The sequence below is a fragment of the Salminus brasiliensis genome, chromosome 2, assembly GCF_030463535.1.
Source record: "Salminus brasiliensis chromosome 2, fSalBra1.hap2, whole genome shotgun sequence".
NCBI lineage: Eukaryota > Metazoa > Chordata > Actinopteri > Characiformes > Bryconidae > Salminus > Salminus brasiliensis.
The window spans coordinates 19,589,394-19,877,751 of record NC_132879.1 but is presented as its reverse complement, the minus strand read 5'-3'; the positions used below and the strand labels follow the sequence as shown (position 1 = coordinate 19,877,751).

At 41.4% G+C, this 288,358-nt stretch overlaps 7 protein-coding genes across 18 annotated transcripts; 2 read left to right on the top strand and 5 right to left on the bottom strand.

The window, feature by feature from the left end:
* Nucleotides 1–37,811: 37,811 nt before the first annotated feature.
* Nucleotides 37,812–63,716, bottom strand: iftap (intraflagellar transport associated protein). 8 transcript variants are annotated; one of them, XM_072669849.1, is made up of 9 exons: nt 61,439–63,671; nt 60,733–61,030; nt 60,513–60,612; nt 59,415–59,557; nt 57,485–57,660; nt 51,791–51,865; nt 51,018–51,075; nt 45,212–45,354; nt 37,812–39,065 (listed from the first exon to the last, which is right to left on the bottom strand). In XM_072669849.1, the coding sequence occupies exons 4-9, from the start codon at nt 59,545–59,547 to the stop codon at nt 38,970–38,972; spliced, it is 681 nt and encodes a 226-aa protein (XP_072525950.1). In that variant the 5' UTR covers nt 59,548–59,557; nt 60,513–60,612; nt 60,733–61,030; nt 61,439–63,671; the 3' UTR covers nt 37,812–38,969. The 8 variants fall into 8 exon arrangements, 7 of the variants coding, with proteins under 7 accessions (XP_072525950.1, XP_072525942.1, XP_072525906.1 ...); XR_011978353.1 differs by lacking the exons at nt 37,812–39,065; nt 60,513–60,612 and adding exons at nt 44,213–44,579; nt 44,695–44,898 and having other exon boundaries at nt 60,674–61,030; XM_072669841.1 differs by lacking the exons at nt 60,513–60,612; nt 61,439–63,671 and adding an exon at nt 63,684–63,716 and having other exon boundaries at nt 60,674–61,030.
* Nucleotides 62,792–66,157, top strand: rag2 (recombination activating gene 2). 2 transcript variants are annotated; one of them, XM_072669778.1, is made up of 2 exons: nt 62,792–62,959; nt 64,345–66,157. In XM_072669778.1, the coding sequence occupies exon 2, from the start codon at nt 64,359–64,361 to the stop codon at nt 65,952–65,954; it is 1,596 nt and encodes a 531-aa protein (XP_072525879.1). In that variant the 5' UTR covers nt 62,792–62,959; nt 64,345–64,358; the 3' UTR covers nt 65,955–66,157. The 2 variants fall into 2 exon arrangements, with proteins under 2 accessions (XP_072525879.1, XP_072525889.1); XM_072669788.1 differs by lacking the exon at nt 62,792–62,959 and adding an exon at nt 63,618–63,823.
* A 1,939-nt stretch (nt 66,158–68,096) lies between these two features.
* rag1 (recombination activating 1) lies at nt 68,097–72,767 on the bottom strand. The gene is made up of 3 exons (XM_072673652.1): nt 72,442–72,767; nt 70,773–71,908; nt 68,097–69,841 (listed from the first exon to the last, which is right to left on the bottom strand). Exons 1-3 carry the CDS (start codon nt 72,765–72,767, stop codon nt 68,097–68,099), a joined length of 3,207 nt encoding a protein of 1,068 aa, XP_072529753.1.
* Nucleotides 72,768–104,933: 32,166 nt separating this feature from the next.
* On the bottom strand, nt 104,934–109,355 carry LOC140549889 (uncharacterized). Its single transcript, XM_072673651.1, has 4 exons — nt 109,137–109,355; nt 108,558–108,771; nt 107,307–107,498; nt 104,934–105,879 (listed from the first exon to the last, which is right to left on the bottom strand). The coding sequence occupies exons 2-4, from the start codon at nt 108,745–108,747 to the stop codon at nt 105,566–105,568; spliced, it is 696 nt and encodes a 231-aa protein (XP_072529752.1). The 5' UTR covers nt 108,748–108,771; nt 109,137–109,355; the 3' UTR covers nt 104,934–105,565.
* Nucleotides 109,356–111,115: 1,760 nt separating this feature from the next.
* On the bottom strand, nt 111,116–131,133 carry accs (1-aminocyclopropane-1-carboxylate synthase homolog (Arabidopsis)(non-functional)). Of its 2 annotated transcripts, XM_072669732.1 has the most exons (15): nt 130,137–131,133; nt 125,376–126,040; nt 124,147–124,206; nt 123,830–123,900; nt 123,617–123,686; nt 123,353–123,419; nt 122,320–122,417; nt 122,143–122,220; nt 121,950–122,050; nt 121,524–121,613; nt 120,864–120,909; nt 120,619–120,760; nt 119,801–119,943; nt 113,472–113,625; nt 111,116–113,343 (listed from the first exon to the last, which is right to left on the bottom strand). In XM_072669732.1, the coding sequence occupies exons 1-15, from the start codon at nt 130,834–130,836 to the stop codon at nt 112,928–112,930; spliced, it is 2,901 nt and encodes a 966-aa protein (XP_072525833.1). In that variant the 5' UTR covers nt 130,837–131,133; the 3' UTR covers nt 111,116–112,927. The 2 variants fall into 2 exon arrangements, with proteins under 2 accessions (XP_072525833.1, XP_072525840.1); XM_072669739.1 differs by lacking the exons at nt 111,116–113,343; nt 113,472–113,625 and adding an exon at nt 117,657–119,020.
* A 3,601-nt stretch (nt 131,134–134,734) lies between these two features.
* On the top strand, nt 134,735–257,612 carry furinb (furin (paired basic amino acid cleaving enzyme) b). The gene is made up of 16 exons (XM_072669752.1): nt 134,735–135,302; nt 148,833–149,098; nt 200,715–200,813; nt 208,262–208,357; nt 214,644–214,772; nt 218,813–218,889; nt 232,605–232,693; nt 233,767–233,939; nt 236,347–236,559; nt 242,938–243,038; nt 248,451–248,554; nt 248,661–248,778; nt 250,622–250,801; nt 252,187–252,311; nt 252,528–252,656; nt 255,133–257,612. The coding sequence occupies exons 2-16, from the start codon at nt 148,922–148,924 to the stop codon at nt 255,831–255,833; spliced, it is 2,511 nt and encodes an 836-aa protein (XP_072525853.1). The 5' UTR covers nt 134,735–135,302; nt 148,833–148,921; the 3' UTR covers nt 255,834–257,612.
* A 3,503-nt stretch (nt 257,613–261,115) lies between these two features.
* On the bottom strand, nt 261,116–284,630 carry man2a2 (mannosidase, alpha, class 2A, member 2). Of its 3 annotated transcripts, XM_072669719.1 has the most exons (24): nt 284,532–284,630; nt 282,242–283,633; nt 281,400–281,657; nt 279,844–279,988; nt 278,418–278,589; nt 278,051–278,178; nt 276,606–276,779; nt 275,826–276,012; nt 275,490–275,667; nt 273,258–273,460; nt 272,350–272,532; nt 271,664–271,778; nt 270,460–270,527; nt 270,096–270,261; nt 269,333–269,569; nt 267,786–267,908; nt 267,558–267,672; nt 267,340–267,473; nt 266,787–266,928; nt 266,517–266,650; nt 266,004–266,081; nt 265,369–265,563; nt 264,396–264,506; nt 261,116–264,054 (listed from the first exon to the last, which is right to left on the bottom strand). In XM_072669719.1, exons 2-24 carry the CDS (start codon nt 282,371–282,373, stop codon nt 263,902–263,904), a joined length of 3,531 nt encoding a protein of 1,176 aa, XP_072525820.1. In that variant the 5' UTR covers nt 282,374–283,633; nt 284,532–284,630; the 3' UTR covers nt 261,116–263,901. The 3 variants fall into 3 exon arrangements, with proteins under 3 accessions (XP_072525820.1, XP_072525801.1, XP_072525811.1); XM_072669700.1 differs by lacking the exon at nt 266,004–266,081; XM_072669710.1 differs by lacking the exons at nt 266,004–266,081; nt 284,532–284,630 and adding an exon at nt 283,954–284,512.
* Between the last annotated feature and the right edge of the window lie 3,728 nt (nt 284,631–288,358).

The window sequence follows — 288,358 nt, the reverse complement described above, 5'->3', positions numbered from 1 at the left end:
AGCACACTCAATAGCTGGCAGCCGCAGCCTTTCATTGATTATCAGCTCTCTGAAAAGCAGGGAGAGACATTGTCCAGACAGAGCTTTTGTTTCAGACGTTTGAAACAGCACTGCTGGCTGAAGCTCCTTTCTGCAATTAAAGTCTCAATACATCAGCTTCTGGTCAAATCCAGCATAAATGGAGAAGATTCGAGCATCTGTCCAAATAGCAAAGGTTTGAGCTGACTGTTAAATGTCAGTAATGGGTGTCTCTCTCTCACCCTCAATTTAAAGAGGTGATGCAAACTCGCAGCCACTGGGTGCCGACACTGGATGTCATCACTCCTTTGTCATGTGTCCTCCTACTTTTATATAGTCGAGATATGACCAAGAAAGGGTAGAGCTTCGGTTTTAGAAGATAGGCACCTCCATTGATAAAAGAAAACAAGCTCCATTCGTGGCTTCATATTTATTTGGGAGCATGGGCTAAATAGGCTTAGGTGTCTGAGTTCAAACAGCCCGTTCAGCCAGTTCAGTCAGTCAGTCACTCAGCTCTAGCACTATGACTTATGGTCCGTCACCTTTGATTAAGTTCCCCTACCAATAACAGTGAGCTGGCTCAGGAAGGGCAGGGCTCCAGGGAGTTTAATCCCCCTTGCAGAGTCCATCTTCACCATGAAAATGAAAAAGCATGCTGGACATTGATTGAAAATGGAAACAGGCAGTAAACGGTGTATGTAAACTCCAGAGGAATGAGTGCACACTTGTTCTCTTCCATTGGGCTTTTATTTGATTTACAGTTTTTCTCTCCCTCGCTTAGATGCATCTCCTCAAACACTAATCTCATTCTCAGCACTCTAAGTGCAATTCTCCAAACAGCACAAGCCTTTCTCACAACACTGTGCCACCTGTGCAGTGGAACTTCACTCAGAACCATAGCTGCTAGGGATGTAAACACAATGCCATTCTGTTATCTATGTAAACATTGACCTAATTTGAAACAGTTCAGTGTCAGAATTTTATGAAGAATGGATCAATAGAAATTCTTTAAATTGACTTGGAATTAAAGCTTTTTTTCTTTTTCTTCTCTAAAGTTGCCCTTTCGGAGATTTCTGTATTTGGATTTGCTAAACCTGAAGCTTGCAAATCTTTAGCAAGTCTATTTAAGTTGCTCCCCATCATGTCTAAATTATTACTCAGTAAGAACAGTGAAGAATGACAAAGACTAAGAAATACTGTAGACCTTCAGAAAAAATGTGGTATGTGATGGCTTTACAGAGTAGAATAGAAATGTTTTGCAGTCAGAGGGGTGCAAGAACGATTCTAAGGACCTGTGACTGACAGGGGCAGAATTGTTATGTGTGAGTTGTGGGGCCCAGTGTAATATCTTTTAATGTGGCCCAAAATCTCTGTTTACAATGCAAATGTCAAACTGTATTTACATTTACAAGTTAATGAAAGCAGATTTATTAAAAACTTGTTTGTGTACTTAGGGCAGTTTGTTGAAATACATAGTTATGTTGCAGTAAAGCAATGTTAAGGTCAGGCTACTGGAGCAAATCACTGACAGTTGGATGCATCTGAATACCATACTGAATAGAGAACTGGACAGAGATGAAATTCTGTCAATTCTGACTATTCCCACATGCTTCAACTGCGCTCCTACCCCATACCCATAGTACCCATCACTGCAATATTAACCCCTTAAACAGCCTGTGGTCTGCCAGCCTGAACGTGTTATTACAAACGTCTATTACCAAAGAAAAGCGCCACCAGAAGCCTACAGAAGTCCCTGTAGTTACTGAATAATACACCTTAGTGTGTAAATAAGCCTTGGAGTGTTAAGGGATTAAAACAAATACTTTACTCTCACTTCACAGCTTATTTAAAATAAACAGCAAATTCATTCACTCACCTTTAAGAACACCTAGGTTTACTCCACCCTTTATTTCACACGACTCTGCCTCCAAACCTGCCATTTTAACTTTTTTTTTTTTTTTTCCTTTTGAAATACTCAGTCTGACAAGAGGTCGAGCATCACCTGTTATCATTTCTGAACAACACCACAGACAACTGGTTGAGCAAAGGTTGTTCCCATTAACCTGCCATCTGACGGCCATGGTTGAGAATGGTGGAGTCTGGAATAGTTGTTTTACACAGTGAAGAAATCTTAGTGTCAATGTAAGTGTGAAAAGCAAACAGTCGACTGACAACATAACACTGTTATGATGAGCATTTTATAATCAAACTGTAACAAACAAAGGGCCTTGGTGTTCAGAAGCTGTGCTAGGTTTGTTCACGCTGGGCTAGGAACGTGCTATACTGTGCGCCCACGCGTTTGAGGGTGAGAGTTATGTAGGAGATGACGAAGCTAAGCACGTACAGTCAACTGTGCATGCACAGACAATGCAGTGCATTTAAGCTCCTGGAAGACATTTGCATGCAGACTCATTTCTGACAGCAGGGTTTGGCTCATACAAACCAAAAGTCTTAAATGAGAAGAAGGTTGTTAGAGATCTTTTTCATTTTCTCGTTTAGAGTGCAAGCTTAAGGAGACCAATACCTGTGCTTATTATGAGCTTTACACTGAAAGGGCGAGTGCATTAACCGAACATGGTGGATAATACGAATGAGACGCTGACGCCTTGGTGGATGCAAAGATTTTCTTCTCGGATTCTTCATTGGGCTTTGAAATGTGTTTGAAAGTGCTGTGCTGCCCCCTAGCAGGTCTGCTGGGTAGTGATGCTAAACTGCTGGAAAGAATAGGGCTGATGCAGTGGACTGCATCGTGCACTACTGTTCATCCTAAATGCATCGAACAAACCACAATCAATTCCTTAGATACCCAGGAAGATACCAAGGCACATCACACCAATTGCAAACCGCTGCTGCAGGGGTGGTAAACATATAGCATTACTTTCAGTGCGCTGGCGAATTGTGTGTTGAATCGGAGCCAGATAAGGCATAAATGTGAATTGATCTGTGCAATCACGCTGATGAACGAGGGACACCAGAGACTCGTTTACAATACCAAGTGTTCCCGCAGTGATACCGGCCCTTTTTAGTGAATCTTTATATGACACAATAAAGAAATCATTCATGTCATGGGAGCTGAGCGAGACAAGGCTTGCTACAATTATCTGGCAATTATCTAGCTGTAACTGTAACTGTAGTGACTTTTAAATATATGTGTTTGAATGGCAGTGAGCCTCTGCAAATTACTGATCATCCGAATACAACTAAAGGTAAAAAGGTAAAGGTGCAAGTATTTGTCACTGTACAGTGTGGACTGTACAGCGAAATGTGTCCTCCGCATTTAACCCATCTGGTAGTGAACACACACTCACACAAAGGTACCGAGAATTGGCCCCTGGTAATCACAAGCTGAGAGTTCAAGAAGGCATAATTTCCCTTGCACTCTATTTGTAGGTTGGAGTTCTCCTTCAAATGTATTCAACTTTCCAATGAAGTTGTTTAGCGGCAGTTCAAAAAGATGTGGCTGGCCAGTTTCATGTGTCTCAATGGAAGCACAAGCTAGCCGTAAAAAACTAGCATCAACTATCAATATACCATTAGCAAATATAGATTATTGTTTAAACTGTTAAAAAAACAAATTCTGCCTAAAATTACTGTATTGTGATTTACAGGAAAAAAATATGTTTACTGTAGAACTCGACCTCACTGAATTTTAAACATGATGCTTTACAGAGCATTCTACAGTAATAATTTGTTGTACAGTAGTAATGCTATGGAAACTACAGACATTTGTTACAGTGTAGTCTTTCTTTAAATACCTGTAGATATATAATTACATTATACACACATGTATTGTCTTACTTTCCAAGTGGTGTTAATACACTTCCTTTTTTCATTATTTCCACTTTGTGTTTTATGTAACAAAAACATAATTCATAATTCATCTTGCATGAGAATTTTCCAGCTTCTCTTTATAGTCTCTATATACCTTGGAATAGGTTGCTTGTGTTGTTTGCCCTTTTACACTGATATGCAAATGAGGTATGTTCAGTTTGAGGTGCCTTGTATTGTGCCTCATTCAAGAGGAAATCCAGGCAGAAACACTCCTTATGACTTAAGTGTGAATGGATGGGCTACGCTATTGTAGACTGACTGCACTGCATTTAAATTGTTGCTTTTTGCAACATCACAAAAACAAATTTCAACCATTGTTTCATAAGATTTCAAACAGGCGAAGAAATTCATAATATACACCTTTAAATGTAAATGATATTTTTTAAAATAAAAAGCAAACCACAAAACTGGCTTCAAAGTCCGTGTAAGATGTTTTCATATTTCTGAGAACCCAACACTCACAAATTTCTGAGTAATAAAACACCACCACTGGGTCGATGGTCACAGAACGCAACAAAAGAGCAAGATGCAAAGTGATCTAACTATGACACCTCATTTTAAAATGGAATACTCTGTTCTTTCCCAAAGCAATGGCTGAATAGTCTATTGATAAGTAATTCCTGCTCTGAGTGAATAAAAGCTATTCAATCTGTCTTTATTCCCCATGAATAGCAGACAAGAACACGCAGTACGATGCTAGTCCTGATTTTCTTGTCTTGAGAGCAAATTGAATCCAAAGGTTGTAAAACATGCTACGCATCACAGAGCCACCTTCATCATTTTTCTAATACTGGAGTGCCGAGGATGAACTTTAAATTCAGCCCATCAACTTCATAGCAAGAGCTGAAAGAATGCCTCTGCATCCCTCTTTGCCGATAAGTGGCTAAATGGGAGCCTTTCATGCTGTTTGTCTCTCCTCTCCCTGGGTGAATGTCACTACGTTAAGACCCTTTAGAGTGGATCAATGGTGCCACATGACATGCATCAAGTGGACAATTTTAGTCCACGGCCTCACATCGAGTTTCCCGAGGAGACTGGACAAAAACAGCAGCAACGGAGATGTGGGCTTGGTGCAGAATGCTCGATGTGAAGCAAAGTGAAGAGTACAAGTTGCCTTATTGGGCTGTTCTTGGACATATTTATAAAAGGTGACAAAAAGGGGTCTTTTGGGTGATGCCACAGAAGAACTATGTTTGGTTCCTCAGAGAAACCTGAAACCTTATTAAAGAACCATTACAGATACTGTTGCAGGGTTAGACAAGGTTAACAGGCAACGTGGAGTTGCTACATGTGTTGTTTTGTCCAGTTTAAAATGCTACTCTGTCGAGCTGGACCATGTTATTTTACCTATTGGAACTGTACAGGTGTACCAATTTGGATGGTCTGGACAGTGCTCAAAGTGGACCGCCCCTATTGGTCTACACGTACATGCATGAGATGGAGGGAGATAAGGAGACTGAAAGAGATAGTGACTGCAGCCTAGGTAAATACACAAATCAGTTATAGAACTAAGCAAACCAAATACTGTAAAATGCCCAAAAGTGTTGAGTTTCAAATCAAAATTCAAATCAGTGTTACACACAGCATTACAGCCTGCCGGAGACAGGAGAACTGAACAATGTCTAACATTGGATATTTTAACATAATAACATCTGGCTTAATTTTATTAATGTATTTTTTATTTTTAAAAAACTGCATTACCCAAAGGCCAAAGTAGCTCTAATTAGTGGTATTGCCTGGCTCCACAAGCATGGGTGCATCACAGTCAGTTATACCAGCTAGTTTTTGAGTATGTGGTAGATAAAGTGGCAAAGTTGAGTATACTCAAAAATCCACGGTGCTTACACTGTGTCTGGAGATATTTTTGGAGAACCATTGCATTAAAAATTAATCTTTTCAACGGAATCAGTAAAGCTGATCTCATATCAACAAAGTAGAGTGAGTTCAACCTAAACCTGAGGAAAAAGGTCATTCCAGTTGGCCTGCTGTTGAATCTGCTGACAGTCGACTGTTTACTGTGAAATGTTTCAGTCCTCTTCCCCCAACAGCCGCTCATGATGGAGTCTCCTTTTCTCAGCACTCTCCACACGCTATTTCTTTGTGAGCTGAGAGAGATGGAAGAAAGGAGTGGAAAAGGAGAGAGTGGAATTGAATGCAGGCCACTCTCCCGCTCCTCCACATCTGTGCCAAGTCAAAAAAAAAAGCAGTTAGGGAGGGAGAGTCATCTTATCTGAGGAAAAGCAGACAGATAAAGAAATAAAATTGAGACATAGCGTGTGTTTGTATTCCAGTCATGGCCAACCATGCCTTGTTAAGAGATCAGCAGAGAGCAAGAAGATGTGGAATAGACAGAACCTCACAAACAAGCAGAGAGGAGAGAAGGAAGATGAGGGGAGAGGAAGGGAAGAAAGGGGCACAGTGAAGGAGAAAGAGAAGAAGAGAGCTAGAGAAAGAGAGAGAGACAGGACCAGAGAGTGAGGATGAGAGAGAGACGGGACAAGAGAGTGAGGATGAGAGAGAGATGGGACCAGAGAGTGAGGATGAGAGAGGATGAGAGGACAAGAGAGAATGAGGGGAGAAGAGAAAAGAGATGGGGTAAGAAAGGAAGGGGGCAAAGAGGGGAAGAGAAAGGAAGCCAACAGGAAAGAGAAACAGACTGAGGCTGGAAAAGTTCAAATATCCCTAAAGCCAAACTGTTTTTGTTTTTTTTTTCAAATAAATGATAACATATCAAGCCGCAAGACACACGATTCTCTTATCAGTTGGCACGGGTGACCAGTGACTGGAGAAACGACTGGCCCTACAGATGGACCAATCATGACACATAGCTTTTCAATGGTTGCCTTCGACATTCTGAAATGCAGAATCCAAAGCTTGTCTGAAAAATGGCTTTGCCCTGCTCTCCCTGAACTGTCTGGGGTGGCGTCGGAGTTGCACAGAGATTTCAGCTACCATTAGGTGGGCCACTGCTCAGCGTCTCTGAACTGCATAAAACACAGCCATAGAAAAAGACTCCAAACAGCTGTAAAGATGATTCTGCTGAACGCAAAGGCAGAGTTATATCTCTATTCTGCTTGTTTTGCCGCTCCAATCAAGGTAGCCTACATCATCTAAAGTTTCTTTGCTTATCTGTAGTGGGTGGAAACATGACTTATATCCATTTGCGAAACCTGAGATAGCAAAGAAAGGGAGATGAAAGTGAGAAAGTAAGAGAGGCCTCGTTACACTGGTTACACCTGGTCACTTCATGTGACTAGTACTTGAACTGTAAGATTTTAGCCACATGCTTTTACACTCAATAGTCAAATGCGTCTCCAGTTCGACTAAAATCCGATTGCTGTGTGGGACGGAATATGCAAATCGGCTTGTTGGGCAGCAATTATTATTGGTGTTGGAGGCACTGCTGTGTTTACACTGCTATAACAAAATAAAGAACACTGTGGCTCAAATGGTTCTCAGACCACCTCCTGAAGGGATCATGGTTTGAGGGATCCGATTTTTATATCTTATAAATGAGTTTTGGGTGAGTTTACACTTGCATTTTTATGTGGTTTGGCCTCATCCAGATTTAATCCTGATACTCAAGACTCATTAAGTGACCAGGAGTAAACTGGGTCAAAGACATATAGAATATAGAAAGAATGGATGAGAGAGAGCGAGATAAAGAAAGTCCGGTAGAGAGAGAGACAGACAGAATCTATCAAAATAAAGAATGAGAGAGAGAGAGAGTCATGTAGAGAGAAAGAGAGAGAGAGAGAGAGAGAGAGAGAATGAGAGAGTGCGTAACTGTTGTCTACTTGCTTAAGGCAGTCTGGAGTTTTACTGGGGTGGCAGCAGCGCTGAAGCAGCTCCTGTTTAAAATGATCTTTATACAGCGGAATTCATCGTCACCACAGCGTCTGGACTACTGCTGTCAGCTCCAGACCAAGGAGCCAGCGTGGCTGAAAAGTGATTGCTTACACACACAGCAAACATTAATCACACACTCTCTCGTCAGTTCCGGTTGGAGGAAACAGGGAGTAAAACAGAAAGAGAGATGGGAATGGAGACGGAGAGAGCTTTCCCACTTTTAAAAGCCTTTTTTTCCGAGCAGCATGCCATTAAAACACGGAAAACTGTGGAGAGAAGGACAACAGATGCATTGCACACACACAAGAGAGAGAGAGAGAGAGAGAGAGAGAGACAGAAGTGTGGGAGTGAAGGAGAGAGGGAGAAAAAGAGAGATTGAGGGAGGGACAGGTTGAGAAAGGTACAGAGGGTGAAAACGAGGGGGTGGGGGAAGAGTTGCTGTAAGCAATGCTAATGTCTAGCCTTTCCACCACAACCAAGCTGAAGCAGTAGGTGAGACTGAGGTGCTGAAAGATGCCTGCAGTAAAGCCAATGCTAGCGAACGTGCTTACTCCAGCCCCTGCCGATGTTTACACGTTATCACAGCGTGTAAAACAGTCTGCCATGACTAATTAGTTTCAATTCATTATCAACCACTCAGTTTCAGATATGCCATCGGGAGATTAGGCGTTGAGTGTGGTGGAGATGGTAGAAAGCAGAGGTATAAATTAGATGCTGCATGTAAGGCCGCATAATTTGTGCTAAGAAACAAATTAATTGCAGTTACCAAAGATTTCCTCAGCTACACTCAAAGCAGATGGAAAAATAGATGTATGAAGGTAGACTTTGGGACACACCATGTGTTGATCTATACATACTTCACCCCTAAAAAACATGCCGTCACATTAAGCTGGTTGGACAAGCTTTACAGAATGCTGCCAAAACAACCCACTTAACCTAATGAGAAAGTGTAGAAATCGTTAGGGTCACTACATAATGTCTTCCTTTTTACATGCTAGGCTACTGAGCTAGGCTATGCCATTGTAGTTAACTAGACCCACAACACAAAGACACACATTCCACTCTTGGCCACAGGTACCATAAGGGTGACTTGGGGGACTGTCTAGTGGCACTAAAAAGATGGCTGGATAAAAGGTAAAGCGGTTTAACCTTTTTGTTTTTGATATAACTTGCTAAAACATGCAGTTTGCTCCAGTATTCACACACCAGAGTAGTCAGTCTCTAACCCAGCCGACTTCAACTGCTAATATTTAATAAATCATTACCAGCCCTTTGGAGGACAGTGGCGTCAAAATGTAAAACAGAGATTTTGGCATCTGGTTTTACATACTTTGTGATCAGGGTTGGGAAGGCTGGGTATCTGTAATCTGTAATGGATTATCTAATGGATTACGGTATTACTGTATTTTATGGGATTACTCATCTTTTTTAGGCATATTATTCAATTAAGATGATGTTAAAAAAGTTCAAAAACACATTTTTAAACAAGACACGGAAGAAGGGAAATTATATTTTATCAACCATGTCAATTATATTTACATATACTGGCTAAAACTATGCACAAAGTAATTGCATTGGATTTCACCATTTTTATTTGTGGTAGAAGGCTAAAGACAAGAAAGGTGAATGGTGTCATTATGCAGACTGCTGTACATTTGGGTGAAAGTATTGTGAATGTAGCATGGACACCATCACCCCTCTTTTTAGAAACTGAAAATTGAGTTTTCACACACAGCTCAGATGTCTGTAACACAGTTTGAGCTTCTTTGAGCTGGAGATGCACTGCAGATGATGTTCTAATTGCAGGGGCCCAACCTTCCTGTCAGCTTGGTTGCTGCTATGTCAGCCACGGAGACGACAGTGATTAGTGGAACAAGTTCATGCGGCCTGTGAAATTTCAGAAGGTAAATTAAAAATAAAATACAGTTACGTGTTTCTGTTAGTACCCAACAGTGATTTTGACATTAACGTTGTAACAAATGAGCTGATTTGAGGCTTATTAAGGCTGTTTTGTAAAAGCCTTAGCTGAAGAGCTAACATTAATTTAGTTCAGATATTTTGAGATGAATGAAGCATAACACTGTTGAAAGGTCTTCGGTTATTATCAGTGCATAAGTGGTATGTGATAATTGGTGGGAGGCTGGGATGTTTGCAGAGGGTACCATAAATCTAATGCCCATTGCCATAAGCTAACATTAGCTTGATTATACAACAACAGAAACACCTGATCTATTCTAACAGTGTGTGATCTTTCACATGCATACCGAACAAAGACCATTTGAACTGAAGTACCCACTCCAAATAAAAGTGTTATCGACAAAAACAGCTGTGGGTTCTCGCAAGGTTGAATAGAATTTTGCCCAATATTCTGTAACCTCGTTGCAATCGCTATGAAAGAGCGCATTTGTGGGCGGAGTATGGATGGGTCAATTGCATGGCCGTGCAGCGCTGAAGCTCCGATAATGTGTTTTCACCCCTGTGTGTAATTGACTTTCACGGCACAAGTGATGCTTAATTAAAGGTGGTTTTGTCCCTTGTCTGTGTGCGAACCCTGACGAAGCTGATCAATACCACAGTGTGTGTGGCTCAGAGTGGCTGGGCAGGTTGCAGTTTCCTCAGTGGCTTCTGTCATTGAGGAGTGCACCATATCCAAAGACAAATACACACACACATGCATGCTCTCACATATTTCAGGAAAAATGTACTCTGAGATTTGCCAGGCCTGAAAGCAATCCTGATGATAGTGTTTGATAACAGTCACTCAATCATCTTCCACCAGATTCTAAACAACAAACCATAGCATAAAAAATATGTCTTTTGACATGGGCTCTGTCCTGTTATATAAGCATGTTATGCGCCTGTCATATCAGCTGGGAGGCGTTGACGATGTGGCCTGTGCAGCGTGCATTATAGTAACACTAATGATACATTACTCCTACGCCTCATGTCAGCTACTGGTGAGGAGGCAGGAGAGGCGCCTTCAATCAAATGCTTCCCCACCACCTCTAGAGCTGCTGGCAGAGCGGCGCAAGAGTATTTCCAGAGCGGCCCTGCCAGACTTCAAATGGTCAGCTGGCTTTAGAGCATCCACGTCCTGCCTGACTGGACTGCTGTGGACTTTTCATTATTACGCAGCTCCTACCGAGGAAGTGACAGTCCCTCAATCATCCCCCTGCAGACTCCACACGGCTGCCCTTTTCCGTTCCTTTTTATTGTGGTGGCTCAATAACATGCCTGCATCTAACTAAGAAAAACCTCAGCTAGCAAAAAGAAAACTGTGACAAAAGCACAGTACATCTGCAAATGAAAGTGCGACTGTGAGAGAGCACATGTTTGCAAGGGAAGAAGGGCACTGCAACAACGAATGTTCAGTAAACCTCCCCCCTGAAATAGGACAGAGCTCAGCCCTCATTAAATAGTCTACCGCTCACTCTGCCCAGGGTCTCTGAACTGTTAGGACTACAGCCATGCAAAGCTCACAGTGAGCTGTGTTAAAGGGGCCCTAGAATAAAGAACTGTGTTTATCTTCTCATAGATGGCGAATAATAAGTTCAGTACATGGAAGTGGCATTCAGTGAACCTCAAACACTCTGTGCTTATTGAAAGGCAAATCTCACATAAGTAGAACAGTAAACGGTAACCTGACTTGGCTCATTTCTTTATGACCTTGAAATTTACAGACACCCAACCCACTAGCAAAAGCCTTTGGAGGCTAAAAGGAGGCTAAAAAGGCTCAAAGCTAAATCTCGCCAGTAAAACAGAGAAGAAGCTAGCCGGGTGCAACCACCAACCAGGAAGGCAGAGTCATGCATCATGCAGAAGCCGATGAAGCTAGCTTCACGCGATGGCGAGACAGGGAAGCCAATAAAGTTCTCCTGGTGCTAGGCTCAAAGCTAACCTTACTACAATCTCTTCAGCTATCCAACTGCACACCATGCAAAAAGTAATAGCTAAATTATCCGGTGAGTCTTTGTTACAGTCTTAAAAGCTATGCTAGGCTAGACTATGTGGCTGTGAGCCCTCACAGTGCCATAAACTAGCCAATAAAAGCAGATATTTTTTCCACAAGTCACCACAAAATGAACATCAGTGTGTTTCATTCTGAGGCACAATAACTGGGTTGTAGATAGGCTTGTAGAACTACAGCTAAACAACCCCCCCAACCAAAGTCACATACTTACTATTTATGCATCAAAGAAAAATGTATATTAGTAATATTCATTTATAAAAAATATATACATTAACTTAAAATAATGCAACGTTTAACGTTTAAACTGCTCTACCAAAGCTAATACTGAATATGGATATATGGATGTATGGGGTTGATGAAAACACAAAAAAAATCACTTTCCTTAGTTGCAAAATGTTTTATTGGACATATTAATAATAAAAATAGCTGCAGGGCATTTTGAATGAAAATAAAATTAAGAGGTTTTCTTATGAGATTGTTGAAGCCCTTCGATCTTCAAATACGGCTCGGCTCGACCAGACATCCCTCAAAACCCACAGAAGACAAGCGTCCAGGCTTTTTTCTGTCCTGGCACCAAAGTGGTGGAACGAGCTTCGCCTGGGTGTCTGAACATAAAAGTCGCTCGCTGTCTTCAAACACAGACTGAAGACCCTCCTCTTCCAAGAATACTGGGGCGAATAGCAGAGTGGTCACCTTACTGACTTGTGTTTAGTAGTGTCCAAACTTAGAGGTATCTTAGAGGAATTATTAGTCTATTCAAACTGGCTGAGTTTTTTTTTTGGGTAAATAGCAAAGCATGTTTGTCGCTCTGGATAAGAGCATCTGCTAAATGCCTTAAATGTAAATGTAAATATGCTAATATCTATCTGTAGCCTATACATTTAAATGTAACACTATTCATGTGTTATAAAGACACATGTGTTTTCCATTAAATAAATAACTGTCATGTTGTGTGTAAGAAGTTTCAGATTTGTCTAAAGTTGCATTAATGTATCGTTACTGCGGGGTAGTCCCTACACGGATGCCTCCGTCGAGGGTGAAGTAATTAGCGTGTCCTGTGTTTGAAAGAGAGGCCAAAGGAGAACAAAATGATTTCTCCAGCCTCTGTAACTGAAGCAGGGTTCAGCTCAGTGGGTCCAGACTACCCACAGTGAGTCTGAGCTCTTTCACTCCTCTACAGACCAAAACTTCCATCCAAGTGGGAAAAATAAACAAAGGAAGCAGTAACAGCACCTCCATTTGAATGAGCCCATAGAGCAGCTGCCTTACACCATTCTAATGATGGTTCTAAAGGGCTATTAAAAATTAAGGAAGTTGTGAAGGTGGACAAGGCTAATTCAGTGTTTGTTAGGCCAGAAAATAAGCTATCAGATTTCTAATGCATCAAGGACGTTCATCAAATGACACTCCACACAAGTAGGCATCCAGCTTTGTGTGCATACTCAACACTCAAACTCCAACATGACAGAATCCTTCTTCAAATTGCCATCACATTTATTGTTATTGTGATATGGAGGCCGTCTGCATGTGCCATTCACCCTCAGGGCCAAGCCTGTAAACCTCACCAGCATGCTCCACCCCCCAATCAATCCCAGACAAGATTGATCCCTCCATTGGTGCCTATTAAAACAATTACTACTAACAGAGCTAATCATTCTGAGTTCTTTACATATACATACAGTTCCACTCAAAAGTTTGGACACATCTGGTTGACTGTGTGCTGATCACCATCTTTAAAACAATTGATCTAAATTCTAGGATGACCATATTTTTTTTCAAAAAGAGGACACTGAAAACAGACAGGTATCCACCGAAGGTAGGATGTCATGGCTGCAGGGCTTTCAAGTAGGCAATGTGTATATGTGAGGGTGGAAATACTTCTCAAACCATGCAACTGCAGTTTGTTAATGTACATCAATATATAAAAAAGTACATAAAAAGATAGCCTTAATATTATTTTTGATCAGACAATCTCCTTTCAGTTCAACCTACAACTTAGGCCTTCTTTTATTCTGAGAAGCTAAGGTGGACACCTTTTCACTCAGACAGACAACAGAATCAGAAAACAGCTCACATTTTAAAACACACATCACAAAAAAATCAAAGACAGAGAGAGAGTCAGACTGAGAGCAGAGTGCAGTGACAGACACTCTGATGGCTTGGCTCATGTCTTACGTGTGGAGATATGTGTCATGTACAGCCTGCACAGAGCACAAGAATTCACAGTAAACTAATCTGAATGGTGGTTGGTGTGGCGCAACAGATAATACCACTACCTGCTAGTGAGCTACCTCACCACGTGGGAGAATGGGGTTCGATTCCCAGTCTGGGTGACTGTGCTGCTGCGCTACACCAATAAGAGTCCTTGGGCAAGACTCCTAACACTACATTGGCCTTCCTTTGTAATACGAGTAACCTTGTAAGTCGCTCTGGATAAGAGCGTCTGCTAAATGCCATAAATGTAAATGTAATGTAATGAATGTCTACATCCCCCAACCCTCCAGCCACAGTCTGAAAACATGACCTTTTAGGCTGTAAAGTCTAATAATAAAGAAAGCATCAAACATATCTGAACATTAAGTATTAATGGTCAGTATTAATGTTAACAGACCCATGTTTAGTCTGTAGTAGATGACATTTCATATATCCCAGCTTTGTAAAGTGAGCAACCTCCAAAATTGTGAAGGAAAGCATTTTGCATGGGTAAATTGTATTATAGATATCTTAAAGTCTATAAATTAATTTATTTATTCATTCATTAATAAAAACCTAGTGTGCACAATCAAATCTGACTCCTGACTCCTAAACAGCTAATGTTGCTAGCCAGTGTTATATGTAAATAGATAAATATTAATCTGCAGCGTAGGTTGTTTGTCATTCCACATTCTTATGTAACCATCATACATGCATAAATAACACCATATTATATTGCTATATGCAATATTAAAAAAAAAAAATACAAACAATAAATAAACTTTCTAATAATTAAAAGAATCCCATCCAGTTAACCTGCAGTTGTCGACAACACAATGTAAACATTGATGATCCTTGATGAAAACTGTATATATGCTGTATATGACAGTGCCTGTGCTTATGTTGGTACAAAGCATATTCATATTCAGTTGTAATACATGATCACCGCTGGTTATGTGAGTTTTACAGTATATTTGCTAATTCAATGCGTGTACTTAGATGGAAGCCTCTACCAGTTCACAAGAGTGTAAATGTGTAGGAGAAGTGCTTCACTGCTTTCTTTATTCTTGACAGAGCTAAATGTGTTTTTCCAGTGGCCTTTACAGACTTTAAACATACACTATATGGACAGAACTATTGGGACACTTACACATTCCACCTACAGGAGCTTTTATGAAATCCCATTCTAAATGAATAGGCATTCATATGGAATAGTTCCTTCCTTTGCAGCTCAAGCAGCAGGTTGAAACTCTGCAGTCATGTGCAGACTCAACACTTGGTGACCTCGCTCTGTAGCTTTACGTGGTCTCACGAGTTGCTGTGGTTCCTAAACGCTCACAGTTGATGGTGGAATATCTAGGAGGGAAGGAATTTCACAAACTTGCAGCATTCTGTAACCGGACCACGCTGGAATTGTGAGTAAGTGAGCTCTTTATAACGACCCATTCTTTCTAATGTTTGTAAAGGCAGACTGCATGGCTAGGTGCTTGATTTAATACACCTTCTGTTCTACAGTGTGTAGGAACTGCACTCTAAAATCCGTTTTTTTTTTTTTCTACATTAATGCTAGGGTTGAGCCTGTTGGGTCATTTTGCTGGGTTATTTTTCTGGGTAGTGTTTGGGTAGCTCAGCTTCTGGGTTAGTGCCTAGCCTGCCAATGGGTCCATTTTCAATAACAGAATGAAGGGAAGCTAATTAGCGTCTTGCATCAGGCAGTGACACGACAATCGTGACTGAGTTAAATTGTTCAGTAAACTTTCTTAAACTATATACATTTTGCTGTTTCCTGTTAAATGAAAACAACAAAAACATGGTTTAGTAAAAGCAATAGTACTGTAAGCCTATTTTTTCTAGTTGTGCTGTGTGATTTACGAACATTGTAGCACATTATAGAATATCCATTGCAAATTTGATTTGAATGTTAGATCACTTTTAAGAAGACATTACTGTTATATGTGTTATAAAGTAATTGTAATTGTCTAACTTTAGCCTTACACAGCTTACATAGCTAGTTAACCTAAAAAACCTACAAAAAAAAACAAAACCTAACACTAGGTGTCCAAATGTTTGGGTACACCCCTTCTAATGAATGCATTCAGCTAATTAAATATTAGCTTTTAAAATATTAATTAGTTTATTTAACCATCCATCCATCTTCATATCCGCATCTTGCTTGTCCAAGTCACAGTAGGTCTGGGGCCTATCATTGGTATAAAGGGGTGGGCTTGGCCAAGTTGAGAATCACACCCTATTCTGTCTCATGAAGGGTATCAGTGTTTCCCATTACAGTGTATTAACTATACACACTGACAAAAAACACAAGGAAAACCCAGAAAGATAAGTTTGTCATATGGGTGGATGCTGTGGATGCTATCAAAACGCCAGTGGATCCTTTCTTAAGAAATCATCAGTCAGGATGACCCTAACATGTCATATTTAAAGAATATGCTACATTTGCATTTAGAGATAACTGTGTATTTTGAATGTGTTTTCTTGTTAGTGATCCTAAGGGGTCTTTATTTTCAGAGATTTGTGTGGAGAAAAACACCATTTATCTTTGTGATCTCTTTGTACTACTCATTTTCATATGTATTAAACCCGGAAGCACGGCTTTAGCTTAATTAGTGTTCTGAGTATTATTATCATTAGCATTATCTGTTCCACTGATGCCATTACATTTTTGCAGCCTCAATGTCTAAATGAAACTTTCCAGGCACTGCTTTAAAAAGACATGAGCAACTGGTGTATTTGGTGAAAGCTTCCTTCAAATTAACAACTCTTAACATGACTAAGTGAAAACATGAAAACTGTGTGTAAAACTCTTTACTTTTAGTGGCTAGTTATTGGCACAATTTGGTCTTAATGTGGTTGTTATTTCCAACTTCAGAAGGGACAAAAGACTGCTGAATGCATTTATCTGTGATTTTCTGAATCTGAATAAAGAATACAGAGCCATACATAAGTGAGACAGCGAGACATAAGGGATAGCAGTATGTGGTTCTCAAAAAGTAGGAAACAGTAAGAATGGTTAATTTTATGCCTGTAAGCTTACTGTACCTGTTTAACTTTAAATGTATGGACTATTTGTAACCTTTATATATAAAGTATTTTATATTTATATTGCATATTAATATTTCTTTAGGACAATCTGTTCTGTAGACCATGCTAATTAGGAAAGTGTAGTGTGAGTTTGAATTTTTAGCTGCCTTGTTAACAAAGTTAGGAGAAAGCCCATACTGTCACAGCGAGAGTGCCTCAGGTTGTCATTATCTCTGGGGCTTAACACTGTTCCAGCTTTACTGATTACTGTTTACCCAAAAAAAAAACACTCTGCAAACAGGAGAAAGAAGATAAGAGAACAGAAGAGAAGAGACGAGATATGATGAAAAGAGACAGGAAGATACATAAAAAGAAGAGAAGACACATAAAGATACATGAAAAGAAGAGAACGGACATGATGAGAAGTGAAGATACGTGAAGAGAAGATACATGTTGAGAATAATGGAGACATGAAGAAAAGAGACAAGAAGAGAAGATATTTGATGAGAACAATAGAGACACAAATAAAGACATGAAAAGTGAAAATACATGTAAAAAAGAGACATGATGAGAATAATGGAGACATAAAGAGAAGATACTTGATGAGAACATAATGAACATGAAGAGAACAGAGAGGATATGAAGAGAAGTTATATGAAGAGAAGATATACGAAGATTAGAGAAGAGAGAGGTGAAAATGATACCTTAAGAGGAGAGACACAAAGAGAACATAAGATACATCAAGAGAAAAGAGGGGATATGAAGAGATGTTACATGACGAGAATCGACAGGAACAGTAGAGAAGAGACGTGGAGAAAATACATGAAGAGAAGAGACAAGAAGTGAAGATACATGACGAGAAGATATATAGGGGGAACAAAAGAGACATCTAGAGAAGTGTAGATACATGAAGAGAGCAGAAGAGTAGAGAAGTGATGTGGAAATGAGACCTGAAGAGAAGAGACAAGAAGAAAAATGAAGATACATTAAGAGAAGACACATGATGAGAACAATGGAGACATGAAGAGAAGACACATAAAGATACATGAAAAGAAGAGAACGGACATGATGAGAAGTGAAGATACGTGAAGAGAAGATACATGTTGAGAATAATGGAGACATGAAGAAAAGAGACAAGAAGAGAAGATACTTGATGAGAACAATAGAGAGACAACGAAAGACATGAAAAGTGAAAATACATGTAAAAAAAGAGACATGATGAGAATAATGGAGACATGAAGAGAAGAGATATGAAGAGAACATAATGGACATTAAGAAAACAGAGGGGATATGAAGAAAGGTTACATGAATAGAGGAAACATGAAGAGAATATATACAAAGATTAGAAAAGAGAGAGGTGAAAATGATACCTTAAGAGGAGAGACAAGAAGAGGACATAAGATACATGAAGAGAATCGACAGGAACAGTAGAGAAGAGACATGGAGAAGATACATGGAGAAAAGAGAGATGAAGAGTAGAGAAGAGACGTGGAGAAGATACATGAAGAGAAGAGACAAGAAGTGAAGATACATGACGAGAAGATACATAAGGGAAACAAAAGAGACATCTAGAGAAGTGTAGATACATGAAGAGAAGAGTAGAGGAGTGATGTGGAAATGAGACCTGAAGAGAAGAGACAAGAAGAGAATACATGAAGAGAATTCTGAGAGACACATAATGAGACACATAATGAGAACAATGGAGACATGAAGAGAAGACACATAATGAGAAAAATAGAGACATGAAGAGAAGACACATAATGAGAACAATGGAGACATGAAGAGAAGACACATAATGAGAACAATGGAGACATGAAGAGAAGACACATGAAAAGAAGAGAAGATAAGAGCAATGAAGAGAAGGTAAGAGAGACATGAATGAGAAGCAACGGGAGACGGGAGACATGGAGAGTAGAGAAAAGACATGAAGAGAAGAGAAGAAGAGACAAAGAAAAGAGAAGACAGATCACAGAGACATACTGAATGACTGAAACAGCCACATTTACAGACAGCAACAGGCATCCAATGAGAGTACGGCACAAATGAGTCCTGTAAAAAAAAAATAATAATAATAATGTTATTTCTTTTCCCCAGAGAGGATATTTAAGTAGCTGGCTGGATTTTGTATTTCTGAACCTTGCATATTGCCCTCTCTCCCTCAGCCACCGGTGGACCTGTCAGTCTGCTCTATTCCTGAAAAACATGACAGGCATCAGACTGAATCAAAACAGCCCTCTGACTGGAGCAGAAAACAGAACTGCAGTTCAGTGTTTATTTTCTGTTCTGTTTTCGTCTGCTGTCTGGAACCCAGGCATAAACGTTCTAAAAAGCAGCAAGGCAAAAATAGGCATGGAATTATGGACAGCATTGTATGTAGTTAGTTACACTTAACAATTCATCTGTTGTCTCATATAAAAAACTGTGTATCTTCTAGCAGACATAAGGCACAAATGGGGAACGAATACAATAGCCTAAGGTATGCAGGAGGCATCTGGGTGAATATGGGAGGAAAACAAGCAGTATGAATCCTTTTACTGCCACCTTGTTCTATTAAATGAGCACTCTTTGGCATCAAAAGCACCTGAAGGCCCGGTATATGCAGTGATAAAGACTGTTCAATCTTCCCTGTTCCTTTCCCCAACTTCAATTCCAAATACTCTTCTGCGTCTAAGCCCGATTTCCGGCTATTTTTTTTTATTTGTTCTGGGAGGGTATCTTCATGCCTGTTTGCAGTGATAAGATTATTTACCCACTGGTTCAGTTATCCATTTGTTTACGATTATTCATACATTATGCAATACTGCTTCACCCACTCCGCTTCCCTCTTTAAAAACACCCACTCTGGCTTTTTCTTTTTAAAAAGTGTAACATGCAGCAAATGGAGGGGAAAAAACACATTAAGTGAATCAGATAAACACCTGCATGGAGTTTGGGTGTGCTGTTTTTTCCCTGGAAATGAAAGCATTGTCCTCAGGGTCTAAAAGTTGTACAGCAATCTGCTTTGTCAAGGCTGTGCTCTTCTCTTTTTGCCCTTTTATACCAAACAAAGAGTGACATAAGACTTGCATTCTTGCACCAAAAATCTACATTCAAACAAAAGGTTTGTTTAAGCTGAGATCTGCAACTTTTACTAGAATTTCAAGCTCCTAATTAATGATTTCTATTCTTAGAACTTTGCCTAAACACATACAGAAAAAGCTTTGTAAATGTCTCTTGACTTGGACGAATGGTTCTAGTATAGTATGGAGGCTTTATGTGATTGTGCATTTCTTTTAACTATTAAAATAAGTTCTTCAGGGAAAGCAAATATTTGCCATGGCATTGCTACATATGTCTATATTATGAACATCTTTAAAAGTGTATCATAATAAAATGATTTCTGTAGGGCAAAAAAGAGACAATTGATTGACTGCATTGATTACCATTAAAATGTGGTTGGATAGTTATACTTGCACTGTTTATTTTTTTTATTTAGCACAGCAAGTAAACGAACATGGTGCAGGCTAGAAAAAGTAAGTGAACCTCTAATGACTTCTCCAAGAGATCATTGGCAAAGGATGTTGCAATTCAGAAGATGAGAGTTTGGTAGTGTGGGTTTCACATGTGCTTTGCCTGCTTTTGCAGCTGGTCTTGCTGTCCCAAGACGACCTGAAAAAAAATTGATGGTCCATCCTAGTCTATACAAACTAGCTAAGGGTATTTTTTTGAGTAAACAGCGAAGCACTTTAGTAAGTCACTCTGGGTAAGAGCATCTGCTAAATGTAAATGTAACCGTAAAGCATGGTGCAGAAAGCATCATCCTTTGGGGCTGTTTTCCTGCCTCAGTGCCTGGATGCCTTGCAATGACTGAGGCAACAATTAATTCAAAGATGTTTCTAAACATTTTACAGGAGAATGTAAAAGTTCAGCAGTCCATGACCTCAAGGTGAAGAGACGTTGAATGATGCAACAACACAATGACCCGAAGCACACAAGTAAATCAACTAAAGAATGTCTGAATAAGAAGAGGTCTTGATCTTAACCCTATCGCGATGCAGTAACGTGAGCAGGAGAAGACTGTGCACACAGAAATACTGATGAGCTGAAACACATTTGAAGAGAGCAATGGTAAGTCCTCCTCAACATTGTGCAAATCTTATTCGCTGCAACAAGGAATGATTGGTGGAGATGATTGCTGATAGAGTGGGATCTACAGGCAATTAAATTCGAGAGTTTTTCCTGCTGAATAGAACAAGTAAGAGTGTATCGTTGCTGTGATTCACAAACCTTTTATCTCCGTAATGGCAATTATAAAAGAAAACACAAAATTCTTCAAACTTTCAATCGAAGTCAGTGTAAAGATTTAATTCCAAGTGGAACTGGAGCATTTCTATTGGTCCATTCATCACAAAATTATAAAAAGGCAAAAATAGACATGCAAGTGAGTTACAATATTTCTGTATCTGTTCTATATCTGATAGTGACAATATCTAAAAGTTGCTTGAGTTATTGGTGCATTTGTGAGGTGGGGGTGTCAGAGGGAGAGTTGGCCTGTAATTACATTTTCTAACATTTGCTGGCCCCTTGGCGCTACCTTACCATCAAGTTAATGTATGTGGCCGCTCCTGTTTGGCTGAAAATGGATTTGCACTGCATTAGTTGATGAGAAGCATAAATTACATTATGTGTCCACAATGTGATCTTAATGTCACTCATCCAGGTAGAGACCACCCTTTAGCCAGGGCACTTCAGTTTCAGCAGTCTGTGTGCATGCGCCGTTCTTGCTAGATATGAATCTTGCCCCTCGGACAAAAACACGCTGCCAGAGATTCGGCTACAAGGCCTTACAGAGAATTGTTCTTAAAGTGAAATTCTCTGTGCGTCTATATGAAAAAGTGCTTTCATCCCACCTTTCACCAACGCATAAGTAACAGCACACTGCTACAGAATTTGCAGCCAATATATTTCGACCAAGTGTTTTACCTTTAAGAGGCATGAAAGGCAATTAGAGTCTGCCAATCAGCATCAAGGCCAGTGAACCCACTCAGAGGAAGTGAGAGAGAAACAGCAGAGAACATTTCAGCCCACACACCTAACACTTCAGGTTCAATTCATGATTCTCAAATACTGCCAAGGTAGAAAGTGAAAAACAAAAAAATACTAATAATAAAGACTAAGGCTGTGAATCAGTCCGTCTTCCGGGCCTAAAAAGTGTGTTTGGATTAAAGAGAATTTTAATATTTAACTTTAAAATGAGTCAGTGCATGTCCACATTCCTGAATACATTAAAAAGCCACCTGGAGCCATGTTTGTTCACTTGATTTATTTATGTATGTATTTTCTGTATGTTTACTGTGCATGTATATTATCTAATCGTTTATTAATGACTGACAATAGTTAACTTAACATTCTGCATGAAAAAAAATGATACTATTTGAATTATTTACCTAGTGACCTCAACAAAACCATTAATTATAATGATCCTAAACACTAATGATAATGATTCTAATCATTAATCATCAATTATAACTAAATAATGATGTAGTAATTAAGCTTTTACTTAGATATATAAAAGACATTTACAATCATTATAAATAATTACTTTAACATACTTGTCTACATTCTCTTTTTAAATGATTGAGTAGTCATTGACTATAGTTCTACTTTTAATGTAAAAATGCTTAATGCTTATGTGCGCAACCCACATACTCATCCCACAAATCCATGTTCCTTACAAACATAGCACCATTTAAAAGAGAATTTAACAGGCTTTCCAACAGTATAACATTTATTGCCAAGAAGCATTGTTCCAACAAAAGAAATAATCTACCAAACACAAATGATCTTACTTTTTGTATGTATGTATATATATATATATATATATATATATATATATATATATATATATAAATAATAGAGAGAGAGAAAGAGAGAAAGATGAATTACTAATAATTGGACAAAAAAGGACACAGACCTTTTACTATTAAGTGAAACTACTCAATATAATTGAGTCTATCAATATAACAAAATAACCAGTACTTTTCTGAGCTGCCGAGGTGTGACCAAGAAGATTAGCCAGTGTTAGCAATGCTATGTTTGTTTCTACTATTTTACTGGAGGCTTACTGGTAGATGTAGTCCACTGCATTATATTTGTCATTTTTAAATAAACACTAATGTTATCTGTGTATTAATGTTAACTAACTTAGCAGTTCTTTAGGAGAAAAATCTATATCGCTAAAATAAAAGAAATGAAAAACAAACAAAAACGGGTTCAACAACCCAGTTCAGGTGTAGAGTAAGGTGATTGTACTTTGCCATTAGTCATTTTACAAGACCATAAAAAAACACCAATGTGGAAGATTTCACTAGGAGGTCAGGCTGGAAGATTTGTGGACACTTCCTTTAATGAATGCATTTAGCTACCTGAAGTTGCACCCATTGCTGACACAGACGTACAAATGCATACAGCTTGTCTAGTCCCTGTGGGGAAGCACTGCCAATAGAATAGGACTCTCTGGAACAGATTAACCTGAACCTATTAGCACCATGCCTAATGCAAGACGTAGGCTACAGAGCTACATTATGAAGGGCACTGTAGTGTAAAAAAGGCCATCTGACATTCAATCCGCAGATCTACTTTAAAGAAGAAATAACTGAATAAATAAACAAATAAGAAGCAAAAAGCTGTTCTCACCCACTGGGAGAACCAAGTTCTGACCGTTGTTACGTACCACATAATTGGCTGACTGGTCTGTGAAAATGAGAAAAAAACATGTTCTGCTTTGGACAATAACATTGCAAATGCTAGACACAGGCATTCACACCCCAGGCACACATATACATCCTGATGACTGCCAAAATGCCGTTGTCTTCCATTAGAGTGTGCATGCTGAACAGTACATTAGAAAACAGCTAGAATGGAAAAAAATGATTCTGCAATGCAATTTAGAAAGTTTTCTTTTTCAGAAAGCAGAGAGAATTTAAACAGTTACCCATTGATTGTGGGGATAATTTGCATCAGAGGCTCATCATGACCTTAAAGAATCACTGAAATAAGCTCAGTAAATAGCATCTCTGTAAATAAGCAGAAGCACTTTTAGAACTTTTAGAGAACACAATCAGATGCATTAGCACGAGATACTGCTAGAAAGAAAGAGGGAGCGAGAGAGACCCATGGAAACTGCAAGAGAGTGAGCAAAAGAGAGAGAAAGAGGGTGGTATTTTAAACATAATCCCTACAGTCTACAAGAGGCATGCCAGTTCTAATAACGCATTCAAACAAGCGCATCCTCCCATGCATGTCTTTAGTCAGATTGTAATATCCGTGATGATTTCACACAGATCAGTACTGTTATCCAGAAGGAAGTGCAATGTAGAAAAAGAGCTGTTCTAGGAACACTTCTGGCTAAATCACATCATATATAATACAGTCATATTCACAAGGACGCGAGAGGGTGAAAAAATCCCAGATCAGTAGGCCAACACCGAGAACGTCTATAAAAAAAACACCCCGTTCTCTGCTGTTGTATCTCCAATAGCCTTTACATTCCAAGAAGTGCCTCCAAGATTAAAGATGGGATTTCAGGCTGAATTAAAAAACAGGCAGAATATTAATTTGCCTATCTCTCTCCACTGAGCCAGGCTATGCGTCAGATAACCTTTCATCATTGCCTTCAATCTGCAGAGGTGGCGAAAGGAGCTGCGGCCCCCAAAATTACAGCTCTTTCTCTCACCGCAATGACATTTGGCTCATCTGTAGTTTATAGGGTGCAAGTGGAGTCAGGGGGATTTAAATTAGAGCAAGAACATGAATACCATTTCATTACTAGCAATAGCCAGAGGCACTGTCCATCGCTGATAAATAAGCAATACAAAATTTTCTCGTGAAATTGGCCTTCGCTCATTTGGATCATCCATGGCTACATGAAAGAGGGAAATATAAGCTTTGAGAACAGGTTCAAATAATAACGTAACCTAAAAAAAATGACTTTCCTGTGTTGCTGAAGAGCTAGTCTAATGTTTAATTGGTTCATTTAGAAGAGGCCTAAGTGCTTAAAAATATATATTCTCCCTGAAGTCTCTGTAGTGGAGTGTCTGTTTGAGAGCCTCAGGAGCAGACTCACAGAGGTTAGTGTTTAGTTCACAGGTCTGCATGGCTGAAGACCTGTGGGGGTAAGAGCACGGTGGAAACTGTAAATTTATAGATGGTACTGGCACTGCCCACTGAGCTGCCTAAACCTTTGTTCCATCATGGCCTCTAATCATTTCCCTCACATTCCTTTTTAATATTTACGTTTATGTCTATATCCAGCATTTGTCTGTATGATATGATTATGTAGTTTTACTCACCAAGGACATGCAAAGCTAATTTTACATCAACGTTTTCCAACCTCCCTTTAGCATGTCATTAACTGTGCCTTATATTGCGCCTTATTTAAAAAGCAAACTCTGGAAATTCTGATTGGGTGGGGCTTTTGTGACATCACTTTTAAAATATTGGTCAAAATCAGCTGTTTTTGCAGTTTAATTTCAACATTATTCATTCAAGATTTTTTTTCTTCAAATAACGCTTATGCTCGAACATGTGCCAACATATCTGATTTAATTAAAGGTGCCATGGAATGCATTTATTAAGTATTTTATTTTTTCTTTGCCAAAACAAATCTCATACAATTGGTACACATGCCACTTAAAGTGAACCCTGAGAAATGTACATTTGCATGAAGATATTTGGCACATATTTGGCTCCCGTCCCATGTGTTGCTAAAATCAGTAAGCAGTGCTAGGATTAGCTTTAACCCTTTTTAGCATCGCTTCCATATTCTCTCAAAGTAGCCGTTGTGTTTAGCAGTTTAGGAATGTAAATAAACTAAGCTAAGACTGTGACAGCTGGTATTTTAGAATTTTGAGGATTGTTGAGGATTTTTGAGGTTCACAGTTTGGCACTTCCATGTACTGAACTCTAATTGCTCAGATATGCCAAGGTAAAGGTAAAGGTTGTCTATTCTAGGGTATATCTTTAAGCAGTCTGCAGGTGATGATGAGGACAACCCTCATCCCCGCTTGACAGCAAATTCCCAGGCTGCTGTTGGTTTCCAGTCCGCTCACAATCTAATATTTAACTAGACTTTTTTTTTTAACAGTTTGATAACCCAGCTTGTAAACTATTGGTTCTCTATGATTCATTTCAACAAGCACTGTCGCATATCTTGATCCCCTGTCATGACCATCAAATGTTTTGATCAGAGCTTAGAAAAGCATAATTTCCGCACTGCGCCTTTCCATGCCTTATTTAAGCTGTACTTAGTGACACAAGAACAACAACAGTGGCCTACTTATTTCATTTTGTATGCAAACGTGTGCGGTTCAAAATACAGTGGCTTCAAACCTCAATGGAGTAACATTTCCATGTTGTCCCAAAATGAAAGAGACACTTGTCAAATGTCTTGAGGAGAGTGCTGACGAGAGTTTGGCAAGGTTCTGCTTTAAACAATGCTGTTTTCAGCTTGACTGTCAAATTGACTGCTAACTTCAAACTCCACAAAAAAACTGGGAAAGATAAATGTTGTATTGTTGAAAAAGCTCCCCCCTCCGCCCTGTCAGCTGTGGAAATAAAATACATTGTTTTGGGGGTTTTGTTGTTTTTTTGTTTTTTTTGGTTTCCTCTCGCATGCTGTGAAGACTTTCACTTCCCATCACAATTAGCAAACCAAGGTTTTTTCACTCTGTCTTGAGGGTGGCCAGAGAGGGCACACTCCAATTTGCTCATTGTCTTAAAAGTATTGGCTGAGTGACAGACTGTGTCCCTGTATGCCAGCCACAGAGGTTTCACATGCAAACAATACAGACAGAACAGCTGCCAAAAGGTTCTCTCAGGAGGCTTCATGGAGTCAACTTTCATGGAGCTGAAAAGAAAGGAGCAAAGTTGCACAAAAAGAGAAAATGAATGCATAAGCTAATGACTTTTCACAGGAGAAGAAGTAATAAAATAAAGGCATTCATGAAGCTCAAAACAATACTGAACATGACACACAAACAACAGACCCACAGCAGGAAGGCCTGAATCTTTTCTGCTCTTGGAAAAACAACAAAAGTAAACCAATGTAACAGGTCTACCTCAGCATACACTCCCGAACTCCCTGTTTTACTCGTATACTTACACACACACAACACATCATTGGTCACCCAGCCTTCATGCACACATTTGCTCAAGTTCATGCACAGATATGTATATTTTGTATTTATTGTGTTTGTACTCACTGTCCTGGCACTAGTATATCTTGTCCTACAAATTCTGCACTGGAGATTTAGCCTAACAGTGTTTGGTTGTACTGTACAGCCCTGTATTAGTATAATTACAATAAAGTTGAACTGAATTTAATTGAATAGAGACTGCAGTGTTATTTAGATTATGTCATCAAATCCAGACTTTTTTGGTCCAGTTAAACTGACAAAAGTAATGCACTGAATTTACTTAATTTAAAAGTGTCTATTATTGCCAAAATGAACAAAACATATAAAGCCACGGTCACACTGGCTCCCAAGCATGTCAATCAGATTGCCACAATAGGCGAATTTCACCCACATGACTTCCAGGCAAATACATTTTGCCTGCAAACTTTCACATCAAGTTGAACTTTGGTGAACTTTGGTGAACTTTGACGTGTGAATCTGCGCCCGTGACCAATAGCCCTGCTTCTGCTCTGGCTGTGTGACCTATGACATGCTCTCTACTGTCTCTGCTCTATCTGAAACAATGTGGAGGAAGCGCTGATTGTTGCAGTTTCAGAAAAAGAGGATATTTTATTATCATTTCACAAATACAACACAAGCGAGAGACGGCATGGTGCACAGTCAGTCAGGGATGGGATTAGATGGTAATTTTAGTCGTTTTTATAGCACGTTATCTGCTTTGTGAAACTGCTGAACCAAAATGGAGGACCGTTTACACCGCTGATTTCCAGCATTTCACAAGGCGAAATGCTAAAACCCAGCGTTACCGCGGCTTTACAGTAATCATTAAGGTTAAGGTCAAAAGCAAATTAGCTGAAAAACTTTTCGTTACACATCAAAAACTAACAGTGACACATAACAAACAGGTTAAGGGGCGTTAAAAAAGAAGGGTTCTCAAAGAAACATGAGTTGAACATGTAGAACTATTCACTTACTCATATAGAAGTGCAGTCCTTCAAAACCAACAGCCATTGCACTGCAATGCAACACAATTCAATCTCTGCATTGAATCCATCTGTGGTAGTGAAAAATACACACTCACACTAGTCCCTAGGGGCAGTGAGCACACACACCCAGAGCAGAGGGCCATCTCAGCACCAGCAGTTGGAGGTTAGGTGACTTGCTCAAGGGCACCACAGCTGTGAATGTTTAGTCTTAGTCTTTTCTACCTGCCTTTATTTATTACAGCTTTGAAAATTAGAAAATAGTAACATAAAATAGCTTTATTTGTTTTTTTTTACTTTGCTAAAATAAACAAATTAATAAATCAATAAATCAATTAAATAAAATAGCCCAAAAAAACAACCACTGGTAGAGCTCCCTCTACCAGTGGTTGGTGTGGCGCAACAGATCACACCACTACCTGTCACTTAGTTACAACACCATGTGGGAGACTAGGGTTCGATTTCCGGTCTGGGTGACTGTGCTGCGCTACACCAATAAGAGTCCTTGGGCCAGACTCCTAACACTACATTGGCCCACCTCTGTGATATGAATAACCTTATATGTCGCTCTGGATAAGAGCGTCTGCTAAATGCCAAAAATGTCCATCAGTCAATCTACCTGTATATAAAAACCAGCAGTTGGAGGTTAGGCGACTTGCTCAAGGGCACCGCAGTTATGAATGTTTTAGCATTTAGCATTAGTTAATGCATTAGTCTTTCTACAAATGTATGTTAGTTTAAGTCACATTTTAGTAATTTAGTTGTGGTTAATTTTAGGCTAGTTTTAGTCATATTGCTATTTGGCTAAATCTGAACTAGTTAAATAGTTAAATATTTATGGTTTACTGTTTTATAGGCCATATTGTTTATTATAGGTCATATTGTTTAAGCTATTGTCCCTAAACAATAGCTTAAACATTATATCACATTTAATGATATGTTAGCATTTGCAATTATAGACAAAATATGGCCCCTATTTGCATTTATTTAACTTTAAACGCTGACAATTTCAATATGATGTTTGTCTAATTAAACAGATACAGTGCAGTGTGTACAATATGGTTTCACTGTGACTGAGGGTGAGAAACTCTGTTCACATGTTGCCTCTTAGTTCAGTTATATTAATAATTCAGCAGTATTTGAAATGCTTTGAAGGAAGGAACTGTTGTCTCCCTGAACAGATACAGCAGGCTTACACTAAGGCCTATCCTTTACACTAAACATGAAATACATCAATCTAAAGTCAAAGTACACATTGTTCACATAAACTGTGTGCACAACCTGCATGAACCTGAAGGCAGCATTAGCTTACCTTTTTGTAAACGTCTTGTTGGCATGTACTCATATGTCTCTTGAGATGACATGAGTTTTTTCCAAGTGATTTTTTATTGCACTTTCTTTAAGCTCTGTAAAGGTAGTTGATATAGGATATTCAGCAGATATTCACATTTTGCCCCCTTTCAAGAATTACAAACAACAAACACCCAAAGCCTCCTTATTTCTGTGAAGGTTTACGTTTTCAAAGACAATCCCCTACCAGCTTCGGTGCCAACTGTCTGCAGCAGAGACACTGACTATTACGATTAAATGTACGCAGCACAATGGAGAGATCTGGATCTCTAACAAAACTTTGTTGCTATCCAATGAAAAACATGTATCTCCAAGACAGTGACAAGAGAAGGCGAAATGTTCTTAACTTTGAATGGAAGCCACTGTAAAATAAGAGCTTATTCCAAGTAATTTTGAGCGATTCTATTGGTCTATTCATCCAGGATTATGTTGACCGTGTACAGAGCAGCTACAGGGTTCAAACACTGGGGAAAACTAAAAACACACAAAGATGGAGATACATGTTTCATTGGACAGCAGTGAGATAATGATTGTGGTTTGTTCTATCTTCCACCATGATTTAGAAAATGTTTTAGAACAAAGTCTTTCACATGATCATTTATGAAGTTAGTTCTTGTCTTTAAAGATTGTCAACAAACATTTTTGTCATCGTTTTGTCAAACAAACAATGGAATGAGGAGAAAGCGTTGATTCTTTACTCCTGCCAGTACTGTCCATCGGTCAATCTACCTGTATAGAAAAAAACAAACAAAAAAATGGTATTGTCTATAACAATCTATGAGTGGTGAGTTTCTGCATTGTAATCCATAGTGTTTCACCAATGAATGTGAACCTCTTTACCTCCACGCTTTAGTATCTGAGAAAGAGAAGAGTAAAGCTTCAGAAAGTATCTTGTTTACTGAGAGTGGCCTAGCAGAAGTAAGTGTCTTTTCCCCTTCCATTTGTGTGAGAGCAGTGTGTAAAGATGGCTGCTGCTCTCTTCTTGAGGAAAATTTCTATAGTCAGGCCACCGCCACAGTACAGTGACATGGTGCCATTTCACCCGCCTCTGTTTCTCCCCACGCCGCGCCAAACACACGTATGCAGTGATGTTAATGAAAACAAATGACTGTAAACAAGTTTCCTCACAGAACAGAAGACAAGGCTGAGCTATTTGTGTGTTGTGTGTGTGGGAAGACAGCACAACCTCGGCTGCAGCTCTTCCTCTGCGCTGAAGGTTATGGAGCAGCAAGATTAAAGTAGTGTCAGTCAGCAGCCTTAAGTGGCTGGCACTGAGAGCAGCCCTACTCCTTCTGCAGAAAACCAGGGAGGAGAGTGCAAGGGAGGGAAACAGAGAACGCAGAGAGAGAGAGGGAGGGAGGGTGCGAGAGAGAGAGAGAGAGCGCGAGGGGGGAGATAGTGTGGTGAGAGGAGTATTGAGGAGAGACCTGAGTGAAATTTGGGAGAGATGGGCTAAATAATGATGGCTGAATAATAGAATGATGGACATGAGGGAGATGGAGAGAGGGTGGGGGAGGAGGGTGGGAGAAACCGCAATTGTGCAGCGTTTGACACCTCCACAGAAAACATCTCGCTGACCTGTCAATCAGGAAGGCTGCGCTGATTGATTTTCTCCTGCTCTCAATAAGGGTCTGGAGTAGCCTCCCACCTCTCTCACCGTGTCTGCCTGCCAGTTTGCCCACTCTCTCTATTCACACACACTCACACACACACACACACACACACACACGTCTGAACCCAAATATCATTGTGTCCTCTGCCACTTATCAATCAATATAATGAATTGCAAAACAGGACAAACCCCACAGCCAAATTAGAATCATACTTGTCTGCATTTTATGAGGGCAATTAAAACAATAGCTGTAAAACAAACTTTTAAAAAATGTACCTACATAATGAAAAATATTAATAATCATGAGAACACATAGATATGCCTTCAGCATTGAGTGTGCTTTTGACTGTGTAAACACAAAACACCAATTAGCCATATATCAGCTCCACTTACCATACAGAAGCACTTTGTAGTTGTGCAATTCCAGACTGTAGCCCATCTGTGTCTCTGCATACTTTGCTAGCCTCCTTTCACCCTGTTCTCCAATGCTCAGGACCCCACAGGACTGACCACCACAGAACAGGTAGTATTTGGATGGTGGGTCATTCTCAGCACTGCAGTGACTCGGACATGGTGGTGGAGGTGTGTTAGTGTGAGGTCGCACTGGTACAAGTGAATCAGACACAGCAGTGCTGCTGGAGTTTTTAAACACCTCAATAGTCCAACAACCAGAAATATCCAGCCAACAGCGGTTAGAGCTCAGGGTTATTGATGGGTGGTGGGTTCAATACCTGGGCAAGCTGCCACTGTTGGGCCCTTGAGCAAGGCCCTTCACCCTCTCTGCTCCCCGGGCGCCGCAGCAATGGCTGTCTGCCGCTCCAGGCAGGTGTGCTCACTGTAATTTATTTATACTGTTAAAAGTAGATCCTTTTAAGACCCTTTTTGAGGTTCTTCAGTTTGAAACTGTGGTGGAATCACTAAACGTGCTTTAAGGAACCTTCAATGAACCTTTTTTCTTTGAAAAACCCTCAACATCAAGTTCCTCAAAGCACCTTAAAAGGTTCCAGCACAGTTTCAAATTGAAGAACCCCTAAAGGTGCCTCAAGGATCTTATATTTTTAACAATGTACATTGATTATTGCAGTTGACTAATGTTACGATCTAGTGACCGACTACGTTGACACAGCGCTGCATGTGCACCCAGTAATGTCTATAACCAGAAAGTCTGTCTAGAAGGAGACAGGTAAGTAAACAGTCCTTTGGACATAAATGCCTTTAGAAACATGGAGTCTTCGGGAGTAATGGCGATGTGTCCGGTCAGCTGATATCATCACATTGCGTGTTGCAATCATGTCAACGTGGACCAGAATGTTCCCAATATTTTGTCGAATCCATGCCACAAAGATCTGAGTCTGTCTGAGAGCAAAGGGAGGCCTTGTCCAGTATAAGTATAGTCTTCGCAAAAAAGCACTAACATACTTTAATGCATGATTACTGTTTATTAACTTATTGCCTTAAATTAAAGAAATATATAACAAATAGATAATAATAAATAAATGGGGGAGGACAATCGCTTTGAGATGTACAGTAAAAAAAAAATGAATGGAGTAAAAGGAGAAGAGCATAGAAAAGTGATGAAGGAGCACAGTAACCTTTTCATTCTCTGCTTAAAGGTTAATAAGCACCATGCAATCTTGAACGCAGCTCTCCCTGGCCTCATTTAGAAAAAGTCAGGAAGTGCTGCAAAGCTACAGCAACATTACTACACATGCTCTCTGCCTCCTGCAAAGTTTCTGCTCCTCACACATATACATACACAGCCCAACTCTCGCCTTCCTTTCTGTCCTAATGCGCTCTCAAACATGGATAAAGGCACACACCCACACGCAATCTGTTGATGGGCCTCATTCATTACATACCGCAAGATATTTTTTTTTACATGATTTGTGTTTGCATTGCCTTGAGCTGAGGAGTAAACACTGCAAAGTTTTCCCCGGCTCCAATTTGCTGGACTGCAGCCAAATCCATTCGATTTCATTTTTGAGGGGGCAAAAATGTCAAATTGTGCTCATCCAACTCTACTATGGAGTTTTATAGCTGTGCAGGAGGCGCTAGACAGCGGGAGCGAACTGGACAGAGCGCTTTAAAAGCAGAGAGGTTTAACAGCAGGCTAATGGAAAATACAGACACTGTCAGCATTATGGGCTGCCTAGAGCTGAGAGCTATAGTTTTCCCTTATTACAACACACACACACACACACAAAACCTCATCTCTATTCACTAGATCAAGTCAGGCTCAAAAATCTAATGTGTTGTTTTGTTTTTAAACCAAATTCCAGCATTCTGAGGGAGCGGTCAACTAAGCAGTCAACTACACCCCATTCACAGCTGAAAGGATGCACTTTGTTTGATGTAGACCAGGCCATTCCTTTAAAGAAGGGCCTCCAAATCTCTGTGTTTTGCGAGTTTTCTGTTTTTTTTTTAACAGACAAAACCATTAGACTCATACCTATACTGGAAGATAAGTGGCCGATAGGAATGCAGAGAGGAAATGGAAACAAGAGATGGTGAAAAAGAGAAAAAGGAAGAGGATGTTGGTACACAAATGGAGGTGTGCGGCAAGGTATCGAAGCGTGCAGTTTGTCATGTATTAGACGTGATTCCCGGTGCACGACGCAATTCCACCGTTTTATCACTCCATCTCCTCCAAATCATTCGTCTCGGGTTCATTTAAAGCCCCCTTCCCCAGCTGTCAATCACGGCCCCCAATCATTCCACTGCCATGGTGACGACGGATATCAATCACGGCCCCGTCCTCACTGCAGGACACTCAATCAACAGGTCTGAGAATGTGGCATTTGCCAAAAGATATAGCCTACATATATAAAATGTATGGGCCAGATTAGAAACGTGATTATGCCTCTGGTCATGTTTAACACAGAGAGTACAGAGGAGACATCTAACAGACGTCTGGTTGGGTAGAAGCTCATATTTGGTTTTTGGGGGGGTTGGGGGGGTAGAAATTACAGAAAGGGAAATGAAAAAGCCGGCTATCTAATTTCCTGCATGGTACAACGAGCAGGTGGCTGTGGGGCTTGGATGCTGGAGATGTTCCACAAACGATGCACATCACTCAGTACACACACACACACACACACACATACACACACACTACACGCTGTCAAGCATGAGTCAAAATTACTCTCTCGCCGTCAAGCATCCCGCGCCAGACGACATGCTGTTCTCTGCTTTTGTTCACAATCAGTACATAAGATCTGTGTGATATTTTCATATATAGTACAAGAGCCTGACTAAAGCTGTCCAATATTCGTCTTACACACAGCCAAACGTCTGAAGGTGACTTAGAATGCATTTATTGAGGTTTTCAGTTGTTATTTAAAGTAAAAATAGTGAGTGTGAGACTTTGACTGGGGTACGAAATGCTGCTAAAATGCTGTTTTAAAAGCCTATTTACAACCCTGTTTTCTTGCCTCAGATTGAAACATGCTGATTTTCCTTTTAAGGTGGGCTTGTGGAAAAAAATCTATAAGCTTCACTTTAATTAGCTGGTTACATCACCGAGATGGCCCACAGTGGCAGCATAGTTTTGCTTAGCTTAGCCTAGCCTAGCACTGTAATAGGAACTAATTACCAATGCCTGTTTTGCTTTGGATTAAGAAAGTGTTTAAGGTTCACGGTATGTCACTTGCATGTACTGAATTATTCAGCTATGTCACGACAAATATCAGAGATCCATTTCAAGAAAACATTTAGATCATTGTTTTAGATTTTACATTTCAGCAAAAAAAATGCTTATACAAGTCTCTAAATCGGGAGATACGGCCTTCTAAAAAAGGGGTCGATTTCACCCCGTGAGATGGCAGTGTTTTTTTTTTTTTTACTCTAAAGCTACATAATATTTACACACTGGGGAACAAATTGTTTGGCTCTAGAGAGCTACGTGAAGGGTAAAGAATGGACTCTGGGGTGGATCATTTCAAATCATTTACTTTTCTCGTTCCTTCAGCAGCAGGGAAAAAACTTGTTCATTACTTAGGCACAGAGTGTGATGCCTCCTGAGGAACAAACGCCGATTACCTCTTAGGGTTGGCCACTCTTAAAGACAACAACATACAAGCATTTGCTTGTAGTCTTTGTTCCCTGTCAGTCCATTATTTCAAGGCCTGCCTGTTTCATAACGATACATCAAAACTAACCTTCACCCTTCTGTTAAAACAGTCAGCAGAAACAGCCACTAAAAATAAAAAGCTGTTAGATCTCAGCTCTACAAACACTTCTAAATTGGATATGTTTATAAAGTTCATGCTAAAAGTGCACTGAAACTCAAAATCGTGATGTCACATACTTAAATACAGCAACTCACAAAAGCAACCCAACTCACAGAAGCTACTTTTATTTGCCACTCATTGGTCTGTTATGTCTGCATGTTGTGATACACATTAGCATAAGGTTAGGAAAGCATCTGTGTGTGATATATTTTTACATGTTAATCAAGAGACTGACAAAAATAAATCAGGTTGAGAAAAACATGTTAAACATTAACAGATGTCTGGAAGTCTGGAACAGAACAGTGCTTAAATGCTGAAAGATTGACAAGTAATAAGAGTACACAACCATATTAGGGGAATGAACAAGTTTAAGATGACTCCAAGTTCCCATTACTGACATTTGTAATGCAAGTGCTGGTGTTGCGTTTGACTGTTGACCCCAAAATGTGTTATCCTTAAAGTGCAAATGATTTTTTATGGGCATATAAATACATTTGCAAGTTTGGTCTTTCTTACAGCTGTCCATCCTTATGTTTCAGAACTTACCCTGTTAGGCCTTAATTGACTCATTAGGACTGGTTAGGCAGGTCAAGAACAGTCATTAAGAAATGTTAGCTGGTGACAAATCCTCAGCAAAATACTTTCTGTGACCCTTCACGCCTTGTGTTAACAATTATGGACAATTATGGAATGATGAACCGATGCTACACAGCAGTGATATGCTGTGGCAAGATGGCAAGGCTATGGCAAGACAATGGCTATGGCAAGACATTGCAGCATTGCAGTTCTCACTGTTATTAACTGCATTTCATTACAACAGACAGCAATTAAGGGGAAATATGGCAGTCAATGTAAGATCTGGAAGACCATGATCGTAAATGACTTGCAGGGTTTAGCCAACACAGACAAATTAAGAAAGGATTCCACAAAATATTTCGTGCAAATTCTGAAGGCAACTTTGATGCAGTCGGTCAGGAAAAAGTAAAGCTGAAACTAAAAGGTTGAATTTTTAATGAACCTGCAGTTCCTTGACATCATGAATACGTGGGTAGATCTTAAACAGGCTGTGCATGCTAGACAGCCTAAGAATATTGCTGAACTAGAAGCTTTCTGCAAGGACAAGTGGGTAAAAATCCCTAAAATAGGTCCCACCCAACACTGACACAGGCATTTAGTTGTGCATGTACAGCTCGTATGATCACCATAGTAAAGCTCTGCCAATATGCAATCAGAGCAGCCATGCATGAGTCTAAAGTCAACATGCCATCTGGTAGATAGAGGGGTATAAAGCTCCACACAGCACTGGGCTGTGGAGCAGTGGAAATGACTCCTCTAGAGTGCAAGAGCTCCAGCCAATACCACTGGGAGAAGATTGAGTGGCATTTTCAATCTATAACTAATCATCCATTATCAGTATCTGACCTCAGTAATGCTCTCCTAACCAAATGCCATCAAACCATAGCAGTGTTCAATAATCTAGTGTAAGGCCTAGATTTGTGAACTCCATATTCCATACTAAACTCCATATTATCACCCTTGATTTCAAAAGCAACTCCAGAGGAGCAGGTGTCTACAGACTTTGGTGTAGTTTGAATGACTGTTATTGGCTTTACAAAGGCAACTGCATGTTAACCTTTACTAATTTTTACTATATTAGTTTGTTGTAGAGTTTACCTCTCTTTACTTCAAAAATCAGTTAAATATACCATTGGACTAGGGGTGCTCAGATGTTTGCATGCAACCTCATATTATTTGGCTTTGGTCAAGTGATGTTTTTCTTGTAGTCAGCATACTGTATGAATTAATTTCTTCATGCAGCATCTCAGCACAGGAGCAACAATGACTAAAGGATAAAGTTCTGTTGTGAACAAAACAGAGATACAAAACTATGAGGCAAAACTTGCTTCATATATAATTCATTTTAGGCACCGATTTACCCTCCTTCACCCTCCTTCACCTTACCTTTTAACACAACTGTACCACACGTGGGAGACAGTAGTTCACTACTACTAGTAAAAGAACTCCAGCTAAACCCCGGACACATCACCTCCCTACCACTGTAAACTTTGTAGAGAAGTTTCAGTAAGACTTAAAAATGTGAGCACAATGTACACAAAGACATATGTATGAAGCGCACCTATAGTCTTGCACTGATTAAAGTCTGAAGGCCCTTAAAAATGGACTGCTGGTATACATAAATGAGACAAAATCATGATGAAAAAGTTTCATGAGTGTGTAAATGGAAGAGAGGGCTATGAATCTATAAATTCCATTAAAATTAGTGGCATTACATTACTTTACATAGTTAACACAAGGTAAATTAGCCAGTAATTTGTGTGTGATTTGCCGTGGGTTCATGCTGGCCAGTTGTGCTGATGAGTGTACTTTCTTTTAACAGCTTTAAATGAACATTATTTGCTAAATAAACTTTTATTTTTCTGTTTTTGTCTGGCTGCTGTTAAGGCATAAACTCATTTATTATGAACATTTCAATGCATCAATAAATTAAACAAGAATTAAAGTTGCCAAAGAATGCATTTATTCAGTATTATAAGTTGTTTTTTGATGTATAAATTGTGCAAATGTGACTGGTTTGGGTGAAAAATGCTCAGATGCTGATTTACAACTCTGTTTTTGTGCCTCAGAATAAAACATGCTGTTTTTCCTTTTATGGTGGGCTCATAAAAAATAACGAGCTATGATTTTACTGGCTGATCTACGACACTCACAGGAGCTGCATAGCATGGCATACCATTTCATAACATAGCATAGCACTTTCACAAGAACACTGTAATTATTTGTGGTTATGATTTGAAAGTTTTACTAGATAGTGCTGCTGTCCTCTCTGTGTATTGGATTGCTAAGGACACTGTAGCCGGACAGCTAGGTTAGCTTTCAGCCTAGCACTTGCTTGGCACTCGCTCCCTTAAATGGCCTTTCCGCTTCCCTGATATTCCTGCGCGGATACCCGCAGCACTGCTTCCTCCACTTGGCCCTACTCTGGTCAGCCTAGCATTAGCTTTAAGCCTTTTTGGTCTCGCCTCCATATTTTCCTGAAGTAGCCATCATGTTTAGCCCCAAAACGCTATTGCTAGTGGGCTGTGTAAAGTACATTTCTGAGGTGTAAACAGTTATATAGGATATTTGAATTGTGGCCATTATTATAGCTTGCTTTGGGTAATGCAAGAGGGACAACAGTATTTGAGGTTCAGCGAATGTCACTGCTATGTACTGAACTCTCATTATTCAACTATACCAAGGTAAATACAGATCTTTAACTGAAACATTTTGGTACAATTTAAAATGATTGCTAAAATTACACTTAATAAACAAGCGACTGAACTACAGTTTCAAGGGCCATATTATATTTGATTCTGACATTCCAAAATCGATGCAGTTGAATCCCCACCTTCAGATCAATGCATTTTTACGCCCCTACATTCTCTGAAATCCCTCACTTTGCAGCCTTGTGATCATTATTTCAATCAGTGGAGGACTTGTTCAAGTGATGAAGCTCTATGCACGGAGCTTTAGAGAGAAAGACAGATTGTCAGCGAGGGCCAAACTGGAGAGGGTTCTGGCAGTTTAGCTATATGCACCATGACTCATTCTCCGACTGAATCCGTCTGATCCAGCACAAAATCCCACCTCATCCAGGACCCAGACCTTGTCTCTCTCTCTCTCTCTGGCAAGGTCCCTCCACCTCTTTCAACCTAGCTTCTACTGTAAGTCCTTCTCTTTCATTCTCTCAGCAACAGCAGCAGTGCCACTGCAGCAGCAGTGTCTCTCAGGGCCCGGGCAAGGTGACGGCAAGCCCTAAGGAGAATAAGACAGAATTTGCATAAACAGTGCTTTAGAGATCAACAGCAGTGTCCCCTCGCTCTCCCTCCACCTCCCTCCTGTGCCTTCTCTGCGGCATGATGCTTTATTATTATACACTTTTATTACAGCATCATTTCATCTTGTTGTAAATCAATGAAACCTTAGCTCCGTCCGCAGGGATCTAAATGTGTGCGGGAGAGGGCGAAATAATCAAATAACACAGAGACACCTCTAACTCCTGTTTTCCACGACTGTAAACGTGCTGAAAGGACGCGGAAGTAAATCTAAACACCACCAGTCCATTAATTCCTACTCCCTCCTGAAATCCATCAAGGGCCGGGGCATCAAGACCCATTACTGGAACAAGGCAATGTAGAGAAGGTTGCACAGAACACATATACACACAAAAAAGGTTAATTCCGACATTGTTCATCTACAGTCCTCGGCAGTGCCGGGTAGGGGAGAATAGTCCTCTACCTTGGATTAAGTGGCGCTTTGTCTTTCGCGTCACTCGTCAGATTATTTATTTATAGCTGTTAAGTGGCAAAAGCATGAAAGTCACAACCGTACACTATCCCTGTGCTGATGCTCACTCTCAAAAGAAGCGCTTCAAAGTGCTTCTCTTCAATATTTGGCTGGAGTGATGCCACGTGTTCGCAACTGCAATAATCGGTCCGTTCTGTAAACTCTACTCCATTTTGTCTATTAGATAAAAAAAAAAATCCTAGATACACAAATTCCATACCCAAGAAGCCTTCAGTCTTCAGTAACGCGGCAGGAGGAGGCACAAAGAAAGAGGATTGGACTAGCTCACTGGTGCTCTACCTCTTTCTGATCAAATTCTCTCTCTGAGCTGGGAGGACTCCTACCAGCCGCAGGATTTTCTGTTTGAATTTCCAGACAAATCAGCTCGATGTGGCGCATTTTCCGAGGCAGATGTGTAATCATGTGAGTTATCTATCTGCGTGTATGTGGTGAGTAATAGCATGAATCATCAAAGGCACAGGATGGCAAGGCCTCACACTGACCTGGTTGTTAACCTTAGGGCAACTTCAAAAGCTAAACATCATCAAGCAAACTTTTATTTTGTCTGTTTACTCACATACTGTGTGTTCAGTGAGTGAATTTAAAAGGTCCACCACTGCAGTGAATAATGACTCATGATGTGTCTGGAATTCTACCAGAAGTACAAACTATAATTACTTTCTTTTAGTAACAAGTCTTAAATACTCTATACAGTACATGCATATCTGTCATCATTTGTAGCGCAAAGAACAGCAGCTTTAAGGAGGTTCTGGAACAAACCTTCATGGCGATCGACCAGCGACGCAACAGTGACCCCCTCAGGAGGGGAAAAAAAACCCCACTCTAATAAGACTAAGCACTGAGCTCCCACAGCTCCATCCCCCAGACCATGCCATGAACGCTCATTAAGCGACAGAACCATGCGGGAGATTCCAAAAGAAGACAACATCTGGAAAGTGAACACAGCTGCAGATGGAGTTTGAAAAATAAATCCCCTATGATCCCACCTTAAGGTTAAAAAAGGAAGAAAAACTCAGCAAGCCAAGATCTAGCTGTAGTACAGCCAGAAAATCAGACGTGTAGAACATCAGAGCCCTCCATGCACAAGGTATAATCTACTCTTCCAGCTAGGGCTCTAAAGTGCATAGGATATTACAAGAACGAATACATTAATTATACTAGGAGAGGGCTTTAAATAGGCCTTGTCAGAAAACCCTTACCATTTTGAGTGGTGCAAAATAAAGAGAGCATCTGGTGCCTCCAGAAAAGGTTCATGCTAGTTGATTTTGATCACATTCTGTCATGTTAGAACCTGGAATTGAAGTGTATATATATATATATATATATGCTCAATAAAAGAAAAACACTAAGTATAGAAAGTTAAAGAGTACAGTAGATTTGCATGTGCATGTGTAAAGTGCATTGTGCAAATACAAAAGTAAACATTATTGGTACAACAGTAGCAGCAATATATATGTAGTGGGCTTATATTAATGGGTGCATGTCAGAGTTCAGCCGAATCAGAGTGGAAGGGGAGAGGAGGTGTTCACAAGCCTAATGGCTTGTGGATAGAAACCATATTAAACAATATATTGGTTATAGTGGCAATATATACAATTTAACTGTTGCAAAATACACAGCAGGTAAGTCAACAAAATAGCAGAAATGTGTTGGTTGTGCAGATATTCACCCCCTCTGCCTGCAATCACATCTGCTGTCTTCTGTTATATGTCTCTATCTAATTTCCAAGTTCTGCCTCAGATTTTCAATTCTCAGATTAAGGCTTGAACCCCTCCAGTAGTTTTTGGAAGCATGCTTGGGGTAATTGCCTTGTCCTACGTTTGGTTCCATCCAGCTTTCCTTCCCTCCTGTTCTGTTTTATTGGCCATGCTGATGATGCTACCCTTACCATGCTTTAATGTGGGCATGTTGTCCTCAGAGTGATGAGCAGTGCCAAACATAATAGTTACACAAAGGCCAGAAAGTTCAGTTTTGTTCAGACCCTTTCACATGTTTGCTGACTTCCCAACATACCATTCAGATCATGAATCTAGATTGGCCAGACTACAGCTGACCTCCCATCTGATTGGTGGTCCTGTCCAGCTCCATCACAGTTAAGTTAGCCTCTCCAAATCCCCTTTTTTGGCCATATTTTAAATACGAATTTAATAGTGTGCCAAGAAGTGACTGGAAGTTTGGGATTTAGTTTTTTAACTGAACCTTGATGGTCCTTATAATGTTCGTTGGAAATGATCTAACAAACTCTGGGTCTTCCAGAAACAGGTGTATTCATTTCATATCATATGACACATATGAGTGGTGGACATAAGTTGTGAACTCAATTTAAGTAGTTGTGTGATTTCTGATGACAGTTGGTTGCACAGGACCTAATTTTGGCATTGTGGGTAAACACATTAACTATTTTGCAATATCTGATAACACTTTAGCTGAAGTGCTTGCTTGTAGATGATTAATAAACAGACTGTATCAATAAGTAATCATTCGTGATCTACAATGGAAAAAGTAGATGTATTGTTGATATGCTACATGAAGTAGACTTTTTTTTCTTATTCATATTCATTCTCATTAACACTAACCCTGATCTATATTATACTCATTACATAATCAGCAACTCCTCACATAATCAAATATATTCCGACACGCCAAATAAAGTGAAAATCAACTGAATTCAGCAGATTATTCATATAATATAGTCTCTTGATGAACTACAGCATGTATTCTGATGCTTCACTACTGCTGCATCATTAATATGTTTTTGATGCACTATATGGAGAAAGGTATTCGGACACCCCTCTTAATTATTAAATCATTCCCATTGCCATAAAATCAAGCAGCTAGGCATGAAGTCCGCCTTTATAAGCAAAAGAATGGGTCATTCTAAAGGGCTCACTGACTTCCAAACCTGCTGTTAGAGCTGCAAATGGGGAGGCAACTCCATATTAATGCCTATGGAGTTAAAATTAGATGGCAAAAAACTGTATAATGTGTAGGTGTCCCAATACTTTTGTTCATGTAGTGAATGTGACAAAGTCTGTTGAGAGTTTGTTTCACCTAGAAAGGATCACTCAACAAAAGTGGTAACCAACATTTGTGTACTATATTTGTGAATAATTTTCTCCCAAATCAGTATGTAATCTTAATGAAGTCTTTTTCAGTTTCAGGTTAGAACACTACAAACTTTGAATAAAAATCAAGAGGGGGTAAATACTTTGTGGAGGCACTTTATGTCTCAGACTTTTTGACTTTATCACCTGGGAAAGACTGTTAGTGCTCCACAGACCAAACACAACCACACAGATACACCTGTTTCTGAACACGGGGGCAGAGGAGGGGTTGCCCCCTTTATCTTCCTCCACTTCTCTCTGGAATTGTTTTGTAATTTGGGTCGAAAAGCATGGGACAAGACCTTTCACAATCAAAAAATGTACATGTTTACATCTAAGCCACAAAAGCAAAGCTGAATCCATTTGGATGCACACGTCGCACTTAGTGTCCTTTTTTTTTATATACATACTTTCTCCCAGCCTTATCGCCAGGGCCAGACTGTTAATGCTCCTCTGTGAAAACCACAAACATAAAGACACACCAGTTGTTAGAACGCAGAGGAAGAAAGGGGTTGCCCTCTTTATCTCGCTCTCTATCGCTCTCTCAGGAGTTGCTCTAACTGAAAGGCCGTGGTTATGACACACATGGGCCAACAGAGCACACTGAGGTTGCCCACCTGGCAAATTGTAACCACCTCCACCTGCTGGGACCCCCTTAATGCACGTTAAAACTGTCAAATGTGAACACAGACACACATGCAGGCAGGCATGTGCATGCACGCACGCACGCGCGCACGCGCACACACACACACACACACACACACACACACACACACACACACACACACACACACACACACACACAGTCTGCTCTCATCACTTAGCAACAAGAAATCAGGCTACAGAAGATGGCCAATTAGCCTACATGAAATAATTCCATATACATTGTGTAACTGTGGAATTAAAACTAAAAGCCAGTGTTGTAGCCTTGCACTACACAGTCAAAACATCGCAAACATTCATGCGTCCATTTACCCCAAATGCGACTAGGCTCGGTGTTGTCTGTTTTTTCACTAACATGTCTGGTTCCCACTTGTGTAACAATGCATCTCCGTACACTGCTGAAAAGGTCTCGTTTCTTTCTGGCTTGTTCCAGCCCTTCCACCCACCAATTAAATATGAGATGACGGGATAGGGCATAAAAAATGCATGGCCGCAGACAGAGCAGGCAGCTGAAATATGCACACAATCTTCTTAATGTTTTAGAGAGGTAAATGAACTGTCGTGCTTCAGCTACCTTACTTGAATGCCCGGCACCCCTTGCGACACTGGGACTCACTTTCTTACAAATTCTGTAAGAAAGAAAAAAAAAAGGTTGAAGGGGAAAAAAAGAAAAGCAGCAAGCTGGCAGCCACATATGTAGCAGTGAGGAAAATTACAGAATGCACAGTGGGAAATAACATACAGTACTCAATAACAGGCACTTTTTGTGTTTTTTTTAAATGTCAGAAAAGGCAAAGTCACAAACAAAAGGGTAGAGCTTGGTCAGAAACTAAAATGCAAGGCTTTTATTCAGGTTTTTTAGATGCTTACAGAGAGGAAACAAAAAAAAGTTTCAAAGCTTTTTTGTTCCAGTGAATAAAGCACAGCGCGATGCAGCTTGTAACGACAAGAACTTAATTGCTCTCCTAAGAGTGTACTCAGTGGGATGCCCAGAAAAGGCAGCACCGCCACAGTTTCTCGCGTGCAGAAAAGTAGTGCTGACTTTGAACCCAAGCTGGCTGCAGCGCTACGGGCCTCTTTATGCACGGATGGGTTTTTGGTGGAAATGCCCTGTGCTAACACGCCGATTAGAGCAGCGCAACATCAAACCACCATTATTGCTGTTTACGGGCTAAACAGTTGCTGGGTATGGTCTCTGGAAAAGAAAAAAAAAAAAACATTTAGGAAAAATACACCACAGTTCAGTGGATGCTCAAAAAAAACACTGTGTGTGCTCTTCTATCACAGATGGTAAATAACAATGTCTCTACCCTTTTTTAATGGTCTTTTTATTTGGCAGATACAGATCTGCTCCCTTTTTCACAAGTCCTTCTATGTTCTGCTCAACTGTGGTCACTTTCAGGTCAAGAGGGTTCACCGGAGCTGTATTAGATGGGATGTTTGTGAGACAGCACTACACTGTCATAATCAAAGGTGTCATCTAGAGTGAAAGGCACAACTTCTTCAGTTGGAGTCTGGGAAGACAGAAACAAGTATACCAGCCATTCGCATTCGAGACACGAAGCACAAGCTTTACTCTAATTTCACTCTGTGTTTACGCAATTAACTAAATTACATTGTTTACACCTAAACCGAGCAGTTTGAATCAATTTAGTCAAATTGCTATTTCACTTCAGCGCTGTTTAGTGTCTGATATAAGTCCATTACTGGAATGAGTTAGGCCCTAGAGTGTGTAATACAGTGAAACACATCCGTGAAGGGACAGGCAGAGTTACAGAGAAACAGTGTTAGGGAGAGGTGCAACTGTGTACGTGTGTGTGTGTGTACCTGGCACTGAGTAGCAATGGTCTGGGGACTGTGTGTCCTGTGGTCCGTGGCAGTGGAGGAGAGTTCCAGCAGCGTGCGGTGACAGAAAGAGGGTGTATAGGCTGGCAAATCCTCCTCGATCTCTCCAGGAAGCACACACACATCTGACAGCCAGAGAACAACATGAATCTACAGCATGTACAGACATCTATAGAGCTTTAGGAAAAGCATAATCTTTCTCTTTACTCGCAGAGAGAAGATACAATTTTACACCAACACAGCAGACTACATTACGCCATTATAAATATACACTCACCAAGCAATTTATTAGGAAGACCTGTACAATTACTTATTCATGAAATCATCTAATCAGATAGAGATGGAAAGGATGATCGGCTATGTATTGGTATCTAATGCTTTTCAGGCCAAATATGCAATTGACTGATAATTTAGCTCACTTAGCAAGGACCCTGTAGTTCCTCATTCAACCACTAGATACAGATCTCATTAATGGCTGCAAACTCACATATTTGTAGGATGTCTAAAATTAATGTGTCAGTTCTGTAAAACTAACAAACAGATATCGGCCGATAGTACTGAAAGACGACTGGCGAAAGGTTTCAGCCCAGTCCTAAACAGTCTAACTCTTTAATTAGCCAATGCATTCAATCATGCAGCTAAAAGCCAGGAGCTCAAAGTCATCTTCGTATTTCAAAAATGTGATCTGCATTTTGAGCTGATTTGAATATTTCTATGAACTGTGGATCTCCTGGAATCGAAAACGCCTTGTTGATCGGAGAAGTCAATGGAGAATGACCAGACTGGTTAAACTGACAGAAAGGTTACAGTAACCCAGAAATTGAAGACCCAAAGCGTTTATACCAAACGATCGCCCTGTGCGCAAAAGCCTAGTGAGTTGCTGAACATGTGCATTTCTTTATGACCACAATTTACACCATGTCAGACCCCCCCACACACACATGTGGCAAGGAATCCAAGCGGTCACTGAATAAGAGCAAAGTCTGCAATTCAGTGTCAACACGTCTCTCTCCCTGCTGAACTGAACACTTTCTGTGCCCGCTTTAAGATCACTGCTCAGGCACAGCTAACCTCCACTGCCCTGCTTTCCCCCACTGATGAGCCACTCATACTGGCTACAGAAGAGGTAAAGTGAAGATTTTATGTGAGTCCCAACCCAGAAAGTGTCTGGCCCAGATGGAATATCAGGTAGAGTCCTAACAGTGTGTGCCAACCAGCTGGCTGCCAACTTTACGGACATCTTTAACATCTCCCTGGTTCCTGCTTTAAAGCCACAACTATTATCCCAGTTCGAAAGAAACCCACTATCTCTTGATGAAGTCTAAATGGCTACTGTCCCATCGCTCTCACACCCATTGTGATGAAGTGTTTTGAGAGGCTCACATTAGGGGTCAGAGTGCTAGAAAGGCAGCTCTTTGTCAGTTTGTCTACTATACAGATCTATGACGTGGACTCACTGGCAATGCACACTGCACTCAACCACCTGGAAGAATGCCGTTTGTTGACTTCAGCTCTGCCTTTCCCACCATCAACCTGTCCAGATTGGTCTCCAAACATAACACTCTTGGAATAAGCCACACACTCTGTAACAAGTCCATGATGACTTCCTCACCAGCAGGCCACAGTCAGTTAGAATGAGCGACCACACCTCCCCCACCCTACACACTCAGCACAGGATGCCCACAAGGCTTCGTTCTCCTAAGTATGCTCTATACCCTGTACATCTATGACTGCAAAGCACAGCTCCAACACCATCATTAAGTTTGCCAACATCACCAACGATGATGAGGGAGCACACAGAGAGGAAGTGAAGCTCCTTGCAGAGAGGTGCGCTTACAATCTCATCTCCCTCAACATCAGCAAAAAACAAGAAGCTTACTGTTGACTTTAGGAGGGGGAGCAGAGTGAACACACCCCAGAGCATAAAGCAGACAGCAAGACAGAAAGATCAAGCAGCTTCAAGTTATTTGGTGTCTACATATCTGAGAATCTCACCTAGACACTCAACTCATCGCACACATGCCCAGTACATCACTGCACTTTCCCACCCACCCAAACAGGACCTCTACAACAGGAGATGTTGGAGGACAGGAATCAGAATCTTCTCTGACCCCACGCCCCCCACTGACTCCCTGTTTTACAAACACACACCAACCTCAACCTGAATACAAACACACACCAACCTCAACCTGAATGCAAACACACACAGCTACGGATTACTCTGATCCTACCAGTTCACTCATCACATCCACATGATCTGCACCTGACTGTATGCACTTTGCACTTTAACTGGAACTCCCTCTGTGTACATGAGCTGTGTACTGTTCTCTCTACATGAACACTAGCTGCACTACTGCACTGTACACATTGTTTACATATGCAATGCTGCTTTAATATCAGACAGGCCCACCTCAGCATACACTTCTGAACTCTCTGCTGAACTCCATCACTCCACATATCACTGCTCTATATATTTATTCCACTTTAGTATTAGTATAGTTACTTAGTTTGAACCATAGTCACCCAGCCTTCATGCACATATTTGCACAAGTACATGCACAGAAATGTATATTTTGTATTGATTGACTTTGTACTTATTGTCTCTGCAACCTGTCTTGTGTTTGGTCTACTGTTCTTGAACTATTGAATAAAGTCTTACCCATTCTGCACTGGACACTTACAAGAATAAGTCTCAGTAACAGTAATAAGTGTTTCAGTATTTAATTAAACAAAAAATGAACTGAATGTCCCAGAATCTCTGAAGAATGTTTCCAACATCCTGTGAAATCCATGCAATAAACTAAGGCTGTTCTAAGAGCAAAAGGAGACCTTACCCAGTAGTAGTATAGTATTCCTAATAAATAATGCGAAGTGACTGTATTTAGGGTATGTATTAAAGTGCTAGCCCCCTCCAAAGATCCTAATAAGACAATAACTGTTAGTTAGTGAATATGATAATACCACAGTGTGTCAGTGTAATCCACAACACGTTGTTCATCACCTTAAAAAAAAAAAAGAAAAAGACATTCACACATGACAAAGAAGAACAGATAATTAAATCTGTCAAAAATCATGTCTCAGTGAGTTTAATGGAAGCTCACAGCCCTGGCCGAAAATAAAAAACCCACTCTCTTACTCTTACACTATAACTCAAGATCCATCTGCTGACAGACATATGAAAGGCTTTATAGTGATGTTTAATCTCTATTAAAGGCACAGCATGGCTATAATCACCTCTCCGTCTGGCTGCTAATTGAGCTGAGGCTGAGACAGAGACAGGTGAATAGCACTAAACACACACACATGCCCTCATACATGTACATGCACTCCATGGCTACATCACCAATAACTGTAATTATACAGGGCTTCTGAGATGCTGACAATGACTGTCAAAACAGCATATGTGACTTGAGTTGTATTTAAAAAATCTATGTACAGGAATCGACTAAGAGATACAGACTTGTGTCATATAACGTCATCACCATCAAATATTTTCTACCCTGTTTTGCGCTCCGTTAGCGTTACTATATGTGAATCCATGTGTGTGTCCATGCTTAGTGGGTGCGTAAGCGATGCTGATCTTAATTAAACAGTTAATTACTCCCACAGTGAAAGTCATGCTTTTAGTTGCCAAGAGAGACCCAAGCATCTTTGAATGTGCATGTCTGAGGGCATGAGTCACAGGGTTCTGGATGTGCATACAATGCGATGTTCAAATGCCTTCTAGAAATCCATATACAGACTCTGAGTAGCCTGCTTTGAGAATGCAGTATCAAAAGCAAGGTCCTCAACAACCACTGCAAAGAAACATAAGGGGAATGTCCAAGCTAATGAATTAATCAGAAGGCTGCCATTAGATTGCTACATTAAAACTCTTCCTGCCAAATGAACAGCTAAACGAATCTCTCCGATGTCAGCTACCTCAAAAACAAACAGGACTTCCTCAGACTAGAGCTAACCACACATTAAAAAGCGTCACACTAGAAAACCAAACCCAGCAAGTAGGTGCTAGGCTAAAAGCTAAGCTAACCTAACCTAACTGGCTATAATTTCTTGAGCTAGTGAACCATGCAGAAAGGATACAGGTACGAATGTTTTGATGAAACAATCAATGAATAATAAGCTTATTGTTCCACAATTATGTTATGAATGTACTCCCATGCTTACTCAGAAAGTAGCATAGTGCATCCAATAATAAAGGTAGCATCTTTACTGACATACTGATAGAAAATAGTCAATATAAAAACAAGCTCCAGTTCCACATGCTACTATATTTTGTTTTTGCCAAATGTAGACATGCATCTTGACTACTCCTGGGGTAGATTTCAGTTATTGTTTTAGTTTAAGGATTTAAGGTTTACAAAGTTTTATTATGTTGGTTTTAGGGTTAACGTTTGAGATGCTATGTAAGTATCAACAGATACTGTGTTGGGACAGTGTGACTTGGGAGAGAAAACTAATGAATTCAATATTACACTGTAACAAATCTAGCTTGAAACGGAACACACCAACACGGTGTGATGTGCTGTTATGAACTACAGTGCATTTCTGTGGGGCTGTAGAGTGTTTAAGTTTAATTAAGTTTAAGCCAGATATCCTCCTTTAAAGCTTTGTGGTTTTTGAAATATCAGTATTTGCAGAAATGTAAAGATATTAGTTAAAAATGTGCTATTATACAATCTCTAGTTAAGAATGCATGATTAGAAGTTTAGGATCTTTGTTCTAGCTAGGCCAGGGAATCAGCAGGGCACCTTTACGGACTGGAGTAGGATTCATCCGCACACTAGCTGTTAGTTTGTCATTGGAATCCCTGCAGTAAATGCAATTAAGCAGTGCTCCATGTCAGGCTGAGCTTTGCACTCTTTAGAACATTCTCTCTCTACCCGTCTATCTTGTTTTACACACCACAGCAGCTACATAATTACTCATGCTAATTAGGGTGAAGTTCAGACTACCTTTCTGTTAGTCAGCACCTCTGACTGGCACCCCAGACGCAGCATCTTGTGATCTGCACAAAGATTGGTGAAGAAAAGAAAAAAGAAAAAAGAAAAAAAAGCCTGCCCTCTTCTTCTCCTCCTTTTTGCTCTCTTCACCTTAGCCTGCACTAGAGAACCTGGCTGGTAACTGAAATGGGCATTATCTGTACTATGAACTTCCTTTCAAATGTACAGTTTCCACTGAGTGTTTCTGTTGTCCAGCCTTTCTTCAATTAGAGGTCATTAGTACTAAAGCGAGGATTGCGGAGATGAATAGGAGGGCTGACGCATGTTCCCTCTCATTATAGGTCTGCTCACTGAGCACATTAAAGCATGTCAGCATAGCAGCTGCCTGCCCCTAAGAACAGGGCAGTTGCTTGCAAATTGCATGCACGGAATATGTGTAATAAATGGTAATATATTTAAATCAGGTGGATGGCGACCCTAATTACAAAACTAGCAGGCACATGATTCTCGCTAAACCATATTAGATGTAAGGTGAACCCATAAGTGCTTTGCATAGGCACAAGAGCAGAATTTCTATGTGATTAGTGTATGTGATTACAGCCACTCTACCGTACAATATTGTAGTGGCCCTTGCAGTAAGGGCATAAATCTGCCCCTACATTACATTTCTTCTGAAAATAAAATATTTTAAAAAGCGCATTTAACATTTCAAATGGAAGCTAATGATAAAAAGTGTGACCAAAATAAACTGCGAAAATATGAAGATAAATGTACCTTGTGTACGTTTCTGTAAACAGAATTTATTACTTTTAATAAGTGAAATGTTGTAGTAGACAACAGTGTACCTTCACTAGCCTGCAAAGATTCCTCTTCTGGATCAAAGTCATCCAAATAGTTAGCAAACTGGGGAGAAAAACAAAAAGAAAAAGAAAAACAAGTCTATTGTTTAGGGGTGTCATGATACCAGAATTTAGATTTCAATACCAATAACAAGTGTGGCATTACAAAGCTTAATACCAAAAGATACTACGTAAAAAAAAATCACCTGACAACTGGACATTTATTAGATATTACTGGATTTGTTGCAAAAAAACACATTAAGCTTATTTTTATTAAAACGCTTCAAATGTTGGCAAAAGTACATGATCAGCCCATTGCGATCTCCTTTAAACAAAGAGCTGATGTAGGGCTGGGCGATAAGGTAAAAAATATTATATCACGATACTTAACGACAGTTTCACAATACCAGATATTAACTACGATATACATGATCGCTGACAAAATGCATCAGTACATAAACCAGAATAATTACCTTGTTTGTAATAAAACATGCAGTTAATCAGTGTTCTGAGCACTGATGATATCCTCAATACACTTAAAAAAGAATACTGTGTATCACGATAACAAACTTTATCACGATACGATAAAATATTGTCATATCGCCCAGCCCTCAGATGAAGGTATTGAAAGTAAAGAAAGTTAGATTATTTAATTTTCTGCCAAATTGAAAAAGTATTGAGCTTTTATTACTTTGCTCAACTGTCAAGCTCCATCAAGCCTATTGTGTAATTTATTTGGTTTAGATTAATTAAAAATGTGTCTCCATTGAACTACTTACCTTTACAGGTTGATCTGAAGGAAGAGACTCTCTATTGCCAAGTCTTCCTACTGTGACGCTTCCTTCCAGGAGAAACTACAACAGCATCAGCAAACAACAGTCACAACCACACTCCTGACATCATCAATTTCACTTTCTCATTTCAGTCACTACCTGTTTATGCAGGTGAACATTGCGTTAATAATTTGACTGCTTATTCTAAATGAAAAACAATCTCATGCATATCAACAAACAAACCACACCAGACTTGCCTGCAGAATAAATAACTACTTAGTCACTTTTTCTGGAATAAACTGAAAGTGGTTTTTTAACAGTTCTCAATTATGTGACACCTTTAAACCACACTTTTAATGACCACATACTGACACCATATATTGAAAGTAAGTAAAACAGCAAGTTAAAAATAAATAAATAAATAAAAAAGTAAGATCATAGTAAAATGAAAAAAACAATAAACAAACCTACTTTTCATCAAATAGATCAGTGTTCTTATGCTGTGATTCACCTCATTCGCTTTTTCATGATTCATCATTTTGTGGCCGACATTATTATTTTGTGGCTACTACACTATTGATTTTGAACATACTCTCTGGCTAGCTTTGTTTTTGTAAACAGTACCTTATTAAGAATAATTATTAAGTGCTTTGTTGTGCGTTGAGTTGTGGAAACACTTAATTGAGAGCACAAGTCATTGTTAAACACTCAGAGCTCTGACACCATACAGGAAAAAGCATTGATGGTCTACATTGATCACTTTGTGGCAGCAGAATCAGGGCCTGAAACAGACTGAAAATTATATGACACCCTGCACTACGTAAGTGTCATTTGAGATTCAGCTACATGCGCAAAATGTTTTGTTTAGCTGTACAAACTAATACAGGCAGTAGAGAGATTTAGCCCAGGCGTTGTACTCATTGTCCATTTAGCACAGTACTTGCAGCATTCACACTCACTGTTTGCTACTAGCCAGTGCTGTGTGCACCAACAGAAATCAACATCCACACAAGTGATTATGTTCCTTGATTTAAAGTACAAAGGCAGAAAAGTGGTGCAGCCGTCTTTGCATCTAAGTGTCCGTCTTTTCGATCCCTGGTGATGCCAGAAATCGACTGATAATACAATTAAATGTGAGATATGGTGAACACAACTCTAATGTAGTTGTGAATATTGCTAATAAAATGTGTCTAAAATTGAGCCATTGCCTTCCTTGCTGCCTCAGTGTTGCTAGCCTCAGATCCCACCAAGACATTGTTCAGTCTAAGAGAGACATGGTTAATGCAACCAATCCCCCTCTTGCAGTCAAAGCCTACCCCCAAACATGCTACAACCACTTTTGGTCTCTGTGTTCAGTCCATTGTTGGACCCTTGACCCTTGTGCTGTAGGCTTTCGTAGTTCTCATTATGAGTTGAGGTGAGAATCTTCCCCGCTGTGCAGAGATACGCTTTGTCACCTATCCGGAAGGCAGCACTAGGGTATCTCAGCAGTGCACAGGTCTCTGTTTTTTTATTTTACGCCTTTCCTGATCGTGCTCCAGCAGTTCACACAGTATTGTCTGAAATGCAGAAATTTGCCTTTAATAATTTTTTTCTTAAATTAAAGGATTGATTAATCAAATATTAATTAGTTTCATCAAATATAATACTTAGTTTCATTTTTTATGTTAAAATATGTCATCCTCTGGAAGCTATGACAGTTTAAGAAACATTACAGCAACCAGCTCATATTAAAATTTAATTCACTCTGGTTTATGGTGCGAGTGTACATGTAAACACTGTCATTATCGCCATCCCATTACTACATCAATGCGCTTACACTCAAAAACACCTTTATCCAACTCTGAGGCTAACAGCTAAATATGGCATCAGCATTCTTCCCATTGACACGTCTAGTGCTGTAAGTGCAGGATGGTATTGACAGCCGCTGGAGCCTCGCTAACCACAACCCTCCAGAGATCAATATGTAACAGAGTGAAGGGCCTTAAGTACCGTTCACACAATACACACACCTGGACGAAGCCATTAATCGCTGGGGAATGGTGTGTTCAAAGTGTGTGGGGGGTGGGGCAGAAAATTAGGCCTGGTCTTTAAGGTGGAGTAGACCGATTCTTGCTTGGTCAGACTTCGGTGCACACACATTCATTGCAGCTTCCTTTGGATCCTCCACCCAACTGCACAAAACTTTTAATTGACAATAAAGTAACCTTATATGAAATTTCCCAATGTTTTGTTCTAATTCAATTCTTTACAGTTAGTTATTGTTCATAAAATTGGGAAAAATTAGTCCATAGGGTGTCAGTGACCCAATTAATACATTTAAGAGTTAATATGTCATTTTATTAACAAAGACGGTCCTCTGTTACTATAAAGACTCATGCAGGCTAATTCTTAGATAGCCCACTTAGCCCATTAGCATATTTGTTACCACATGTAACTTTAATCTGCCAACTTTAAAAGGGTCTCCTTTTCCAACTTTGTTGACTGCCTATACAGCAATGTATGCATATCTACAAATCCATCTCACAGACCGCCTCAGACAGTCCAATCTACCAACTACAACAAAACAAATAAAAACGTGGTTCTCAACTGTTGTGAACTACTGGAGTATATTCAGGAAAGGTGCAAAACAGAAGATGACCAATGGGTGAAAAAAAAGTGAAGTCTGGGCACTGCTTAGATTCCCCAATGCTGTATAGGTGACAAAGCGTATCTCTGCACAGCAGGGAAGATTCTCAACCTCAACTCATAATGAGAACCAAGAAAGCCTACATCAGAGGGGTCAAGAAACAATGGACCAAACGCAGAGACATACAGTGCTTGTGGCATAGGGACCAGGCTTTGAGAGACTGCAAGAGCAGGATTGGTTCTGTTAATGATGTCTCTCTTCCAGACACTGACCAACGTCTTTGTGGAATTTGAGAATAGCAACACTGAGGCAGCAAGGAAGGCAATAACTCTAGAAAGCAACCAAGTTCTGCTTCTGTCTTCGAATGATGTAAAGACTAAGTGAACACTCATGAAAGCTTTTCCTCATGGTTGCCAGACGACCCTTTTTTCTTGAACATCTCATCATTGTCTTAACAGATCAACAGAAAAGGCAGTGTCTGGACTCATCTGTACAATTATATCTACAGGAGGATGCTCTCTGATGCTGCCTGATGAAGGTCTTAGAAAGTCTAAGAAACTGGACCAAACTGAGATCGCAAGCTGAAATCGGTTGTACGAAAACGTAGTCCACTTATAACACTGTCAATAGTCTGACTTTACAACACGAAATGCCACAGTTTTAAAAATAATGGCAATTTTCTTCAATCCATTCATGTCATAATAAAATGTTTAACAAGAGACATCTCGACATCTCTTCCCAGAAGTGTGAGAAGCTTTTTTTGTCTTGTCACTCATTTGTAAGCAATACTGTGACATTTACAAGACCAAATTTTAGTTAGACTAAGGCTTTGTTCAGTCAGACAGCTCAAATCCGTTCTTTCGACATACAGTATCTGATTTGAGCAGGACAGATTTTCTGCAGCCTTAAACAACAGAGTCCCATTTTTCCCATTTGTATGTAATTTCAGATCTGATGCAACAGTTCAACCAGTCAGATCAGATTTCATGTAATTATTTTTCCCCCTGTTGTTTGGGATGTGGGTTAAACTCAAACTAAAGTGTATTTAACATCTAGAAAACATGTTTTACTTTGTTTGGTTTTAAACTAGTCCAGCAGTCTTAGGCTAACAGTGAATCATTAGTGTGCATGTAACAGTAGTTTATCTTTCCACAGAGAATCCTCAGGGTGGAAATACGCAAAGTGTAAATTCAGTGCTCTTACGACATCCGATTCATGGTGTTCACTTCTCAGGCTATCACCACCAATACTAGATTCTCTTATAGCACTCAATACACTCCCATGCTTCATCTTCACCCATGAGTCTGCGTTTATCATCATACTTAAATGAGGAAACCGCTACCATGGGACTGATATCTGTTTGCAGTTTGGTGCAAAGATAACAACATCTCCTGAATGCTGAAAAAAGCAAAGGAGCAAAGAGCAAAGAGGGTCGCCGGCTTCCAATCCTGGAGGAAATGTGTCTCTAGTTACTAAAAGGTGCAAACAGTGCATGTACTTTCTTAAAAGAGCAAACCTGTATTCCACATTCCTCTATACTTCCTAGAAATCCAGTAAAGAGAGCATCCACATTAGCATCATATGAGTAATAAGAGTGCGAAGCCCTCCAGAGTGTGGCTAAAACAGCCCAGAGTATCCCAGAGTTACTACTTCCACTCATATCCAACACCTATAAGAACAGCCCAATGCTTAACTTGTCTTTCTCCTGAAGTTACTGTCTTTCTCCCTGGCAGTAGATCTTTATTCATTTACCTTTGACTTCTACAAATCTTTTTCAGCATCTATATTATATTTTAATATCGGAAAAAAATGAAAAGAAGATTTGTTATGCAGATACAGTGGCATGCAAAACTTCTGGCACTGCTGAACAAAAAATATTTGTTACTAAATAGCTAAGCGAATCAAACAAAATGAACTATTTCTAAAAGACAAAGTTATTATAAAATATTTAGGCTAACATTTTAGACAAAAGTACAAAAGTTTCAAAAAAAAAAAAAAATGAAAAGGGCCCAGACAAAAGTTTGGGAATTCTGCATGGTCAGTACTTAGTAAACGCTTTTAAATGTTTTTATCGCCAGAGTCTTTCGGTTCTTGTTTGGGAGATTTTAGCCCGCTTAGTTCCTTGCAAAAGTCTTCTAGAACTGTGGGACTTGCACAGTCTTGCATGCTCTTTTAAAGTCTACCCACAGATTTTCAAAAGGGTTTAGGTTACGAGGCTGTAAGGACTATGGCAAAACCTTACACTTGTGCCTCTTGAGGAAGTCCATTGTAGATTTCTACAGACTCATCAATATTGGAATCATTAATCTGCCGTAGAAAGCTTGTTTAAATGTTCTTTTGAACATTTCTGATTCTGAACTTTGTGAGGACAGCTGGAAAGGTTTACTTCTATGACTCTTCCATGAAGGTCATATTTGTGCAGGTGTCACTGCACAGTAGACCAGTGCACCATCACTCTAGATTCTAAACCTTCCTGAAGGTCTTTTGCAGTCACACAGGAATTTTGATTTCACGTTCTAGTAGTCCTACGAGCAGTTCTCAGAAAGTTTTCTTGGTCTTCCAGACCTCAACCTGACCTCCACTGTTCCTGTTAACTGTCATTCCTTAATTACATTATTAACTGAAGAAGCGGCTACCTGAAAAGGCTTTATCTTTTTTATTGCTTTTTCTTGCTTTGGGCATCAATTAATTACATTTTCGGCCTAGAGCCCATGGCTGCTGACTGTCAGGAGAAGGTTTAAGAAATCAGTGTTGAAATTGCATCAATTTAGGCTTTCCCTAACAATGACTGGGAACAAACTATGGCCCTAACAAGCTAATTAAGGTCTGAGACCTTGGTAAAAGTTTTCTGAGAGCTCAAATCATTTGGGATGCCCAATCGTTTGCATGGCGCCCCCTTTTTTCACTTCAAAATAGTACAATACAAAAAAAAAAAAAAAAAAAAAAGAATGTTTGCCTTACTTACTTAACTATTCCCAGTAACAGAAATTTTGACTAGGGGTTCCCAAACATTTGCATGTCACTGTATGCTCAACAGACAAAACTGCTGTAAAAACAGATAAGTCAATGACCTCCTCCAGATCTGCAGTAAGTGCACGCTGACTCTGCTGTCCTCTGGGTGAAGATGTTCTCTCATCCACCGCACCCACCCTTCTGTCTGTACTCTCTTGGTCTCTTCTCTTCATCTCTTCAGCAGAGCTGCTGTTATCTCTCCTATTAACATTCAAATGGCCCCTCGTCATATTCTCTACAAGATGTAGACAGTAGAGACAAGAATGAATAAAAACTACAAAATACTAACTGCATGTTTATAGGCATGTGATACTTAAGGTGTAACAATACGAACTACCCACAATTCGATACTAGGTACTTCATGATACTGGGTTCACAAAGTTCACACAATTCTCACAGTATGTACAATTTTTCAATAAGGGATATTGATGACTGTGCCCAGGTTGTTACATGAACTACTAATAAGATAAAAAGCTGGGAGCTGTGTGGTGCAGGACTTGTCCGTGCTAGGGTGTGCTGCTGATTAGTGCTGGCTGCATTAGCTATTTTAATAAATAGAATATTCTCTGTAAGGCACATTTTGATTTGATTTAATTTTAGCATCGCTATATCACAGCTTCCTAAATTGATTGCTACATATATAATATAGAACACTACGATAAATGTAGGCCTGGTCAACCTGGCATGAATATAATATTAATTGCATATGGCATATATATTTTCACAACATGCCATAAATGTCACAACATTTCTTTTTTTATAAAGTGGATAAGACAAACTAATCACTATTGAGTGCACTATACAATTATTGTGGAAGCATTGTGTAAGCATTATTGTAGAAATAATAAATTAGGTAAAAACAAGCTTCAACTAATGATGTCCCAGTCCAGTAGATCGGGAACTGGAACGATCCAGGCTTATTTTAACGGATCGGGTATTGGCTATATTAATTTTAGTCCAGTTCCACAATGTTAGGAGTGCCTTCTGGTGTCTGCAAGGTGCCATTAATGGTCACTATTGCCCAACCGGCAGCACTGAGGAGCATTCTCAGAAAGTAAAGAGTGCAGTGTGGAGCTATTTTACAGTGAACATAACAAAACATAACAAAATATCTGAAGGAGGCTACTGCTAAAGGGCGCACACACCAACCCAATCATAGCACAATTACCTCACTAAACAAGTTATTTCATATCAGAAGTCAACAAACAACAACAGATATCAGCCACATTGTGTACCTCTACACACACAAAATTATTTGCTGCAGTGTTTTAAAGGAGCAGTGTTTTAAAGGAACTGGGAGCTATGGAGGGAGTCTATAAAACAGATATAAAAAAAATAAAGTCTCTACTAAACTAAATCAGTCAGTCCAGAATGTCTCATTATAGAAGCTCTTACTAAATAAAGCACATTGGATCATATCATGATGAAACCATGACCATAAATATGGCCATTAGGTAGATGTATCTCAATTTTCTATTTCTCTTCAAAATAAAGGTGCTTTAAATGGTTGTTTGAGCAATAGCACAGAAGAGCCACTTTTAGTTGAAAAATGATTGTAAAAGAGGCGTGTAAGTGAGCAAGAATTTTTATAGATTTAAAGAATTTGATGTAAAGGTTTGTTACACTCATAGGATTTTACAAACATGGGGCCTTATTAAGCAATAATTCTGAAGTTGAAGAAAATTATTCTTTAAACAGTTTTTACAAATTTGACATTTACCAAAGTTTTCTTATTTGGAATTAGTTCAGTTTATTAGGACAATGAGATCCATCGTTTAATAATTCTGTGGTTTAGAAACACATCATAAATCTGATATAGTCTATTTGTTAGGACTATTCTCAAGGACAAATTTGAAAATTCTCAGTAAGGCAAGAACCAAAAGTTGTTCTTCCATAGCATCTCTCAAAGAATCATATGAAGCACATTTATTTTGAGGAGTGTCTCATGAAAAGGTCTAGAAAGGTCTATTTAATGACAGGTGCGCTGACCTGTGGTCAAGTGTGTGAAGGTGGACAGGAACTGCTCGTAGGACTGCTCTGCTGAGTTACAGAACTGCTCCAGAGCCTCCATAATGGCTCGATCATGGGAGGCGGCCCCCGAGTTACTCTGTAAACCTGGCATCCCCTCAAATCTAGAGAGAAGGAAGGATAGAAAAACCAAACTTATTGAAAGACCAAATCAGTGTCAATACAATCTATAAAACCAGAAGGAAAGGGTGCAAAGAAAGTTTAAAAAAAAGTGAGATGGATGACTGGAGAGTAAGAGTTAGATTCAGTTATACTCGTTAGGTCACTTAATCACACAATGATACGCCATAATAGCCACATTAGCCCTGATTAAGGTGAAATTATCTTTTTGAAGTTCAACTCAATTACAATCAGTAAGGAGGGGGGATGATTACAGTGACATTAAAGAGTAATGAACGACCACACGAAACGATCATCTGAACATCTGAGCTGTCACCGTGTAATTTGTCAAGCCCCTTCCTTCAGGGGAGCCATCGCCAGGTAGCACGGCATCCAAAGGGACTGAAACAGGTGCTACACTAGAGTCTAATTACCTTGTGCTATCAATTAAACCGTGCAATCCCCCCGCATGGCCTCAGGCTCGCGGTGTACTGCCGCACCTCCCACTCACTCAGCGTTCCCCTGGTCCAGCTCTGCGGCACTGCAACCGCAGTGGCCAATACCACTGTCAGGGTTGCAGTGTGCCGGGCTGCTCTGAGCAGAGATGAGTGCAGGTTCATTCTACAGAGCCAGAGTGGGTAGCTTGAGTATATGCATTTCAAGCGTATGGGGGGGGGGGGGGGGGGAAATCCCCACAGCTGATTGAAATGCTGGAGGCATCCTTTCTTTACTTTTTTTTTCCTCCAGACTGGCACTGGGGGAGTAGATTAAGCCCCCTCTCCTGCCCTGCGACGTAGCAGCAGCTCAGAGACACAGGTGCTCGAGTGTTTGTGTTTTTGAGCTCTAACGTTCTTCCAGGCACTCGTGGTTACAGCTCTTTGCTTTGCACATACACACACATGCGCAGCCCCCAGTACACAAAAACATTATGCTAATGAACTCAAAACAGCTGTTACCCACTTTCTCCATCCCTTTTAGTCGCTCTCCATCATCTCGCTCACTCCACCACTCCTCGTTCCCTACCTTATTCCGCTCTTTCATGGGCGGCTAAGCAGAAATGCTTAATGTAAAAAGAAAAAGTCAGCTTCGACAAAATAAATAAATAAATAAAAAGGACTCACTTGATAAATCTGTAGTCTGCTGTGAATGGTGATGCAGCAGACTGATATATGAGTCTCACCGGGTTCAGAATGATGAGAACGCGTGTATATAATTCTGTCACTGACTTTACACGGCTCTGCTCCGCGATGAGATTCAGTGCTGTTTGATCCACTTGTTGATGTGATCGTTGTGAAGCGCATGCAGAATACCAGAGTACAGGTCCTGATGTAGCTGCAGTTCAGGGTTTCTTTCACGCAAGGCAGGAGTACCCACATGCATCCATAATATTCCTGAAATTCTGAAGTCAACTCTGACTTCGATTCCAAGTGACAGGAATAGCTGTCGATTCCTTGAGTTGGTTCCACAGTTTTATCGATCTAGAGATCAAGACAAAAACGCAAGTAAGTGCCAGATTAATCAAAGCAACATTATGTGGCATTTTTACCTTAAATATAATTTTGATGGTACACAAACTGGGATAATGGCATCCCAGTCAATGGCACTCCAGGCTGATGAGATTACGATCTGACCACTCAAACCATACTGGAAGGTGGTCAGAGACGGATCTCACATCTCTTACATTTAATACAAGTGTAAATGTAGTCCTGTGATCGAATTCCATTGGGTAGGCAGAAATATGCCTGTCGAAAAATTGTTTAAATGAGTAACAGTTACTGTGGATCTTGATTTCTCTCTCCCTCGGTCACCCTTGCTCTCTCATGGTCGTGTGTGTGTGCACACTTGCTCTAATGAGTCATATTAGTGTAGAAATGCTGTAATCTTACTCTACTGAGTCAGTCCACATGCTTCTTTCATTGCAGATGCACTTCAGATGTAAAAGTATTACACAACTATCCACAACTGTAGGGGCAGCCCATAAGCTGGTTGGTGTGGCGCAACAGATAACACCACTACCTGCCAGTGAGGTACAACACCAAGTTGGAAACCAGGGTTCGATTCCCGGTCTGGGTGACTATGCTGCGCTACACCAATAAGAGTCCTTGGGCAAGACTCCTAACACTACATTGGCCCTCCTCTGTAATACGAGTAACCTTGTAAGTCGCTCTGGATAAGAGCGTCAGCTAAGTGCCATAAATGTAAATGTAAATAAGCTAAAAGTCCCAATTCTGGCATAATACTACTTTGATCACTGATAATGTGAATGACAAGGGGTCAGTGTTAACTTCATGTACTGGCAAGACTATTTTGAGAGCTAAAGCTGGTATAAATCATTAGCTGACATCACATCACATTATGTCTTTCCGAGTATAACATACATTTTATCAGGACTGAAAAAACACTACAGAGCATAACAGAGCCTGGATTACTGAATTCAGTGCATTGCAGTGGGAAATGTTCTTCATTAAAAAGTATGGTATTGTGGTGAAAATACTTTAACTATTTTACATGAGATATGTTTATACCATATCGCCCATCCCTAAAGGTAAGTTATACCGGATTTCCAATGTTCACATTTACAGCACTTGTCTGACACTTATTTATAGTAACCTTAATTAGGAATCATGTTACACAGGTAGTTGAATCTACATTAGGAGTCTTGCGCAAAGACGTTTAGTAGCGTTGTGTGCTTAACCACCCGGGAATCAATCCCTGCTTTGAGTAAAATCTGGCCCAAAGCTTTGGAGTAGATTCTTAATTGTTAAATATACTATTATAGGCTTAATTACACTTAACTGATTCCCAGACGTACCCGCACGTGCAGAACATTGGGTCATGTAGGCTACAGGATTTGTACAGACACTAAAAGACAACAATAATGATAATAATAATTCAGGATTCAGTTATTGCACAAATAAAGAAAACTAATTAATTCGGTCTTTTTTATCTTATTTGCTTATGAGGTTTATTAGTCAGTTGTTAACATCAAGTCAAATAACTGAGTATATGTTGTTTAGTGCATACTATGAAGTAAGCTATAAGTGAGGAGCTTAAGTATTGCCCTCCATATGGACCCTAGAGTTTAATATCAGACTAGTTTGCTGCGCTTCCTCCTGATCTCATACAGCCCAAGTTGTGCCCTGGTGTGCAGTGATGACTCTGACTTGTTTTCATTCAGACGTTGTTCTTGTGTGTTTTGTTCAGCCACCTGTTGAAGATAACACTTCACAGACGGTTAACCTCGATATGAAACTCTGCTCAGCAATCACCCAGCCCTCACAAGCTCCTCATCAGCTCTCAATCACCACTCTAAAACTATAGACTAGATATTCCTGTCTGCTTTAACACTTTTGGGACAACCACTGCAAGCAAACAATTATCAGCCTTCGGACTTTATATTATCAGAGGTAAGAACATGCATGCGTGGATATGCGAGACGATGCTGCAGAAACTTAAGCTAGCTGTACAACTGGGCATGCTGCATAACCAGAGAGGGGGGCGTAGGGAAGATGGGTAGCAGTCACTAGCCTGCATTAGTTTATAGCTAGCTGGCTAATGTAAAGAGGCAATTAGCTTGTTAAATTAAGAAAAACATACGAGAGAACAGCAAAACGTATCTAGCTAGTTAGATAGTGCTAGCCAACTGCGCTGTGTTAATGCTTTAAGACCCAGCACTGCAGAAGAGAGCGAGCTAACTAACACCTAACGCCTAAAGCTAGTACTAGCTAGTTATCAACGTCAATAAGGCAAAATGTTCAAACGGCATATATACCATTAAATACTGCTTCCATAGAGAAACGGATGGGCACCTTAATGTTTTAACATTTGATTTCTGTCTCAGTATCGCTATGACAAACCAAAAGATACGCTCCGTCTTCCCTGTTTGACAACTGTCTGTCCTCACCGGCAGCTTGGATGTTGCTAGCTAGCTATAGCTAATATGCTAGCGCTAACTGCTCTCCGGCTCAGATGTCGCTCACTTTATCTGCTCTGTTGAGTGTTTCGCTTACGCAGATTATTATTTTTTTGCCAAATTAACCATTTTAAAGCACTTTAAAACGCGAACACCAACCCCAGATAGACACAGGGGCAAACGGCTAAGAAAGCGGCTGCAGGTAAAGCCCTACTAACCAGTCGCGGTTCCTCAGGCAACCGCGTTTCGTGTTGAATCCTGGATATTGAAGTCTTTGAGGGCTGGTTTGCGTGAAGCCAAATGGGAGGGCAAAGCGAAAAGGACTACAAACGATATGGCGCCGTAAAGCGTGCTTGAGGTATAGTAGGGCACAGGCAGGCAAGTTCAAAATACTCCATCAAAACCATTAACCTCCCTTGTTTTTCCAGCTGGAGTGGAGCAGCATCATTAGCCCATTATAAAAAGGCTGATTAAAATGTTAAATGTTAAAATTGCACACATAACATTTTAAAGACTAAGAAACGCATTAAGTAGGAATTCTTGTGCAAGCCAACTTATATATATTAAAAAAGTGCAGTCCCAAAAACTGCTATCATATCTTTTCAAATATATGCATTCATATTTAGCACAAATACAGTAACATCTAAGCAAGAGTTATTTTATATATTTTGCACAGAAACTAGAATGCTATCACAGTAATATCTGTTGTTATTGGCCAGCAACAGCAAACCAAAAACAAAAAGTGTGATCCCAATGAGAAGGGTTATGTCTTTGACCCTTTTTTACTTAAACTTGTTTTGATCATTTTAATTTGTGTCTTATTTTATTGAAGCATTGAAGTAAATGAACTGATATTTTACTTCTCATTAAATCCAACAGCCATCTGCAAAAGAATGTCCTTGCAGCATCTGACTGCTACAAACTGCGCCAGCCTTCTGCAACCAGGTTGCTCGTTGTTGTATCTGGAGGATGAGGTTTTCCTTTTCGGTCAGAAAGGCTGGCCCAAACGCTCCTGTCCAACTGGCATCTTTGGTGTGCGCATAAAGCGCGACGAGATCAAATTGCGCGCCATCTCATTCTCCAACACTTCCTGCTATCTCCCACCTCTGCGCTATCCGGCAATCACTCACCTGAAGCCTCGCGATGGCAGCCCTGAGTGTTACCTTGTTCATGGTGGCCGGACACCCAACAATGAACTATCTTCTAGCCTCTACATGCTTAGTGTCGATAGTCGTGGATGCAATCGGAAGGTCACGCTGAGATGCCTGGAGAAAGAGCTGGTGGGGGAGCCTCCAGGGCCTCGGTATGGCCACACTATAAGCGTAGTCCACAGCAGGGGGAAAACCGCCTGTGTCCTTTTTGGAGGCAGGTCCTACATGCCCCCTGCTGAGAGAACCACAGAGAACTGGAATTGTGTGGTGGACTGTCCACCCCAGGTGTATCTCATTGATCTAGAGTTCGGCTGCTGCTCAGCACACACCCTCCCCGAGCTCACAGACGGCCAGTCATTTCACCTGGCGCTGGCTCGAGAGGACTGCGTCTACTTTCTGGGGGGCCACATTCTCTCCACCGACTGCCGACCTCATCGTCTGTTCAAGCTGCGTGTGGAGCTTCTCTTGGGCAGTCCAGTGCTCTCCTGTGAGGTCTTTAACGATGGTCTGTCCATCACAAGTGCAATTGCAACTTCTATAGGCTCTGCTCATGAATATATGATCCTTGGTGGCTACCAGTCAGACTCCCAGAAGCGAATGCAGTGCACGTACGTCGCGCTGGACGATGTCGGCATACGCATGGAATCTCGAGAACCACCACCATGGACCAGTGAGATTAGCCAAAGCCGCACTTGGTTCGGTGGAAGCCTTGAAAAGGGTTGCGCTCTGATTGCTATTCCGTCAGAGGGAAATCCAGCACCTCCAGATGCACATTACTTCTACCAAGTAAGCTTCCAGCAAGAGGGAGATGCAGAAGATCCAATTCAGACATGCAGCCAAGAGTCCACAGAATATGAGGATTCAGCTCCTCTAGAGGATTCAGAGGAACTGTATTTTGGGCGTGATCCTAATGAGATGGAGTTCAGCAGTGATGGAGAAGGAGACACCTACAACGAGGAAGATGAGGAAGACGAATCTCAGGCCGGTTATTGGATCAAGTGTTGTCTCACTTGCCTGATAGACGTGAACACCTGGGAGCCTTTCTACTCCACAGAGCTCACCCGACCAGCTATGATCTTCTGCTCCAGAGGTGAAGGTGGACACTGGGTCCATGCTCAGTGCATGGAGCTCCCTGAGAATCTACTCATACGCCTCTCTCAGGACAACAGCAAGTACTACTGCCTGGACCACGGAGGCCTTGCCAAGCAAGAGATGACCCCACCACGCCAGACAATGCCTCTGAAGAAAGTTCCAATGAAGACAATGCACCGCAAAGCCCCAATCACACTGAAAATGACCCCAGCCAAGAAGAGCTTCCTCAGGAGACTGTTTGACTGAGCCCTGCTGGTTATTTCCGAGAGAGAATTACAGTTACTACAATTTTATGCTACTTGCTGATAATACCTATAATGATTAGGCCTATAAATATCTGCAATTAAGTGCTCTTTGCTGAACACCTATATTACCTATACTAAATTACCTATTGCTAAATGTTTTAACTTGACTTACTGTTGTACTGATGTATTGGTACTATAATGGCAGTGTTATGGAGAATGGAATATCAGAAATGTATTTCTTGTTTGAAATAAAATTTCTATAAACAAAAAAGCTGTTTGATAGAGCCATTCTTACTTTGCTGGTTATTTCAGAGCTAGAAATGACTCCTACTACAATTGTGTGCTACTTGCTAATAATACCCATAATGATAATACCTATAACTATCAGCAATTAAAGGCTTTTTGCTGAACACTTAAACACCTATACTTACAGTATAATAGTTATAGTGCTACTTGCTAAATGCCTTTCACTTGACATGATTCGTTTTTCTTCAGTGTATTGCTTTAATGTCAGGGTTATGGAGAATGAAAGCTCAGAAATGTAATTCTTGTTTGAAATAAAAATATTTGAATGGCTTTAATGATCTGATAAAAAAGAACAAGTCTAAAAATGCTTTTTGAAGATAGCGATGCTGCAATTTATTGTTGCACAATGCATTTTATTATGAAAAAAGGTGTGTTTACAATGATGTTCAGATGGTAAAGTTAATAATAAGTATTACAAACATCAACAAAATAAAGACCTGTCTAAGCAGTCACTTTTATGCTCTCATATGAAGGAAAACTGAGTTGAGAACAGTGCTTGTGTGCAAATTAAGAAACCATAATGAAATTGCAAGTGAATATAAATTGTGCATGAGAGTTGTTTTCTTTTTTCATTCTTTTTTTTTTTTTTTTTGGAAAAAGCTGACATACTCATAAACGTAGCTGAGGCCCTTAGGCAACAGCTGTAAAAAAGAGTCTGAAGATTATAACCATATCTAGCATTTAACACATTTAAGAGCCACGTCCAAATGTATGTTGTATCATATCAGTAAAAACATGTGGCAAAATAGCTACAACATCTCAAAACAAATAACAATAAACTGTATTTTTAATAATTCCTTAGTTCATGAAGACAAATGGTTACATTGTGCTGGGCATTGAAATAATATGATCAAGTCAAGTAAGTCAAGTAAAGTATATAATGCTGTATATCAAAACAATGAAATCAATCAAGTAAATGAAACTTATATTGCAAACTGTTACAGAATTAACAGATTAAATCAATGAATCAAACATACACAGTAAATAAAGAAACAAAATGCATATCAATCAATCAGTTAGACATACAGCACAAAAAATAAGATTAACAATAAACAAAAACATTGAAGAATCTAAAGGAAATGACTGTGCCATAGTCTTGTGAGTGCATTGACTACTTGACTGTGTCTTCTGCATTAATGTTGAGTGTTCAGTGGGGTGCAAAATACTGAGGTGATTTAAAAATGGAGGTAGAAAAATAGCATGTCTCCTGGAATGTGCAAACGTGTAAATATGCAGTATGGGGTCGTTCAAAGTCATTTTTGCGATGCTGCTATTCTTCAAGAGGTCCCTGATATATGACACTAAAGTAATCCTTTTCACTAACTCTTCTGAAAGTGAGGCAGTTTGAGTTTTCCTAATTTCATTTTGTCTCTGCCCTCTGTGATAAATTAATACAGCGATCATAAACGGGGCTCTTTTAAAGCAATTCCCCTCCTGTGACTTACGGTGCTTTCATCTGGTTCCATAAATAATCCCTCTGTATAAATTCATGAATGTGTCATAACCCAGTAATACAATAAACTATCCCATATTTCACCAGCAGCCAAGGATGAAATACAAATTTTTGTCTGCAAACCCTGAGAAGAAAGAATAGCCATTCCCTCCTAATCTTATCTTTGTCATATAAAAATTATTCCAACTTTAAAAACAAGCATATAAAAAAATGATAAGAGATAATCAATAAAGTGATTCAACGGGATGTTGACGCTTATCTAAAGAAAAAAAGGCTATTTGATAAAGTGTCATATCAAGACTCCCATGAAATAAAGTAAAGTAACAAAATGTCCAAGTATATTTAAGTGGAATTATTATTATTAATATTATCCCCACAACCCTTTCAAAAGTCTGGAGGATCCACCATATCAAAGTCATCTGGTCCATCCACTGGGTTGATGGTGGCTTGCAGGGCTTTAGCTGAATCCTTGTGAGCCTCCATGAACTTCTGCAGGTACTTTGATGTGTACAACCAGTGGTGTTTTAGTATATCTTCCAACTCAAATGTCTTTGACTGTCTGGCATTCATCTTGCGGAAGCGCCGGAAAAGCTTGTTACCAGACTCATTGCCCTCACTGGCCCAGGCACCAATTGAGCCATCCCGCTCCACAATTTCAGGCACATGAGCCAGTGTCTTGTGGAGGTAGTTGGTAATCTTGCCTTCGTAGCGATATTTGAATGTAGTGGACAGGAGTTCAGCGAAGCGCTGTGAGTTGTAGCTGTAACGGCAGAGTTGATCAGGGCAGTCTTTGGCTGGGCAGGTAGAGCGCCACACGGGCTTCATCTGGAGGTACAACTCCATCAGCTCTTTCAGAGCCTTGCGACGCTCCTCTGAAGGAACCAGCTCACACACCACCTCTATAGCCTCACGGGTCATCAGCCGCCGGGCATAGTTTCCATTCATCCTCATCACTGGCTTCAGCTTCATCTTCTTCCTCAGCTGCTTGTCAAGGGCTGAACGCCAGCGCCGACGCTCTTCTCGAGCTGGGTTGTTTTTCTGGTACATTTCACCGATCTCATCCTGGAATATCTTGTAGAACTCAGTGGCATTGCCAATGTCACAGTGCAAGGCATCTAGTGTGGGCTGGGTCTCCATGAAGGGCTTAGCTGAGACCCCTTTGACTCGATCCCGCAGTTCCTCTGCAGACTCGGAGAAAGGATTGGTCCTCCAGATCTCATAGCGCTCAAGGTTTTCCTCATGGCTTCGAGTGATTGAGTGCAGCACCATGTTTTGAGAGGCTTCAGCTCGTGTGGAGTCACACAGGGTGCATATGTAGGTGGAACCTGAAGCCTCCAACCCTTCCATTTCTCTCACCATCTTCTCATCATAGCCTGTCCCTCGGAAGTAGAAGCGAAAGGAACGAAGGAGCCCACCTATGGACAGAATGAGGCGACTCTCCTTCATAGCTCTACGCTCTGCCACTACAGGACCAAGGATGGCGGTCAGCATCTCATGATCGGACTCGTCCACAAACATGAGGCACAGTGGCCTGCAGGACAGCTCCGAGTTGGGCTTTGGCTCCTGGAAGATTGTGACCGCTTCCTCCTCACCTTCAGCTTGAACAGTGATGGACATCACTGTAAAAGAGAATCTCACTGCCTTCTCAGGAATGGCTGGTCCTCCTCCGTGCTTCTCGCTGACATCTCCCATGCCATCACATGACTCCTTGACTACCACAGTGAAACCTGACGTGCAGGTGCTGTCATCCAACCCTCTCTCTCTCAGTCCCTCCATGATGTCCTCCTCCAAGTCTTTTAGAGCTGATACCAGCGCAACATCATAGCGGAACCTTCTAGAGATGGTGTCTGCTGGTACTTCATCTACAGAGGCGGTCCAGCCAGAGAGCCCATCGATGATGCCTACGTTCCAAGAGCTGGATACGTTTTTGAGAGCTGGCTGCCACTCAAAGAGATGGAAGCCAGGGAGAAGCTCCTTCTCAGCAGTACGGAGGGTGTGCAAGGGCTGGAATATCTGGCGTCCACTAGTGGCCTTGACCGTGCGGTACATCTTGTGGTACTGGCTACAGCTGAGGAAGGTGTTGACCCTTATGGCAAGACACACTGCAGGGTGCAGGCCAAGCCCCCTGCCTGAAAGAGCACAGAGAGAAAACAAAACCAGTGTGAGTCAGACACAGGAACAAATAATGAGTTCATGGAACCATGTAGACCGGAGGGTGTGGGTATATGTGGGGTTTGGATGAAATGAGGGAGAAGAAAGGAGAGAGAGTGTGAGTATTATGTGTAGTGTTTATCTTCACATCTACGTGTATCTAACACTCTCTCTCTCTTTCTCACTCTGTCAGCAAAGAAAAAGCCCTTAGCAGATTTGAAATTTCTGATGATAATTGCAGTATGGGCTGTGTCCTAATTGCAGCATTAAATCTATGATCATTATTAATTTTAAAGAAAGAGAAGAGGTGGTTTTAAAGGGCTGGCAAATAAGTATATTGGCTGGTGATGAAAACAGACACCAGCTGGCCCCAATTCCCCAGAGAAGAGGACAGCACTGCCTGTGTCATTTGCGGATACAAAAGCACTGATGTTGTTTTCATTCTAACAGGCTCTTGACAAGAGATGTTACTGTGTGTTAGAGTGACACACACAAAGCTAGGCGTCGACAATCCCATTTCAATGTAACAATCAGTCATATTGACAAGGAACTGATGTTATTCCCTTTGAGTGTAATCTGCTGGACAACCACATGTCAGACGTGTACTTAATATATATCATAAAACTTGATTCATCATACACTTTCATCAGGGTGAGTTCTAGCTAGGCCATCATGGTCTTCCAATCTGGACCTTAAATTCCAGTCTTGGACTTTGTTATCCTTGGTAGGTGTGACCCTATCTGGTCAATTACATTAGCTGTTCCCTTAACTTCCAGCAAAATCCAGGAATTCAAGACTTTTCAAGAATTTTTATTACATACTGCCAAATATGTAATTCGCATGATATCATAAAAAGAAACCATTTTAACACATTTTGTGATATGCCTTGCTGATGTGTCTTAGCCTTACCTTGCATCATGGCCTCCAGCTCATCAGCCTGCCTGTGTTCATTTCCTGCCCTCAGTGCCAGCAGGAACAGTGTCAAACACACAGCCTTCACATCTCCACCCTCCTCCTTGTCAGCAAACACCTTCACCTGATTCTTCAGCTCTCTCAACCTGTGTTTCTGCGCTCTTCGTGTTAGCGAGAGCAGGTGCTGCCGAGGACGGCCACCCTTGTTGATGGGCAGGTAGTCTTCCAAGTTTTGCTCTGGACCGTCCTGTCCCTCATTGTCATTTGTTTCAAGACAATGACTTAGGCAATGGTCTGCGAAGGAGTCTAATCTGACCCACTCCCCACAGCCTTCCCTGGGACAGGCCAGAGGAAGAGAGTTGAGAACTGATAGAAAGGCTTTGGCAGGGGTAGTGAGGTCACACAGGTTAAAAAGGAGTCCACAGGCTGGGCACTGGGGACCCAAGGAGTGGCTGTACTTCTGGATGCAGGTGCGACAAAAGAGGTGAAGGCACGGGGACTGGACTGGGTCAGAGAGTAGGTGCTCACACACCTGGCAAGTAACACCATTCACAAAGTCTTTCGGGAGATCTCCTGGGAGTAGCTGGTAGCTTAGGTGGTCTTTCTGGCAGCGAGTTATATTCTTTACCCAAAGGGCTCTCTGAGCAGCTGGTTTCACCCATGCCCTCAAACCAAAACCTTCTGGGTTGTCTGTGGCCTGTCTCCACACTCTGTTGCCCCCTGTGGGTGTTGAAGAGTCCCTTTTGGACCTCTTAGACAGACTGTGTGTACTGCGTAGTGGTTTGCTTCTCTTCCTTCCCCTTCGCTGAAGTATGAGTCTCTTGGGGAAGCAGAGCAGACAGTGTGAGTTATGAGGCTTCCACACAGGGACCCGTGTCCTGGTGAAACTACAGAACCCCCCTCCTCTCATGGCTACAGTCCAGCATCGGTGACAGAACATTGAGGGGTGGATGGTTTCCATGTCTCCACTCACATCCACTTTAAAGACCTTCAGGATGACCTCAGGCCAACTAGCAGCCTTGCAGCCCATTCTTCGCAGGGCACACCTGCTGGACTCATCCAGATTTCCTTGGACCTCGTGCTCTGGGCCTTTCGCTTTTCTCAAAATCATGCCACATAAACGGCATAAAGACCTGAAACATGGACAAGAAATGAGCTTAGTTCACTCAAGTACAACACACTGGAGTTCATGTGTATTCAGGTCCACCTATAATGGATATATCATTGGTTCAAACAATCATTTAATAATAATGAAACTATGTATTTTCTATATTTTGTTTGGATGAGGTGGAGGAGGGGCCAAATGAGGTGATGTTTCTTGTAACACAATATTAAAAATTCATTTAAATGTTAAAGGTGTTCCCACTTTAATTTGATGGCGCCCTATCAATAATCGACAGACGTTCACATGGTTAACAGCTTCCTTATGAAATAAGTTAGGCTTTGACTGTTGACTGCTTTGAGCCTAAGTGAAGAATTTGTGTTTAAATACTCTATAACACTTCATTTGCGTTTGTAAATAAATCGTAAAGATAAGATGATTATCTACAAAACATCTACAGTGGACCATCGGCCAAGGGTTTCAGTGATTCCATTTAACATGTGCAGTTAAAGATCCCGATCATTACCTCAGCTATACATAGATACACAAAGCTCTCCATCTTACCTGAGGTGGTTCATGTGCGTGTCAATTTCCTGAAGCTTGAGATCAACCCGTCTGCCAACACCCTCCACACTCTCCTTGCTCTTGCCCCCCAGACAGATCTTCATGACACTGCTGGGAAGGCCCGGGGCATCCCCCTCCGCCTCCGCGTGCAACTTCGCCGGTGCTTCCTCCTCCAAGGGAGGTTCACTGGGCAAGGGCGCCTTCTCCATGGAGCGCACTCGGAAGAGCTTAAACTTCCAGTCGGAGAACTTGGAATATGGATGGCACAGTTCGTCCGGCATAGAGGCTCTCGGCGCATCTGCCGGAATGCTGGGCTCCGTCTCCATGGTATCAGCACGGTCTCTGCTTCTGCGGAGGAGACAGGGGGTGAATGCAGACAAGGAATGAAAGATTAGCTTTGTGAACTATGGGGCTATGAGATTAGTTTGGCTGCTGTGGAATATTTTTTTGCACATTATTAAAAACCGGTTCAGACTCATAAACCCTCAAATGGTTTAAGTGCAGCTTTACTTTGAGTCCTGTGACACAATCAGGCAGATTTACTTAAGTCTTGGCGAATGTTTTGTACAAAGTGCCTTCAAATCCCAGCACAAGATGAAGCGCTCGGCTCTGACCCACAGTGCCGCATTATTCCGTAAGTGGCATTTAGCTCCTCTGTAAAATGCATGAGACAAGCATTCAGCAATCGATCTGCTGCTGAAAACTTCATTTCTTCCCTCCTTTACGCTCCTGCTCTGGGAGTTACTGTGTCCTTTTTTTCCATGCCTTTCTTTTTTTTCCTTGGGTACAGCAAGTTTGCTAAACGGGCAGCTCTATCCCTTCAGGGCCGTCAATCACTTATATTAGTCATTTTCTCAAGTGGAACTAGAGGCAGGGCCTCAGGAGCTCTTGGCTGGCATTTTAAGAGCAGCGAAGAGGAGAATATGGAACCTATGATGCTGAGTGCTTGACTGAAGGGATGAGAAAGCTCCTGGAAAAGTTGTAAGGCCTACTACTGTTGATGAAAAGCACTAGAAAAGTGACTGCACTCGTAAATACTGCAAAATCATAGGCAGAGGAAAACCGTCAAAGCAACAAAACAACGTTCAACCACCAGAATCCCAACAGCTGTCGACCACTGACTTTCAAACATCTTTAAAAGCAACCGTGTTGTGATGTGACATGCAGCTTTACATCAAAAACACTATCAATCCACCCCTAAATCAGTAGATCGACTAGGGCTTACCATGGCGCTCCCACGGTGGCCACATAATGGCATTATCTCTCACTCGTTCTCTCTCCTTTTACAGTCTGTGCCTATGCCCTGTGCCTCTGTCAGCATTAGCCACAAATCTACACTGAGCCGCTCATGCTCACACTCACACACAAACAGACAGACAAACAGCTGAGCGGCCTCAGTCTGTCTGTCAGCTGGGTTCTCCTACCTTGTTTTTGAGGCTCAGCTGGTGGAGTGTCCCTTGGGGTCCTTTCTGCATGGGAGCACCAAGGAGGAGGTGTGTGTGTATGTGTGTTTGGGGGGGGGGGGGTCTAACTTGCTCTCCCCTCACTGTGTCTGTTTGGATCTCAGTGCTCCCATAAAGGATTGTGTCTCTCCATAGGAGGGAGAGACTCCTATTTATACCCTGCTGAGGAGTCCGTAACCGACACGCCGTGCCACCTGAAAGATATGGAGTAGATGGGGAGGAGTGATAGTGTGAACCACAACACTCATACACACACCCTTGTTTTTTACACAATGTATAAAATATAGAGTGGTTTATATATTATGGTTAATATGGTTATTATATATGGTTATTATATATATATATAATTTAAATAGTTTTTTTACTTTTTTGACTTCTTTACATCCATTGAAAGTCAAAAAGGATTTTTCCCTCTCCTGGAAATTCAAGATTTTGCATGACAGTGAGGAAATGAGTATCTTATGGAAGAAGAAACTTTTAAAATGTACTTTTTAGACATTTTGGACTTCGCACAGGATAGGACAGTGGTGAAAGTGGTTATTGATGACAGTGGTGTTGGTTCAATACCCGGGTTCTCTAAGCTGCCACTGTTGGGCCCTTGAGCAAGGCCGTGCTCTGGGGACACAAGTGCACTCTCTCACTGTGTGCATGTGCTTGCTTACTAGTGTGTGTGTGTTCACTGCACAGATGGGTTAAAGGCAGAGGTCAAACTCCATCTGTGTCCAACACAAATGGTGAATATGGTTGTCTTCTCTTTGTCTTTGTAAAGTAAAGGGCAGCTGATATTTTCAAATGCTATCAAAATGAAGTAACAAGGTTTTGCAAAGTTCAGGGTCAAAGAAAATAACATTAGGGAATATAATCATCTTAAATCTAGCTGATGTATGTACTATTTCACATTTCAGAAAAATATAAAATATTTTATTTTTAAATGTTTTAAGTTCTTTAAATTAAAGTTATGATTATGGTGCCAAATATAGCCAATTTTAAGAAATAATGCTCAAAACCAGCAATGGTTTTGAAATGTTCCAGGAAGATTAGCCTGTCAATTTACAGAAATAATGTTTCAGAAACATTAAGAAAATGTGTGATATAAATAATGGTTTGCATTATTGCACAACATTAGGCAAACGTCTGAAGTAACTTTCACAAAACTCAAAAAAAAAAAAGCAATACAATACACGGATTAAACTGATTTGTTATCACACTGAAATCACACTGATAAATAATATTAAATCAATGTAAGAATTTCAGCATTTATTTAAAGCTAGAATATAATATTTTCTATATATATATATAATACTTTCTGAAATATGCATACCAAATGTGAGAATGGTGAGAATGAAAAAAAATGTTAAGTTCAGAATGTTTTACTTACCAAAACGTTCTAGCTGGGTTAAACCTACCCCAACCTTAACCTCAGTAACCACAGGGAAACGGCTTCTCCCTTTCACTTTTAAACACTGAAACATGTAACAGTAGCTTTAGTCAGAACCACCTGGCTGGTCCTTACATTGGTGCTATGTATGTCTATGGGGTCCTGACATATATAGGAAAACAAACCCCGGCGCACACTCACAAACACGTAACATACACAGTTAAACATCATAACCTAAACATATGCCTCTTGCCCTCGTTACACATATGTTCACTCAAACAGACGCTTACATTCACACACTGACACACATACAGTGGACATACTGCATGTAGGCCTACACTCTTAAAAATAAAGGTGCCTCAAAGAGGCCCTTGATAGATGCAGCAGAAGATCCACTTTAGGAGTGAATGTGCATATGAATGAAAATGTACAGTTTGGCAGCTGGATGCTCTGGTCTTCACCGAACTCCTGCAACTGGCCCAGAATCAGTCAGTTCCAGTCTATCAGCTGAGGGCCCCAAACAGAGCTTCAGATCCTGCACTTCAAATGAGACAAGCACTGGAAAGAGCTGACAGACGTCACTGCTCAAACACTTTGCCCTACATTCGGCAGTCTAGTTTCTAGGCCTGCTCACAAAAGACTGGGTTATATCCCAAAAGACCGTCAGCACTCTAATGACCTGTTCACACGATTTCTCCCCCTCTTGTCTGACAGATTACTTGAGTGTCGCCCTGTGCTCACAGAATCTCTACTGTCTTTCTTGCTTTTGTTACAGGGCCCTCAAACGGGTGGTACATTTTATGAGAGGCTCCGCTCTTAACGGAATTCTCTGTTTTCTCGCAGGGTTGAGTGATTTGACAGTTTGTCTCTGCAGATCGACGGTGTATTTGCGTAAGAATCAGCCTTGTTTGAATTCGACTGGCGGATTAATCTGCTGCACTCTCCGCAGGACTACGCTCTGTTGCGCTGGATCTGTCAGCCTACTTATTAGATGCGCAGTTGGTGGCTACAGGCTCTCGCTTTGGTTTGAGCCTTTTGCTACACATCATTACTACTGTATATGAGGACCAGGGATTAATGACCAGGCATCCAAAAAAAAATGAATGAGATATTTGCAGGGAAGCTGATTCATATGCTAAGGAGAGAATGACCTCAAATAAATATGTTGGGCAAGTCCTATACGCTGTCTTTAAATAGTAGAATATCAGATAGTGGATTGGACATACCAATTTGTGTCTCATATTATCAGTCATTCATGTGGTAGAAATGTTCGTATAGACTTAAAAACCATGAAAGACAAAAGGCATTGAAATACCTCAACCTGAACTACACAGTAAATGGAGGCATGGTTCACTAATCAAGGTGTGTGTATGTGTTTGTTTTTATACAATTTGGGGAAAAACTTCCCCTGAAGGAACATGGTGTATTTTTGTTTTTCTATAAGAAAGTGGTGAGCACCCAATACTATCAGGTAAGCACCAGCCATGATGTGGTGAGCACCAAGTACTATGTGGTGAGCACGTAATACTATCAGGTGAGCACCAAATACTATGTGGTGAGCACCAAATACTATGTGGTGAGCATCAGATAATATGTGGTGAGCACCAGATACTATCAGGTGAGCACCAGATACTATTAGGTGAGCACCTGATACACTATGTGGTGAGCACCTGATACTATTAGGTGAGCACCAGATACTTTCAGGTGAGCACCATATATTATGTGGTGAGCACCTGATACTATCAGGTGAGCACCTGATACTATCGGGTGAGCACCAGATACTTTGTGGTGAGCACCTGATACTATCAGGTGAGCACCTGATACACTATGTGGTGAGCACCTGATACTATTAGGTGAGCACCAGATACTTTCAGGTGAGCACCATATATTATGTGGTGAGCACCTGATACTATCGGGTGAGCACCAGATACTTTGTGATGAGCACCAGATACTTTGTGGTGAGCACCTGATACTATCAGGTGAGCACCTGATACACTATGTGGTGAGCACCTGATACTATTAGGTGAGCACCAGATACTATCAGGTGAGCACCATATATTATGTGGTGAGCACCTGATACTATGTTGTGAGCACCAGATACTATTAGGTTACAACCAGATACTATGTGGTGAGCACCTGATACTATCAGGTAAGCACCAGATACTATGTGGTGAGCATCAGATAATATGTGGTGAGCACCAGTTACTATTAGGTGAGCACCTGATACTATCAGGAGAGCACCATATATTATGTGGTGAGAACCTAAAACTATGTTGTGAGCACCTGATATATATATCTAGAACAATTAGCCTGCATTTTATTACTAATCAATAAAAAAATTAAGATTCATAGCTATCTAAACAAATAATCTTACCTTGCCATTTTTAAGTCACTTTACTTGTTCTTGTGCCAACTGTTATGATTCAGCTGCTGCGATTCAGGTCATAAATGTCTTCTTCCGTGATGGAATGATGGAGGAAAACAAACAGCCTGTGCATAAAGTAGAAGAGAGGAACCCAGTGAAAATTGCCACTGTTTATGGATATACAATTTTCTGGAGTATCAGGTGCTCATCACATAATATCTGGTGCTCACTTGATAGTATCAGGTGCTCACCTGATAGTATCAGGTGCTCACCACATAGTATCTGGTACTCATGACATGGTATCTGGTGCTTACCACATGGTATCTGGTGCTCACCACAAATTTCCACCACAATTCCCCTGAAGGAACACGGTGTATTTTTGTTTTTATGTAAGAAAGTGGTGAGCAACCGATACTGGTAAGCACCAGGTATGACGTGCTGAGCACCTGATACTATCAGGTGAGCACCAGATACTATTAGGTTGAGCAACAAATACTATTTGGTGAGCATCAGATAATATGTGGTGAGCACCTGATTCTATTAGGTGAGCATCAGATAATATGTGGTGAGCACCAGATACTATTAGGTGAGCACATGATACTATCAGGTGAGCACCAGATACTATGTGGTGAGCATCAGATAATATGTGGTGAGCACCAAGTACAATGTGGTGAGCACCTGATCAGAATCAGAATCAGAATCAGAATCAATCTCTTTATTTCACCAAGTATGTTACACATACAAGGAATTTGTCTTGGGGGGGCAACACGTATGACAAGTAACAAAAACACAGAACACAGATTATTTACAGTATTAAACTAAAGGAAAATTACACTAAACAATACATAGGATAGGGGATAAATTTTAAAAAAGTACTAAAGGTAATAAAGAGCTGAAGAAGCTGAGAGATGTGAAACAGATTTAGCTGAAAAATATAAGATATAGAAAGTTACAGATGCCCTGAATATTTACAGAAAGAGAACATCTGTACAGGTGTGCAAATAGGCATAGTGCAAATAGCAGAGTGCAAATAGCTGTTCAGTCCGGTTTGGTACAGTTCAGTTGTATGTTTTGAGGTTTACAGTGGGAGGTGTCCACTGTGGTTGAGGAGCGCTACAGCACTGGGGGAAAAAGCTGTTAGAATGACGTGTTGTGCTGGTTTTGATGGACCGCAGTCTTCTACCAGAGGGGAGTGTCTGGAAGAGGTGGTGTCCAGGATGTGAGGGGTCAGATGTAATTTTGCCAGCACGCTTCCTCACCCTGCTGGTGTAGATCTGCTGAAGTGATGGCAGGTTACATCCAATGATCCTCTCTGCTATCCTGATGATGCGCTGGAGTTTGGTTCTTTCTTGTGAGGTGGAGGAACCAAACCAGATGGTTATGGAGGCTGTGAGAATGGACTTGATGATCGCTGTGTAGAACTGGATCATCATATGATCAGTTGAGCACCATATATTATGTGGTGAGCACCTGATTCTATCAGGTGAGCACATGATACTATTAGGTGAGCACCAGATACTATCAGGCGAGCACCAAATACTATGTGGTGAGCATCAGATACTATTAGGTGAGCACCAAGTACTATGTGGTGAGCACCTGATACTATCAGGTGAGCACATGATACTATCAGGTGAGCACCAAATACTATGTGGTGAGCATCAGATACTATTAGGTGAGCACCAAGTACTATGTGGTGAGCACCTGATACTATCAGGTGAGCACAAGATACTATCAGGTGAGCACCAGATACTATCAGGTGAGCACCAAATACTATGTGGTGAGCATCAGATAATATGTGGTAAACACCATATACTATTAGGTGAGCACCAGATACTATGTGATGAGCACCTGATACTATCAGGTGAGCACCAGATACTATTAGGTGAGCACCTGATACACTATGTGGTGAGCACCTGATACTATTAGGAGAGCACCTGATACTATTAGGTGAGCACCATATATTATGTGGTGAGCACCTGATACCATCAGGTGAGCACATGATACTATCAGATGAGCACATGATACTATCAGATGAGCACATGATACTATCAGGTAAGCACCAGATACTTTGTGGTGAGCACATGATACTATCAGGTGAGCACCAGATACTTTGTGGTGAGCACATGATACTATCAGGTGAGCACCAGATACTTTGTGGTGAGCACCTGATACTATCAGGTGAGCACCAGATACTATGTGGTGAGCACCTGATACTATCAGGTGAGCACCAGATACTATGTGGTGAGCACCTGATACTATCAGGTGAGCACCAGATACTATTAGGTGAGCACCTGATACACTATGTGGTGAGCACCTGATACTATTAGGTGAGTACCAGATACTATCAGTTGAGCACCATATATTATGTGGTGAGCACCTGATACTATCAGGTGAGCACCAGATACTAACAGGTGAGCACCAGATACTATCAGGTGAGCACCATATAGTATGTGGTGAGCACCTGATACTATGTTGTGAGCACCTGATATATATATATATATCTAGAACAATTAGCCTACGTTTATATTACAAATCTATAAATAATTTATAGCTATCTAAACAAATAACCTTACCTTGCCATTTTTAAGCCACTTTACTTGTTCTTGTGCCAACTGTTGTGATTCAGCTGCTGCGATTCAAGTCATAAATGTCTTCTTCTGTGATGGAATGATGGAGGAAAACAAACAGCCTGTGCATAAAGTAGCAGAGAGGAACCCAGTGAAAATTGCCACTGTTTATGGATATACAATTTTCTGGTGTGTCAGGTGCTCATCACATAATATCTGGTTCTCAATTGATAGTATCGGGTTCTCACCACATAGTATCGGATGCTCACCACATAGTATCTGGTGCTCACAACATGGTATCTGGTGCTCACCACACATTTCCACCACACTTCCCCTGAAGGAACATGGTGTATTTTTGTTTTTCTGTGGGAAAGTTGTGAGCACCCGATACTATCAGGTAAGCACCAGGTTTGATGTGGTGAGCACCTGATACTATCAGGTGAGCGCCAGATACTACCAGATGAGCACCAGATAGTATCAAGTGAGCACCAGATAGTATCAGGTGAGCACCAGATACTATTAGGTGAGCACCAAATACTATGTGATGAGCACCTGATACTATCAGGTGAGCACCTGATACTATCAGGTGAGCACCAAATATTATGTGGTGAGCACCTTATACTATCAGGTGGGCACCTGTTACTATCAGCTGAGCACCAGATACTATTAAGTGAGCACCAAATACTATGTGGTGAGCACCTGATATTATCAGGTGAGCACCAGATACTATTAGGTGAGCACCAGATACTATCAGGTGAGCACCAGATACTATGTGGTTAGCACCAGATACTATGTGGTGAGCACCTGATATTATCAGGTGAGCACCAGATACTATGAGGTGAGCACCAGATACTATGTGGTGAACACCTGATACTATCAGATGAGCACCAGCTACTATTAGGTGAGCACGTGATACACTATGTGGTGAGCACCTGATACTATTAGTCACTTTACTTGTTCTTATGCCAACTGTTGCGACTCAGCTGTTGCAACTCAAGTCTGCAGGTTTTAACAATTTAAAATGATTACATTATCTCATGTGTCCAAAACAGTAACCTCATAAGAGAAGAAAGAAAATGTTGTTAACGGTAAACGGTATAACATAAAAACATTGAACGTATTATGAAATGAAATAATAATTATGAATTATGAGGTAGCAGACATAGCGACATAAAAAGAGGCTTTGGTAAAGTGAAGGTGTATGAATAGTTAAATATTGTTGCCTTCATGTAAATTTTGCATGACCTCATCAAGATATTGCACATATTTGCTGTGCATGTTTTTGAGCCCGTACACTGACACGACATGAAAACAAAAGTGTGTGTGTTTAAAATGTAGGACATCTAGACCCATTTTATGGTGAAGAGGACAAAGCTACAGATGTCTGTCTAACAAACATGCTCTGACCCCCTAGAGACCCCCCTCCTCGCCTGCTAATTGACTTGTTATTGATAAAGCCACCGGCAGTTTGATTTATGGGGAAAATGTCTGGCGTTGACAGCCACCTGGCATGGAGCAGAGTGTTGTTGTGCTCTGGTTGGATCTGAGGGTTAGATGGAGGGAGTGTGGCTGTTGTTTAGGTGGGTTTGTTTCAGTTATCACCAACCGTACAGCACACCTGCTGAGTGATGCTGGAGCTGCTGGGGATGGGAGGGGTTGCCCTTTTATGCTGATCTGAGGCCAATTTCGTACTTTGCTGTAATGGATTTGGCTGGGCCGTAAGGGGAAAAGATGTCTTCACAGTCAGAAATGATATCCAATACCTGGCAGGAGGCAAAGTACACATAGAACATTTCCCAAAGCGGTGACTTGAGTAGAGAATGTTTCCTGGACTGGAACAGGAAGTCTTGGGAGATAGGCCTCTTTCTTGGAACAGGCCTTGTGAAGAGTCAGTAATGTTATCTGAATTAACCCTTTAATGGCAAAAGACCATGCATTTACAACAACTCTGCTTTACTGTGTTTTCCTTATGCTCCTGAATGCCCCATTTATTATCAGACCCAAGCAGAGAAACAGAAATATACTTTTTATTGTTATTCTGATTAGCAAATAAATTCATAATCCTTTGAATCTGAATTCTGTTCTGAATGTGCTCAGAAATAACTACATCTGACTCCTGCTAGCTAACTAAAGCTACATTCACTCAGCAGCAATCTGATTTTCTCAAAAAAAGATATTTTTTTGTAATCTGTATCCCACATTCGTCTGAACAGTTCATGCTCCTAAACATGACACGCATGTGCAACTGAGCAATGCTTCACTTAAGGTTTCGGTCTCACCTTCGCCAGCATCACTGGAGCTATCAAGTGTTTGAGTTCCAGTGGCTGACTGCTGGGCTCATTACTGAGGATTTGTTCGAGCTCCCTGAATAAAGGGGTTGTTATTTGGCCAAGGCCACTTCTTTGGTTTGTGTCCTTAGTTTCTTTAATCTTTCTTTTTCAATGTTTTTATTTCCTTTGACACTGCAGCCACGTCCTCCCATTGACGCATTCAGCCATTTCTAATTTTGTTAAAACAGAGATATTACCCAAATATTTATGAGGTCTGCTACCTCTCTCCCACCACTGAAATCTTCTCTCTCTGCTGTTCATTTTCCCTTCTCCTTAGTAAATGTAGAGTTGAATTAATGTAAAAGCTGTATGAATTCCAATCTGGCTGTTCAAAGATGCATTGGATATCGAATAAGTATCGGATTTTAATACCACACATGAAAGTGTCCCAATTCAGTGTGTTTTTGCCATTTACACTGCCACACAGATAACATATCCACACCACATATGGCAAAAACGTGAGAATGGACTTTTTCTTGAATGTATCCTCATTATTATCTCATCATTGGCTTAAAACTACACTGTTGTGGCTTTACCCAGATAACAATGCACACCGACTCATGATTAAAATAAGTAACATAGAAAATTTACAACAGACCGTTACAATAAAAACATATTATTTTGATGTTGTGCTACACCGGATAGACCTGTCTTAATATTAGTATATTAAAGAGATACCAGTACAGATCCAGAAGTTCCTCTGACACAGAAAGATACAAATCTAAAGCTAGATGATTTTAAAAGCATTAGTTTGTTTAGTGTTGGCTAATAATAATGGTTTATCTTGAAATATCAGGTCTGTCTGAAAGGTGCTGTCAATTAAACCATAAAATGTTAAATGTGTTGAATAATTAGTTGTCAAATATGGCAAAGTTTCAACAAAAGACCTCTAATGGAAACCGTGTAGCACTGCGTAACCCAGGTCATATTTGTGCAAAATACTTACAGTTACTCTTACAGTTAGTCCACAAACTTCTGTATCTCTCAGCTTGTGAACAAATGTGCATTTATAGCTGTTCACAAGAAGGCTCCTAGCACGATTTGTCTTTACTGCAGTGGAAAAAAACTGAATTACACTTCCTAGCTGTAGGGAGAGCCCAGGAGCACAAAATACCAATTCTTGCATAATGCTGCTTTAAAAAGGGTGCAGCGTCTCTCTAAATGTATCTCTGGCGATAGGCCTATGCTTAGTAACATATAGGTTGCGTGTTGCTCCAGGATCCAGCTAAGAGGATCTACAGTCATAAGCACTGTATCTCACTGCTGTGCTCATCATAAATAGCTAATAAGCACCCCATTAGCAGGTGTGCTCGCTCTCTTACTTGATTGGGAATAATTCTCATTGTCAGTCGTATGTCATGTTTTCACGTATGTTCCTGTCATCCTGTCAGCCAGGCCTGGAACAGGCTCATCTTTCACATCTCCCATGACGCCTCTGTCGATCGTTAAAAAGATGCTTTATCATTTTAAATTATGAATAATTGTTCTACTGGGAAAAAAGAAGGGCAGACTGCAGCACGTTAAACGAGGTCAACCCTCCATTATCGCTCGCATGCTCTCGTTTCTTTCTCTCTCTCTCTCTCTCTCTCTCTCTCTCTCTCTCTTTCTCTCTCTCTCTCTCTCTTCAATCCCCTCTACTCAAAGTTTATTTTGTAAATTACCATTCCAAGCAGTACCACCAGTGCAGTGTCATTTGTCAAAGGTAGCTGCCAGAATGGCTCTATGGTTCTCCTATCCACTTCCAGGCTGCTCATCTGTCTCGCTCACTCCCTCTTTCCTCTCTCTCTCATCACCCGTGCCTAATAATCATTAATGCCATTATCAGGATGCAGCCCATTCATTACTCGCTCTGTCTGTCTGTCTATCTCTCTGTCTCTCCGTTTTGAATGATTAGTTTGTATGTAAAACTTCCAGACACCTAAATATTCAATTAAAGGTCTGACTTGCTCCAGTGTTCCAATGCTCCAATTCCATCCTAGTCTCTGTCTGCTGCATCTGTGACGTATGGTCGATTAGCTCAGGCAACAATTTCGACATGTTTCTCTGTGCTGAGAAAAAAGAACAGAAAAGCCATTGTCTTGCAATACAGTAGTAATATCAGCTAGTGGTCAGATGACAAATTCTGCGAAGAAACATTAATCATCCCACTTTGATGAATTCATGAATGAGATGGGTTTTCTGAAGGAGAATATATGCGATCATTGTGTAGTGATGTGGGTGGAGTTTTTTTACAGGCTTCATCTGATCACACATGGAGACCAGTGATGAACTGTGACTATTTGACAGTGATCCACAGTTCGGGTAATAAATGGTAAAACTTGGCAAAAAAAAAAAAGAGAAAATCATTTATTAATTTCTGCTTGCCCGATTATAGGACTGTAGTGCATGTTAGCACTAAGCTAACCACTATGCCCTGGAACATTTTTCTGAATCTTGGTTAGGCTACCTCTTGTATTCACACTCAATAAGGCATTTAGGACTTAGACCCAGAGTGACATTTGTAGTTTATGAAATTTGTCCCACCCACTGTATCTGTAAATAATCTGTAAATAATATTGTTATTGCTTTTTTACTTCTATTATTTATATTGTGTATATAGAGGTAATTTATCCACGTTTTTGCACGTTGCTGCTTACTCTGATTAGTTTAAGGCCTTCAGTTATGTCTGTGAAGTCCCAACCAATGAGAGAACTCTTTGTAGCTGTAGCTGCAATTTTTAGTTGTTGTTCAATAATGTGACTGTGATGTTGGCAACCACAACCTAACAATAGTATTAGGTTGGCACACAAATATGTAATTGCATAAATATATTTAATTTCTACTTCCCTGAAATCCCTATGCCAGTTTGGAAGGCCTAGCAGGTCTTGTGGATGGTCTGTGATGCCCACTGATGGATATCAGAAGATCTTAGGTAAAATCGGATACAACTTTATAAGAACAGCTTTGGTTGTCATTTGTTCTCATTCCACACTGTAATGGCTGTAGTTTTTAATTATAGTAAAGGGGTTTTGAGGAATCAGGTTTTCAGTGTCTTTTGTAGGTACAGTGACAGAGAAATCAACACATGTACACATGTGGAAGACAAAGATTCAGTTGAAAATACTATACAAAGCTCTCTCTCTCTCTCTCTCTCTCTCTCTCTCTCTCCTGTAGAACAGCTCTGGTGACTGATGCGGTCTGAAGCTTTAGCTCTGGTGGTCCGGCTGCTTGCCTGCCCTGCTCTGCCTCACCCCCGCGTGTGTGTCTCTGACAGATGGGGACTGGCACACAGCAGAAGTGTGAAGCTACACTACTCTTACTGCTATCGTTTTCACTGCTTCCACACCCCGGGGTCACTGTCTTCTTTCTCTGCACACACTCTCTCTCCCCTTCAAGAGACATTCAATTAACTGCTCGTATTGTAGCCGTCCGTGTACATACAGCACACGCTCTGCCCTTTCGCCAGCAAGAGAGAAGCAGAGAGTCGCTCTCTCTGAGGCGGAGGGGCCCCTCCTAACGGCTTTGTTTGCGTTCCCCGGAACAAACAGACATTAAGAAGCGTGTGTGTTTGTGTGTGTGTGTGTGAGTGTGTGTGAGTGTGAATGTGTATGTGTGTACATGTGGGATAGAAGCATCTCCAGATGGGTCTTATGTTCTCTAAGTAAACTGTAAGAAATGAAAAGCGCGCTCCAGAATCAGGCCGGCGGAGAGCAGAGGGGAAACGGAGCTGGGCGTCTTTAATCAAAATAACAATGCTCTTTAATTCTGCCTTAATTAAATCGGCGTTTCCCCCCGGTGAAGCTCAGGCGCGCCGCTCACGCTCCCTCTTCGGATTTGTGTTGTGTTTAATCATCGACTTTGTGTTCCTCCGTCAGGAGATTTGCCTTTTTTCTGTAGAACGGTTGCTGGTTTACACAGCCACTGCTCTGGCAGGAGAGAGAGCACCTAAAAATGAGAAAAAAGGACAGAATAAAAAAAAAAAATACAACAACCAGGCCGGTGCCACAGTCAGCACACACAACCATTCACACACACACACACACACACACACACATTCACCTTGGCCAGCTTTCTTAATCTCTTTGCCTGTGTGTGCTTATAATGTGCGTGAGAGAGAGAGATGGAGAAAGAGTGAGAAATAGTTGTGTGTGTTGTAATGTCCTGACTATGTAGAAACAGTAGGTATAGGATTAGGCTTTGAATTCTTATGACATAGATTTAGTAAACAGGGGTGTAACAGGACACATATAGGGGCTATATATAGATCACAGCTCCATTTGAATGTTTAAATGGTTGTTCTCAATGATGGAGAGCCTCTTGTACATTTAATGGTACAGCGACTTGTAGTCCCGAGAAGGACGCCTCTGTCTTGGCACTCCAGGCCCAGCATGCTGCCACTCCACTATGTAAGTTTGGGGGAGCTGCACAAGACCTCTGCCCTGACGCGCTTAATGCTGCATTACCTGAGTCATACTTGGATAAAATCCTGTTCTTTAACTCTACCGAGTCAGTACATTACCCAGAGTGGTGGGCAGCCAACTCTAACGCCCGGGGAGCAGTGGGAGTGAAGGGCCTTGCTCAAGGACCCAACAGTGGCAGCTTGACAAGCCCAGGCAATCCTGTCATCAATAGCCCGGAGCTCTAACTGCTGAGCCACCACTGCAAGTTTTTCTAGTTGCATCCTACTCTGTTCATGTCCACAAAGAACTGCGAACTACAGCTTCCCTTGCTAATGTGCACTCGTGTGAAGGAGGGAAATTAAAGAGAGCAAAGAGAGCGGAGGGAGCAGAGACAAGTGGAACTTTATGAGAGCTATAGGAGCTTCTAACCCTGTTTACAGAGCACAGACGGCAAAAGACGTGTCCGGCTTGGCGTTAAGGTTCAACTACGCAAATTGTGAGACAATAATGTGCATGAAAATCACACTCAAAAAATGACCAGTTCTAAGTATGCACCATGGATATTTGAGTATACTCAAGTTTGTCATTTTCTCCATATTACACACTACACACTCAAAAACTAGTATGCAATTGGGACGCATCCCAATTCTCACAAAATACTGCATTATTGTTTCTACCTAGCTGTAATAAGATACTACACACAAAAAAAAATTAGTTAAAATAATATTATTATAAACAATGATGACTTTAGCACAAAATAGTGATCTTCTCAAACAAGCAACCGAAGCAATAAACAACACTACAAACCTGACCTGCCTAATATAACACTGTCATTTCAAGTCGTCAAAATAAAGTAGAAAATATCAACAATAACAAAAAAAATACGCTACCAAAAACACTTAAAAGAAGAGCAGAATCTGACATTTTGAGGTTTCCACAAAATGTGTGAAATGAAAGGCTCTCAAATGGAGGTAGAGGGGGTCATTAGCAAGAAAGGAACCTTTGCCAGCATGCTGTGTGACATCATAGTTGTTGAAAACAATGACATCATAATTTTCAACACTGATTCCCTCACTTGCTGTCCACACTTCAATATTATTATTATTGAACGCTAAGTGTTAAGAATGTCTCTGCTCGGTTTGTGGAGTGAAGTGCCTCCACTGTTGTTTGGATTTACGTCTCTTTCCTGGTCCTTGTTTTCATCCTGCCTACCTGTGTCTACTCTGTAGCCACTCCCTCCCGTTATTACCCTATTAACGGTGCCCTATTCACTATTTAGAATACAGTTCTGCTCAGAATTTGACAATGTAATGAAAGATTTGGATTGTTATGTTTGTGTAAGATCACTGCTCTGTGACAGGAGAGTGCGGCACATAAACCATACGAATCTTCAAACCAAACAATGTGATGGATTATGGGAATACCCTTGTACACTATATATTACAATATTTTATGGGGCTTTTACAGTGCACTGAAAATTTGGCACTGACCTTTCAGACACCACTTCAAAATGGAAGTTTGAAAGAAGTGAAAGTGTACTATATATTGAATAGAGGACAGTTTCGGACACAGCTCAGGAGTTTTAAGTTTGTGGTCGGTGTTATTTAATCTGTGTATGCAGCCTTGTTTCTGGTTTCTAGTGTTACCTTCATTTCTTTTGTTGCCTTCAAAAGTTTAAAATAAAGACCAAGCCCAAAATTGCATCCCACCTCCAAGCCTGCATCATTACACTAAGACTGACTGAATATTTGAGCACGTTTCAAAAGCATAAGTGTGATGGACCTTTTATGTATTTATCAAGTAAAGATATTTTACCCCAAATCCCCTTGTGTGAAAAAGTGATTGCCCTCTTCTTTTTAATAGCTGGTTCTGCCTCCCTTCACAGCAATAATTGCAAACATATGCTTTCTGTAGTTGTTAATTAGTGTCTTACAGCTCCATGGAGAAATTTTGGCCCACTCTTCTTTGCAGAACTGCTTCAGCTCAGAGACATTTGTAGGCCTTCAAGCATGAACTGTGCGTTTCAGGTCCTGACACAATATTTTAATGGGGTTTAGTCCAGGATTTTGACTAGGCCATTCCAAAGTTTCTTATTTTCTAACCATTATGAGGCAGACCTGATGGTGTCTCCAGCACTCCAGCACTCCAGCCTCGGCTGAGAGTAGAGAAAGCTCAAAAGAGGGCAAAAAGCATGATCTGTATTGGAGGTTTTATCTTTCAGAACAGTCCTGAAAAAGCTTTGCACTTTTAATAGTGACATACACAACCAATTCAATGTTTAGAATCACTAGTTTAAGTGAAAATTTGCCAGTTTGATTGCAGAAAAATCTATAAAACTATACCTAATGTTAATCCAGTCACATGTTGCAAGACATTATGACTACAGGGAGTAGTAAAAGAACATTTAGGAAATGTAAGATATGTCTACAGTAGAGGATTCTAAAATAAATTAAAAAGCTATGAAAAATGTGTCTGTGTTTCTGTGTGTGTGCATATTCACCGATTAGCCATTGCATTAATACCACCTGCATAATATTCAGTAGGTCCCCTTATTCCACCACAGCAGATCTGACTGTTTGAGGCATGGAGGCAAGACCTCTGCAGGCGTCCTGTGGTATCTGACACCAAGACGTTAGCAGCAGAATCTTTAAGTCCTGTAAGTTGTAAGGCAGGGGCCTCATCCAGGTCTTATCTATTTTTCTTCCTGCTTTTACCACATCAACTCACAGAACTGACTGATCACTTGCTCCCTGATGACGCAGATAATCAATGTTTTTCACTTCACCTGTCCTAACACTAATGTTATGGCTGATCGGAGTATGTGTATCAGCAGACTACTAGTGTTTTGTAAACTAGGGGAATTGATCTTGTCAGATAAAAATATCCAGCGTCTTAAAAATCAGCCTTGTTTTGCATGCCTGTGCACTGCCTCCCCACTGGCAGCTTCAGGAGCTGTACGGCTTCCAGGCCTTTTCAGCAGCGGACAGAACGAACTGGTGAAAAGAGCAGCTCCGTTGTCCATCACAGCTAACCCTCGATTGTCCTGCCACCGTCGACTCACAGCGGAGACAAACGGCCGCTCCCATTCACCATAGATCTGCTTATTATTTTCCTGTCCTTTGACTAAAAAGTCCATTATAGGAAATGCCAGGGCAGTCATGGCCTTTTCAGTGGCGCGTGTGTCATACCTCAGCCCTCGGGACAATAGAGGGCCTGACACTGGGCCTGGACTTAAACAGAATGATCTTTAAATCAATTCGCTCTGTAATTATAAGAGAGGGATGAGGAAAGGGCCTGGCTGTCATATTGTGCGACTGGGTTGGGAAGGTAGCACCACTGACAAGAGCAGCCAATGGTGCCGGGGCTCAGGAGCATCTGTCAAATCCATCACTGCAGCGGTGATGCCTTGTAGAGAGTGTGAATACTCCACAACTGGCCGCTGGTCACAGCAAGGACTGATTCAGATGGATGATCTAGGTGGAGAATGGCTGATCATAGATCAGAGCAAAAGGCCAAGAATGTACCTGCAGCCTCGGTGTCAGTGTGACAGCGGCGTCAGTGCAAGATCCCGTCCCTAAAGCAGAGAACGGTAAAGGATACCATAATGGGTTTTTGGTAGTTTGCCGGAATGAGAGTTTCGAAAGAGACTCAATAGAGACTGCGGCGAGAACAAACAGAGGCCTTCAGAACAGACAGTTTATCATAAAGATGCTAGAAACACCAATTTTCTCTCTCACCCTCTATTTTCTCTCTCTCTCTCTCTCCCACCCACATTTTCTCTCTCTCTCTCTCTCTTTCTTATCCCCACCTCTCTTGCACTCTCTCGCTTGCTCTCTAGTGCTATGAGTCTGCACTTGCTTCAGCTGCTCTCTGTGTCAACGTACCGCTTAATCTCCGATTCACCTAACAGTATTACACATGAAATCCTTTTATTCAGTATCATGGTCACCTGAAATGAGAGAAAGATAGAGAGAAAGATTCATTTAAACCATGCGTGTGTGTGTGTATGAACTAATAAAAGTGAGACGTAAAGTGGAATTCCACAGATTTTTTGGAATTTCTGTATGATTGAGGCAGCATGATGTGAGAACTGGTATTTCTTGCTCCTGGGATGTGGAATTTCTAGCCCAACACACAGTACAGGACTGACCTGGTACAGTAATATTACCAGGTTTCATAAAAATATGACTCACAGAGTTAGGCAGTTATGCAGTTCTTGCGAGCGTGGGCCTGTACACTTCTCCAAAGTGACATAGTGCAGTTAGCAGCGTGCTGAGCCCGGAGAAGAAACAATAGAGACGCCATTCCCTCCATTACTGCTCAGTGGAGCTCCACAGTGACTTTGAAGGTGTCATTTTAAGCCCCAGGTAAAAATGGTTAAGACATGAAAAACATCATTCAGAGGGGTTTGCTGTAAAAGGTGTCATGCTTAAGAAAGCCAATAGTTTTTTAAACAGAAATGTTAGGAACATGCTGATGTCTTATATACTGTTAATTGGTTAAACTAAAAGGTTTTGGCCTAGTTTGAAGCCTATGCCAGGATATCTACAAGAAGAAGCATCAATGTTAACTAGAAAAGTTCATGCTAGGAGCTAGGTGGTTGATATGGTGCTGTTACATGATTTCTTAACACATATTTGGGTAATTTTTATGACCCAGTGTGTCAGGATTATCTATTAATGCAGTGGTGCTGAGTCAGTTTAGCCCAGTGTGCATTGTGTTCTGTTATACAGTGACTCTACAGTGCTGGGTTCAGTTATTGACTGTGCTCAGGTTGTGTTATCATTCAGAGTGGTTTGTTGTAAAGTATGCAATGCTTAAGAAACTTGCTGATGATGAAAAACAGACATGAAGAAATGAATCACAGTAAAAGGTACTGTATAATTGTAACTCAGAGATGAGGTTTTGGTGTATATGGGAATTTATGCCAGATAGCTGGTCCACTGATTGTCCTTCTCTGGACCACTTTGGGTAGTTACTAATCACTGCATATTATGTCCAACTGCGGGTTTGAATTCAACCCCCAAATTTACTGGTTAAAGATTTAGTTCTGACGTCTTTGACCAAGTGACTGAGTCACCTCCACACTTTCTTCAGGCTGAATAAAGTCCTCCGCTCCAGTCAGATTCCCTGTTTCTATGCAGTCGGCGTTTCTAGAGCTGATCTAAGATCTGTTAGCAGTTTTCTGATTCTTTAGTTAAGCTAGTGTTTCTGTAGGAGAGGCTGTTTCTAGATCAGGGTCGGGGGACAGCATGCGCCCCACACACAAAGCCTGTAGAGAAAGACAGATAGTCAGGGTCAGGCTTCTTGTCCTTCACTTTCTGTCTTTTATTCTCAGGATTTGTACGGCCGTGCGTGTTCTCCTTTGGAATCTTAAATGTGTCTTTGCTCTTTGAGATAGAGGGTCTGGTTCAGACTCCCCCTGCTGATTACATTTCGTGGTGAGCTAGAGAGGGAGGAAATAATGAAGTTTCAAATGCTTCAGAAACATTGATCAGTGTGTTCTTTTTAGTTTTTAATGTAAATGTAAAATGTGTACTTTGTGTGTGCATGTCTTGGGAGGATAGTCTGTAGAGAATCAAATCACGTTTTTTTGTATAGCGCCTTTTACAACTGCCATTGTCACAAAGCAGCTTAACAGGTATCAGTAAGAGGACAGGAGAAGGGACGTGAGAGACTTTGTGGTTTGCAGCAAGTTAAATTCACAATATTCATGTACAGTCCAGAATCTTCGGATATAGCCAACCACGTTCAGAGATGTTGACTCTCACCATAGCTCTTAGAAGGGCCAGTACTAAAAGGCCTAGTTGACAATAACAAAAGCAGGGTTTAATTTGACTACTTATTACTTGTAGTTGATTGGATTAGCCTCTGTCCTAAGTGTAGCCCTCTGTTCTAAGCAGAAAAGCCTGAATTTTACCATGATTTGAATTTAAGTACAGTGCATTCAGTGTTATGTGTTTTGCATCTCTCTATATCTTCAGAACAGCATCAAACGTTTGAAAAGACATTTCATTCATATGTGCATAGTTTAAGTGATTATGGCATGTACTCAAAGTGCGACTTTCACACACTAATGCCAGATTAGATGTAATATAGTCTGTATATTGCTGCAAACTACAAATTGGACTACACAATCAAATGTTATATAGTAGTGGTTGAAAGGTTGCTGTTTTCTGAAATGAACACAAAGTCAAACTTATACACACAGGGTAAAATATACATGTGAATATACATATGCCCACTCAGATTATTAACTCAGTGGTGCTAAAAGCTCCAAAATGTATTTTAACCTGCCAAGACCAAGGCCTCTTAAATTCCTGCTAGTGATCATGATTGACTACAGCTGGAAGCTTCTCTATGTCCACATTAGAAATGGAAAGCATTTGTTGAATTCGTCAACACACAGTATAACAGGAACATCTCTGGAGCTCAGTGCAGATCTGAGAAGAACAATCGTACATTTACACCAGCCAGGAATGTCTCTTTGAGCTATTTCAAAACAAGTGCAGATTCCAAGTTTATCAGTTCAAACAGTTGTATGTACACAAGTATGAGTGTTTTGGAGATGTTTTCACTTTGTTGTCATGATCTGGCAGAAGATGTTGAACATTTTGTTTTTATTAATGTTTTTATTAGTGTTTAACACTAACATTAGTGTTTAAACAACTAGAAAAAGTATAGACAAAATGTGATGAAATGTATGTGAAATTCATTGCGCAATTCATTTCGTATGTAAATTCCCCAGATAACATTTTGTGGGGCCTGATTGGAGAGGTAGCCTAACTGGGAACCAGAAAATGTTGTCCATGGCTTTCTTGTTGGCCTCACATAGGGATGCCCACCGGTGTCAGTGGTTGGACTAGGAGGGCTTAAACTTGTGCCCTATCTGGGTTGCACACTGCAAATGAGGACCCAAGTGAGATTAAGGTGGGCTGCAATGATGGGACCCATTAACAACAAATGTACCAACCCACTTATTTCCCATGCCCAACTGGAACCCACATTCCACCTATGTGAGCCCCACGTAATAAAATATGAGCAAAATCTAAACAAAAAAGACTTAACTTCATTCCTTTTTTATGGGGCTGTGAGTAACAAAGTAACAAAGGAAAATGATTAGTCCTGGCAGTTGTGTTTGTATTGATAAATACATGTCCACACACACAGGTTATGATATCTTACTCTTTGTAATTCTAAATTTGTACATTTCTCTAACAAATGTTACACATTGTTAATTTAGTTGTGAGCAAACTAAAATTATTGCAAGTGATACAAACAAAATTATACAAGAGTAAAGAGAAAAACAGAGGAAATCCAGTCTCAAGTGAATGCATACACCACAAGAGGGAGGAGACCAGAGCATAGCACACTTGTAGGAGTCTTTAAAGTTAGCTCAAAGAGATACTTGCTACTAAAATGTAGGAATGGACAGAACTGTAATATTAATATTAATTATTTTCATAATGGATGTTGTTCCTCACAAATGTATATATTCAGGGTTTAATGTGATCTTCTGTATTTCTGAGACTTACACCTTGGTTTGCTCCAAATCTAATTTGGCCAAGAGTTTAAAGACGGTGAGACTAGGAGTGCAGGGGGTTCAGCTCAGATTAACGGAAAGAGTTGACAACAGTATTCGTCTGTTTGGTTTTACAGCTGAGACAAAAACACATCGACTCAGGCTGAGGGGTTCAGACACAGAGTCTTTCAAGTGACTGGCAGAGATTGACTGAGGAGTCAGTGGAGCCACAGAGTGCTTACCTTTGCTTTTAAACCTCTCAAGACTGTAAATATTTTCTTAGGTGCGAACACTACAGATGAAAGAAAAGAGCACTGAAACTGGCTTGGTCCCTACGTGGCAAAGCTTACCCTCTATCCCACTCTACACACACACATTGTGACAACCATATATACATACACTATATTGCCAAAAGTATTCGCACGCCTGCATTTCACACGCAAATGAACTTCAGTGACATTCCCATCCTTAATAAATAGGGTTTAATATGATGTCTGGCCACCCTTTGCAGCTATAACTACAGTTTTGAAATAAGTATTTATGTACAATTGAGTAATTAAGCAAAACATAACTGTCAGCTTCCAAGTCTTATTTTTAGTTTTTAGATTTAGACATCATAATAAGTCTGAATTTAAATACATTATTAATGATTATTCAATAAGTACTGTAAATCATTAGCCCTATTCACACGTTTACCAGGGTCTGTAATGGTAAATCAACAAGAAAGGGTTAAGTGTAAACAAAATGCTGGTATTTACCTGTGTGAAACCTAAGACAATTCCTACTACATTACCTGGGTGGCTCTTGTGTGAACAGAGTCAGGTATCTTACTACATAATATAGAAAGACACGTACATATATATAAATATATATATGAAATCTAGCCTTACAAAATATATCTCATGCGCCGTATTCAGGCCCATAAGTAGCCAATGGCCCAATATTTGTAATTTTGACTCTTTTTTACATAGACCCCCATTTTTACAGACTCAAAACTAACTGGATGCGCAGTTTCGAGGGCAGGTGGAAACCTTTTTCATAAAAAATTTAAGACTTAAAAAGGTCTGGAGGTGATTTTAAGTGTTAATGGGAACTCTCAATTTACAATGACTGAAGGAAACCATCATCAGGCTAAAAAAACTAAACAAATCAGAGAGATCAGAGAAATAGCAGATTATTTAAAAGTCACCAAATCAACAATTTGGTACGTTCTTTAAGAGAAGGAATACACGGTCAAGCTCCTCTAGAGTCCTCTAAACTAGATTAACACAGAATTTTTTCCTTGGTGAAAAAAAACATTTATATAGTAATGTCAAGAACACTCTTGAGGAGGTAGAACTATCCAAATCTACAATCAAGAGAAGCCTTCATGAAGACAAATACAGAGAGTTTACTTCAAAATACAAATCACTGGTGACCCTCAAGAACAGAAAGATCAGTTCAGACTGATAGAAAACATCTTTAAAAGCTGGCCCAAGATTCTTTGCACAGATGAAACAAAGATTTACTTGACTACAGAGAAGAAAAGGAATGGTTCATCTTCCAAATATGGTGGAGGCACTATTATGGCATGAGCATGTAAGGCTGTGAGGTAGCAGTGTGAGTTCTGAAGTGTATAGAGCGATGCTTTCTGCTTCGATTCAGACACATTGTGCAAACAGATATGATGGTGCTTTACAGTCCAAATGGACAATGACCTCAAACATACTGCGAAAGCAACCCAAGAGCTTCCTAAGGCAAATAAATGGAATGTTCTTAAACGGCCAAGTCAATCACCTGACCTCATCCAAGCTGAGCATGTTTTCTACATACTAAAGACAAAACTGTAGTCAGAAAGACCCACAAACAAGCGCCAACTGAAGGCGGCTGCCATAAAGCCCTGGCAAAGCATCTCAAGGGAGGAAACTCAGCATTTGGTGATGTGCGTGGGAGCAGACTTCAGGCTGCCATTGGCTGCAAAGGATTTGTATCCAAGTATTAAAAGTAATCCTTCTATTTATGATTATGTTAGTTTGTCCAAAAACTTTTTAAGTTTTCCTTTTTTTTTATGTATCTCATATCTTGTTTCATTTCAAATCCATTCAGGCAGTGTATGGAAAAATGGTCACTGTCCAAATACTTATGGCCCTGTCTGCATATGTGCATCTAAACGCCAATGCATTTACTGAGCAACTACATGCATACGTATTAACATACTTTTGTGTACATGTCCTCAAACAGTCTCTCCAGATGGACAGCCGCCTGTCACACGTCACCGTCCTGCACAATGAAGCCGTGTGTGTGTGTGTCTCATTCTCACGGCTCTATTCATGGCTGGATGCAGACAACTGCAGCGGTCCTCTCTCTTATCTGTCCCCCGTGTGACCAGCGAAATTAAATTACAAATATAATCACTCCACACCAGGCTTCTTCTTTTTTTTTTTTACTCCACCACATCACCCTCTGCTTTGCATATAGAGTAGCGCGCCTTTGGAGACATGCTCTTGTGTTGGTAGATAGTGTAGCTCGCACGTCCACCACACACAATAGAGTCCGTCCTACCTGCAACGGAAGCAGTGTGGGCTTTACGCTGACAATGAATAGCAGCAACAGGGGAATGACTGCGTGTGTGTATGTGTATGTGTGTATAGAAAGATGGAGTATATGAGACAGGAATACAGCAGGAATACAGCAATGCACCAACTCAATCACACACTGGTAGAACTTTACCAGGTTGTTCAGGCTGCAGATGCATTTCAGCTGGCTCCTATACAGATTACACTCCTGGGTCCAAATTTATCCAAGTTCTCAAAGTAAAACAGGATATTTAAGATTGCTTCTGTATTTTTACAATAACGAAGGGAATTACATGAATGAAGGTCATGAAGGTCAGCGTTCTTACTCTTTACACTTTAGCTTGGCACCATGGGCTCTAGTGTGTATATCTAGTACGTGTCTGCAGGGGCATCACTAGAGTTTTATGGATGTGGGGCTAAGCCTTTACTTTGAGGTCTGGGACAGGCTTCCCTCAGAATAAATAGATAGCTGCAATTATGTCTGTGTTATGATTTTATGATGTGTAGAGTAGCCATGGATATACAATCAATCCAAAATAGGTCTTTTTGGTGAAGTTGTCACACAGTAGCTATGTCTCTTCATAGTTAGCTTTACGCTCAAATCTAATATGGCTTAAATGCTCTCCATCAACGTCCACCATAGAGAGATCAACCAAAGATGCTAAAGTCAAACAGTGCTATCTGCTCCTGAATTGGATTAGTTTATCAGGGGGATGCCTGTAATAAAGATTTTACAGTGAGAGATTTCACATCTCCTCTGTGATAAAACTCTCACATTGAGATGGCAATAAAATCACCACAGGATGACTGAGATTCTAGTACCCTCATGTTTGCAACATGTGATTACATGATTACTCTCCATTAATAACATGGCGTCTAAAGAGACACTGGAGTAAAAAAAAGAGACACTGGCTCTTATTTCAGTTTGGGGTGAGGCAAAGTTCCAACACTTTTTTTTTTTTTTTTTTACAATTCAAGTGTTTAAAAAATGTCTTTCCAATGCGACGCAACATCAGGCTGAAATATTACTGGAAGAGGAAATTCTGTATAAGCCCATCCTCAGGAAGAGGAAATTCTGTCTGAGCCCGTCCCCAGGAAGAGGAAATTCTGTCTGAGCCCGTCCCCAGGAAGAGGAAATTCTGTCTGAGCCCGTCCCCAGGAAGAGGAAATTCTTTCTAAACCCGTCCTCAGGAAGAGGAAATTCTTTCTCATCCCGTCCTCAGGAAGAGGAAATTCTTTCTAAACCCGTCCTCAGGAAGAGGAAATTCTTTCTCATCCCGTCCTCAGGAAGAGGAAATTCTTTCTAAACCCGTCCTCAGGAAGAGGAAATTCTTTCTAAACCCGTCCTCAGGAAGAGGAAATTCTGTCTGAGCCCGTCCTCAGGAAGAGGAAATTCTGTATGAGCCCGTCCCTGGGAAGAGGAAATTCTGTATGAGCCCGTCCTCGGGAAGAGGAAATTCTGTATGAGCCCGTCCTCGGGAAGAGGAAATTCTGTATGAGCCTGTCCTCGGGAAGAGGAAATTCTTTCTGAACGTGTCCTCAGGAAGAGGAAATTCTTTCTGAACGTGTCCTCAGGAAGAGGAAATTCTTTCTAAACCCGTCCTCAGGAAGAGGAAATTCTGTATGAGCCCGTCCTCGGGAAGAGGAAATTCTGTATGAGCCTGTCCTCAGGAAGAGGAAATTCTTTCTGAACCCGTCCTCGGGAAGAGAAAATTCTTTCTGAACGTGTCCTCAGGAAGAGGAAATTCTTTCTGAACCCGTCCTCAGGAAGAGAAAATTCTTTCTGAACGTGTCCTCAGGAAGAGGAAATTCTTTCTCATCCCGTCCCCAGGAAGAGGAAATTCTTTCTGAACGCGTCCTCAGGAAGAGGAAATTCTTTCTAAACCTGTCCTTTGAAATACAAGAAAATTGTGTCTCAACAAAATCCTGAAAATATTCTGCCTGAATCTGACTACAGCCTGACATCATTTTTGTCCTAATTCAAGGTTGGAGCTATAAGAAATCCATAATCTGGACTTGGAACCCAGATATCTAAGAAAGGATATATGTCTCCAGCTGATCTGATGTGAATAGTTGGGTCCTGTTGGGTACAGACAAAGGTTTCAAGCTCTTTCAAGCTCCATTCTATTGTACAGACCATGAACTCCAATGCACCTTCTATATCAAGACTGCAGTAAGGAAGCATGAGAGGGCTTTGGGAAACTGAAGTACATTGCGGTAAAGAGGCTCAGTGGGGAGGAAACGGGATAAACACTCGTCATTAGTCTCTGGCAGTCAAGTGATCAATCTGAAGGGCCTTGGGGAAAGCGTTAAAAGATATATTGGGTCTGAGCGAAGGAAGTGCGTAAGTGAAGCCCACTTGGGATAAGTAGGAAAGAGAGGGCTGAAGGACATGCGCCACGGCCAGGTCAAACACAATCCAAACTGATAACACCCACCGAATGAATTTAATCCTATTTTACACTCATCTCCAGTGTCACCTCACATTCTCTCCATCTTGCCATCTCTTTCTATCAATTTATCGGCTAAAGCTCAGACTCTCAGCCTGCCCCTGTCTGTATTCCTGACCAAAAAGGCATGACAGCCAAGCTGTGAAATCTCCAGTCAAATTAGATTTATTCAACGATATAAAGCAGGGGGTGACCAATCTTATCCGCGAACGCCCAGTGTGGCTGCAGGTTTTCATTCTAACCAAGCAGGAGCTCACCTCCTATAATTAATCAAGTGTTGGAAGCCGGAGACCAATTAATTAAACAAGTGGAGTCAGGTGTGCTCCTGGTTAAGTGGAAAGAAAAACCTGAAGTCACTGGTGACCATTGATATAAAGCCTGAGGAAGAAATGTAGTCTGGACCATCTTTTTCCTGGACCCGGTCTTCTTTCATTTGCTGGTTTATTTGAGGGTTTTTTTTTGTCGGAATTTGCCTGCACCCAGTTGAATAGATGAGCTGTTCTACACAGCTATGCACAGCACACAGAGTTAGGTACGGGTGATATGGGCAACAGCATACAGCATAGCACAAGGCACCTACACAGAATTCAATAGAGCAATTTAATAGAGCAAAATGCCCATTTTTACCACTATTACAGTGGTACTTTGGAGCCAGGGGCTATATAAGGCCTTATCTTTGCTTGGTTAACTCAAAATTTCCCTAAAACATCCAACTAACTACTCGCCAAAATGTCTTATAGGTCGTCAAATAATACAAAAAGAAGCTGATCAGAAGTGCAAATAAAAGTCCTTTCTCGTTAACTAAATACAAATCAATAAGGCACCCCAAAGCATCATGGGAGCACACATATGCCACAAAATCATCATGTCACGGTGGGGGTTAATCATCTTTGTCAGAGTAAGTCAGAGTGTATTTATTTTTGGTTTGTATGAAACCTAAGAACACCAGTCTGCACACTAGTCAACACCAGTAAGGTAAACTGGTTTAGTTGGGCATCTCAGTTGATACTGTTGTAATGTTGCAGTGATGCTCGAGTGTCAAATCAACAGCACAAGCTGAAGCAGGGGTCAGGCCTCTGCGCCATACAAACTAGTCACTGGTACACTTACATACACGTGCACAAATGCGTACCCACACAGCGAGCACACGTTCAGCTTCAGTGCGAACCAGCCCACTCTGATTTCATTCAACTGAAAGACGTTGGGAGGGTTTTGTTTTTTCTCCATATTTTCTGCAGTGATGACCGTTCACACTAGGCGAGCTCCAACAGTGCCATCAAGTGCTGCCAGCGGAGAATGCACTTAAAGCCCCCAACGGTTGAGCAGGGGAAAGCTTACAGCTCGGAAAATCTGATTAAGGCCAGCTTGCCTTGGCAGTCTGTGTCTTTATTTATTTATCTCAATAAACACACACTCACTTTATTCTGGGGATGCAAAGCAGTGGTATAATTAGCAGGACGTGACTCCCTAATTGGGCTGTAATTGATATGAGAAGCGTGGCAGGGCCCTGCACACTGCCACCTGCTGAGTCGGTGGGCGGGGCTTGGCTGTCACTCAATCACAGCGGCGCAGCTGATGGATGGTCATACATAAGAGTTCCGCCCACTAATTAGTTCTCCAGTAGGAAACTGGTGGCAGGTCCTGGTGTCTGATGTAATGCGGGCCTTTACGCTATTCCTGAAGTGCGTCTGTGTGTTTCTGTAGCTAGGGCATGTAAGTGGAGACACCTAGCATTTATAAGAGACCTCATACTAATGGTTGTCAGCTCCATGCAGCTAAAGCTGCCAAACTGTTATCGGTTCTGATTCTCCTCGTCCTCTCCGCAGCTCTTGACACAGTGGACCACAAGATTCTCCTGTCTACCGACCTAGAAATTACCGGCTCTGCATGGCGATGGTTTGCATGCAGGGACGCATGCAGGGACGCTCATACCAGGCAACATGGCAGGGGGACACGTCCGCTCTTTGTAGTCTCTCTACTGGCGTTCCACAGGGCTCGATGTTTGGTCCTCTTCTTTTCTCACTCTACACCAGCTCTCTTGGTAAAGTGATATCCTCTCATGGATTCTCTTACCACTGTTACGCAGATGACCCTCAACTCATCCTTTCTTTCCCACCATCTGACACACAGGTTTCTGCCCGCATCTCAGCATGCCTCACTGACGTCTCTTCTTGGATGGCGGCTCACCACCTCAAACTTAACCCCAGCAAGACGGAGCTGCTGTACATCCCGGGAACTGCTGGTCACTCCTTCTACAGAAGCTCAAAGCCTTGGTGAAGTCATGGATGACCAGTTATCTTTCTCAAGTCATGTCGCAAACGTAACTCTGTCATGTACAACATCCGGAGAATTCAACCCTTCATCTCCAGAGAGGGCACCCAGGTGCTCGTTCAGTCTCTTGTCACTTCCAGACTTGATTACTGCAACTCTCTTCTGGCTGGTCCTCCTCTGCGTACCATCAGGCCCCTGCAACTCATCCAGAATGCAGCGGCACGGGTCGCCGTCAACGTTCCTAAATTCAGCCATGTCACTCCACTGCTTCCTGCATCAGATTCAAAACCCTGATGCTGGCCTACAAAGCCAAGACTGGACCAGCCCCTTTGTACTTGATGGCAATGGTCAAAAGCTGATCCGCACCAAGAGCCCTTCGAGCTTCAAGTACGGCTCGGCTCGACCCGCCATCCCTCAAAATTTCGCGGAAGACAAGCGTCCAGGCTTTTTTCTGTCCTGGCACCAAAGTGGTGGAACGAGCTTCTCCTGGGTGTCCGAACGGCAGAGTCGCTCAATGTCTTCGAATGCTACCTAAAGACCCACCTCTTATTGACTTGTGTTTGGTAGTGTCTAAACTTTGGATCTTTGGATTTTTAGCCTATTCAAACTAGCTGAAGTTTCTGGATAAGAGCGTCTGCTAAATGCCTTAAATGTAAATGTATATATGATACACAGTATCATTTATTGGACGTTTCTAATGAGTAGAAAGCTACATACATGGACATACACAACCATATTCCCAAATGTTTGTGGTCACCCCTTCTAATGAATGCATTCAGCTACATTAAGTTGCTGTCAATAGAATAGGACTCTCTGGAGCAGGTGAACATCAATCTATTGGTGCCATGTCTAATGCCATGCATAGGATAGAGGTGTGCAGCAGTGGAACTGTTCTCTGGAATGATTCCAATACTGTTGTGGATGAGTTGGGGAGTTGGGGATGAGGTGGGGTGATGATCATCTTTACATTCCTAGTAACGCTCTTGCTGCTGAATGCAATCAGATCCTCACAGCTGTGTTCCAAAATTTTGTTGAAAGCCTTCCCTGGACAGTAGAGACAGTTAAAACAGGAGAAACAGTTTTTGCTAATACACTTGATTTATGGAAGAAACTATGAACAAGGTGATGTCCCAATAGACATTTAGAGTACATGTAGTAATTATAAGCAAATATATGCAACATTTGCAACATATACTTAGCAGGTTAAGCTGGTTAAGCTGGATGACTAGCTTAGCTCCTAGCCATCATATCATCCATCATGTTTTTCATTTACTGATTTAATGTACTCATTGATGAACGAACTGGTAAAAACAGTCAAGCCATCAAACTTGTATGAAAGCATACCCTGGTCTTAGGGAGCTATACAGCAATACAGTGGAGATCTTTTCAAAGCCAGGGTAAAGAAGTGAGAGGATGAAGGATGCACTGGTCAACCAGTTTAACCTGCTTGACCTGGACAAGCCCTTTTTTTGTTTTTTGTCAGGGAGGTCTGACAACCTACAGTGGAAAAAGTGGTGCAGGGCAGAGATCGATCTGAGGTGTTGGTGAAGTCTGGACTGATTAAGAATAAACTTTTTAGCTTGGGAAGCCAGAGTGCAAAGTTCATGTTGGACAACAGCCAACAGAATTTTGAAAAACATTTGCTAAAATTCTTCTTATTTCTTCCTCTACAGAAAAGTTACCTATAGTATAAAATAATTGATACTGACTTTATAAAATAAAGTCTGATTTTTAATTTGGGTAAGGACACCTCCCTGGCTCGTGGGCCTGCTGTTTTGTTTGCTTCATTTTAACACCAGGTTTGTTTTTTTAAGGTTAAACGACAAAGTATTTTTACATCAATTCCAGTCCTGAGTGTCCAAGTGTATGATAAAGTTTAAGGTTGTTCTAAGACATCTGGCCCAACTCATCAAGCTCCTTATGAGTTGAGTCAGGTTTTTCAATGCAGCGAAAGCTCATAACTGCGCTGCACATGAGCCCCCAAGGCCTTGCACTGAACGCCTCTGAAGTACAACGAGTTCCTGAGATTGGAGCTGAGGAACACTGTGCTAGAAACAGCAGCACCAGCGTGGCCTGTAGCTTGCGATACTTGGTTGAACCGCTGCATTGAGTAACAGCCTATGAAGGGGATCTGAGTAACAGCCTTCAGTAAATTGGAATGTATTTTTAGGGAGCTGTACGGCAGTACAGAGATCTTTTCAAAGCCATGGTTGAGAAGAGAGAGGATGAAGGATGTATTTGACCCTCACTGAAGTGAGTAAACTGCTGAATTCTGAGGAGCTTTGGTGTGTCAGTCAGAATTGGAAATGAGCAAGTGAGAGAGTGGTAGAGGAGGAAAGTATGAGCCATTATGTTTAATCGTTTAAATAGCTCCCTTTGGGAATTGCGCAGCTCTAACGATGTCCTCAAACTGGAAACGTAGTGGTTCGTTTTGTTTTGTTTTTTTTTTTTACACGGGCTGCATAAATATATATACACAATCAGGGACACACAAGCTGGCTTTGATGCTCACTTGGTGGGAGGCTGGCTTGTCATTCAGTGCACACTAAAGCACCCTGCTGTCATGACCTTCAAGGACACTCGACTCCCATTCAAACGCCAATTAGGCGTTATCCTGTTGGTAAATTTAAAAAAAAGGAAAAGAAGTCCTCTGTGGATTTAATAACAAACTCATTAGCCACTGCTAACAGGGCGGAACTGCCTTTTAATTAGTGCAGCACCTGATTAATGCACAATTAGCAGAAGCCAGATCCAGTTCGTTCTTCTCCACTTTGGTGGGATTAAAAAGTAAACACAGGCTCAGCAGCTGCCTCTCACTCTGTTTGGCTGTTTCCTCTTGCCAGTTCTCTCACTCCCCATGCCTCCACATCTCCCTCCACAGCCATGCGAACATCTGGCAGTTGCTGGCCAGGAGAAACATGGACTGTCTTTAGCTCCTCATATTAACTTCACTGTGATTCTGTATCCAATATGAAATATAAAAAAACTAAAAGAAAGATCTTAAAGTGTTTTACAAGAACTTTGGAGCAAGAAGGGTCAGTCCTTGGCCCTTCATAGTCCTCTTACACACTTTCCTCAGCTCTCAAAGGGTGTGCAGGATATGCAGTGCTTAAGAACTGAGATGGCCTGGACATTTAACATAAAGCCCCAACAGCAAGGAGCTCCAGCAACTGTAGAGAGCATGGTTTAGAAATACAAGAAACATCAGTTACTTGATTAGTAATTGATTCTTTATTTTATAATTACAACAAAGTAACATGTAAATCATCTCTCAACCCAAGTTCACCTATTGCGGCTCAGGTAAGCCTATGAGCACCTTGACTTCTTGTAGTAACTTGAACAATGCAGTAACATGGCATGACCACATGAGGCTGCTGTTACAACAAAAATGTATCATCTGCCTTGACTTGAATTTTGCTCACTCCAAGCCGATTCACCTTCGTACATGTATCTGTTTATACAGTAGCAGTACTGCATTAAATTCAGAGCCCCGGCTGAAATTGATCCAGTGTCATACATAAAACAGTAGTCTCCACCATGCACCAGCAACCTAAGGTAGTGTGTAAGTAGCTTACCAATGGTGAGAAATGCTTAGTATTTTTAGTTGCTTGCATTAGCATGTCTTTTAATGTCAGCTGATAGGCCCAAACACAGGCCAGTCATTTTGCCCTTCAGCCTGCCAGGCCCTGACAGTTCTTGGCTAAAGTGCATTAATCCACATCCATAGCTTTCTGAGCTTCTGGAAGCCTTCCAACAGAGCTCAGGCCTTCCGCTTGGCTGTTAGAATGGGTAGGTATTGAGACAGTAGTAAGATTTGACATGGTCTGTGTCTCTGCAGTCCTTCTCAGGGCACTGACAGGTGCCTCTTGAACTTGTTGTCAAATTTGTGGTGGTGGTGGTAGGAGTAGCTCTCGCTGAACGAGCGAGCAAACGCTACCTCAGGAGCCTTCCACCATGTCTCGGCCTGCCTCATCAGCTCAGGCAGGACGTCCGGCACCACAAACTGCTCCACCAGGAACACGACTGGCAACACGGCCAACAGAAAAACCCAGCCCACCATGCCTGTCCAATAGGAGAGGCCCAGGCGCGTGATGTCACCCCTGATTTCAGTGATGTGCTGATTGGTGAAGAGTGCCCAGCTTAGGAGAAAGAAGAACCCTGTGAAGAAGGATTAGGGACATGTAAACAACCGTCAACTAATTTCAGCGTTGACCTACATACAGGTCCTTAAAGGGCCCATATCGTATGGAAGAATCCATAAACTTGTTTGATGTAGTTGTTAAAGTCTTAAAATGTGCCGTTTACTCCATAGGCTATAAAGTCAACAAATGGAAACTAAACATATTTTCACCTATTCAGTCTACAGCAGTTTAGCCCCATCCATTCAAGTTATAAAACATGTTTTAGCCTGGACTGCTTTCTAAATGAGGCAGAATACAGGGTAGCCAATCAGAATAAAGATCATTAAAGGAGCAGTAACAGAAACAGCCTGTTTAAATAAACATATGAAGAAAGGCTGTAAAAATGTTAGAAATGTGACTCCTACAATGTTCGGCCAACTGCAGAAAGTCCAGAAAAAATCTTCAAAATTCAAAATGGTCTAGTTATGTGTGTCTATGTGTTTAATATGCACCCTTTAAAGTTTTATTTATGTTATATATCAAAATTGCAGGCTTCCTATTCAAAAGTCTTGTTCACTATACCACAGTTAGTTTAAAACCCTGCAGTGGGCTGAGAGACATTCTAGGAGTGACAATATTGCATGATATTACTCCACCACAAACTAGCAACAAGTACCAAGGCCAGCACTTAAAAAAGACAAAAACACAAAGCCATTACAAAGCAGCAATGTTAGAATTATACAAATTAAAGACCAACATGAATTATGATGAAAATAAAATCTATTGGCCTGTGAAAACATTTATTTTGATCTAAATTTGCAAGATGAAGCTGTTAATGACACAGCGTCCCAAACTGCATACAAGTACACTAAACACAGGCACATAAGGTTTAAAACACAGCAGTACTCATCAGACGTGTTGCTAGGTAGGATACATTGTGTGGATTGAGACACAGAATTAGATCAGCCAATCAGAGGGAGCATGATGGTACTGCTGCACCATTTAAGGTGGAATGGATCCTTTGAATACAGAGCGGGTGAAAATTAATCAAATTTCAGCTTCACATAAATGTAAGTACTTAATATTTAATAGCTTTGGCAGTGTGTGGAAGTGTGTGTAGCCATGGGATTATTATATAACCTCAAACATCGCCTAATGTTTTGGCCATTGCTCTTAACCCTAAGGCCACTACTTTACCTTGAAGAATGTTGATAAGGAGTTTATCTAGCTTCTATATTTTAAAGTCTACCAATAAACGGGCAGAACTATGGTATAATCACAATAATATTAAATCAAATGTATTTGTCGTGTGTATTATCAGTTAAGTGACCACTGTTCAAGTGTTTAATTGCTGTTGTTTTGACAATTGAGGAACTAAAGCATATGCCCACAAGTTTTATTTCCACAGAGGGATTTACAGCATGGACAAGGGGATCAGTATAAATATGATGTGTTAATTCTGACCTGTAGGAACAAGTGTGATGAGTAGCAGCATGGTGGGGTAGAGTGCCTGGCCTGCCATCAGTAGAGAGCGCGTGTTCGAGTAAGAGCGCACTGTCCGGGATGTCCAGCAGAGCGCAAAGACCAGGCACAGCACTCCCGAGCTCACAGCCATGAGAAAAGAAAGAACGGCAAACACTCTCTGAGCCCCCAAACCTGTTCAAACCAACATACATGCAATTACTGCCTGAAATACTGTGAAATTTCACCAACACAATTATGATGTGTGCAGAATTACAGACATGTGTTCCAGAAAAGCAGTTTGACAGTGTAAGGACTTTCAATCCACACCACAAATCTACATAAATCTTTATTGTACAAGCAATCAATCTTTATGACAAAGCTATCTGACTTGTCATTTACTGGGAAATGACAAACAGCCCCCAAGTGACTTCTAAATCTGTCACCTAACTGGATATGAGTCCAAAAAAATCCCATTAAAATGGTCTCTTGCTTAAAGCAGACAGAAAATGTGGTACATCCCCACAAAAAAAAAACATGCCAGAAATGCTGGAAACGCAAGCCTTAGCATGTCAGCTTAAGCTGAGGCCTCCAAAACTCCCACTTTGCTTACGCTTGGGTGAAAGCTTGAAGCCTATCCAGCCAAATGATGGCAAACAACAATCTATCCTATAGCATTTCACATCCCATCCAGAGAAAATACAGCTCTGAGACAAATGCTTATTAAAATAGATACTCTTTCATTAGCTGGAAGGTTTTCATGACACTAATTTCTAGTTCAACAAGCCAGCACATGCAGATCTTTCAAAATGCTCATGAACCATCCCACTTTGAATTTCCTGGGCTTCTGGAATTTCCATTCTTTGCTTATACATGAGACTATTTAAATTGCATGAAGCAAACATACATTAATTTAGCATTCCTATAGTTATACTTTCATTCTATATGTGAAGTTATAGACACCGCATAGAGAGAGTGTGTTGCCTTCCACGACCAAGAGAAATGAGTAGAGCAAACAACTCAAAATACTTTATGGTTTTATTCACTTCTTTTGAAACCTTGAATGGGTTTATGGTTCTTCTGTGAAAGAACCCTTTCTGGCCCTTTACATTTACTCCTACAAATAAGAAAAATGTGCTACAAAGGGTTCTTGTTCTTTTTGTAGTAGGATAGTCTTGTTTGCTATGTGCACATCTTCTACATCCTCTCATACACAAATGTATCAGACTGTTAATCTAAGAGACCGGTACTCACCTTCAATACCCTGTCCCTCGGTCCAGCTATCATCTGGACTGGTCTCGTTCCCATTCACCCACAGGCCCCTCTCATCCAGCCAGCGAGGTGTCCAAACAGCATAGCTGATGCACAAGCAGCCCGCCAGGCCCAGACATGACTGAGCGAATCGAAAGCGGCTTGTTGGATCATCTAGCTCCGGTGCGTTCATAACTCTCTCCTCAAAAGACAGAAGCTGAAGCACAGAGAAGAGAGAGAAGATTAGACATGGATGTGAATAAGTTGAATTATTTGTTACCTGTTACGTAACTTACTCAATAATCTCTAATAATAATCGGGAATACGATGACCAATGCAACACAGTACAACCCCAACATACGTTAATGGTTCTTTGAGCGATGCCATAGAAGAGCCACTTTTGGAACCATAAAGAAACATTTGTGCAGTGGAAATGTGTAAAGGTTAAAGGTTCTTCACGCTCAAAAATCTCTATTACTAAAGGTTCTTCATGGCATCACCCAAAGAACCCTTTGTAGCGGCTTCATTTTTGAGAGTATACATGAAAGACAAAACAACAAACAGCACTTAAAGAGCTCCTACCTCAGGATGAAGTCACGCCGATGTGGTGTTGTGATAGCCTAGGCAGGTTACACTACACACAGAAGAGAAAGATCTGTGACCCAACAAAGAGCACACAGAAGCATTAAAGACAGTAAGACGGAAGGTGACGTACACTTATCAAAGACACACACACACACACACACACACACACATTTGCTCTCACTTCCCCTTCACACTGTGTAATATGACACTGGAGATTTCCCTCTGCCTACAGTGGAGACCTACAGTGGGTGGAAACTCCCCCTCTCAAAAACACATACAATACCAAACAGAGTGGTTAAATTCCCCCAGAAGTCCAACTGACTCAAACTGAGGTTTGTAGAGTGAAACTGTACTGTTACAACTCATATCAGATCAGTTAAGGCTGTGCTCTGACTTGTTTTGACATTTATAAAAGGGTGGGCTGCAAAGAGAGGGGACATGGAAATCAGCCAAGGGACAGTGTCACAGTGGGGCCCTGAAGTCTGAGGCCGCTAGTAAAAATGCTATTGCCTGAAACTGGCATGATCTGCATACCAATTTCAATCAGAGGTAGAATAGTTGGAATTTAAACATGAATTTTTAGACCTTCTTAGTATTTAGGTTGTCCCACTTGAACAACAATGAGTTGTATGAACTCAGACAGGTTTGTGAGAAAATTTGTGATCCATAAATCAAATCCCACTGACAGTCATCTGGAGTCATCTTTTTGTGCAAAGGTGTCAACATGGGCAAAGGTCAAAAGCTCCAAAATCCTGTGTGTGTTTTGTTTTGTTTTTTTTTTAGTTCTAAAACCTCCGTTGTTAAATTCCAGGTTTAAGTGAAATAAACAATTAAAATGGTCTCAAACCTTTGAACCCTTTATTGTACACTTATTAAAATGATTTATTAAGAGCATGCCATTGGAATTATCACTAGATTCTTAAAAATAAGTGTCTTCTCCTTCTTCAGTTTTTAATGAGATACCAATTTTGTGGGTCTTTAAAGAATTATTTAGTAAATGTTTCTTTAAAGCATCTCTAGAGTCTATAGAGGACTATAGTGGACTTATACAATGTAAATGTTCTATACCAATTATACCAAAGGTTTTTACAAGATCCTTACATACAGGCAAAAAACATGAAATATCCCAAAAATAGTAATAAATAAATAAATGAATAAGGTCTAATAAAAGATCTAGTCCAATAGTCCAAGATTGCTTGCCCCAGATATATAAAAAACTTTGATAAAAACAGTTTTCTTTAAGCTAAATGATAAATACTCCAAATTCATTAAATGTCCTGATTAGAGGTTTCCTAGAATAAAAAAACTGTTTTCTGGGCATAGTTGAATAGTTGAGTTCAGTACAAACCCTGTTATTTTTTCACTGAGCCAAAAACAGAACCAAAAACAAAACCTCTAAGCCGTTACGTAACTGTGACATGAGGGGGGGAAAAAGTGTTGAGAAGCAATCAAGAAAAAACGTAATCAAGAAAAAAACAAAAAACAGCAACGGTACCCAGTTACAGTTAAGAAAAGGTAAGTAATTCGATTACAGGTGGAGATTTGGAATTGATTTTAAAAATAGGGTGATTACTCACAGGACTACAGCTTCACTTCTCAGAGTTGTATTTAACAGAGTGGGCGAATGTGTGAAATGCTGCTGTTTAATGTGGTGCATTGTGACCTTTATATTTAATGACACACAGGGAACTAGTTGAGCGCTTATAGCGTCTCCATGTGCAGATTCCTAAGCTTGCGGGTGCAATCCCATCCCATCATGGCAGCCAGTAAAAATGTATCCAAAATGTGTGTTGTTGTCTCCATGTTGCGGTCTCAGACCAGAGCTACAGCAGTACCATCCGGTAAGACAAACAATATTTACAATGTTCTTGTTTCAGTGGTAAAAAAAAGCTACAAAGTAGACCAGCTAAAAAAAAAAAAGCAACGATTATCATTTTGTATTTTCACCATAAAAGAAAAACAATATTTCATTGAGGTAAAATAACAGGGTTTTTAATGGGTATGTAACCACATCTGAGCATTTTTGCCCTAATACAAGGTCACATACTTACTATTTATGCATGTATTACAATACAGAATAAATGAATTCTATGGCACTTAAAATATCACTGATAAATATAACTGAAAGTGAAAGATAAATGGAAAAACAACAAAAAAGGGCTCAATTCTTGCCTCGTGGCCTCAGGGAGTAGAGTAGCTTGTTCCCCTTGGTCTTGATAAGGCCTCAAAGTTGATTCTTCAAAACTCAAGCAGTCTGGCCTTTTTCCCCTCTTAGTCTCAATCCCTCTCTAACTCCATCCACACTAACCCTCAGTATCTCTAAAGAACAAGGCCTACGATTGAAAGCCAATCTAATACCAAGGTCTTAATTCTGTTCTGCCCTTAAAAACACTTACACAACTTATTTGCTCCATATTTGACCTTTACTCTAATTTTATAGGTGGTTATAATATGCCTAAGCTTACACATCTCAAATTCTAATCATTTGAGAAGGCATTTGCAAACTAGCACGTATGTATCCCTGATTATGCCTCAATTGTTTTAAATATATGGTTTAATATACACCACTAAATGAAGAAAAATAGCTATCAATCAAAGCAGTCTGAACCGTAAGTAGACTTGGACTGGACTGAATAAACCTTACAAATCTTTCGGAAGGTTTTTAAGAGCGTATGTAAACACATTCCCTATCAGGCCGATACGAGAACACACCGCTGTATCTCTGACACAGACGGTGTAATTAGAACACCCTGTAATGAAACATTTCAACACTTTTCTCTGTTTGAGGACACAGAGTGTGTGAAAAGGAACAAAGTGTGTCACCCCCGGACACGCGGTCGGGCTTACTATCTGTGGACTATCTGTCTAAGTAACACAACCTATGCTTTTACATCATGCCAGCCATGCTCACACTCTGGCACTGATGTCATACTTGTTTATGAGAGCAGAGGTGGAGGGGTTAAGGACAGGAGCCACAACTGTTAGCTGCGGTGACAGGAGGGTGCTCTGTCGTCATGGCAACAAGTACCTACACAGGAAAGTCGAGCCCACTCTTCACTCTGCTGGCCCAGTGGGCTCAAAGCGAAGCCTGCACGCTTGCATTTCCTGTTCATGCTTTGCTACTGTGCATTTTAAACCAGCACTGCTCTTTCTCTTGGTCTGGTTTAGGCTTTGGGACGTGAAAATTTATTAGAACCTCTCGCCGTGGGCCCAGCAGGATGGAGGGCCCACCAGGAGGAATATAAAATGTATAGTAATTATTCTTTAGTCTAAGCTGTTTTTTAGCACAGTGTTTGTATCGTGACCATCATTTGACTTTGAAAAAGCTTATGAAATATGCAACAGCACAAAAACATTTTTTTCCAAAGGTGTAAACAAACCTTTTAGGCGGAACAAAAGAGCGCTTTTTTTAAAAGCCTGTAAATAAGCCGCTTACGTCTGGCAGAGTTTTTTTTTCTGGGCATGTAAGATTCCTGAGGGTTTCAAAACAATTCCCCACTGTACTGCGTGGAAAAAAAGAAAATTGGGGGGAAAAATAAGAACTACTAACACTTCAAGTAAAAACGACGTGGCTAAATTTATCTTGTGGTAAAAATTAAACTTAAGAAATACATCAATAGTTAGCTTTCGTACTACTCTGATGTATTGTTTATTATCTGTGAGCAAAACCTGCTTGAGGATTAGAATCCGAACTCATATTTAGCTCAGTAACAAACTCCCGCTTCACTTACAGAGAACTGAAAAGCACTGGCCTGGATATTGAGAATTCTGCACTCTTTTACATGCCATCAAATCCTGGCCCTGTCCAACAGGTCCTTAAAAACATCCAGCTGTGCCGGGTCCTCTCCAGCAGCCAGTTCCGGCCTGTTTTTCTCCAACCAATCGGACGATTGGATTTGATGCCTTAGAGCACCAATGAGTGAGTCCAGACTTTCCGAGGTACAAGAAGATTGGCAGTTGATGACCACAGTTTCCTCATCAGCCAATGATAAGCTTTCAGCCCCAGTACTGTTTCCCTCACAATGCACTTTTGTTGGCGCACAGAAAGCATTGGTTTTCCTTTCTTCATTGTTTTTGTCCTCTCTCTCTGTAGTGCTCTCGGTTTGTACGTGCCTCCTCGGTTTGTCCTCTTGTGCATTATCGCAGTCAGGCAGAGTAGTGGAGCCCTGGAGCTCTTTTAGTGTCGCTCTGATTCTCTCCATACCTGGAGGAAGACAAACAGAGCAGTATCAATGCATACATGCACTTACCAAACAACATTTGATGTAGTGTACAAGAGAGTTCACATGAATTAAAAATCCATCATAAAAGAGCCACAGTGTGCTAACAGACCCAGCTGGAGGCGGAACCGCTGGTCAGAGATGATGATCCGGAACCATCCTGGAGAGGAACAGCTAAAGGCCTGCCCACAGCTCAGCAGCACTCTGTGCTTCAGAAAACACCTCCACAGGCAGAGCTCCTCCACAAACGTGCGCTCCTTCAGATGCTGACTCACGCACACCCACACACACACACACACACACACACACACACACACACACACACACACACACATATATATATACACACACACATCAGATGTCATAGGTCAGAAAATGCCTGTGCTTTAGAAAATTCCTCTAGTGATATAACCTGTCAGCTGTTTATGTCATTGAGGTCCTGCAGTCTCTAATGAAACAATGCAGCAGTGGTCATCCCATGGTCAATTCATGGTGGCATGGAACAAGTGTTTCACGTAGTGGTGGAGGTCATCTGAAGTAGAGGTTGCGAGCATCCAGTCAGGAGGAGTGTGTAATGCCTTCTTCTAGCCATTTGTGGTAGAAAAAGGCATCAGAGTGTGATATAGTGTGGTTTTTGGCTGTTGAAAGATATGGGTTACGTAATTTCCAGAATTGTTGCTATTATTGAGCTTTTATAGTATGAATAATGTTTGTGTGATGAGCTAATCAATGGAAAGTTTGAAATATTTATTTCAATGATGCATGTTTGTTCTACTTCGATCCATGGCTGGTTGAGATTAATCTATTTGATTATGTACTGTAATTGGCCGGTGAGAAGGTAATGCTGGAAATGAGTCTAATGATTGGAACCTGCTGGTCTTGGACATTCAAGGGCACTAAAGATGCTACAAAGGATAGCAATTTAAGCAGTTTCCAGATGAGTAACTAAACCCCCTTCCACCAGATAGAGGATAGCATTGTTACCCACTACTCTGTACTTACTACTCTATGTTCCACTCATCATGGGGCATTTTCTAAGCACAGGACCGCTGTTGAACAGATGAGCCGTGGCCCATTCTAATGTCATGCATGGGGTCATTACGTTGTTGTACTTGTGATTAGATGCTATGCAGTCAAAACATTGGCCTGGCAAAGGGGGTGGGGTGGGGGGCGTATTACAAGCAACAGCAACTAAAACAGAGGGGATTATGTTGGAGTTGGAGCAAAATGGAACAAAAATCTCTGCAATAAAAGAAACAGAAGACGTCAGTGGAGAGGAGTCCGTATTGCCATTGAACCGAGGCAGAAGGAGGGTGAATTTTATGTGCATGTCTGGCCACTGAGAGACACATGGGTAGACTGGATAATTGTCATGTGCAACCAATAATTTCACATCAGTGTACTTACAATCATGATCCATACAATGCTACCAAGTGGACCAATCACAGTTGTTGCAGTCTGCATTGCCGTGACGTGCAGTTACATTTGTGAGGAGGTGTGCACCAAGCTACGACGTAGGGTGTGCGGTTATGGGTGGGCTATGGCATATGTAGATTCAAGGTAGATTCGACAAAATGTAAATTGGCCTTAACTGTGCAACAACTAGGTAAACCCACAGGTAGTCCACAAAGGCATGATCTGGTTGTTTGTGGAAAATAATAAAATTAAACAGGTTAGTTTGGCTATTATAGCACTCGTCAGACAAGATTTAAGATGTAAGCATGTTTTACACACTTCACCTGAAAACAAACTGTATATACAGTATATCTCAAATTGAGAAGATCAAGATTTTTATCTTGAATATCTTTCTCGTAAGCAAGTATTTAACCAAGTATAACCACAGAATGAACTCTGAATATAACTCTGAAGCTCATTGCCCTCTCTGCCTTTCTTCAGTATAAGCGAACTGACTTCATAATTCATGGAAACAGAGCAACTGACTTTATAATCCTCTGTTTTTATTTTTACCTAGCTACAGTACACAAGTCGACACAGCAATACTGTTAGGTTGCTGATTCTTCATATTTGAAGCTTCTGCTTTTGGAAATAGAGAAGATCTTTTTTTTTTTACTGTGTGAGCGACAGCAATGAGTGCATCTCTCCCTCCGCCATTTATCAGAGCATTAATAGTGCATGACTTGAGGCCGGATGAAACAGATTTTAAAAAAGAGATTCTAAGACAGAAATATTGGATGCTTTAATAACTGACACAAACAGCAGTCATGTTCAGCACCTTTCTTAGCTTGTGTCAGACCTGTTGTCACGGAAATCTCACTTCTCCGTTCTCATGCTGCGTGAATTGAGCGCACTGCACTTCTGAATCAAATGTATTACCTGTTTGTTTGCCAGAAATGTCAAAGGAACACATGTTGTGAGGAATAATATACAGAGGCATTTAGCTGTCTCTAGTACTTCCTAACCCTCTGTCTCTGTGTGCTATGCTGCCCACAGGATGATTAGATGGTTTTTGAATGGCTCGTATACAGCTTATATTTCAAGCTAGTTTGTGTTAAGGCACTGCAGATGTCAGCCACAAAAATAAGTGGCCTCTGGTGCTGGAGCTGCAGTGAGAGGCAGCATGAGTGGAGAATGGGAAAGCAGTAGAAATACTGCCGGAACTTGAAAGACAGTTGTTAAAAGGCTGAAGTAGGCAAACCATCTGTACGGGTGACAGAGTTTCAGAGAAAGCTTCAGGAAATTTTTGTGCACAGTCCTATAAGAATTTCTTTTGAGCAGCCTGAACCAGAAGAACCTGAAGAGATAGTCAAACCTCGGGCTGAGAAAAGGAAGTGATTACCAGATGTTATGACAATTGCAGAGGCAGGAAAAAAGCTTGTCCATCGTAGGAGGTGGCAGCAGTCTGTATTTTAAATCAAGAAGGAAAACTGGAAGACCTTCAGAAGTCTGAGCTGACTAGCTTGGCTGAGAGATACAAGCTAAACAGCTTATGTCTATGTGAAAGTGAATGTATAGCACTGTTAGTTTGCTGCTAACAAAATATAAACTCTTTCCAGCTGGAGTTCTTAAGCATAATTTTAACAATGGCTAAAATGGCTACAAGGTTGGACGTTGTACAAGGAGTTGGACATTCTAGGGCTCCTGAGTGTCTATAACTGTCTAAACACTGTCTAAGAATTTATAGTGTTGTCTAACACGGGGAAACTTTTGGACTTTTTGGCAATTTTGGAAGAATACTGTAAAAAAAAAACTGGGCTTTTGAATGGCAAAATGGCTAAAAACTAATCCCTAATTCTTTTCTATCTGGCTGCTCTCTGTGCATGACCACTTAAGAAGTCATTAGCCTGCTTTGCTTCTTATGGGGTAATTCACTATGCTAAGCAGTCACCCTTATTGTACTGTAACAACCATAATACAATTGAACAGGCATTGGTATTTATCCATATTAAAGCAATGTTATGCAAGAATGTGTGCTTCTTGCTCCCCCTAGAGTCTGGAAGTGTAATTTATGCTTTGAGCCACCCAATAAAGGACACACTTTAGACATCCTTTCTGGAAAAGCTGAACATTATAGAAACTGATGCAACTGACGCGTCACAAGATTGTTCACAAATATGATTTAGTTTACGCCACATTTAGCAGTTATCACAAGCACGGTCCTTTCCGCCTCACCAGAATTACATACTGCGATTAACATCAGCTTTCTAGCAACGATAGAGGCGCTATTCTGCCTACTGCAAGTCAGTGGAGTGTCAAAATAATATTGCAGCTGTGGTTTTAATCGTTTCTTTCTAATTTTACTCAACTGACCAATTGCCCAATCCCTGTTCATGTGAACTCCCCCTATCACTAGCAAGCCCCCAAGGAGGTTTAAAACTAGCACGTCCTCTCAAACACATGTGAAGTCACCCACTACCTCTTTTCGAACTGCCGCTGATGCAGCATCATTAGGTAGCCAGCGTGCTTGGAGGAAAGTGCAGCTAGTCAGAGTGAATAAAACCGCTAAAAGACGCCTGTGCTGACCAACGTCACACTGGGAGTGATGTGGGGAGGAAGTGCAATCAAGGTAAAAAAGGTAAAAAAAAGGTAAAAGGTAAGGTAAAAAAAAATTAAAATTACAAAATGTTGCTTTAAAAATGGAGAAAAAAAATTGTAAAATGACTAAGGCTAAACCTGAAGTTGATTCTTGTAAAAGCATGAACTAACTTACTAAATTTGGCAGAGAAGGAACCTGAGTCCTTCAAGACCTGATGCACATTCATTTAGATAATGAGGAAACGGACAGAAATGAACAGCCGTTACTAGAATAACAATTACATAGCTGAATAAGTGCTAATGTGATGAAAATTTAAAGCAGGGAAAGAAAAGTGCAGAGTGATTGAGAAAGAAGCTGATAGGGAAACAGTTCTGATGGGCCTGATGCTCATGCACCTTGATGACACAGAGACAATGAACTACATGGGTGAGTAACCTACATTAACATCAGACACAATAAGTATAACACAGGCGGATTACTGTTGGTACTTTATGCTGAAACAGCTCGTGTGATAATGAGGATAATAGAGGACGAAATTGAGGCCAAAGCCCTTAAAGATGCTCACAAGAAAATGACGGCCCTGAGCCGGTGAAAAACACAGGCAACCCAAATTAACCCCAGATACTGTAACGACTATAACTGAACTGAACATTCACTGTAATTCACATTAAAGCAGGAAAAGAGATGAAGAAGATGACACACATGGAAACTAGGGTTAAGGCCTGCAGAGCTGTTGATATTAGGTCTTGTAAAAGCAGGAAACAACTTGTTAAAGTTGATGGAATAGAAACCTGAGGCAGACGACCTGATGCGTTTTCATTTAGATGGTAATAAGAAAAAGAATGACCAACTTCTAGGTCAGTTCCATAAATAACCATACAAGTGTTTCTACTGTCGCTGCAAGCTGGACGAATGTTGACATGTTCAGCAGTCGAAGCAGGAAAGATGCTTAGGGTGATGAGGGTGATGGAGAAAAAAGCTGATACTAAAACCCTTATAGGGGCACATCCTACAGTTTTTTTTTTTTCTTTTCCAAACAGTATTGTGTTCCTCTGGCTTTCTGTCTCGAAAACAGTTGTAATTATTTTTTTACATTTCCTATTTTCTCTTTATCCAGTAGAATTAAGCAGACATACAGTCTGTTATTGGTTGGTTGCCCTGTATTGTGCCTCATTCAAAAGCAGTCCAGCCTAAAACACTGCACTACTTCAATGTGAATGCGTAAAGCAGAACATTTTAAGTCAATGAAATACAGTATAAATATAATTCACTGATGAAAGGGTACCATTATTATAGCGCAGTAGACAAATGCAGTAGACTCATCAAGCCCCTCCTTCAAAAATATTCCTCAAAGAGAAAGCTGATGGAAAAAGACCTAGATACAGAGAATGTCAGGATGGAAATATATGCCCTAATATAAGCTCAGAGAGAACTCAAGGGACCAATGAGGCCAACATATAAGACATGCAGTTGAGAGATAATAAAATCTACTCAAAGCTGTCACACAGAGTGGAGACCTCAGAGAAGTGGAGCTTAAGACTGTCCTGAAGTGTGGGGCAAGGAAACCGAAAGAGATGCAGCCAGATGGGAGAACAGTCTTCTACAGGCATAGATAATTAATAATGGCAAAAGAAGGTGGTGACAGTAAAGTGGGAAAGACCCACTAGCTGGTTCATGATGACCACAGAAGGAGAAAACAGAGGACAGGACAAAAGAAAAGTGGGAGAAAAAATATATATAAATTAATTAATTATTATTATTATTAATTTTTAAGGCTTGAAAAGAGACATCAAGCTACTGGCAACTGAATGACTGTTAAAGAGCAGCAAGACTACACAAACTAAGAAACCTCACCTAGAACTACAAGGAATTAAGAAATCTCACCTAGGACTACAAGATATTAAGATACTTCAATCAGGACTACAAAAATTAAGATACTTTAATCAGGACGACCACATCAGGACTCTATTGCAGTATATCATTAAATATAAAATATATTTATACATCTGGAAATATATTCTGTTGGCTACTGCATCCCTGTTTGTATGGTGTTTGGTCTATAATCTTCCCTGAGAAGGTCACTGTGGTTGAGATAAGAACTCATTCATGGCAGTCTTCAAACTATCCTAACAGACAAGGGGGTGCAGCTTGTGGTCGTCTAACTGTGTACTCTAACTGTGTAACTGAGATGTTGCGAAGATAACTCGAGAACTGAGACTGTTGCATACATCATTAGGATGCATATGAGTGTCCCACACAGACTGAAAAAAACATCAGCTGACACAGTGTTTTGATTTTGAATCGATCCAACACTCAAAAGTTTTGCTAACAGAGAATCAGCAACTGCATGCATTGTTTATCTTATTTACAATCAATACATTTTCAGATTTTATGCTTAAGCACGGTCATGTGTGTGTAAAAGTGCAATAAAGCTATAGGCACCTCACCTTGCTGAAGTCAGCCCAGATAAAGAAGCCTGAGCCTCTGTGCAGGTAAGGAATACCAAGCGTCTTCAGCTGAGTGGCCACATACTGGTGTGCTTCTTTCAGCCTGCGTGTGTTTTCCGGGAAAAACACTCCATTCATCCACTCTGAAAACATCAACACAGATTTTCAGGCAATCTACTTCCCACATCTCGAAATGTGTAATAATCCAAAGACAGAAAATACGTAGAAAGCATACATTAAGCAAGGTTTAATACAGGGGCTTCCTTGCGATACATTTCTAAATTTTCAGACAAGGCATATCAGCATTCATGAATATCAGGTTGATACAGGAAAATGCTGGATTGGATAGGAGGGATGGATTGAAGGGAAAAAAAAAATCAATGATTCTAATCAAATCCTGCAGCAGTTCCAATCTGACATAGCACACACGCACATTTTTGCTATGTATTTATTTGTGTGAAGTAGTAGAGTGTTATGTAATTGGAGTATGATAGGCTACTTAAATTCGTCAACTATGGGTGGAGAGATGTACAGTTTTTAAACTTTTACATTGCTTACATAAAATCAATAATTCAGCTTTTTTATTCATTCATTTTTCAAATTTTCAGTGATGAAAAATTGGAAATCCATGGTATGGACGCCTGTTAAGAACCACCATGTAGCATTTTCAGCATCCTTGAAATCGTACATATACTATTCTCCATTTTACGAGTCAGTGGACCATCAGTCGCCGCTTCTCTGGGCTCGGCATGCTGCTATCTGCACTATATAACTTGACCTGACTTTTAATGAAAGAGCTAAATTAAGTGTACATGTACCTCTGTCTCCCAGCAGCTGAGCAACTTGGAACTGTGTGGGTCCTGCTACTCCATGAAAGCTGCCCAGCTGATCTAGAGCCTGAACCAAATCACTGTTCTCGGAGTACAGCGTACCCACACGCAGGCCTGCCATCGCAAAATCCTGCACACACAACGCAAAGCCAGGGAGATTTACACGTGTGTGCTCTCTGCCGAAAAGCAAATTCAATTACTTTGGGCACGTATGCACATTTCTTTGCTCTCACCTTGCTAATGCCCCACAAAACATGAGTTCTCTGAGCATCTGGTAACCTAATGAAACAAGGTTTTGTTACTACGGATGGCCGTCAAAATGCTTTTTTTTTTACAGTGGAAAAAATGATTGAAACATGGATCACTGTGTGCACTCACTGTGTTGCCAGTTTAATAGGTACCATAGAGGATAGGGTTGTAATGATACACAAAGTATCATTGATCACTGATACAACATAGAGGTGTCCTAATATAATTACAGCATAAAACATTCTAGATATGTCTGTAACTATGATTATAATTGCATTATACATACTTCATACTAGTAAAAATGGAATTCTAGATAGAATGAGATTCATGCAAACGTCAAAATAACATTAAGGACATGACTAGTCAGAATGGCTTTATAAATCTGTTGATATTATTAGTACAAATTCATAGTTGACATAAAATAATATTTTTTTAATAGGTTAGAAATGCATTACAGAAATTTTGCCTTGAAACATAGAGTGATTGCTTGTATCCAGGTTGAATCAAAAGTAACTGTGCCTATATAAGATGTGTACATGATCCAATGGATAAAGGTTTAAGGAAGTTAATCTCATAACATGGACACTCAGTGTACGTGTTGGTTTCCATACAGCAGAAGCACCAGACCGAATGACAAGTGTTACCTCTCCAGACTGAGAACGCTGTGAAAGGACTGATTCTCATCAAACACTGACAGCATGTAGACCTCATCCACTATAGCATGCAGCTCATGCCTGTAAAGAGAAATGTAGACTGTGAAAAGTGAGAGTGGCACAAAGTGGTGCTTATAAATGCATTACAAAGTGCAGTCTTAATGAAACTTCCAAAGTCAAAGCAGTGCAATTCCCCTTTCGGCAGTGTACAGTTTAATTACTGGCAATGAAAACCAAATGTAAGCATGTCGCAATATACTAATCAGTCCAATTGTACACCACAGGGGATCTTTAATTTTAGCACTCCACTACAAAAACATTAACCGCTTCCACAGTGCGTTTATGGGTTCGTTCCAAAAAGAAACAGATAAGAAACAGCAGATATGTTTAGCTCAGTGCAGTATCTGGTAAACTGACTTTTTGGCAAAGTTCAGAAAGCTGGTCATCTCTTCAGCTGTGTAGATCTCTCCCAAAGGATTGTGAGGGTTAACCAGGATGACAGCTTTCACATTCACTCCCTGCAGTGCACACAAGAGCTCATTCATTTTGTATATGTGAGCATATGAGTGTTTATATGTGTGTACGTGAGGCTATTTGCTCCATGAATCACCTCTTTCTTTGCCCTCTCAAGAGCCTGCTCCAGTTTTTCAGCAGTGAGATGGAATGGCCTGTCACCATCTTTACTGGCCTGAAAGTAAACAAAAACAAACGATGCATAAAAAATCATACCATTTCAGAAAAAGCCCCACAGTCTGTATTAAATATTCAGAGAACCCTCGATAAGCACCTTACTGTCAAGAGGTAAACAGTAGAGTTTCACACCGCTGTACAAACTAACATCCTCTGTGATAACACCATAAAATGGGGTTGGGACGAGGATTGCATCTGCAAAACACCCAAAACACACAGACTTGGAAGAACTACACAAATGATCAACATTGTTTTTCAGGTATTTCAGGATTCCACAAGGGTTATTTAGTAAAGGTAATGGATATACAGAACAATGACATTTGAAGGCAAAACTGATCCACTGCCTGGTCATCTATACATAAAGCATCCTGTATATGGTTCTTTGCAGAATACAAAAGAAAATATAGCAATTTATTTATTCTGTACTTTTCAAGTAACTTTTTTTTCCCTCATCTTCATGGTCATTAAAGTGTCTTTCCTGATATGATATCAAATATAATTTAAAATAAATATATATTAATTTATATATAATTATTTATCTATATATTATTTTTTAAGGCTATTTCATATATATATATTTTTCTTTTCTAAAATGGCAATTTTACAGGAGAAGGAAAACACATTTTTCCACATTTTTGTCATTTTGATGCATTTCTATTGGTCTATGCATATTGATATGCAATTCTGACAAAATATATGACTGAAGATATAACTGACAGATACACATTATGCCAAAAAGTAGATAATGGCAAAGATTGAAACACAAGCTTTTTACATGACAGCCACAATATATTCCTTTGTACTGTATTGTTTTGAAGTCACTTATTATTTTTGTGTGAATCTATGTCTCAAAAACAGTCAGAATTCATTTATACATTACCGATTACCAATTTTCAACCTTTCTTTATATCTTAGAATGAAACCTATATCTGTTATTCTGCCTTTGTACCTGATCCTGTAATCCTTTGTAAATGCACTAGTTTCTGTAACAGCACAAAAACACATTTTAGCAGCCTAGCCTCCATGTATGTACTGTATGGCTGGAGAGGTGAAAGGTGTTTGGCAATGTTTAAGGAGGAAAATTGGTTTTTGAGAAAAGATGATAATGATTCTACCATATAGACTCTTACCATCAGGATCACAGAGCACAGCTGCCAAAGAACAGAAGATAGACCCACAGCCGTTCATAACAACCACCTGATATACACACACACAGAGAGAGAGAGAGAGAGAGAGAGAGAGAGAGAGAGAGAGAGAGAGAGAGAGAGAGAGAGAGAGAGAGAGATACCACTGTCTGTCAGATTCTGAGATTTCTTCTGTGAAAGAGGAAATCTAACAAAAACAAATCACACACTTTTTTGCTCACATGACTAAATTCTTTAGGAGAAACTCACATTCTTGGCTTTCAGTGGGCTTGGAGAGCGGCAGTGTTCGGACAGGAACTTAGCCACTTCCTCTCTCAGGCTGAGGAAGAGAGAATTCATTCACTGCACTTATTAACACCATTACTGTGAAATAAATGGAAGAGGGCTTTTGACAAGCTTAGCATTTTTTCAAAACTCATGTTTTAAAGAAAATAACACACATTTCCACAAAAATATACATACAAGCCATGGCCCTTCCAGTCTGGGTACCCTAGCAGGGAGGGATCCATGTAGAGCATGTCAGGCCGGGTCAGCTGAAGCAGAAACCAGAAACAAGTCAGAACCATGTGTAGCACAGTGTAAACAGCAGTCATGTCCTACCCAACATTACAGTGTGCACTAATGCACACTGACTGATGTCTAAACAACAGAAAAATATTTACAGCACGCTGTTTGATACATGCAGCCCTCTGCCTCATGTTGTTTAAGCTGGTAGTAAAAATGAATTCTTTCAAATGAGACAGACTTCTGTGGCTGATTTCCATTCCAAAACGCCTCACCCGTTCGTGTAGTAGGTCATAGCACAGCTTGTTCTCGCTTGTTCCCAAATTAATTATGCCCTGGAAGAAAAGGACAGAAAAATGAACTATGATTAAAACTCCTATAAATTGAGACTTTTGCACTCTACATGACTTGGCTTAGTTGCTTCGCTTGCATTAAAAGTCTTAAAGTAGTAGCTTAGCACCAAAAGTCTTTGAAGTATTAAAGTTTTCCTCTTGTATCAAATGTAACTAGTGTTAATGACAAGAGATCGCCACCGTTGCGCTAAATGTCAACTTCACAGGAGACGTAAAAAAAACCCCAACATTCTTAACTTTAGTTAGTAGAATATGAGATATAATATTTATAGTCAAAATAAAAGCATATAGTCAATACAAAATGATTTTGATAACTCATTTAGGAATATTTCCATTGATCCATTTATCATGACATTTTGAACAATGTAAAGGACAATAGCCTAATTCACATTAGGTCAAAAAGTGAAAAACATGACTGCACAAGTCTTTAGTTTTGCACTGGACCTATTGGGCTAATGTAGATGGCACTGATTACACACTTGACTTAAACCTGGCTGCTAATACTGCTCATTGTTTTATATCTTTAAACTTTGAACAGTTTTGCTATTACTTTAGAAATAATTTCATATATTGTCATATAAACACTGTGGCTGGAATGAATGCCACACTGATTGTCTTCCTAATATCTGCATAAACAGTTTACTTTGCAGAAACCTGAGCTGTGTTCAAAACTAAGCCTTATTTACTATGCCCTACATGTAAAAATCCAGACCACTATATAGAGCACTATTATAGGGAATAGAATTTGACAAGGTAGTAAGCAGTTTTGGAAATTGTGTGTGAGAACTCATTGCTCTTTAGCTCCTTAGCACCTCATAGCTCCATAGCATTCTATGGCTCCGTAGAACTATACAGCTCAATAATACTCTACTACTCCATAGCTCTTTATAACCTCATAGTAGCTCCATAGCATCCAATAGCTCCATATCACTCCATTGCTCCATAACATTCTGATGCCCCATAGCACTTCATAGCTCAGGTATAAAACTAAATAATCAAACTTTGGATGTCAACTAAACGTTGGCTAAACTACTATATTTAACGTAATAAGAACATCAGTGCGGCTTTGATTTTTTGCTTTTCACTTTAAAGTAGTGACCTTCAATGAATTAGGTTAAAGACACTGGCATAAGACAAGCAGAGAGACTAACATCAGGGTTGCTGTTCTCATCATGCTTGTTGGCATTGTACTGTGTGAATCCCTCCTGCAGGATGCCCTGGTGCTGCCGGATACTGTTGCCTCTGCGGGACAGGTAATGGCTGTGCTGTGGTGTCTGATGGCCCTTCAGCATGACAGGTATTAAAGGGGCTATGGGTGGGCTACGCAACAGGACCTGCTCTGGAGGTGGAGAAGAGGGACGCACAGAGAGAGATGCTGCTTCTGACACTTCTGTGGGGACAGGGTGGACAGTGGGCATTGGGCCTGGTTCACTGGTGCCTCTGGCTGCAGCGAGGGCCCCCGTGAATAAAGAAAGAAGACGCAGCTCATGCTCCCTGTCCTGCTGGGCCCGTCTCTCCTCCTGCTGCTCTCTGCGCTCCTCAGCCCGCGTCTCCTGCTGCAGCCTCGCCTCCTCCAGAGACAGGTATCTCTCCTCCATCACTTGCTGCCAGCCCAGGAAATCTGCCAGCGCTCTCTCCAACAATCTCCCCCCTCCCAACCCTCGACCCGGCCGCCGCCTCTTCCTCTGGTGAAACAAGTCAGAACTTTTAGGGTCCTCCATGTCACCATGGATACCCCCATCTCTAATCACCATGGGAGCTGTTGCTGGGGAAATGCCTGCGCCGGAGGAGCCAGCCATGTTATGGTCGCTACAACCTGTGAGGAGAGACAAAAAAATGGTAGACATGAAATCAACTATAAAGCTATAGTTTGACATAATTTATCTGGAATTCTTATGTGATATCTAACGCTGCTTAACACAGTATTATTGAACATTATGGGTAAAATATAGGCTTCAGGATGGATGCTAGTACTGTTTCTAGCTATGCCATGTACTCTGTACAATACACATGACTATGAGACATGATTTAACTACTTAGGATCTGTATGTAAGCCCACACCACAGTTCTTCACTCTCATAACAACTTCATAGGCCCTAGAGTACAACCCTGTGGGACTCCACAAGATATGCTATGGTATGATATGAAACAGCAGCAGTGGAAACAATGTCTAAGGTAACAGTAGGATCAAACACTTTCACATTACCAATGAAAAATACATATTTCTTAATAATCGCTTCATTAGTAAATGCATACATGCTTTGTTCCAGGTGTATCTTCTTGTCATGACACAAAACAAATCAATGCATCAAAAGCAAATGACTGTGTGCATCTCAGCTGTGGATTTAATTAAACTACCTACATATAACTTAAATAATATTGCATGACAACATTAATCCACAGAAAATTACAGTTTTTAACAGGTCATTTTTTTTGCTTGTTTTTGGCCCATCATTTACCCTTTTTATCCCATCCCAAATTTAAATCGTGCAGGTGGGAGAAAAACCTTTATTAGTTGTTAGCTATATTAGCCTTTTAGCTCCAGTGTCACTTCATAAACAAACATCAAACATGTCCTAAAGTAGGATAGACACGGAAATATTTGCTTTAACCCACAAGTTCTATATGTGCACTGCTGAAAAACAGTCTCCAAAATAGGGCTGGGCGATATGGTGAAAATACTATATCATGATATTTTAAGACATTTTCATGATACACAACATTTATCACGACACATGTAATCACAGACTAAATACATGAGTAGTAACAGATTCTTAAGCACCACTATTCAGATACTTTCCTGTAGTAAATACAGTGATTTTTCTTCAACATCTGCTGTACTTCATCCAATTGAACCAGTCTAATTACACTGTTTGTAATGAAACCTGCAGTTGATCAGTGTTCTTTAAGCACTGCCAATACCCACGATATACGAAAAGCATATCATGTAGTAAGATTACAAAATGTATCATAATACTCCAAAATGTATTAAACTGAACAATAAAAAACTCAAATTATTCTGTTCAACAGGGCAAACAGATCAAAGAAAATTCCTGTTAGCACCATTAAAATCTGTAATGACATCTAATGACCATTAAAATCAAAATCAGGTAATCACTAAGAATCACTGAATCACACAGAGCTCACCCTCAAGAGGTTTTTCTCTTGCTTCTCCTCAAGCATCACTAATCTAGGATAGATTTTGCTCATTTCTTTCCTTGTGGCTATTTTAAATGACACAACTACGCATAGTTCACCAAGTGAATCAGATTTATATGCCATGGAAATTATGTAAGTTCTCAGGCCAACGAGCAAGGTCCAATAAGTGTCCAGGTCAGGTCGCTGCTTTCCAAATTTAATCAAAACATTAGTATCACCAGCCCAATATTGAGTATGTCCCCCTTGCACCACCAAACAGATTGGACCATTCAAGGCTCGGAATTAGAACAAGACCTCTGGAGGTATCAGCTTCCTGACGTATCTGGTACCGAGACCTTAGCAGCAGATTCTTGAAGTCCTGCAAGTTGTGATCGATGTGCCTTAGGTGCCTCTATACCTGCCACCAGTTCATCAGTTGTCCTTTCTTGGACCACTTTTGGTAGGTACTCAGGTACTAGGTATTAGGTACTGCATACTGCATGATGATTGGAGATGCTCTTGGCCCTTGTCAAGTGCCCCCTTATTTAAAAAAAAAATGAATTTAGTATTTTAAGCCTTATCAGAGCTGGGTCTTGCTTTGAATTAAGTCACTTGAAAATGTTTGTAATTGAACAAAGGAAATAAACCATGCAACAGGACATTCGATTAATGCCATCACAATTATTCAACCCTTATATAATATTGCTGATTTAAAAACCCACTGCTAGTCTACAGCTAGATTCATCTGAAGTTGGGTTAAACATTAACTAATCCATTAGGAACTCAATATCCAATGAACAATGGCTACAAGAAGATATCCAAGACCTTGAACATTCCCAGAGGCATAATCTGAAGCCTGGTCCGAAAGTTCAAAACTTATGGCACAGCAGCAAACAGCAAACATGACTTGGTTGTGGAAGAAAGCCCAAAATGCAGAGATGCTTTAGTCATCTAATCAGAATGACGAAGAAAACCCCCCTAGTGTAACAGGAAAAGACTTACAGGATGACCAGACTCCACAACACACACCACCCTTGACCAAGAAGCACAAGGGTTGAATGACATGCCAGAAGGAATTTGGACAGGCCCGAAGAGTTCTGGGACACAGTTCTATGAAGTGACAAGACAGAACTGGAACTGTTTGCCCATATGAATCAGCAGTTTGTCTGGACAAGGAAAAGTGAGGCTTATCACCAAAGGTATACTGCCCCCACGGTCAAGCACAGAGGAGGTTCAGTGAAATTGGCATGACATAAGGGGGGCAAGTGAGTGATGTGTTTTTGTGCTGCAGGAACTGGCGATCTTGACCATGTGACTGGCAACATGGATTCACAAAAAATTCAATCCACCATCCCAAATGATGGTTAGCTACATCAGTCTTGTAGCTCCAGTGCAAATGTAAAGCGCTTCATGTCATACATTAAACATGCCTCGGCTGACTGACAACAATTGAGGTAGGAAAGATACTGTGAAAGCTTGAATACAGAACAGAACAGAAAGGTTCTCACTATTTTGTTCAATAAGCATCCTTGAAAATATTCAAAGAACACTTTCAACCAGTCCAGCTTTGAGCTGCACACTTCTCTCCCCATCAAGGTGTTTTTAAGCTTGTTTCTCCTCAGGCATCACTAATGTAGCATAGATATGGCCTAAAGTATCTTCCTTACTGCTATTCTAAATTACAAAAGTCTGCTTTATATTGGTTACAAACTCTGAATACACCAATAAGCTCAAAGTTTATACAGTAAACTGTTAACCATTGAACTTATGTTGTCAGGGCAAAGAGCAAGGCACAGCAAACAGTAGGTTGATCATTTCATTGCTTTTCTGTGCTGCTTAAACATATTTTAACCTTATAAGTTGCTTGTTAGTGAGCTGAAGAGGTGCTACATTGTGATAGAACGATGCATAGTAAAATGCATCACCTTTAGAACTACATAGAAGGACTTGTATACCAACCCAAGATGAATTATTGCTAATATGTTCTGCACAGCATTAGCTGCTAATTACTAGTTATTAACTTTCCCATTAAAATTGACTCTGTTTGTTGATTTAGAAAGAATGAACTATTATGAATCAATTGTGTAATATTTACTTATTTTATTATTATTATTATTATTATATAAACATTAGGAAACATTAAATCTGATGTCCTATAACACTCAAATCCACTTTGACTGACCCAAATCTGGTCCTGGATTTCTCATTACTGGTGCCTAATTACAGTACATTAACACTACCTGTAACTGGTTGTTAGGAGTGGGCAATATAGCAAAAATACTACACCACAATCCTGGAACACATTCTCAAGGTGTATACTATTCATCACAATATTCCTGCTGTGAAAAACTACAAGTACAATGATTCTTACTCCCTGTTTTACCTATTGTATTGTAAAGCATCCAGTTAAACAGGACTAATCGTGTTCCTTTTGTAATGTACACCAGCGCTGGTGTTGTACTGACAATATCTTTATAGCCATATTTGGACTCCTAAGTAAAGGGTGCCAGAAAATGTGTAGCAGGGGTTAGAATCAGGGTTTATGTGATCACAGGGGATATGTGCACAGTGCGTGTTGATAGTATGGAAAGTGTGTTAAGAGGGTAACGGGGACACTGGGCTCATTTAACTTAAGGTCCTGGTGCTCTGATGTCCCATTAGTTATCACCTGACGTCACATTAAGTTACATCACATACCCCTACCTGATGTCTCATAACACCTCATTATGACGTCCCTGAACCTGAACCCATGCCAACACCCCGTCCTATAGTACCTGAAGGAGAACTGTCGCCGTGAGAAGCAGCAGCAGCAGCAGCAGCAGCAGCAGCAGTAGTAGTAGCAGTAGCCTCTCCCCGGGTCATGTCTCCTAGCCCCAGATCCTCTGTTTCGGGCCCTGCCGACTTGCTTTCTGGCTCGGGCTCGGGCTCGTCCTCTGAGCCGATGTGGTAGATCAGCTCCGGCGGAGCGTGCTCTTCGCTTAGCAGCTCGTCCTCCGCGTGCAGCTCCTCGCGCTTGATCTCCAGCAGCTCTCCCGGGTTGGGCAGCCGAGTGAAGGTGAAGGGCTCCGCGCCTGAGCTGCAGGAGACCAGTAAGCCGGGTAGAAGGCGTTGTTGCTGCTGCTGCTGCTGCTGCTGTAGTTGTGGCTGTGGCTGCACAGGCCGCCCAGTCAGCACGCGGTCCATCACACTGTAAAACTTCCACGCCCTCCCGGCTCCGCGCGCGCTCCTCTGGTTCTCCTTGATGCGCCGGTACTCGAGCTTGAGCTTCTTGATCTTCTCGCGGCACTGGTCTCCAGTGCGGTACACCCCTCTGCCGTGCAGGGCCGCGGCGATGCGGTTGAAGACGTGCTGGTTCCGCAGGCAGCTGTCGAGCTCGACTTGGATAGCTTCGTCCGACCACAGCTGCAGGAGCTCCACCACCTCTGGCTCGGACCAGTTGCTCCCACGTTCATACTTTTTGCCGTGAAAGTCCATCTGGACACTCTGAGGGACTGTGGAAGCACGATCCGTGGACAGAGACCGAAACTCGGACCAACTCGTTCATTCACCACCTGCTTGCTGAAGACATGTAAACATAAGATCACTTACACCTAGCGATCAGCCTTTTAGTCCTATAGTCCTATAGTCCTATAGTCCTACAGTCTAGCTCTGGTCCGGACCAGACGTGTGGAGAGGTGTGTTAGAGAAGCGGTCATGGCCACACGTGAACTGAACAAGCTCAAGTGTTTGTTGTTTATTAGCAGCTTCTTCTGAGGCAGAAGGGTTACAAGATTACATCCGGGTTTACGGCACATGCGTGCTGTCCTTATTCCGGGACAACTTTGGCCCGTGTTAGTGGGAGCACTGTTCCGGGAGAGGGAGAGAGGGAGGGAGAAGGAGAGACACGCGCACAAGCTCCAGTTTCTGACACTGCAGCACCGACTAGCGATAGCTCGTGTCAGGGAGCAGAGATCAGATACACCTTCAGTTATACTGTATAATCCTGTTATAGATATATAATGATGCCTATTTATGTTCAAAGGCCCTTTGATGTTTACCCACGTCTGTGATGCTTTGTGTGTGTTTATGTATCAACTATAGTCTTATACTCCTAAAAATAAGGTGCCACAGAAGTTTCTTTGATTGATGCAATAGAAGAACCACGTTTGGGTGCATAAGCGACCGTGTGTTTCTGTATTCTGTAGTTCTCCTTTGGGTTTCTTTAACAAAGGAACCAAAAGAGGTTCTTCTGTGGCGTCGCTCAAACGACCATTTGCATAACCTTTAATCTTAAGAGAATAATTCATTTATACATGACTGTTTGTGACCTCTCTCATAATTAAAGCTATTTAAAAGGTAAAGGTGCACATATTTGAAATGTGTCCTCTGCATTTAACCCATCTGGTAGTGAACACACAGACGTGTGTGTGTTAGGGGCAGTGAGTACACACACACCCATAGCAGTGGGCAGCCGACTCCAGTGCCCGGGGAGCAGAGAGGGTAAAGGGCCCAACAGCTTGCTGAGACCGGGAATCGAACCCACAACCCTGTTATCGATATCCCGGCGCTCTAACTGCTGAGCCATGTGTATAGTCAGCTTATAGTTTTCTAATCTGCTTCCATATATTGTGCCTCAATCAATGAGCAGTCCACTCCTTAAGGTGCCACAGAAGTTTCTTTGATTGATGCAATCATCATTTTTTGCACAAATAACTTTACTACCTCACTGGACTCAATATTTATTACACACTGCATAATTTGCACACTACCCCCAATTATTTATTATTCTCTGTCTGTACTGTGTTGTGTTGTCTGTCCGCACTTGTACTGTGTTGCACTTGTGTTCTGTCTGCACTGTGTCTGTGTTGCACCATGGTCCTGGAGGAATGTTGTTTCGTTTCACTGTGTACTCTGTATGTAGCTGAAATGATAATAAAAACCACTTGACTTTACTTGACTTGACTTGACTTGACTTAGACTATAACTATAGCTGGCTAGGTTGTCGCCTGCATAGGTGGACATACTGTATGGAAATGCTTTGGTTTTGATGACATCACAAAAACAGTCAGGGGTTTTCTGCATGTGCACTGTCCAGCGCATTTAGAAACGTTAACATGATTACATTAGAAATGTTTACATGCTTTTTCAAATGCTTTTGTTAAAAAGAACATGTGAGTAAGATGAGGCTTTCCATCATATGGCTCTTTAATTAGCTGCTTTAGTTCATCCGTCAGGGTTATGTTGCTGATTGGGCCAAAGAAGATCAAATACAATAAGCATTTAGAAAGATTAATCTTATTCAAAAGTCTTATTAAATATTACTCAGCGTCTTTAGGTAGGCAGTAATTTTTTTTTAACAAAGAGTGTCTAATAAGCTGGTCTTAAACATTTACATTTATGGCATTTAGCCATATCCATATCCTTATCTAGAGCGACTTACAAGGTTACTCGTATTACAGAGGTGAGCTAGCAGTGTTAGGAGTCTTGCCCCAGGACTCTTATTGGTGTAGTGCAACATAGTCACCCAGGCCAGGAATCGAACCCCAGTCTCCTATGTGGTGTGGTAGCTCACTGGCAGGCTGTGGTGTTGTCTGTTGCACCACACAAACCATCATTAAACTTCTCACTAGTGTACAATTGGTGCCCACTATCAGTTTCCTAAACTGTGAATGGTGTTGCACAATAATCCACTCGGAGACCAATTCTGTTTATTGTATAGCTACAAGATTAATCATTAATCAATAACTGAACATTTAATTTTTATTTTCTTGTGGATAACACTTTTAAATATTTAAATAAAATTTAAGTAACATGTTTATATATAAGTTAATCACATATTTGCAATTGTGCATTATTATTTAATAGTTTTCCATTTAAAAAGTCAACATTATTTGGACATTTGCATATTTTTATTTTTCAGTCAGTTCCAAGAATCGCTGCAGTTTAGTTCTCACAATCGCTCGAAATATAGTTCTTTATATGTATTATATTGTAGCCTGTAAGTATCTGCTGCAATACCGATAAACTAGGTGCCCCTATTGAACAGCCTCTTTAATAAATATAAAAGTAAATAGACAACCTAAAGTAGTTCATTGAAAACATATCAATCATGATAAAGAAGAATCATATCTGTCTGTTTATTTAATGAAGTAAATAGTGGACTTACATTTTCTATAAAACAGTAACGGAAATGTTATCACTTAATCCCCAACCTTTACTTAATTCATTTAATTTAATGAGTAATATAATTACATCTCTATGTGCAGAATAGTAATCCCCCAAACCCTCCAAAACGGCCTACAGAGATATACGCCCCAAAAAAATACAAACACAGCAGGTAAAGAAGTTCCTGACATCATGTTGGTTCTGACTGTAGATTGCAACACAAAGACAAGTGAGACTGGAGCTCCGTTTCACACACTTGAAGGCCAGACCCACAAAATGCCAGCTGACAGAACTGTTGGCCTACATTGCACAGTAGGTTCAGCTGGCCAATATCCGTACAGAGATCATTCAGTAAAAACAAGCATAATTCAGTTTCCTCTCTACCTCCTTTCCTTAAATGTAGTCAGTTGGTCAGAACATGTTGGCCTTTGCTTGTTTAGTTAGCAGCTATGAGGATAATGCAAAATTCCAGGGATTTCCAACATGCGCTAACATAATCCCTATTCAGACAAGACTAAATTTACAGGGGATCCTGGGGTATTTCACAGGGGCTTTCACAGGAGCTCCTGCATGTTGTTGTAAGCTCCTACATTGGTGTCAGATACCGTTTGCAGTTCAATGTTGTGACACTGTAGAGAGCAATTGAGTTATTAAATAGATATTTATTTATTTTGTTATATATATAGATAAAATAATATATATAAGAATGTAAGAATGTTTTCTGGGATAATAATAGCATTTCGAGCCAAACTTTAGATGTTCATAAATCTAATGTAATTTCATTCAATTGAGTATATATATGTATGTGTGTGTATATATATATATATATATATATATATATATATATATATATATATATACAACAAAATAAATAAAATAATATATATGTAGTGCTATATATTTTATATTTTATATTTTTTTGACCTGCACTCAAAAGGATACCAAACCTCCTCTGACAAAAAACATAATGAAATAAGCTGAATATTTATGATTTATAATCAACATAAAACGGGACTCCAGACATGCCTTGGCTGATTGTTTATTCTGTGGTGAATCTTTCCTTTAATGATGGCAGGTTGCGTTTGGTTTATGGCAGCTTTCAGCTTTCAACCACTAGGTGGCGCTAACAACCCGTGTACCGCCGTGGCGCTCGCGCCATGACGCACTTCCTGGGATTTGTAGGCCGTTGGAGAGCGGATGTGCTCCCGGGTCTGTAGTCCTCGGATCAGCCACGTCCTGTTGAGTGCAGCGTGGGTTCTGTGGAGGCGCTTTCGAGAACCCCTCTTTCGCATTGGTTCAGACCTCGGATTTACAGCCGGGCGGCTGTGCAGGACTGTAGAAGAGGACAGGCGGCACTGAAAGTTACTTCTCTCTGTGTGTGTGTGTATGTGTGTATGAGCGCGCGTGCTTGCCGACGTGAGCGCGCGGTGGGGGAGTTTCTGAGTGCAGCAGCAGCAGCAGCAGCAGCACTACTACTACTAAACAGCACCAGCAGCGAGAGAGAGAGAGAGAGAGAGAGAGAGCAAGATTTGGAGTCCGAAACTCCAGTTTTCTTTCTTCTGGACGTCAGACTGAGGAAGCTCTGGGAATGAAAAGGAAAGGACGAGGGGACACATGACTCCAGAGCCGCCGTGAAGCCGCGAAGGAAGGAAGGAAAGAAGGAAGAGGCAGGAAGAGCCGAATGACAGCTTGGACTGGTCCAGCCATGACTCTGCTGCGCGCGGAGAGTTAGCTAGCGGCCAGCTCCCGGGATTAGGAGAGTGGAAACACACCACGAACACTGACTGACTAACACGGTACAGTAAAGTCCCTTTAAACTTTCAAAATGCGCGTTTGCTGTGGGGAAGCCAGGCTGCTTTGCTGCGAAGCTGCCTACTGCCCTTAAAGAGTTTGTCCAAACTGGACTACGCGCTGAGTATCTTCTTGGAAATGTGTCCGAGTGGACGGGTTTGGGGCTGGGTCGTGTTTCCGGCTTGTTTTGAAGGGAATAAGGAGTGTGCTGAGCTCAGCTGCTGCTGCTGCTTCAACACTCGTTTGCCTGAGAGCAGGCTTACATACGCTCGAGAGACTGAGACTGAGACTGAGACTGGGCTGCTGAAGTTCATGTTTAGTCCTCTCTTGAACCGAGGTCACTCAAATTAGACTCTGGTTCGACCTTCTGTAGGATTTAATATTACATAATCCTTAAGCCTGGCTGAGTTCTCCTACCTTTCTGCCCTCCTCCGAGTTTACTCTTCTTGGCAACTGTGTTCAAGCCTAGCCTGGGTTCTCTATGAACACTACACAAGCTTCAGAGCCTTTTCTTGGAGCACGTTTTCTTTAAAACCACTGTAATCACACACACACACACACACACACAAACAGATGTGGTGGTCTAGCATCTAATAATAGCAGTTCTGCATAATAAACGGTTTCACAACAACTAGCTGGTGTCGTCAGCTCTGAATGTGACAGCTGAAGGGCTGCAATACTCCTGGACCTACACTATACAATGCCTACATCTGAATGGGGCAGTTCTGGGACATTAACATGTGTCCCCCCAGCTATTAATATCCACGAATCTGAAGATCTGAAGGTCTACAGCTAGCTATATTCACATAATACATTTTAGAGCATATCTGAGGTATATATGAGGTGGTTCAGGAGGCCATATCTGAACGTAAAAGTTGTTTTAAGCGTTTTTGTACGTTCCGCATCCGAGGCCAGAAATGTGATCGCTAGAGATGCAATGGTGCTCCAGGAAGTTTGGTTCAGTTCCTGTTATGTAGCTACTGCACTGGCTGGAGTCCCAAAAACATTTTAGCACAAGGATGATTCTTAACTGGGCAAGCATGACTCTGGACACGCTCTCCCATTTGAGATGATATTGACCCTGGGATGCTTTTGGGAAACTGGTCCTTGATTGGTTTGGCTCACAACGCCTAACAGCATAAGCTTGAAAATGGAACAACGTCTTTCCTTCGCACCCACTATTCTCTAATCAGATGCACACCCAGATGCATGTTTATTTCCCCCTGAATTAAGTGATTGCCAGTTCCCACCTGCTAGCCTGGTCTCACAGTCGTACGTCTCCACAAGCACTGGACCTTGACTTGTGAAGCCAGCCAACTACATCTCGTCTGCAGCTAACGCATCGCTGACGGCTCAGCACGCTTGGAGGAGAACGCTAATTGGCCATTACGTCAGCTGACTGACACCAACATCGGCTAGCCCTTCATTGTTAAGTGATGGGATGACAGCAGGTACCGTTCTCCCTCTGAAGAGACGATCAGTGGTACAGTTTTAACCTTTAATGCATTGCCTTTTCAGTACTCTACTGAAATCATTGCACCATTAATGATCAGGGTTCTGCTTCAGTGAGTCAAAAGCTGGTGATTTGAACCGCTCTGAACCGTTTCAGGTGTTCGTTTGTATTTTTGCTTAAAATGGACTTAAAACCGTCTAGACAACTCAAGCTTCAAAGCCAACTGCTATAGATTATATGTTCAATGTTAACCAAAACAAGTTTTTAAGAGTCTTTAATATCTGTATAGAGGCTTTTCTGTTTTTCAGCAGCCAGCTCTGTGCGGTAGGTGTTATCCTCTATACCTGTCGCTGCATAGACTTAATGGACCAACCTAAAGATTCACATTTCACTTTGTTATACAGATTATGTTCGTTCTGTGGTGTTGTGCTGCCCTGCAGTTACTCTTAAGCGAACCCACCCATCCCATCACCCCACCCCAACAAACCACATAATAGCTTCTGCCAGCTCTACAGAGTCGCATCAGCTGAAAAATCCCATCAGCGTGGCGTATTTGTAGCGTGCCGCCTGTAATTTGCAAGGAAAAGGCTGAAGTGCTTGTAGCTGCTAAGTGCCTTACCTCATATAACTTCTTGTTTGTATTTGTCAGGGCTAGATGACAGCCGAAAAGCTGATGGTGGCGGATTACTCAACAAGGCAAGAAAGCAAGATGCTAATTCATTAAGGCCAGTTGGCATTTCTTTTTGATATTCCTGCTTGTTCTCTCGCCATCTATTAGCACAGCAGGTTTTAGCCCTCACACGTACAAGAGTAGCGCACACAGCCAACCCGTTATAACAGCATATCTCTCACATACCTACAGTACAGGTGCTGCTGATTTATAAATAACTCTCAAGGAAAACAGACAGGTTTGAAAGAGCTAGTGCTCAAACAGACAGACGAGCGACTGAGTGTATGTGTAGACAGCTGGAAAAGACAAAATAGTGTCTGAGGTGTGCTTGTATTACAATACAGAGACAGCTTAAATATCTGATGTATTTATGGGAAGAAAAAATGAAAAGAAAGATAAAAAAAAAAAAGGTGTGTGTGTGCGGGTGTGCATGCCCAGGCCTTAATGAGTCACCATGCTCCACAGGTCTTACCCTGACAACGTGAATGCAGGTCATTAAAGCTGTGTGTGATGAGCAGTTATTAAGCAATGATAATTACTGTTCCTCTCTTCCCCAGAGGACATACTGCACCAGTCTCACCGTGGAAGCCTCTGAGCTCTGAACTCTTCTTTGGTCTGCATACTTCATAATTACACATTTAGAGAATAGGATGACCCCTCGGTCCCGTCTGTGTTTGAAGAAGACGTGTAATACTTTAAACATTTGAAGAGGGAAGTGATCGTAACTTAAGACACACAGACTGAATTTTTATTCCTTAAAAGACAAAAATTAATCACCGCTGTTATGTAGTACTGGGGTGGGCAGTATGACGATATTTTATCGAATTGTGATCAATTTTGTTGTCATGATACACGATATGCGTTCATGAGTATGTCATCGCTATCAACAGTACTTGAAGAACACTGTCCAACTGCATGTTTCATTACAGAGAGTGTAATTAGTCCGGTTTAATTGGATGGAATGGGGAAAATTATCAGAAAAATGTCTAATGCATCTTGTGATCTGTATCTGCTCAGCTGTAGCGCACACTGTAATACCTTTTCATTAAATTAAAAATGCAGGGAAACATCTCCTGTTCTACCCACAAACATGCTTGAACCTCTGCCTGTTTCATTGAGCTACAAATGAGACATAATGAATGTGAAATCACACAGTAATTTTGTTACCACATCTTCAAAGGTTTAAGGGCCTTTATAAGGTTAAAGGACACATTATAATCACGCCCTATAGAAAATGGGCCCCATTTCCCCTTACTTGGCTCTTGAGCACATGGTGAGGGTATTGTTATAAATGCCTGTGCATGTCATTAGCATTACTGTAATGGCGCCAGCAGCCTGTGTTTGGGTCACTGAAGTTAAGGTGACTGACAGAGAGATACTACCCCCCCCCCCCTCCCATTTTTGAGCATTTTACCTTAAAATAACAGTTTTAAAAATGATTGTGATGCTCTGGGAGAATTGCATCTTTGTCATTGTTACTCCAGGCTGGGTGCTTTGCTAACTACACTATGCAACTTTGGAGAAGCAGGCAGGGTTTGCTCAGATATCCGTGTGTAAAGCATTTCATTTAGGGGTTTGTACACTTTTCGACCTTGGATCTAAAAGACGACTATATGCTTGAATATACTTTTACTGAAGTTAACTTTACATTGGTGGACTTTTACACATGTAATTCTGTATTTACATTAGTGCAGTTTCACCTTGGTAACAGTACTTTTTAACTTAAGTACAATACAAAAGTACTCTGCATAAATTCTATGGTTTATCAGCTGTGCTTGAATCTCTGCTCGTTTTGATGCTGGGTTTGAATTTGATGAATCAGATGTTAAACCATTTGAATGGCTTTCACTCGCGCTCCACTTTGCGCTTGTTTATGCACAGATGAATAAGGCCCAGTTGGAGCGCGTGCTATTTTAGGCGAGAATTGCTACTGGAATAGATCCGATTCATTCATTCTCTTCCATATCTGTTTCCAGTTACATAATTGTATACCGGAATACCATCTCTAGTAAAAGCTCATCTGTCTTTAGGCATTGGCAAAGGCTCCAAACACAGGCGCTGTCCAACGCGTGTTGATCTCAGAATATGAGATCTCCGTGGCATCACATTAATGTCAATTAGCACTGGCATGAGACTGTCTTCCTGTCTTTCTGACTCAACAGGACTTTACTAGAAATGCAGCCTAATTTTCCAGCTCTGCTTCATGGCGGCCAGTTACGGGTAGACTGTTTGATAATGGATCATTTGGATCTTTCGTGTTTGGTGGCAATTACAGCCTTCAGTACACATGATTACCGTCAACATGCTGGCAGTGTTCCAAAGTCTTCTTGTTAACTCTGTTAGAGTTATACTCTGGACGCATGTAGATTGATTTTTCCAGTCTGTTTTACTCCCCTTGCACTAGTGCCGTGCCTGTAGTAAAAGCCACGTAAGCTGAAGCACTCAGGATTTTGTTTTTGCAGCTTTTTTTTCGATGCGTGTTGCAAAAGCAACTCGGACCAAGTCTCCCAGAGCTGTTTCTATAGGTGAGATGTCAGTTTCTGGAGCATTTATTGGACTTGTGCGCTATTGATTTTTCCCTGCTTGCAATTTATCATTTAGAGAAAAAAAATTATAAATAATTATAGATTTATTGCGATAGGAACAGGAAACAGGAGCAGAACAATAAAACCTAATGTGGGGCTGTTGGGTGTCAGTGGTTTACAAATCATGGGCATCATGCGACAGTTTGTTTGAAAAGCCAATTGTGAATAAGAAACTTAAACATGAGACACTAGTCAATGCCTTCTATACACACAGTCATATTTAACGAAAAACGTACTTAGGCTTACTGCGGGTTGCTTACTTAACAACTACACTACAAACAATGCATCATCCCTGTCACTCTAAAACTGTGTATTTCAATTTCTGTTTTCCCCTTTTGGCATAATGTGAATCTCAAATTTCATAATCATAATGTGAAACTAAAAGACACGTCCCAGAAGTATTGGATGGAGCACCATTCCAGAGAACACAGTTTCACAGCTCAATGCTGGGGAGCTTTATAAATCTCTAGCCCACGCCTGGCATTAGGCAGGGTGCCAGTAGATAAATGTTTATCTGCTCCAGAGAGTCCTATTCTATTGGTAATACTTCTCTTCAGGGACTAGACAAGCTGTGTGTTTGTGCATTTGCACTTCTGTACCCATGATGGCAGAATTTTTTTATTAAAAGGGGTGTCCACAAACATTTGGACACATGGTCTATCAACTGAATAAGCGATTAGGTCTATCGTGATAATTACATTATTGGCTCCTCATAGAATATATGGACATGGCCTCAGTAATTGCTGAATTACTGCTGTTTGGAAAAGAGTGCAGTGCGTGCAAGGAACAGTACATCAATGACAGTACCTTGCTACACACAGAGCGGACTGCGAGGAGGCGAAGATGTGAGGCTAATAGGTTTAGGTGTGTGTGTGTGTGGGGGGGTACATTTTACCACATAAATATGGCTATTACTAATTAAAAAGTTATTTAAAGAGGCTGTGATTGCAGTAGTATGCCCTCTTATCAATATCTGTGGTATTAAATGATCTTAAATGAAAATTAAATTAAAAAAAAGAGGGATTAAATGAAATATTATTTATCACAATTAGTTTTGAGACATAATTATCATGACCGGCCTATAAATGATTCTTTTTAGCCTAGATCTTAGGTCTTGGACTCCAGCTGGTGGCACATAGGCAGGGAGGTATTTGCATGCTATTTTCGCCAAGATAGGGAGGTCTTGCTTTCAACCAAATTAGTGGATTTTCCTCACCATCTATGACCTTTTTTAGTTTAGCTGCGACCCTTTGCTCATCAGACAGTGTCGTCGATGGTGTTCCATTTCTTTTCCTGAGCAGACTCTCCAATGACATCTTCAGAAGAGAAGGCTGCGTCTGTTTCTGGGCTATTTCTCTGACATATCTGTGTTCTTTGCCAAGAATAAGCGTTTCTTCAGCGCCCCACGCTTTTGTTTTTTTTTCTAGGTTGTCATCATGCCCTCCACAGTAACAGGGATCCAGTAGGGTAGTGTTTTGCCAAATTGCACTGGTTGATTTCTTTTGTCGTGTTTTGACTGAAGCTTGGCCAGAATGTTGGCTTTTATTCGTTGCTGTGAGGAGATTTTTATCCTTGGGTGCAAGTGTCTTCAGTTCAAGGAGATTTAGCATTGCTTAGAGTGATGAGATTGTCATGTAATCACTGGAGAGAATATCTGTAAAGTCCGCTACAGGTTCAAGTGCTGCTTCATCATGGGAGGACATTTATCTTCAGCAAATACCTGCTTGATTACTGGGCCCTGCTCTAAAATGTTTTCCACCATATTTTGTTTGAATCCCCACTTGCTTGGAAAGTCCTCTATGAGTAAAGGAACATGAGTTAATTTTATTTTATTATTTTATTATTTTACTTCAAAGAATCAAAAGAAAATATTAAATAAAAAGTAAACAGATTTAACATTATCTGCACACACATCTACTACAAATTCAAATAACTGCATAATAATGATACTAATATAACGATGATACAGCCATGATGAAGCTTTTTACTGTTATAAGGGAACACCGAGGGAGGATTGCAGTGCCCTCTTGCGCTGCCAACTGTGATAAAAGGCTTCCGTAATTGCTCAGCAAACTTCAAGTGCTCCCTCAACTCTGTGCCGACTAGTTCTTTCGGGTTTTTTGCCCCTGCTTTAAGTTGTGTTTGAAATCTCAGCATGGTTCAGTCGATTTCTTTGGACGGCCGTCACAATGTTGGAGCCATTATCAATAGTGTGATGCAGGAGAAGAAATTTCTGCAACTTTCAAGTCTCCTCGGAAGCTCGTAGTGTGTGTTTTTAGGAAATGGCTGATCTTGAGACATTTTGATTTCAATTTTCATTTTCTGTTGATGAAGCGTGCAGTGACGGATATGTATTGCTGCAAATGAATACCTGACCACATGTCTGAAGTTAATGTGAACTAACTGGTGCTGTGAATCATTTTTTACACGTCTCGCACATCAGAGCCATCCTCATTGTAGTAGCCTGGAAAGGCTGTCTTGAGTGAAGTATCTTCAGCCTGGTAATTCATTTCAGTTTTCTAGTGTTCTAAGCACTTCCTTGAAAGTGACAGTTTTCAACTCTCTTTTGCAAGGTTACTGCCCTTTCACAGCCTCATCACCCCCTGTCTGCTTCGATCTTAATTTGTGGAGTTGGCAAAGGCACCCATGATTGAGGGCTGACTGCTGAGGAACTGCTTTTTGGCAACGGCAGTTGTGAAAACTCAGCCGCATGGTGGATTTTTAGGTGATTCAGAATGTTCGTAGTGTTTCCATCGTTTGTGGAGATTTGTTTGTTGCAGATTTGGCATGCCACTTCATTCCAGTTGAGTGGTTGAGGCTTTCCATCAGGTTTCAAGCCAAAACATGGCTGGATTGGAGCATTTCTTCTTCTGAATGAGTTTCATTTTCTTCCTGCAGTTGTGGTCATACCAAATGAGTTCATGACGAGTTTGCAGCAACTGTTTCAAAAAGCTGCCTAAATGCAAAACTGTGAAGAGAAAAGTATAATTTGCGTGGTTTTACATTTTATAACGAGTGAATTAAAGAGCAGAATGGCAAACTTGCACAGTTACTAAAAATCAACATCAACACATCGCAGCATATAATGACCGTGAAAGAAAAATGCATTTTGTATCCCGATAGTATCTGGATACACTTTTGACTAGATTCTGTTTACACTCGTTGAAATACGTCTCCAGTGTTACCAGATAAGATCTAATTTTACTTCCCTGCATAAAAAAAGCACACCAAACACGTCCATCATTCCTGTTTTACTTGGTGTAACACTTTCTCATTAACACTGTCCTGCTTTGGGAGGCTTGAACAGTTTAGAGTAATGGTGGGGGTTTCACAACGCCATGGATCAGTAGATGGTTCCTGTAACGCTTTGTAAACCCTCTGCTCTCATCTACTGGTCAATAAGCACAAGCATACACACACATGCAAGAGAGAGTGCAAAGGAGATGGTGGAGATTAGTGAGAAGATGAGATCTACAGTAATAATTACTAGTATTATTGGGTTTTGTTGGGGGGGGTTGAGTGATCCAGTCATAATCTGATGGTGTTTATACCTGGCTTTTCATGGAGACAAGTAAAATCCAAACGTGATCCGATCACCAAAAACGCATGTCAGTGCCAGGTGTAAACAGGCTTTTGGACTCCTTTATTAGCTTGTTGTGTAGTAGTCTTTTAATAGAAATGACAAACGCTGTTCACTTGGAATTAGCTCTTTAGACTGCCTTTTTACTTTTTGAAGTGCTGAAGTCTGCCAACACGAAGACCCGGAGCATGAAAGCTCTCTGCATGGCTGTGCCGCACTCTGTGTTGTCCGTACAAAACAACCTTTCTCAGGCTGGCCAGCACTAATCTTCCGACGAAGCATTGCGTTTCAGAAAGTTGCACAGGATGATGGAAATGTTGCGTAAGATGGGTTTCATAACGGAGTGTAACATCACTTAAAAGTATTTAATGTTCAGTGTCAGGAATAAAAATGGAAGATTTAGCCATGGAAAGTGAGTATGAGTCAGTGTGTGCTTGCACCTGCTTTGCACCCAGTGTCACCTGTCAAAGCACACTGAATTTCTTAATACCACACTGCTACTTGCATCCTAATATTAGTATTCTGTGTTACTGGTGCCCAGTAATGATATACACACATGTGGGGGTGTATGTGTGTCCTTTATTTTCTCCTAATCATTTGCATATCAAATACAGAGGCTGTGTTCAGTGTGTTCACATGACCAACTTAGCTTTGAGTTTACTTGATGTGTATTGATGTGCTAATGTTCCTCAACAGAACCAAGTAGGTAACCAGGCCAGTAAGGAATTAGCCTGCCGTTCATTTGTGTTGAGTCCATCCGGTGACTTAAGCACACTTTGTTATCCCTCTGTGTGCCTTTAAGTGTATTAACATCATGCTAAATAAAGAGAGAACCTGCTCTAATAAACAGCCAGTGCCTGTGTACCAAGAGAGAATACAGGAAATTGGGTTAATGAGCCAAGTGGTCCAATTTAAAGAGATAATACATTGAACCTAAAGCTGCTTTGTTCTTAGAGATTTTTAGATTAAACTAGGGCTGGGCCGTGCATCTACTATACAGTTATACCGTGACACTGATATGCTGTGATATTGCTTTTCAGTGTTGGAGAAATTCTATCCATGATACAGTGCCCATATATATAACGGTGTCCCCGTTTGTGATGGATGAGCAGCATTTATGGTATTACTTCCAGGGAATCCCATATTCTAAATGCATTTATAAGCAGTCTGCTTATAATTGCAGTTAGTGGCACAACATAGATATGGTGGGAGAGAGAAGAAAAAGCTATAAAGCAGACAAAGGACATTTTCGGAAAAGTCTTGAGAGCAGAGAGAGAAGTCCAGTCCTGAAAAGATCTGGGTGGGGAATTTCACAGTTTAAGAGCAATGTCACAGAAGGATCTGCCACCCACTGAAGAGAGTCTAGTGTAGAGAACAGACTGATTAGACTGCTGTCTGAGGGCACGAGGGCACAAGGGGGGCTGTATGGGGTGGAGGACCTTCTCAAGATATGCAGGGGCCCAGAAATGTAAAGCTAGCAGTGAGAAGTGTGTGTAACCTTTTTTTCTTTACTAAAAATGCAATAACTTAATTCAATTTAGCCAGTGGTGACGGTGGCATGAAAAAGCTCCCTCAGATTGAGAATAAGAAACCTTGAGAGGAAGAAAGACTCAAAAGGGAAACTCACCTGCCTGTGGCCGACACTGGATAGCACAAGAAAAAACATAACACAAATAAAAACTGCTAAAAGAAGCTACATTGAATTAATAGAATATGGCAAATGTGACATCAATGGCAATGAAAACAATGAAAAGGTGAGTGAAATGTGAAATGTGCAGCAGGGTAGTTACAAAGGGCTACACAGTAACTAAGGGGTTTATGCAGCAGAATTATTTTTACAGAGTAGACACTAGCACCACCAGTGCAATTCACTGAGCATAAGAGTATTGTGTGCTGATATTTATTGTAAATCATTGCTCTTGTCGCAGATCTTTGGATGTTTTAAAGTTTGTTAATAGCTTTACCCCAAAAAGCAGTAAAAAAGAGTAACAGTAATTAATACTGAATTGTATAAAAGCATGGACCAGTGTTTTGACATCACTATTAATGAGGAATAGCTGGAGACGGGCAGTATTTTTAAAAATGGCATGTCTTTCCTACATCATCTTTTTTTGCTTTTAGATTTGTATGAATTGGAAGCAGCACTCAACCTCAGTAAAATGTGACAAGCCCTGAGCTCTCCTTTCAAGATGTTGAAAACAGAATGGGAGACATCGATAAATGTGCACTGTGGAATGAACCCCACTTCACTTAAAGCCTGTAAAGAGAACTAGCTCTAGAAGATGTTATACAGTGAATTTAGGCTTTCGTAACATTTAAAACACATTTAACAAATAAGCAAAACAAACTCTCCTCACTTCTAGCCTGTAATGACCTGACCTAGTGGTCTACAATGTGTAGGTGTAGTGCATTACAACATTGGTGTTCACAGTGTCCTTAAGAACGATACTAATCTGCATGGTGGAACCTGACTGTATGAAGTGACATAGTCTTTTCTGTATGAAGTGTTATGTATGTCATTATAACTGCTTAAGAACAACTACACAGGCTTGTGTTGGGTATTATACAGCATGGTATTATGAATGCCATATGATGCTTTCTAAATGTATTTGTAATATGTTATTAATACAAAACAATACATAATGTTTTTTAATTATCATGCCCTTTACGCATGGTTAAAAAAAGCTATGTGAGGTTTGTAAAATGTTACTGTAGTGTGGAGTACCACTCCGGGAGAGTGGGCTCATTATTATTTGATTTAATTCTCATTTTCACAAAATAGAGTCTTGGAGGCAGCATTTAAGAGCAAGTCTAGACTTTTAAGAAAGTAAATAAACAAGCCAAACACAGCAGAGATGACGCAGGAATTTCCACAAGACCAGACCTAGAAACGCGGACACAAAAGCACTACTTACAAATAAGACTGGGTTGGAAACATCTGGGATAGGAGGGCTAACGAACTGCACACAGCTGGGAGCGTCATTGACAAGGCGGAGCTACGGTAGAGAAATGGGCGGAGACAAGGAACCAAAACAAAGGCACATGAGTCTAGGATGACTCGAGGGAGAAAATGAACAAAGACATGGGTGCAGGGCTGGATACACTGGTTCACTGATCTTTAACTCCGATCTGATATATTTGGAAAATATCAAGATGATGAATTAAGAATATCACCCGACTTCAAGTTGAAATATATTGTACTCAGGCTGACACCAGATGCGTAGCCCAGCTTTTCGTTATTATCATGTCTTTTTGATGAGCTAGTTCACCAAATAAGAATTGCAGGTCTGGTGTTTTAGAAAGGGTTTGAGGTTCCTTGGCATTTTTGCTTTTGCTTCTGTTGTGGGTCAAGAGATGCTGTTTTGTAACTTAAGGTTTCTTTATCTCTTACACTTTTTCTCTCCTCATTCCTGTATGTTCTCTCACACTCTCTCACACTCTCACTCTCTCTTTCTCCACCCTCCTGGCAAAAGTGCTTTCAGAGGGGTTTTTTATGACAGGCAGGTAACATGTTTTCGTTTCCAGCTCACTGCACTCTGCCAGGCTGTAATGAGCTTGCCAATGCAGATTTTCGACGTGACGGTTTGTTTGTTTTCTGAGCGTCGTAGCGTTCTGCTTTTGCTGCCTTACACTGCGCTAATTCTCCCCTACACGTTTTCAGACACCCGGCCTTGGCTTGAAGCGGATGGCCAGTCGCGAGCCTGTTCCACATACTAAAGGATTCTGTTGAGGGGTACACAATTCTTCTGTAGTGGGTATTTGTGCTTGATTGGAACACATCCCCACAAGTCATTTTTGGATCATCGTTAATATAGACCCAGACCCATATTCAAGTACATGTGCAGTATGAACAAAAATAAAACGCAAGTGCACATTCCTCCTAAACTGCTCAAACTTGGAAGAAGCAGGCCTGTGGGTAAGCTCTGTTGTTTGGGTTTTGCCTACTTGTCGAAAGTCTCTGTGGTGTTCTGTTGGACTCTAGGGAATATCGAGCCGTTCCATATTCAGCATGAGCAGCCTAGTCTCTGAAGACCTGCTCAAGTCTCAGATCAACCTAAATGTATCAGGGTTCTGCAGGGAGTTTCCCTGAGGCGAGGGCAACTTGGAGTGGATGGAAAATGCCGGAACCTTTTATGTTGTTGTTCCTATAGAAATCTCTGTGGTTTAGTTCTAGCCTGTATGACCTTGCCCTCACAGCTGCTCTCTGACAGTGTCCTAACTATTTAAACCGACAAAACCAGCTATTCAATTATGGATGCTTGTTGCTCATGACTCTGTGTTAGGATGAGACTGCAGTTGTGGGGAGACTGCAGATGAGCATCAAGTTACAGTCCCAGCTGAACTATGAAAATGTTAACGGTTCACTTGACAGAGTAGTACTGCCTATTTGGTCAATTTTTAGGTAGACCATGAAAAATGTACAGGAGTGGATGTGTCCGCTAGGCTCTTTCTGAGTAATCAAAGATTATTTTAAACAGAGTAAGGAAATCAACAGGAAATTAAAACAGGAAATCTTGACAGGCCTACAGTGATTTAGATTTGAACGACAGAGCAAATGCGACATTCATTGAGTTTTAATGATTGTTTATCATGCCTTCAGTTTACACTGTTTCTGTTTACATCTCATTTTTCTCAATTACAGCTGCATTTTCAAACATCCTGCTCATCTCTGTGAAATATCTTCTCTGTAATCTCTGTGGATTCGAAAGAAGCCTCCAGCCTTGCACATCCAGCATAGCACTTTCTAATCTTGCCCCATGATATCTAGCCTTCTACAAGGCTGGGACCTTTCCAGAAAATGCCAAATAAACTTCCCAGAAATCAAAGCTCAACTGAAAGTTTGCCCAGGTGTCCCTTTTCTCCTTGTTTACTAAGCAAAATCACAGCTCTGTAAGGACACTTTAATGCTTTATCTCTCTTGGCTGTCTTTTAAATCTCTTTCTTATCTGCCCTGTTCGAGTTCCTTTTTATGTTCTCGTTCCAAGAACAAGAAGGCATAAGGCAAGGTTACCCTTGAACCTCCTCAGCCTCGTTCTTGCTGTTCAACTTGCCTTATGGGTCAGCTTTGCCCAGGTGTGGTGCTATAAGTAGAAAAGGTCTGCAAGAAAAATTGTTTGCTGCCCTTTGTCCTCCCTGAAGAGATGATGTTCACATAAGACGGCTATATTTGTCCTTGTGTGCTGTATAAAAGAACCTCTGCACTCTAATTAGCCTCCGTTCTAAACGCTCTTGCTTTGTTCTCTCTAGGTCTGCACAGTGGCTGATGTGGTCCAGAGTGGTCAGTGGATTCTTTCAATAGTAGACCAGAGCATTCAGGGCCCCAGCACTGGTCGTTCATGGAGGTCCGCTGGGTCCTGCTGCAGCTCGGGACCAGCCTGCTCCTCCTAAGCGCAGTGGCGCTGTCCGCGGAGCGCCAGGGCTTATACACCAACTCTTGGGCCGTGCACATCCACGGAGGGGAGGAGGAGGCCCGGCGCGTTGCACACAAGCACAACTTCATCTACCACGGCAATGTGAGTGAGAACCACATGTTATCCAACCGAATTCAAATGTTTCGTGTGGTTGATTTTGAAGTTCTGCAAGGCTTTGAGGTGGCGGTGTGAGTGATGCTCGAGCTGAGCTAAAGCTTGGAGCATGCGTGTATGTTGCGTGTGCTGTGCTACTTTCATCTTTTCATCCTGTGAGAGCAGGTGATGGCTCCAGAGCACAGTTTAGCATTCCAAATGTATCATGTTTGATTCCATTACAGACCGTGGATAGCTCATTTAAATTCAGTGGATGTCACGGCATACCTGCTTGAGTATTTATTAGTTTTACTGGTTGCAGTCATGTAAAAGGTAATCAAGCCCAACAACAGTACAAATCAGCAGTCTGTTTTGGGGAGAGAACAAAAAAAATGATTATATTTGATTCATTAATGAGCCAGATGAATGTTAGACAAGTGCATTAAAGTGTCATGGCTGATGGTTGAAACGCTTTAAGATTTCTGTTGTGTGATGCTATAGCAAGAGACCTACACAGTATGTAAAAAATAATAATAATATAATATAATAATTAATATAAATAATTAAAAATTAAAAGACCAAACTTTGTGGGTGTGGTTTGTGAATGATACACAAGCAACAGATGATGGTGCCAGGGACAGGAACAAGGAACACAGTTTTTCATTGTTTTGTATTTTAGCATCTGTTAGGGTTACATAATATTTAATCACGGAGAACCACTCTAGTCCGATTCCAGTTGTATGTACCTTCCAGACAATCCACTAAATTCAGACTGAAGTCTGATCACTGTTACTGTATAGATTAAGACATAATCAGTTCTAGCAACAGTGGAAATAGAAGGTTTCATTAGGTTGGATCCTGTAACTTCAGGATAATTCTGCTAGTTACCAAATTAAAGTGCTTCATGTGGTTGGTGAAGTTTTGCACTCATGAAATGAGTGATGCTAGAGCTGGAAGCCTGCAGCGTACACAGTACATTAAAACCCAGATTGATGGGGTGTGTGCGTGTGTTCTGTCTCTTCCTTCTCCTTCTGTGAAGGTGCCAGAACCTGTAGAGAGAATCTACTGAATATGCTGATTGCTGTTTGCAAGGATTAAAAGTTAATCAGGCATAGCAATGCTGGAAATCAGCAGTCTATTTGGAAAAACAAAATTAATTTCTGTCAAGCCCAAAACCTTGACTGCTACGTATTTAGTATGGTTCTGAAACTGTGGTATTTTAAAGTGCATATGTGTCACAATATGTCTGTGTGATGCCCTGTAATTAAGTAAAGGCCTTAGAAAAGCACTTTTAGCTCATTTCTGGCAAAACTGGGCTTTTGCTGCCATTTAGAGTGATCATTTTAGACAAAGATCATTTAGCTCCATGCAGATCTGCACAGATTCACCATCACCAGCTCATTATGCCATGGGAAGTCTGCAAATTGTTGACGTTAATATCTGAAGCATCTCTAGATGTCCTGTGGTTCTTAAGCTCAAGCTGTGATTTTATTATTATTTTGTATTATTATTATTAAATACAGAAAGCGCTCTCCTAAAAGCAGAGATGGCGCTGATCTAAAACCCGGTATTAATATTGCAGCAATATCAGAAAATTATGCTGAACTGGATATTGGTGGAAAAAGATATTGGCTAAATAGAGATAAGGTTGCAGTAAGTAATGTGCTTATTATTAGAAGGTCATATGAGAAGCATGAGACTCGGAATAGCAACTCTGGAGAAATGGTAATCCTAGTCATGTTGATATCAGTTTGAAATTCCAGTTGTAGTCAACAGTGAGAGAAAAAGCAGTATTGCTCAAGCAGTACTGACAATTTCAGGAGCGAGTGAGTGAGTGAGGCAGCTGGTCTCTGTAGAGAGAAGGAGAGAGCTGCTGGATCCAGTACAGTAAACTTAAGAATGGTGGGGTTCAGTACAGTTGAGAATGCTACGGGAAGTGGACTTATAATATATATGCATGATATTTGTCAGGATGTAGCACATCATCGCTGTCGCACAAAAATCTTGTATCACCTACAATTGCAATCAAAATAATTCAACCCCTCTTGCCCCCTTAAGTTTATTAGCAACATTTACAAACTTTCAGCTGTTTGCAATAAACGAATCAAATAAGAACCCATTCAATATCTCAACACAACTAATAGAGCCAAGTCATTTTTCCAAATGTAGCACAAAATGACACGACTGTCTACTGCAGTTTCAGAATTATTCAACCCCTTCATGACCAGCATCTTTAGTACTTGGCACCCTTTACTGTTATGATTTTCTGCAAATGTGATTCATAGCCAGACACCAGTTTCTGGCAGCGTTCCTGAGGACTCATTCCTTATGGACAATGGCCTCCAGTTTACTAATATTCTTAGGTTTGCTTGCTGCAGTCCCTTATTTAAATGCCACCAAACATTTTTGTGAAGTCTCCAGAATCCTTCAGAACTTCTGAAACCAAGCCTTGGTGGAGTTTGAAGGTTGCTTGGGATAATTGTCCTGTTGGAAGGTCCAGGGATGCCTAAGCTTTAGTTTCTTCACAGAAGGCGCAGATTTCCTGATGATTGAATCTATCTAGCCCTGCACACACTGCAGGTTTCCATTGCCAGAGGAAGCAAAGCAAAGCAGCCCCAGAGCATCACTGAGCAACCATCATGCTTCACTATAGGTATGCTTCATTCTTCCTTCTCCAGACACAATGCTGATCCAGAGACCTGAATAGTTCGGGTTTTGTTTCATCGAGCCACAAAACAGAAACCCAAAACTTGGTTGGTTTATTTATATGGTCTCCAACTATATCTGTAGAAGCCCTTAGTGCCTTTGCTAAGCAATGATATCATCTCTGACCTTGTTGGACAACTGTCTTGCCATGTTTCTAACATACAGTCAAACAGCATTTTTGGAGCATTTCAGTTGGTCCATTTCTCATGACATCATGTTGTAAAGAAAATCTGCCAAATTTATATTATGAAGATATAGGACATTTGTGCAACAGTGAGGATATGAAACTAATGATGGTTTTCACAAGGTTTAAGGACGTTACTGGAACAAGGTTTTGTTAAAAATGGTACTGTGCTGTTTCTACTTAAATAGAGGTGCCAGAATGGGTCCTGTGGAATGATGCCATAAAACAAGAGTGTTGAACCATGGTCCAAAATTCAGCAATTTGTTGGTTTCTCTTCCAACACACCTTCTAAACTTGGCAATTGCAGCAAAACTGTGTAGGAATCTGGCCCACCATGACTAGATTGCCCTACCCCAGCCATAGACAGATCACTTTTGATTCCTTAAAGGCCCTTTTCTTCAGGGGCATTAGTTCTGAGACCAGTCCTACAGACCCTCCTAGATGGTCCAGTCTTTTTCTCCAATCCTTCTATGGCATTTCTCCAAAGTACATTTGTGACCTTTTATTTTTTTTTTTAAGTATTATTAAATATTTCTAGAACTTATGTTCGTTCAAGGCAGTAAGTGTGAAGCAGTTTCTCGCTGCTAATTAAACACTGTTTTTAATAAAACAGTCATAAAAGGATGACTTAGTTGAGCTACGAACAGACCCGTCTTCTTGTTTACACTTGGCTTCCTTTCAATCCAGTGTTCTATTTTTACATCACATGGACATTCTGTCAGTGTGTAACATTTTCTGGACCCCCTGCATGCACACACACACACACACACACACACACACACACACACACACACACACACAGGAAAGTGTGTGTGGGTGCGTGCACACATGCATAAGAGGGGAAAGAAAGTGAGAAAGGGGGTGTGTCTTTTCTCTCCTCTGTGGTCTGCCTCATTCCTGTTCTGTCACGTTCTCTTTCTGTGTTCCTCTTTATCTCTGCCTCCTTAATGAGCTGCAAACACACATACACGAGCATCTTTCCAGAAAGGTTCACAGGAGTTCTGTGCATGAATATGTGCGTACATGGGTGGGTGGGCGGCTCAGCATTTAATTGATAAAGACATAGACGTGTTGGTGCAGATTCGGGAAATGAATTTTGGCTTATCTGCGTTTCTGTTATCTAATGGGAAGCGCTGCTTGCATTGTGTCCCGCTTATGTTGCTGCGTGTTCCTTTTCCTGTCATTATGGCATTAGCTGCGGGGCCTTTTGAGCAACGGGACTCATATCTGACTGTGGAAATTATTTTTATCTGATTAGGTCCCAGTGCAGCACTGTGTGCTCTCTGGACTCCATGAATAGCATGTGTGTGGGAGGCAAAGGGGCATGAAGACCTGGAACAGTGAGAAACACCTCTTGCTGTTGACTTACTATACAGTAGGGGTGCACAGTATATCAGTGACTGAAATAGGGGATGTTTGAGTAGTACTGTTGTCCGATATGAACCTCTGAAATGACAGCTAATAATTTAGCCCCCTCTTTTTTCCCCCCAACATGTACACACTTTTATGTGTATGATCACTAATGTTTTTAATATGGACAGCGTAGTGGAGAACACTACTGTCTCGCTCATGGAAGACTAAAGTTTTGTTTCTCAGCATTCACTTACAATTGTGACTTTATTGTGTCTGTATAATATAGAATGTAAAATGTTTGCAGAAATTAGCTTTGTCATGTTTAGATATCCACACCTGTCTAGGGATGTCCATTTTATCCACCAACGGCCGATGTGGCTGCAGGTTTAACTCCAAACAACCAACAGCATTTATTCTCTTTCTACTTGTTTAATCAGTTGGTGAGTCTTGGAATGAAAACTTGCAGCCACACCGGCCCTTTGCGAATAAGATTGGACACCCCTGATTTAGGCAGGGATATCTGTTTATCAAATGTATCAGGCTGTGGATTATTGTTGAAAAAATATCTTCCTAATTATTGTTTTTGGAATTTGTATTGGGCACAGGTGTTAACCCTTTAAATGATCAGAACGAGACTGTTGGCACGTAGAGGATGGCAACACAAAGGTATTTAATCATCATTAGAGCGTCAGCCTATTTCCGTAAATAATCAGTCATGTTGCCGTAAATTCTCTGAATATGAATTACTGTGCTAAGTGTTTTTGTTGGCAGTTCTATCTCAAATCTGGCAGTACTATCCTCAAAACTAAAGGTCCTTCTAATGGGTCTGTGACCAATGTCATTGCAGAGCCACTTTTCCACACAGAATTTGTAAAAATTCTGTAGTGTGTAAAGATCCTTTGGATGTGGCAGAAATGGCTGCCTGTTTATGTTTTTGGGCACTATTGAGTTTTCTCAGCCATTTTCTCTGAGTGTCCGAATCATGAAGGGGAATTCGAACATTTGTAGAAAACATCATAGCTCATTATGTGAGCTTAGTGTGGGCAACACAACACAACAACAACATTTGCTCATTTAAGCAAGTGATAGTTAAACCACTGGACGTTGTGAATTTCAGATATTTTCGCATGTGGTTTGTTTATAGGAGGCATGAACAGCTCAGTGCTTTAACTTATTCAGAATTCAGTTCATGTGTGTATGGAGTTTTAAACGCTGCTCAGCCACTCGCATGTTTGTTTATGCGACCTGTACTGGCTATTGAACCTTTACCAATTTAAAGATTCTTCACACTCTTATGTCTCTACATTAAAGAGCCTTTTAACCTTTTTTTTTTATCTTTTTAAGAGTGCAGTCTATTTTGTCTGCCTGTCTGTCTGTCTGTCCTTTCCATGATATGTATAACAAAAGTAAATAAATATTATGATATTATATTTTTGCCATATCACCCACCCGTACTGGCAGGTCCAAACTTTCCATTGCTTCTTCGCTTCCGTAACTTATGAATAACTCAGTCAGTTTGCACTGTTTTCCAACTCTTGAATCATAATCTTAGGATATAAAAAAACCTGAAAGGGGTTTATTTTGGGCTATATCTGTGTACTGTACACAATGTCTAATGCAACACCTCTCAAGGCTGGCTCACTGTACACCCCCAAATCCACCCCAGCCACGCGACTGCTCGCTATCAGCTCTCAACTGTCAGCTCCTCTATTTATAGCTGTTTGCTTGTTTTATTAGGAGTGCTGCATCATGATGCATACATTTGAAGGTGGTAAATTCATCTGCGTTTTTAAGAAATTAGAATCAACAACATTTATTTGAGTTTTAATAATACTCAATAATAAAGTATGTGCTTATTGTTTGACAATTAAAAACATCCCATGTAAATCCATTTTCATGCTGACAGTTTAATTGAACTTTGGCATTTAGAAATGGACAGAGCTGAAAAGCTTTGTGAACTGTTTTACTGTCAATCTCATTTATGTACTTTACATTTTTACATTTGCAGAATCTTAGCAAAATAGATGGGTTGAGTGACGGTGAAATTTGAGTTTTCATGATGCACCGATTTCATGAGATTTCATCATGAATCTCAATTGAAAGCCCAATTGAAATGTACACCCCTCTTGTTTATCTTTGTTTTTTTAGCTTCCTCTTCTTTCTTTGTTCCCTCATGTTTCTTGAACCGATGCGGTGATGCAAACCGACAGAGCCAAACCAATAAAGGGCTTTAGTTCCAGTTGATCTAAACAGCCTTTTCTTGATCATTCATTAGCTGCAAATTATTAGAACATAGTTAGAGAGGCTTTTGGAGGAGCCTGTCAATTTTTTACATTTGTATAATATCTGAATCCAAGAGAGGAATTTTCCTCTAGAATCCAATGTGCACTCCTATCTATGTTTCGTTTCTCTTTCTCTTCCTTTCGTTCCACCTTTCTTTGTTCCTCCTTTTTGTTTCTTGAACTGTTGCAGTAATGTGAACAGACAGAGGCAAACAAAATAATGGGTCTCGGTTACAGTTGACATAAGCAGGCTTTTCTTCATGTCTACTCATCATTTATCTTCATGGCAAATAGCAGGTGGGCATAGAAGGGAGCTGTATTTACACGCTGAACTTCAGTTTTAATACTGGGTTTGTTGTGAGCTTAAAAAATGCAGGCAGTCAGACAAGTGGCTGCTACAGGTAGCCCCCTCTGTCCTTCACCGACAAATAAACCCTGATTTCTGCAGCACCTGCTGGCCTTGTGAAAGCAGTTGCAGACGGTGTGTGCAGTGAAAAGGGACAGATGTCACGGCCATCATTTGACTTCTAAGGAGCATTTCAGCTGTAGTCGAGCTGGAGGAAGGGCTAGTATCTCTCACACACTAATACACATGAGGGTAAACAGCCTAGAAAGATTTTCTGAATTTTTCCGAATTCTCTTTTCCAGTCAGCACTTTCTGCCAGCAGTGTAACGAACGATGTGTGGATATAGTATGCTTAAAGTAAATGTGTGCTGATGTTTTTTTCCCCTTCAGCTGTAATTAGTGAAGTATGAGGAAAATGCTCGCGCTTCCTTTCCGTTGACTTGCCACCAACGCTGACCTGTCAATCACAGACGAGACCAATTTGCGTGAAATATGGTGGATGTCTTCTTTCATAATTCATCTCAGCCACTCAGTCGGCTTGTGAGAGTCCTTCTGCTCAGAGATGATTTTCTGACGCCATATGGTGGCAACTTTCTCCGTTTCGCCTCCCCCTTTCATTTTTTTTTTTTTTTGTTTTTTCTTTTTCTTTTTCAAAGTGCGCCTTAAAAGCCTTGGGATGCGGCTGTGACAACAGAGCAGTGCAACCTACAAATCTGTAGTGCCGTCTCTGTGGCCTTCCGGTGGAGCCCACTAACTCACAGCAGCCCTCTGCAAAACCATTACTGCTGAAAATGACATCACTGAAAAAAAGAGAGAAATTGTATCGCTCAGGAAGCTAGAACAAGAATAGAAGAAAAGGTAGGAAGATAAGGGCTGCGGAGAGAGTTTTGCGAGATGGATGGACAGATTCGTCGTCAGACATGCGTGAAAGAAGTGACTGAGAGATTGACTGAAAGTAGAAGGAACGACTGTAGAGGAAGCAGAGCGAAAGAGCGAGCCTGGAAGAGAAGTAGAGAGCCCGCCGTAGTGGAACTGACAGCAGAACACAGCCTCCTCTTCCACTTTATACATCAGCACTGAAGCAATGGAAAACGATACAGCCATTCATCTCTGATTCCCCCACCTTTTTAAAAAGATAAAAATGCAGCACACGGTGCCACGCGGCAACCTGCTTCTAGCTGCACTTAACAGCATCAGAAAAGCCTGTTTCTGTAGAGGTTTCATTCTAAAACCCTGTTTAGCTTTTCCATTTGCAGCAGTCTTGCTTCATGGTTATTGCCAGCACTGTCAAAGGTAATGTTAATACCATGTTAATGTTATACATTATAATCACCCTTTAAATATACAGTTAGGTGCAGAAGTATTTGGACAGCAACATCATTTTATTAATGATTTTTTTAGTTCTGTAGGCTGAAATGTCAGTGGACAGTTAACTGATGAGCAGTTTCATGGCCATGTGTGGCTTGTTATCGCTTGACCAATAATTGGGCCAGGAGTTGATTCCAGGTGTTACATTTGCATTTGGTAGCAAATGAGGCCATCATTAGGCTGAAAAACACATCCCAACCTAACCATTTTTTGAAAATAGGAGGAATGCACTGGCATGCCCAACAATGTGATTAGCATGGAAGGCTAATGTAGATAACTGCAAGAAACTTTCAATGAATTTTGAAATTTTCTCAATGAAAAAAAAAGAAATACAAAAAAAGTGTCACTGTCCGAAGACCTGACTGTATTGTTTCTTCTAGATTTTATTATACTGACCAATCATAGTTGTAGCATTGTCTGAAGATCGAACCTTCATTTATACTTTATAATGTGTATATACTGTAATGAGATTTCATTCCAAAAGATTATTGCAATTTCATTTGCTTGTTTTGGTGGTGATTGGTTGTGTGGCAATTATATATATATATGTATATACTGTGGCTGTTCACAGTGAGTGCTGTGCTTGGGTTCAGGGAAAAGAGTAAATTAATCAGATTCAGGTTATTTATTATTGCTAACCCCATTAGATTAATTATGTGTTCCATATCAGAAAATGAATTAATGAAAGAAATTACATCCGGTGGCTCCTATTAACTTTATTCTGCTTTTAGAATGAGAGAGGTGTTGCATCTGTGCACAACTGCTATTCAGGGTTCGAATCTCAGCTGGGGCCATATGCCACTCGTGCCTAGACATCAGTCTTTCTTTTGTTGTTGGGACGGAAAGATGGCACAGTCCCTTTTTCCCCTGTTGCTAAGCAACATAGTAGTGGGTCAGGCATCTGTATGGCCATGGGTGAGTGAAGCGTGCTGATGTGTTTAACAATGCTGTGTGGTCAGTAGTCCAAACGCACGCAGTGGTGGGCTTCACGCACGCTGGACGGCTGATGATGGCCTCCACCTTTCCGGATCACTGGCACTGGCTCACTTTAAGCCTCTTATAGGTCCCCCAAGGCATAAACGCCTAGACACACTTCTTCTTACATTTGGTTGAAGTGTCTCTCCCTCGCTCATTGAAGCAAGAGGAGAACTTTTGTTGAAAGTGCAGATTCTAAACTTTTCATTAATCCTGTATTTGCAGAAGATGAGATGATTTAAATTTGATGAAAAGCTGTGTAGATTTGATGAGTTTTTAATTTCTGAATGGGAAAGCTCTACTGCCAGCAGAGAATTCTCAGTGTGAGTCGTTCGTCTCCCCCAAACACAGCACAGCAGCAGATAAAATCATTATTTCCCCCAACCCACAAATATATTGTATTTCATTTTTATAGGTCAGCAGAACAGCAGAATCTCAAACTGCTCAAAAAAATAAAGGGAACACTCAAATAACACATCCTAGATCTGAATAAATGAAATATTCTCATTGAATACTTAGTTCTGTACAAAGTTGAATGTGCTGACAACAAAATCACACAAAAATCCTCAATGGAAATCAAGTTTATTAACCAATGGAGGCCTGGATTTAAAGTGGAAAAACACTACAGGCTGATCCAACTTGGATGTAATGTCCTTAAAACAAGTCAAAATGAGGCTCACTATTGTGTGTGGCCTCCACATGCCTGTATGACCTCTCTACAAAGCCTGGGCATGCTCCTGATGAGGATCTCCTCCCAGACCTGGACTAAAGCATCCGCCAACTCCTGGACAGTCTGTGGTGCATCGTGATGTTGGTGGATGGAGCGAGACATGATGTCCCAGATGTGCTCAATCGGATTCAGGTCTGGGGAACAGGCGGGCCAGTCCATAGCTTCAATGCCTTCATCTTGCAGGAACTGCTGACACACTCCAGCCACATTGTCCTGCATTAGGAGGAACCCAGGGCCAACCGCACCACCATATGGTCTCACAAGGGGTCTAAGGATCTCATCTCAGTACCTAATGGCAGTCAGGCTACCTCTGGCAAGCACATGGAGGAAATGCCACCCCACCCCATTACTGACCCACTGCCAAACCGGTCATGCTGAAGGATGTTGCAGGCAGCAGATCGCTCTCCACGGCGTCTCCAGACTCTGTCACGTCTGTCACATGTGCTCAGTGTGAACCTGCTTTTATCTGTGAAGAGCACAGGGCGCCAGTGGTGAATTTGCCAATCCTGGTGTTCTTCTGCACGGTGCTGGGCTGTGAGCACAACCCCCATCTGTGGACGTCGGGCCCTCATGGAGTCGGTTTCTAACCGTTTGTGCAGACACATGCACATTTGTGACCTGCTGGAGGTCATTTTGCAGGGCTCTGGCAGTGCTCCTCCTGTTCCTCCTTGCACAAAGGCGAAGGTAGCGGTCCTGCTGCTGGGTTGTTGCCCTCCTACGGCCTCCTCCACGTCTCCTGGTGTACTGGCCTGTCTCCTGGTAGCGCCTCCAGCTCTGGACACTACGCTGACAGACACAGCAAACCTTCTTGCCACAGCTCGCATTGATGTGCCATCTGGATGAGCTGCACTACCTGTTTTTGCTAGTTTTCCCACCACTACATAAAAATAATGAGCAGGGAAAAAAGATGATGGTCAACAATAATGGCATCATTCTATCATTCTTCAGTGATGTTAACATGACCAGTTTGCACTCTAAGACTAAACACAGGAGTAATTACTTTTTGAATTAGAAAGGTTCATATAGATCAGTAGCCAGTAGAGCAAAACATGATCTATATGACTATATGAACCTTTCTAATTCAGAAAGTAATTACTCCTCTGTTTAGTGTAAAGTGCAAACTGGTCATGTTAACATCACTGAAGAATGATAGAATGATGCCATTATTGTTGACCATCATCTTTTTTTTCACTGCTCATTATTTTTATGTAGTGGTGGGAAAACTAGCAAAAACAAAATTCCACAATATTTTTCTCAAGATATTTTCAGGATAAACGATGCTACAGAGTGCTTTAGTAGAGCCAGATTTTAAGAAGGCACCCAAAAGCTGGTACTGTAAGAGAAATTCTAAACTTGATAACTTTTGCAACGTGAATAGCATGTGGGCTCTTTGGATTAAGCTGGTTAAACCAACTCTTGTGTAAGAGATAACTGTCTGCTCAGTGATGAAATTGGCGTAGGCTCTATTTTTCTATCTTGCTATACTCAGTCTGATATTTTCTCTTATACTCTACAGGTGCTTTTGTACATGGGTGTTATTCATGTGTAGCATTTGCCTCTTTTATCCATGCTGTTGCCTTGTATCAAGTAATTCAGGTTATTGTGTATCATTTAAGAAATCCATAAATCAACATGAAGTTTAGCCTACTGGTATGCCTTGTTTACTGTTCTAACCTGTAGTGAAGAGCATAATGCTACGCTAATTCTTAATCATTTTCTGTGGGTGATAGGTTTTTAGACATTACTTATAGAATTCAATCTTTATGGAGTCCCGCATTTAATCTTCGTTCTGCCGGGTTTCTGGAGTAGGTTACGCAGAAACAAAAAAGCCACAGTACAGTCAATTGTGTTAAAAAAAAGTTGTGTCCTACTTCTAGTTAAAATGACTAATTATGCACCCTGTGATTAAACAGTTTTTTTTTTAAGTTGTTTGGTGTTTTATAAACACTTCTAATATCCACAATATAGTCAGAAAAGCATACTGTTTATCACAATAATGACTAAATATTATCATACTACCCACCTCTGTTTTCATGTTTCAGAAATAGAAATGCAGTAATTACTCAGCTTCTGAAGGTTAATGAGAAATTAGTTGACTAAAGATTAAATTACATTTTAAAAGTACAGAAAGTGCTGCCTCTTCTTTGGCTCAGACACACAAAAGGGAGGTCATTCGGTGGATGAGTCAGGGTGGCCAAAACGAGGACGAAAGAGGCTTATTCATATCTAGGAGCACCCATCATCCTCCATCAAGCAGTATGGGTGTGCAGAGATGATGAAAGCATTTCTCTAGAGCTATAATTGTACAATCATCTACCTCAGAGTGATTGCGCGTGAGGTGTGCTGGGCTTGTGGGTGGTGAGGAAGGTGGGTGGGTGGGTCAGTGCATATGCAGCAATGAGAAGAAGTAAGAAAGAGAGAGGTTTAAATATCATCTTTCTGGGCCTGTCATCTCTCAGGACTTCACGATTCTCTCACAGCCCAGGAGTGGAGAGCAGCTGAGGGGGTAGGACTGAGTCACATAGGCACGGTGAATATTTCATGTCACTGAACAGGTGAACCCAGTCTGAGATTTTTTTGGTTTAATTATTTGGGCCCATGCCTAGTGTGTCTTTGCATGTTTGTTTGTTTGCTTTTTTTCCATAGGTGAGAAAGAGAGAACCACCTGTTTTACATTTTTATATTTAGTAGCGTATATTGGAAGTCCTAGAAATTGTAGCATCCTCCGGTCAAACATTACGTTGCTGTGGATAGTTAGGTGAGTAGAAGATGAAATGATCTCCAGATAAAAGATTAAAGGTAGATAAAAGGAACACTATGCAAACATTTGGGATTTAAGTGCTTTTAAGATATAAAAAATAAAAAAGGAAGAAATTTATTCAAATGGCAGCAAATTCTGGAAGCAAACACCACATCATCTAAAGATTAAAAAACGCATGGATTCTGCAGCAGAAAAATAATTCTGAACCTCTTCCCTCTTACCCCCATCTCTTACATCCTGGGGGTTTGAACACCGACCCCAACACAAAATAACACTTGCTAATCAAATTTGCTAAAGCAGCGACTGTTTCCAGAGCAAAGACAGAATCCAGACCTTGACATTATTGAATGTTTGGGATCACTTTGGTTTTAAGAATCAGAAAAGGCTCCAGGTTCTAAGAATTTCCCTGCAGATTTTTTCCAGAAATTATGAAATAATAGAAGATGAAGATAAAATGTGGACACTAATATTGAGGGTTGGGTTGTAACAGAATTCATGTTATGGTATCAGTGTAACTGTAATCAGGATATAATTTAAGGATTACTTTACAGCAGGGGTGTCAAACATACGACACGATAAAGGTTTTAATCTAGCCCGTCCAAAAAAATCTGTGTGAGAATCCATGTTCTCAACAGCGACTATTTGACTTCAGCCACTTATTAAAAGAAATCCACTGTCCCTAAACCGCACTGGCCTATAGGCACAGACAGGGAGACGGTCAAACAGAACACAGATGGAATTTAACCCATCCGTGTAGCAAGCATACACCAAGCCCATGTGCCCAGGGAGCAGAGAGGGTTAGGGGCCTTGCTCAAGGGCTCAACAGTGGCAGCTTGCCAAGGCCAAGAATCGAACCCACAACCCTATCAATCAATAGCCTGGTGCTCTAACCACTAAGCCACCACTGCAGCTCATTCAACTGGCAAACATACTTTAACATAGTTCTACCTCACTGAGAGAGCACCTCATGTTCTCCAGAAATGTTAGTTAGCACTTTTACAGTTTTGCATGATCCTGCAGGGCTAAAACAAACACTGACCACTATTAATGAACCGCCACATGTTATTGGGACGTGTTATTATAGTGAAGTTCTGACAGAGACTGAAGGAAGAGCTGAGAGTCCGTGCTAGTCAGTCAGTGGCCTAGTTGTCTGTCTTTAGTGGCCTCTCTGTTAGAGAAAGCGGTCATTAGTCAGTCGCTGTTTTTGCTAGCAGCACACTTTAGCCAGGATGTGCTAATGATGGGTCATTCTCCATTAGCAGTCTACTAGCATGCATCTTTCTGAAAGGTGTATATATGGTGTATTTAATGCACCACATATAAATAAAGGTTCTACTAGGGATTCTTTGAATGATGGTATAGAAGAACCACTTCGGTTCCTTAAAGAAACATTGTTGTAAAGACGCTGTCCATGTATAAAGAAGCTAACGATAACGAAGCTAACGATAACGAACCTTTACATTGACTTCTTCATACAGAAGGTTCTTCTATGGCATCCCTCAAATAACCCTTTGTAGCACCACCCCCGTTTGTAAGAGTGTGTATTAATGTCATTTATTTATAGCGCTTCTTAAAACTGTCACAAAGCAGCTTTACACAATCAGTAATTAGTAAAAGACAGAACAAATCAATAACATAAAAAGACATGAAAAATCGAAGACCCCCAGTGAGCAAGCCAAACAAATAAAAATGGCAAATAAATGAAATGGGCAAATATAAAGGGTGGACAGTACTCTGTTTCTACAAACATACCATTTATTTTTCACTTTTTCTTACTTCTAAAGGAGGGTGGGCAGAGTAGAGGGAAAGATTAAAAAATAATTACTTCAGAGTTAATCCACATGAAAACCACCATCAGGGTCAGTGTGTAGGCGTTCTTTTGGAATCGTGACGCTTTGAGCTTAGTCTCCTCAGTTCATTTGCAGTAATTAACCAAATCCCATTTTCAACCACAGCATGATCAACTTGCCTATGACTTGTTCATCACGCAGCTCTTCTTAAGGTCTCAGGAATGACTATCCTGTTCAATCGTAAACCCACAAACAAGGTGGTTCAGCCTCTTTTACTCTGATTGGTGGTGGTTCACAGGAATGCAAAACACCTTTGTTGTGCTAAACATTTTATGAACAGGCTCTGAATATTTTAACCCTCCCAGCTTTTTTCTGATTAAAGATTCAGCAGCAGTTTTACTGCACCTTTAGCTTAACCTGCCTACGCGCAGCATTGTCCAGCGTGGGCCGCGATGGCCAGCGTGTTTGTTTGTTGACTAAACTAAAGTTTTCTGTCCTCTCTTGGCCTCCACGTTTACCAGAGCCCTAACTGGACCTATTCATCAAGAAGCCATTGATGAGCAGAGCTAGGTGTGCTGCTGCTTTGCTGGAGCGGGTTTAGCGCCCCTGGAGATTGCCTGAGGGGAAACGGCTTCCTTTGTTGCTGTGCCTGCAGTTTGAGTTGTTTTTTTTTTGTTTTTTTTTCATGATTCATGTGCATGTTGTGTGTGTGTGTGTGTGTGTGTGTGTGTGTGTGTGTGTGTGTGTTTGCGCATGTGTGTAGTGAATGTTGTGATTGGCGCTTCTCTCTCCTGCGCATCTGTGCAACAAAAGCACCCATGATTAGTCACATCTTGGAGCCCAGTGCTCTCCAACGGCTCTTTGGCGAGAGGGTTGCTATGGAGAAAATGGTGGCTGCTTTCTTTTTGGCTGATTGTATTAGACAGCACTTGATATGATTGCAGAAGTTTCTGTTTCGGTCTAAACAATGAAGCTAGCGACAAACAGCCCAAACAAAGGGGCCTTCAAGCTTTTAGCAGGTTTGCTTGCGAAAAACCTGAGAAGTGGTCTCGCCTTCTCAGTGCTGTGGTAACTGTTGCTGACTGGCACGCACACCGAATAAACCCATACCTCCCCAGCAGAGGATTACAGGGTGCTGTAGCGTACGGCTCCTGTCAACTCTAATGACCCCCCCCCCTCTCTCTCTCTCTCACTGTGCTTCCTCCTCACTTCCTCACCTTTCTGTCTTACTTCTGTCAGAGCTCCCCAAGGGTCACTCTGACACTCGCTCGGTCCCAAATCCCCTGTCACGTGTTCCGTATGCAGACTACTGATCCTTAATGAAGTGCTGGGAGCTTTGCCCCCCCTCGTTTTCAACCCGCAGCCAAGGCGCTGCTCCGGCGCTGCTCCGGCTCTGCTCCGGCTCTGCTTTTGGGGAAAGGCCGGGCGCCAGGCCAGCTTTTCAGAAATTATTGCACAGAGGCCACTGGAGAGGCAGAGGGAGTTTGACACACACATCTTCCTTGCGCAAGGGTTTGAGTAGAGCGAGGAACGCATACTGATAGGTCTGTCCGTCCTGCTCTCGGGATATTCCTTCACGTGTACAAACACACACACACACACACACACACACACACACACACACACACACACACACACACACAAAAGCTGTTACCTTCATCGTCTTTGAAGATGCATGCTCTCAGGAGATCAGCAGCCAGTGTATTGCTGCTGTCCCGCGAAAACCTTGAACCTCCAGTTTTGACTTTTTGACATAATGGAAATCTGACAGTTGTTTTTTTACATTGTGTTATATGAAATTTCATGAATAGAACAACAGAAATGCTCCAAAATGACTTAAAATAAAATCTGTTTACACTGACTTACATTGAATTGTAAGAAGGCTTTTCCCTGCTCCTGTAAAATTACCATTTTGTAGAAATACAATAGGTCCCAGGCCACTGAGACCAGTAGTAAAAGTGCTGCTGTATTGCATTCTTTTGTTACTTAACACAATCATTTGATCACATTATGATCAGCAGAATCTTTACATTTTTTTCTCACTGTTCTCTGTGTCCTACTTTTTGCTGCATGGATTGAAGTTTGTGCAAAAAGCCTCTGAGGAGATCAAATCCTTTTTTTATACCTACATTTGAGTGTTGTCCTAGAAATGGAGCAGAATCATTCTTCTTTACTTGTTCCACAAATGTTTGGGTACCCCTGTTCAATTGACACATTTTGTTGTTTTTCTTTATGAAAACAAATTTAAAAATTCCATTCACAGGAAACAAACGTAAAAAAAATAATAATAATGACGCATTGTACTTAATGTGCCATTACTTTTGCATACACCTCATTTAATATTAAATTACGCAAGTAAACAGTAATTATGCTTTAGGATGTGCAGAAGTTCCTTGTAGAAGATGGGAACGTAATTACACTAGACTTGGGCAGTAAAACAGTAATATAATAATAATGTATATTGTGGTATTTGAAAATATTAACCATCCCAAAAAAAGGAATAAGGGTATTTTAAAATGACTCTCTGACATTTCTGTTGTTTGTCTATCCAGTACGTGGCTAAATAAGCTCATTTCCCTTTGTGCATTTAAGAGAGACACAGAGTGGGGACATTGAAGGACCAGTGAACCAGTGTACTGAATGTTCCTGAACACAGAGAGATGAGGAGACTTGCAGAAGGCCGAAAAAAGCAACAACAAAAAAAAAAAAACACACTTTACTCGTAAGACTTACAAAGCACAAGAAAAGTTTTCACTAAACTCTCTGACATTGGCTCAGATGAAAGAGAGAAGCGGAGAATGGACTGGATCTCTCCGCAGATAACCCGAGAAGTCGCTGTGATGTTCCGCAGGTGGTCGATACGAGATGGATACGATCAGAGACGGCGGAAAAACATGAAATATCAAGGCTGACGCGCTCAGGCATACACGGGGAATGAGCCCCAGTCTATGCGAGAAGCAGAGCCGTAGGATTCATTATTGACGGGGATGTAATGAGCAGGCAGCCGTGGATGTGCAGGGCATGTAGATGCTTGCCTTTAGTGCTGTTCTGAGATCAGATCTTCATATGAGTTCTCTGTGTGAGTGTTGTGAGGTTTATTTGTTTTTTGGAGTATTTATTTATTTATTTATTTATTTATTTATTTATTTGCTTAGCAATTTAACAATATGGACAATGAGTAAGACTAGGCATGAATAGATACGCAACTGTGTACTTGTTACAAAACGACCTATTTCATTTGTAAAATACTACTTGATAATTGCAAATAGATTTTTCTTTTTTTCAATTATCCCAGACAACATCAAGACAACAATTCCCAACACATTTCTCACTGCAATCTTGGAATTAAAGCTAATTCAATGTTCAGATTGGTCTGTCTTATTTAGGTGAACAGCATGTCTGTACAGTTGCTTCGTTTAGACACTAGGGAGTAAGGTTAACGGCTCGCTTGCACCGTCGCGTGTCATTTGGACAGTAAAGAGCAGAACGACTGTGACTTATATATGGATTCGAACCGAAGGCTAGTAGTAAACACCCTCGCTTTGGTACACAGACTTTCAGCTCAGATCTGCTGAAGTTGATTTAAGCTCTCCAGTGCGCTTAAAATAAAGCATCATCTCAAATTGATACCGAACATATTATATGCACACAAAAAAGAGCCGATCAAAGGGCTTTCTGTTTCTGAAAGGGGGGAAACGGGGGGGAATTTGTGCACATTAAAAAGAATCCATGCATACTAAACACGTGGCAGAGATCTTGACATCACGTTGGGGAAAAAGAGCTTAGCTATAAACTTTAGCTATGAAAGATCAATGGCTTTTAGAATAGAGCTTTGCGTTGAGCAGACAACACAAATTATTTATGAGAGGCTCTCGAGCTGCTGTGCTTATGTTTATGGAGCCGTACATTGAGTATTTTCTCATATTCTTCATGGTGCTACTGTATGTTTCCCAGAAGGGCACAAGTGTGTCTATTTTAAAGGAAGATACGTGTCCAGCCGTAGTGTCCCTTTCTCTGTCTCTCACTCATTTGCTATTTCTCTCCTGTGCTTTCTCTTTCTCGTTCTTTCCATCTTGCCATATTGTGTTCTCAGCTCGACGCAAGCTGCAAAGAACGCTAGCTGAGGAAGCAGCTCTGCATGTGTTTGAGTCATGCTGAGGGACAAGGCCTTGAATATTCATCACCCCTCCAAAAGCACTTTCCCCAAACAGAATTACTCATATGCTCATAAGCCACTAAAACCACACCAGCTCTGTGTATGCAGAATCAAGAAATGTTCTACCGTCCTGCTGCGCTTGTGCTTCCAGCGCTTGTTAAACAAGCTCCAAGTGCAGAGCCGTTGTGCTTTCTGCCCTTCCTGAATGTCCTGGGGTGATTAAGGCGTTTGCTTTAGCTTGGATTGTTACCAGTACAATGCACCACTGATTTGAAATTCTGTTTGGCCATGTCTCCCATGGTGGTTGTGATGCACACCTTTATAAAAATAAAGGTGCTACAAAGGGTTCTTCAAACCTGTGATTCCCAACCCCCCTGTTTTTCACATTTCAGTGTTTGTGCTGCCCCCAACACTCCTGATCCAGCTAATCAGCCAAATTACAAGCCCTTCCTGAGCAAAAGGTGGTGTGCTACACTAGGAGACCACTACAAAAATGCAGTTCGAGACTTGAGACTTGTTTGGTGTGGGAAGTCCGTTTCTGTTGTTTTCCAGTGGAGCTACAGTAATGGAAGTGTTTATCCATCAGTTACCATTGAGCAAAACGGCATGCCTAAATTATCATGCATTTGCCGCCAACTGTGTTCCGTTGCCAAGTGTCCCCAAGCAGGCGCACTTAGGTGGTTTTTGACTATATGACAAATTGTTTACTGTAAAAATGATTGCATAGTTAAATACAGTACCAGTGGCTGCCTTGATGTTGATTTAATACATAACATAACAGTTATACAGTAGGGCTGCAGTGATCATCACAACACTGTCCTGGCTAAATGCTTGAAAATGCTTGAAAATGGGTTCAATAGCAAAGTGAAGCACATCTTATGTCCGTGCTAACCACACCCCTTCTGCGCTGCACATTTTGAAGCTTTCAAAGCTCTCCTGTGTTATCAGTGGGAATGTTAACCTAATATTCTTAAAGTTGAAGGACTAAGTTAAGGACCTTGTAACACTAAATAAACAGGAAAGCGGTAAGAAAAACCACAGAAGCTGGAGTCAGCGTCTGGTAAAGCTGATGCAGGATTACTACGAACTAGAATGATGTCTAGTAGTGATGCCATGAGAAGCGATGCTTTGAGTTCTGTTTTCTGTAGTACCATCATAGATAATAGGGCTGCAAATTTAGTTGCAAAGAGGAGATGAGTGCTGTAACAAGCTTCAGTAAAGACAGGTGAAGCAACAGGTCCACTGCAACTAGTGGATCTAAGCATCTCAGCAACTCTGAGAGTTTCAAAACTTGAAATGTTCCATTGTTGTTTGAATGGTGTTCAGAAAGGCAGACAATAGCTTGTTTAGGCTAACGCTGCGATGGCTCATGACCACTCACCTTAGCACGCTGTGTTTGCATCAACATCTCTGATTTTTTATAGTAGAAGTGCTGCGCTTGTCTGATTACTGATTACTGGTTTTACCTACTTATAGCCAGTTCGGCGGTCAAGCCATTGCTGAGTCATTATACAAAGTATAGGGCTTCTTCGTGTACCCTATTTATGATGCATAATGATCGCTGGATCGCACTTCATGGTTAAAAGCCAATGCCGGACAGTGCCTGAGGAACCTGGTCAGTGGCCGTCTTGTTCTAAACAACAAGTTTGTCTGTTGTTAATGTCCAGTTCATGTGCCACTGCCATATTCATATTTTGTCTTGTTATTGCTATTACTCCTAGGCTATATGCATTATTTTGGTCATATTTCAGATATGTAGTGGTAAGGCGCTTGACCACCACTGAGAGATCAGCAGTTTGAATCCAATAGCAAAAGCTATGCATAAACCCTAAAATAGTATTTATTGAATGCCTCCGTATTATATAGTAGGGATGTAAAAGAATATCTATATATTGACATTGTGATTTTGTGTTTTGCAGTACTGTATTGATTCTTTAATAAAAAGCATTAATTTAAATGCACAGATTGGTTGGTATTGTGTTTAAACCCAGACTACTAGGTAGCAGTGTTGTGCTCTGTCTTCAGATCCCACTGTTCTGATTAGATAAAAAAAAGTACCTTTTCTTTTTAACTCTGATTTAAAACTGATTTTATGCATATAGAAGTGAATTTTACTATGAAAGTATTCCTTGTTTATAATATTGCAATATATTACGATATATTAACTCATAACGTGTGTGTGTGTAACGTATCATCAGGTTCTTGCCAATACATGAGCCTAATATATGCACAACTAAGAATAATAGCTTTGTGTGTGTGTGTGTGTGTTGCATGAGATTACAGAGAAGCGGCAAATATCTACTCTGCATGTTCACTTCTGCATGAAAGCGACCAGCATTGCCAGCAAATGACTCTATGTTTTTGTTGTTACAGCTTTGAGTTTTCACTTTGCATTTTTGATTGATGATTCAGAGATTAGTGAGCTGTTGGCCATTCATGCTGAGCACATCACACCCTGTTTGCCAGGACTTTTATGGCAAGTTTGAACACATGCAACCCAGTTAAGTACCATTTAAAGATTGCATGTGTAAATGATGCAATTCTCAGACATTACCTGGAAAGGTATCTCAATAATGTTCTCTGATTTGAGCGTGAAAAGGTTTTGCATGTATGCTATTCTGACCTCCTTCTTCCCTCCAATGCACTAGTAGTGATTGCGTAGGAAAGAGCTGGAAATTGGGGGACCCAATTACCCATAACTGATGATAAAGACACATGATGGCCGTTTAATGGAATGTCCTGCCCTTCGATTTAAAAACAGTTGGTCGAGTTGTTGTTGGACTCAAGGCCAGAATAGCTCAGAACACCCAAACTCTGCAGAGAATTAAAATCTAGCATTGGCATTATTGCATGTTTCTTGCTGCTAACAGCAATTTGTTTATTCAAAACATGACTAAAGTAATGCTATGCTGTGCATGAATTAAACATTAACAGAATAGTGTAGAAAGATGAGCATGAACAGCTTTCTGTGTTACACCATTCTTTACTTTCTCTTTGTTACTGCTAGTTGGAAAATGTGGGGAAACCTGCTAATGCCAGGGAACAGTACAATACCTATTCTAATAACCATTGCCCATTTTGTTAGAACAAGTAATTTGTCCAAAAAGATCCTTTTATGCTGGTAAATGCTGTTGCAGATCTGGCTTGTGTGCTCCCATATGGTTTGAAAAAAATCAGTTCTGCTGCATTGGTAACTTCACCATTTCATCATAAATTAAAGGTGAAGTTTTTTCCAGTTTTTCCTATTAGCAGTGAGCAGCAACCTTCTGAATAGAAATGGAAGGATCAGTCGGCTGCATATGAGCCAATCTTTAGCCCAAATATGCAATCAGTGATCAGCTGATAATTTAGCTGGGCCTGAGAGCCTGAGAGATTATATATTCCTTAAGTTGATCTCGAGAGTCCAACACTCAGCCCAGTACAGTGAGTATCGCAACACAGCAGAATTAGCAAATACCACTAACGGCACACAGAGTAACGCAGTGCCGTTCTGCTCGCGAAATCATACACACTCAGCTGGTGCTCAGAGTTTGATAGCTTTTTAAATGTGATGTATTCCAAAAAGCTGTATTTTATATCTCACGAGACTAAGCATGCACTACCACAGAAGCCTTGCATTTCAGTTTGCCTGCAATGGTAAATGTGGCATCCAATCCCACCCTCGATGGGTATCTGAAATCAGCTGATTGAGTTGAAAGACGATTAGCACAAGTATTGTGATCAGAAACACTGATTGGTACATCTCTTCTTCTAAATGTTGACGCTACCACTGGTCGCCTCGGCAATACAAGAAACAGAAAAGCCTGCGATTGGCTCAATTCTCCCCTTCCCACCCTTCACCATGCCCCATCTTCACAAACACATAATCACCCCCAGCCTCCCAAAATGTTAACCCGCTGATACTCATACACATAATTTCACATGGTTTAAGGCTAGTGTGTGTGCATTAGGTGTGGTTAGCACAATGCTAATAAGAGTACACAAGCTTTCATTACATGTTAGCAACATTAGCACTGATGCAAAACTAAACCAGCTTTAGTTTGACACTGTTTTTGTTTCCTCCAATGCCATGTTGGAGATAGTGAAGTCAAGGCAGTCGAGTTCTTAGTTACTGGGTACATTGTGTCCTCCTTGTCTGTCAGCCTGGTTCCTAGGAGGAATTTGGTGGGGGGGAAAAAAGGTCCTAGAGCACAGTCACGGGGATGAGGTCGGGTGCGTCACGTCTTCTGCAGACACTGTGGCTCCATTTTAGATGCAGAAGCAGCACCACACCCTGTCTGGAGACCACAGGGTCTTATTTGTCTTCAGACTCCCTCTACACCGCTGTTTGTTTATTCCAAGCTTGGCATTTGGGCTGTAAGTGTGCATGCCTACAGATGCGCACACACAGTGGAAATGTACTGGGTCTAACACTATGCAGTGAGTATGGCTGATTATAGGCTGGTGTTCTGGCTTCGTTGGTTAGTTGCTGGCAGGAGAAAGTTGAGTAATTACTCCCCTGGTGTGCTCAAGTGAGGATGGAGGCTGCATCCACTCTCGCAACACATGTCCTTTCTTCACACCTTCACTAACACCTCCACACTTTTCTCCACTGCTTTTTTCTTTCCTTTTTTTTCTTGTGCTGCATTTTGTTCCCAAAGTCCCTCCATTTTGATGTTTTTCTTTTGTCTCCTAGCCTTGAACCTGTTTTATGTCTGCTAACCTTTCTCAAGTTAAAGGAAGAACCACTCAATCATTGTTTGTGCTGCATACACAGGAATGTATCCTCCACATTTAACCCAAATGTGCCGTAAACACATGCATACACATACTAGTAAGCACACACACAGTAGAGCACAGTGAACCCAGATCGGTGGGCAGTTTGGGGTTAGATGCCTTGGCATCTTCAGTCACGTCCTGCCTTTTCAGAGGATCAAACAGTGACCTACAGGTCACAAGGCCACTTCTCTAACCTTCTCTTACCTTCAGGCTATGTCTGCCCTATATCTAAATGTGCTGAATTCATAAATGTACAACAGTGTCTTAAGTCACATGGATTCTTCCATTCAAAGTGGATGCTGTCATTACAGTGTAAACACTTTGCACTGACAGTAAAAAGAAAATCCTGGAAAAAAAAGCTGTTGAAATATATCAGGAAAGGTCTGAAGTATCACTGAACCACAGTGAGAGTCATCATCTACAAACAGAGAAACATCTGTGAATCTTCTCTGGAGTGGTTGGCCTGCCAAAATGCCCCTAAGGATGCAGTGGCAGATCATCCAGGAAGTCACCAAAAGGTCTAGGACAACATCATCGTGAACACACACGGCTCTCTGAGCTGTTCTCAGTTTTTTTTTGTTTTGTTTTTGTTTTTTTATCTTTTAATAAAAAAAAAGTTTTTTTTTTATTATTTATTCTTATTTAGTTTATTCTTGGGGGGGGGCTCTGGTTCTAAACTCAACACAAAGTCAAAATTATACATCTCACTAATAATAATACACATTAATAATAATTCCACGCTTCTGGCAGAACCCTGGCTTGGTAATGGACCACTCTTCTTGGAAGATTTGGCACAGTTTCTACTTATTTCCAAAAAGGTTGAGGTCAAGACTTTGAGAAAGTCATTCTAACCTTATGAGGACGACCGTTTGAGTCTTCTTTCAGACATTCTGGCTCTGGCTTCTGTAAAGCTATGATCATTCATCTCAGATCTGCACTGAGCTCCTTGGACTTTCCGATTGTACTTTACATTTACATTTACATTTATGGCATTTAGCTGACGCTCTTATCCAGAGCGACTTACAAGGTTACTGGTATTACAGAGGTGGGCCAGTGTAGTGTTAGGAGTCTTGCCCAGGGACTCTTATTGATGTAGCGCAGCATAGTCACCCAGACCAGGAATCGAACCCCAGTCTCCCACATGGTGTGGTAGCTCAGTGGCAGGTAGTGGTGTTATCTGTTGCGCCACACCAACCACACTTTCCACTTTCCCTGGACTTTCCGATTGTTGGTCAATCCAATGAGTGTCAAACAATTTCTTTGTGTATCACAGAACAGCTAACGAGAAGTTAAGAGGATTGGTAAGTTCTTAAATGTCTTAACTTTTAGCACCACTTATTAATAATGGAGGTGGGTATATGTATATTGTTAACCATCTGTGTAATGTTGACCCTGTGTTGATTTCAGAAGTACAGCTCCAAAAAATTGTGCTCCAAATGATTTTTTTTGTTGTTAGTTTTCGAGATCATCAAAGGCCCAAAATTGCTTTGGCATTCAGGTCCATGATGAGTATATGTTTTGGTCAGAACTGTACTAGATTATCTGACATTGGCACAGAAAAGCACCTAAACAATCCTTTGAACCTTTGGGTATACAATGTATAATCTCAATGTTCTCTTTTTTATATATATATATATATATATATATATATATATATATATATATATATATATAGTGCAAAAACCAACAATTATTCCCTTTGAGAAATGCTATAATAGACATTTTCGTGGCATTTTCCTGTATATTAATAGTAGTGGTACATGATAAAGAAAGGCATTTGTGGCATTTTCCTGCCTTTTTTTTTTTTGATCAAGACTCACGCTAAGTAAAGTACAAGTGGCCGGTAGTTCTTTGAAACATGGCCAGAGACGTTTTTTCTGTTTTGTTCTTAATGTGCCTCTCTATCCAGAACACCCTGCATGCTTTCAGAGGAGGAAAAAAGAAAGAGGCTCATATATTACAGTCATTGCATCTGTTATTAAAGAAAGCACGACACTGTGTTCTTTTCCCAAGATTGCCATAACTGCTGGCACACGCAGTCGTAATGAGCCATTATTCAAATGCAGGTAGCTGTAAAACCTCATTGCCCTTTTGATTTAAACTCTTGTAAGCTCATCTCAAATGACCACTTTAGCACAAGCTGAGCTAGGCTGGGTTATTTATGACAGCCTTGTAATGGTCAGTCTTTCTTTCATTTAGACTGGTTGGTGGTGGCTTTGGCTGTAGGTGACAAAGATGGCTCATTAAGTCGATACTGAAGAGACACTTTGAATGATGAGTGGACATAAATTGCCCATAAAGTCCCAACTGTTGATAGTGAAAGTGTCAGTTTTGTGGTGAGCGCGTATTTATGTTTGTGTGTTACGGCATGCGTCTCGGATGCCATGTCAGCAGGTAGTTGTGTGGGTGTTACGTAAAGGCTGTACTGAGGCCTGCCTTTGTTCAGTGATGCACACTCCACTCCAGCTCCAGCTCCAGCTCCATAGCAAGAGTTACCTCAACCACCTTTTTATCTTAATGTCTGTGTTTCAAAGGTTTCTTTGGCTGAGGATTAATAGGCAGTTATTATTGTCCCACAGATGCTCAATCAGATTGAGATCTGGAGAAGTCTAAGCCCCAGGTAAACAGCGCTCGTGTACCCAGTCGTCCACATGATGTGAAAGAAAACCTCCTGCAGTTATACAGGGTCTAGTTCTGAAGCATGCGTGTGTATTGTAGATGCTTTTAGTAGTGGGCAGGGCTTAGCGTGTGACTACTGGTCTGCAGCTGCTTAACCCCATATGCAGCACTGAACAAGACACTGTGCCATGTGACCACTACTTTAGTTACCATCCATTGGTCCTGTTGCCAGTTCGTAGTTTGTCCTTTCTTGGACAATTGTTGGTAGGTACTCACCACTGCTCTGTCGCTCTGGGCGTGATTTCTTTAGCATTCTGACTTTAGCGTTTCACAGATATTTGAGTTGGCAGTAAAAAAAACTGCCAGCCTGAAAATTAGCATTGAAAAATCAGTTTTCCATCAGCATTGAAATTCAACACTGGTGAGGTTTGTATTTCCATCTAGTGGTTGAACGATGAACTGCAGTGTTCTGTGACCTACAGGCTTTGCCCAGAGCTGCAGCAGTCCGGCAAATATGGATCATATGATCTGTTCAGCTCTAAAGATCAGCTACGTTGGAGAAATATCAGCCGATTTTTAGCCCAAATATGCAATCGACCGAAATGTCTCTGCTAATATCTCATGTAACTGATATATGCGATAGCCGATCTGTAGTATGCATGGCTTGAAATCTTGTTTATGTCCGCTCTGCATATTTTTTTGTAGTTTTTTAGTCAATGTTCTGTGGGCTGTCTCTTGCTTTGAGCTTCTGCCCTTTATTGACACCCCCCCCCAATCTCACTACTTTGGATAAATAAGCTATTTTGCTATGTTGAGCTATTTACAATGATTGACTGATTTGCCAAGATGTCCAGGCCACAGCAAATCAGCAGATAATTGTGGATGGTCAGAGTGATTGCGTCTTTGCGATCATTAGAGCCAACCTGATTGCAATTGGGCGAAAATGGAGTTGACTGAAGCAGATAGTTCAGAATAAATAAACATATCGAAAACATTCCAATTAGAGTTAGAATTAGTCACTTCGCGTTTCATTAACATATTTGTTCCAATATTCCCTCAATCAGTGTTACATTAACATCTTTCTCAATTATCTGACGTGTGACTAGAGGGATTTTAAACCAACTACAACCAAGCCATTCTCAAGGCACCGTCTTAACAAGCCTCCATTGAGCTGCACTCGGTAGGATGAAGAGGAAGAAAGCAAACCCCTTCAGACTGCTTTTGAAAATATTGTGAGCTGGTTTCAAGAATCCTGACTGAATGCATTTACACACACAGACACGCATACATGCTCATACACAGATCAGTGGGCTTCGTACTCTTTTCTGCAGCCCCCCCCCCCCCCTCCCCCTGCTCTAGCTTACCTGTTTCGACTCGTGATAATAAGCTGATGAATTGCATCATGTGTGTTGGAATAGGAAAAGCATGAAACACTGCAGAGCATTGATTCCCTTCGATTGTGAACTACGCGTGAGTATGGATGCTTCTTAGCAGAGGTTAAACTGCCCTCCTCACTACACACTGCACATGCATCATCCTTGCAGAAGCCCGGTCATATTTGGATTAGTGTTTCATATTAAGACAGAGCAGCTAATCCTCCCCTGCAGAAGTCTGCATTCAGTTAATGTGCGAGAAACAGCCTTGCTTATTCCGAACTTTAATGCTGTGAGTTAATGAGCAGCAAGCTGATGCAATGAAGGTGCCAGGAACACCTAGTTATTGAACTGTTGACACTTTCTTCTTGAGTAAATTACTTCTGATTCTCAATCGGACGTTCCTTTAGTCCAGGATTACTGTGGTATAGTGTATACTTTTCGCTGGTATGCAGGAAGATTCTCTCACGGTTTTGCCGTTGATTTGCACATTAGCAATTAGATGGACAAAAAGCATGGGTTAGGCTGGAAATGGCCTTGGTTAGAATATTGAGGTCTGTGTCTTTGGCGCAGTATGAAGGCATGCATTTTTCTCTTCTGGATAATTGCTAAAGTCTTTGCGCTTATCCTGAACAGCGGTTTCTGGAATTCTGTGACTCCACAGCAAGAGAATTAGAGCGGAAATGGAGTGTTTATCTTCTGTCTATAGAAGATATTTGAAATTCCTGTTCTTGGTAGCAATAAGACCAGGATAAAACGGCCTGAGAAAGCATTTGTATCTGCTGTGTGTAATTATAATCCGTAAACAAAAGCTTCCTTTGGGAATTACAGTGGCAGTGAAGCAGAGGACGGACTAACGCCTGCTTTCTTTTGAGGTCTGCAGCCAAGAATAGCTACCTGTATTCATGCAAATGCAGACGTTTGGCTGAATACAAATTGAGAATAGAGTATCCGAGGATAAGCGGCCTAAGTGAACTGAAACAGACCTTATTAGTTTCATTCCCAGAGGAGCTCAGAGACTGTAAGTGTGTGGCCCAGTACTGGCGAGCACATTGGGAAGACAGATATCCACCTGGGATCTGGGCTACATGAGGCAGAAAACGGATCCAGTTCTCATGGTTGAAGCACAGGAATGAATCATTTATGGGCTTTTAGTATCTTTCTCATCTCTACCTTCTGGTTTACTCAGTGCAGGAAGAGTAAGTAATTTCACATTGCAGCTTTGGAATTCCTCTCTTATAGGTGAGGTTTGGAGAAACTGGTTCTAAAACAGTGGGGGGGGGGAATAAGAAGAAAAACTATCCTTTTTGGTATTGAGTGCAGAGGGTAGGAGTCGAGGGGTGTAACACTGTGGACCCCTCTTTCATAGGCGCCAGGCTGGTTGCGAAAGCTGGCAGTGTTTCATCTCTGGGGGAGTTTCATCACCTACAACAGTTTCTGCCTTTGGCAAATTAAATAAATAAAGTTAAAGAAATATATAAAAGAGGAAGAAGCAGATTTGGCCAGTATTCAGAAGGTCTGTGTACTGCGCTGCATATAATCTGTTCATTTATGCATTAGAATAGACCGGAAGACTGGATGTCTGCAGCTTTCATACTGCAAGACAACATTTGTCATGTGATTTTGATGCGCTGATGAGCTGTGCACTTTTTTTTCCCCTTCAAAAACACATATGTCATCATTGGCACAGCGTGAAATTCAAATGAACCCAGTGTAACAGAACCAAATGTTCCTGTTTTCACTTTTTAAAGCCCATTAGAGCTTAATTTTGACTTGTTTCACTAGAGGACAAATGCAATGTGCAGGAACACAGAGAGAAGGATCAGAAAATGCAGAAATGAAAGGAAACAAAATTTTGGCAACCATTACAATTTAGGTAGTGGGAATAAAAACGGCTTAATCAGTGAGAATACCTCTAATTTCTACTGGGGGGCAGTAATTAAGAAGCTATTGAGAAGACGAGTATATTAAGGCCTCCTTGCACACTTTGGAGGGTGATTTGATTGGACAATTGATTGGACAGTTTCAATATTTGGTTTCTAACTGCACACTTCCGAATGACGACTCGTTTTTGTAATAGAGATGTGTGTGTGAAGGATCTTAAAGCACATGGGGACACATTGTGATAAATACAATTTATATATAATAATAAAGGTGAGTCACTCCTCAGACGATCTGGGCTTTGTCTTAATATACTAATAAACATGCATGACTGAAAGCCATCAATCACTGGCAAACTACATTTGTTTACGTAACCATGGCAACACATACAGTCTTGAGACAGAGAAGACTGCTTTTCACTTTAATTTGAGGATGTGATCTTACTGAGGTTTTGATAGCTGTAACTGAGTTATCAGCCCATATCTAGATACAAGCTCGAGCCACGACTGGGGGAGCTGCTGCCCTACGTGCCCCATCGTTCCTCCCCTCTGGTGCCCGTTGCCTCTGCGCTTTGGAGGCTGACTGCGCGCTGTGTCAGGAAGGCGGGGGGACAGGTTGACTGTGGGCAGCGGATCTTCCCGCCTATGGTGCTGCGTTGTGACCTTCTGTCTGTCCCGGCACCCAGCCGCTAAATTCTGCGATGAAGCAGAGAGGCAGCAGGCGTCGGATGTGAGGGACGACGGGGCTTGCTGGGCAGCCACTCCCCCAGTCACTCGAGCTTCAGCTCCCCAGGTTTAGCTTTAGCTTTATCTGACCAGGTTGCTCAAACTCAAAGACAGGGCAGTGCCATGTTGTCTTTGTTATTGGTCAGGGGTATGCTGACGTGAACCTAACCCACTTTTAGGACCGCCCATTCCACATGGGCAGCAGACATTTATCAGACTTTAAAAAGATCTTCATAGAAGAATACGTTGTACATTTGCTTTTAGGAATTATTAGAAAGACAACTCAGATTTAGCTTCTTAGAGCTTTGAAGGGTTGTAGGTCGTCACCCTTACAAATATTTTTTTATGGATCCTAAAATGGATCTGTAATTACCCCAATAACCCTTTGTACAGTCTTTACTCCAGCCCCTAGTCCCCTCACCTTAGCCTAAAGCTGAGGAAGAGATTCCACAAGTGAGGACCAGGGACTCTAAAGCACCTGGAGAGACGTTTTATGAAAGACTGTTCTTAGACCCCCTTGCACCTCATCTAGCATTATAGAACAAGACTGTACATCCTCTGTTACAGCCAAGATAACAGCACTGAACGCAGGGATGCCAGTAAAGGCCAGGGTTTTATTTATTTTATGAACAGTCAAGATAAATAGTTCACAAAGGTGTGTGCGTGAATGCTTGGACATGTGCGTAGACGTTTTGTCTGAACTGTAATTCCTGTTTTTTTCATGCCACTAGCACCCATTTCGTTTAGGAATGGCAATTCTGCTGTGAAGTGGACGATTTGTCCTTAAGTCTCATTCACTCAAAATTCATTTTAAATTGGTTTCCTGAAAATTCAGTTCAGCTGACACTTTCTGTTCATCTCTAATCGCTTATGGGTTTTTTTTTTCCCCCTCTTCCATGACAGATGCCTGGGCCATATTGGAAGCTGAGCCTTTTTTTCCCCCTCTCTACTTTTTAAAGGTTTGTCAGTCATAACTCACTTGAGAATGACTGACAGTTTCCTAAATTGCCATAATCATAAAACTTGGGTCGTTCGTCCTTGCACTTCATGACATTGCATAAGCCATAAGATACGCACCACGCTTCGAATGGTTGAGCGGCAAGTTGTTGTTCTCCTCAGATTTGGCAAAACGTGCTCTTGATCTGTGAACTCATGAGTGTAGGCATGGTCTATTAAAAGAAGCCTGGCAGAATCGGAAGGGAATTTGGCTGAGAGACTTGAAGTTCTCATTGTAATGCATGGCTGGATTCACCCTACCTGCTGCAGTGATATGGTATCTAAAAAAGGCAGCTGTCCGTTGTAGTGAAAGTAATTGACTCTGAGCACACGCTTGATTGTGATTGATTTACTCCAGCGCTGTGTTCCGTCACTCCGATCTGAGGTCAGTCATGGGTTAAATTAATTGGTCAGAGCACTCTGTGTTGCAGGATGTTTGTTCTCGCTCAGACGCTCGGAGTTCATTAGGAGGTGATCGGCTGGCCTTTTGGACACAGCATGGCTGTACATGCCATTTCACTGCTCCAGTGGGATAGAGTGGAGATAGAGTTCTCTCACAGCAGCGTCTTGCATCAGGTTTTAGAGACTTGGACAGGTGTGTGTGTGTGTGTGTGTGTGTGTGTGTGTGTGAGGGAGTGAACAAAGTACTGCCAGTTGAAAGTCTCTTCTTCATGGAGGCGTTGTTGCTATATATGTAGCTATACACAGCACTGTGCAGCAGTCTTTTATGTAAAGCTGTTTATCTGGGCGGCAAGCATTTATTTATTTATTGGGGGGGGGGCTCGCAACAGTTGAATAAACTCTATGTGGACAAAAGTATTGGGACACCCATGTATGACATTTTTGATACTTGTATGTCTATATTGTCTGTTGTTTTATGCAAATTGTAGTGATGTGGACTGCTGAGAAGAATGCAGATAATGGTCTACACATCTTCACACTTCACACCTGTTTATTAGAATCCCTCATCCATCCAAGCACTTTCAGAAGCTGTTGAAAGGTTGGACAGGCTTTTCAGGAGGTTTTTGATACTTCTAATATATCATTTTCTAGTGGAAATGCTATGCTATCTAGCTGAAAAAGATTGTTGTAGCTCATTAAAAACAGGCAGGGTGGAAACAAGCCAGATCAATCCTGATATTTACTCCTTAACCTTTTCAATCCCAACAAAATACTTTAAATTTAGGGGTTTTGACAAAAGTTGTGGGGCACTTTTTGTATTTGACACTGTTGCGTGAAAGTGAGTAAGTGTGAATGATTGAGATTAAACTGCCATGCACTGATTCTAAACTAAAGTTGGCCTCTTATTTACGAGCTTCTAATGCAAATGTCCCATTGCATCATTTATTTCTGCATTTAAAGCAACACTATGAAACCTTTGAGCCGCCACTAAAGGACACGTTATTTTCAGGATAAGCGGAGGGATACTGAATAGTCACTGGTAGTGAAAGTGCTGTGTGGACTGAGGTGGTCCAGTAATATTACAGGATTTTACACTAATACGACTTGGGTTACTGAACATTACTCAGTTCTCTCAAGCGCTGTCCTGCCCGCTTCTGTGTGCTGAGCCCAGAGTAGCACTGACCAAGACACTGTTCTCTCTATTACAGGTCAGTGAAGCATCGTAATGATTTTGAAGCTGTTATTTTAAGGTCAGAATGTCACATAGTGTTGCCTTAAGGTGGAAAATTCAGTGAAACAGCTGTCGAGCACGTTTGTGGAAACGATGTCTCTCCCAGCTTCACTGCGAATGACGTTCAGCAGTCGAAATTGGAGCCAAGTGCCTTTGTGTGTTTAGTTGTAGCTGGAGAAAGAACTTGTACTCCTCATTTAGTTACAGAAGTGTACAGAGTGCTTTTGAGTGGTGTGGCTTGCCGTGCCAGGCAATTGGGCTAAAGTCTGGCGTTAAATCATGGAGTAAATATTAGGGGTGTAATGATACACTCCACCTACAATACTGGATTACTACAGAGGTGGGAGGAGTGTGGCGCATCACATGGCTGTATTAAAGTGGGTTGTTGAATGTTGCTTGTTGTTTGCAAACCTTGGTGTTACAGCAGTGCAGCTGCATTAGATATAACAATACCCGTTTTCAACAGGGTCACATTTTATGCTGTGATTTTATTTATTTATTTATTTATTTATTTGGATGCATTGTTACAACCCCTAGTAAAAATTACATTTAAATTCTTCCTTTTGGGGATATTTATATTGACCACAGTAAGATCGTATCTGTCCAGAAATTCCATGTCGATGCGTCTCTAGCTGTAAAGTAATCCAGTCCGGTACGCTGCCGCCGGTAGGCTGTATGTACCACACTTCTCCCACTTGTGTTAAATTGCGTTCACACAGCTGAACAATATTAATGCATAGGAAAATGTGCCCACGGGGAAATAGTGCTGCTCTTGGCTGAGTCACACACTGACAGCCTGTGTTGCCACCAGCTTACTTTTGGCAATTTTTCAAAACCTTCACATTTCATTTTTAAAGTCCAGTGTCAGTGACATTTAGCTGCAGGCTCCAAAGACGCTCCTACCAGAGTCACAGTGTCTGCCCACCCCAGCATCTCACATCTCTACATCTCTGCATCTCTCCACTTTCATTACCTTCATTCCTCTTTTCTCTGTTGTTCACTCTCCCACACTTTCTCTTTCTCTCTCATTTTGTCTCTCTCTGCCATTCGTTCTCAATTCCTTCTCTCTCTCTCTCTCTCTGCCACTCTGCTGTTCGCTCTCTCTCTTTCTGTGTTTTAGTCTTTATGAAAAATAGAATGGTCTCAATGAAAAGCCTGGAGGCCAAACAACAAATAAATCTGTATCATCTTTTTATATTCATGAGAAATGTTCTGATCTCTGCCCTGTGATTGCTGTGTATACTGAGCAACAGAAATGCACAGTCACTGTCCATGAGTCTCGCTGCGGATTGTGTTTCTGAAAAGCTTTTATGCGCGCCATGCTTATTAATCTAATTAATTAATCTCTAAACACTGAAATTCTGTATTTCTAAATAAAGCCGGCCGCGTTCATGGCCGAGATGTGAGGGTGTTCTGGTGGCATGGAGTTTGATAGCGACGCCTGAATGCGTTTCTGAGAGTGCATTTGGCAGTGATATATGGAGTGTTTTTTGGCACGTGCATTTCTCTGTCACAAACCATTGAGAATTAATATATTTGTATGACTGTAGACGAAGGATGGCAAGGCAAAGGGAAAGTGTGTGTGTCTGTGTGTGCGTGCATGCATGTGGGTCAGTAACGGCATCACTGATCTCAGCTCCCGCTGTGCGTTTTTGAGAGACGGGGGGAAAGAAAAACTGAGACTTTTTTTGGAGGAAAAAAAAAACACAGTCAAAGGATTAATCTTCTCTGCACCAGCGGAGCAGGGGAAATCTGCACTGTTTACTAATTTGGTTAACATATTCTGGAGCCCACTGAGAAAGCTAAGGCTGAAGATACACACAGATGGGCGCCTCTTGAACTTAGTTTGAATAGTTTATTTCCCACTGTCTCTCTTGGCTCTGCATGTGAGAGAACAAGCAATGAGAGACCGACAGAGAAAGAAAAAGAGAAAGAGAGAGAGAGAGAGATGCACATTCAGCTTAAGTTTATACACTCAAATATACTTACTCTCTTATCCATATCCAATCAGTGCACACCAATACTCAAAGCTGTTATTCAAGCTTCATTCTGTCACCTCTCTGTTTTTTATGTGCTGGTCATCAGAACTGGAGGCATTTCACAAAAACCTAGCATATGGCAGAGTGAGATCATCTGTTCTCAGTTGCGTGTGTCTCGGTTTTTCTCATTTCTCTGGCTGATGTTAATCATCTACACTGATGCACTTGATGAGGTAGAAAGCCCAGCAGTGTGGGGTGTCCTTTTGACATCATCTTCACTTTCATCGTTTTCTTGATGCTGTCGTCTAGTATTTAGTTTTTCTTTTTCATAAACAATGTCTATGGACTGTTTTTATATCATCACTGTCCTACAAAACCGCAAATTTGTAGGAGAAGGAAAAAAAAAATAAATAAAAAACCTTCTTAGCTTTTAATGGAAGTCAATGGGTTCAGTACCCAGCCTTGGGTTCGATACATAGACTCGGCAAGCTGCCACTGTTGGGCCGTTAAGCAGGCCCTTCACCCTCTCTGCTCCCCAGGTGCCGCAGCAATGATGGCTGCCCACCGTGTGTTCACTGCACAGATGGGTTAAAGGCGAAAGCCAAATTCCATCTGTGTCCAACACAAATGGTGAATATGGTTGTCTTGTCTAAAAAAAAAAGCTTTTATTTCAAATTCCATTTTGGAAAATTTCTATTGGTCCATTCATGATGAAATTACAACACGATGTAAATAAACTGCTGGATTCAAAATAGAAGGTGAAAACATCAAAAATGGAGATACAAGGTGGCAGCGATATGTAACAGAAAACCCAGAATGAAACGGGAGGGAAAAAAAACATACAAACAAACAAACAAAAAAAAACAACAACCTAGATTTCTTCTACATTCATTTGAACAGACAGTTGGGCAAATTACAGTTTGCTCCATTGAGTGCCATGTAGTCTCCTATGAGGTAGTTCATGCAGCCTGTAGTTAATTAAGCAGTAAATTGTAAATGTTAGTATGCTGGCTATGTTTCCACACACACACACACACACACACACACACACACACACACACACACACACACAAACTGTCTAGCAACACAGACAGCCCTCATCCAATTGACCCTGAATTCATGAGTTGAAATAAGTTCATTTAAACATTAAAAGTTGTGAGTTATTCTCTCGCTCTCTCCACGTGACGAGGGAGCAGAGCGGGAGGAGGTGAGGTGGGGGCGAACAAGACTACAGTTACAAAGGTTACTCCTAAAGCACTATAGTTCCCACAGGACCATGCATGTATAACTGCTTACATCTTAAGGTTTTCAGGGTGGTGATGTTCGCTTGTGAAATGACTGTCTGTACCATATTAGCATGCACTGTATATTCTCTGTGTATTGGCATGTAACGAACCATGCCCCCCTGTACCATGATGGTTCAGTATGAATACATGTACCATTACATCCCTAGTATCTGCCAGTGCAATAGATTTACATCTATTAGATTTCGAAAAACAAACAATTATTGTGGTTAAAAAATATTACGTAATGCAGTAAAATCAGTACATCTTTAACATGTACGTAATGAGACCTAGTCTGATTATTTTTGTTTGTACTGATTATAATCCTGGTCCCCGCTAATTTGGCCAGTGTTTATTTTAAATGGTGCAGAGAAATTATCTCATTTTTAATACATGCAAAACGATGATCGCTCTCAATTAATAGATCTAGTTTTGTATAATATAATTCAGACGTAGAACGCAGCTTTAGCGTAGAAGCTGTTGTAGTATGACCTAATGCACTGCATGGGAAGCAAGGAAGCGGGGGGGGGTGTAATGTTCTGCATGGTTTTGGTAGCATGTCACATGGGCTAAGCTTAGTAGCACCGTGCTCACATTTTACAGGCTCACACCTACACAAAGGGTTGGAAGTTCAAACAGAGTGAAATGCTGGAATAGCAGATATTAGGTAGTTTTATGCTCCTCGCTGCTGCAGGTTGTGTCTGTCGATACGCTGCTGCTACAGTGGTGTAAATGAATTGCTGGGAAAAAGAAGCAACGGTTCAGAGGGTAGATGAAGCTTAATGTAACCGATACCTGAATCAGCAAAGTGAGTCTAAATCTAGATCGGCTCCTAGTGGTGTAGAACTGTGCTTTCTAGTCCTGTTCCCAGAGTACCTAATTAACAGCTAATTAGCAAGTTGGTCTTAGCGGTACGTGTCCGCTGCACGCTGTGTGAAATTCTCTGTTCGCTCCCTTCGCCAGCACCTTTGCGCTTGCGGGCCATGTATGTCTACAACGCAGGACCTGAAGGAACGTGTTGGTCATGAAGTCGTGGATTTCACATTGATTTTGTAATGTGAAGTAATATTCACACTGTCCACTGCAGTGGACGCGTACTGTAAGCTGAGGTGGGTGTGGTAGTGCAGTGAGAAACACTAAATTGTGCACCCTGGTTTTCCAGGATCGAGAACTTGTGCCATTTAAATAATTTGCTTTCCTAGAGATTGTTGTAATGCTTCAGTCGGTCTGCTGCAACTGTAGCACTCAGTTTTTTGACCTTGGACAGTAATTCAGACCTTTTTCCCTGAGCTTAGTGAAAGGACCCTGTTGATGCAAAACACAATTAGAAAAGGCAGCCTGCAGTGTGGCCACTGAATCCAAATGTGGTTATTTTTTGGCATCACTCCAAGAAACCTTTTTTTGGCACATTTGTTTTTAAAGAGTGCACTTACAGTGCCCCCCTGCTTACAGTGCCACTTACGGTGCCCCCTTGTTATTTGGTCATAAAGAGCCTGAATCTAGACCAGCTTTAATAGGCATCCAGCTCACATTTCTGCTTTATCGCTGCAGCCTTATGCAGATGCTTCTCTTGGCCATCAAAAGGGAATTGACTGACGCTCTCTCTCTGTCTCCAAGGTTGTTCTCTCTGAACTTCTTTGAAGGTGCACATACACCAGAGACTGCATGATCCATGATGGCAGATATCAACCTGATGCTCGTTCTGTAGATACTACGCTCTAAAATAAGCTAGTTGTTATTGAAGCACACAATTTCAGATGGTCATTTAAAAGTAGGCTGTCAATATTAGGGTAGTAATAAATGCACAGCTGACAATATTAGGGGTGTAATAAAACATCGACATATAAGTATTTCAGTGTTATATATTTGCATGTAAACTATTCATTACAAATTTGTGTTTTGGGATTTGTGGTTCTTTTTGTATTGTGTTTAAGTCCTGACTGCTGGAGCTGTGTTGTACTCTATATCTTTAGATTCTACTGTTTTGATTACATCAGGGATGGGGAACTGAGGGCCAGAGTCCAGCACAGTTGTCTTATTCCAATACACTAACTAAACCTGGCTATGAACAGGTGTGTTGAATCTGGTGTACTTTGGCAGGATAAACACAAAATTGTGCATAAATCCAGCCGTCCAGGACTGGAGTTCCCCACACTTGGATTACATAAAGTCTCCTTTTCTTTTACTCACATTTTATGCACATGACAGTGTGTGACTTTAAATATTGATTAAAAAAACAATATTTGCCTTTCTTCCCGTATTATTTTTGTCTTTTTGTTTTAATGGCATTTTATTTTATGCCCACATTTTTGGTTCATGTCAGCCCAGTATTGATACCAAAATGCCATTTAAATGTAAACTTATCTTAGTGGCGATGGAGACAGCGGTCCAAATCAGGGTTTATTGTTAATTTCAGCTCACAAGGTCGTGACTTGCACACCGCCAAAAGCTGAGTGGCTACTTGGGCTACCGGGGGCGGGATTAGATTAAAATCCAAAAGCTCTCGTTTAAGGGTTGGTTGGAGGTGCAGTGTTGTACTTGCTTAATTGACCCTTCAAAATATTCTGAAAACAGTCAGTTGAGCATTAACTCTTACACCTAAGTCTTGGAGAAAGATATTCATTTTCTACATTCTCGGTTGAACACTGGCCCTACTGGCCATGCACCAAGTGCATGCATTTACGTTACCGGTGAGCCCGTTTGGTGAGCTACGCTTGCATATTTGCAGGCACAGAACTTAAATTATGCCTTACCGCTTTTCGCTGAACTTTTCCCTCGCTCAGGCTGTATGACTGCACTGGCTTTTGGCCAGCAGTGCTGAATTCTCTCACTTCTGATTTAAAGCTCAGACTTGAATACATTTGCCTTTTTCGAATCATCTCATTTCCTTCAGGCTCAGTTGTGCCACAGGCTTCCTCCAATAATTCTGTCTGGCCCCTGCGGGCCTCTGCAGCCTCTAGAACGAGCTATAGCTCTTTATGACACCAAGCAGCTGCGTGGATCGCTCTTGCGCCGCTCAGACCGGCGGAGGGAATCAAATCAAGTGAGCAGATGCGAAAGATTCCCGGCCCAGCTCCTTCGCCAGGAGAAGTAATAAGTGAAGTGAGTCACGAGGAATCGTCAGTCACGTTTGGGGCTGATTTCCTTGCCACGGTCGATTCCAAAAATCATAGGCACTGATTAATCTGAGCATCATCCCTGGAGATGCACCTGCGGTCTGGTCTGCTGGGTTTGCAGAGTAAGGAAAGCTCTTCGTATCTCCACATGCAGCCGTACGGAGGCGTACCTCCCGAGAGGGAGAGACACATGCTTGCATACGCTCCAACCATTTGCTCCAGGTCTAATCAGACTGCAGTTGGTGCAGCTTGTGTTTCTGACTGACCATGAAGCTCAGTGTTGGCGGAGTTGCCTGCGGACTGGCTGAGAGTTAATTGTCAGGGTGCACAGTAATTGTAAATGTGAATACAGTAAAATACAGTAGTTGATGTTTGTGTTTTATGCGACAAGGCAAAAAGAGAAGTGGTTGAGGATTATCCTATTCTAAACCAACCACCACTGATTGTGCTGAAGTGTTATGTCTGACAGAACCCATTCGATGTTTTTTTTTGGTTGGTGGTTATTTCCATACATGCAAAATACTGACTGTCAAATAGATCCTGATGTGCAAACAAAAAAACTCCAAAATGTCAACTTTACAGAAGAACGCACAACACTTGAAGTGACTGATTCGAATTTGTCAAAAAATGATCCGCACATGTGCAACCAGCTGCTGCCGATGCAACATCACCAGGCAATTAATGCGCTCCAAAGAAAGCACTGGGTACCGACCTCCATGCCGGCCAGCATCACACTAAAATGATGCAGGGAGAGCGAGAAAGTCATCTACCCACCCAGAGAGAGAGGGCAGGGCCAATTGTGTTCTCTCCGGCTCCGGCTGCTGATGCCAGGCAGCATGATCAATGGGTTATAGTGGCAGCGTCTTGGTCTGCTTGACCACTCTGAGCCTCTTCTGTTAATTGTTTTCTTTAGTTTTGCGCTTGGACAAACTAAACACTACTTGTAGAGCAAAAAAATAATGAAATCTTCTGATGTGGACCTTAATGATTAATCATGGTTTTTATATATTATCATCTTTAGTTTATTGAGGAAAATTGTCCCTTTTTGCCCCTTATGAGCTGCACACCTCTACTCTTCTTCTTCATCTTCATCTTTGTTTTTCCTCTCCTTCATTGTCTTCTGGTTCTTTCCTGTTTTCTTCTTCCCCTTTCACATCCTTCTCTCTCTTTCTTCTCTCTTCTGCTTTCACTCTTCTGTTCTTTCACTCTTCTCTCTGCTTTCACTCTTCGCTTTCATTCTTCTCTCTTCGTTCACTCTTCTCTTTCACTCCTCTGCTTTCACTCTTTTTTCTGCTGTCTTCTTTCGCTCTTCTCTCTTCTTTCGCTCTTCTCTCTGCTTTCTTCTTTCACTCTTCTCTCTCTTGCTCTTCTCTCACTCTTTTCTCTTTCACTCTTCCCTGCTTTTGCTTTTTTCTCCACTTTCACTTCTTTCTCTCTTCTTTCAATCGTTTCTGTTCTTTTCACTCTTCTGTTTTCTTTTTTCTCTGCTTTCTGTTTTCTCTTCTTTTACTCTTCTCTTCTTTCACTCTTTTCTCTGCTTACTTGTCTCTCTCTCTTCTTGCTTTTTCTTTCTTCTCACTTTTTCTTTTTCTTGTCCTTTCCTTCACCTTTTCATCTTCTTTTTTTATATTATTGTGCAATTAAATTCAAGACAACAAAGCAAATGACAGTATATCAGTTCTTTAAAGGTTTCAATTGGTGGCTTTGTGAGCTTGGAGGATTGTAGACTAAATGACTCCCAGTATTTACTACCGTAGTGTTACTGTGTTTTCCTGATATCTTTTGGGTTTCATTGATTTTTGCTGTCTTAAGGTTAGAGAAGCTCACGCAGTGTACTGTTGTGCTCTCTAATTCCAGCGCCAAATGTCATGGAAAGTAGCTCCAACAAAAGAGACCCAGCTTTCTTTTTTTTTTTTTTTTTCTAATTGAGCTGTGCAGCACAGCGTGTGTTCACTTTGTGTCTTCGGTGCTCTTATTTGTCATTTGTTGCTATTCACTAGCAGGGCAAGAGCGGTGTTTTGGATTGATGCCGTTACGTAAGGGCAGAAACTCGGCTGTAAAATCATGCGGCAGCGTTAAACATCAATACATATCGACCCTGTTCGACTTGTCCAATACGCTGCTAATAGAGGCTTTGAAAATCATATTAGAGCATCGAGGGCTCATCTTTTTCAAGCAGGTAGTGAAGTGTGCGGTAAGTAACAGCACAATTACACACACACACACACACAGACCTACACTGTGAAAAATGAAGATGCCAAAGTGTTCTTGAAGCGATAGTGTTTAAAAGGGAGATGTGTGAGGTGTGAAGAGCCTCTTAAAGGTTTATTGAACTTGCACATAATGTAATGGTAAATCTATACCAATTTAAGAGTTTCACTAGAACATTTGCTTTATATGGGGGTTCTTCAGACTTTTGAAAGGTTCTTTAAATGAATTGTCATCAATTCAAAGGATATTTGGGTCTTCTATAACATCATGCGAAGGACCCTTTTTTGGCACCTTTTTCTTTTTGAGTGAGTAGGCTTTTTTATTTTATGGATGATTCATTTAACAAGTGGATGAGGGCTTTTCTGAATGCCATGTCATATTTTAACACAGGTTGTGCTTGAACTGCTTGTAACAGTGCCTGTCTGTATTTGAATGTGACTTTCATACTGACTCCTGTACTGCTCACTGTGCTCGTCGCTGTAAATGTCTTTTTTGTCTCTCGGCTAAACCAACAGGGAGCAAGTCCTGTTGATCTGCTGGTCTGCTCAGGATGAATCAGATTTTGCGCTCACACCCCATTTTATTTATTTGTAATAATACAATGTCAGGCTGTGGGGGTCTCATATGTAATCCTGATCAAAATTCTCCTCTTGCGCTAAGCAAGTAAACAATGACCTGATTTTTAAAAGGTTTGACAGTTTCAAGTTAACAAAATGAAGAAAGGGCCTGAAATAAATGTTTGAGCACCCTGTATTTTTATTACTTAGGAGCAGACTCTATCCAGCTTCTTTTACTCTGTATAGACCTGGTCACTTCATGTTAGAGCGCCGGGATATCGATAACAGGGTTGTGGGTTCGATTCCTGGGCTTGGCAAGCTGCCACTGTTGGGCCCTTGAGCAAGGCCCTTTACCCTCTCTGCTCCCCGGGCGCTGGAGTTGGCTGCCCACCGCTCTGGGTGTGTGTGTACTCACTGCCCCTAGTTCACTAGTGTGTGTGAACCTACCACAGATTGGTTAAATGCGGAGGACACATTTTGCTGTACAGTGTACACTTTGTAAGGCGAATATGCTTACACTGCTATATAACTGGACTCAATATTTATTACACACTGCATAATCTGCACACTACCCCTAACTTATTTATTTTTCTTTGTCTGTATTGTGTTGTGTTGTCTGTCTGCACTTGTACTGTGTTGTCTGTGTTGCACCATGGTCCTGGAGGAACATTGTTTCGTTTCACTGTGTACTCTGTATGTAGTTGAAATGACAATAAAAACCACTTGACTTGACTTGATAAAGTGTCTGATACGTCTCAGACCACCTCCTGAAATGGTTTGAGGGAGCAGGTTCTTCCTTGCAAAAGGCTTCAGGTTCTTTAAGATGCACTGTTCTTCTTAGATGTCTACGCAGCTATGTTTGGGCCATGAGGCTGTGAGGGCAATGGAAAACCTTTAGCTTGTGCACTTTTAAAGTAGTCCATTGTGAATGTTGAGATGTACTAAGTATTATAATCCTGCATTAAAAGCCGTTCGGCCAGGGAAAAAAAAAATCTACAAGCGGTTCTCTCTGAGAGTTTTCTTGCTGTTCCAGACCTCAGCTTGGCTGCTATTTGTTAATTGCTGTTTCTCAATTACATTACGAACTGAAGAAATGGCTATAAGGAGTTAAGACTGTAAAGACATCAGATAAAGTGACTGCTTTACCTACAACATAATAATAAAGGCTGAAGGTCAAAACAAACAAGCTTTTTACATGAATAGGGGTAGGTTAGGCTAAGCTAAGCAAAAGCTAAATATAAACCAGGTGCAAAATGGAGAGAACCCACAAGCAAAAGCAAAAGCAGTCAGGCAGTGCTGCGCGGGGTGTCTTGAAGAGTCTTTATAGCTCTTAATGAGAGGAAAAGGAGCCACAGGGGTCCGTTGGTTACTCAAGCAAAGGAGACCACTGTGGGGTCGCTACCGAGGGTGGGGTGGATTCAGAGCTATTACTGTTTGACACGTTTTTACACAGTAGCAATGAGAATAATCAGGCTAGTCATTAAGGATAGAATTTGAGAGTTTGCATCTGTGGGATTTGTAATTGGCTGTTTGTCGCAATAGTTAAGTTAGACGGTGCCGGGATTAGGCCTGTCCTGATAATTACATTATTGAATTATCGAAACATTTGACCTTTATTGTTTTGCGCAGCATGATCTTTCCCATTATCAACATCAAGTGGGAGTTATCGGGACGCTCAACATGGCATCTGTCTACGGATAAAGTCTAGCCCTTCAACAAAAAGAGCCAATCAGCTCTGGTTATGCCACGAGCAAAGTAGGGTTAGTTTACTAGTGGGGAAAAGCCTCAATGTGCATTATTGAGCTGAACTCTACAAGCCATTCATGAAGTTTTAATGATTTTAAAATATGAATATGTTGTTCTCTCTCCATTCATAGGGATGGGAGCTGGGAACTTACTGTTGTTTAAATGATCATCATCATTCATTAAATTATCATTATTCCTGGGATAATGTATTTTCTGTAGCATGTAAATAGTGATTGCTGCAAGCTGAAGAAACACTTGTCAGGGCTTGAACCACAGCATTCCCAACGAGCCTGTGTGTAACACTCAACAACCCCAGCCTGTAACCCTTAAGCCCTTAGCCCTTGTGTCTATGTGGAAACGTATCTCACAACAACACAAAAAATATGATTTATCGTGAAGCTTCACTCCAGGACCAGTTTGTTGGTCTTGAAATAGATGAGTCCTGTTTTTCACAAACCAACAAACTTTACAGCCCATACTCTCCATTTTGGAGACCCCTTTCCTCCTGCCAGAAAGTGCAGTGTTGTCAGAAAGCTTTTTATGAGATGAAAGGTTAGATTGCAATGCTATCGCATCTTAATAGCAGACAGAAATGTGCAGGTTTTGTTGCTTCTCCTTCTTACGAGAGGCTGATAAAGGGGAATTGCCTGCGAGGAGGCCATTTTCTTCTGCTTATCTCCCTCCAGCCCGACTCAGCAGTTGGGGAAGGAGCAATAGTGCCTGTTAGATCTGCTGGCAAATGAGTCGATGAATTATACATTCAGACAGTAGGCCAGAAGCGCTAATGTTGTTGTGTTTTGATTTCGGAGTTGCTGAAAGTTCTCAATTTCTCTCTCTTGCTCTCTCCCTCTCTCTTTCCCTCTCTCTCCCCTTTTTCATCATTGTTCCAAATCTCTGGCCTTCTTCAGCCTATATGTTATGTCGGATTTCATCTTGCTGTATTCTCACACTGCTGCCCTGGACAAACACGCATGTACGCATGTGTGTGCTCACACCCACACTCGCTCATTAACATAAAATCTGAGCGTGCAAGACTGCTGGGAGGAGAGAGTGAGAGTGAGAGACAGCAAGATTGCGAGGGAGAGAGAAGATAAAAGATAGATCATTAAAAAGCTGTTTCCTGGGTGACTCATCTGCAGTGCAAGGACATGCAGTGTGATGTACAGTGTGTGGATGTGCCCCAGCCTCCGGAGGCCTCCATTACCGGCCGTGTGCCTGATTAATTAGGGTCAGATCAGTTTAGAGGCCTCAGGATACAAGTGCAGGTGGCCCACTGCACGTTTATCAAGGTTAGCGGATAGCTAAGCGTACACACATTGAAATTAAAAGGTGTAAAAAAACGTTCTTTAGATAATTAAGAGTAGGGGTATTGATTCTTCTGTTATTTTGGCAGTATGTTTGGGTTCATTGTCTTTGCCGTCCAGTAAGTTTGGAAGCATTTTCCTGAACTTAGTAGCTTAATAGTTGATGAGATGTTTCCATGTACCTCTGAATCCATTGTGCTGCTGCCATCAGCAGTTGGATAATCACTGAAGATGAGTAAATCAGTGACTGTGGTAGCCATACAGGCCCACACCATGACCCCCCACCATCATGTTTTACTGACAAGCTGGTATGCTTTGGATCTTGGTCAGCCTCCACACTTTGCTTTCAATCTCTGCGGACTTGCTTTAGTAAACTGCTATTCTGTTTTTGTGGCAAACTATCTTGCAGTGGAGCCTCTGTATTTCTGTTCATAATGCCTTCTACATTCCAGGATTGGATTTCTAAATGATAAATGAGTGTTTCTGATCTGTCGGGCAGGTGCACGATTTTTCTTCATTATGGTGGGAATTCTGTCTTCAGCTGAGGATATCTTCTTTGGCCTTCTTGTCCCTTTTCTTTACAATGATCCCAGAAAAGTTCTTGTTCCTTTCAGTTGCGTTTTTAAGAAACTACATGGTCAAAAGTAGTGAAGGAATTAACAAATTACAACATTCCAGAGAACTACATGTAATGATTTGTGGTTCAGTTTAGGGTATGTTTATATATGTAGTTTGGTTCCTTTGGTCCGGACCAAGCAAGAATTGAACACGTTACATTTTAGATCTTTTATTAGATCTTTGCGTTCATACTGACATTTGCAATCGACCCAGAAGGTGGGGAAAAGGTGGCGTATGACGCCTGTATGACGGAAGGTTGCAGGAAGAGGTCCCTGTAAGGAGTCCTTGTTCGCTGGTCCTGCGAGATCCATGCAATAACTAAATCCAACCCCTGGATCCTTAAACCTGGCTTATTAAATCATGTTACCTTGACATGAGTATTGAGCCACACTTTTGATGACGTACACATGCTAATTTGTTCATGGAACAGCGGCGTTCCCAACTCTTTCCCATCTCTCTTTACGTTCCTGAGGCAAATACGCTAATAAATGCAGTTTTAACAGTGGCTAGTTTTTAAACACTGTGTGGTGTGGTTTGGGACACAGCCGCGCTAAACTTAAGTGTCAGACAGAACAAGTTAGGGCACAGAAAAGTGAGCAGGACTGCACGTGATGAGCAGGAGTGACCCCATATCCGTGCACATCTCTGCGCTTGGTTCGTTTAGAAGCCTTTGGTTCATATTCTGTTCATACTGAAACAGACCGAGACTCACCTGCTCAGGCGGTCCACTTGGGCCACTTGCTTGATGCACACCAGAGTTTGGAAGGCAGCTTTAATCCAACCGCAGCTGACCAGTATAAACATACCTTTTAAACTCTTCTAGCCCTGATATCCATGCAGTGGGTCTGAACTTGTAACACCTCCAAGTGGAGCCGTGTTGGAGGTGGGTGTTTAAAATCTGTTTTCCTTTTACTGACACAAATAATCACAGGCTAGCCAAAGCCGTCACTCAAACTGCTGTTCCTTGTTCTTGCTGAACAGCACCTGATCCTATCCAGTTCTGTCAGGTCTGCACAATATTTAGACTGGAGCTGTGACAGAGTTTAAGGAAATCCAGGCAGTCTGCAGCAGAGTTATGGACTCCTTTGTTGTTTTAGCAGTGCATTTGGGGTCATCTTTCTATAGGATGAGGTGCCGTCCTGTTAGTTTGGAAGCAATTTCCTGAACTTGAGCTGATGAGATGTTTCTGTGTACCTCAGAATTCATTGTGTTACTGCCGACAGCAGTTGCATCGTCTCTAAAGATGAGTGAGTCAGTACCTGTGGCAGCCATACAGGTCCAGGCCATAACACCACCCCCACCACGTTTTATAGACAAGCTGGTATGCTTCGCAGCTTGGTCAGTTCCTTTGTGCCTCCACACTTTGCCCTTGCTCTAATACAAGTTAATTATGGTCCCATCTGTCCAGATCTTATTCCAGAACTCTGCAGGCTATTTTTTTTTAAGCAAACGGTCACTCTGTTGTTGTGGCTAACTGGTGATTGGCATTTTGTAGTCTAGTATCTATATTGCTATATTGTGTCTATGAACAGTGGTTATTCACAAGTCCAGACTTGTCTTCTGAATAGTATTTCTGATTGGTCAAACAGGTGTATGATTTTGGTAAGTATTCTTCTCTCATCTGTGGGGGTGGTCTTCATTTGCCTAACTACCATAACTTCCATCTTAATAATGTTGCAAACAGGTGGTTCTGGTAACTCTAAGGTTTGGCTGATGGTATGTGTTATTCCTGGTAATCATTCTTAATAATGGTTCCATCATCTTTTGTCGCATTAGCATGGTTCTGGTCGTCAAGTTGACAGATAGCAAAAGCCAAGAATCATGACTCCTCTCTCATCCTGAGAAGCTCCCTTAGACCTGCACTACTGACGTTTCACAAACACCTGTGAAGCCCTATTTCCCAAACTTTATGATGCATCACAATGGGGTAGCTATGTATGTAATAAAATGGGGAGAGCCATATGAAAGTCAAAGGAACAGTCTCTGCTCGGCTCTATTCCCCTAGCATCCTGGCGCATGCTGCTGCACTCTGGCTAGCTCACGCTGTTTTCACTAACAGCTTTATGGAATCGACTATGAGGCCAAAAGCTCTGTCTGATGACAAAAAGATTACCCAAAGACAGAGGAGGGTTGCTCTCTTGGTTCCAGATGGTGGCCAGGATCAGAAAGAAAGGTTGAGGCAGAGTGTTGTGTGGTGAGACCCTGGAGAGCAAGCAGCGTGGCTTTGGGGGTAATTTATAATGGGTCTCAAGACACAAACGAGTGCACTCATCTTACTGAGAGACAGAGGACGGGCAGACACAGATAGGAAGAGACAGAGAGAGAGATGGACTGTGAGAAAAGGATGATGAGGAATAGACAGACAGAAATGGAGAGAGGGAAAGGAGGAAAGAACGAGATGATATTCCTGTGTGATTGGAATTTTTAATGTGCTTTTTTTTTTTTAAGATGGTCAAAATTCCTATATTTATCCTAGCAGCCTGATTTACCTGTGAACACTCTAACATCACTAATAATTAGGATTTATTTTTTTTAAATAAATACAAATAAATCCAAGTGTGTTGTCTGTGTGTTTGCATAAATAGTACAGGCTCACAGTTTAGATAAGATGAGCTGCATATTAATACTGAAGTGAAGTCACTTTATTTTTGTATATTTTAATCTTATAATCCATTCTGATTCAGCTCCCAGCTCTTTTAAGACACTACAGTCAAGTCATCATGTGGGCTGATAATCTGTTTGTCATCTGCTGATGAGAAATAACGATTTATAGTGGGTGAATATGCCCTGATTTGGGTGAGATTTCTAAAGCGTGTCTGTCTTAGCATTAACATTGGTCTCTTCGGTGCTAGTTTAAAAACAAGGAAAGGTGTGCAGCTCCTCCATCAGTAAAACACAGTGTCTGTGTTATTTTCATAAGGGTTCAGATACTATGTTGTGTTTTCATGTTCCACTGTAAAATAGCTCCACACTGCAAACTCTCAACTCGTCTATTCACCTTCTGAGAACGTCCTTACTGCTGCTGGCTGGGCAATAATGCCCATTAGTGGCACCTTGAGGAGACCAGATGGAACCCTGAACACCAAACTCGATACCAAAGCTATTAAAATATGCCTGGATCTGCCCAGATCCACTGAGACTGATCACAACATCCCCAATTATAAGCATGAATCTAGTAGTCAGCAGTCAGACTGTGGTGTTTTCAGTAAAGTTGTGGCTCTCATGGCTTATTGCTGTTAGCCTGTCAATGAGGGTTTACCGGTTACATTAGCATCATGCTAACAGTGGTGACTTTTGCATGTTGACTTGTTCAGTCGACTCGACAGAGCAAAATCAACGCATAATTATATATATATATTTTTTTACATATGACGTACATTTTCTTCATCTGCACTTTTACCACAGACAGTTAATTGATCCCTACAGGTTTTTGCAGACCGGTGCTGGGACTTTGCCATCAGGAATAAGCTTTATCCACTCAGCTCTTCTGTCCTCTGAGGCTGAGGGGTGATTGCAATTTGCACTGGTCTGGCAAGCCAGCAATAGAGCTTAGCTCTTCAGCACAGTGTTAGCGGGTCCAGAAATGGCTAGCCATCCATTTTCGCCAAGATGCTTCTCAAACCGTGAGTTGAGCTACTCTGATGGGGTGGTGCAATTCTGACGTGTCCCTCTCTGTGACGCTGGAAGGGAAGCCACATCTGAATGATGTGGGTGATGTGAGAATCCCCAGTTGTCTGAGCTAGGCAGCCCTCGTATTTCCACTGAACTCCTGATACCCAAACATTACACCTTAAATTATTCCATAGGTTTCTATTATTAAACATACAGTTTACCTTACTGCTCTTAAAAGGTGGTAAGTTGCTTAAAGGCACTTAAAGGTAGTAAGACTGGTTGCTTAGAACCAGTCACTTTACTTAAAAATGCTTTTTGTGTCTGCATGCCTTTGTGTCTGCATGATTGTACATACTAGGAGGTGTGTGTGTGTGTGTGTGTGTGAAACATAAGGGCAGATGAAAAGGTCACTGTCCTTGTGCTAAAGACACGACTGCTGAGAGCAAAGACAGGATGAGTAATGACAGAAGTAAGATTCTCTCTCAGCACACACACACACACACACACACACACATCCAAACACAAAAAAAGACACCTTCCAGCTCATGTAGACACAGATGTACATGCATTCAGACACACAGTTTCCCTATCTCCCCTTGCAGACACATGTACATGTAAGATCTCCCTGTATCAAACCTTTTCATCCCCGTGTGTGATGTTTCTGCTGGATATTGGTGCGTATCCGTGTTCAGGTGCTACGTGCTCAAACACTCTCAAAGCTCTGTGTGACTGAGGCTAATATAACACCACGCTGCACTGAGCCCCGAACGCAGCAGCAGCTGTGCTACTGCACTACAGTCAGTACAACAGAGAAAGCCCAGGAGAGCTCCCAGCTCCTCACAGTGCTGTGCATGCAGTTTACTACACTCACACACTAGCAAGCAGCGCACACACACATCCATCATCCTCTCAGCTGTCTGTTAGAGCCGATCTGTTCCTCACGCTGCCCGCAGGGTCGTCTGAAGGTGAGGAGGAGCGAAACTAAATGAGAGGTTTAGCCTTAATCACCCGTTTTCCTCCTTTCAGCTCAGTCCCCAAAATCTCTTACTCTTACTTTCTCATCCGCTCTCTCTCTCTCTCGATCTCGCCCTCACCCTCACCCTCTCCTGGTCTCTCTTGCTCTCTCTTGGTCTCTACTGCCCTCCAACTGCTCACACACTTTCTCACACACACTCTCTCGCAGTCTCTTTCTGTCTCATTTTCTCTCTTGCTCTTTCTCTCCATGTCTCACTCTTTATGTCTCTGTTGTTTCTCCTGTTTTGTCTTGACTCTTTGTCTCTCTTTCTGTCTCTCTTACTTTTCCATTTCCCTTTTATTTTATTTTCTGCATCATTAGTTCTTTCTCACTCATTTCTGCAGCCTCTGAGGCATAAGGGATGTTTTTTTCTCACATATTGTGTGTGTGTGTGTGTGTGTGTGTCTGTGTGTGTGTGTGTGTGTGTGTGTGTGTGTTTGCATGCAGCACATGTGTACAGTTTCAGCGCACACATTAAGTGAAAAGTGAATTAGCTGCTTCATTGCTTGCGACTGCAGTAGAGCCTGTACTTTACTGTAGAAGCACTGTATGTATCTTGCACCCCTCAGAGACCCTTTATGACGGCACAGGGTGTGTGTGTGAGTGTGTGAACCACAGGGTATCCAAGCAGATGCCTCTCATTACGTTTTTATGCACACTGCCTCTGTGTTAGATGGTGATGAATGAGTGTGTGTTTTTATAAATACATATATTTGCGCATATATATATATATATCCTGAAAAAATTGAGACCAGAGATCAGTTTCTCTAGTTTTACTATTTATAGGCACTGTGTTTATAGAAATAACATTTGCACTGAATTTCATAAAATAAATTTCATACAAATCTTGCTATTTAGAGCATTTATTTGTGCAAATAATGCAAATAATGTGTAATAATTATAATGCAAAGAAATTATTGTTTAATTTAAACAACACACAGTACTAATATTTGAGCTTTGAGAGCATTCGGAAATCACTATGGTGAAATAACCTTGACTGCCACAGCTCACAGCTTTCATGTCTTGGCAGGCTCTCCACCAGCCTTTCACGTCGCTGTTGGGTGACTTTATGCCATTCATGGTACGCAAGTTTAGGTAACCAAGCTTTGTTTGATGAAATGCCTGATTGCAACACTGTGTAGATTTATAATTAAAGGTTTCCATGGAGAGATTTGTGGCAAACAGTAAAACAATTGCAATATCGCCAAGCTTACAGTATTGCAATATAGCCCAGTATATTGAATCCTAACCCCTGTATCAACCCCTTGTACCAAATTGTATCTCCAGGTTCTTGCCAATGCACAGTCCTAGTGTCCATGCCTGTGTGTGTGTGTGTGTGTGTGTGTGTGTGTGTGTGTGTGTCTCTGTGTGTATGTGTGTGCGAGAAGAAGAGAAATTTGCCGGCTACTGAGCACAGGTGTTAAAGTTAATGAGTGTTTCTTCCCTCAGGTCTGTTGGACCATCTGACCTTTTCTCAGCAGGTGGAAACAGTCCACTTCTAGATCACTAATGTGTGTTTTGTGTGTGTGTGTTTGTTTTTGTTTACAGGTGTTTGGGGACTATTATCACTTTCAGCACAGGAGTGTGGTGAAGAGGTCTCTGTCCGGCCATCGTGGGGTCCACATCCGTTTGCACAGCGAGCCACAGGTACACTCACACACACTCAAAGGGTAGAGACCACTCAACAGAAGCTGAGATGAGAAGGGCAGGGTTGTAGAGCCAGGGGCAGACAGGAGGACGGCACATATTCAGAATTAATAGCAGGGAGTTTCCAGAGGCCTGCAGTACTGAGAGTAGGGTCTGTGTGCGTGTGTGCGCGTGTGTGTGTGTGTGTGAGAGAGAGATGTATGCTAAGGAGCTTGACCCTGGCTCCAGTGATAAGCTATCAGCTCCTGCAGGCAAGGGAAGGCTGCAGTTTGGGCTGGCCAGCTCTGTGCTCCTGTAGATCTCTTAGAGAAGATGGCCTTATCAGCCTCTGCTCTGGAGGCTCCTCTGCTAGCTGGTAATCACCACACACGCTTAGCCTTCAGTCACACGCCTGAAGCTCCTTTCACATTCTTTTACATTCCCCCATCATCCATTCCTCACACCCCAATGGTGATCACCACACCGCACACTCGGTTTGATTATGCATGATAATTTGACATTTTACAGGGACTCGATTTGATTATGATTCATTAGGAAAATGTGGTTTATCATGAAATCACACATTTCACACGGATTCGGATTGATGACAATTCGTTAAGATGATTCAGCGTGTGACAATCTCAAATCTCACAATAATTCAGTTTTATTATGACTCTTTAGGAAAAGATTCAGTTCATCACAGTCTAAAATCCCACACTAATTCGGTTTGATTATGACTCTAGGAAAAGATTCAGCTTGTCACAATCTCAAATCTCACACTAAAGTCCTTTGGAAAAAATTCAGTTTATCATAAAATCTTAAATTTAACAATAATTCAGTTTGGTTATGGGTCTTTAGGAAGAGATTCTATGCATGATGAAATTTAATTTGATGGTGATTCATTTTTAAAATATTTAGCATTTTGCCCTGATTTGGTTTGATTACGGTTGTTTAGGACAAGATTCAGTGCATTAGCAAACTTCAAATCTCACAAAGATTCAGGTTGATTATGACTCTTTAGGAAACAATTATGCATTTTAAGTTCTGCTGTGGTTTGATTGTATTATTTTGTTCGAATTTACTTTTTTTTTTTTTTAATACGACAATTGGTTTTAATCACACTCAATCTTGTAAGTGTAGCGCCAATGCTTACACCGTTTCCTTTATGGGGAAAATACTTTTTTGACCAAGGAAGACTAAAAAGAATGCACTTGACAGTGTTGGAGCCATTTTTTTTTAAACTTCTTTTGAAGTGTGTATAAAAGCATTTGATATTACAAATTACACCATGAGTGAGATGATCACTCACCTTTGTCTTGACTTGTCTGCTACCTAGTCTTGGTGTTATGTGCAGCAGCACACCCCTGATCAAGTACTGCTCCTAAAGAATTCAGTAGGCATATGTGGATGCTTACACAGTAGGGGATATACACAGTGGAAGCAATCCACCAGCCTTGTCTCTCCATGCTTTTGTAATCTATTGTACCGTTTTAAAATTGATGCAGTTAAATCACCACCTTCAGTTTGATGCATCTCGATGTATTTTTAAACCCCTATCCCACACTGATAATCTTCAGCCACCCACCTAACGCTCTTTTCACATTCCCCTATCATTCACTTATCACACACCAACCACGCTCGCTGCACACAGACAAAGTTATAAAGGCTGGAGGGGAAGACAGTCAGTGCAGACGAAAGATAGAGAAAGATGATAGACCCGTGTGTTCTAGCCTTTACTTCTATAAGGCTAACAGCATCATTTGGAAAGGTTCAGTTTAAGGTCTAGGCATTGCAGCTCATGCTCCCAGCCTGGAACACAGACACACACTGGTGTGTGCGCACACACTCTTCTGAAGTCAGCAGGGCCTTACTAATGAACTAGCTTCTGAAATTAGCAGCTTGTAAATACCTTCCCTAAAGCAAGGTCTCCTCGCGCAGATATGTAGTATTTTCGCGCAGTGTGGGAGTTTGCACACGTGTATCAACTCAAAACGTGTAGAGTTCCAGCACGCAGAATGTAATTGCCATGCAAAATGGAAATGAGGTTACAGCCTCTGCTTTTCACTGAGAACGGGGGGAGGGGGGCAGTCAAAGGAAACTAAAAATATCACAGCAAGTGTGACCTTACCTTGTTCCACGGTTTTGGGATAAATTTACTCTCTAGCGGCATAAATATAACAAAAGCAAGGCGAGGCCGAAGTAGAGAGAGTGTGAAGGTGAGGGAGAGGATGAGGGCAAGACTGAGAGAGTGAGAGGGAGTGTGTGTGTGTGAGGATGAAGCCTAAAGAGAGAGGGTGAGGCCTAGAATAAGGGGAAGAGAGTGTAAAGGTAAGACTGAGAGAATGAGGGTGAGGACGAGGCTGAGGTAGAAAGTATGAAGGTGTGAGGGTCACGCTGTGGGAGAGTGAGGGTCACGCTGTGGGAGAGTGAGGGTTATGCTGAGGAAGAGTGCAAGTTTGACGTTCAGGGAATAGGGAGGGTACGGCTGGGAGTGTGGCGATAAGGGTATGGGCTAAGCTCAGGGAGAGAGGGGGTGAGTCTGAGAGGGAGAAGGTGTAAGAGAGGATGAGGGCAAAACTAAGGGTGGGCGAGGATGAGGCCTGGAAAGAGGCTGAAGTGAGTGTGAGAGGGCAAGGGCAAGGCTGAGAGAGTATGTGAGGGCACGGCTCAGCAAGATGAAGGGTGTGTCAGGGAGGAAAGAGTGAGGCTGAAGGGGAGAGAATGTGAGGATGGAAGAGGGAGAGAGTGTGAGGGCTAAGCTGACGGGGTGAGAGAGTAAGGGAGAAAGAGCATGAGACTGCGGGAAGGTGAGGAAGAATGACAATGGCAGTGCTTATCTGGTCCGTAAGCTTTTATTATCTCAACTGCTAACAAAATAAATATGCAAATAAGGTTTATAAAGTAAGTAGTGATTTTACACTCTCATCTTGCTGTGTTCATTTAACCATTTCCAGACTCCTCCATAAGGCAGCGCAGTACTATTTATAGCGATCATCCAACACCTGTTTTGCTTAATCACTGCTTCCTTATGATAAAACAGGTGTGCTGCCGGTGGAACTCAGCAGGGGGCTTCCAAGGGAAATCTGGAACCAAACTTTCTCAAACTACACTCTTTGATAAGGACAGACGCCCTAGAAGAACCACTTTTGGTTCCATAAAGTGCGTTTATGTAGGAAGATGTAGAGCTAATAGTTAACAAATCAGTTAACAGTCAGCGTAACATATTTTCTGACATTGGCTGAAGCGTGTGTACGGTGCTGTTTATGAAAATAGACGTACCTACTGAACATGCTGAGAAATGCATAGCGGTGCTTTTCTATAGTAATACCCATTCAGGTACACAGACATCAAGCGCATGAAAAGCGGCTTGACCTTCCTTCTAGATAAATCTGCGGATCTTTAAATCCACTGTCCCCGGACAAATGCATTGTGCAGATATGAGGAGTATGAATAAATAAATCGCTGCTGTCATTGGAGACACTTTCTAAGGGAAGCTGTAGTTGATATTTAATTGCACGCACATCAGTGTAGCCGAGAGCTCGGGGTAAGCCGGGTGTTTGCCCTCTGCAGGTTTCTTCCCTTCTTCATATTCATTGTTTCTTTTCGCTTACGCCGCACTTTCACAAACACTCCCCCAAATTAAATTACACGTACACACAAACACATACACTCTCTCTCTTACACACACACACACACAGACTGACTGTCATACCCTTAAATTAGGTTTCAGAAAGAAAGGCACTGCCAACACAACATACCCCACTGTTTTACATCGAGGTGCCTGCTGTGCTGCCACCACTGACTAATAAATTACTACCTCTGAATCTACATTACCGACCATGTAATTATGCATCCAAAGTACATATGATTAAGAAAGAGTGGGTCTCTGTCCAGCACCTTCCTCAATATTCAGATGGAGATAATAAAATGAGATGTTATCCTTAAGAGGGAAAAAACAAGACCAAAGTGTTCTTGTGAGTGAAGAGGACAGTTTTATACAAAACTTTGGGCCAAATGACACATTTTGACACATGAAAAATGTGACCCTTTTTCTCCCAATTGACCCACCCTTTCATACCTCCCCCTAGCACTAGCACTGCTTCCGACACTAGGAGGGTAAGGACTTAACACATGTCTCCTCCAATACATGCAAAGTCAGCCACCACCTCTTTTTGGAGCTGCCATTGCCGGACACGCTGACACACTCAAAAGAGTTCTAATAGATTCCAACAGATGCCTGCGCTGGCCACCATTGCTTAAGAATGATGAGAAGCAAGAGCACCACCTACTCACCCACAATTGGCTATGCTCTCTCTGACTCCGGCCCCTGATGGCAAAGCGGCATGGGAATCCAAGATTCAAATTCACGACCCCCGGGCCATAGTGATAGCGCATCAGACCACTGAGCCCTAAACACAATATTTTTAGCAAATCCTAATGCACATTAAAAATGTTACATTAAAAAACCTAATCTGTGTGGCCTGTGCGAAACTGAAATGTAGTAACACCCCTTTGACCGCAATCACACCTTTTGCTTCAGTCTTTCAGTTCTTTTGGTTGGAATTTTTTCCACTCATCTTTGCAGAAGGCCTTTAGATATGAGATTATTGGGTCGTCTACACAGCTATTTTAAGGTCTAATCATAAATTTTCTATTGCGGCCAGGAGACTATCCAAAAGCTTCAGCTTGGGTCTCTTCAGGTAGTCCTGAAGATGTTATGGTATGTTTTGGGTCATTATCCTGTTGTAGAAGCCGTCCTCTTTTTAGATTTAGCCTTTTCATCAGTGGTGGACATTTGCTTCCAGGATCCATTCTCTCCTCCACCTGTGCAATACTCAACCCTACAGAATGAGAATCCACCCATGTTTCACAGTTGACAATGTGCTCTTTACATCAAATATAGTTTCTTTATCATTTTTTTTTTATTATTTGTTTTTATATTTATTTGTTTCCAGAACTCAACACAACTTTAGGTGGATGAGCTCACAAATAAGGTTGATTTTAGCAGCATATGAGCAGTTCTCTGAGTTTTCCTGGTCTTCTAGATCTCATCTTGATCTCCACAGTTCTCCTGAACATCCATGTCTTAATATTTCGCACTGTAGAAACTGCAGGCTGAAAGCTTTTTGTTATCTTATAGTCTTCCTTGCCGTGTGGGCATTGATTTGCTTCAGTTTTTAATGGTCTTTGGAACATTTGTTTAGAGGAGCCTGCATTGGATGAGTTTTCGTACAAGGTGTGAAGTACCGAAAAATTTTAAATAAGTCTTAGAAATTTGATTCAATGATTTGATTGAATTGGTGATATGTCTCAAACCTGATCAGACCTAATCTGCTTGTCAGATACATATCTGAGATGGGCAACACTTGCACATGCCACACTGATGTGGACATTTTCTTTTTTTTATACAGTAGGCTGAGCATATTATGATGAGCTACCGAGAACGTGTGTAGTACTTCTCAATCTCCAAAAGGACAATGTGTCAACTTACCAGGGGTGTCCAAACTTTTGCATAAGACTGTATGTAAGTAAGATCAAGAGAGGAGGATCCTGAGAACAAGCAAGCGGAAGGAGACTGAGAAATAGCCCAAATAAACAAAGAGCCTTGCACCGTGAGAAGAGATGGAGACACAGATAAAAGAAAGAGTGATTGAAGGAGAGGCAGATAGGATTGGAGAGAGAGAGTTGGAAGTAAGGGCTGCATGACTCCTTGCCCTTCCTAGAAAGAAGCTCAGATTAAAGAGTGGCCAGATTGGAAAATGCCTCCTGCCAGAAAGGAGCATCCTCCTAGGACCTCTGTGCTTTTACAGATTGCTTTGTGTTCTTGGAGCGGGGAGATGCTGTGTATCTGCTAATGCCCTTCCCTGCGCCCCTTTCAAAGGCCCGTATTCTTCCCGTTTCTAGTAGTTTTCTAGCATTATTATTATTATGTATTAGCTGTATTGAAATCCACTTACACTGAATGTCCACACAGAGCTCATGCAGTCTTCAAAAAGAAGCATTGCCAACAGAATGAGCCGCTGTGGAGAAGCTGCACATAAGCCTGTCACCATTCACAATGCCAAGCGTCAGCTCTAGGGCTATAAAGCCCCCCAGCATTGAGCTGTGTTGCAGTGGAACTGTACTCTCTGGTGTGATGTAGCTTCATCCAGCACCTTTAGAATGATTTAAAGTGGCATTTGTGATCCAGAACTAACCATCCAACGTCATTGCTTGACCTTGCTAATGCTTTTTGGCTGAATTCAGTCATATCTTTAAAAAAACAGTCTAGTGGAAAGCCTTTCCAAAGGGTAGACTGTTTCTGCAGCAGAGGGGCACCAACTAATTTTTAATACCTTTGATTTGGGATAAAACATGGATACAACTTTGATGTTAGCCCTGTAACAAGAACATGGTCATCGTTTTTTTTTTTATTATTATTCTGACGTGTTAGTAGAAAAATGCTGCTAGCTAGCTGAAGAGATGGTAAAGCCAGTCCACTAGGGTTATCTTTTAAGCTAGTTTGGTTCGGTTTATTTATATAGATTTACAGGGCCAGTGCACATTAATCAACATTTCTGTAAATCTGGCAGTTTAGCCAGTTTTGCTATTTTTCAACTGTAGTCCCTGTGTGAAGAAACAGACATGAGCTTGCTTCCCAGCGCTACCTTTCTCGATGGCACTACAGTGGCGAGTGGTACTAGAAAAGCCGTGGTCACAAGGTCTGTATCAGACAGGAACATTGCATGCTCACCGGTGAGTGTATTTAGAAACCTTGTCCCAGAAAACTGACTACAAAAGTACCAAAAGCACCAAAAAATCTAACATAACAAAATTGGCCCGTTTTGCAGCCTAGGTTATCTTCCGTGAGCTCTACATTGATTCACTAGACAGTGTTTGAGGTTCACGCTGTCAGTTGTACTGTTCAACTCTCATTATTCAACCATGCCAAGCTAAATACAGTTTGACATACTAGAGCACCTTTAAGAAAACTGCTACATATGTCCAAAAGTATCCAGACACTTCTTCTACTTGTTATATAATCTCTAAAGTAGTTTTTAGTATGGGCCTTTTAAAATCTCTGGTCTGATGATAATGGATTCTTTCTTGATTCCATTAGCATCATTTCTTGATCCATGTAGCTCCTGCTCAGCGGATGGTTCCTGGAAATGAGCATGGTTGAGACTTGGTCATACTAATCACAGACACACAAGCGCACACATACACACGCGGCAGGTCCGGCCGATTAAATTTAGTGTGCTTTGAACTTTACTGCAGAAAGAGGCCATTTAGAATTCTGCATTAATGTGGGGAAGGCGGAGGGGTGTTGGATGGCTCAGATGAAGATGCAGAGGTTGAGAAATGTGTGGGTTTTAAAGGCCTGTGGGTGTTTAGTGAGTGAACTTTTGTTTTCTATATATGTGTGTGTGTGTGTGTGTGTGTGTGTGTGTGTGTGTGTGACCATGCATGTGTCTTTGATCTCTTTTTAGGTGGTATGGGCAGAACAGCAGGTTGCCAAGCGGAGGAGGAAGAGAGATATTTACAGCGAGCCCACAGATCCAAAGTTCCCCCAGCAGTGGTACCTGGTAAGTGGACAAGCTTCAGCCTGCAGGCTCTAACTCAAATCCTCTATCAGTCAGCAGCAGTTAAGCCCTTCAGTTAAACTGTCGCCGGCATGCCAGAATAGATGAGACTGCCGATGGCTTTTGTTTTGGCATTTGCAATTAAAAGTCTTACAGCAGTTACTGGGGTATTTTAATTGAATTCGTCAGTAGAACTCAATCATCCACAGTCTCTAACAAACTGCTGCCATTTTAACCAGACCCTTCAGTCACAATTTGATTGGGATAATGTAGTTACGCTTGCTTGTTCCAGATAAGATAGACAGATAGATGGAGGGAGGGAGGGAGGGCGAGTAGAATAGAACGAGAGAGAGAGAGAGAGAGAGAGAGATGGAGCAGTCTATTAACCTTAAGGTTGTTCTTTTAAATAATTCATTATCAAAGATATTAGCCATTAAGAAGTGTGTCTCAGACCACCGAAGCAGACAGCAAAAATAGAATTGAACTAGGAGTCAAGAAAGAAGGATGAAGGTTGGTTGGGTGGGTTGGGTGCAGGTACTGTACTTTACCACATGAACTGTGTAAGACTGCAGCTGCCGTGTGGATTTGACCTGATCTGACCTGTATAACGTACGCAGGCAGTGCGCTGCATCTGTACTGAATGATGTGTTTCTCACATCCCTGACAGAAATTACCTGGAAACCTCAAACCTAAAGCCATCACTGCCATCAAGTATTAGATGTGTAATCTGTTAAATATTCTGCTCCTTCAAGCCAGCTGACAAGCCATCTGCATTGGAAAACATGCAAGGCTGTTTTGAAGCCGCTATGCTAGGAACGCAGATGCTGTGTGGTGATAGAGCACCGAAAATGCTTCTCTCTTTTTCTTTTTTTTTTTTTTTGTAGATTTTTTATTTTCATGGAGGAGAGCAGCCTGGTTTATTTGTGACAATTTGCCGGTTTGCAGTGATTTAAAAAGAGCCCAGTTATCTACTATCATGTCAGTAGCTGTCTTGTTATTCTAGGCGCGCCCAATTTCAAAAATTACATTCAATACATCAAATGTGGAGATTGGTTTCACACCAGATGAGTAGAAGAGCAGAAGTGTACTGAGAACAAAGCAGGCTTACAGAGATTGAAAAATGATGAGAAGAAGCCAAAAAATTTACTTTCATTAAAAAATGGTCAGAAAAGAGATGACTGAATGGAAAGAAAAGGGAGAAGAAGGAAGGACAGAACAGACAAAGAGAAATAAAGGAAAAACAACAAATGAGATAAAGTAGAAAAGGACAGAACTGATTAAAAAGGAAGAAAAGAAACTAAATAAGCAAAGAAAGCATAAATATTATCAGTTTCTCAGTGATTTTAGTCCCATCCAATTTTATGGACTGCACTTTCCTCCAAGGAATCTGGTGCCTTTTATCTTCTGTAAAAATGGGCGCCAACAATAACCTCCGGTTTTATTAATCGACATGTGGGTAAATATTCAATTATATCCTGTGGAAGAGGAGGGTTTTATTTATTTATATAATTATTAATTTATTTATAAGTATGGAGGCACTTCAGGAGGCATTTAGTTTCATCTTGCATAGCACAGGTCATTGGCAAACCTCTGTCAAATCCAAAAGAGAAGCCAAAGGTCTCCTCAGAGGCGCGACGCTTCTTGCAGCTTTAGGCAAGTCATTGTCTGGTGCTGCCTATAGACTACATAGATGTAGCGACTTATTTTCACACTAAAATTTCATTATCGCTATGAGTAGGTTGTAAGATTGGTTATCATCACATTGTTTTGGAGGTGACAGCAGTGTATGTCGAGTAGCCACTCCCATCCCAGTCATTTATGTAGAGATTTCTTATCCTATGTGAATCGGCCATAAATTTTACAGACGGCCGCATCACATTACTTCACCTCCCCAAGAAAGAGAACAGAAGGATACGTGATTAAATTTTAAATACAAGAAGCGGGGTAAGAAGCTAAGCAAGGTGGGAGCAAGGAAAGAAGGGTAACGGAAAGAAGGAAGAATGAAGAGAAAGAAAATCAAGCAAAGAAAGAACGAGCAGAACAAAATGATAAAGTGAAGGAAAGACAATAAAAAAAAAACAAGCAAATAAAGGAAGAAGGAATGAAAGAGAGAATAGATTGATGAATAGAAGGAAGAAGGAAAGAAGCTAATAAAAGAATGAAGGATAAAGGAAATATGAAGAGATGGAAAGAACTGGTCAGAGAAGGATGATGGGAGCGAATGAATGAAACAAGGGAGGAGAGATGATGCGAAACACAAAGGAAGAAGATAGAGAGGAAAGCAGGATTGGGGGGGTGTTGTTCTGAAGGGTCTTGCATCATGTTTGCTGAGTATTTGCATGTGTGCAGAGTGACTGTGTGTGTGTGTACTGCTTCACTAGCTGAGTGTGTGAATATGACTTCCTGCACCACACTGGGTTCTTCCTGCTGACAGCTGCTGTGTGGGGAAAATAGAGTAAAGATGCGAGTGTGTGTACGTGTGTGTGTGTGTGCACACGCGCACCTGTGGCACATCAGGAGTCCTCTCCATTTCCATTAGCTCATTGGGTGGGCTGTCCCACACTCGAGAAGGTGCAGTGTTTGTGATAGTGAGTGTGCATGCGTGTTTGTGTCTGAGTGAGAGTGTGTTAAGTTCAGCAGGTAGGACGCAGCACAGGGAGTTGTCAGTCAGAGAGGGAGACTTGGTGGCGTGGCTCCGGGGCTTCATGTAGAGAAGCTTCCACACCGAGCTTTACTGCTGCTCTCTCCACGTCAAGTATTCAGACTCCTGCTGACATCTCAGCTTTGCAGAAAGCAACTTTCTCACTTAGTGTGTTTTTCAGCCGTACAGCACCACTACCAGCTGCTACTGATTTGAAGACCCTAGGGATTTATCAGCACTTGTAAAAAGCCTGCTGAGAAGGTACAGATGATGTGTATTCAAATGTTAGACAGGGAAGCGACGTTCAGTTTTTATGTCCTTGAAAGTGGGCATCAGAGATGTAGGTTGGGCCTGAATATTTGTGGCACATTTATTAGGTTTGATATAAGGCAAAAAAACGCATTGCTCCAGAAGTACGTTTACGTTTACATTTACAGCATTTAGCAGATGCTCTTATCCAGAGCGACTTACAAAAGTGCTTTGCTATTAACCCAAGAAAAACCTCAGCTAGTTAGATTAGACTAATAGTTCAAAGATACCTCTAAGTTTAGACACTACTAAACACAAGTCAGTAAGGTGACCACTCTGCTATTCGCCCCAGTATTCTCAGAAGAGGTGGGTTTTCAGTCTGCGTTTGAAGACAGCGAGCGACTCTGCCATTCGGACACCCAGGGGAAGCTCGTTCCACCACTTTGGTGCCAGGACAGAAAAAAGCCTGGACGCTTGTCTTCCATGGATTTTGAGGGATGGCGGGTTGAGCTGAGTCGTACTTGAAGCTCGAAGGGCTCTTAGTGTAGATCAGCTTTTGACCATTGCTATTAAGTATAGAGGGGCTGGTCCATTCTGGGCTTTGTAGGCCAGCATCAGGGTTTTGAATCTGATGTGGGCTGCAGCTACAGAAAGCCAAGAAGTCCTGGTCTTGGTCTAGGTGTTCATCAGCATGTTTTTATCCCCCCTATTAAAATTAAAATTGTTTAGTCTGTGATAGTAGATGCTGTACTGTGATCAACTGTGGCATATGCGGCATGATTATGGGTTGTTGAAGACTTCTTTATAAATCTTGTGGTCTGCTTTGGGCTGATCTGGCCACGCTGGCAGTTGTTTCAAATGGTCTCAACTTGAAAATGATTTAGCCGACGTTGGATCGGCTGATTTCGAACTGTTCTGAGATTTTTTTAAATCCCTTCCCAAACTCATATGTATCTTCAGCCTTCTCACTTGAAGGCCTCAGAGAGCTCTTTGGATCTGGCCATGGTAATAACACTCACTTTACCAACCAAGAGCAAACCAAACTAAATATCTGAGGGTTAAATTGGATTCCTCCAAAATCCTCTTTAACAAGGTTCTGATTCTCTGCAGCTGATGTACTGCACTTGATTATTCTAATTTGAGACATTTTAAGCAGTACTAAATGTTGGGGTGTCCTAACTTTTGCCTCCAAAGGACAGCATTTCTAATTTATTTTAAACATTTGACAGTCTCGTTACACAGCCTCCAGCCTGAATCTAGTGTTACGAGTCTTGCCCAGTGTCTCTCAGGGGTGTAATGTGATGGGCTTTCCTGGCCAGGGGGGAATTCAACCCACTACGCTATGCCATCCACCACAAGTCCACAGGAGTCACATCTCTGCAGGAAGACCCCAATAGACTTCTAGTCTATCCTCTTAACCACTCGGTCACGACTACCGGAAATTTGGTAGTAAGTAATGAACATGATCAAACAAAGCCCAATATTTTCATAGCCTTTAATTTTGTTAGTACCAGAAATTGTCACTTTACACAGAGCAATAGTAGTATAACACACATCACTTGTGGATTTCCTTCTGTCTGAAATCGGCACTTACTGACCCAAACTGCACCCTGAATGAGAAAGGAAGCCTTGTGGATCCTTTGTACAGTATGTTGATAGAGGGGCAGTCTCTCACAAAAAGCTCTGCTTCTACAAGCTGATAGGTTTCACTTTTGTAGATGATGTGCATGTGTCGTACCTCCTGTGGTCTGCAGATTTAAACCAGTAAACCAGTGAGTTTCCATTGCACCCCTGGAATGACCAGTGGGGAGCCTGCATTACACTCTTTCTGGTATCAGTTGTTTTCAGACATTCAGTGAAATTGTGTTTTATAATGGGAGAAGACTATTAATGTGCTAATGTGTGTTTGTGTGCTGTACCAATACACATCAGCTCACTGTGTTCTAATCAGCAAAGCAGCTGTTTACTCTGCTTCTTTTTTCTGGTTTAAATGAGGATATGTCAGAATTGTTTGCATATATTAATGTAACTGTTGAAATGATTTTAGACTGACGGAAACTTGCACTGTATGATTACATATATAATGGGTTTCAGCATAGCTTTTCCGTGTCTGTAGGCAAATGCGGGGTGAAGATAAAAGCCTTGCTGTCATTTAATGCATTATTGTGTGATGCTTTGACAAAATGCATTTGGACACGTTGTTAAAGCAACTATTTGCCAAGCTGTTCACAAAGAGCAAATTAGTTCCAGCCTTGGAAGCATCGCCCATCTGTATGTGTGGTGGTGTACAATATACAAAAATCACAGCAGGCTATAATGATTCAGATGCCTGATAGAGATACCACAAAAGCCATGGCTTTCTTCACCCCGCAGTTTGTATCTTTCTTTTGGTATGTGTTTGATGCAACAAGAAAAATGCAGGCGCTCCTTTTTTGTTTGTTTTTTATTTATTTTAAACAGTCGTACAGTTCGTTCCCCCTATATATGTTATATAATTACCCCTGAGGTAGTATCTACAGCGGTGACACTTGGTCCTAAGTGGTCCTTTTTAGATGAAATAAACACTCATTAGACTCTCAGTTCAGTACAGATCAGCAACATATCAGTGATGTAGCAGCATCTGAACATTCATGAGGTTATCAAGAGGCTTTAACTGAAGACTTCTACTCAGTTCACCTGGTCTTTTCACTTTATCTGAAGAGTCCAGGTTGCAGATCTGTAGATGTTCACCTGAGAAATTCCTGATCATCTAACACCTCTAACACCGACCATCTCAACCTGCGGTTGTAGACCTGCTTCTGCTGACACCAGTCTGGAACTGGTGTTTAGCTGGATTAGGCTGAGACTAAGGGACCAGGGTAAGGGTCTGGATTAAGGTTTAGATTGAGGTTAAGGTTAGGAATGGGGCCTGGATGAGAGGCTTATGATAAGGTTTTGATTGAGGTTAAGGTTTAGGATTAAGGCCAGGGTTATGATAAGGTTTGGGTTGAGGTTAATGTTAGGATTAGGTTTTAGGGTGAGGATAAGGTTGGGATTAGGACCAGGATGATTGATAATGTTAGGTTATGATTGTAGTTAAGGTTAGGCTTAGATCCAGGGTTATTCAAGATCAAGGTGGTTTGGGTAAGGCATATAAAGGAAATCCTAATATCGAGCGAGCACAATAAGAAATAAAAAAGTGCAATGCCTCATTTACGCGTTCAGATTCTAGATTCTGTTACTGAGATTTAATTCTTCCTCTGACTTGCATTTGTCTTAGATGCGCTCTGGTGTTCTGATCCAAAGAGAAAGTAGTAGATAGCAGGCTTACCTTTTCTGCTGTGCACTGGCCACATGCCCTAGCTCTTTAATTCCACCAGTCTGTGATGTGTCGTCTAACATCTACCTTTAATTTGGCAGTACAACCCCAACCGACGGGACCTGCATGTGAAAGAGGCCTGGGCACAGGGCTTCACAGGGAGGGGAGTGGTGATCACTATCCTTGACGATGGGATTGAGAAGGATCACCCTGATCTGGCCCAGAATTATGTGAGTAGCTCTCTTATTCGAGAAGCTGTGTGAGTTCTGAATGGTGCAACTGCATGACCTCTTTCCAACATGTTACATCATAGAACATCATTATTCAGTACCTACACAGAACAACTGCAAACTGGGAGTTATTCATAAGTTATATGAATGAACCCATCGACAGGTCCAAGAGCATTTCATGAATTATTTCACCAAAAATTTTAATTAACACAATTTTAATTAAATTTTCCTTTACTCAAAATTAGGGTTGCATCGTAATACTGGTTTTAGGTATACCATGGTATGAAAGTATCAACCATGACATGTTTGGTGTCCAGATTGTTCTTTAGTTGTGCAGTGGAACTAAATGGTGAATCTAATAGAAATCTGTCTTCTAATATAATTGAAGCATACAAGGCTAATATAATTTAGCTAAATATAATATAGGGTTATATTAGGAATGCACAATCAGAATCAGCTTGAATTGGCAGGCTCCTTGACATGCTCTCAGTTGTACTCTTTATATTTGGGTCTGTATTACCATTTTAAAGAAAAATCATAAGCCTGCTAAGTAAAGTCATACTGCATTTAAAAGCTATTAAACCCTTACAAAAACGGTATAGCCTGTCACCTATTAAATTGTAGCATTTTATTTGATTAAAGCTGTTTACATATAACTGTGAACTGCACTGCAAAATATATCTTAGCAAGTAAAAGCCTCCTCTAGTCTAAATATCTGATATTTTTCGTTTTTAGATTGTTGAAAAATTATATAGAATTGTTCAACTTATTTCTCACAATTTTTTACCTGGTTTAACTAATTGTATCTACTGAAAGTGTCTTATTCCACTGGCAGATCTTTTTTTGTATCATGCAGTGATTCTTTTAGGTCTTATATTAAGCAAAATGCCCTGCCAAAATTACCTTTTCCAGTAGATAAAATCCAATACAATAGACTATACAATGCAATGTACAATAACCCAATCAAACAAGGTCAATTTAAATTGCTCAACACAACTAATATAACAAGTGGTTTCTCCAAATTCAGCACAGGCCTGAAAAACAAAACTGGGTCTTTTTTGGTCTATGGATCAGAAGTAAGTATGGAGAAGGAAGAATGAAGTATACTCTTACAGTAAAGCATAGTGGTGGCTCACAAATGCACTGGGGCTGCTTTGCATCCTCTGACAATGGAAACATGCAAGATGGATTCAGTCGAGTATCCTTGGAGATCCTAGGGGAAAACAGCATGCCTTCTGTGAGGAGGCTGAAGCTTTGGTGTTATAGTGCCTTTCAACAAGAAAAGAATCCCACGCAAACCTCAGATCTAACTTGGTTTCAGAAGAAGTCCTGGCAGATTCTGGAGTGGTCGTCACATTCGCTTGACTTAAACCTCATAGAAAGTCTAATGGGTTGAAGAAGGCGGTTGCAGCACACAAAAATATTAGTGAACTGGAGGCCATTGCCCATGAGGAATAGGCTAAGATTCCTCAGGAGCGCTGCCAGAAACTGGTGTCAGGCCATGTTTCACGTTTGCAGCAGGTCATGAAGTCAAATGGCTGCTGTACCAAGTTCTGAAGAAGCTTGTCATGAAGTTGTTGATTAATTCTGAAACTGCAGCAGTCGTTAAAACTTTTGTCATTAAAAAAGTGCAATTTTGTGTTGAATTTGGAGAATGCACTTGATTATGTATTTTGTAAAATATATCATATATTTGATAGGTTATTGTAAACAGCTGAAAGTTTGTAAATGTTTTTAATAAAGTAAATCATGTAACCAGGCAAAGAACCAAAAGTATTCACATGAGTGTTCAACACTCTGTATATATACCCTTGGCTTTATCCCATTTGGTTGCCAAACATTTGAATCTTTTTTTTAAGGGTGTACTTTTACAGTTTTGAGGTCTGACATTTGAGCTACAACATTAATGTAGCAAAAAAAGTGACATATGTGGAATAGAAGTAATTGACAGTAAATCTACTGACTGATTACCTATATTTGGAATAAGGGAAATCTATGAGCTGTTTCTTTAGAGAGGTCACCTCCTATCACTGGGCCACAGCCGTTCATTGCTGGGAGTCTGAGAGCTCAATATACCCTGCTGTTCTCTGGGAAATTCCTCTCTCCTTCTTGGCAGGCAGACTCAATGAAATTAAATTCAGTTCTGTTCGGTGCTTTTAACAGTGGACATTATCTCAAAGCAGCTTTACAGGAGTCCAGGTGCCTAATGAGCAATTGTCGATAGTGACTTTGGAACCAAAACTCAAAAACGAATCCAATCCTCCTGTGGTCAACACTAGATAACACAATTACAATAGTGAGAGTTAACCAATTGCTAATGTTAAAGTCCATCACAGTACAAAGACATACAGATTTACAAGCTAACATATATGGACCTGGGGATAAGGCACATAAATACACATAATACACATTTCCATAAACACAAGGCAACGTCATCACTGGTTCACAAAGTACAAAAGACAACAGGGGGACGAAATCTCAGAGCACAGCCTGAGTCATGAGTAAGTAAGTGGTGTACCTATGATTGGGTTATTGGGTGTAGGGTATTCATATGCACAATCTGCCCCATTATTCATTCTGTTGGAGCGGGAGGAGGCATTGTGAAGCCTGAGAGCACTCAGCAAAAACGTTCCCCATAAGAGCTTCCTCAAGTACCTTGAGGAATGAGCCAATATCTAAAGGGGCTGCCGGATATCACGCTGCGGAAATGGTTTGCAGAATAGTTCAAAAATATTCTCCAATTTTGCTGCCATTTTTCTGTCACTATCTTCAGTGAGTCCTTTGTTGGCAACTTGTGAAGAGAAATCATGAATTTTGTCTTCATCCTTCTAGGCTGATGGCTAGCATGCTATAGGGGCTGACATTGGGGATGCAATTCACAAGAGAAAAAACAGCGCAGTCAGTGACTTTGTGGGGCACAGCTCCATCATACAGTAGAAACCTATTTTGCTGGCCATGCTTCAAACAACGATTTCTTCAGTGTCTCCAGTGCCTTTATCCTAGTCTTTCTTCAGGATACCCAGGTCTAAGGGCACATCCTTACATTGACAGCATGGCTTTTCAAGACGAATGTACCCTCCCTGCTCAGTGCAAAGGGTTGCCCAAGTGTACTAAAAAACCTCCAGTACAAGTTTTATTGTAAATTCACCCAACAGAAGCTGAAAATCGGCTTTTAAAAGCCTGCAAAATGTTGGATCTTCAGTCATACACAATTAAGACATGAAGGTGATATAATTGAACAAAAATTAAACAGAGGAAATGTCTTTTAAAAATCATTTGTAAAATAAATTGAGTATAAATGCAGTTTTCTTGTGAGGATAAAGTTAGACAATGCCGAAACCTTAAAAGGCCAATGCCTTAAAAATATCTCAGAACAGTTTTCTGAACATTTCACAGTTCAGAAAGAAATGAAAGTTAGGAGAACATATCAAACTAATGCCTAACGAGTTCAGCCCAAGAGCAGACCGCAAGGTGCATAAAGAAATCTCCAACTATCCTAAAATGTCATTACAGGACCTACAGGTAGCTCTTCAGCACAGCTGAAGTCAAAGTACAGTATCTACCATCAGAAAGAGACCACACATGTTTGCTTTTCATGGGAGGTGTGCAAGGAGGAAACACATTACTGTCAAATATAAATAAATAAATAAGACTGAACACCAGAGAACACCTAGACCAGGACGTCTGGCACAGTGTGCTTTGGACAGATGAATCTTAAGTGTTGCCCTAATGTAACGTTTTCAAATGACTGTACTTTTCCTTTATTTATTCTTATTATTATTTAGTGATCTAAATCTTAATACTAATAAGATTTCTAATGATTTACCTACCAGACACCCATATCACATATATACTATACATGCCTCTCTTTTCTGAATTTACACCAGGGTAATTCCTACGCGTCAAACCGTTTTTTTGGCGAATGATTCCAAAAAACACTCCTCAAAAGTTTATTTTTTTAATCTATGTTCAAACTAGCCCTATTTGCTGGGAAAACCGTGATCCTGGCAACCCTGTCAGTGTATTATGTCTTCCTCCAGGATCCAGATGCGAGTTATGACGTGAATGACCGAGATCCAGACCCTCAGCCCAGATACACACAGCTGAACGATAACAGGTAAGCCTGATGATCACTGGATACACTTCATGATGAACCAACACTGGGAGTGTGATAGGGTGGTAGAGTCAAACACACAGCAGAACACCTTTTTTATGAATCATGTAAGGGACTCCATATGCTCAGTGTAACATGATGGCACAATTCATACTGTAGATAAACACACACGCGCGCACACACGCATTTTCAGCCATAACTGTCCCCCTTGTAAAAGAGGAAGTAAACTATGTGGAATTTATGATTTGTTTGGCGCGTAAAAGCCTGAAAGCCCGGCCAACCTGTCGTTCAGTGCGTGTTTATGTAGTCTGTGCACCTGGCCGGTACCAAAAGGCTCTCCCCTCTAAAAGCTCATGAAAGATTAATTCTGGAGGAAATCTCATAACTGTCGAATGAGGAGACGTGCTGTTAGTTCCCCTTGAGAGAGGGTGTCCTTCACCGCCTTTCCCTCTCCACTGACTCTCATTTCCACTCGCTCTCCTCCTCTCCGCTATTTCTCTCCCTCTCTCCTTCCTTCAAGCTGTGAGTGTCAGTCGCCCGCAGCAGCACAGCAGCAATTAACCCCCCTCTCTCTTTCGCTCTCTCGCTTGCCCTTTCTTTCCTACTTTCTTTCTTTCACTTTCTCTCTCTCTCTCTCTCTCTCTCTCTATCTCTCTCTCATACAAATTTCCTGTCATTTTCTTTCTCTTCTTCTTACAGCTTCGTTTTTCACCCTCCTCTCCTTCTCACCATTCTTTTTCTTGCTCTCCCCCACTGTCACGGCTCTCTCTCTCGCTTCTGCCTCCTGCTCAGCCTGCTCCCTCATCTTCTCTCTCTCTTGTTCTCCCTAGGTATCCCACTTTTCTCTTAGTCTCTCTCTCTGTTTCTCCTCCCTTAATTACACTCTCACTCTCCTCTCTCTTTCTCGCTTTCTCGTTGTTTTCTCTTGCGCTGTTCGCAGTCTCTCGGTCACCCTTCTTCATTTTCTCAATCTCTTTCCTTTTGAGCCTTTCTTTACTCTTCTCCCTTTATCACGCTCTCTGCTCTGCTTCTCACACTCACTCATTGTCATTTTCTCACTCCCACTCTGTCTGATTTTCTTTTTCTTATCTTGTTCTGTCTGTTTCACTCATCACCCCTCTGTCCCTGTCCCCCCTCTCTCTCTCCTGTATCCCACTGCCTGCTGTCATTTTCTCTCTAGCTCTCTGCTTTCTCTCCTTGTAGTCTTTCTCTTTGTCCTCCCTTTATCTCTCTCTCTCTCCCCCTCTCCACTACCCCACTTTGCCTTCTCTCTCTCATTTTCTCTTTCTGTCTCTTGTTCATTTTTTTTTTTTTTTTTATAACACTCTTTCCTTCTCTCTCTCACACTCACACTCTCTTCTGTATTCCGCTCGGCCTGCTGGGATGCCTGGAACTTGCCATGTAGTTTTAACACTATTATGTTTCAGAACACTTTCTGCTGAACTTCAAAGATTCTGTCTCTCTCCTGGAGGATGTTTGTTTCCTTTCTCTGACTCCGTACTCTCTCCACCCCCCCCCGCCCCCCCAACCCCCCCCCCCCTCACTCACACTCACCTAATTTTTTTTTTTTTGTACTCTTTCTAGGATGTTTTCTCTTTCCCGGTTTCGTTGTTTGGTAGTAAACCCACTGAGATTAGGATATCATGGCTGTTAAGGAGTCTGTTGTGTTTATTCTTCCAGTTTGTTGAAATTTCTGATACTCGCAGTCTTTCAAGAAGTAAATTAAAGATCACTAGTTAAAACTGTGAGGGAAGCAGATGGAGCCCAGGGACTGTTCCTCACCGTCTCGCCCCCAGCCTGTTCCTCAGCCCGCCCCCAGAGCGCATCGGGCCCAAAACCCTGTTTCGGAAATGTTGGGGGATTTGCCTCAAATCCCATGCTTTCCGGGCTGCCTGCCAGAGTGCCTTTTTGCTCATTGCTCTGCTTTTCTTTTTCCTTTTTTTTTTTTTAACTCTTCTTTGGAACCCCACGGTGGATGAGAAGAAGAAGCGCAGAAGCCAATATCTCCTTCGAGTAGTACCGCTCGCAAAGTGCCTTAAAGCAAACCTGGTGTAATGAGTTTGTTAAAACCAGTGCCATGATCTCCCAGGTCCCCAGGCCAGCTGTTCTAGCCTGTTCTTTCCTGAAAGCGCACGTATGTATGTGTATGTGCATGTTCCCCCAGTGTTTGCTTTTCATATGGTGGCTCGGTTATTGCCAGATGGACAGTGGAGCGGTGTAAGGGTGCTTAGAGGCCCCTCTCTCGTAGCTCCATGTGAGCCGAGTTGAGACGCAGAGGAGAACAGACGAGTCCCTGGCTCTCTCTAGCTCTCACTGTGCCACTCCTTGCCGGCTCAGGGAAAAGCCTACAGGAAGCAAGGCAGCGCTTTCGCACACACTTGAGCTGTCAAGACGATTATAGTCTAGTGAATCAATTCAAGGCCATGAAATGAGAAGCAAATTTGTGTTTTCTGTCCATGGCACCGAAATTGCACGGCCCTTTTTTAGTCAAGCCGAACAGAGGAGAAATTACATCAGATGAGTGGTGTTATTCCCCAACGAGGGTCCAGCCAACTGTGAGAAAGTGTGAGGAACAGTCTACACTCACCTCCCAATGAGATTATATGAATATATTCATAAGGAACTTGGATTAAAGAGAGGGAGGGAGGCCATCTGTTCTGTGAAGGTCAGCTCATTTGTAATTTTTTATTGCCGGGTTTGAATTCCTCTCCATTCACATTCGCACCCATATCCATAATTTAAAGCTCTTCTCAGCCAGCTGCCCCCCCTCCACCCCGCCCCCGGCAGTTAATTCTATTGAACCCTTTTGCGTGCTTCCACCTTCAGTGGCTCTGTTTTGTTTCCTTCACCCTAATGTAAAGTCAATACCATAGACCCCAGCAAATGAAGGAGATGGCAGTGGTGGGCCCTGCACAGCAGCTTTGTCTCTCCAGTCGTTTCAATCTGTATTCATCAATTTGCTGAGCTCCAGATTTCCCCACCACTCCAGCCTCAGTTCTTCAGTCTCTTCAATCAAGCCGGTCTGTTGGGCATGGCCAGCTTGACGTGGCCAGCATTCCATCTGTTTAGATTTTCTCTCTGGATCTCTTATCAGTGCTGTAAAGCTCAGTCAGATTACTTCTCCATTAGCTAGTCTGTCTGAACGGGGCTGGCAGAGCCGGGCGCCGTGTTTGTTTATGGGTCGCGTTCAGGTGGCCTGTTTGTTTGGGTTTGTGATTTTCAGGTGTTTGAACTGCTGCCTACAGAAGTTCCTGAGGCATTTCTGGCAGCTCTTCTATTATCACACTTTTATCACACTTTATTCTTTTCTTCATCTTCCGCTGCAGTCTCAGTCCATCTGGCGTCCTATACTCATTCACCTCTTGTCACTCTTTTGTTTTCTCTCTTTTTTTTTTTCTCTCTTTGGTTTTCTCTCACGTGACATATCTTTTTAACTTGACTGGCGTAGTTATTTAAATGGATGTCCGAATTCTGTGTAGTGTTTGCTTACTTAACTGGGTATTTGTGTAAGACGGTACGGTCGGAAACATGCTATTTCTGCCATTTAACCATCTCTTCTGTGTTAATAATGCGTTTCTCAATGCTGCTGTTGGATATTTACGCAATGTAAATAATGGAATCTACCAAAGTGGGAAATGCGTAGATCAGCGGCCACTAATGGGTGGACCGTGGCCCAAGTCTGCACCCAGACTCCTATCTCCTATGTCCTATCTGAAAAGAAAGCCAGTCAGAGGAAAGTTAATTGGCATGGCAAGCTCTAAAAATAGCAAAGTGGACCAAAAACCAAGCTTTTAATCAAGAATGGACAGACGTGCACATGCTTCCTCTTTCCACAGGCAGGCCTAAACCAGTGTGTCTCATATGTTCAGAGACCGTGGCAATTATTAACCCTCTGGAGTTTAAGGGCAGTTTTTCGATTTGTGCATATCTTCTTCCTTTAAAGGCACTTGCATATTAGAAAATACCCACATGTTTTATATCATAATGTTCAGAACAGTCTCCGCTCTCTCTCTAATGAGACCCCAAGTGACCCAGAGCACTATGTAAAGAGAAACTTCACACTAAGTGTGAAAAATTGACAACCAAAATTCTTCTTCTTCAGGTGAAAACTTTACTCGTAGACAAATTGTTCTGATGCTCAAAATGGATTTACCAGAGAAGACGAGTATCTGAGTGTCCATTGGTAAGTTTCACACAAACCCATGGACCGAAGCACAAATGCACCAATTACAGATGAGAGACAGCCGACAGACACACACATCCACCTGTTAGGCACGAGACAAGTATCTCAACTCGTCTTCACAGCCTTGTAACTCTGGATGTGAGTCACGTACGATCTGGAAATGAGATGCAGTCGACCGGGCGCGATCTACAGATTCAGGGAAAGTTTGAACCGTATTTCTTTGCTGAGTTGTCGCAAAGATATGAGCAATGAGAAATGAGAAACATTGGAAAACAGTTTTAGTTTTCGTTTTTTAAGCATTCCGTTTTTTTTTTCTTTTCTTGTAATGAGAAAATAGCATTTATTTCGAGTATTTCTTTAGAATACATCCAGTTCAGTGTGAAAACTGACATTAAATATTGTTTACATATATTTAATTGTAATTTTACTGTCATTTAATTAAACATTCAGTTGATGACCACAGTAAATATTACTTAATACTACTTCAGTACACAGGTTTTGGGACTAAATTACAGTGGGGGGGGGGTGTATTTAGTCAGTCCCCAATTGTGTCCCCATAAGTTCTCGCTCACCGTTCTTGTGATCATTTTGACCCCATGGGCTGAGATCTTGCGTGGAGCCCCTGATCGAGGGAGATTAGCAGTGGTCTTGTAGGTCTCCCATTTTCTGATTATTGCTCTCACAGCAGATTCCTTCACACCAAGCTGCTTGCCTATTGCAGATTCAGTCTTCCCAGCCTGGTGCAGGTCTACAATTTTGTTTCTGGTGTCCTTCGACAGCTCGGATAGTTTGGAGTGTGACTGTTTGAGGTTGTGGGCAGGTGTCTTTTATACTGTTAACAAGTTCAAACAGGTGCCATTAATACAGGTAATGAGTGGAGGACAGAGAAGCCTCTTAAAGAAGAAGTTACAGGTCTGTGAGAGTCAGAAATCTTGCTTGTTTGTAGGTGACCAAATACTTATTTTTCACCATTATTTGCAAATAAATTCTTTAAAAATCAGACAATGTGATTTTCTGATTTTTTTCCCTCATTTTGTCTCTCATAGTTGAGGTCTACCTATGATGTCAATTACAGGCCTCTCTCATTTTTTTAAGTGGGAGAACTTGCACAATTGGTGACTGACTAAATAAAATTTAAATTTCCCCACTGTATATGCAAGTTGGCTTGAGAAAATCTTCTCTAATTGCACCCAATTGAACAACCAAGGAAGCTTTATGCATCTTTCATACAGCGATTGTAAACCCAGTAGCACACAGAAAGCTCAGCTTCTACACACTGAGTTTCAAATGAAAGAGGCTGTTGCCAAATTCTGTAAATGGAACGCTAGCAAGAACTTGGTTACAAAAGGCTTAAGGCATGTGTAGTAATTAGTGTCTGAATATAGTAAACAGTAGTTTTGGCTTTATTCACAATATTAAATATTGTTCTGTTGGCATTTTTGATGGAGCTCATACCCATGAACGCATACACTCATTGGATTGAATGTGAGAAAGCTCTGTTACATCTACAGAACAAAAAAAGAAGCAATGTCTCATTCCACTCGGACTGTGTCTAACTCGGACCATGTTATCCCTATCCTCCATAGTGGCTGCATGACCCGTAGCACTTCAGAAAGGCAGGAAAGTGGCCCCCTCATGTAGCAGCCCTCTCTACTCACAGGGTGGAAGCAAATGAAGCAGGAATCAAACTGTTACCGTGTTTGTAGGGGTGGAACGACTTCTCCGTTCCGAAAAGCACTAGACCTGACTGAAAGATACCCTAGTTGAAGGGCTGGATGCAGGGCTTTTTTTTTCTTTCTTTCTTTTTATCTGTGCCTCTCAATCTTTGTTATTCTTTTTCTCTTTCCTTCATTCAGAGCATGTGGGCTTCTGAAGCTCTGCCTGAGGGTTGAGTTTAGCAGGCTGGAAAAATGCACTAATCCCTTTAGTCAGGACATAATCCAGCCCTATTGAAGACTGAAGCAAAGATACCACGCTGCTCTACACACGGACAGATTCTGACACTCAACACTGGCATCATTCACACTGCAAAATGTGGGCAGATACTCTTTACATTTTGTGAAACCATAGTTCACAGTTTATTGGAGTTAAATCTTATAGTACAGTTCCTCCAGAATCATTACCAATTTGAAAGTAGGAGATTTTAATCCAGCAGCGCAGATAAGAGGAAGACAGTGTTGCTTCTGATGATCGAACTCCCTGCAGTTCATTTTTACTTAGTCTACAGCCAGGTTCAGGAGGGACCAGATAGACTAACAGGCCCACCACAGGAAAAAGACGCTCATCACAGTTGTTCCAATACATTTTCATATCTGAAATTGATATGGGATGAAGAGAGACAGCAATGTCTGATTCATTCTAGACTCACTTTGCTGTTCTTCCAGAAGGAGAGCAGGTGGAGGATGCCGAGCATTTGGGCATAACAGCTTTCATTTCGCCTCAGAATCTGATGTGCTGATATGCAGTCGAGCACTGCTGCATATTGTAGGGTTGAGCTATAACGGAAATTTAGACTAATTATTATCATCTGCAGAACGATCATGATATACTCTATTATTATTATTATGAGACATCTCATATGAACACGTGACCTTCTACCGTCTCAGTGGTAAAGCGTTGGAGAGTTAAGTGTAAATGTTATTTATTGTAAAGAAACAGTGATATGTTTAAGGAAAACCTTGTAACTCATTTATGTATGGTATCTAGTCATTACTGGTTTAAATTATGCAGCAATATAGGCTTATTTTAACTCTTTCTGCCCTAAGTTTGCAATACAAATTAGTTAAGTGACTCCACCCGCGACTCACGCCCCACCGTAAATTGCTACGGATTCCAGCTCCTGCAAACACACTAGTTCCAGCCATATGTGTGCATGTAGCGTATCCCTGTCCAGCTCATCCCTGTGCTCTGGTGAAAGCCTGAACATCATTAAAAGTAGCTGCTGCCATTGCTGCTGTAGTGCTGGAAAGGCACACAGTACAGATTTAAGGAGGAAAATGCTACACGTAAAAGACAGTTTCATATAAACATGGCCGTAATTAGCCATGAGAACACAGAGCTGAAGTGAAGGCAGGGTGAACCCAAGCAGCTTTAAGACGAGAGGAAACTCAGAGTGGTGTACAGAGGAAGTTGTTGCTATGGTCACAAATCTTCAAAAATGAAGCGTTATTTACCAGATTTCATTCCACCTTGTTATCTTGTCCCACTTTTCGCAAGACAGTTTCTTATTTTCCATTCCACCTTAAATGGGACAGCAGCTACGTAATTGATGGGCAAGGTAGTACAGGAACTACAGCCAGGTTGCTGAACATCTAAACAGTAGCAGTTTCATTTTGCCACATCAGCTTAGTGGAGCTACATATCTAAAGTTATCTCGCTCTCTATGACTATGATGATGTTCTGCCTCCTTCTTTTAAAGCATCAGCATCTCAGAAATCACCAACATGCTGTAGCTGTGACATGGAGACTTCTAGCTTTGACTCTCATTCAACACAGCAAGAGGAGAAGACCGGTAGACGAGGTCCAGACCTCCGTGGTATCATGTTTCTTTTTCCCGTTTCTGTCGCATAGCTACATCCAGTCATACAGTTCAATGTGCCAAAAATAGCTGCGAGAAATGGGAAAATAGTGGATGCTAATGAGGAAGCATCGTTTTCTACAGAGGGTAATTTATCCTCAGTGAAACGACTTGTTAACATAAAGGTTTGTCAGAGAAATCTATTATAATTATTTTATAATAGATTTCTTAGAATTATTATATCAGTTATAATCTATATCTAATCTGTTGGTGAGTGGCTGCTGATTTATGGCTGTTATTTGATTTTAAATGAATTTAAACAGAAATGGTTTTAATGCTAATTGCGCCCCTTGCTGAGAGCAGATCACATGTACTGAAAAAAAAATAAAATACAACACAAACAGAATGCCTGTGACAGAAAGCTAAAATATAATAATTGCATCATATCTATGTTCCTTTTGCTTTTGCCCGTGACTGAGCACCTTCATTGTTCCATTAATAAGGGCAGGGTGATGTGGCAGTGACGCGTGTCATTTCACGGCCTGTCAGTGCCGTTTCACACGTGATTGAACAAAGCCGCCAGCCGCACGTGTGTGACGCTCACCGTGTAGCCTGTCAGCTTTATCTGTTTTCGTGATAGGAGAATGAGTCAGGACTGCTGCGACTCTGTATTTATCAACCGCACTGACCTCTGCTGAATGTGTGACAGCTATTCAAAGGATATATGAAAGCGTCCTTGAGGAAAGCACCCCGGCACTGTTGGAACTTTTGGCTTTGGTCGTGGCACAAAAGACACAAAACTTCATTGTGATTAAACAGTGTTAGCGAGTTAGCCTCTTCTATCCATCCTGTTTAAAATGAATGCACTATAGCTCTTATGAATTGACATGACACAGGGCTTGCTGTCCGCACTCAGGAGTAAATGATGGTTTGATGGCTTTTATGCTTGGAAGGCTGCCACTGGGTTGGCCTCGATATGTTTCCCTTTTCAAAGGGAGAGGCTTTTCATTGTGTTACTGTCTGGAAGACGAAGAAGCTTTGCAGCCATTAGTGGTGTGCTGCATGCAGGCAAAACCTCATAAATCCATAAACAAAAAAAACAGCTTGGTTTGTGCCTTGGTTGTTAGCTTTGAATGCACAGTCTGGATTTGCTCACTAGAACCACACGCGAGCGGCACTGCAGGTCTGGGATCAGATTCCCTTTGTTCGGAGTGACATGAGTCTGCCGTGAGGAACAAAGTCTGCCGTGAGGAACAAAGGAGGGGGGGGGGCTCTTAAAGGGCTAAAAGATGTGAAGCATATGTTTGATGCAGGTAGTTCCAGTGTGCTGAGACAAGAGGGTGGTGCACTATTCCACTGTGTAGCTTTGCTTCAGCAATCATAATCTTCACAGAAGAGTCTTGGATGGAAACCTGAAGTCCAGATAGAAGTGAAATAGAAGAATCAGCAAAGGGACATTTGTAGAAAAAGGGAACTGGATTTAATGAAAAGAACACCTTGCTAACTTTGAAGGCTTGTTGTCTTTCAGTAGACTCTCTTCACCTTTCCAGGTCCTCACTTCCATCAGTTTCTGTTAGGAGGTCATTTTGTTTCTCACCGCTCCAAAACAAATGATGCAGTCCAGCTTTTAAGACTATGTGCCTCAGTGCCACAGATCTAAGCAAAATCAGCCATACCTGAGTTTCACACATTTCCAACCAGGGGCATGTGAAGATCTTAATGGATCCAGACAATCTATAGGGTAGAGGGTCCCAACTGTGTGATTAAATGCCGGTGTTCAGTCGAGGTATGCTACTTATTGATATGTGCTACTTAGTGGCAGTGAGCAGTAACCCACAATTCATGATGATTCTGTTTCCTCCAGGTGTGCTCAATCCTAGCTTAACACTGTTGTTTGCTTGAGTGTTTTTAACGTGTGCATTGTGAGTCAAGTTTTATTTAGGCAGCTTTACCTATAAATATACACTATCGTAGAGCAACCCACGTTCATGTATGCAGTCACCACTTTGCTGAGAGCCACTTCTATAAGACTCTGTCAAGTAAATTCATGCACAGGTGGTGCTGTACCCTGTTGATTCTCTTAAAATATCTTTCAAAAGCCCAAGATTAGAGAATCTGTTTGTTCAAGAGCATCCACACGGCTTGGAACAGATGTTAACAGCAAGGGTAAGGAGGAGAATGTCAATGAGAAGGTGGCGCTGACCCTAACTAACATTACGCGCCTCTAGTACAACATGGGTTTGAGTAATATATATTTTTTTGTTTTGATATTGGTGTATAGAGTTAGAATTTAGCCATCCTTAAAAAAAAAATGATAATAATAATAATAATAATAATGCTGTTTTTATGGTTTCTAAATAAGCTAACTAACTGGCTTTGTGATACTGAATTTCATGCATGTTATATGGTTATTCATTAATGTTAGAATATTTAGGTTATAAGATATTTCTCTTTTATATAAATTGGTCTAAATCTTGAGGATGCTTGAGGTCAACATGTTAAGCCATGTTTTAAAACACCCAGCAGGATAAGCGGATGTGATCTTACCGGTTTTGTCGTCATTTCCACTTAACAGCGGTAGAATGTGAAAAGGGTCCATTCTTATTCTAAATTTCCTCCCCAGAATGAAATGTGAGCAGCAATGCGAGTCTGGGATCAGATTCCCTCTATTCGGAGTGACATGAGTCACTCTGTGCCGTGAGGAACAAAGGAGGAAAAAAGAGGACTTTCAAAGTGCCAACAGGTTTAGAGCATGTGCTTCCTGCAGGCTGTTGTGACCAGTGTGTATCTCCATATAAATGGCCTTTGGGTGAAAGCATGCCTTTCTTAGTGTGATACACAGGCCTCAGTGTAGATTATGGCTCGTGATGTGAACGACCAGCAATATGAGCTGACACGAGCACAGCATTGCTTATTCATGAGCCGTTTTGCGGCCTCGGCCGTTTGTCATGATAACTGTCATCTAGCTTCACGGTGAAGCATCATTTCACAAGAACTGACAAGTTTCCTCTCTCAGCCATGCAAAGTTTAATGCATTATTATCTCAGCTCTTTATTACTAATATGTGTGTACATTTCAGGAACAGCGCTAATAAAAACTTATATAACAGGCCTTTGAGGAATGCTAACAAGCTCAACATGTGGTAAAGCGCCTGGTCCGCAGTGAAAGTGATAATCTTCTTTCACAGCTTGGGAGAAATAGACCTTGATGGATGAAACAGAATGTATTATATTTTGAGAGGAGGTCCTGAGAATCTTGCACAAGCATGGGGTTTACAATTCAATGGAAATTAAGGTCCGGATTAAAAGAACTGTGTTGCAATTAGCCCGTGCTTTTAAATTGGGTAAATGTAGCTTGTCATCTGCGAAGGGAAGGCAGTGTGAGGGCACTTCTTAATCAGATATGTGCTTTGTAATCAAGAATAGATCTTAACAACCTGTGTAATGACTTACCTGCCACACCACAGCTATTCAAGGCCTTTGTTGGAAGCCTGCATCTAATGCGCATTCATTAGCTGAAATCAATTGAGCCACCGGAAAAAAATCTTGTTTCTTTGGATAGAGGGCTGTGCTCTGTTTAAGAATAATGAGCTCGGGGACTGACTCATTCTTTAGCATCTTTTATGGATTGTAAAAAATGTTTTGGCCTTAGGTTTTAAATGCATTTATGTAGGGTGCTTTTAAAAAGGCTCTTGGAAAGAGAAAGTGTCAATGCAATATGTTAAAAAAAAAAAGGCCTATTTTAAATGTGGGTGTTTTGTTTTTTGTTTTTTTGCGATATTACAATAACCAACACATACACTATCCGTATATCAGCTTATTCAGCCTACAGCAGTTTAGCCCTGTTAAACTTTACTGTAGACAGCTGCACATGAATGCTGAAGAAGAACCTTATACTCATCAAAAATTGACTCCTCTGAGAAACTGTCTAAAGAAACTTTTCTAAGAAACAGCCTGAAAATGAACGTAATCAGTGCCCGGAAGGCAGGAGAGGTCTATATGAAAATGGTCCAGCATTTTCAGCTTCAGTTTCTGCAGTGCAGAGTCTTATTACGAAATGACAATCCAAGGGAACTGTGGATGTCAAGATAATATCTGTAAGACTAAGGAAACTCTCAGAGAGAACCACACGTATGCTTATGTGAGAGGCAAATGAAAACCCGCTATGTGAAATTATGAAAGTTAAGATAATAAAAAGTAGTAGAGGGTGACAAATTAGAATCTTAGCTGCATGTCGATGCGGATGTGTACGACTCTGAATCGATTCACAAATGTCAAAAATCGGATCCGCAAGAAATCCGACCAGCACTCTCTGCAGTAAAAGCTAGCATATGGAAGCTCTTTGGCTCTGGTTGACAGCAACTACAACCTGGTGATTTTGGTTGCTGCCAACCAAAAGACCATCTAGCAAGCCATGTCAGAGCCTATATCCCACTTGGAACGGGTGAAGCAAATTACATGCTCTATCACAGCATTTATTGCAAAGGATTAGAGCCTTGTATGTTGTTGAGAGCCAAGCGCAATGTTGAGCACTTTGGAGCTGAGACACAGCATCCCATCTCAAATATATTTTACTGACCCCGCAATCCCCACACTCTACAACGAGATCACAACCGCCATGGAATCAGTAAAGATAGTGGGTAGGATAGCTGTAACGTGATGCGTGGACACGGACACCACGGAATCTTATGTCACCATAACTGCACATTTGATCATTGATGAGTGGTAGCTAGCGTGTTGGCTGGCACATCTGTTAGCTGGGGAGGCTGTTACTGTTACCACGCTGGCGGCAGTTTGAAAAGAGGCAATGGCTGGCTTTGCATGTATCGCAGAAATGTGTTTGGGAGCATTACTAGTGCTATGAGGAGCTAAGAATGGGTGCCAGTAATTGGCAGTAGCAAATTGAGGGGAAATAGGTTCAAATTTGACTGACAAATTTCAGGTGCCCAAACTTTTGCACAGGTCACATTTAATGATTATTTTTTTCCGTTTTATGTTAAGAGATTTTTGGTGCCCAAACTTGTCAATACGACTCTGTGTACAGGTTTTGTAGGTATCTATAAATCATACTGTACATATTGTCCCAAGTTAGCTTTTAAAAAGTTGAAGTCTGGCAGTGGTGGTGTAAAAGCAAATGTGGTTCTTTTGAATTTTGGTGAAGGCTGACGAAAGAACATTGAATAGTCTGCTGAAGCTCCCGAGACAAATGACTGTGGCAAACAGTTCATTCAGCCTGGCTGTATAAAAAAAGCCCTTATGTCCTCCCTTGTCTTTTCAGTGTGTGTGTCTTGTTCTGCCTTCATTCCATTCTCAGAGTGGAGGACAAGACTTGAACCTTCCGCTTACTTATTTCTGTGGAATGGAAGGATCAGTCGGATGTGCTCGAGTGAAATACCCTCTTTTGTGTGTGTCTGTGTGTGTGTGGGCACAGTGTAATAGCACACAGAGTGAAGGTTTTCCTGAAGTGGGGCCAGAAGGAGGCCTTAGCTATTTTGTGGTGGTCCCACAGAGCCTCCAGCACTCTTTCTGAAACACCCTGCTCTCATCAGCTCATCACTTCTTCTATCCAAGAGCGAGCCTTCAGAGCATGCGAGCTCCACAGCCAAGCACAGACGGCTTTATTTACATCATCATCAGGCGCTCCAGAGACGTCAGTATTGCTATGGGAACAGAGACAAAGAAACTATCAAATACAAGCTCTTTCTCTTTTTATTTTTTGAGGGGGGGGCGCTGATCATAGTCCAATAAGATGCTAACGTCTTTTCATTGGATATTTACTTAAACCTAAATTGGCTGTTTGTGTGATGCGGTGACACCAAAACGTCTGGAAGTCGTTGCAGTTGTATTATTTTGGAGGTTGAAACTGATCTAAAATTTGAATTGAAACTGATTGTAGTATAAATTGATTTCAATTGGCGTGTGAGCTGTTAATGAAGAAAGATCGACAATGAAGAGCAGATGCTGAGGACAAAAGAGCTGGATGAAATGTCTGATTCTCTCTCTCTCTCTTTCTCACTAGACATGGGACTCGCTGTGCTGGAGAGGTGGCCGCTGCAGCCAACAATGGTGTCTGTGGAGTGGGCGTGGCTTACAATGCCCGGATTGGAGGTGAGCTGGAAAGGATATTTGCTTTCGATGTTCAGATCTAATCAAGCGACTGTCTGCCTCCAGCTGCTTTTGCCCCAAAAGCTGGTCCAGAAATATGACTCACTACATTGTATTTATTGATTTGCCTGGAGTTACCTTGATCACCACAAATCTGAATCATCTGCACGGTTTATAATTATCCTGGGTTATGGCATCACTCTGGCACCCCCTAAGTCCCAGACAGTGTGTGAAGCCACTAGGATTTGAATGTTGTGCTGTTTATTTTAATGGTGTCATTTTGAAGACATCTGTCAGCTATATCTGTGAACTCTTTGGTAGATGCAGCAGGGCAGAGGAAGAAAGCTGTGTGTGTGTGTGTGTGTGTGTGTGTGTGTGTGTGTGTGTGTGTGTGTGTGTGTGTGTGTGTGTGTGTGTGTGTGTATGTGTCTGTCTGTCTGTCTGTGTGTGTCTGTATGTACATTTGTGCACATGTACGATATTTGTTTGCCCTTGCATCTGCATGTCTAATGGAAGAGAGACGGAGCAGAAAGGCTGCTGTAATTGCCAGCTGTGATGTGCTTTTGTGGAGAATAAGGAAGAGACTGGGCATCTGAGGGCATTGCTGAATCACCAGGTCTGCCTCTATGGAGACTTATTTAGGCCACAGCTCCTTTCATTCAATCCCTGTTCTCCTCATTTACTGTGATTTTAATCACCGGGGTTACTGCCAGCTCACTCGCCTCAGCCGAGAGAAAGCTGTGTGGTCCTTTCATGCATTTATTTATTTCTCCTTCGCTCTCGCTCTCTCACTTTCGCTCTAACGCTCTTGCACTTTCTTGCTCCCCCTTTCTCTCTCTTTCGCTATCTCTCACTGCTGTCTTTCTTTCGCCCCTTTTGTCTCTTCTTTCTGTCCTTCTCTCTCATGCTCTCTTGTGCTCTTTCTTTCTGTACCCCCTTTCTCCATCTGTCTCTCTCTCCTCTTTCTTTCCCTCCTTTTGCCGGTGTCTTTCTCTTGTCTGTCCCTCTCACTTTCTTTCCATCTTGCTTCAATTCACTTTCTCTCTCACTTTATTTTTCTCTCCGTCTGTCGGCAGGTGTGCGCATGCTGGATGGCGAGGTGACGGATGTAGTGGAGGCTCAGTCTTTAAGCCTCAACTTGCAGCACATTCACATCTACAGTGCTAGCTGGGGCCCAGAGGACGACGGGAAGACTGTGGACGGCCCTGCCAAGCTGGCCAAGGAAGCTTTTCTGCAAGGGGTCACCGAGGTCAGTCTGAAGGCCTTGCAGGTCTAGCCCTTTAAACCAATTTCTAATAAGCCACTGGCATAATTGCCTTTGTCCTCCCATTAGAGCCTCACGTGTCCCGCGGACCTAAGCGAATGCGGTGACGCTAAGCCGTTACGGCCTGCTTAAACGCTTCGCCACGCAGAGGATAAGAGCATTGAGAGAGAGGCGTGTTGTCACAGAGCTCAGCGGGGCTGTCGACTACGGAAATAAAGACGTATTTAGAGATTTCCCAGATCTTTGCGGATGGAAAAGTGCACGTTTTGAATCCCTTTGTTTTTTCTGGGATGTTTTTTCGTGATAATGTTGTTTTTTTCCCATGGCGCACACGCCTCCTCCCCGTCATTTCATGTGCTGCTAGAGCTTACACACTTGCGCGCTGCTGCACAGTATGAGGTGGAAATGAGTGCCAGTGGCCATTTTTTCCTCTCTGTTTCTTTTCTTCCCTTGCCATAATTCCTTCATCACTGTCTTTCTGCCTCTCTTCCTCCTCCCTGCTTTCCTCTACTTGCTCATTCTTTTCCTGCCATATCCCGCATGCTTTTCAGCTGTTTAATGATGCTGCCAGGGGTTCTCCAACAGGTCAGAGTCTCTTCTATTCCAGCTCTTTTTTTCCCACCCCTCATGAAATAAGAAAGTCCTTGATTTTCTTAGTCTGCGACTTTAAATTAGAATGACATTTCAGTGTTGATACAGCCTGCTGGTCTCCTCAGTTTGCTCAATTATTTATATAGAAATGGAAGATCTGAAAAGGGGAAAAGATACACACCATGATTTGCATTTCTCTGTTCGTTCCTGATATAAGACGTGCTTGTTTGGACTGTAAGTCTGCCGCCTGCATCTCAAATCAAACATTGAAACCTATTCACTGTGAGTGACAGTGTGAAATTATCTACACTGCATCTGACAGGCGGATACTGTGTGACCTTTCCAAGCTTGCACCCTGCAGTCAGCCCCCCTTCCTTTCATTCACAGCGTTCTAACTGTGCTACTCTTGATCCACACCCAGGCTTTTTATTTTAGCAGAACCGAAAGTCGCTCTCAAATCCCTTGTTTACGGTTGATTTTTCAAGGTAATGCTGCTTGGATACAGGCGGATGAAAAAATTGTTTTGGCGGACTTTGTATAGACTTAATTATGAGCAGAGAGCAGCTTTATCTCTCCCATAAGAATCCGCCCGCTCACAGTAACTGCCGCTTCATTCCTGCGTTTTCTGGCCTAAAAACAACAAAATGTAATTCAGTCATTTCAACTCAATCAACTGTGAACGCTGAAACAAAGCAGATAGTGGTGCTGAGAATTTAATCAAGTGTATTTGAATGACTGCAGGGATAGATTTTTAACATTGCTCGGATTAGTTTGTGGAGGAAGGTGCATTATTCATATTGTCGCTGTCAAGCAAAAACCTTTCAATGGAAGTCAAATAATTTATTCCCAGTCATTTTGGAGCATTTTTATTTGCTCATTCAGAAAATGTGTTTTAATATGAAGAACAACTGCCAGATTCGAATTATGTTAAAAAGTGAAAATGGGCTTTTTGCATGACTGTGATGATGGACCTTTATTACGGTCACTGCGTCGGCACGCTCGACACTGAATAGTAGCGTTATCGAACTTCCATCTGCACCGTTTAACAGAACGCTCTGCTGTTTTCCACCTCCTACACAAATCTTCTTCAGGCGTCAGCACAGCCAACAGGAGAGCAGTTAACATCTCCAACATGGACGAAAGGCTAGTTTGTCTTGGTCGAAGTGCGTCGCGCAAAAGTTGTTCAACATTCAACATTTCTGTGAGGCTACATGTCTTCCAGCGTGCTGTTTACTGCTGCTGAGAGCTCAGCAGTGAACACATTCAGTGTGGGAAGCAGCGGCGCTCGGATGGCGGAGCGTATCAGAGTCGGATCTGCTAGGGAGTTCTGTGGAGAGTTCTGCACAGCAGAGAAGAAGCAGAGCATTTCTTTGTTAACCCCACATTACGTCTCTGAATGGACAGGCTAAAGTCTCGCACTTTACTAACGTTGATCTTCATATAGCTTTTTAAACCACAGACAGGAGTAACATTAAATCTGTCCCACGGTCGCCTTCTTAAAAATGACACATGATGAGCATGAGGAGTTTTTCAGCTGGAAATTAAAAATTTGTAACTTGATGAAGTGGAAACTCTGGTTAGTGTGTTTGGTTGAATTACAGGTGTATTTAAGAATGGACAGTAGCCTCAGCCATTTATTGCAACATGATAGGAATCCGTTTAATGCCACTATTTACGTTTCCGCATTAATGAACATGAAAGTGTGATACTGGTCTATATGCATGTTGGCCAATTTGTATTCGTTCATATTCCATAATGACGTGCAGCTCAGTGTTTTCTTTTGTGCATGTGTTTTATACAGGGTCGAGGCGGCCTTGGATCTATCTTTGTGTGGGCGTCTGGTAATGGAGGCCGGGAGAAGGACAGCTGTAACTGTGATGGATACACCAACAGCATTTACACGCTGTCTATTAGCAGCACCACACAGTACGGAAATGTGCCGTGGTACAGCGAGGCCTGCTCTTCTACCCTTGCTACTACCTACAGCAGCGGAAACCTCAACGAGAAACAAATTGTGAGTATCACGCACATACACACCGTGTGTGTCCTGGTCATTGGGTTTCAGGCATGGGGGGTTAGAGTCCTGATTAGAGCATTCAGCATTACAACAGTATAATTGAAACTCAAGACTTGCTTAATAGAACTCTGATTGAATGCACTAGCCACAATGTAACATGGTAGTCATGATAAAATGGAATGAGGGATGTAGTGGTAAAGGAAAAACTGTAAATCTCAAGCTTCAGTGGGAGCCCAGCCATATAACTGTGGAAATATGGTACATAAACCATGTCTTTTCAATTCAGTTCAGTATATTTAGTTAGCGCTTTTCACAGCTGGTGTTGTCACGTAGCAGCTTCACAGAGGTCTGGGTCCACGCATCTTTTAAGCAAGTGACAGAAAACTCCTTCCGAACAAGAAGAACCGAGGTGCAAAATGGGAACCCCATTATCCTCTGGCCGACACTAGCGCAACAAAAGCTCAGAAAGGAAGTCGAGGAAGATAGCAAGTAGAAAAATTGCTAAATAAAATGAAACTATGTAGAATGTAGAACTATGACTAATGTGAGAGCAAGTCTTAAGTTATTAAACATTGGAGTGTTCAAGTCAATGATCAAGCCATGATCAAGTCTTCTGTATTAGGAGAGTTCTAATATGAAGTAATTGATATTCACCAGGTTTGCTAGAGTAACATTCTATTAAATATCTATATGCATAGTAATATTTATACCACAGAAATGATTCTATCCAGTCCATAATGTCTCATTATAGAAACTGTTACTAAAAATGAAGTGATTTTACTTCAGTACTAGTTAACAGCAGGTGACCATGTAACTGATATTTATACTAATATAAAGATTGGTCCAGATTTGCTCTATCTGTTGATACTTGCAATTAAAAAAAAAAACTCATTCAATTGGGGGGTAGGGGGGAATAACCTGATCAGGACCTAATAATAATAATATAAATAATAATAATAATAATAATAATAATAATAATAAATAATACATGTTTTTTTACAGGTGTTTTTATTCATTTTGTTATTATTCATTTTTGTGATACCACAATGAAAAGAATGTCTAAAAATGTAACTTCTGTTAATGTGAGACTTTAAAATCACCACACTAGAGGGTTTCCCACATCCATTCAGACTGCATAGTGCCTTATTTGTCACAGTGTGTTACATATCTCCGCTGTGTTGCTGCGCTGCACTGTCCTGTCTGTTTCTCGTGCTAAATGTCTGTTGTGTTCAAAGTACTGCACATTTGAGCATTTGCACATTTCATTGCACTTTTTGTGGTCTTGTGTAATGTTCTGTTGCTCTGTGTTGCGCCATGGTCCTAAAGGAGCGCAATATTGCTCCACTGTGAACTTGTACACAGATGAAACAACAATGCAAGCTTCTTGACTTGATTTGACTTGGTCTCTTAGCAGCATATGGACACAAAATCTGTACTTCAATGTGTCCCAATGATCCCTGAGCTAGTAATGATGTTATGCTACTTTAAGATACAGCACAAACTGCATTATCTGCTGCACGTCTGTATCACTTCTGTAAATGGAAAGTATGTGTATTTTTTTTTTATGTTTAGAAAGCAATCCAAGTAGTCTTTACCTCAGAGTTTGCTTTACTCTGCTAAACAAGATGAAATTGCCCTCAGATGTTCATGTGTATTTCATTAATATAATATATGATATATATTGTATTAGGAAATACCTGCTAGTACACTCCTCACACGCACACACATCTATATGGCATATGGACAAAAAATTTGGGACCCCTTCTCATTTATCGTTTTTCCTGAAATCAATGGTTTAAAAAATTATATTATTTATATATTATATATTATATTATATTTTTTCTGCTATTTTTAGAATAACTGTCTCTACTGTGCAGAGAAAGCTTTCTACTAGATTTTGGAGCATCACTATGAGGATTTGATTGGATTCAGCCAAAAAAGTGTTAGTGAGGTCAGGATGTTGGATGATCACCCCTCCCACCACATTCCCAACTACCTAACTCATCCCAAAAGTGCTCAAAATCGTTACACTGCTCCTCAGCCCAATGCTGAGAGGCTTTATATACCTCAATTACCCACACATCTCTACAGGAACTAGAGACAAGCTGAGAGTGCGCACATTTGCACATCTGTCTCAGCAGTAGGTGCAGCTTAAAGGATTTAAATGCATTTATTAGAAGAGGTGTCCACAAACATTTGGACATATAGTGTGAGTGTGTGTATATATAGGTCATATCCACACAGGTGTTAGCTGACCCTCACATGAGTCCATTTAATAGCAGCATACAGTAAGCCCACTTAATCTCATACATATAAATGAGCACAGTTAGGTTTAATTTGTGTAAATAGTTCTCTTGAGCTCATCTCTCTGTTAGACAAAGCTCTGCTGGAATATGATTCTCCACATGATTGTGCGTGTGTGTGTGCGTGTGTGTGTGCGTGTGTGTGTGCGTGTGTGTGTGCGTGTGTGTGCGTGTGTGTGCGCGTGTGTGTGTGCGTGTGTGTGTGCGTGTGCGTGTGCGTGTGCGTGTGCGTGTGCGTGTGTGTGTGAGATGCATCTCTCCGGATCGATGTCTCGATCACTCAGTCGCAATCTCACTTGCAAAAACACACACACACACACACACTGGACTTCTGCCAAGATTCAGTGAAGACAGAAAGCAGAAACAGAATTAAACTACATTGAAAATAAATCACATGTGAAGTGTCTGGCTATCAGTCCTTTACACATTTACTCTACAGGCCTTTAGACACGCACGCACACACTCACACACTCATACACACAGTTGCAGGCATACAAACACACACCTACGTGCTCATTACCACCTATTTCTAGGTGCACGTCTAAGGGGATGTGTATGTATGAGGAGCAGATGCCAGCCTTCCGGTGCGGTTACAATGAGCGTGTGTTGTGGATAGAAGGAGGATGAGTAAACCTGTGGTGAAACAGTGTGTGAGACGAGGCGAGAGAAATGATTCCCCCGCATCTGCCCGCCTGCATATTCTCACAGGCTGTAGAGCTAAACGTGGTGGAAATTCGGAAGATTCGCGGCCTCGGGGGGGTTCAAAACACATCACTCAGGGGCTCCTACCATCAGAAACTTCAGACCGGCTCTGGGCATTGTACGCTGTAAAATGCAGGGCATTGAATTTAGAGGTGGCACAATAACGCATTCTCATGTGTCTGGTTTGCGGCACCATCGAAGGCTCACAGAAACTGCATTCTATAGGATATAGGATTTTTCTGGGTATATACCCAATAGTGTAACTTCCCTTCCATTGTGTCCTCTTCACATAATTTGCTGTTAGCAAGCTGAAAAGATTGTAGCTGGTTAGCTTTTAGCCTTGCCTCTACACGCTTTCCCAGGTTGAACTTTCTTAAGACTGGTGCTTTCTCTTTTGACACGTAGTTAACTCCAGTTTGGTACTGTTTGTTTTCAAAGGAGCAGACAGTGGAGAAAGATGGTAAAAGGCTGGTGATAGCATTAAGCTTAGTGTGGATCCCGGTTTGCTTTCTTTGGCTTTCGCTTCATCACATGGCAAGGTTGAACTCCATTTCTGAGGAGGCCTAGTTCATATAGCAACCCTTATTCCCATAACCAGCAGAGTCTGGAGGCGAGTATCTAGTATCAACAACACCATATTCACCAGCTTTAACTAGGGCTTTTGCTTGTGAGCTGGATGTGTGTGAGTGTTGAAGGCATAAATATAAAGAGTTCTGGAACTGGCCTGTTTTCCAGCCCTGATTTGGTTATGCAGGATTTTATTTTTGAAGAAGGACAGTGTATCTGTCCAATTTTTTTTTTCCAGTGTATCCGTGTATCTTACTTTGGCAGTAGTTGGGTTGATATTTAATTCATACTTTGATGAACACACATGAATCAAGTGTAGTCAGAGAGAGAGAGGGAGATGGAATACAATGGAAAAGGGGCGGTGAAAGAACATCAGTGAGTGAGTGTGTGTCTTAGAGAGAGAGAAAGAGCGCGAGAGAGACATGACAGATGGGATGAAATCTGCATACCATGCAGCGCAGGGCTTTTTTCTGTGTAGGTATTTGTAGAATGCTGTGCCTTCTCAACATTATCCTAACTGGCTTTAGCCATGCCACACAGACTTACAGCTCATTTAGACGCAGCCTTCCAGGCTAATTAAATCTTTTAAGCTGAAAGCACATTACGTGTTTTAAGTAACCTTCACACTTTCAACAATGCTGTCTGATAACACTCTCTTTAAACATTTCATGCTACTTGTTGGTGCGTGTGCTCGGCCTGTTCTCACTGCCTGTGGGGAATTAGCCTAATTCTGCCTGATTCGCCAGTAATTATATGTGCCAGCAAGAGTGATTGTGGATTCTGCAAGTGAGCTGCTGCCTCTCTCCTTCTCTTTCTCTCTTTCTCTCGCCTCATTTCACCGTGGCACAGGAGAAGCAGCCGGGCGCAAACGGCTCTTTTGAAAATGTGGAGTGTGGGTCCCTGTGAGGGGGTGTGTGGGTGCGCGTGTGCACATTTGTTTGCATTTGAAACCGATAGCAATTCCCTCTCCCTCCATTTCATTATGGTGACAAAGGTAATGCTGATTTAGGCTGAAAATAGAGGCACTCTGACCAGACAGGTTTTATTTGGTGTGATTATGCAAAGCTGGTAGTGTGTGTGTGTTTGTGTGTGTGTTTGTGTGTTTGTGTGTTTGTGTGTGTGTTTGTGTGTTTGTGTGTGTGTTTGTGTGTGTGTGTGTTGATGCTTGGCTGTATGTACGTTGATAACTTTATATTTCCATGGGAGATTTTTTGGGGGGTAGGGGGTTCGGTCTGCAGGGCTGCATAATACTGCAATATATTAATAGCACACTGCTTGAACACTAGACGTATCATGGTTGACAATAATTTGCTGGTACACTGACTTGTATAGTTGTTATAGAGAGAATGACATCTCTCTTATTCTCGCTCCGGGTCTGGAACACTGCTACTCCACTATACAACTTTAGCAGAGTGCACAAGACCTTTGCCAGAATTGCACAACATTGCATATTTGTGTAAAACCCTGTAGTATTGCTCTATCATGTCAGTCCACATATTTCTTTCTTATTAAATGTCAACTCTCAGCTTGCAAAATGCATGTGTGCCATGAGGGGGAGCACAAAGCGCAATTTGTTTATACTGCAGTAGAGTGAAAGTGCATTAAACTCCACACCAGGGGGACCCCATGAGCAAAATAAATTTAGCATAATGCTGTTTTAAGCATGTGTTTCCTGACAAATATCCACAATTTTACCAGCATTTTGACATAGCTCAAAATTCTTTCTTAAATTACTGTAAAACATTGTCAATCCCATAACCCTGTCATTTCTCCACCTGTAAAAAAAAAATATGTATGGGTTGATCCTTCTGACATTGTTTTAAGGAAGTATTTAGGTTTCTTGGCCTTTAATAAAGGTAAATAGAGGTAAAATGACCTTTCATTTTCTGTGTATTAAAACGCTTTTACTTTCAGTTCAAGCTGGTCAAGCTCAGCATGTACATTTACATTTAAGGCATTTAGCAGATGCTGTTATCCAGAGCGACTTAAAAAGTGCTTTGCTATTTACCCAAGAAAAACCTCAGCTAGTTTGAAAAGGCAAAAAATTCAAAGATACCTCTAAGCATGTAAACCCTGTTCCTACTTAAAATCTTAGTTTCCAAAGTTTCATATAAAAATATATGGCGTGGTTCTAAGTACAGAAATAAAACATTTTGTACAGTAGTGTTTGCTAGCATAGAAAGGCATTTCAGCACAAAAGCTTTAACCCCATCAACCCCATTTTTGAATGTGATTGGGGTGGAATGGTTGTTATGGAGATTTGTCACATTTTTCGTCTACACAACGGGCACCCATTCCAGAGAATGACTTGTGTAATGTCAGTGTCTGCAATGGTGATTAGCAACCGATACACTGTGCAGCCCTTCTCTGTCCCTCGGTGTTAGTCCTGATGATGGCATTGCCTGAGGGCGGACCATTTCTTATCCTAAACAGTGAAAGCAAGGTTGGTCCCTAGGTCTCGAAGGCCCTAATTAAACCCAGGCCCAGCCAGCCGCGGTGATGAGGATGTCTTCTTATTAGTCTCCGGGGTGGCCATGACTTCAGCAGCTGAGTGTGTATGAGTGTGTGTGTGAATGAGTGAGGACGTCTCCCTGCTGCCAGCGCTGTCATATGTCAGCCAGCCCAGCTTTTGCCTCTGGCTGCTCACTGTTAACCATTCATTCCTGGATGTTTCAGATGACTTTTTCATATCTGACCACTCACCTTTCCATCTGTGTGTGTGTGTGTGTGTGTGTGTGTGTGTGTGTGTGTGTGTGTGTGTGTGTGTGTGTGTGTGTGTGTGTGTGTGTGTGTGTGTGAATAGGTGACAACAGATCTGAGAAAGAAGTGTACAGACTCACACACCGGCACATCCGCCTCAGCGCCCCTCGCTGCTGGAATCATCGCTCTTGCACTGGAAGCAAAGTAAGTGATGAGACCCACCTACATACATACATACAGGTGCACAGCACAAACCCTGTTCATAAATGTATGTAATTACTAGAACCTGATATAGAAATGTGACCACTGAGTTCTGAAGTTGAACATTCGACTAACTGATACTGGCATAATTTATATGATCTAAACATAAAGAGACTCCAGTAGTTTTAGTGAAACTAGTGTTTTACTGGCATGACACGATTGCATGATCTCACCTGTACTGTAATATTGTAAATATTGTAAAACAGTTGTGAGAGGGAGCTTCTTAGTATTTCTTGCAATTTTGTCGATTTATTTTAGCTCATTAGTTTGTCTTTTGTTCTCCTTGCAAGTATTTCTTGTTATACTGATGTTAAAGGCTAGATCTGGAGGCATTCTGCATGTTTTTATTACAGTAGCATGCAAAGGTTTGGGCACCACTGGTCAAAATATCTGATACTGTGAGCAGCCAAGCGAGTTAAAGCGAGTTACCCGACCTAAAATGCATACAGTTAAATCTGATAAGATGATATTTAGCCATCACTGTGAGGACCATGTCAAAAACTTCAGCTTGCACCTCCTAAGGTAGTCGATTGTGGATTCTGAGATGTTTAGTGATCATTATCCTGCTGTAGAAGCCATACTCTATATAATATAATTAACACTGGCTGCAACACAATAGCCTTCTAATAGCCTTGTCCTGCTTTGTGGCCAATTTACTTTTAAGAATGCTAGGCAGCTGCTTAGGGGAGCCCATGGCAGGGTTTGAGGAGTCTGAGTATTTATAGAGCTTTGCCATTCACCTGGCCTTTCCTAATGAACTGTGAACTTGGTAGAAGTTATCTGAGAGCTGAAACCACTTGGGGTGCCATTTGCATGTTGCTTCTTTCCTTTTTACACTCTAAAATTGTACAAAACAGCCAATAATCCACACATTATGCTTAAAATGTAAAAAAAATGTTTCGTCTTTAACCTTTGGGAGATCAGTGTATCTTCAATTAACATTTACTGCTGACGACAGAATCCACATCAATGCCAGTATTCCAGCCACGATCATTTATACACAGTCACCTGCATGCTGCATGCCTTCAGACATCATCCATCCATAAGCCCATTTCATTAGTTCACACTACTATTTTACACACACACACACCCACACACACATACATACACGCACACACAGTCATCCATCTGTATTGACAGTCATAAACATGACCATCAGCTGTCAAGAAAACATTGTCACTCACACACCTCCAGTCCAGTCCATCTCGTCACCCATTTCTCATTGTTTATTATGTCACACACTTTCACAAACACACACACACACACACACCTCACTTGACACACTCTCATAGCCATCCTGCATTAACTCAAATGTCACACATGACATCTAGTCACACATCCATCACCTGTAGCTCACATGACACATCTGCCCCTTCCTGCTTTCACTCATATTTCTGTTCTCTTTCGCGCACACTCACACACACACACACACACACACACACACACACACACACACACACACTCCCCCCCTCATACCTCACACTTCATTTTTATAAATGTGACACCCAGTTGACGTGTGCTTGACATTTGTCCTCTGCTAAAAGAGATGAAGAGAGTTGAGAGCAAAGAATAGTACTGGCTGCCCCTGCCCTTCTCTAGTCCAGCCGAATGGGACTTGTGTGTGTGTGGCTCAGTGATCACATCACCTCCTCACGAGTCATCATACTCAATTATGAGCTCTCACCGAGCTGCATAATATTTTGCCCTTCCGCGTTGGAGAGTGGTAATAAGACAGTGAAATGTATTACGGATCAGCGAGTTTTCCTCTCTGGTTTTTGCCTTCGTCTCGCTGATGGAGGTAAGCGCGAGAGCACATGTGCGAGAGAACAATATCGTTTAAAGGGCTATGGATCGTTGGCCGGCACACTCTGTTCAGACAGTGTGAAATGTGAACTCTAAGGCGATGGAGGGAGGTGCTTGTAGAAGGGAGCTCTTCTATTTCTGCCCCTGCCGTTCGGGGCAGTAAACCCCGCTGATGGATGCTTTGATTGTATTTGCCTGAGGTGCCTTTGTGTTATGTCTCGCTTGTCTCCCTGGAGGCCTCTGTCACTTTACTTTTTTCTCCCCATTAAATCAGGTGGAGCTCTTTATGATGTTGCTGTTTAGCTGAAGGTGACTTCAAAGCGTGTGTATGTATGTGTGTGTGTGAGCTACAGGGCCCCTGGTGTTTTCCCCTCACTATTGTCCTCATGGAGTCTCCTTGTGTGTAGTCCCACTTACCCAGTCATGGTTAGGTCACCCTTTGCACTATATTAAGCCCTGATTATAAATTGTGTGTGTGACGTTATGAATTTGTCCGCTGGGTCATTTATCAAGGGTCGAATAAAAAAAAAGGAGCTAGCGTGACCTTTCATAAATTACCCTGGTAGATTTATGAAAGTAGGAGAGTCTTTCTACCAACCGTGTGCCATTTCCACATTGCAATTAAAAAAAATTTCATTAAGGGCAAAACCTTTTTTGTAATCCACAGCATGAAAGATATGTTAATCTTCCAAAAAACAGATTTCCGTCCTCAGGCATAAAATCCTTATTAATATTATTCTTTTTATTCAGACATGGGAGCCATATTCACAATAAAACGTGATGGGGGTGGTATGTGACAGGGTAGTAAATTTCATTCTAAAATGGCTGCAGTTCTTCCAGTGATAAAGTTCCTAAACTGGCAAACATGCCAATCAAATTGAAATATATTTTACTTAGTATTAATAGTGTAAAATTGTAATTAAAAAGAGGTTTTGCTAATCCATTTTGCATGACTGGGTGGTTGGGTTGGCTTTTGACAGACCCTGTCTAACACGAAAAAGCAATAAACGAAAAATGTAAAAGAACAGCAGAACTTGCCTTTTTGTTCCTTGCTGCTCCAAAGGCTCAAAAAGATGTCACCTTTTTCATTGTGATGTTATTTAAAACAACATTACAGTACAGTACATTATTTGTAGACAAAACAAACTGGTGTGATAGTGTGGTAAATCAAACTGAGGGATGGAAACGTGCGAAACAGTCAGTATAGAAATGTTTAGAAACGCCCATGTACTAGAGCATAATGATTAAAATAGCTCAAGTGTGCAACATATTCATAATCATAATATAATAATCATGGTGTAGTATAACTTAATATAGTCATGGCAGTGATGGTTAGAGTAATGAGAGTAATGATGGGTAATAGTGGTAATATTAATAGTGGCAGATAGTTAAGAGTCTATTTAAGTTTGAACATGGTCAAAAGTGTATGTTTCTCTTTAGGAAATAGTGCTTTTTCATATATCAGGTTAACAAGAACACTTAAATTCTTGGAAACTTTGGCTCATTTTTTGTGCTTAATGCTTCTCATCAGATGCTGCAGACACAAATTTTGTAGAATGACTCAGGAGCAAATAGATCTGAATGCATCAGGTGGTTAATTATTCGTAAAAAGGCTGTCGATCTCTTTTGCTCTTTCAGTTCTCGTATTGACAGGCTTCAGTAAATAAATATCAGTGCGGCTCTGTGAATGCCTGGCCACCTGTTCCAGTGAGATACGACTTGTCCTGAGCTGCACTGCTGGACTTTTTTGTGCCTCTGACGGAGTTGTTCAGACCCCCAGGGCTGTGCATTCTGCTGTGCAGCGCAACAGCTGATCCTATCAATGAGAACACATACTGAGCCAACTGTAGAGGCAACGTTTTTAAAGTGCTTTTTGATGATCCTGCCCCAATGGATATGTGCAGCTCTTTTTGCTAACAATTTGGAAGCTAAGTGTTTTGTAATTGTGACTTTATTTTTATTATGTCAGGTTTTCCAGTGCATGATTTAGTCTGTTAACATGGTGGAGCTGTTTAGTTGACTGTGAGCTGTTGTTTAGAACCTGATTCTGTTGTTGGGTTCCAGTGTCCATAATGACTCTGGCTATAGTAAATAGGCTAGGGAATAGTGAATAGGCTTATTGTGAATGTTCTGTTCACTACATAATGAGTCTGCTAAAAACACAGGGAGAATATCCAGTAGGGGTGCGACAATGCAGCAGAACATTGTGAGGATGCAATGCAAAAATGTGACAGTGTGCATTGTGTAGATGTGACAGTGGCTTGTGGAGAGTAGACATGCCTTTAATTATGATATGTAATGCAGTATCAAATTTTAACACCAACCACCACCAATCAACAAGGCACAGTCTTGCCAAGCATAGCACTCTTCTCACCTCTCAGCTGTAGTCTTATTAGTAGATTATACAACAACTGGATACAGTCACCATTTCTCTTCATTTGCTCACAGTATCATGTGGATATTGAATCATGAACCCAAGGCTGCTGTGAATCATGGGCTGTGAGTGTATCTCTACACCCCTAATATATGCTTCTCTTCTATAATCACAATGCAACAATATACCCAGGTGGACATACTAAATACAATAGTCATATGTGACTGAGTGTAAATACTATTGGGTTATTCCACAGTTAGAGGATCAACTGTGCAACAACCTTGTACAGCATGTTTTAAATGACCAGTAAAACCTAATGTACATAGCTCTATATAACCGCAATTTAATCTTAAAATAATTGATGATTGCAATAATGAAGAAATCCATTATAGGTTATAAAATATTTGTTTAATATTTAATATTTACTTCAATCCAATATTTACATGAACTAATTCACCTCTATATGAAGTATTTGGAATATTCCACAAAGTTTATTATTTTGTTTATATATGTTCAGTGCTATTGAGATATTGACTGATGAAGTCACCATGAAAGTATAACCCTGTTACCCAAAATATAGACTGAATGTAAATAATGCGATACTGTTCCTGAGATGAATTAACACTTTTTTGAACAGTTAAATGCATTAATACCTTAAATCAGCATTATTTTTGCTACTGCTACCCCATAGTTCGCACCTTGTGCTTCCCTTCATGGACAGCTGTACATTTGTTGACAAGCCTAAGGATGCAGAAAGGGTAAAGATGGTGAAAGAAGCAGTTCTCATGAGATGATGCATGCACTCTCCACTAAAGTTGCATTGTGCAGTAGCGGCTTCCCGGACCCGGAGTGGCACTGACAGAAATGCCATTTTCTCAAATGTCAGTGTACAGTTAAAATTATGCTGTTATTTTAAAGTAAAAGTGCTACACAGATCTCTTGTAAAGGAGTGTATTAAAAAAAGAATTGAAAAGTTAAAGGAGCTAAATGGCTCCCCAAATGTGGACTCACCTTGTTGCAGAGTAATGAGCAAACTCATGGGTCTTGGTACTAATAATTTGCTTGACTCATGAATTCACTTCCCAGTTGCAGTGTTCTGTATATAGGGCCCCTGATTCTCCAGTGTAGGGAATAGTGACCATTTCTAAACATCTATCTCTCTTTTTCTCTTCATATAGTATGAATCTGACCTGGAGGGACATGCAGCACCTGGTGGTTAGAACCTCTCACCCCGCCCATCTCATCACAAGCGACTGGAGGACCAATGGAGTGGGTCGTTTAGGTAACAAGCAGAGCCCAGCTAGAAGCTCGTAACACCTGCATTGGCTCAGTGAACCGGGCTGACCTCACCTTCTTCTCTCTTATCTCCTCTCTTGTGTCTTTGGCAGTGAGCCACTCGTATGGCTATGGTCTGCTGGACGCGAGTGCGATGGTGGCGCTGGCCCGGAACTGGAGCAGTGTGGGGCCGCAGCACAAATGTGTTATCGACATGCTGACGGAGCCCAGGTAAGAAAGGTCAAAGCAGGCACGCAGCGTACCAGACCTAGCGCCAGCTGCCCGTGGAGCCAGCGCTGCAGAATAGGTCAGCTCCAAGAACTTTGCTGAAATACTTTGTCCTTGTAGCTCTAGTGTGACACAAACAACCTTAAAATAGCCCGCCGATGGGTTATGTATTTCCTGAGATTTTTTGGCTTAAGGCTGGCCTCGATTTCCAGGCAACTGCACTGCCCTTACTCATAGCTCCATCTAAGTGGGTTATGTCTGTGTTGTCCAGGCTGGCTCCTGCAGTAGCCCTGCGCTGTTGTCTCTGCTCTGACACAGTCATTTTAACCTCATGAGGAGCTCACTATTTAGCTAATTAGTTGACTCAGGTGCGCTGGAGCAGCAAGAACACTACAATGTGCAGTGCGGCAGTGCTCCGGGACCAAGAGTGACACCACATTTTTCAGTTACGTCATTCGTTTTTCATGACAACTTGGCAACCGTATGCTCATTATTCATTACTGCTCAACTGGTTGACCATCATTTCGACATGGTAATGACACTGCTCAATGTTTCCCCACTTAAGAGAACCCCAGTTAGTGCTGCTGGACTGACTAGATGACGTTTTTTATTTTCTAGACCTTATTCCAGCTATGAGTTAGGAGCCTCTTGCCCTTTACCAGATTATTACAGGTGCTGATCCTGGGGCTTATGTGTAGTGGACAGACATAAAACTGTAATTAAATATTAAAAGCTTGGCAGCTCTTAAAACAAGAGACAGCCAGCCTCTTCTCGGCTGAGGAAAGCTGTTCCTTGGACTAAACAATCCACTCTTTTTTGGAGCTACAGCTTTTATGTTATTAATGTTTCTCTTATACCAATTTGATTTCCATGTGTAATGGATTTGATAGCTGCACTTTTTTCCCAGCAATAGCAGAAAGAAAAATGATCAAGACAAACAAACCACTTTACAAAGAAGGTAATGGAGCCTGACTGTGTTTTCAATTTTCAGAAAGCTTTCCCACGTCACTAGATCAAGACCGGTATTGCAGGTTGTTTTTCACCCAGTCTTTTTGCAGTAAATCCAGCATGAGCCAGTTCATGGCACTTTTAGACTTATTAGGATTTATGGCTTATACTTTGTGTATTTACCATTGTCTTCAGAAGTGTGGCCCATCTCTCAGAGTGATCTTATGGTTTCCAGCTCTCAGTATAGCACTAGCTCTCAGTCCATTTATCTATACCCTGATCAGCCATAATATTAACACCACCACCTCGGTAACTTTGTCCATTTGTTTTTCTGCATTCTTTGAAGCCTCTTTTCACCCTGTTCTTCAATGGTCAGGACCCCAAAGAACCACCACAGAGCCACTATTATTTGGGTGGTGGGTCATTCTCAGCACTTCAGTGACACTGACATGGTGGTGGCAAGTTAGTGTGTATTGAGTGGAACAGACACAGCAGTGCTGCTGGAGTGTTTAAACACTGTGTCTACTCACTGTCCACTCTATTAGACTCCCCTACCTAGATGGTCCACCTTGGAAAGTCAGAGACAGGTGCTGTTGCTGCACAGTTTTTGTTGGTCATCAGTGGTCATCAGTAGTCACAGGACGCTACCCACAGTATGCTGTTGGCTGGACATTTCTGGTTGGTGGACTAATCTTAGTCCAGAAGTGCCACTGAGGTGTTTAAAAACTCCAGCAGCACTGCTGTGTCTGCTCCATTTTTACCAAAACACACAGTAACACACTGCCACCATGTCCGTGTCGCTGCAGTGCTGAGAATGACCCACCACCATAAATGGTATTACTTTAAGTAATTACTTGTAGAACGTGTAGCCCTGAGCTGCGCACTCTCTCTGTTGTAGGGATGTGAGGAATCACCTGTTGTTCAGTAAGAGTGTGGAAGCATGTTCAGGACAGCCTGACTTTGTGAGTTCTCTGGAGCACGTGCAAGCTAGACTCACTCTGTCCTACAGCCATAGAGGAAACTTGGCCATCCACCTCATCAGCCCATTGGGCACCCGCTCCACACTGCTGGCACCCAGGTAAACACACTTGCACACACTCCCTAATCATATGACATAACTTGGTAAAACACTTAAGATATTAATTTCAAACTTAAATTAAGTTAATATAAATATTCATATCTTCATTGAACACTGCTGAGCAGAATGGGTGCTTTCAGATACTTAGCACACATTTACTCTTGTGGATTGCAGTTTTTAAATTGTGCCACAGATTCCTGATCATAACTTCTATTGAACGTTTATCCCAAGCATTAGTTTCTTAGCAGATTGAAGCAAGCTGTCTTGGAGCCATCTCCCTGTATTTTGCACCGCCCATCAGCCCCTTTTAATAAGGATGTTCAGTCCCTTTTGGAAAAAAGCATCCCCACAGCATGCTTTTGCCACCCTCATACTTTACTCTTGGAATACTGTTTTATGAGTGGAAAGTGTTTGAGTTGTTCAACATGTAGCATTTGGAATTCTGTTTTTGTATAATTTGACCACAAAGCCTCATCCCACATTCTAGCTGAATCATGCTGCAGATTCTTGGCAAACTTAAAACATCATTAATGAATCAGCTTGTAATCCGCTTCTTTCTAGCCACCCTCCCTTCAGACCAGCTGTATACCAAGCTTTTCATACTGATGAATTGTGCATCTTCACTCTAGTCTCCGCCACATAACTCTGTAGATCCTTCAAAGTGATTGTTGGCATCTCTGTAGCTTCCTTCACAAGTCCTCTGTGGCTCTGAAGTTTTTGAGTTTTGTAGAACAGTCTTGTCTAGGCAGTGCATAGTTAGTATGCTACATTTTCATTTTCTTCTCAATTGATCCAGCGGTGCTCACTGGGATATTTTGATTTTTTTCCAGTTTTGGGCATGTTTAGAATGTTTCCCTAGAATTATCTCTGGCCTCCGTTTCCTCACATTTTCTTCAGATTCAGAGACTGACCAATAGTACTTTAATAAAAGGGGTGTTTTTTCGTGAAAAGGTCCATTTTTACAGGTAAAGACAAGTTGTAAGCCTATTGTGTCCTTGTTAGGGCAACATCATTTACCTGCTTTCACAGCAGAGGGGTTAAATATTTTAACAAATAGCATTTTTTGTTATATTTTAAATTATTTATTTAGAATCTTTTTACATAATAACCCTATTTGTACATGCTACTAATGTACTATATTAAAAAAAAGCTACTGATATGCCACAAGCATGTTGGTGCTATAATGTGGGATAATGCTAGAAGTATATAATCATATAATTATCCATTATGTAAAATAAAGTGAGACATTATATCAGGGGTTCAATATACAGTAGATACATTCCACTGTAAGGTGCAAAAACAGCATTAGCCACACTAGTCCCAAAATAGTCTAAATGTGATGTAACACACCTCTTGTGTGGTGGTGGTGGTGTTTTTTCACCCAGGCCGCAGGACAACTCTGCTGAGGGTTTCAGTGACTGGGCCTTCATGACCACGCATGCATGGGATGAAGACCCTCGAGGAGAGTGGACGCTGGAAATCGAAAATGTAGCTGGGCTTAGTGATGAGGGTAACAGCCATTTGGAATCTCTTACGAGTTTTAGAAATGGAAATGTCTTCAGTGATGGCCAGAAAGAAGCAAATATTGAATACTGGCTTGTGCTAAGGGGTTTGGCTAAGGCTCTTCATAAACAGAAACTTGGACTAACACCATTTTTCTCTGTGTCTGTTCTCTCTCTCACACACTCCCTCTTTTTCACACCCCCTCTCCCTTTCACACCCCAAGGTGTTCTTTCTCAGTTCACACTTATCCTATACGGGACCGGCTCCAGTGCCACGGACCTGTCTGCCTCTGACTTCAGCAGGCCTTCCAACAACAGCTGCAAAACCTTTGATGCCCAACAGATCTGCATTGGTGAGAACAATCTACTGCGCACACACACACACACACACACACAGAGACACACACACAAACTAATCCCTTGGATGTGTCATGATAATTCAGTCTTTTATCAGCTCGGCATGACTCTCTACCGTTATGAATGTGCATTTGTCTTTATGAATATTAACACAAAAGCACTATGGAGGGAGCCACTGCCAAAAGGGATTGAATTACTGATAAAGCAAATTGCATTGAGAGAAAAATAACTTATGAAGTGTTGTTTCTTTTGTCGTTTTTATGAAGAAGGACTCCTCAGTGTCCTCCTCCTCAGACAAATAATTGCTGATGTATGTCTAACTGTCCCTTTGTCAGTCTTAGTGTATGGACACTTCTGAATTTAGAGAAGCTTTAGGCAAATGCAATGACGATGGCCATGGTCACAAACACAACAGATATATCACCCTGGCCTGTGCAGGGATTCTAACACATCAGAGTGAGCTAGTGAAGTGCTGTACTTGGAATTAAGTGTCTTTCTGGATGCATATTTTACTGCAGTTACAGGAATCGTTACAATGGCATCTGAAACTTGAGCATTAGCATTTTAAAATTCAGATAATGCAGCACTTAATCTGGTTCTCTCACTGTTATTTCACGGTTGAAAGAAATTGGTAGGTCGTGTCCCAATCTTTTTTTTTTTTTTTGCTCTGATCCCAATCTAAGTCATTTAATATTGAGCATCTGCCAGTTCTGCGTCTGTCTCATATATTTATTTCCATAGATAATACAGCCATACATTAAACGCTTTTCAGCTGCAGTGAAGTTAATCAAACTAGTTTAGGTAAGAAACGCTTGGCTGCTATCTTACAGTGCTACAGTGAAAATGATTTTTAGTATGTGTGAAGCACTGTGAGATTTGGAAGTGATCATTGTGTTGTGTTAAAACAGCTACTTTAACACCTCTATGCTGTTATGTGTGTAATAGCCAGAAATTCATGTTTAACATGTAGATAGTTTTAACCTTAATGATAAATACAATTAACCTTAGCTGAAAACAGTAGCAGTGGACATTTAGTGTCTGTTTTCTTACAAGCATTCATATGGCTTATTAAATTATGAAAATGTGCTTCACTCCCTCAGTTGTGGATAATCTTCACTTGCATTTATGCAAGCACATTATTAGGAAAACTGTACTAATACTGGGCTGGGTGTCCTTTTGCTCTCAAAACTTCAAATCTTCATGGAAAGTGCTGGAAACATTCATATGAGATTCTGGCCCATGTTGACATGATTGTATCATACAATTCCCACAGATTTTTCAGGAGCACACTCATGCTCTGAATCTCCCATTCTAATGGATTCAGATCTGGCGACTGGGAAGGCCACTGAGGGACGCTGAACTCATCATATTCACTAAACTAGTTTGAAATGACCTGTGCTTTGTGATGGTGCATTGTCATGGTGGAAGTCGCTGTTAGAAGATGGGTAAATTGTGGTCATGAATGGATGCACATGTTTAGCAGCAATACTCAGAGTATTAGGGTATTAACAAAACCAAGAAAACATTACCCACACTATTACACCATCTCCACCAGCCTGGACTGTTGACACAAGGCAGGTTGGGTTCATGGATGCATGTCATTCTGACTCACTCTCAGACTAGGCTATGTTTTCCAGTCTTTCAACTGTGCAGTTTTGGTGAGCCTGTGCCCACCGCAGCCTTAGCTTTCTGTTCTGTGCTTACAAAAGAGGAACATTCGGAGATGCTTTTCTGCTTGCCACAGTTGGACAGAGTGGCTATCTGAGCTACTATAGACTGTTTATCCGCTCTAACCCATTTTACCATTCTCTGTTTACCTATGAACAAGAGGTTTCTGTCTGCATGGTTTTATGCATCGCACTGCTACTACACTGTTTGCTTATTATATCACTGCATGAATGTGTAGGTGTGCATATGATTGCAATAAAGTGATTAGTATATCACCTGTACAGCAGCGGCCTAAATAGAGCACAGTGCTTTTAAAATAGCCTTAATGATTGGACTGATCTACATAGCAAACCTTAACCCTAAGGGCCTCTGTGTGGGCTGTTGCATAATTTCATGACTACATAAATTGGAGCAAGTTTTATAGTAGCTTGTGAATAATTAGTAGTAGTTACTGAACACTGCAGGGTGCAGACACACTCAGCTTTTGATTCAATTTGATGCCTGATACCAGGTTCATAATTCATAATTCACACAATATTTTAAACAAAATATGAGGATAATTAATAAGATGGATGTTCTCCATGATGTACATGATCATGTTTTGCATTGTCATAATATTATAATGCATTGTTACAGCCCTAATAATGTGTATTAAGATTACTAACCAAACAATAACTCTTGGGGTTAAAAATCAATAGTAATCTCTCAGATCAGATGAGGACATCTTCAGAAACCGGGACTGTGGGTGTGTGCGCGCACATGCACACATGAGCAAACCTGTCTTCCATTTGTGGTGTTTTTCAGAGTGCAGCGCCGGTTCCTCGCTCTTCTTGCAGGGTTGTGTGAAGACGTGTCCTCTGGGCTTCACGTCAGGCCTGCAGCTGCTCAACCTGTCACTGGAGAACTGGGTGGAACAGTCGTCTGTTCAGGCCTGCCTGCCCTGCCACCCGGCCTGCCTCACCTGCTCCGGCCCTGGAGAGGCAGAGTGCCTGTCCTGCCCCTCTCATAGCCACCTGGTGGCCACGTCCTGCTTGCGGCAGAACCAGGTGCAGCGCAAGTCTCCCTCCGGACCCATACTAAATGACCAGAAAGAGGATGGGTCAGACAAGGACTCCGATTCAGACTTGGGCTCGGTCGGACCCTCTCCCCAGACGGGGCTGTCGTCACATTTGCCCGTGCTGGTGGCAGTGCTCAGCTGTGCCTTCATCCTGGCCACGTTCGCGGCCGTTTTCGTGCTGCTGCAGCTGCACTCTGGCGCAGCCAGCGCCCCCTTCTGCCGGAGGACCAAACTACCCGTGACTGACTCCAGTGGCCGAGGCATGCGGGTGGCCTTCGGTTTTGGCTTGAGTCGCGACTGGATGAGCAGCAGGGTGTCCTACCGTGGGATCCCCACCATGTGGGGGGACGAGGACACCGCGGGCGGAGTCAATTCCGAATCGGACAGCGAGGAACTGGACTGCCACAGCGAGAAGACCGCATTCATACGGACACAAAGCGCTCTCTAGCGTGTCCCTGACCCCATGTGACACACCCAGCCTTTCACACCCCTCCGTCTTCCTCTCGCAGAGCGAGCGAGCGATCGAGGCTGGTCTAGCCAGCACCTTCTCTCTGCTCTGCTCTAGGTCCTGCTATGTTCTGGATGGATTTATTTGAGAAGAGCTGAGAAGTACAGTCAGGCAGGCTTGCGTGTGCGTCTGTGTGCCTATTCATGAGCAGTGGAGTGAGATGTTCAGGTGTGGCAGCTGTTCAGCTGAGACGGGAATCTCTGATGAATCCCAGCGGGAAAGGCTGACAGTACAGCGCTGAAAACTTCCCTTTTTTTTCACTTTAAATTCTCTTAGTGGTTTGAGTCATGAGATTTAAGCAGCGGAAAAAGGATCAGTGTGCGTGCGTGTGTGCGTGTATGAATGCTAATGTTTCCTTCAGAGCTGAAAAGGGCTGAATTTACTCCGGTCCGCCTTTTACTACTGGGTTTTCGGAACTGGATTTATGCACAACACTTAGAAGTAAGGAAACCATCGCAGTGAGTCTGTACCGTTGCGTTGTTTCGTCATCAGTCATTGATGGATTATATACCTTAAGCTGATCAGAGTCTCAGAGTCTCGCTTTCTCACTCTCTGCCTGTCTGTGCTGGTCTGCAAGCTTGCTCCATTACTACATTTGTCGGTGGTTATAGTCACAGAAGTTCTGAGTAAGAGGCATCACATTATTCCAGAAGCTGGCCATGATCAGTGTCAAACAGTGGAGGTAGTGGAGAAAGCCATTTGAGAATAACAGACTCGAAAACAATCTGCAGAAGGCCTTAAGTATGAAGATCCAAATGTTTGTAATACTTTACGCTGGATAATGTCATCGTGTTTGATTTGCTGCTGAGTGTTCAGCTTCCCCATCACACTAAAGTGCTGGACTTTGAGCATTCATATGATTGATTCTCCAATCATAATGTAGCTGGCTGAAATCAGGCTGTAATTTGGTTTACAGTTTGAGAAGCTGAATGTGTGTAGGAGTTGCAGCAGTTCCAAACTAGCCTTGATCTGCACTAACCAATAATATGAAGCTATAAACCCAATAATTATCAGAAGCGCGAAGCTGTTCATGCAGTATTTGTGACCGCTTATAAGAGCAGTGAAGCAGAAGCAGTGTAGGTGACTGAGTATGAATGTGGTCATAAAAGATTGCGTTTAGACTCAATTTTTGAAAAGTCTAGCTTTCTCTAATTGAACATATCTGTTCCGCTGAAGATTGAATTTAATACCCACATCATGATCCAACAAAGCCATTCATATTCATGCTTTCACTCAGTCCTAAGCAAGCAGATTTACTTTTTTTCTTTTTTAAAACAACAAATCTCCTGGGAGCCTGAAAAAAGTCTGGGCGTTCTCTTTTTTTCCTCTTTTGATAAAGTAATTTTCTTTGCCCCAAAGGAAGCATTATTGATCTTGAGGTTTGATGCACTAAAACCTGTCAGAACCTGTGTGGGGAAAAGCTCAATACAGTGTCTGGCATTTGTTTTGCAGAAGGTCAGTCTTAGACCTGTGGCACAGCGCCTCTGTTGGGGTTTCAAGGTTTGGGGTTTGTCCTGGTGTAGCTGGGAGGGGGGACTTCCCTGCAATGGAAATCGCAACCATGTACATCATCATCGTCATCATCAGTCCTCCATTTGAGGAATAAGAGGTATGAAGAGTAATGATTTTCTCAGAATTGTCTTTCGATGGTGTTTTCTAGCATTTATCCTTTTTAACAGACGTCCACTATGGTCATTAAATTAATTGCAAAAGTCGAAAGTGTTCGTGTTTTATTTCAAGGTTCACCTCGTCTCACAACCCGCACTAATTCTGAATAATGGCCTCTATCTATATCCATGCCTCGAGTAATCAGTAGCGTTCAGACTTCCAGGCCACTCCGCAACAACTCATTTGCAATTAGCCATTCATTTTCCAGTAGCTTGCTTTTAGTTTGGAAAAAGTGGGGCTGCACTGAGTGTGTCTACTCATGCGGTGCAGCTCTGTAGGACAGGAAAAGAGAGCAACTCTCCAGAGGTCGCATGCATTATTTATACCAGGGCACGCACGTAGTTGAACATGCAGACTGATGACTGAACCTTTAAACCTGTTGTAATTCTTCTGCAGTTGTGGGCGGATCTGTAGCCTGACAGCCTCATACGTTTTCCCTGCAATGTATGTCATAAGCAGTGGGACAACAATGCCACATATTTATACAGGAGCCAAATGTCTCGAGTTCTCAGGGACAGAGGAGAAACCCTCATACAGCCCCCCCTCCTCCCCCTCCCTGATGCGCTGAGAGACGCACTTTATGGAAATAGTCCATTTAAAATGCTTTCCATAATTAGCTCAGCTGGGAGAGAGGGGGCAGCTCTCATTCACGCCCGGAGCAAGTGCATGCCTGGCATTATAACTCAGACGGGGGGCTCAGTGTTCACATGCTATCAGAGGGCAGAGGAGTCGCAGACGAGGTTTCCTTAGCTTACCCTGAGACAGTCATCATGTTCACTGTTCATCATTAAAGCTCACTTACAGAAGGATAGCTAAAAATACATATATCTGCCCCTCTGCATACTACTTCCCTCCTGCTAATTTGAGCCTACACTGCCGACTGCTTGTTAAAAGTTCCAGTCGAGCTGAAGTTGTTCATCTGTTGTGGCACCGCTTCGGTTGCCAATTTGTCATGTTGTGCCATACTTAAGCCATTTGTTTCGAGCCTTACTAAATACACCTGATTATTCCCTCCAGATGTTCTCTCCAGTCTGTAATTAATGACATTAGTCCGGCGCTGGCAGGTGTGGTAGCCTGCATACAAACTCGTCTTGAAAGACGAAGTGTTACGGTGGCAGCGTGCAGTGTTAAACTCAGCCCAGACTCCTGTGGTACAGAGACAATACAGCGCAAAAAAAGTCTGCATACACCCTTAAACATGATGGTGCTTCAAATGATTCTTTGAGCAATGCTGTCGAAGAACCACATAGTAGAGGTGTAGGTGGATGTGTGCGGGGGGGGGGTGTTAAGAACCTTCACTAAAGAACTTTCACTTGATGTAAATATTCATAGACATTTACAAGGTTCTTCACATTCCTAAATCTCTATCACTTGCATGCTTCTTCTATGGCATGGCTCAAAGAACTATTGAAGAGTGTAAGGGGTCACCCAAACTGGTCATCGCAGTTGTGAATGAGGGGGAGTTCATATAAAATGTAAAGGTGCACATATTCACTGCACTAGCGGAATGTATCCTCTGCATTTTACCCATCTGTGGTAGTGAGCACGCACGCGGCAGCCAACTCAAGCGCCCAGGGAGCAGAGAGGGTGAAGAGCATCAAACCCACAACCCTGTTATCAGTAGCCAATTTAATGTACTATAATAATAGAAAAATGTACAACCAGTGAGAGATTGGACTCACTGATTGGACTAAGGTTCTTTACACTCACCAAAGGGCTAGAATAAAATGGCACTCTTTTCACAGCCCTCTTCATTATATGCTCACTGTCTTGGCAAAATGTACCCCCTCCCTCCAGAACATTACTCAATGCCTCAGAGCTGTTTTGACACAATATGAAGCAAGTGGTTTTAAAGGACTCCACAAGACAAAGCCGGTCTTAACTTTTCCAGCAGTGTGTGCTACAGTAGGTCTCCTGTGAGATCTGACCAGATGCACTAGCATTTGCTCCCTACACATATCAGGGCCTCTTGGGTGCACTTTTGGTAGGGACACACCACTGCATACCAAGAACGTCCCACAAGACCTGCTGTTTTCGGACCCTGTCATCTAACCAGCACAATCTGGCCATGGTCAAAGTGGCTCAGATCCTTACACTTCAAGATCTGATTGTTCACTTGCTGCCTAATACATCCCACCCCTTGACAGATGCCTCTGTAATGAGGTACTCAAATGCCATTAACTTCAGTATGTTCATTCAAGCTGGGACACCAGATAGCCACCGAAAATTTAGTGTAAGCATCTGAATAATGAATGAACTGACATCTGAGCCCTGATAATGTTGTCAACTGTAGTTTTCCTAACATTTGTTAGGGCTTAGTGCTTAATAAACATTCTGCGAAGGCTATGCAGAAGCTATACGTCACTACATTCCCTCAATCTCCCACTGTCTGCAGCTTTCTGAGATGACCCTAGTGATGAATCCTTCTACCATGCTAACTTATGGATTGAAAAAGCAGGTAAGTTTTACACATCTGGTGAAGAACCACTGGCAAAAGAGATAAGGAATTGTGTGGAGGCCGTATCCGGCCTCCAGTCTGTGTAGATGGAGTGTTTCTGTGAGATGACTCATAGGTGGTGCTTGGAGGTTTAAGTAGGATCATGGGTGGTGCGTGGTTTAAAGTATTCAACAACCACAGTATTAACTTTACAGGAGAAGTGAAGAATCTAGTTTCAGCCCAATGGTCCCAAGTAGTGCACTATTGGTCCAATTCTAATGTAATGTTCACACACTGTTACAAAGTTCTTCTGTAGCAGCAATCCTTATCACTCTCCATAAAGCCTACCTCAGTAGCTCAGCTCTAGCTTGTCCTTTGAACAGATCTGTCCTCCGTGACTCCACAGTGTACCTGACCTGCACGCTTGTCCTCTTAGATTAGGACCCCGGTCGGAAGATGGCACTGCAACCTTCTGCTTCTTTATCCCATGTTCTGACAGACAGCATGATTGATAAAAGCGAGCGCTCACTCCGATGCCTCCTCTACTCCAGGACAGCTTTGGAATTCGCTTCTGTCCCTCACCTAAAATGCTAACCTCAGCCCCTGTAAGAAAAACTGGGTAAATTGGTGTCAGTCCAGCGTACACAAGCAATTTCTACCGCACCCCTGCGAGTGAGTGAGTGATGGAGCAGAGATTGGGAAGGTCTTGAATGAGCTGGCAGTTCAGCAGAGGCCAGACTGCTCTCTGTTTCCCAAGACGCAGGGCCTCTGCCTGGAAGGGGGGGGGAGAACAGGCTCAGAGACATCAGACAGGATCTGTAGTTGTTGTGCTGGTGCGTCGTATGTGGGCGGTAGATAAAAAGGGAAGCATCACTGGAAGACCTCTGCTCAGCTTGGAACTACACTGCTATACAGAAAACGACCCCCTACTGCCCCCTGCCTATGCACGAAGGAGAAACACCATGAAAGGCTTCTGCCATACAGACAGCCTCTGACACTCCAGTGGTGCTGCTTCTATTAACTCAGTAAGAGAATACATTCTCTCTGACATTTCAGCTACTGCCTGGACATGTCTAGAATGCAGCCCAACACAACAGACAGGCAACATGACATCAACTTCTGTCCATGGCTGATGTTTATTAAATGTCCATTTTAGCTGCTTTGCTTTGTTGCTTCTTTTTATGCTTCATTTTTCCCCCTTTAAATACTTCCAGGAGGAAATAAACACAGCAAGACGGAATAAAAAAAAAAAAAAATCTCGGTTAAACAAAACATAAAAACCCAACATCATACAACACGAATGAGAAACGATAACTGCGAGCCATGTCCAAGCAGCTCTAGGCGGGCGTGTATGGTCTGAGGGCAGAAGCAGGCCAGGAGGAGCAGCATGGCCTTGAGATATGAGAAATAAACAGATATGGGGAAAGCAGGGGCAAAACAGCTCAAGGCAAAGGCTGGTTCTAGAAACAAAAACTCAAGCAGGATTCAGATCAGTACTGAAAAAAGAAAAAAAAATCCAAACTTTCTTTTTCGTCCCCTCGGTTCAACAAAACCAGTCTAGAAAGTGTGGGTGAGCAGGAGAACAAAACGTAAAGCAAAGGAGCTTCCTTAAAGGAGTGTTTATCAATGAGTAGAGCCCAAGTTCTCCAAGAGGAGGTGGCATCACCAGCCTCTCATTCATTCTGCAATTCCACAGCACAGCCAGAGCGGAGGTTGGCTGGCGTGGTCTGCTACAGTAATTGTGTGGGGTGTTTTTAAAAAAAAAAAAACAGTTTGTACAGCATAGACATAAGCAACAGTGACAACTCCATCCCAGAGGTCTCGTAAGTGCCTCTGACCTCCACACCAACAGCATTCCCCTGTCACAGTTATTCATATAGTTTTGAGGCTCGACACAGGAACGCTGTTTCAAGGTGAGCTGTGCGCAAAGAGGTCAGCAGCAGAGTTAGCAACGTAGGGAGACAGCTTCTCGGTTTAACAGACATCTCCCTCCTGGGAGAATGTAATGCAGTCACATTAAATGGCAAAATGTAAGTGCTGAGCAGCACAAAGACCTGCAGCCAGACAGGCTGAAAGAGACACCGTGAATAGATGCTATGCTAGACATCACTGGAATGGAACTTTACAATGCATCTGCTGGGGCTAGGGTTCTCCTCAGCACAATGCAATTAGTGTTAACAGCCACTGATCTCTATACACGCAGGGATATGAGAGAAGCCTGCAGGCTGAGCCTAGATCAGATGACATCAGGAACTTGCAGCTGTTCCTTCAAGTGCTGATCCAAAAATCAGCCCGGAAGTGACCGCTGGCCCACTCCTGCACTCTGCGGTGACCAGTGCACTGTACATACATTCTGCCCTAGTGCCTGACCTCTGTACCGTATACCATCCTATCAGTCAGCACAGTCCCCACCATTTTTATATTGCACGACTGAAACATTAATATGCAGAAAGAGGTATCCTTATCTACTGTAGGGGCATCATCCTCCAGTCCTAAAGGGCCACAGCACTGCAGTGTTTTGCAGTCTCACTCATTTAACAGAATAGGTTTACAGTTAAGCTACAAGGCTAATATAACAGCCAATTTAACATCATGTAGTGTCTCTCCAAATTACTGTATGCGTCTCTTTCAACATCTGTTAGATTAGCATCATGGCTCCAGAGGAGGAAACTAAAGAGGAAAAACAGTGGCAAGTCTCTGTTCATTGATTACGTTAGGGACAATGGTGACCACTGCTTTAATATACCTAACTCAACTCATAAGTGAGGCCAGGGACAAAGGCCTTTATGAGCTGAATTCAGAGTTAGAAAACAGTAAACAAGACGGAGGCTCTCCGAAGGATCTCCGAAGGACTGAGGCTCGAGATTGACTCTACTGACCTACTGCATACTTTATGCTACACCATCCTTAGCGCTGTCGGCCAGGGAGGGGGAAACACACACGAAGTGTAACTGGCTCATTTGAAGGGAGCAGCATTTCTGAGTAACAAAAAAGGGGGTCAACAGTGAAGGACAAGTAGAAGCAGATGAGGAGAACCCAACCAAACCCAACCATTGACTGATATCTGAGTGGGAGTTGGGCAGACAGTAGGGCAAGTCCCTAAACGGGCTGTAGACAACAGTAACAGTCTCCATTCAGCTGCCAAGATGGGTGAGCGAGCAAGCAAGCACACACACATATTCACAGGAACATGCAGCTGTTGCAAGCAGCACAGTCCACTGAAGTACAAAAGGGGAGAAGAGGTTAGAGCTCAGAGGACAGCAACACAGTTTCAAGCACAGCTTCTGCATAATGGTGTCGAAATAAAACCCACTGTATTTCCCACTGTAGAAGCTTCACATATTGCACTGGGTCCCACTAGTTCATGAGGATCCAAATACATATTTACATACAGGACAAAGTCCCAAGAGTTTCAATAAGGGCAAGATTTAGAAGAAAATAATAGTGGGCGGGAAGAGAAAGAGAAACAGAAGGAGAAATGTCAGTGGTTCCAGCCAGGATGACAAAATAATAGAGTTTCAGATGATCCTCATCAATCATCCATGTCTAATACAAAGCCACTAGTCATTCAGTGAAATGAAGCTCAAGCATAATAAATCCCAAAGGAAAAAAAAAAAAAAAAAAAAAAAAAAAAAAAAAAAACACACAACTCTTTATATCTTCATGTCCGCTGGTTCTGGGACAGCTACTGTATGTGGAACTGGTGCTAAAATCTCCCTTGTAAAAACAAACAGTCTTTAAGAGGGTCCAACACCTTCCATGGTGATTCATACATCTCAGGTTCACGTGTTTAAGCTCATCCTGTGCCTCTAAGACAGAGAAACTCTGCGAATGTCCAGCCGTTCTACACTGACAGCAGTGTATGGGCTGCTCGGGTGGGCCAGGGCCCCGGTGTGGCGAGTCCTAGCGCAGTTTGAGCTTGAAGGTAGACAGCTCCATGGGCTCCAGGCTGACAACAGAGCTGTTGGAGAGAGGAGTGGCCGAGTACATCAGCGTCAGAGACATGGGCTGCAGCAGCTGCAAGTCCAAACCTCGGAACAGCGCCGACACGGCCAACTGGAGAGACGACAGCACACAACAGGCTTATCAGACCCGCACAGGGACAGAGCAGTATCACTCCACATGGAATTAAAGTCCAGCACAAATTTAAAATTCAATTACACAAGTTAAATCTGGCCTGAAAATGGAAGAGAGAGAAAAAAAAAAAATGCAGTTCCTAAAGTTAATTTAATTCATAAAAGCAAAGCTAGGGACATACTTTGGCTTAAAGCCTTCATAAGCTTTGTCAGGCTTTTCTCCCCCTCTCATTCTCAGCAAACACTTCTACAGCACCTTGTACTCAAAGCCTTTTTAAGCTGCTTTGACTGGAGCGCTGTGTTTTTGCTTCTGGGACTGACCTTGCCTTGCGTGGTAGTGCAGTTAAAGCCGGGGTTCTGGGCCTCTAAGCCGCAGTCCAGTCCCATGCGGTGTAGGAGGAGAGCTGTGTACGGGGAGGGAGACTGGGCGTCCTGTGCAACACACAAACACCAAGCACAAAACTACTTAGAGATGACATTTAAAAAACTAACACTCACACATTAGTGGTGTAAAGTACTTAAAGTACCGCTACACGATAAGTTCAAATATCTTTTATATAACAAGTCAGTTTCATATTTCAATAAAAACTAAAGTATTTTCAAGGCAAACATGCACAGACCATGCTGTACAAAACCTTTGCCAAATTAAAGGTGAAACAGAAATTTCCAGAGAGAAACTAGTAAAAAAAAAGCCAACTTGTGCACAGCACCGCTTGTTTACAGCACCATAAATCCCTGCATTTAATGGTAGAAGTTTTACCAGAAGCGTTACCAGCAAATCTGATCATTTTTGTCCAGTAAATAACATTGAGGGAAAGAAACCACAGGAGTATTTTTTTTTTATCTATTTATTTATTCCCAACTTCCCTCCCCAGTTGCCCAACCTGCTCGTGTTCATACTCGTCCCCAATCGCATGTAATGCTCCAGACACTGGAAGGGTGAGGAATTACACAATTTCTCTGACACATGCGCAACCAGCCAGTGCCCCTTTTCAAACTGTTGCAAATGCAACTGGGGCAGTTGTGCTCTCTCAGGCTCCGACTGCTGATGTCAGGCAGAGTATATTTGGAGCATGATTCTCTAACAGCAGATTTTTGGCAGCATATCAGGGATATACTCTATGCTGTGGGGAGACTGGATGGATTTAAATAGCCAGTTGAAATAAATCCGATTTTTAATCTCGTTTAAAGCTGAATGTTTTACTGCAAACATTCAAATCCCTCCAGCAGGACCACACTTGTGAATGAGTTAAAAAGGTGTCCGTTAAAACAGAAGTGCAGAATATGTACAGACCTGGTTCTGAATGCTTCGAAGGTTGAGCAGATGGAAGTCACAGGGCACTGCTGTAGCCAGTGGAGAGAAGGTGCGGAGAGGGGGCACACCCCGCTTCTTCGGGATGACCGGCAGTGCCAGTACCTCGTGGTTTAAGAAGGCGGAGGTCATGTGACTCAGCAGTGAGGGGAAACTGACTGGTCCGCTGTCAACAGCCTGCGGAAGCATATGCACAGATTAGACAAGTAAGCTTACAGTGCACAAGAATTGTTTCACAGGCAAGCCACTAATGTAGTTAAGAAATAAATATACAACACCAGCAGCTACACTGATGCAGCAATGAGCAAATTAAGTAAACAGGAAAACATGTTCATTGCTTTCATTACAAGCCTAGAAGTCTCATTGCTGGCATCAGAGCTTAAATATTTCATCATAGCTCTCCTACACCGGTTTGTCTACAGGACGACCAACTAATAAAGAGTAGAAGTGAACGCGGCACTAAATCATTCAGTGACACATGGAATAGAAGGCAGCTAAGGTAATGGACGGGAACAAAGTACTACCTATTAGCCTAAAGCTACAATAGAGAAGAGGAGGAGGCAGTGGTGGCGACGTAAGAGTCTGCTACAACCCTTCTGCTGCTGTGGAAACATTACCTCTTCGTCACGGTCTCCAAAAACATGAGCGATGATTTTGTTTAACATGTGGTTGACTTTGGCATAAGAGCCCACAGGCTGCATGCAGTGAGAGAGGGAGCGAGTGAGTGAGAGATATAGTGAGCGAGTAAGAAAGTGATACCAAAATTAGAGGGGAAAAAGCCATAAAGAGAAAAGAATGAGAAGAAGGCATGAAATGTGAAGCAGTGACAATACAATGGACAGCAGCGACAGCAGATCACAAGCATTTCCATTCAGCGCCTTGAAATTCCAATTCAAACTGTTCCACACCAGAACCGACATTTTACTTCTCTCATATCACTGGACATGAACAGACATCTGAGTGCACATACTCAGCTAACAAGCAGAGTGAATTCATCTTTAAAGAAAATGGACCAAGCATAAAAGATTTGACTTCACTTGGCTACGCCCGTCAGCAGAACAGCCTCAGTGATATGGGAACAGTGCCACCTAATGGCTGAACACCTCTTTGGCTCCGCTCTTTCCACTCACCCTGCTGCTGCTGGACCTCCTCTCCAGCAGTAGACGGAAGCGGTTGGCTGTCCTCTTGTTGTCCTTCAGACCTTGTCCCAAACCCCGATTATCATCCTGCATCAATCTGCGGTCCAGGATCACCTCCAACTGACCTGCGGACACATCAAGGGGAGAAATTAAGTAAAAGACAATGTAAAAACTGTAAACATTAGTAACATTATTTCCTACACTATGCGAAGTCTAGAATCCAAACTATCTTTTTCACAATTTTTTTGTTCATTTACTGACCGCTGGCAAGGCTGCTGACCCCCAGCGCCTGGGCCGTGATTAAGGTCAGACGGTACTGGCTGTCCTGGATGTAGGCCATGGTTGGCATGGGATAGAAGTTGGCCTGCAGCGGCAGCTTCTGGAAGTATCTGCGTGGCTGGATCTGAGACGGAGGAATCATTTTTCATCAGAGCAAAAACATCACAGGCTAGTTTCAGACCCATCTGAGACTTAACTAACTTGGACTTATATTCAAATCCAATCAAAGACATCCTCATTTTAGTCAAGGTTAAAACTCTGCATATGAAACAAGCCTTCAGGCTTTTTTTTTACTCCATAAATGAAGTACTCTCACACTAATTAACAATGCCAATGAATACTTTTCACTTTAATCTAGCACTGGATTTAATCTGAGTATTAGCTGGGATGAGATTCAGTGCCAAGAAGGAAGTGAAAGCACAGCTACCAGTTTTGCAGTGTCAGTTAAGAGTCCGCCTGTGGAGCCGCAGGAGGATTAGAGGGTAAATATCCTCTCTATACATGGGGATTTGAATGCAGCTGAAGGCAGACTAACCTGAAATCCATTGAGGTCTGTGTAGAACGTGTCCTCACTCTGAATGTCTGTGTGCAAACGCATAGCCAGCTCCTTATTGGTCTGGTCCCTGATGTCCACCAAGGTGGTGATGTCCAGAGACAGACCATCTACACCTGGAAGAAGAGATAAGTGCATGTATAAATGAGAAGTAGGTGTTTGTGTATAGGTAAGATTAAGGGTAGGATCAGTGGAAATACCTGGTACGTTGTGAATGCGGACTGTCTGCTGGAAATGCTGGTAGTATGTGACCACCTCTGCGAAAAGAGGACCCTCCACCACACGCACAATAGGAGGATCTCTTTGTGTGTAGGGCTGAGAGACAGACAACAGGTGTTTGTATTAGACAGTCAATAGAGTGGAATACAGAAACACTTCACAAAAAAAAAAAAAAAGAAGTGACAGATGAATTAAGGTGAAGAGGTTACCTTGGCATTCCCATCCGGTATAAACAAATAGGCGCCACTCTTGTCCTTGGAAGGCCGAGTTCCATAAGTGAAGAACTGGATCTGTACCCGAACCTCCTGAGGGTCATCTTTACGGCGGATACTCTGAATTAGACAGAGGCAGAAGTAAAACGATGAGAAGTTCATCATTACGGAATTGATCTTTTTCTACTGCTCCCCCTTTCAGCTCATCAAGGCTGATATTTAGCTAATCAGTTACAGCGAGAAAAGAAATGCACAGCAATAAGTTCACCTGAAAGTACCTCTACCTGAATTAAACTCAAATCTAGTAAGCAGATGCTTTACAGAAAGCGGGGTCACTGAAGTATGGATGAAGAGGTTTTGCAAACTAGGTTACACAGCACACTTCAGTGTGACATTTGCCACTTATTTTGCTACATCTGCCAACCACAAAGACATTCTGTCATATATACTTAAAAGGAATGCTAATGATAAAGACCCAGGCAATACAGTGTAAAATATTTAAAATGTTTTTATGATATTAAAATTGAATGATGTATTCAACATCCAGCAAAGTTTAAATAAAAAAAAGAAGACATAAATAGTAGGCCATATGGTGCTTTTTTGTCGGATTGTGATATTTCATTACAGAGTGTGTTTAGTCCTGTTTAAGTGGATGAAATAGTACAGTGATTTTCATATTCAGTTTTGCTTTCTAAGTATGGGATAGTATTTGGATAGCAGTTTTTAATCTGCAGGTACTGGTGAATTTTGTCTGCATGGGAACATATTGCAATAAAAATGTTGTGTATTGTTAACATATCTTTAAATATTGTGATTACATTTGTGATAATACCCCGCTCCAGATATTAAAAAACAAAACAAAAAAAGATCATGTTTGACTGACAGACCTCCATCACTAACTCTAAAGTTAACAACAGCGTGAGTAGGGGAGAAATGACCGCAACAGGACCGATAAATATAGATCACTTTACAGGAGAAGGAAAAGCCTTTTAAACTAAGTAGATTTCAAGTCATAATGGGACATTTCTATTGATCCATTCATCATGAAACAAACATAACGTAGAAGATCTGCCAGAATCATATCATGCTGAAAATTGGACATTTTTGGAAAGTGTTTTTCAGAACAGCGATGGTATGCGTGTTTTGGAACCCACTGTGCCTATAGTTCACCAAAACGTTTAACTTTACTGCTTGATGTGCATCCAAGGAATGTGGGAATACACACACATAAAATGCCTGCAACACTGTCTGGACCAACAAGCAACCCAGGAGGCAGATAGGCAGCTAAACAAGCTCACTTCTTAGTTCAGTTATGCTTGCCTGGTTAGCTTTTGTACACTTCAAGTTGCTCAAACCCAAGCAGAGAAAGATACTGCAGAGATACAGTGGCACACCTCATCAGCTCTGCAATTGGATATGATATATCCTACACAAGCCTTTTCCCCAGATTAGAACATTACACAACAACAGTTAAGGTCCATAAGACCATTCTAAGTAGACAGAGTAATAACCTCTGCTAAACCTCTTTGGGTTCCTTTGCTCACCTCCAGCAGGCCAGTGGTGCCAGAAAAGCCCAGTGTGAGAGACTGGGTCTGAATGTAGAAAGGCTGGGAGTCAGCCACTTGTGAGCGCACAGGGAGGGGGTCTACACCTCGCACAGTCTGGCTACGGCCCGGTAGCCTCAGCAGCGTATCGGAGCGCAGTGTCATGGGGGAGTCAACAGAGTCATACAGGTGGAACACAGCCAATCCCAGACCCGGAAGTCGAGCCATGAAGGAGGCCTGTTCAAGGGTCAACAGAACAGGACAATCAGATTCAACAGGAGCATCTTTAGGCCCACTCATAAAATGTGTTTTCATAGAAGCCGCCCCCCACAACTGCCAGATTCCCTTTATAGCGGCAATAAGTGCTAAAATATCAGATAATTATCCCCCCAAAAATATTTATATATATATATAAAAAAAAAAAAAGAAATTATATATTTATTAGACCAATTGCTACTACTGCCTTTTATGCACTAGGCAAGGAGGGAAACAAAGTCAAACCACTTAATGTTAATAGGAGTATTTTTTTACTGCTCAAATTACAGAGGGAACAACATTTATTTATACATTTTAAATTTTCTGTTATCTTTAATACATTTGTACACATGATCAAAATAAGCCATGTTTTCTTCTGGGCTCTTCTGAGCTTTGAAAGGCATATACTAATCTATAACTGTTAATAATAAAAGATAAGATGAAACCCACTATCAGAACAAGAATTTTTGCCATGTCTCCCTGGCCTACTTCACATACACACACCCACCTGATAGACCTCTCCACTCATCTGTACAGCAGAGCTCCACTGTGCACTGAGCTGCACCGGTAGAGTCTGTCCATCCTCAGTGAGCACCCTGACTTTCGCAGAGTTCACAAGTACAGTGACCACGCACAGCCTCTCCTGCTCCACTGGGTTAAACAGCACCAGGTACCTGAGCGAGAGCAGCAATACTCCAGTTAAAGACACCATTCATCACAGGAGCTCTCTTGCACTGCTGGACTGTCAGTGTATTATGGGTGAAGATAAGAAGCTGTGCAGTGCTTCACAAGGTCATTTCACTTGAAGCTGCACTGGAACAACAGCTTTCATTCTATCACAGGACTGCGGTCTCACAGAGGGGGATGCTTACCTGGGAGAGGAATCCAACTCAATCAATGTCCGCTGGGGTAAGGAATCCTGTGTGGCACGTCTGTCATCCTGCAAACATGCCAACCCACCCACACCAACACAAACACCAACAAGAGAAGGCCACATTTTAAATGAAATATTTAGTCTAAAGAAACACAGCCACTGACAGATTCACATTTGAATTCTCTATGAATTCACATAGTGTTCAACGGTATCTGCAGGTCACTGTAATACTGTGTTCAGCATCCACACAAATGTTTTTGCACACATCTGAAAAAGACACCAGCAGAACATGTGAACGTTTAGCATTTTTTTAAAATTGCATGTAGCAAAGATGCTAACATGGTGGTAGGGCTTCTTTCAAATAATCGACTGTTTGGATATTTGTTCGTTGGGTAGGTATTTACTTTTTCCGTTTGGGATTCAGATATTTGTGGAGGGGCTAAATATAGCCTAAACAAACATAATACATCATTAATCACACTTTTTAAAGTGCAGAGAAAGCAATGGAGCAGTATTTTACTAAAGTCCAATCTGGCCCACTTGCATGTTGGAAGCTAAACAGCGACCGCAACCCTAAACTGGCACTTGCAGCCAAACCCTGCCACTGTTTTGCCCAATTCAGTCAGAGCGCATTTTCAAAACTGGCTCCATCAGGAATAGTCCCTATTTACAATATACAGAGAGAGCAGATAGGCTTACAGTTTAGTTTAATGAAGCCTGATTGTGATTTATTTGTTTGTTAGAAAGATTGAAAAGAAATTGTTTGTGTATTGAAATGTGAGCTTTGCTGCGGGTAGGCAGGCTTTGAATACTCGCGGTTGATTACTGCTAAAGCTAAAGAGCTCACAGGAGAAGGGGGAAAAAAGGAAGGTATTCCGGACAGACCTACAATCTACTTCAAAATATGCAGTTAGGCTTTAATAAAACAGTTGTGTTATTGAAGCAGTGGAACTACAGTAAACACTGCTGTATAGTGACATTTAGACATGATGAGTTCATGAAATGGCTGGCCAGACAAACCAAGACTTCTCTAAATTTAAAAATGCAAATGCATTAACATCAGTATTCTGTGATCTTTGAAATGCCTTGGTGTGCTACTGATAACACACATACATACTGGAATAATTGTCAAAATCAGATCTTTCAATTGCTACTATAACGGGTAGCGACAGCACCAGAGAGAAGCTGTCTGCTCTCCTCACCGTCTCCAGGAAGGGTTCTGTCTGGTAGAAACGATACACATCTTTGTTCTTCATTATGAGGAAGTGTGCTGCATTAATGATCACTCTTTTCAAACCAATCAGTGAGCGCAGTAACCTGCATTAACACAAGGAAGGCAAAAGAAATGAGGCTACAATTTTCTCCTAGCAGCCATTTGTTATATGTATGATGGAGATTAAGGCAGTGTATTGGCATAGGATGCATACCACAATACAGGGGTTACAGTTTATGATAATACTTGAAACTAGGCAATGTCAAAATTAAATTTGAATAAGTCTTTCGTAGTACTACACACACAGCTAAGTCAGTATAACATCTCAATAAAAGAAAATGTCCTTTTTATGCAAACAGAACAGTGGGATCTAACGACTACACTGCTGTCTAGTGGTCGGGGTTTAAACACAAAACAAAATGATACACTGTCTGCCACCAATCTGTACATTTAAAATATTCATTAAAAAACCTAATGGTGTTGTTTTTTTTATCAATTCAGTATTGCAAAACAGAATATTAACCTAAACTTTGACATCATTTTACTGATTTTCTTACACCCGTAATGTAGATTTTTATATTCATTTACATTTTCCGTTCGTGTTTATCAGTTTGTATATGTAGGGTATCTGGGTCTCTAAACCATTCAATTCACAACCTGGCATTGACGACTGACCTTGTACCGTAGTCAATAACAACTGCCTCTTTGGCAGTGCCAGTGATGGCATCATGGTGCTGGAATAGGCCAATATTGCGTCTGGCATCTGTCAGAAGGGAGTAGTCGGAGGTGGGGTAGCGTCCTTCCATTCCTGCATGACGTGCATGGGACACAGCCAGGCTATACAGAATCTCTGCACCCCTAAAACCACAGAAATCAGAAAGGTGTCAGAAGTGCAGAAGCAAGCATATAGCCCAATAATGTGACAAATTAAGGGGGGGGGGGTCATTTAAAAAAGCACTTTGATAATTTCCAAGAATGTAATATGGCTTCACAAATATGTGAGAAAATATCAGCCGCTTTAACCAGCTAGAGCAAAAATCATTCAGTGCTTGAATTAAATAGTATTTCCTTCTCAATTTTGTCCAAGAAGCCCAAATATAGCCTCTGGGTAGGGATCATCTGCCCACCTAGACAAGATCAAGAAGAAAAAGGCTAGAAGCTACTGTGTACAAATCACTAGCACTTCAAATAAAAAGTGATACTCAGCATAGGTCCATGACATCCTTTGCCAGACATGTGGCAAGGGTAATAAAGAAAAGCCTTAGGCCACCTGGCAAGAACAAATGCTTTTGATTTTTCTTGAGAATACTAGACACAAGTGGGTATTTTTCCTGACAATACAAATTAATCCCTGCCAAACAAGAAAGCTATGGCCAAAGCAGTAATTAAAACATTAAACTAGATAGAGAGAAGGCGAGACTCTCGTGCCAATTTCAACTAGACAAAAGACTGAGGAAAACAAACGAAAAACAATTACAGGCGAAAGATGAAGCATCCAAATATATCATATATATCAAGGCACAGTGGTTGAGTAAAGGCTCAATGGATGTTTGTGCAAAGTTACTGACTGATCGTGGACTAACCTAAGGTGGGACTCAAGCACACGGTCCAGGTTTTTGTAGAACGGTCTGGAAGTGTAGTAGCCACTCCAATAATGATCCTCTCGGTCAGCGTAAGCAAAGAAATCTCCACTCAGAACAGGGTAACCAGGTGGTCTTGCTCCCTGGGACACCCCATTAGCCTTATACACTGCATTGAAGTAATCTGTCAGAGTGCCAAACTGGGCCTGGTTGAAACACAAAGTTCCTGGAAGTTAATTAATGGTGGGGTCGCATTTAACCTCCTGATACCTGGACTTTTGCTTTTGATGTGCATTAGTTTAGGGATTACTAGAACAAGTATTAAAACTATTAACAACTTAGTCTTTGTGCAGGAAACTATTTCCTCATATGAGGCCAAAGGGTCAAAGAAATTAAGTATCATGGTGCAGAGAAGCAGAAAATGTCCCTATATAAAGAAACCAGGTTTCAAGAGGTTAAATTGTATTGAAATGTTTACATTTACAGCAGAAGGCAAATCCTTCATAACATGATGTAAAATAATGTTTGTTTCCCAATTAATTTTGGAGCATTTCTATTTGTGTACTTGTCCATGAAACCTTATACAGAACTCAATGCAACTGTCTTCAAAAAGTAAAGGTAAGAATGAGAATTTCGTAATGATTTTTTTTTTAAACAGTGAGAACTTAAAAATAGTCTGTACTTGCTGTGTATCTAGCCAGAGACACTGCTGCTTCACACATTTAAAACACACCTCTGGAAGTGAGAATAATCATCTCATTGAATTTCAAAGGAAAATAGTTAAGGACAGAGTGGTGTTTGAGCTCGGCTGTGCATGTTTAATAATAGGCCGTTCAGCTGAACAGTCAAGTTTCTGGTTCTCCATGCAGAAGAGCACAGTTCAAGATGAGCGCAGAGAAGCTTCAAACACTATGTTCCATAGAGGTAAATACTCCACTCTTGTACTGCATGCCTAATGTAATTAGATCAGGTCTTTCATCAAAGCCTACAATGATACACTTGTCATAGAAACTAATATAGTGACAGCAATAATGTGATTCATTATGCCACCCCACTAAGCACCATCAACCTAGTACAGTAGAACTCAAGCTCAACACAACTAATATAACAAGTGCTTTCTCCTCAAAATACACAACATACCACTTCTAATGACAACTGCAGTCTCAGAATTATTCCTGATGAATTTTAGCCCATTCCTAATGACAGTGGCCTCCAGTTCACTAATATTATTGGGTTTGTGTGCTGCACCTGCCTTCTTCAAAATGTTCAATTCTTCAAAATATGTTCTATGGACAGGGATATGTTCTTGATTGATTCTGAGGTATGCTTGGAATCATGGTCTTATTGGGAGGCCCAAGCTTCAGCTATTCAAAGAAGGCATGACATTTTGTAAGAGGATTCCCTGATGCATGATGAAATCCAGCTTGCCCTGCACAGAGGAGGAAGCAAAGCAGCCCCAGAGCATCACAGAGCCACCGCCATGCCCCATAGTGTTTATTTCAGCATATGCTTCATTCTTCAGGCACACCACTGATCCACAGGCCCGAAAATTTCCAGTTTGGTTTCCATCGCTCCACTGACTGTTCTTGTACTTTCGGGTCAGTACAGGTATATGGGCATTGAGACCTTTAGTGCTTAGTATGCACTTTGCTGTGCACACTGAAACGTCAGTGCCTTCTGCTACCAAATCATGCTGCAGGGCTTTTGTAGTCCCTCGAGGGTTTGTGACCACCTGCCTCCTCAGGAACCTGGAGGCATCTGGTGAAAGCTTCCTCTTTCTGCCACATCCAGGTAGTGTCTGCTAGTGTTTCAACGCTATCTATAGGAACTTTCAGTGCCTCTGCTATCTTTGTGCACTTTTTCCCATACAATCAAACATCAGTCACAGTTTTTTTTTTGTGATAATTTAGGTTTTGTGAGACAATATATAAAAAGCACTGACAGATATGTACACAAATACATAAAAAGAAAAGAAAAAACAGCACAGGATATCGGCATTAGTGCAAGTTTCTAATAAAACATTATTATGCATACACTGAGACTAATGCACAAGCTTGCACTCTGATATTTTGCATTCAGACTGCATTCCTTTTCTCTTTTTCTTGTTGAGAAGAATCTGCTCCAGGCAAGCATGCATTTATTCACTATAGCTAGGTTTGCTGTGGTGAGTTTCAAAAGGAAACACATGGCACAAAAGTCTGTTCAGGATCTTCATGGTAGAAAGGCTGCGCTTACCTGCACATGCATTTCTGGGTGAGAGTTCATGTAATCAAAAAGCTTCTGGTAGTTGATATATTGCTGGTCCCACTCTAGAGATTTATCGTAGCGGAAATCGTCTCCCAATGGCACTAGTACCACTTTGCTACGGAAAAGCTTGGATTTCTTACGATACTGGTCCAAAAGGACACTGGCCCTGGCCCAAACAAAAGGAAACATGCCTGTTAGTTCTCAGCCAACCAGTGCTACACCATAGGAATGAGACTAAGATACATTAGAAAAAGAGTTTAGTGGTAAATGGGAAGACAAAGCCAAATGAAAACATCATTGTGCTTTTCTACTTCATGGCTTTACCTCTCTGCCACGTTGGCATCAGAAATGGCTCGAGGAGGCACCTTCCAAGGGCAGTTGACCCTGCTGCCTGGCAGCCTCTTAAAGTCAAACTGGCAGCAGATCTTTGGGTCAGGCCCACAAGTGTGAGGCACATCATAGCTGTAGAAGGGCATCATGTGACAGAAAAGGTCTGTTCCTGACTCAGGATCTGTCACAGAAACACAACATATTGTATTTTCTTAACTGTTATGTGTTCGGAGAAGTAAGGCTCGTGGTAATAAATTCTGCTAGGAACACTTGGCTGAATGTATTACAGCTCCTGGCACAAGCTGTCACAAAACCTACAAGGGAATTATCTTTTTAAACAGCTTACTTTAGCCTTGTGTAATTAACTGTGCTAAAAATCGTACTCTTACACAATAATTTGATTATTTGATTTAATCAGAAAAAAAGACAGGACCAGCTATAACGTTAGTTAACCCAATCATTGATGTTGCAGTGTACTGCATTAATTTCTGTCCTCAAAAGTCTGTTCTGTAGTTGTCAGTGAAAATGGATCATGGTTGCATCAATTTGTCAAATTTTGCCCAAGAAGCAAAAGAAGAAGCTCTAATAATATTCCTCTCCTCATCACAACAGAACAACAAAGCCACCTTTCTCAGGTAGAGTGTTATAGTGCTCTCTTGGACTCAAGATGCAAAACTCTCAAGAAAGTGCAACCCTCTTAGCCACATGTGCCAGTTGGGAGCACTTTGGTTGTGTGATTTGCCCAGACTCAAGAGGCTGGGCAGGAGAACTTACCCCAAGCCTGTCTCCACATAAACTCCAGGCTACGTGTAGAAGAAAAATGCTTCTTAATAGAGTAGTGCACCCTCTGGATCAACATGCTGGTCAGATTAGCCCTCTTCAGCAGGTAAGGCATGGTAGCACTGTGGCCAAAAGGGTCAACAGCCCACCCTGAGCGAGGGATCAGACCTGAACAAACACATAACAGAAAAAAAAAAGATTTCAGTGGGCATACACTAACTGTACACAATGCTTTAGCTGTAAACAGTTCTTTTTTTTTTTAACGTTCACATTCTCATATTCACAAGCCATTAGCCATCAGAGAGAGTTGTGTAGAGCTTGCGTCACATTTTGGTCAAAAGGTCTCATTTGAGTCCAACGAAAGAAACATAGGAAGACTACTGCAGCTGGATGAAGGCTACTGCACAGACCGCATTACATTACAGAGATCATTGAGCAATGCCATGTAGAATGCATGGCTACAAAGTACAAATAAACATCAAGCTCTTTTAATTTATAATAACATCATACCAACTGGTGACTACCAGCTTCTATTCACTGTTAGCAACATTAGCATGTGTGATTGAACCAGTGACTGTAGAAAAGCAGAGATGGTGCAACATTTTTCAAAAGAGAAGCCATCACAAGTCTAGCACTTCTGCTGGCTGATTGCACTATGGCACAACTTCCATCTCTAAACATTCCATCTGCATTGTTACATTCCAATAGTTAGTTTTCCCTTTGCTAATATTGGTACATTTGTTATCCCCCACAGGTTATTGTTCACCCAGATCTCAGATTTTAAAATGTTATTTTACACTTAGGAACGAAGCAATTGGCAACTAGTTACTTACTATTTCTTACCTTACTATTTCTAGTTACTTACTATTTCTTCTTGTTGTTCGTCACATTTACAAAGTTCTTTGCTGTATGCAAAAGATGTTAGCGTATTATGGCTAATGTGATCAAATTAAAACACTATTTTTTTTCCCATTTCTTAATTTTTATCATTGCGTGCGGACTCTCTCGCAGCTGGTCAGGGGTTAAACTGGATCACAGAAGCTGTGGTGCATCTGAGCAGCAAACAGAGCTGAGCTCCAGTACTGTAATTTAATGGAAACGTGTATTGTTTCGTAATAGAAACACACTGTACTGTACTCTCAATGTAGGCGTTATAAGACACACTTGGTCTGTGAGAAGGGGGTGGGTCTACCAAATGGCTAGGTGTGCCTGGGTCCACCTCTGGTCTCTACTGTGCAGACTCTGGTTGCAAATTTGACAACATAGCGGTACATTTTTGGCTTCGTTTCTATAAAACAGAAGAGAATGGAACCATGTCGCCCGGGCTTTTGTACAGTCATTGGGTTGAACACTCTCACCTCATGTCGCCAACTACAGCATTTTGTGGTAAACTTTGACTGTAATGCTCTCCCTTATTACTGCCTGTCCTATGAGCATACCCAAGTTTATCTCCAGCCACTGATGGCCTTCGATAAGCTGGTCGATCATGGCAAAGTAGTGAGCGTTGGCTTCGTCTGTCATTACCCAGCCTCCTGTCACGATCTCTAGCTGCCCTCCCAGGATAAGTCTGGAAAAGAGGATTTAAAGAACAGATCTGATCAGGAGAAAGGAAAATCCACTTGTAAATGCACGCCTCTGCAACAGGGCATTAAGTTATGTCGGGAGTGTCCTACTTGCTCTCCTGACACTTGGTTTTATATGAGGATTCAAAAGGAGGAAAACCAGACATATAAAAAGGAGTTGAAGACAAGGCACTGAACAACTACAATGTGCAGTAAATCTAAAAGACAGTGCTATAACACTTACTTGCGCATTGCATCCTGTTTGTGAGCATCCGCACTTTCCCACCATTTCACGAAGTAGGAAATTTCAGACCAGATGAACTTTCTGCGTGGGTCCTCTGCAAGCTTGACCACCATGTTATTTAAAATGTGCTGCGTCTGGTCATTGTAGTACTTGTCAAATGTTTTGACCCAGCCTGCCAGAGCAGCAAGGGAGAGTAGTATGATTATAAAAGGAGATGTATAACTCTAATCAACACTAATCTTGAACACTATAGGGTGTCCAAGCCTGCTTTTGGAAATCTTCCATCCAGCCCTAAGCTAGCAGACTTGATTAAGACTTAATTCAGGTCTTTAGCCACCGCATTCGAGCCATCTGTGATGGAACTACATTCTGCAGGACAGCAGATGTCCACAAGTTAGCTATACTGAAATTTTGTATATGCTGCCCTAAAAAAATTCTCTCAAACCACAATCCCATGTGAAAACAGTAGATAGCTTATTGAATTCAGTAAACGAATAAGCGTCCAAGATTAGTTTTTACTCCAGCCACTTCTTATTGATCAAAGTGTTTAATACCTTCCTATCAAAATCTCTTTACAAAATGCTTAAGTACAGCACTTCTGTAGCACTTTCCAACCCTCCAAACTTCTTAAAAATAACACTGTTCCATTATTTAGAAGGAAGCGGTGCTGCACAGTGTTAAAAGGTTCGAACCTCTGTGTCAGCATGAATAACAACAAAGCACGGCTGTTCATGTGTGTGACGGAGACTATTTCAGCTCTGCTGAACCCCATTAAGTCAACATGCTGCACCAGCACGTAGACCACACTGTTACATAAAGAAAACTGGTAGACACAGTTTCACTCCAGAACCCCAAATCCACACAAAAGCACATGTATTCACTTCTAGGTCACAGAGATTAAAAATCATGTAATAAAATTCTTCCAATAAGCTGGAAAAGGTTCTCACTTCAGGCTTTAACAGCTACATTTTTCGAGGTCACACACTGGACACGTTTGAAGTTCATTCCACAGTGACCAGAGAGCCTCGGTGTGTGTGTTCAGGGCAGCACTGCAGCACATCTTGACCTGCACTCCCACTGTCTGACCTACATTATTTACAGTGAACTGTCACACACCAGCTGGATTTCTCAACTGTGTTTGCTGTAAAGTATTTATTTTGTTTACTCCCAGGCAAAATAACACGTCAGGTCTGCTTAATTGTCAAACAGCTAAAAGATGTATTAAAAGAGACATTTGGACCGTCTTTCAGTCAGTTACAAAGCTTCATTCCAGGTTGTGCAGGAGTACTCACACATTTTTAGTTACCGCTTGAGCACCAGCAGATCTATATTCATTAGCTCAATTAAGATCAGTGCAATCAAAACAAAATGCTGCCATACTAAACAAAGACAAGCATAAACCATTTTGTTAGTTTGTCTGACCTACCTGGGTCATTGTGGGAGTGGGGCACTACAAAAACTTGCAGGGGTTCATTGTCCCACTCAGTGGGTTCATATGTGATCTCGAAGCCCTGCTTCCAAACTCCTCCATCCACATTGTCAAAGCTCAGCAAGGAGTATACATCCAGCATCTTAAAAACAGACAGACACATCAACAACCAATGCCTCCCTCAAAACCTCTCCCATCACCATGTCCTAAGAGATGATGGGAGTTACTGAAGACTTTGAAATTGATAGCATGACAGCTTTTATGATTTATGACCATATTTACTCAGGCTAAAGATTTAACAAGTGTAAAATGAGCCAGCAGCAACAGGGTGCACAGTAATAGGTTATGCACAATTAAAATGTGGAATATCCCTTTCATTAGTATTACTTTTTGATCTTGTACACTCCTGTTGAAAAAATCTGAGACCACCCTTTGTTTAATTTCATTTACACAAACTAGGCATTTTCTGGAGATATTTCTACAGTTTAAAAAGAAATATGATAAAAATACAGTAACAATTGGACTCCTAACAACCGTGCATGTCAAGAGAGAATCATGACTATCCATCAGATAAACATCACTTTCATCTTTGAGAGAGAGGAGAAAATCCAGCTCCACCTTCACTTTAGATCAGAACCCCCCCACTGTGGGTCTGATTATGCAAATGGAAACAGACTCAAACACACAAGCAAAAAAAAAAAAAAAAAAAAAAAAAAAAAAACTTACAGATCACACTGCTGAAACTGCTGCTTTTCACACAACAGTGGGCTGACCACACCAGGTCTAACTCAGGTTCATACACTCAGGCTATGATTATGGTCGCATATGCACATGAAACGTTATGTTTACGGCAAACATCCAATCACATGAAACATGAAGTCAAGTGGAAAAGATCATTTCCTTTTGACTAAAATGAACTTGAAATTGGATAATCAAGAACTCCTGCTTCGTCAGATAAGCCCCAAACCTCAACATCACTGAATGTGTTTAAATATGAAGGAGAAAATACTCCAGCATCTAAGACACTGAAGATGTGGAGAAATCTCACTGCAGATTTGTTGAGACATTTTAAATACTGCTGTTAAATACATTTGGTACTTTTTCTGATGCTGAAAAACTTAATGCAATCTAATTGCCTTTTTGACTGGAAATCAAACAAAGGCAGGGTCCCTGACACAGTACTGTGCGCACAAAAACTTTATATACTTTATAAACTAGTCATCATGTTTTTACATAGCTTTCTAAGCATTAGCCCCATAATCAGGAGACCACCGTTTCAATCCCTGGCATTCCCAGTAATGCCACTGCCACTCATCCTCTCTGAAGATTGCCCTCCCATCACTATCTGATGCTACAGAACTGATGCTACTTTCACCCTCCCAGCACTGTGTAATAGGGTAAGTCCAAGCTCGCAGGTGGGGGATTGGAAATTACTAATGATTGTGGGAGATCTGGGAGAAAAAAAAATAACTCCAATTTTTTTTTCTTTTTAAGGTACTGAAAAGCCTTCCCTAAAGGCCCAGACAGTGAGGTCAAATCTGCAGCACACTCACCTGCAGGTCAGTCTGGCCACGGCGGCCCAGTGCAAACTGGCAGTCCTGAGGCTTGACTGAGAGAAAGGTAGGTCTGCCATCAAAGGGCAGCACCCAGGAGCCATTGGCACTGCGGAAGGGCAAGTGGCCGCTGGGGGAGACAGCGCCCGTGTCTGTGAGCTCCAGCACTGAGTCTTTAATGTGGCTGATGATCTGATGGTTCTCCTCCAGAAGCTGCTCCAGCTGCTCAATGCGGTTCTGCAACACCGAAATCTGGCTCTGTAACGGAGAGGGGAGGCAGGGGAAGGAAGGCGTAATCTACCACCACACTCCTACAAAAACACAGACCACACGGCCAGCTGGGTCTTCTTTAGGTAAGAACACATTGAGGACTGAAAGGACTGGACTCCACAATGTCACAATTCTCTTGATTATATCAAATGCCAAGGTCAACTCTCTTTATAATGCCACTGTAAAGCAGAGACAAACACTCGGGATAAATTGCCATGCTTTGAATTGACATGGATTTAATATTTATGGTCTATTATCTTTTATTATCTTTTGCCATTATGCAGTCCACTTCTTACAGAATCCTACAACACAATCTAGACAGCTAAGCCTGATTTTAAAAAGCTTTTGGGTTTGATGACAACCATTCAGCTCCTTCAAAGCAAGCAGCCAGTTCCTGATGCATCACAAATTGATTTTAGGCTTAGCATACATCAAAAAAAACAAAAAAAAAAAACACCAAAAGCTTTAGAAAATATGGCTTTCAAACAGATGCAAACAAAGCTGAACAACAAACATAACCTTTAGCAGGAAAGGAGATGTCTATGGTGTTCTACGTCCTTCAAAGCTCTTACCCTTGGAAAGTTCCCTCCATTCTGTCTTCTTGCAGGGTCGTGCTGGACCCGGTCCAACATCAGATAGAGGGAGAAGACAGCCACACAGAAAATGGCCCCGCCACACACAGTCACCTGCTTTTTCAGCTTCATCCTGTCCGTCTAGCCGAGGAGCAACGCTACAAGGGTTGAAGGGGTGGAAAAAACTATCCACAATTTGGGGGAAAAAAAAATACCACCACACAAATACGAAATCCGTTAAAGCCCCAGAATGTCCAGGGGCCAGGCTTTGTCAGCAGGGTTTCATGTCCCTTGCACTCCCACAGATCTCCAGTCTAGAGAGCGGGGACCGGTGGGCGGGCAGCACAGAGGACAACGGTCAGCTAGAATGGGCCAGCAGTCTATCGAATGCAGCCAAACCACCTCCAAGTTCTGCTCCTTCAAAGTGCCTCTTGTCTTCAAGCATTCAAACCCCACAGGGACAGAGAGCAGGGAAAAAAGAAAAGAACAACACAGGTCCTAAACAGTGGGAGCCCAGACAGAGAACCTACTGTTTCTCCAGCAAGCTGTTTGTATGTGTGAGTGTGTGTGTGTGTGTGTGTGTGTGTGTGTGTGTTTAGCTTTTGATTCACAGGGCTAAGATTAGTCCTTCATATGCCCGGGATCGTCTCTCTCTCAGCTGGCCGAGGAGACAAAGCCATCACAGTGAACGTAGGTTTCCAGAGAGCAGCTCAGAGGCAAAGGCTGAATGAGAAAGACTTGGCTCATCACATTCCCTCTTTCTTTAGCCCCCTTTTTTTAAAGCCAGGCTGAAGGGGGCTGCTGGCTTACCCTGAATGTCACTATGCTCTTGAGGCCACCGTTTAACAAACTAAACACAGTCTCCCCTATACTAAAGATGGCGAAAACAAGCAATGACTGCCTCTTTTTCTTGCTCTGTGGGGGAGAGACAGAAGAAAATACAGAAAGAGAGACACTGTGTCTTCTACACAAAGGAGAATGCAAATACAATATGAGCAGAGTGGCCTGGATTTGGCTGTTCAGTGAAACAGGTGTTCCTCCTCCCCTGCTTTCTTAGATCTAATAGGATATTAATCTTCTCAGCTCACCGCCTGTCACTGACTTAGCTGTCTCCAGGAGGGATTTGGGATTACTATTTAAACATTCAAATTGGCCTGGCTAGTTGTAAACAGCAAAACGAGCTTCCTCGTCTTGCATTAGAAACATTACTCGGTCCAGCTACATGAAAGCAAGGAGGCCACACAGGTAGGGTTCAAGGACGGTTCTGATCCGCCGTCATCCAAGTTTAAAGCGGCCCACTCGTGCAGATTAGGACAAAACTCGTCCCCCAATGTTCTGTTGCTGCATTCGTCTGCCTCCAGACATCAGGACTCCTCACAGATAAGCAAATACCTGCACAAAAAAAAACACAAGTTGGCTTACTGGAGTAACACTGCTTTGTAATGCATTAGTAATGACTAATTGCATTGGTAGTCATTGCATAAGGGTATTACATGCACTTAACCAATCCACACACTACAGAGGTGATTCAGTATGGATGGTCAGGAGGAGGCCTGTTCCGCTCACTGACATCAAAAATGAGGTTGGTGACAACAGGACTATAGCGAAGTTCATTTCTGCAAACGCGCAACGTCAGTCAGACGTACAAAAGCACTTAATGGAGACATATGAAAGCATGCTCAGGTGATATTCAGAGCTAGTAAAAGCAATACCTCTTTACACATTTCACACGGCTTGTCTGTGAAACGTGTGCCTATGAGGCGCTGCCAGCAGCGGAGGGAGGCTTTGACACGCCGGCTAACGGAGCTTATCCACCGGCTACACACTAACAACACGTACCCTGATGCTACGTTGGAAGCTAGCTAACGTTTCGCGACCACTGGCTAAAACGGTAGCTAGCTATCAGCAACAACATCCCAGTCAAGTCCAAGTGCCGCTCCCTGATAACAGTTAGCTAGTTTCGTGCAAGCGACAAATTGCCGTTATCCTCCTTAACCAACACCGAATGCCGAGCCCGGTTAGCCAGCTAGCTATCTATCTACCTAGCTAGCTACCGTTAGAGGAGTCCGTCCAGTCGCCCGCTAGCCGACTGGCTAATACATCCAGCTCCAGCCCGAGCTAGCAGATTCAGCTCCGGTCCATTTTCGGACACTGCTCGACCACTTCTCCTCGCTGCCTAGGCTTGGCTAAGACCCGGTCTCTTCGCCGTGCATTTTCATTTACCAAAAAAAAAACAAGCTTCAGGCAACACGTAGCTAAAGCAGCAGAGACGGCAGTGTGGGCAACGTACTTCAAAGGAAACCGCAGGCTATTCACCCGTAAGTCCTCCTCCAGAGCTCCCCGCTCCATCAGCGGTGCTGCGGTCGGAATGGTCGGGACACGGAGAGGCATGCTGGGAAGACGAGGCGCCATGTGACTGTGTGGCTCAGGGGTGTAGGATGTAAAACTAGGATGTAGCTCAGGATGTAAAACTGTAGGTAGGACATTCTGACTGGAAGAGGCAGAAATTTACTCAACACGTAAGTAATAATAATACGTTAGGATATGTGGGTAGCCTACATCTCTTATCAGAAATGCTCCCGAGAATAATAATAATAATAATAATAATAATAATAATAATAATAAAATGAATAGGATATGTGGGTAGCCTACATCTCTTATCAGAAATGCTCCCGAGAATAATAATAATAATAATAATAATAATAATAATAATAAAATGAATAGGATATGTGGGTAGCCTACATCTCTTATCAGAAATGCTCCCGAGAATAATAATAATAATAATAATAATAATAATAAAATGAATAGGATATGTGGGTAGCCTACATCTCTTATTAGAAATACTCCCGAGAATAATAATAATAATAATAATAATAATAAAATGAATAGGATATGTGGGTAGCCTACATCTCTTATCAGAAATGCTCCCGAGAATAATAATAATAATAATAATAATAATAATAATAATAATAATAATAATAAAATGAATAGGATATGTGGGTAGCCTACATCTCTTATCAGAAATGCTCCCGAGAATAATAATAATAATAATAATAATAATAAAATGAATAGGATATGTGGGTAGCCTACATCTCTTATCAGAAATGCTCCCGAGAATAATAATAATAATAATAATAATAATAATAATAATAATAATAATAAAATGAATAGGATATGTGGGTAGCTTAAATCAGAAAATGTTCCCAGTATTACAAACAATATTCCAAGGTACAGTAGATTCAGTAGTTGAGGTAATAATAAATCAGTTTGGTGTAAAATGTAATTCGCACTTTTAAAACACAGCAAATAATTACAGTGGGCTGAGTTTGCCTTATGTACGTGAACTAAAGCACTTTTCGCTATCTTTCGCTATACAAGTGCTGTGCGCATGTGCAGTAGTTGTTGGTAGGCTGGCTCTAGAGGTACAACACTGTGTGAACACAGCCAATTTCTGCTCGGTATCCACTTTATTTCTTGTTAATAACTAAATTTTTTGTTTTAGAGCAATGTACACACACACACACATCACTGCTGGTATTATGCATCACAACAAATAAACAAGCTAAAAGACGGAGGGAGGCGAGACAGTACAAGAGCATACAGTAACAACAGAGTTAGAGAAACAAGACGATCTCAACCCAAAATGGTGTTTACCATAAGAAATGGCACTGAATGACATCCCCATAGACCTATAAATGAACATGTTCAGAGTCCAGTGTTTGTTCTGGGGTTTTTTCTACAGTGTTTTAGTTAACTGTGCTAGCTAATGTCTCTGAGGAACATCAAGCTGGTCCTATCTTTGCATGGTAGCACTAAGAAAGTAGTAGTTTGACATTTAGCACAGTGATTTTACACAGTGTCAACCAGACTGTAAGCTACAGGATTTTCAGCCGAGTTGAATCAGAATTCGTACTGTTTGGAGGAAACCCCGCCCCTTTCCGAAATGGCGGTTCTGATTGGTTCCGCTGCTGCGTTTGACTCTTTTGTCCCACCCTCAATCTGAATTGGAGACTCCGATTGGTTCTGCCGCTGGCTTTGTCTGTCAGTCTGATCGTGCCTATAGAGCGGAGTCTGTGCTGCAAGAAAAGCTTATTTTTAAGGTTTCAAATTTTAAGGTCTAGGGTTTTTTTTTCGGTTTAGCTCAGTCAGTAAGTGGCAGGATGCCGCCGATGAGAGCATGGGATATCTGTATTAAGTCGTTTATGGGGCTGGTTATATGTTTAGCTGCCTTGAGTAGATTACAGTGCAAATAACTTACATCTGTGGCAGAGACCTTTGTATGGCTTCACAATGAAATCCTCACAGCAATGCTCCAAAATCTACTAGAATATCTTCCCTGGACAGTGGAGACAGTTAGTCCAACAAAAGCAGGATAAACCCTATTAATTCCCTTTGATTTAGGAAGAAAAAATAAATGAGCAGGTGTCCCAATACTTCAGTCCATATAGTGTGTCTACCGTTTTTCAGAATAAGGTGTTGAGAGTGGATGTTGCACGCATGATGTTTAAGTGATGATTATTACAATTTATGTGTAAAAATTATATTTGCAATTTTTTTTTTTTAGGTTAGGTTAATTGGTTACTGTGCATTTTTTTGGTGGTAGTAACTTCAAGCTCCCGCAAATGTCATTCCGCGAGAATGATTGGGCTATAAATACCTGCGGGGTGTATTAGGTGGTACAGTGCAATGAGTGTCTTGTTTGATGTGTGAAAAATGGGTCACAAAACAGATGTTAATGATTGGTATAAAGGAGCATTTGGGCGTGCCAAAGACCATAGTGTGAACGAAGCTTAATTTGCAGGTGTATCAAAGCTTACGTTCGTAAGGGTCTACCAGCAGTGGCAAAAATCCCAGTCTAGAGAAAATTCTTATCTCATTCTTGAGCAATAGCTCAATTGCATATAAATATAAATAAATATTTATGTTTACAAAATGGTTATTATGGGAAGATAACTGATACTGTAAAGTAGATCAATGCAAATAAATACTAGACAAATGAGAATAATACATAATGAGACGTGTAGATATGCAAATATATCAGATATGGGCATTGATAGGTCAATCTGAAGATTGGTCCACGGTAAACAAGAATTGTTATTAGACACATATTAAGTGCATAGAGATCTCAATCTTCAGGCAAATTTCACACATACACACACAAAAGCTAATCTGGAAATGAATCTTTACATTAGCATTACATACTCTTCTAGCTGTGCTGCTATCTCTACAGCACAGTTACATAAAATAACACAAACTATTCATGGACTGAACTTCTGAGGCTCTGCAACACATTATAAGGCCTGAATGAGGTCATTTGCATTTAAGGTACAGTATTAAGTTTTGTCAGGAAGACACTGTTACATTACTTACACTGGCTGACAATCAGACAGGCCACAGCAAACGTTACACTAACTATACATGGACAGAGTAAAGTTCTGGAGCTGTACCAGGACTGTCTTACTACCACTCGACTGTTTTGAGGACACACCTGGCTTTTATATCTGAGCAGGAACTAATAATACCACCTGTCTTAAAGGCCCAGTTCTGTGCTGCTAAGTGGGACAGAAGGACAGCCTGAGAAGGCCTATATTGTTTCTTTCAATTCAGCCCCTCACTTCCACTCATCATGTTTCAGCTCTGGGGGTCTCAAAGCAACAGCCTGAGGACACATACCACCAGGCCCTGCTCGATCAGGCTTGCTTCCACCTTGGGGCAAGAAACACTGGCATTACCAGGTCAGAATTTCATAGGCTTCTGCCTGTCTCCAAGGCAACGAGCTACATAGAGAGAGGGAGATTTTCCATAGCAGGCTGTTATCATTGAAGACTGCTTTAGTAACCCAAAAGCTGTGATCGGTGGTAGTGAATTTTTATGTTTTATTTTTCTTTTTTTTACAAATATATCACTGTATCATGACATCAGTTGATGTTACATGTCTAAAGTTATTATTGCTAGTGCCCTTTTCGTTAGTAAACTCATTATGTGTGAATTTACTTTACCTGCTCAATCATTCAAACCAATCTGAAGCAGCCAGCAGATGACAGACACTGTAGCTTTTGTGTTTCCTACAGTGAACTGGTATTGTTGTCTGACATCTATACCAATATACACAATACC

Excerpts from the sequence above, each read along its gene's own strand:
- iftap (XM_072669841.1), bottom strand. The coding sequence starts at position 59,547 with ATGCCAGGTTTACAGAGTAACTCGGGGGCCGCCTCCCATGATCGAGCC. Across the intron at positions 57,661-59,414 it reads CTTCACACACTTGACCACAG|AGAATATGACGAGGGGCCAT; the intron begins GTCAGCGCACCT and ends TACATCTTGTAG. Across the intron at positions 51,866-57,484 it reads TTACTGCAGATCTGGAGGAG|TTTCTCCTGGAAGGAAGCGT; the intron begins GTCATTGACTTA and ends ATGCTGTTGTAG.
- rag2 (XM_072669778.1), top strand. The coding sequence starts at position 64,359 with ATGTCCTTGCAGCATCTGACTGCTACAAACTGCGCCAGCCTTCTGCAA.
- rag1 (XM_072673652.1), bottom strand. The coding sequence starts at position 72,767 with ATGGAGACGGAGCCCAGCATTCCGGCAGATGCGCCGAGAGCCTCTATG. Across the intron at positions 71,909-72,441 it reads ACGCACATGAACCACCTCAG|GTCTTTATGCCGTTTATGTG; the intron begins GTAAGATGGAGA and ends TCCATGTTTCAG. Across the intron at positions 69,842-70,772 it reads GCTGGAGGCCATGATGCAAG|GCAGGGGGCTTGGCCTGCAC; the intron begins GTAAGGCTAAGA and ends GTGCTCTTTCAG.
- LOC140549889 (XM_072673651.1), bottom strand. The coding sequence starts at position 108,747 with ATGAACGCACCGGAGCTAGATGATCCAACAAGCCGCTTTCGATTCGCT. Across the intron at positions 107,499-108,557 it reads CGAGGGACAGGGTATTGAAG|GTTTGGGGGCTCAGAGAGTG; the intron begins GTGAGTACCGGT and ends TGGTTTGAACAG. Across the intron at positions 105,880-107,306 it reads CATCACACTTGTTCCTACAG|GGTTCTTCTTTCTCCTAAGC; the intron begins GTCAGAATTAAC and ends CCTTCTTCACAG.
- accs (XM_072669732.1), bottom strand. The coding sequence starts at position 130,836 with ATGGACTTTCACGGCAAAAAGTATGAACGTGGGAGCAACTGGTCCGAG. Across the intron at positions 126,041-130,136 it reads CGGCGACAGTTCTCCTTCAG|GTTGTAGCGACCATAACATG; the intron begins GTACTATAGGAC and ends CTCTCCTCACAG. Across the intron at positions 119,944-120,618 it reads TCAGCTGCTGGGAGACAGAG|AGTGGATGAATGGAGTGTTT; the intron begins GTACATGTACAC and ends TGATGTTTTCAG.
- furinb (XM_072669752.1), top strand. The coding sequence starts at position 148,922 with ATGGAGGTCCGCTGGGTCCTGCTGCAGCTCGGGACCAGCCTGCTCCTC. Across the intron at positions 149,099-200,714 it reads ACTTCATCTACCACGGCAAT|GTGTTTGGGGACTATTATCA; the intron begins GTGAGTGAGAAC and ends TTTTGTTTACAG. Across the intron at positions 208,358-214,643 it reads TCCCCCAGCAGTGGTACCTG|TACAACCCCAACCGACGGGA; the intron begins GTAAGTGGACAA and ends TTAATTTGGCAG.
- man2a2 (XM_072669719.1), bottom strand. The coding sequence starts at position 282,373 with ATGAAGCTGAAAAAGCAGGTGACTGTGTGTGGCGGGGCCATTTTCTGT. Across the intron at positions 267,909-269,332 it reads GCACCACTGGCCTGCTGGAG|AGTATCCGCCGTAAAGATGA; the intron begins GTGAGCAAAGGA and ends TGTCTAATTCAG. Across the intron at positions 267,474-267,557 it reads CCGCATTCACAACGTACCAG|GTGTAGATGGTCTGTCTCTG; the intron begins GTATTTCCACTG and ends CTCTTCTTCCAG.